Consider the following 288,358-nt stretch of genomic DNA (forward strand, 5'->3'; position numbering starts at 1 on the left):
ATACTTCACTTTAGCAGATATTTCAGCAAAACAATTTAAAGGAAGAAATCAAATTCTAACACTAGAGAAGCAACTCTTTCTTTGTAATGCAGAAGTTTATTATTTGTTTATTTGTTTATTTATTTATTTTTAAACCTCACCCAAGGATATTTTCCCATTGATTTTTAGAGAGAGTAGAAGGGAGGGGGAGAGACACATAGAGAGAAACATTGATGGGAGAGAGACACATCAATTGATAGCCTCCTACACAGGCTAGACCGGCCAGGGATCGAGCCTGCAATTGAGGTATGTGTTTTGCCTGGAATCAAACCTGTGACCCTTCAGTCCTTGGGGCTGAGGCTCTACCCAGTGAGTCAAACCAGCTATGGCTGTAATGCAGAAGTTTAGACCAGCTTGGTAGGTTCTGGGACAGGAGATAACATAGCCATGCTGGTCTCACATGGGACTAGGTTCCAATAGCACACATTTTCTTCCTGAGCCAGACACAGGATCTCTGGGAGATGGAGGGCACAGCAGGAAACTGGAGAGGGGGCTAACTCCTTCCTGTGCCTTCTTGCAGCAATAGCTGCCCACTGCTCTGTGAGATCCAGAATTACTCCCGTTCAAAGTCAGCTTTGCGTGTATAGTTTGCGTATTCTGAATGTCAGGAAGTCTGAATGCAGAAAGCAGTATGGGATGGGAGAAAGCCAAGCTTCTTGAAATAATGAGTGAAACACTGATTCACTGTGGGACACCATTCAATACCAAGGCTCACCATGACAAGTTGGAAAAGCCTAGCGTAAGCAGTGTAGTGGAGATGGTGGTAATAGAGAAATCCATTCTGAACGAGACTTAGGCCGTACTTTCTCAAAATTGGGAAGGCAAATAAGATTAAGTAGTCCCCCCAATTATAGAGTACACATGTATAACAGGGATAATGTTCAAGGACTTCCTTTTTATTTATTAAAAAGATGTTATTCAGAAAATAAACAATGATGTCTATTTAGAGTGTAATTAAAATAAGATAGTCTCCTTTTCATAATTCACATGAACAGAATAGTCAAATAATGTAAATGGGGCTTGTTTGAATGTTAAAAATACCCCCTTACCCAGGTTGAGTCTGCTTCCTTTCAGCGGATTGGATGATACTCATACACTTTATGGAAGAAAAAAATCTCCTTTACTTAACACTATCTGAATGTAGATGCTAAAAACATCTACAAAATATTTTTACAGCAACATTAGCTTATTGCTTGATCAAATAACTGAGTATAATAACTTAGCCAAGTTGACATATAAAACTAAGCATTACAATCCACCTCCTGTCAACTTGGCATCCATACCCATCTTCTTAAACTGTCCTTAATCTCCAAATACAATGAGCAAATCATACTTCAGCCTATACTGTGTACAACTGAAAATGTGCTCACCCTTTCCTTAGAAGACGATGCCAAGTCCTCGGATGATTCAGTTTACTCTTCCTCTTGATAAAAAATATTGTAACTTAAATACTGTGATAGAAAGTTAACTGTTATTAATAAGTCTTACGCTATATGATAAGGGGATAAGAGAGGGAAGGAAACATATGTAGAACCATAACAAAATAAGGAAGAAATACTTGTAATATTTAAGTCCTAATTTCTACAATTGGCCAAATGATTGTAGTTGTATTTATCGGCTTCTATCACCCACTCCATATTCTTCTTACTCACAGCAAGCACCATAGCTGGTCATGGTACTTTTCCTGGTACAGTGTCCCAAATTTTCATTTCTGAAAGGTCTGGGCCATTAGTAGTCTTGCATAAATTGGGCTGTTACAGTTTTTCCATTGACTTTCAACCATGGGGCATGTAGTACTAAGAGATTCCCTAATGGATATCCTGTACTCCAGATATACTCTTTCTTATCTCCATTTTGTAGTGGCAGCTCAATTTCCCTTGGTAATTAGGATCAATCACCCTAGCCAATACAACAGCTCCCCTCTTTGCTTGTTAATTCAGAGGCATGAGGTACTCAAAGTGGGTAGGTGGCAGTCTTAACTTCCAATTCAATGAAATCATTAATGTGCCTCCTGGTGGAAGCATTCCTTGCTCTGGAACTAAGACTTCTAGACGAGCTGAGCATAAGCTCTCAGGGATAGGAGGCAAAAATTTTGCTAGTGAGTCACTAGTGGTAATAGTGAACGGTACCACTCAATTTCCAGCCCTTGATTCTAAGACTTGTGAATCCTGACTGTGGGAGAAACAACGCCATATATTAGACACTGAATTAGAGTATATATATCTGCCCAGAGAACAATGCCCCAGCCTTGCAAAGCATTGCCACCTGGCTTGTGCTATACCCGAGGGTCTTCCAAAGGCCATTTTAATAATTTACCAAGCTACCTCCTTTAGGATGATGGGGAACATGACAGGACCACCAAATTCCATAAAAATGGGCCCATTACCACACTTCATTGCTGTGAAATTAGTTCCTTGACTGGAAGCAATGCTTATTACAATGCATGATAGTGGAGAAGGCATTTTCTAAGTCCACAGAGATAGTTTTGGCAGAAGTACTGTGTGCACAAAAGGCAATCTGTTACTAGAGTAAGTGTCTATTCCAATAAGAACAAAAGACTGCCCGTCCCACGAAGAAGTGATCCAATATAATCAACCTGCCACCAGATAGCTAACTAATCACGCCAGAGAATGGTGCCATATTGGGGACTTCATTTTGGTGTCAGATGTTGACAGATTAGTCACTCTGCAGTGACTATAGCCAGGTCAGCATTGGTGTGTAGAAGTTCATATTGCTGAGACCAGGCATACCTCTGTCCCTGCCTCCATAGCCACTTGGTTTATGAGTCCATTGGATGATGACAAGAGTGCCTGAGAGAAAGGACTGACTGGCAGCCACAGAATGGGTCTTCATACTCACTTGATTATTAAAATCCTCCTCGACTGAGAACACTATTTTGTGGGTATTCACATGAGATGCAAATATCCTTACGTTTGCTTTTTTCATCACTTTAGAGAGATGGATCTATATACCCCTTCTCAAGACTTCTTTGGTACTAATTTTCCAAGCATTCCTTCTAAGTCTTACTATTGAGCCAAGCCATGGCCACAGCCCATGAATTGGTATATAAGTGCATATCTACCTATTTTTTCTTCTAAACAAAATGAACAATCTAGTGCATAGCTCAAATTTCTGCTTAATGGGAGAATTTCCCTTTCCCACTGTCCTTCAGGTGTGCCCCAGAAAGGGGCTGCAGTGCTATAGCTTCACTTTCAGGTGGTGCCTGCATATTGTACAGAACCAACTGTAAATTAGGCACAGATTTTCTCTTCCTCAGTCAAGTGATTTAAGGGAACTACCTATGAGGCCACAAATGTGGGCTGGGAGAGAATAATGTAGTAGTAATGGGAGCCATGTACACTTGGCTCCTGATGTAAGGTTGTTTCTCATTTAATTTACTTGTGCTTTCAAGGCCTGCTCATCTCATATACACTATTTCCATTTGATCATGGAGTGTGTTGTGCATACCCAACTTTATGGCTTTGTGAGTCAGACAACACCCAGTTCATGACGGGCAGCTCACATCACATGGTAACTTGTTGAGCCTATGTGTAAACATTCAGTCTCTACCAAGACCCAATAGCATATTAAGTTTCTAAATAAGAGAGTAATTATCCACAAAGGATGACAATACTTTGCTCCAAAAATCGTAAGTGTCTATGCTGTGATTCACATATAGGGGCCTGCCAAAGGCTCCAAGGCACATCCCTATCTGCCATGAACTTCAAGCACCGTTGCATTTGCTGGATCATATGCCCAGGTGGCAGAGCAGCTTGCATAGCACCCTGGATTTGATGCAGAACCTTCTCTTCCTCCGGACCCAATTCAAATTCAGCAGTTTTTTGGATCACTCGGTAAACAGGCCAGAGTCACACACTCTGAGGATATGTCTCCTCCAAAATCCAAAAAAATCCATTAGGCATTGTGTCTCTTTTCTAATTGTAGAAGGGGCTAGATGCAACAACTTATCCTTCCTTTAGAAGGGACATCACATGCCCCCAAACACTGGACAGGTAGAAATTTCACTGAGGTGGTAGGTCCCTGGATTTTTATCAGATTTATTTCCTACCCTCTGACAGGCAAATGTCTTACTAACTCTATAATAGTTCTTAATTCTTGCACACAAGATCCAATGAGCACACTGTCATCAATGTGATGTCTTATGAAAGAAAAAGGCAATCAGAATCTATGTGAACTAAATTATCACACGAGGGTAGGAAGTTGATATATCGCTGAGGTAGGACGTTAACCCTATTACAGTTCTCGTACTGAATATGTCTCCTAGGTAACTTTTTAACATCCCATACCAGAAGCCTTCTCCAGTTCTTAATAATAACAGCTGACATTTGCATAGCATTTATCCTGTGTCAGAAACTGTTCTAAGCACTTGGCATATATTCATTCATTTATGTCTCATAATGACTCTTCATATCCCCACCTTGCAGATGAGTTTACAGAGAGGTTAAGAGTTCTCCTGAATTACTTAATGTTTAATTCTGAGCAACAACATCAAAACAAAGACAAGATATGAAGGAGTAGGCAATACCAAGAGAAATTGCACACAAACATCACTGAACTCAAATGGCTTTCACTCATTTCCTTCAACAAGCCAAACAACTGCAAGCAAGCAAGAAGAGACAGTGGGTGGAAGGCACGCACCATGTGTTCAGGAATTGACTAGTGCCTCTCACTGTTTGGCTGCCACTTATTCCCAGCCAGTAGGTCTGGTGGTCTCTGTTCACAGAGGTCTTTGCTTCAATCTTCACAGGGATAAGCGTTTCCCCATGGTCAGTATTTGGTGCTCCACAACCTGCAGGCATTAAGTTTGTCATGGCTTGGCGGACTTAATAAATTCGAGATTCTACCAGTGAACTTGGATTTGGGAAAGATTAATGAGAAGTATATGGATGAAATAATCATATCAAATCTAGTGAAATATGAAGACTGTGCAAGTTTATGACTGTGAAACTTACTAAGTGTGTCCATACAATCCCCTTGGGGAAAAGCAAACATACCAATGCAGTCCAGAAGGAGAGGGCCCTTTGAGTTGGTGGCTCTTTTGCATCAACAATATGGCTATGTGCTCACACTTTTAAACCACTTGAACATGATTTTTCTGAAAACAGTTTTCAAAATGATAAGATCCTACACAATAATGATCCTCAACAATTATTCTTGGAGATATTAGGGACTGTATAAAATCTTAAATTTTCAGATGAGGAAACAAACCTGATTTTTCATTTCTTAAAATTCCTGTTATGTGTAAAATGGTGGGTATCTATTCCCAGTCACTATCTTTTTCATAAAGGAAGTTGTGAGGAGGTGGCTATTAATAGTGGCTATGAGTTCCTATTGAAACTATGCCACATAAGAGAATGAAACTAACAGTCAAGGAGTACTTATAAAATACCTAGGTCTTTTAATCCTCATGACATGCTACAATAAAGTCAGAATTTTGGAATGACAGAGCTGAAGTATATCTACCAAGATTAGCCAACTAGTAATCTTCAGAGATGTGATTCCAGCCCGGGTTTGTTTGATACCATACTTTGTTTTTTTTTTCACTAGGTTATTGTGCATTCTTCATGGAATTGCATTTAGCTATAAAAGATTAGGTAATGATATCTGCCCTTTTGTGTTTAGAACTCAACATTAGGCCATAAAAACCTAAACCATATAAATACTTAATGTTAAGTACTTTTACTACTTTCTACTGGAGGGGAAAAAAGCAATTTCCAATTGATTGAATGCATTTTCAGACAGTTTACCAGTAGTTTTAGGCAATGCAGCCTTTTTATCTCTATGCAGCAGAAATCTTCTTATTTATTTTACACTGATAAACAGACATGAGAGATGCATTTTAAATTAAGGTGAGCATTACTACTTCTCCTGATCTATGAATAATTGGCCAGTAGGGGATCAAGATGAGATACTCCTTATTTCTCCCCAGATGAGTTACAAACATCTGAGGTATGTTGATTCACCCCCGCTCTTTAAAGCTACCTGTGCTGTGCACTAATTTAAGGTCCAAAACAAGGAGAATGTGTGTTGTGGACAGATTTTAGTTGCACTGATGGAGTTTTCCAATCCAGCCACACATTTGTCAATTTATGAACAATGACACACATTTATGAAAGATGAATAATGTTATAGTGATAATCTGTAAAGCCACATTAGATGACAATAAATGTTCCTGACCTTGTATTTAGATGGTAGTTCTAAATAAACTTACCTATTTATAAGGTAGGAATATAAACATCACATTTATTATATTAACTGGAGGCCTGGTGCATGAAAATTCATGCACTCGGGGGTGGAGGGTGGGGTCCCTCAGCCCCGCCTGTGCCCTCTCACAGTCTGGGACCCCTCAGGGGGTGTCCACCTGCTAGCTTAGGCCCACTGCCCGGGGGATCGGGCCTAAGCCGTAAGTTGGACATTCATAGCGCTACTGAGGAGGTGGCTTGTGGCTGAGCAGAGCTCCCCCTATGGGAGCGCACTGACCACCAGGGGGCAGCTCCTGCATTGAGCATCTGCCCCCTGGTGGTGAGTGCGCATCATAGCGACGGATCCTTCCCAGTTGTTCCGCCGTTAGGGTCAATTTGCATATTATCATTTTATTATATATTAGAGGCCCGGTGCATGAAATTCATGCATGGGGGGTGGGGGAGGGCCCCTCAACCCAATCTGCACCCTCTCCAATCTGGGACCCCTCAGGGGGTGTCTGACTGCTGGTTTAGGCCCGATCCCCAGGATCGAGCCTAAACCGGCAATCGGACAGCCCTCTCACAATCCAGGACCACTGGCTCCTAACTGCTCACCTGCCTGCCTGCCTGATCACCCCCAACTGCCCACCCTGCTGGCCTAGTCGCCCCCAACAGCCCCCCACGCTGGCCTGGTTGCCACTAACTTTCCCCCCTCTGTCCTGGTCACCTCCAACAACCCCCTCTGCCAGGCTGGTTGCCCCCAACAACCCCCCCCCCCACCAGCCTGATCACCCCTCAAAACCCCCCCTGCCAGCCTGGTCGCCCCTCACTGCCACTCTCTGCCAGCCTGGTCACCCCCAACTGCCCCCCCCCTGCTGGCCTGGTCACCCTCAACTGCCCCCCCCCCCCCCCCCCCCGCAATCCTGGTTGCCCCACGCAGCCTGCTCTTCGGTCATTTGGTCACCCTTCGCTAAGCCCCCGGCTGGCCTGGTCGCCTCATGCAGCCTGCTGCTCAGTCGTTTGGTCGCCCCTCACTAACACCCCTGCCGGCCTGGTCACCCATGCAGCCTGTTCGGTTGTCCGTTAGGTTGTGATGGTCACTTAGGCTTTTATATATATAGATTATATTAATAACATGTGACACAATTTATCACCCGTTTCAATATTCTTCAATGCTAAATTTCTGCTTGACCCATGTAAACCTTGTTTTTCCTTAACACACAGAAATCTCCATCTGTGTCTGTTCTATTGGAATAATGCTGTTTGTGTAAACTCCCACAATGCCTAGTTTACTATTGAACAGGGGGCAGGAAATGGAGACCTCACTAAGATTATTCCATGCATCCTGCCTCTTTTGATGGCAGACAAAAATAGTAGGTATAGACAGAAGAGAAAAAGCAATTGCTGAAAATGACATCTGAAGAAGAGTGATGGATAGCAGTGAGGTTTTTATCTTAGTTTGGGATGGGGAGGAGAGGTGAAAGGAGAGGACAGATTCAGTTAAAAAGAATTAAAAAGAAAGGAACATATCCACAATTATTTGAGTCGAGCTTAAGGTGAGAAATAAAAGTACAGAGATAACAGAAAAAAATCATAACTTTAATAGTTAACATCTATTCAACTACGACTTTGATTTTGCAGAGAGGAACAGTAGACACCACATAGTTCAATAGCTTGCCCAGTTTACACAGCTAGTAAATGAGAGCTTGAATTCCAGTCGTGGAAATCAGAATCACTATTTTAAAAGGGAGAATTAAGAAAGTACACAGCCTGGCCAGTGTAGCTCAGTGGTTGAGCATCGACCTATGAACCAGGAGATCAGGGTTGGACCCTGGTCAAGGCACATATCCGGGTTGTGGCCTCAATCCCCAGTGGGGGGCATGCAGGAGGCAGCCAATCAACGATTCTCTCTCATCATTGATATTTCTATCCCTCTCTTTCTTTCTCCCTTCCTCACTCTGAAATCAATAAAAAGATATATACATAAAAAATACTTCCCGGCAAGTGTGGCTCAGCGGTTGAGCGTGGACACAGGGTCCAACAGATCACGGGTTCGATTCCTGGTCAGGGCACATGCCCTGGGTTGCAGGCTCCATCCCCAGTAGGGGTGCGTGCAGAAGGCAGCCGATGGATGATGATGGATGATGTTTCTCTCTCATCAGTTTCTGCCGCTCTATCCCTCTCTCTTCCTCTCTCTCTAAAAATCAATAAAAACATATATAATTTTAAAAAGTACACAGAGTGAGAAAACTTACAGAGAAGGGATATCGAGATCAAGGGGATAAGTAGGGAAGGGTAGGGAGAGAAGACTGACTTACCAATGGACTGATGATAGTTATGCTTTATTAACGGACACACGCTTTGTATATATGTTAGCTCATTGAACCCCGCTAACAATTCTGTGAGGTAGCTAGTATTCCATTTTTCAAACGAGGCCCCTCGCTAGATGAAAAACGACACATTTTCTTCTCGCACTGAGTTACACCTGAAGAGCAGGCTCTGAACAAGATAAGGAAAACTAAAGGAGACTGGACCAGAGAACGGAGCAGGGCAATGTGTAAGCCAGCTGAAAGCGAGAAATGCAGGGAAGTTTCGCATTTAGGTAGACACTGCTTGCAGCTTTCAAATCTCCCCGCCGTCCCGCCCAGGCGTCACAAAGCCCGCCTCCCAGCCCCGAGGCCACGCCCCCTTCCGCGGCCGTCAACCGAGCTCCCAATACTTCCCTACTTCTCCTTGGCCCCGCCCACCCCGCCAAGCATCATTTCCTGTGCGCTGGATGCTGATTGGTCCGGAAGTCGGAAGTGAGGGCGGGCTGTGGGGCCGTTGCCGCAGTGACAGTGCTGGGGGAGTCCGAAGATGGCGGCGTCGCGTCGCTCTCAGCATCATCACCACCATCATCAACAGCAGCTCCAGCCCGCCCCAGGGGCTTCGGCGCCGCCGCCACCTCCTCCCCCACCACTCAGCCCGGGCCTGGCCCCGGGGACCACCCCAGCCTCTCCCACGGCGGGCGGCCTGGCCCCCTTCGCCTCCCCGCGGCATGGCCTAGCGCTGCCAGAGGGGGATGGCAGTCGGGATCCGCCCGACAGGCCCAGATCCCCGGACCCGGTGGACAGTACCAGCTGCTGCAGTACCACCAGCACAATCTGTACCGTCGCCACCGCTCCCGTGGTACCGGTGGTCTCCGCTTCATCTGCCGTCGGGGTCCCTCCCAACCCAGCCGGCGGTGGCAGTAACAATTCACCGTCGTCCTCTTCTTCCCCAACTTCTTCCTCCTCTTCCTCTCCATCCTCCCCGGGATCGAGCTTGGCGGAGAGCCCCGAGGCGGCGGGAGTTAGCCCCGCAGCCGCACTGGGGCCGGGGGCCGCGGGGCCGGGGCCCGGGGTCCCGGCCGTGAGCGGGGCGCTCCGGGAGCTGTTGGAGGCCTGCCGCAATGGGGACGTGTCCCGGGTGAAGCGGCTGGTGGACGCGGCCAACGTGAACGCCAAGGACATGGCCGGCCGGAAATCGTCTCCCCTGCACTTCGCCGCAGGTCAGAAACTTTTCAATATTGCTTTTTAAGGGTTTTGAAGTTAGGGTCCCGGTCGGGAAAGAAAAAGAAGTTATTGTGCTGGAACAAGATGGGGGCGTGGTTATGGCCCTTGAACCCCTCGCGGAGGGGCTAGGGACGGAGGTTCCTTTCCTTAGCGCCTGGGTGACGGGGGCGTGGTGGGGGGATGTGGGAATTCTTTTTAGTGATATTTGTACTCATTCCCGAACCCCCTTCGTGGTAGTCCCTGGATATGGGTATACGTAAACTTTTTTCGGTTCTGTCTGTGTAGGAACGAAGTTAGATTTGGGCAGTCGTAGAGTAGTTGTGTCGTTTGTTTGCTGGTTTATTTCGTTTTTACTAGGGTATGTCTGTCCCTTGAGGAGAGTGTAGAACAAAAGAAGTTGAGTGCGACTCAACAAGTGTTCAAGGATCTGTCCTAGTCTTGGTAAGCCGGTGGGAGACAAAAGTAAAGTTTGTGAAACTTTCCCCCTTTCTCAAGTACAGTCTAATTGGTAGATCACAATATCTCTCTATGAAACACCTGGAGAAGAATATTTGGGATGCATTATGTGATAACAGAAGAAATATAGGATTTGAAGTCCTGGACACTGCTATTTGTTACTTGTTTAACAGAGTCAGTTTAGCTCATCTCAGCTGCCTCCGTTTTCTCATGGGCAAAAATTATATACTAAGATGGTGTGAGTATTTAGTGAGAAGCACTCGGCACATAAGTTCTCAAGAAAAAGTTCTAATTCCTAAACCTTGGAATTAGGTTTTTAATTTTAAAAACATCTAGTATATTTTTATAAACTACAGAAATATAAAACAAAAGCAAAGGACATATTCTCACAGCCTAACTACTATTAATGTATTTAAAAATAAAGGTTATAATGTTATCTACATCAGAAACCTGACATTAGAAATATACCTGTTAAATTATTCATGATACAATTTATATAGGACAGAAATATACAAAATTAAAAAAGCACCACACACACAGACATCAAAGATAACAAGCCAAAGATACCTCTGTTAAGTTTTTTGCTGTTTCTAATATATATCATGCCTTCAGTTTGCTCTATTAATGGAAGAAGATTTAAGAACTTACTATATATATTATTATTGTTATCAAAACTTGCAAGATATTCTTATCCCCATTTTACAGATGACAAAAGTGAAGCACATACCATTTAAATAAGTCCAAATTCACACAGGAAGTAGTGGAACCTGGATTTGAACTCCAAACAGTTTGATTTTAGAGCTTGTGAAATCAAGTTTCAACTATTATAACCTATAACCTATAACGATGTCACTTTTAATTTTTGTGAGTAATTGTGATGGAGAATTTCTACTTTCTCAGTTTTGGGGAAAGGAACTAATTGGGGGTATATATTTCTAGAGTAGATTCACACAATTTTTATTGCAACCAATAGAAACATAGTTTACATTGTCACACACACAAACTGAATCAAAAGTTTCAGGAAACAATACTTTCCCTTACTACACGTGTTGTACTCTGATATTTTATATCCGATTACATTTCATTATTTACAAATGCTGTTTGTGACTCATTAATGGGCCAGATCAACAATATGAGAAACACAGGAAATCATTATTAGATTACTGGATCCATTCTTGGCAAGTAGACATTACTATTAGGAATGTAGTGAGTTGAATCATAAACAGGCTGTCATCTAACTAGATATTTGCTCCAGGATACTGCTTATTTTAGATGAATTAGCATTTCTTTTTCTTTAGGCCAAATGAAAGGCCTATGCCTGGTGTTATAAATTAACCAAGGTTGTTTTTTTTGCATACTTTATTCCAAATTTGACTATTTTAATATTGTTTCACAAATCTTGTCACTCCTCAGCTTATTGCATTGTAAATAATCACAGATGATACTTACATTTTTTATTTGTGTCATAATGAACTTGTTTAGGATTAGCCACACATGAAATAGAGCATATCTCCCAAATTACTTCTGTTTGTCGTAACGGTTACTTTTTATTTTGTTTTAGTCTTGTAATTATGTTGTAGTTATTGAACTGGCTGTTACCTGGGAAAAAAACATTGTTTAGTTCATTTGTGGAAAACAAGACAAAACAAAAACAGTAAAACTCTCCATGGTATAAAAACAAACCACCCTATAGTCAGTTTACCATACTTTATGTTTCTATGTATAGATTAAAGCTTTGTTAAATCTAGTCTTCTCCATCATGTATAGTCTGAGTAGTTAAAAGTAATTCTCAGTTGACGATTAGTTGATTGGAATGCTATTCATTGAATTGTCTGAATAGCTGTTTTAAAGATAGGAAATAGGTACAATCTCTTGGATGGATGGAAAAGTTTAAAACTTGTAGTTCATTTTTCACAAATATTTTATTATCATAGAACATGTGTTAAATACGGATACAATTTTGAAATGGCAAATAAGTAGTCCTTACCCTTATGGAGCTTACAGTCTGGTAGGGACAACTAGACAAGAACAATAATAACAAAACCCCCCAAAAGTATGTAGCCTAAAGTGATAGAAAAAGTACATTATTATACTATCTGTTGGAGCAGATAATAGGGACTTTTGTCTTTCCAGATAGAGATTTTTAAGCAGGGATTTAAAAGATGAGTCCAACTAGCTAGCCAAATAAAGATTGGAAGGATGTTAATTAATGTCTTTCCATTTTAAAATGAGTTTACAGTTCTATAGAATGAAATGAATCAATTTTTAAAGATCTCAGAAATCATATGAAATCATATTTAAACCTTATGACATTTAAAAAATATTACCATGAGTAACCAAAATTCTTTCTATCCTATCTTGGACTGTGATAATTATTTGTTTAAAATATGGCTTAGAGACAATGGAATCACCCTATCCACAATTAGAAACATAATCTTCAGGTTTCATTTTTGATACAGTTCTCAAAACACTATTTCTAATGCCTTCTTAAGATGGCTATATCAAAATAACCCAGTCCTATATTGTTGACTAGAGTTTATGTAAGACTTTCTCTTCTATAGGTAAGAAAGATCCTTGACCCCCAGTTTTCTATTGTTCAAAGGATAGCAGTCAAAACTTTATAAATCATATAAATTTAGAGTGATGATATCTTCTTATTTCGGTGCCTCGTAGTGACATAATTTTGTTAAAGGGTCAATATATTCTGATGAGGTCTCCTTTTTAAAGAAAAATTCAGGTGAGGTCTTTAAAAAAAGGCTTTTAACAAAGCATTGAATTCTGAGATTTCATAGTATTTTATTTTTTAAATTAAATCTTTATTGTTGAAAGTATTACATAAATCTCCCTTTTTCCCCCTATTGACCACATTAAGGCGGCCCCTACTCCCTGCCCCAGGCCTTCGCTACCCTATTGTCTGTGTCCATGGGTTATGCATGTGATAATGGGTTATGGGGGCGTGGTGGGGGGACGTGGGTTTAGAGCCCAGGATACATATATACACATATATGTATGTGTATAACTAGGAATGTAAATAATACTAAGAAAACTAAAATTCAAGTTTTCTTAAATTACAGTTTTTAGTATTCTTTTCTTGGTTTTATGTATATTGGAACTTTGCCTGTCTTCCAAATTTGCCACTTGCTCTTTTTTTTTTTGGATAAAATATATATAACATAAAATTTACCATTTTTAAGTGTACACTCCAATGGCATTAACATTCAGTGTTGTAAGACCATCACCACTGTCCATTTCTAAAATATTTTATCCTAAATAGAAACCCTGCCCATTTAAATAATAACTGCCTGTAGTTACCTCCCTAGAGCCACTGATAACTGTCACTTACTCTTGTATCCTTTAAAAAAATATATACTAGTATATCTTCATTTATTTTTGCTTTTCAAAATATTTCTTCTTTTACCTTCCATTTCTCTTATTGTAGGAGTTGGGAAACACTGTGTAAATGGCCAGACAATAAGTATTTTAGGCCCTATATGGTCTCTGTTTCAAATACTCAGCTGTGATTTTGTTCCATGAAGGTATCCATTGGTTGTGTTTCAATAAAACTTTATTTGTAAAAACAGGTGATGGCCAGATTTGGTGCATGGGTCATAGTTTGCTAATCCCCATTATAATGCATTACCTGTGGGATTCTTTCACTTTTGTTTTCCTTTTTTAGTCTTTATTTCTGAAATGATTTTTCTTAATTTTGAATTATTTTCTGAGTTCTGCCATCTTATTTCTAGTTCAGGTATATGCCAACTTGTATCATTTTTCATATTGTCTTTTATCTAGTGTTGAAATAGTAAATCATAATTTTGTCTATGATGTGAGCATTTTCTTATGGTATATATTATCTATAGGGGTCCAATTCGGCTCAAATTCTTTTTATAAGAATTTTGCATGGGATTTGACCTCGATATTTTTCCATTGCTCATTTTTATAGGAATTAATTGCTGAATAATTGCAAGGACAAAAATAGAGGTCTGAGATGTTGAGGGTAACTCCGTTTGTCCTCTCTTCTGATGGTGGACATAGGTGTCTCTGACCTAGACTAGATGAAGTCTCTCAGTTGTTTGCAGGATCATCTCTTACAGTAGTAGCATTTAAATTATGAAGTGTCACCATTTTATATATCAGTTTAAATAGCCCATGTGCCACTTTCTAGGGCACCTTAATCAGAGACATTCTGCTAAGGACATTTTATAGATGAAATGATTTCTTCACAGTCTTTTTACATAGAAGGTTGTTTGACAACTTTAGTCTGGTCACCTGCCTTTTTTTCTCTCCTCTGGGCATTTCCTTCCTTTCAGACTTGAGGTGATTCTTTGGCAGTTAAAAGGCCAAAGAAGTACATCTGGTTGGTAGAAGATATACAGGGTGAAATTGTGAGCATAAATATATTGAAAAATGGAATCTTCAGTTTAGAGCCCAGGATACATATATACACATATATGTATGTGTATAACTAGGAATGTAAATAATACTAAGAAAATGTATTTCATTGTAGTGTTAGGTTTTGGAAAGGAGTAAATATCTTTGTGAGGAAATGCTGATGTAAACACTAGAGTGGCTTATTTTTAAATGTATATAATAGCTTGCTTTTGCTTCATGGACAAATAAATCTTTTCTGTAGTTGATTGTAAAATATACAGTAGACACAATTGAAGAGACAAGTGTCTTTTAAATTTTTATTTTTCCTCTATGTCAGGGTCCTTGAAATTACTTCGGCCTATGTCTATTCTTCTGACGTAATCTCTCAGGAAGGTAGGATATAGCCCTGATTGGAGGGACCAATTTTTTATAATAGGAATTGAGTAGGGTGGGTTTTGGGGATTTCTACTAAAGTGTAGGTGCTCAGGGCTAACTTTGAGGATCATTTTCTAAAAATCATTTGATTTTGAGTTATTGATGCAAGTTAAGTATTTTGTTTTGGGGTGCCTACTGAGTTTTCCTTTTAAGGCTTCATCAGCTCTCCAGTATTGCTTTTCCTAACTGTGTGTTGCTGGGTTCTTGGTCAAGTGGAAACTTGTTTTGCCTGTTTGCTCAGGTATCTGTGTGTAGAATCAGCAGTGTGAGTTTGAACTCTTTTTTTTTTTTTTTTTGAGGCTGTTTTCTCAAAAAACTGTTTTCTGTGTCAGCTACCTATTCAATTTAGACTAGTGATTTTTTAAAATTGTAGCAAAGGAAAAAATTAAATAATGTAAAGTTTCCTCTCCCTCTTGCTTTTTTGGTGTAACACAAACTGAACTAATGGTCAGTGGCAACTGTTTGTTGGTTTCTTTGGTATTAGCAGATGATTTTTATTAACTACAAACTGAAAAAACATGGTTTTGAATTTACTGATCTACCACATATCCTTAAAGTTGAAGTCCCCTGTATCATCAGGTATAGTTTAAAAATAACCTAAACCTCCTGATGTCCAGCTAATGCCCAGTTATCATGCTTTTGAAAACCTAGGATATGTATGTGTAAACTAGACACTGAAAAGATGCCTTCATTTTGATATGTTCACCAGCCATGAAAAACATTTTGGCATTCTCATCCATCTTGTTAATAAAATATGCAGTTCTCTGTTTCTAAAAGCTTAGGTTATTCTCATGTTGATTCTGGAAATTTGTTTTATTTTTTTTAAGAAAGAAATGATATGGGGTTATAGTTAATGAGCACATTTACTCTTTTTTTCTAATGTCTTGAGAAGAGATGCCAACTTACACTTTCCATCATTGCAAGAAAATATCCTTGACAAGTTTAGAAGTAGGAAGTTCAAGAGTTGGTTAGTAGCCCTAACCGTTTGACTTAGTGGATAGAGCGTCGGCCTGCGGACTGAAGGGTCCCGGGTTCGATTCCGGTCAAGGGCATGTACCTTGGTTGTGGGCACATCCCTAGTAGGGAGTGTGCAGGAGGCAGCTGGTCGGTTTTTCTCTCTCATTGATGTTTCTAACTCTCTATCCCTCTCCCTTCCTCTCTGTAAAAAATCAATAAAGTATATTTTAAAAAAAAGAAGTATCAAGAATAAACTTTGTGTGTCAACCGATGGTTCTTGGTGACAATTTAACACCAACAGGAATTCCCAGTTTGAGATGGGGTGGAGAAAGGAAACTTTATTAAGTGCAAATAGTTCAATTGTGATAAGCACAACTATGAGAACAGCTCAATAGTGTTACATTTCAATTAAGAGGTAGCACTGGCTATGGAACAGCATGGCTACAAGGTGGCCTTCCAGGTGAGGCTCCTCTCTGGTTAGACAGCTTTGCTCTGCTTTGGTCTGCTTTGCTCTGGCCTGTGCCAGTCTGTTCCACTTTGATCCAGCAAGGCATCTCCAGTGTTTCTGTTTCAACCTTTAATTTTTTACCTCCAGCCTTTAATGGAAAGGGAAAGTGTGTTCTCTGAGCCAGAGGGGAGCTAACTGATATAGGCAGAAGTCCCCACCCCTAGTTCCTGATTGGTCCATCCTCATGCAAATGAGAATTCCAAATCCTTGCAGTATGATTGGCCCAAAAGGCACTGTCCTGATTGGTCAGAATGGAGCCACTCTGATTGTTAAGTAAATATGCTGATGGGGATATAGCTGTGCAGCTCTGATTGGATTGGGGGAAAGCCTCAGTCCTATTGGTTGAAATACAATTCCAGGAACTCCTTTATAAAGGCTTGCTCAGTGGGTAGACACACAGTGCAGACAGGTAGGTAGTTCATTGTGGGAGGCAGCAGGTCATTGCTGCGTTCTCCTTGAAGTGTGGCTTGTGTGAGAGTCCCCTGTTTAGAACTGGCTGCTAGACTGTTTTTTGTTTGTTTTTTAATTTGAGCCCAGTTAGCTACTAGGAGCCCTTCTTGGTATGTATCTTCTTTCTCAAGGTCCACTTGTAAATCACACTTTTAATGAACAATTACTAGTTTCTAAAATAAAGGTTAGTTGAGAAGAGGCATTATTTTACCATTGTACGTCACTTTAATGTCCGACTTAATAGAAGAAGACAGGCAAATTTTCATTGCTGCTTCATGCCATTTGTTGTACTTTATTATTTGAAGTATATGAAGACAATTCAGCTTTAAATCCTGGATAACTATATAGTTGAAAAGGGAAGGAATCTTTTAATAACATTTTCAGATAACCTTAGATTTGTTTTCTTTGATACTACACCCAAAGTTGATAACTAGCAGTTTCCTAAAGGTTAGTTGCAGTATGGGATTTTAAGCCATATTAATAAGTTTTTCATACTCTGTTATGCTAAAATTCATTAGCCTATCTTGCACAAATGGATCTTATACCAATTCATGTTTGGTAATTTGAAAAATATGAGTTTACTGAGCTCTGTGTATCTTCCAAATGTTGACACATTTCACTTTATATAATAAACACATTTGTTAATATCATCACCAATCTTATCGTAAAAGTATTTAAGTATTGAGAAACTGTTAAGCTCATGGTGGCAGATGCCAATTTTATAAAATTCTCATTTTTATTTGAAAGCTCAAATAAAATTTGAAAGCTCAAATTTTATCATTGGGAACAAATACTATCTACTGTTTTCCTTGGAGGGACAGGCTCACTTTCTTCATTCTCAAGAAATTTTCTGCCAAATATACAGATGAAACTGAACTCAAACAAGTGCATATGTTTTGTTCCTCAAGACAATCATATTTGGTGTGTAGCAGAAGTGCTTAGTGTGTATTTCTCATTTTTGTCACAAGAATATTAAAGAGATATGTACACAAGAGTTGGAATTTAGTAACAATAATATTTACATTTTCGTGAAGGATATTCTTAAGTGAAACTGGGGGCTTCTTAAAAATTTTTATTTTAACTTTGAGGGCCTGGTGGTGAAGAATACAATGGCTAATACTATAGTTTGGTGCCACTGTCTTGATTCATGCCAAGGTGTCAGCAGCTTTATTACCATTGCTTTTGTATCATCAAGAACACCATGTGTACACTTTCCAAATGACCAACACATGATATAAAATCAAGCACTGTCCTGATGGTGAAAAAGGTAAATTCATACTAGTATTACTTTGTAAGTAGTTCTGACCTTTTAGATCCTCAGATAAGGTCTCAGGGACTACTAGAGGTCCACAGACCGCACTTTGAAAGCTGCTGAGCTAAACAAGTGGTTCTTAATTTTATTAACACTCTTTTGAGAATCTATTAAAGATGTAGACATTTTTCCCAGAAAGATATACTTAAATACCAAATTTTATATGTAATTTTCAGAGGATTACAAACTTTCAGAAGCACTGGAACTATGGTTCTCAAACTTTGCATCAGTCACCTGATGGTTTGTTAAAACAGCTTGTTAGGCCACATTCCCCAAATTTCTCATTCATCTGGTCTGGAGTAGAGTCTGAGAATTCGCATTTTTAACAAGTCCCATCAGCATGCTGATGCTGATAATGACTTTCAGAGCAATGATTCTTAACCCTAGACCAGTTAAATCAAATTGCAGGAGTAGGGGTAGGGCTTTTTATTTTTTTTTAAACTCCTCTCGTGATTTTAAAATGCAGACAGGGTTGAGAATCATTGCTTTAGGACACATGGAACCCAGGTTAAGATTCCCAAGTCTAGTGAGATTAAGAACATCTAATATTTGCGCAACCTTTATGATTTAGAAAGTATTTGTACAATTATTACTACTTATAAGCTTATAAGGTAGTGATTATCTCAGGAGAAAACTGCCTTGGTATTAATGAAGTTTTAGAGTTATAGGAACTCTGGGCCTTGAGTCTGTGAAATGAACTCAAATTGCTGAAAGTTTTTAAGACAGTGCTATGTATGCGTACATATATTCCTAAATGGGCATTGGCTTTAGGGGTCGTGAAAGCCTGTTTTCTTAGATTTTGGTCCTCCAGGTGTGAGGCAAATAGGGACATGTCTCAGGATAGAGAGGCTCTGGCTGGTAAGTTTTGCTCAGTACACTCCGGTTGCTCAGGATTTCTCTGACCCTTTTCTAAGTTCTGTCACCTTCCTTGTGAATGCCTAATTGGGAGTCTACCTGTATTTTGCTTCCCACCTCAGGCAACTTTTATCTGCCTTGGTGTTAACCCTCCCCTCTCTTTTTTGGCTAGAGCTCCACTGGAGATACTGCTTTCATATTCCACATATAGCATAGGGGACAATTGGACAATGTTAGGGAGTCAAAAGGACACAATTCGAACACTTTTCTTTGGCCCAGCCTGTCTAGAATACGTGATCTTCAGCTCTTAAGTTGATGTTTCTTATTTCAGTAGCACTCAGCCTTTATTCCTTCTTCCCCAAGGAGGAATGATTTCTTTCATTGTTGATTTGTTTGTTTGTTTTTAATCCTCACCTGAGGAGTGAGGATGTTTTTTCCATTAATTTTCAGAGAGAGTGGAGGGAGAGGGGAGGCGTAGACATCGAGGGAGAGAGACACATCGATTGGTTGCCTCCCGCTTGTGTCCCAATCAGGACCTGGGATTGAACCTGCAACCCAGGTATGTGCCCTTGACGGGGAATCGAACCCGTGTCCCTTCGGTTCTGGGGCCAATATTCTAACCACTGAAAAAAACTGGCCAGGACTGTTCATTTTTTGTTTTGTTTTGGGCTGGAATCTGGGATTCCTTTCTTACCCTTTTTGCTTCTGGTGATTTCTCCTTGGGTTTGGGAAGGCACACATTCTTGACTACACTTGTTATTTAAATAATTTTCTTTAAGTATAAATGGTTTCCTTTTTAAATCAGGTCTGTAAAATGGAAAAATTAATCTGTCCAAGTCTGCCTTTGACAAATGAAAAACATGCAGCTTCATTGACTTTATAGAAGTCGTTTTGTAGTTTGTTTTCTAAACTGTTATTTTAGAAACAACAGGGAGTGACTCCTGATCTAATGAAGTATAAAATAGTTCTTTATTTAAAGGCTAATATAGTTAGAATTGAAATCAGAAGAGGAACCAGTAATGACTTCGAATATTAAATAGAAAATGTATTTTTCTTTGTCTTGGAACATTTATTATAAATTAAGCAGGAATCTATTACTGGGTGTCTATGGTTCTAAGTATGTTGGACTGCACAAATTTAACCCAGTATATGGAAAACCCCTTTTAAAGAATATGTCAAAAAATTTTCTTCAATCCCCAGATTAGAGAAACTGTGGCATGTAATTTTCTCCTTAAAATGCAATAAAACTGAAAATGTTGGGAGACCTTAGAAGGTATACCTGCACAAGAAAGTTAATAGAATTAGAATATCATGTTGAGTTGGGTCTGCTCTGCTAGGTACCCCTCTCTAATTTTGAGGCTGCCTCGGGCACAGCAGCCAAGATAAAAGTATGATTAAGATTTTTAATTCAGTAAAATTATAAGTTACTGTGTTTAATGAATGTTTGGAGATATTCACAGATATCTGGAATCACCAGTGTTGTCTTGGTGAATGATGAGTCTATTAGCCAGGAAAGAAAATTACTTTAAAAATTTTATAGCTTTTCCGTAAGTGTATCATAGCTCAATTTTATTTTATTGAAAGTAATTTTGTCATTGTTAAGAGATTTTTTTTTTATGTGAGTGGATTGAATTGATAATGCTTAAGAAAGTAAGTAGGTCATTTAAATATTTTAGATTCTAGTTTTTCCTAATGTTTTTAGAGAGAATAATGAACAAGTCACTTCTGTCACCAAGTACCTTTTTTATCTTTCCCAACTTACCTTCTGTGATATCCTTTGTCTGGAAAATAGATACAATATGTATAAAACTTCATGAGTTATTTTGGTTTGTTAAAAAAAGATCTGGATATTATCAGTAAGTTAGATGTCATTTAAAAATTAAGAAAATTGGTTATTACTCCCCCCTACTCCCTGCCTTCCCTCTGAGATTCTGCACACACAGACAGTAGGATGCTGAAGGCCTGGGGTGGGGGTGAGGGTGGGGCTGGAGGAGTCAAAGACGGGGGGGGCCATATGTAATACCTGCAACAATAAAGAATTATAAGAAGAAATAAAAAAGACTTCATGAGTTGTTTTCCCAGACAATCCCAAACTTCTTTTACTGTCACTTTGAGTCTCTTTTGTGTATAATCTTCTTATACTTAAGGGGAAAAATTAAAAATAAATAGATATGAGATAATACACATTTTCTCATTGGCTGTATAAGTATAGATCAATGATTTAGTAATTCAAATGAAGTACAGTGGTTGTGGCTTTCCTGGCAGTACAATTAGAGTGAAAAATGTCTTTAAGCTGTGACTTTGTTACCATAAACAAAAACATCACTTTAAAATACTGCAAACATTTTCAATTTTTTTCTTTTATTAAATTTTAGAAGTCATAGTTGTTTGTTACAAATTTAATAGTGGACAAAGTTGTTCCTTTGAAGCTTTAATTTTAGGCAGTAAAATGCTGAACATAAGTGAAACAATTTTCTGTCTCTAAATTCCTGGTGAATAGATATGAGTGACCTTACTTTTGACCTTGAAATGTTTTGAATGGCCCTAATTGAAACTATTTCTATACTAATAAAAGAGTAATATGCTAATTAGACTGGGAGACCTTCTGGACGTCCTTCTGGACAAAGCCGGGGGCTTGGCCAGCCTGCAAACCTCCCCCAGCCCCTTGCCCAGCCCGGCAACGCCCCGCAGCGGAGATCCCCACCCCGATGGGGGTGTGGCCAGCCTGCCAACGGCCCTCAGCCCCTCACCCAGGCTATCCATGCCCCCCAGCGGGGACCCCCACCCCGATGGGGATGTGGCCAGCCTGCAAACGGCCATCAGCCCCTTGCCCAGGCAGACCACACCCTCCCGTGGTTACCCTCACCCCGATGGGGGTGTGGCCAGCCTGCAAACCACCCCAGGCCCCTCGCCCAGGCTGGCCCTACCCCCCAAGGGGACCCCCACCCTGATCCGGGACCCACTTCAGGGCAGACCAGCCGGCTCCCACCTGTGCACCAGGCCTCTATCTATACTAATAAAAGCGTAATATGCTAATTAGACCAGATGTCCTTCTGGACAAAGCCGTGGTGGTGGGGCCAAGGCAGAGGCAGTTAGGGGTGATCAGGCTGGCAGGGGAGAGCAGTTAGGGAGATCAGGCCAGCAGGTAGGTGAGCGGTTAGGAGCCAGCGGTCCCGGATTGCGAGAGGGATCCCGGATTAGAGAGGGTGCAGGCCGGGCTGAGGGACACCCCCCCTCCCATGCACGAATTTCGTGCACCGGGCCTCTAGTAACATTATAATAAGGAAAATTATTGAGTATATTGAGGTTAGATTATGTGTTAAAAATTTAGGTTTTTCTCACAGTGTCAGCAACAATGCTTTTTAAAAAATTTCTTTGAATATGTGAAATAATGTAATTCTGGTATAGCATATTTTAAAAAATCTTGAATATGTGAAATAATGTAATTTCTGAAGTTAAAAAAAGGTTTGTGGTACTTAGTTTAGTAGTTGGAGAAGAACAGTTCATCAGGTGAACTTTTTATTGCTACTTGCTTGCCTTGACCCTCCCCAGAGGGCATCTCCAGGAACTGGGTTGCTTAAGCCAGAAACTTGGGGGTCAGTCCTTTTGGCTTTAAAGCCTATCCCAGTTTTCTCTTTTTTGAAACATCTACACTGCCACTATCCTATTCTAAGCCACCATCAATTCTTGCCTAGACTATGGAAAAATTTTTCTTAACCTGTCTCTCTGATTTTGCTCTTGACCCTCTCCAATTTATCTTTTATAAAGTGACTGATAATCCTTTTAAGACTTGGATAGAATCAAGTAATTTGTGTTATAAATGACTTCCTGAGTACTTATAATAAAATCAGAACTTGTTACTCATGACCTACAAAGTTGTGGTAGATATGGTTGGTTATCCACCCAATTTATTTTCTCTCTTAATCTTTGCTAAGAGATTATAGATTTTGTTTAGCAGCAGTGCACCCAGCTATAAAAGTCTTGATTTTCCATACATTTTGGGTAACTGGATAGATGACACACTTTCAGCTAATGAGATATAGATGAAAGTATCTGGAGAGGCTTCCTTAATAATAAAAAGCTAAGAGAAGAAAGCCTTTTCTCCCTTTGCCCTCTCTCCCTTCTTGTATGGGAACCTGGATGCAGTCAGGCTTAGAAGAGGTGTAGCACTCTTATGTAAACAGGAGGAAGTGACAAGCAAGTAGAAGAAAACTTACACATGCTAAGGATGCCAAAGTGGAGTTTTAAAGAGCTCTTAATACCATTGTTAAACTGTGCCAGCTTGAATGCTTTGACAAGTTGTGAGAGACATGTGAATCTCTACATTTTCTTTAAGCCTCTACTATTTTCTGTTATTTGCAGCCAAATATGTTCCTAATTGATATAAAGGGCCTATATGACCTAGCCCTTGCCCATTTTTCTGACCCTATCACTGTACTCTAGCCATATCAGCTAGCAGACAAACCCCTGCTCAAATCCAAACTCCTTACTTAGGACTCAGAGGCTCCATTTGATCTGGTTTTACTGACCTCCCTAATGTACTACTGTCCTCTCCATCCCCAAAGCAACAAAACATTAAAATATCCAATAATACTTGATAAATATGTGCAAGATGTTAATGAAGATAAAAACAAAATAGAAGAACTTAACAGACCAGAATTGAAGGAGAGGTGTATCATACATAGACTAGAAGACTCAATATTGTAAATTTGTCAACTTTCCAGGATTAATTCGAAGTAGTGAGTTTTTAAAAATAATTTCTAACATTTTCTTCATGGAACTTGAAGATATTCATATTGAACATCAAAGAGCAATAATAGTCAAGGTAATTTTTTAAAAAATATATTTTACTGATTTTTTACAGAGAGGAAGGGAGAGGGATAGAGAGGTAGAAACATCAATGAGAGAGAAACATCGATCAGCTGCCTCCTGCACACTCCCTACTGGGGATGTGCCCGAAACCAAGGCACATGCCCTTGACTGGAATCGAACCTGGGACCTTTCAGTCCGCAGACCGACGCTCTATCCCCTGAGCCAAACTGGTTAGGGCTCAAGGTAATTTTTTAAGGGTAACAAAGTAGATTGACATTGCCCTATTCAATATCTAGATTTATTTTCAAGTTAAACAAACTGACAGAAAAGATATGGAAAATTAGATCTCTAATTTAGAGATCTAAATTAGATCTCTAGCTCACATTACACTTATAAGTAGATTAAACATCTCAATGTGAAAAGCAAAATTATAAAAATAATCTAGAAGGAAATGTTGCAATAGGAAAGATGTCTTAAAGATCATGTAGGAAGCACAAACATTGTAGGGAAAGATTGATAAATTTTACTGTTAAAGTTTAAAACTTGTATGAAATCAAAAACATTGTAAACAGAGTTTAAAGACAAGCCATAAATGGAGAGAGTATATTTATAATGCTTACTAGAGGCCTGATGCATGAAATTCGTGCTGGCCTGTGATCAGGGCTGATCTTCCTGGCTGCTGGCAGCTGGGCCTGCCTCCTCCTGCTGCCACCCGGCTTTGCCTGGTGTCTGCTGCCATCCAACCCCTGGTTCCCTGTTCCCCATCAGGCAATTGGAGACTGCCAGCCAGGGTGAGGGACTTAGAGGTTGGCCGGCAGGCCCTGATCAGGTGACAATAAGAAACCAATAAGAAAAAGACAAAAAATTGGGTCAAGACAACAAACCAGTACTTAACAGATGAAACTTGAATGGTCAGTAAACATATGAACAGATGATTATATCAGTTTGCATCGGTTCAGCTATAAGTATCGAAAAATTCAGCTAACAGAAACATAAAGCCTAAGGATATTTTTTTCCCTCCTTGACAAGTTTAGAAGTAGGAAATTCAAGAGTTGGTTTAGCACTCTGTGAGCACAGTAGGGCTACATGCCAGCATTTTCATAGTTCTCTTGTCCTTCCCATCATGGTATCAGCAGCTCCAATATGATAACCTTCTATGAGAATTTTTTAAAGTAGAGAGGAACAGGAGAAAGGGACCTTTATCCTCCATACACCTTCTCTTAGTGGGGAGAAAAATCATTCCATAAGCTTCTAGATTTTTCCTTCTGTCTCATTGCCAGTTACTGACAGAGGGGAATGAATCACCCTTATAGCTTAGAGTAATCAGGATTCACCCCCTGAACTGGGGAAAGAATGGCCTTTTCTGACCATATTACTTTCTGTCCAATACCTGAGGAAAATTGAGTTTTTCTTTGCCAGCAAGAAGAGAAGATATTTGCCGTAATTATTAGCCTCTCATTAATATAGGTTGAACCAAACAATATTGATGACATAATATGAATATGTAATATATTCTAATAATATGAAATGTGGAATATAATGTGCAATATATTAACGTGAAATACATGGAAATATTCAAATATAATTAAGAAATATCTAAATACATAAACTTATGTGTTTAAAAACATGAAAAGTATAAAAATATGTGGGGGTGTAACAAACATTGGCTTATGTAATGGTATCTCTAGAGAAGAAAGTTGATGACTAGGATTAAGAGAGATTGCAATTATTTTATTTTCAAAAGTAAAATGCAAATATCTGAACCAAAAATGTAAATAGCATTTGTATTTTTTTTTTGCCTCTGCTTTAAATCTTATAAATTATATTAATGTATATACAGAGTAGGGAAATGAGTATTCTCAAGCATTTCGATTGAAAATGAAAATTGATAGACTGAATTAGAGGACAGTTTTGGACAAAGAAAGAAGTCTGGAAGTTTAATCATCAGAATGCTCATTTCATTACCATAATACAATTACTTTAAAATTGTCATGGGCTATTTTTCCCGTCTATTGATCTCATTAAAATCCTCATCATGCTGGACATTGCATAATGTTGGTGGCCTTTGACTTCCATAAAGTTGTACTTTCATGGTATGTTTTACCTTTCTCAGTGTTTATCCTAGCCCCATTTTGCTGCAGATCTTTTCTGGGTCCCCTACCCCTTTTTTTTCTGTCTAAAAATTATGATACTTCTTGTCAGTGTTCTGGTTCTGCATTTTCAAATGTCTGTATTTCCACTTGTTTGTCATATTGTTTCCTCAGACTCAGTAAATCCAAGCTTGAATTGTTTCACTTCACCACCCATTTCATTTAGTTTGGCCACCAGTCCCAAGAGTAAATGTTTTGGCATTATCTTTTATTGTTACTTTTTAAATAACTTGTCAACAAACCATCACCACATATTTCTAGTATCCATACATTTTTCTCCAATTATCGTACTGTTATGTTGAGTGTTTGATTTGGTTGTCAGCAATGTTTAAATAACCATTATCTCTTAGAATATAGTCATACATTTGATTTTGTCTTATAAGCATGAGGGGAAAGTGAAAGCCTTGGACAGGAGTCATGTGTTGCCCAGCACACAGAGGTATTGAAAAAAATTTTTTAATAAACTGCCCAAATACTAAAGGAAGAGCTTTCTTAGTTCTAAATTTTCTGAGATGAAAGAATCCATTTGAATATTAGCCTTTTTTTTTTTAATACTTTTTTTTGCTATAGAATATAGATAGCACTTCAGTTCTTATTTGTTGATATTGTTAAAGGAATTCTAATGGTTCTTTTTGCAAAATTGATTTAATGTAAGATATTTTCCCTCTTTATTTTTAGGTTTTGGAAGGAAGGATGTCGTAGAACATTTGCTGCAGATGGGCGCTAACGTCCATGCTCGTGATGATGGAGGTCTCATTCCACTTCATAATGCCTGTTCTTTTGGCCATGCGGAGGTGGTGAGTCTGTTACTGTGCCAAGGAGCCGATCCAAATGCCAGGGATAACTGGAATTATACCCCTCTGCATGAAGCTGCTATTAAAGGGAAAATCGATGTATGCATTGGTAAGTATTATTTGCTGATAACTAAGTTGTAAGATCAACCTGACAGGTATAAAATTTTATATAAAGCTTTCTGTTCTCATTTCCTATTATGATGGAAATAGTGTTTCCTTACAATTAGCAGGGTGGTCTTTATTACTTCTTATTCTTAAAGGCGATTATTTTCCATCAAAAGGGAAGTAAAGAGACAGCAATCTAAAGTTGGTTAAGAACAAGATTCACAACATGAACCCTCCAAATGCAAGTCAAATGCTAACTGGTATGGAACTCAGTTTTGATAGATTACTGTTATCAAATTTAGTTAATTTACAGTCTCTTTAAAAGACTGCAAATTTCCTATCCTTGCATCAATGAGAACCATTATAAAGTACAAATTCTTACTGAACTGGATGACATATTTGGATGCTTTAGTTTGATTCAAGGAACATTATCAAAGCTTTTCTCTTTATGTTGCTGAAATTGAACACCAGCTATTTTATTAGGACTGGAATGCTTTGAGTGAGTAATTCAAATATATTAATTCAAAGCTTAATATTTTCAACATGTGCCATAGTCTAAAGAAAAAGCAATTTCAGGGAGAACCAAGATGGCGGCGTAGGGAGCGGACCTGTGTGTGCTGCTCTCTCACAGCATCATTGAAACTATCAACTATGAAGTAAACAACCGCCACTCAGAACCATGGGGAAGTTGGCCCAGTGGGAGATCTACAACTGGAGGAAAAGAAAGAAGCGCAGTGAGACTGAGTGGGAGCTACGGAGGCATCAAAACCAGAGGTACGCAGTCACACGCCACGCGGGCTGCAAATGGATTCTCGGATTTTTACGAACCCTCGAATCCTCTGGGCTTGCTCCGGGCGGGTCTCTGAGGCCCCAGATCCCACAGGGAGAGGCGGCCACGGCCTTGCTGTGGTCGGAGAGCGAGGGAAGCTCTGATACGCGGCTGCTCGCCGGCACCGAGGGACAAGAAGTCCTGGTGTCCCGGGGAGGCGAGGGGCGCGGAGACGCCGCCATCGCTATTTCATCCATGCTGGTGACTCCCTGTGACCCCGCCCTACCCTCAGGGCTGTGCCAGAGGCACAAGAGGGAATGACTGTGCTTTTACAAACTCTCAAATCCACTGAGCTGGTTCGGGCGGGTCTCTGAGGCCCCAGGCCCCAAGGCGAGAGACGGCACGGCCTTCCAGCGGTCAGGAAGCGAGGGAGGCTCTGGCGCTCGGCTGCTCGCCGGCACTGGGGGACGCAAAGTCCTGGTGTCCTGGATAGGCAAGGGGCCACTGAGTCTCCGCCCCGGCGACTCCCTGTGATCCCGCCCTACGCAATTTACATTCCCATCTGGGCTGTGCCAGACCCACAAGTAGAAGCGCCTTTTCTTCTGCAAACTTTCAAATCCACTGAGCTGGTTCAGGCGGGATCATGAAGCACCAGACCCTACGGGGAGAGGCAGCACGGCCTTGCAGCCATCAGAAAGCGAGGGAGACTCTGTTGCACAGCTGCTCGCCGGCACTGGGGGACACAAAGCCCTGGCAGAGAGTCAAGGGGCCGCGGAGACTCAGCCAGTGCTATTTGCTCCGCCATGGCGACTCCCTGAGTCTCAGCCTTAATTAATTTACATCCCCATCCAAGCTGTGCCAGGTGCACAAAAAGACCCACCTGCGCTTTTGCAGCCTATCCCAACAAATTGCAGACTTCAACTGCTCGCAGCCATGAGAGACACACTCAAGAAGCAGACCCAGGAGAACCAGGATGGCGGCATAAGGAAGAGACCTGTGCGTGCTACCTCGCACAACAACATCGAAACTACCAAATATCAGACAAACACCTATCATACAGAACCATGGGAAACTTGGCCCAGTGGAAGCTCTACAACTGGAAGGAGAGAAAGAACATTGAGACTGAGTAGGATGTGACACCAAGTACAGAGCCCAACCCAACAAACTGCAGATTTCAACCCCTCGCATAGAAAGAAGCGCATAGAGACTGAGTAGGATGTGCTGAAGCACCAAGTACTGAGCCCATCCCAGCAGGCTGCAGATTTCAGCTCCTTGCATCTGGGAGGGACGCAATCGGGGGGCAGAGTCGGGTCCGGGGCCGGCCAGGGCTGGGCCTGACTCGGCCGGCACTGTGGAACTGCTGTACCAGCAAGCGCACAAACATGCCCACTGGTCCCAGTCTCTGGTGGGGCGCTGCGGGACAGCAGACAGGCAGTCTGTGCACTTGGTGGAGGGCAGGAGCGCTGGATGTGCAACCACCAGGAATGCCTGGAGATTTTGTCTAGTGGGGAGCCGCCGGCAGGGGACAGAGGGCCAAACTTCCTGTTTCCCCGGTAAGGCTGGGATGGCCCCGGTGAGGTTGAAACGGTCCCGGTGTGGTAGGGACGACCCCGGTCAGGTCGAAACGGCCCCGCTGTGGTAGGGACGACCCCGGCGAGGTTGAAACAGCCCCCGTGAGGTAGGGACGACCCCAGTCAGGTCGAAACAGCCCCGGTGTGGTAGGGACAACCCCGGTCAGGTTGAAACGGCCCCCGTGAGGTAGGGACGACCCCAGTCAGGTCGAAACGGCCCCGGTGTGGTAGGGACGACCCCGGTGAGGTTGAAACAGCCCCCGTGAGGTAGGGACGACCCCAGTCAGGTCGAAACAGCCCCGGTGTGGTAGGGACGACCCCAGTGAGGTTGAAACAGCCCCCGTGAGGTAGGGACGACCCCAGTCAGGTCGAAACGGCCCCGGCGTGGTAGGGACAACCCCAGTCAGGTTGAAACGGCCCCCGTGAGGTAGGGACGACCCCAGTCAGGTCGAAACGGCCCCGGCGTGGTAGGGACAACCCCGGTCAGGTTGAAACAGCCCCGGTGTGGTAGGGACAACCCCGGTGAGGTTGAAACGGCCCCCGTGAGGTAGGGACGACCCCAGTCAGGTCGAAACGGCCCCGGCGTGGTAGGGACAACCCCGGTCAGGTTGAAACGGCCCCCGTGAGGTAGGGACGACCCCGGTGAGGTTGAAACAGCCCCCGTGAGGTAGGGACGACCCCAGTCAGGTCGAAACGGCCCCGGCGTGGTAGGGACAACCCCAGTGAGGTTGAAACAGCCCCCGTGAGGTAGGGACGACCCCAGTCAGGTCGAAACAGCCCCGGCGTGGTAGGGACAACCCCGGTCAGGTTGAAACAGCCCCGGTGTGGTAGGGACAACCCCGGTGAGGTTGAAACGGCCCCCGTGAGGTAGGGACGACCCCGGTGAGGTTGAAACAGCCCCCGTGAGGTAGGGACGACCCCAGTCAGGTCGAAACGGCCCCGGCGTGGTAGGGACAACCCCAGTCAGGTTGAAACGGCCCCCGTGAGGTAGGGACGACCCCGGTGAGGTTGAAACAGCCCCCGTGAGGTAGGGACGACCCCAGTCAGGTCGAAACGGCCCCGGCGTGGTAGGGACAACCCCGGTCAGGTTGAAACGGCCCCCGTGAGGTAGGGACGACCCCGGTGAGGTTGAAACGGCCCCCGTGAGGTAGGGACGACCCCAGTCAGGTCGAAACGGCCCCGGTGTGGTAGGGACGACCCCGGTGAGATTGAAACAGCCCCCGTGAGGTAGGGACGACCCCAGTCAGGTCGAAACGGCCCCGGCGTGGTAGGGACAACACCGGTCAGGTTGAAACGGCCCCCGTGAGGTAGGGACGACCCCGGTGAGGTTGAAACAGCCCCCGCGAGGTAGGGACGACCCCAGTCAGGTCGAAACGGCCCCGGCGTGGTAGGGACAACCCCGGTCAGGTTGAAACGGCCCCCGTGAGGTAGGGACGACCCCAGTCAGGTCGAAACAGCCCCGGTGTGGTAGGGACAACTCCGGTCAGGTTGAAACAGCCCCGGTGTGGTAGGGACAACCCCGGTGAGGTTGAAACGGCCCCCGTGAGGTAGGGACGACCCCAGTCAGGTCGAAACGGCCCCGGCGTGGTAGGGACAACCCCGGTCAGGTTGAAACGGCCCCCGTGAGGTAGGGACGACCCCGGTGAGGTTGAAACAGCCCCCGTGAGGTAGGGACGACCCCAGTCAGGTCGAAACGGCCCCGGCGTGGTAGGGACAACCCCGGTCAGGTTGAAACGGCCCCCGTGAGGTAGGGACGACCCCGGTGAGGTTGAAACAGCCCCCGCGAGGTAGGGACGACCCCAGTCAGGTCGTAACGGCCCCGGCGTGGTAGGGACAACCCCGGTGAGGTTGAAACAGCCCCCGTGAGGTAGGGACGACCCCAGTCAGGTCGAAAGGCCCCGGTGTGGTAGGGACAACCCCGGTCAGGTTGAAACAGTCCCGGTGTGGTAGCGACAACCCCAGTCAGGTTGAAACGGCCCTGGTGAGGTAGGGACGACCCCGGTGAGGTTGAAACGGCCCCCGTGAGGTAGGGACGACCCCGGTGAGGTTGAAACGGCCCTGGTGAGGCTCAGACGGCCCTGGTGAGGTTGAGACTACTCCAGTGAGGTTGGGACAAATAAAGGGGACCAGTATGGACTGATGAACAGGTGTAGATACAGAAGCAGAGCAACATTGAACAGAATGTTAAACTACAATGGGGAGCCTGGGGAGGGTTGGGGGGGGGATTAAGAGACCAACTGAAGGACTTATATGCATGCATATAAGATTAACCAATGGACACAAGACACGGGGCGGGGGGGGGCGGGGGGTAGGGGCCGGGGGAATGTCATGGGGGGGAAAAAGGAGACATATGTAATACTCTTTGTAATACTTTAAGAAATAAAAATTATTTAAAAAAAAAAAAATAAATAAAGAAAAAGCAATTTCAAACAAAGTTGAACTTTTCAACCATTTTAAGTATTGAGATTATATGAAACTGTATTTAATCAGCATTTTTTTCTCTTTTATAGATATCTAAGTATATATATGTATACTTTAGATTTTGCTTTAGTGTATAATATTTTTCATTTTAAAATCTAAAGCTTGTTGAGGACAAGCCTAGTTTCTTTTGTGTGTATTATCTGTTTCTTCATACTTAAGACAGTGGATGGTTGTTTAACCCATGGCTAGTTGGTTTATATAATTGTTGTCTCCCATCCATTTCAGTTTAATTAGTTATATTTATAAAACTCAAATGTATATGTCATTTAAAAAATATTTTTATTGATTTCAGAGAGGAAAGGAAGGAAATGCAGAGAGAGATAGAAGCACCATTAATGAGAGAGAATCACCGAAACCGGTTTGGCTTAGTGGATAGAGCGTTGGCCTGCGGACTGAAGGGTCCCTGGTTCGATTCCGGTCAAGGGCATGTACCTGGGTTGCGGGCACATCCCCAGTAGGGAGTGTGCAGGAGGCAGCTGATCGATGTTTCTCTTCATCGATGTTTCTAACTATCTGTCTCTCTCCCTTCCTCTCTGTAAAAAAATCAATAAAATATATTAAAAAAAAAATGAGAGAGAATCATTGAATGGCTACCTCCTGCACGACCCCCACTGGGGGTTGAGCCCACAACCCGGGCATGTGCCCTGACCAGGAATCAAACCGTGACCTCTTGGTTCATGGGTTGACACTCAACCACTGAGCCATGCTGGCTTGGCTTAATTTATTTTCTGAGATTGGTCCTCCACCCTCCTGCCATTTCTGTTTAGGTAGACACAATTGGTTTCTGAAATTCCCAAATGAATAGACTGATGTAGAGATCTTGAGAAGATAGGTAAATAGAAGTTCTGTTATGGGACCTTTAAACTAACAAAGACATCTCTTGAATCTTGATTTAAAAATTCCTGCTGCATGCCCTAACCGGTTTGGCTCAGTGGATAGAGCATCGACCTGCCGACTCAAGGGTCCCAGATTCGATTCTGGTCAAGGGCACGTACCTTGGTTGCAGGCACATCCCCAGTGGGGAGTGTGCAGAAGGCAGCTGATCGATGTTTCTCTCTCATCGATGTTTCTGACTCTCTATCCCTCTCCCTTCCTCTCTGTAAAAAATCAATAAAATATATTTTTTTAAAAAATTCCTGCTGCCTTCACACTTTACATGTTTACCATACTCCCATCTCTCCTTAAAGTCTGTGATTCTCCAGTGAGAAGGAGACAGAGCATGTTCCCTCTGGGTTCCTCAGCAGGGAACGGAGAACTTACTGGCTTCCACAGCAAACAGTCCTGAAGATAATAGAGGTGCATAGTCTTCTAACACTTGTGGAATTTTCAATATTTGGAATACTCTAATATCTATATTTGAAGCCCAGAAAGCCTAATGTAAAATAGCAACGTTTCTCAGCCAAAGAGGGGAAGATTGAATGAACAATCAGAATACATATCCAGGACTGCTTAAGGGGTCAGATAAACACCTGAATGAAAAGATAAAAATAAAAAGATCCCTCTGGGAAATGAAAGTGTAGTATGAAAGAAACTTCCTGGGACCAAAAAATATCTATTTTTTTTTTTCTAAAATAGAAAATTCAATAGATAAATTAAAGAAAGACCGTGTTAGTTGTCTGGAAGATCATTTGTGAAAAATGTCCCCCAATACAGAGCAAAATGTTAGCATATGGAAATCATAAAGGAAGAAATAAGTAAACCCAAGAAGTCAACATTATTTTAAAACCTTACATATGTATAAAAGTTCCAGAAGGTAGGGGGTGGGGAGGAGGAAGAAATAACCGATGTAGAGATTAATAATAAGCAGAGAAAAACTTGGGTCTTGAGATTGAAAAGGCTTATGGAGTTTCATGCTGTATTGATGAGAAGAAACACTGAGGAAGATGTATGAACTTTTCCCTGTAGAAAGAATAAGTTGCCTACAAAGGGGGAAAAAGGAAATGAAAGACTTTTCCATTTACAACTTTGAAAGCTTGAAGACAGTGGAATACCTTCTAAAAAGAATAAAAGAGAAGGATTAAACTGTAATTCTCTTGATAAAGAGCAGTGCTTTAGCTTTTGGGGTGTAAGAAAGACTGAATAGAGCAAGTGACGTTATTTTAGAGAAATAAAGTTCCTGCCACTTTCTTTCTCTTTTCTTTCAAATAATTCTTGGGAGCCCAAAATTCAAACTGCTACTTAAAATCTAATAATTAGAACTTTTAAAAAATAGCTTTATTTTTTACAGTCAATGGCATTAAGTCAAAGAGACCTGGGTCTTTGAGCAAATTACTTATTCTCTTTAGCTATTAAAATGGGGGTAATAACTACTTCATAAGAAGTGTAAATGAAGAGAGTGCAAGTAAAGCACCTTAATGTAATATCTGTGTAGACAGTGCTGTCATAATTTCTTACCCTGCCCTGCTTGTCTGGTTTCTTTAACCATATCTCGTTTTACTAACCATGTTTCATTGTAATTCATAGCCCTTATTACCTGAAATTATATATTTGTTTAGTTATACTAGTGGCCCGTTGCACGAAGATTTGCGCAATAGGCCTTCCTTCCCCTGGCTGCTGGCACCGGTTTTCCTCCAGCACCCGGGACCCAGGCCTTTGGTCTGGCCACAGCAGCGAGGCTTGGCTTCTCTGCTCTGGCTGCTCCCAGCCCCTCCTTTTTTTTTTTTTTTTTTTTCCAGCTCCTTGAGCGGAGCCCCGGCTCCCAGCCCCTCCTTGAGCGGAGCCCCTTTCATGTGTGATTCTAGTTACTTGAGTCTTATTTTTTTCTGGGTCTGTTTAAGCTAAAAGTTTGTTAGTATATATTATTGTGCACCTTAGTAGTTCATTCCTATTTGTTGATGATGTATAGTGTTTTATCATATGGATGTAGCACAGTTGGTGGATTTGGGTTGCTTCCAGTTTCTGAGTGTTCTGAAGAAGGCTTCTGTGAACATTGGTTTATAGGTCTTGGTGTGAACATATTGTTTCATTTCTTGAGTGGATGCCTAAGAATGGAATTGCTGAATGGAATGATAAGTATATGTTGGACCTGATAAGAAGCTGTAATGTTTGAATGTGATGAGCATATTTTTATGTGACTACTGGTCATTTATGTATATTTATTCTTTGGGTGGTCTCAGTTCAGATCTTTTGACTTTTTTGGGGGGTATTATTATTGTTGACTTGTGAGAGGTCTTTTGTGTTATGGACATGGATCTTTGTTTGATGTGTGTATTCTAAATGCTTTCTCCCAGTCAGTACTTTGACTTTCGTTTTCTTAGTGGTATCTTTAGACAAGCAAAGGATTTTATTTTTGGTAAAACCCAGTTTGTCAGTTAAACACAAATGTATTTGGTGTCTCACTAGCATTGGAATAATAAAGTAAGATTTTTATTAGACAATTATTTTTAGGTTAAAAATGGTTTCTAGTGAAATAAGATTATAGTTTTAATTACATTGCGGAAATGCAGAAAGCAGTTTTTTGGTTTAAGGGTCTCTGAAGTGCTTTATAACAACTTGTTTAGGATATATTTTTTTAATTAAAATGAAAGAATAAGCTACTCCATAATGAAAAATTGAACATATTATGTGGCTTATATTTAAGATTTAAGAGTAAAGTCAAGTATACCTTGTTTAATTAGAAAATAATTACCTAAAATGCACGGTTATTTCTGTGTTGCCTGAATCATTCCATAAAGGAGCACTCATTAATTTCTAATAGTTAAACATTTTTCTTTTTTTTTTTTTGGTTTATGCTTTCCCTCTGCTTTCTGAGATCAAATGACACATAGATGTTCTTTGAGCTATTTCTTCATGTCATTGACTTTGGTAGAATTCTCATAGCTTTTCATATTCCCACAGTATTGAGACAGGAAGCCTGAGCAGTTTAAAATATCAAGGACTACTCTTTTTAAAAAAAAATATGTTTTTATTGATTTCAGAGAGAGGAAGGGAGAGACAGAAACATTAAAGATCAGAGAGAATCATGATAGACTATCTCCTGCATGCCCCTTACTGGGGATTGAGCAGAAACCCAGGCATATACCCTGACTGGGAATGGAACCATGACCTCCTGGTCCATGGGTAGATGCTCAACAACTCAGTCACACCACATGGGCAAGGACTAGTCTAGAAATATAGTAGTCCTTTGTCCACTGAATATATTTACTTCCCTTTTTTTCCCTAACAAAATGTGAGTGGGAACAAAATATGTAACTTCTGAGCAGAAGTGTTAAGAATAAGAGCAAAGTTACCATATTTTGTATTTTCTTATCTTGGTTATTTAGGGTATCACATTTTAACACACAGCCCTCTTCAGTGTCTGGGCCTGTGAGTAAGGAAACTCCCCTGCTGTCATTTCCTCAACTTGTAGTGTGAGCAAGAAATGAACTTTTTTTGCTAATAAGCCTATGAAATTCTGGAGCACTTTGTTATAGCAGCATAATCTAGACTACCCTGACTGATAACACATTATTTATGAAATTAAATTCATAACTGAAGATAAATAATAAAGAAATTATCACTTAAGAGTAATGACTTGTCTGAGAAAAGTATATCTTGGAGGTAATCCCCAAGTGAACCAGGGTCCAAAATACAGTATAAAATACCTTCCTGCTTACTAATTAGCATATGCAATTGATACATATATAGTGATGAATTAAATTACAGTTACTGTACTAAAAATATATTTACTTTGAAATTTGGCTGTAGGACCAGGTAACAGTCTCTTAAAGCGAGTTATGTAAGGTGTGAATTTGAACATGCTCCAAATAAGTTAGTACTTTTTTATATGCTCCTGTAGTATTCTGCTTAGGTCTTACTTGGTTCTTTTTGCCTGATAGATTGTTAGTTCTCTGTGGTAGGGAACTAACAATAATCTTATTCCTTCTTGTGTTCTCATTTCTATCACTGGTATCTAATTGTATACTCAAGAAATGTGTGTGGAATGACAAATTCACAAGATGGCGGCTCAGTTCTATTTAGCTTTTTTGCATTAGTCTGTGTTGATGTGGATGATGAAGCTGAGTAATTTTCTATTTCTTCTTGATTAGATGATATTTTGAGGTTCTTTCATTTTAAAGTAATGTGAATTTGCAGTATGTCCAACACTCCCATATTCAAATACAAATATAAAACATGTTTTATAGACAGATATAAATTGTGTCACATTATCTGCCGTTTGTCAAATCATTACTATTCTTCATTAGGATGGGTTGTTGAATGGTGATTCTAATCAAGCATTGACTTCTGGTTACCATGGATTTTTTATGTAAAGAATGGGCAGTCAAAATTTGTTGTTATTACTTGCAGATTAAACCCATAAGTTGCTCCTGTCAGGAACTGAGGAGTTAAGGTAGGGAGGAAGAAGAGAGAAAAAGGCGACGCTGGTAAATTTACCCAAAATTGCTGTGGATAGATGATACACAATAATGGAAAAGTTTTCTCATGAGGCACCTCAAAGTACTTAGCTAAATAATTTAATAATATTTTCATCCTATGCCTGAGGCTAAAGATTCAGATTCCCTACCATTTACCAGTGAAGAAAGGAGAAGGTTGTTAGTTTGCCACCTTTTGTAGAGCTGATATAGAGCTGTTATAATAGAAATCTCTTCTTAATTGAGAACTAAAAATTCTCTCTGCTTAGTGAGATTAAGAGTATATTTATTGATCAGACCATCAAACCTCAGGGAACGTAGGGGAGTGTAGGGGTAAGGGGGAGAGATCAACCAAAGGACTTGTATGCATGCATATAAGCCTAACCAATGGACACAGACACCAGGGCGGGTGAGGGCATGAGTTGGCGGGGGTGGAGGGGGTCGAGGGGCAATGGGAGGATAAGGACATATACGCAATACTTTGATCAATAAAGGAAAAAAAAAGTATATTTATTTAAGCATAAAAAAGTTCATTCTTTAAGTCTGTCAAACAAATTCTTCTTTATTCTTAGTTTAGCTTTTTAGATCATCTAATATTTAGCAAGTTTACAGTGGTAGATTTACGTTACCTAGCTTTACAAAAAAATTAAAATAAAAACAAAGTCCCAAAACAATCTATTTACTGAAACTTAAACTAAGTTTTTATTATTATAACTCAGTCCTAAAGTAATATCCCTCTCATAATTTCCTTGTAATACCATTTGTATATCTGCTATCTAGAAAGATATATTTACTTTCCTTGTACAAACTCTGTGTTAATTTAATTACCTGATCACTTCCATGGTTACTTGTCCTTTGATAAAAGTCCTGGAACTTGGGGTGGGGGAACAGAAGGTAGGATCAGTGCTGGACTGCCTCTGGTATATTCTTATCTCCTGTTAGTGTAAGTATAGTATATCAAAGATTAACAATTTTCTAGTTTTGTCTTAACAATATTATTAGAAGTAATAGATGTTCATTAAGGAAAAATGAGAAAACTGTCACACTTTGTTATATGTCTGTTTAGACCTAGCCTGTCCAATATTATGGCCATTAAATGAAAATTAATTAAAATTAAAAAATTAAAATTTAGTTCTTCTGTAGCACTAGCCACATTTCAAGGGCTTAATAACCATATCTGGCTCTTGGTTATCTTATTACAGAGTTCAGATATAGAAATTTCCATCATTACAATAAGTTATGTTAGACAGTGCTGGTAGATTCATTGTACCTGTGCACATAGTCCTTTTTGAAATTGAACTAGGATCATTCCATGCATACTGTTTATTTTCTCATTTTTTTCACATTGTGTTGTGAACATACTTCATTATCAGTGAATATTTCTATCTAATCTCTTTTTAAAGGCTGTGAAGAATTATATAGAAACTAGTGTCCTGGTGCACAGATTCATGCACATTGAAAGGAAATTAATTAGAAGAAATATTTTATTATTGCTATTTGCAGCTTGCTAATGGAAAGAAAATAGAATTATGCTGAGTTTCCTATCTACCTACTCCAGGACTTCTGTGAGGATCAAATGAGATGAGGCACAGGAAAACGCTTCACAAACATTTGGTTAAAGTGTAAAATGTTTGCACCTGGCTATAAAGCAAGTCATGTTCCTGGGCTGAAGAAACTCCAAGGGGGCTAGTTATTAGGGAGAGGAAGCTGGGCATTGCTACGTGATGTCATTACCTGGCGCTCACAGCGACCATTTCCTGCTGGGCTGGGCTGGGCTGTGGGCCACATTTTGCGCCATGGGGTCTTGGCACCGTTGGCTGGATATGGTGGGGTGTTGCTCCAGGGTGGTGGCGGGGCCTGTGTCCCACTTGGGGGAAGCTGAGTGTTGGTTTGTTGGCACCAGGTCCATAGTGCTGTTTATTTTTAAATGGCCAGTGCGCATCATGGCAGCTCCTGTGATAAGCGTCTGCCCCCTGGTGGTCAGTCCCCCTCATAGCTACCAGTCGGATGGACAGACACTTAGCCTTTTATATATATAGACATAGCTACCAGTTGGATGGACAGACACTTAGCCTTTTATATATATAGATAACCATTATTTTTTAAATCAGTCACCTACTTTAGGCAATTTAGACTATTTTTGATTTTAAAATTGTTTTATAAACATTACTTAATGATTGTCCCTTTCATTACTAGTAAATATAAGTTTAAACCTTAATTATTTTAGCATAAATTCTGGAAAGCCACAGATTCTTAATAAAAGCTAAAGAAATTGTGGCTGTTGGAGAACTCAACATTAGGACTCTTTAAAAATTTTTTTTAAAAAGCAAGTTTAATCTTTTTTTTTAATCCTCACCAAAGGACATGCTTAGAGGGAGGGAGGGTTACATTGATTGGTTGCCTTCCATAGAAGCCCTGACCACGGATCGAACTCTCAACCTAGGTATGTGTCCTGACCAGGAATTGAACCAGCAACCTTTTGGTGCACAGGAGGACGCTCAACCAGCTGAGCCACTCCGGCAGGGCCAGGGCTCTTTATTTAGTCTGTCATATTGTCTATCTATATGTCATCCATAAATGAGCTAGACTAAGAAAAATCATTTCCCACACCTTCCTTACTCTTCATAAAAATTCATTGAAAATTCAGCAAAGCCTTGAGAGTTTGATTCACTGGCTTTTGTTTCATTATTGTCTCATTTCCCTTATCCTGCCAGAATACCTTCCTTTGGCATTTTTAACTGCATTTTTCCATATAAAAATTGAATTGGGATCTTCTTTTAAAAGTCTCATTGTAGTATTTTCATAAAAAAGTAAAACTTGGCAAAATTCCATACCTGTATACTTACAAAGGAGAAGACAAGCCAAGAATGCTAGTAATTTTTCCCCTCTGAAATAATCCCCACTGATAGTGAGCACCGTTATTTTGATGACTTGCCTGTTTATCTTCAGCTGTTTTCAAGAAGGTTAGACTATTTATTCATTTACCTAATAAATTTGGGACTACTTAAGTAGACATTCTGGATAATGGTGGCAAATATGTGTGTTGAGTTTCGTATTTGTATATTGCATTTTATTAGAATAACCAGAAAAACACCAGTATGAATGCCTTTATTCTCCTAAGGCCTTAAGAAATAAGTCAAAGGTACTTAAAGTAGGAAGGGAGAGAGGGAGAAATTGTTTAAAAAAAAAAGAAGAAGAAAAAAACCCACATTTGTTTTTTTAAAAGTGATAAAAGGCTTTGCTTATTGCTCAATCTGCCCATTAAAGGAATTATTTATACATTTGCATTTACTTCTAGGCTAACCATGATGGCTCAGAACAATCTGTGGATTTCAGTGAGATGCCTGGCTTAAGTTTGAGGTTGTATGAAAATGGTATTTGAGGCAAATGGCTCATGTAACTCAGTCAGTTCTCGCTTTACAGGTTATCATGTTATCTGAAACTCGTTTCGTATTAGAACTGTGTCCTCACTTTGTGCAGTTCTGCAGTAACTGAGATTTCAGAGGAGGTCCAGATTGATGATAAAGATTTGTTGAGTCCTTCTCTCTCCTTCCCAGCTGACCAAAGTAGAAAGTTGTAAAGTATAATAATTGCAATTTCAGGCTATAAAAAATATATTATGTACTCTCTTTGTTCTTTTAATTATTGGAATCTGTTGATTGTCTTTAAAATGGGGTGAGTGTTAGGCTTTTTAACGGAACCCAGGATGAAGAATGTAAATCTCACTGTGAGTTGTTTCATTCTGCCCTCAGATATGACAATATAAGTAAAACATTAAGAAACCCCACTGTGTGTCCAAATATTTATTTTATGTCAAACCTCTAAAAATTTCAAAATTTGCTCTGATATAAGTAATCGTGATTGGAGATAGAGGGAATATATTTTATTTTGCCTGTTTGGGGCACAGCTTTGTGTTGTTGGCCTTTTGAAAAGAATATGTTTGAGCATGAGGATTGAGGGAACAAGAGTGGGAAATATGGAAATATTCTAGTGGCTCACCTAAAATGGAACCCTAGCTGTCATGGATCGTTTTCCATGTCATTTCCAAGTTGGGGTTTCACATTTTCCCACAGGGGCTTGTTTGATGAGATACGAAGAGGACATTGGCCATAGGAGTAGATAAAGTATTTATGACCAATATATGCCTTTCAGAATTCACATAAGGGGGGAAAACTTGAATTTTACAGTTCTGGGATGACCTTGGCTTGCACTTGTGTAGAAGGATAAGATAGAAATTAAATGAGTTTAGAAGTAGGTATGAATTCCATTTTGTGATTTAAAAACTGATCTTGCACAAATAATTTAGTTGCCTTGAAGCTCAGTGAGCATCATACCTACTGCTTTGGGTTGTTATGGGAAGATAGTGAAGTAAAAAAGCAGGAAGAGCCCCAGTAAATGCTTGTTTCCTTCCAATCTCTTTTCCCTTGGGTGGTAACAGTCAGGTGTTCTCATAGGTCAGTTTTGTATACTGACACTGTAAAAGCTGAGTGACTGACTAGTTGGCAGTTACCATATGCTGCTCTTTGTTTCCATCAATGTGAATTAGTGTTATATCCGTTGTTTCATATCCTTTGTAATGTCGCCAACTTGAATTCTGATTTAATAAGACATAAAATCACACACACCCCCATTGCAATTAAGGTCTTTTAACCTATTCAGTGGGGATGTTGCAGATAGGATAATGGGAAATTATAGTGTAACCGACATTTTCCCCACAAATATTTTAATAGCTGAAGTATGAAGTTATAGTGATTGGCTATGACTGAGCATAGGTATGAATAATGATTAATATTTTTAAAGCAAATTAATTATGAGCAGATAGTTCTTCAAGCTGCCAAAATTGTAATGCACTTGGAATGAGAGAAGCGAAAGTAGAGGAGGGATTACGTTAAAAAAAAAAAAAAAGACAGTCTTTTTCTCCTCAACATAGGGGAAAGGAGCTGAGGTGAGATATAAAAAATGTGATTGAATACTGTCACTAAGAATAATTGCTAATAGGATAATTTATTAAATCCAAAAAAAGAAAACTAATTATTAAAAAATTATTTGGTAAATTTCTCAAGAAATGAAAAATTAAGAGTTCTATTCTTTGGCTCCTTCAAATTGAAAGTACAACAGTATATTTAAGTTTCAAGCTGTTGTATCAGTTCTCAGAGGTATAGGGGAATACTAGTAATAATTGTGAGATAATTTCTTAAGAAACTGAAGTTCAAAGCAGAATCAGAATGTTATGGTACAGGTCCAGTCCTGTGTTATTTGTAAAAAATGCTTTTATATGTTTAATTTTAAACCCAGTAACTAGTAGCATTAAAACTTATTTTAATTGGTCTTAATGTTTTAAAACTAATGGAGAGTTTGCATGGAATACTAGTAAAGAAGTCTTGAGGCCTTAAGAGAGGGCAGGTGGAGTTAACAATTTAAGCAATGATTCAGAAAGGCTTTCCCAGAAACAGGTTGGAAGCATCTTTTTTCATATAGTCATTGTCCCTCAGAACAGTAAAAACTTTGTGATCATGTAATAAACTTATGTAGACTGTAAATTTATCTGCTTAATTTCTTATTAGTGTTTCACTTAGCTGAATCTAGTCAAGTTATAGAAAAAGTAATCTCTCCCTAAATAAAAGGGAGCATAAAACAATAATTGACTTGGCACAAGTGAATTCATTGTTCCTAGGACTGTTGCCAGTTTGTCTTTATTTCAACCCAACAGATATCTTCTTTTACCATTCTCTGTGTATATGATTCTATTTTTGAAAGTAGATGAAAAATCCTGGTTGAAGGGACAGGGGATTTATTGAGTCCCTGTTATGCACCAAGTACCAACCTAGGTTTATATATATATTGTCTCATTTAATTATAACTGCAATCCTCAGAAGTAGGTGGTGTTTTATGAAAGAGAAAAGTGTGATTGACAGAGGCGAAGTAACTTGCCTAAGGTCAGACAATTGCTAAGGACAGAGGAGCATTCTAAAGCCCAGGTTTGTCTGACTCCTGGACAGTATTTTCTTTTGGACTAGACTGGGGGATTTCTATGTAGAGACATATGATTTATTATAATCATTCTGATATTTATTCCAGTGCCTACTTTATCTTCCAGTGCATTGTGGTTTGTGTAAGCAGATAATGCTGATTTCACAAATATATTGTGGACTGGCTTAACTCACTATTGTAAAAAGTGTATAAAATTGATTTGAATGTAATATGGAATATTGAACATAGAATAATCTATATCTAAGTTACTGAAGATGGAATGGCCTTTTAAAATATTATCAATTTCCTAAAAAAATATATATTTTTTAAAATCTTGATTTTATATATTTCTAGGAAAACTTGACAGTAGGAACAACATTTAATTGGGGGATTTTTTTATTATAAATTTTCTTGTCAAAGTTTGGTCATAAAGAACAACTCTCCCACACAGGTGGTGTGGCTCAGTCGTTGAGCGTCAACCCATGAACCAGGAGGTCATGGTTCCATTCCATTTCCCTTCCTCTCTCTATAATAATTTAAAAAAAATTTTTTTTAAGCAAAACAGCTCTCCCACATAAATTCAGTAAAATTTTATTTACTTGGATTAATTTTTTGAGTGAATAATCCTATATTTTCTAATGTCTCTTTTAAAAATTCTTCTATACTCATGCCTACTATATGCTGGCCACTGTTCTAAGAACTCTTCAAATATTACTTGTTTTGTCCTCCTAATAACCTGTGAGGTAGATACTACTATTATCTCCTCACTTACAGTAGAGGAGGCACACAGAGATGAAGTAGCTTCCTAGGGTCCCAAAATGAGGAGGAGACAGAACTGGGATTCTAACCCACACAGTTTGGTTCCAGAGGACCAGCTCTGGACCACAGCTTTGCTTTTCACCTTAGCCATGGCGTATTGCCATTAGTAAGTGAATCAGAGTTAGTAGAGAATTTAAAAAACTGAATGCTGTCTTATTTTTTCCAGTGAAGTACAAGGGAAAAGTTATAAATGGGTATCTATCTATTGAGGCACATTATAGTCAAGGTATACACTGAGGTGAAATTAAGTAAAGTATCACAAGTAAGCTAGCCCCAGATGTAGCCAGAATTCTGAATTGTTGGTGACTTTTGTATGAAAGGCAGAGACTAAAATGTTGTCTTAAAAACCTTGACTTTTACACAGTAGAAAATTACTTCTTGACTATTTTACTTAAGGCTTATTTCTACAGCCTCTGAATCATCACAGATTTTAAATTAATGGATTTTTTTTATATTGTTCTTATTTGTCTAACGCTGTCACCCTACTTAATGTTGTTCACTTGACAGGAAGAACAATCCAATTATTTCTCCATTGGTTACAAATTAATTACTTTAAGTAGCAGTTTTAAGACAAGTATTATTTTGGCAAACATACTTAAACAGCATGCATAAAGATAATTTCTGTCTGAAAAGAATTATCTCTCTCATTTCTCTCTTATTGGAAAAATAATACATATGTGTTATAAACAGAACAGTATAGAAATGTGTAAAATAGAAAATGGAAGTCCCAAATCTTTCACTCTGAGATAGTATACTTTTTGTAAACTTATTAATTTACCATGAATAAACACATCTACATAATACTTATTGCAATAGAGACCCATTGAGGTGTTGGCACAAGAACTAATGCCTCATTTTTATTGGCTCTTCTGTCTTTGGCCAAACTTTTGAAGTCCAGAACCAGATACTGAGGCAAGTTGGACCAAAGTCTCTTTAGTGAGAGTTTGAAATTAAGATTCAGATGATACAGGTGTGTGTGTTTGTATCTAAGGGAGGGTTGCAATGGTGCTGAGAGATAGGATAGACAGAAGCAGGATAAATTTTTGGGTGCATTTTTGCATTTGCTTTAATTGAGATACCTATATTCTTTAATATACTTTCCTGTTGTGTAAGCTAGCTAAAGTATTTTCTCCCTTACTAATTAAAAACCCTCTAATTGAAAAAGTCAGTACTCAAAGATATATTCATAGATTACAGTATCTTAAATTTAGAAGGATCCTTGGAGGTCATTTTTTATTATTTATGATTATTTTTTAGAAACTTATTTATTAGTTACTATTGTACTTTACTGATTTACTATTTACTTATTTCCTAATATGTTTTTAAACCACAGAACTCTTTCTTCAAATTAAATCTAATGCAGAAACCCAAAACTATTCAGCCCTGACTGGTGTGGCTCAGTTGATTGGCCATCTTCTTGCTCACTGAGTGGTTGCTGATTTGATTCCCCATCAGGGCACATGCCTGGGTTGTGAGCTAGGTAGCCAGTTGATGTTTCACTATCATATTGATGTTTCTCTCTCTCTCTCTCTCTCTCTCTCTCTCTCTCTCTCCCTCTCCCTCCCTCTCCCTCCCTCCCTCCCTCCCTCCCTCTCTCTCTCTCTAAAAATCAATTATTATATAAAACTAAAAATCAATATATATAAAAGTGTTCGGACAGTGGGAAGAAGTATAGACCTTCATGTATTCTACCTTGTGTGTATATGTGTGAGGAGGGTGGGTGTGGGCCTTTAAGAACCTAAAGAGAGTGGTTTCAATCAGGAGCTATTTTGCCTCTTAAGGGGATATTTAGCAATGTCTAGAAGCATATTTGGTTGTCACAGCAGGGGAGATAGAGGTCAGGGTTGCTCTTAAACATCCTTTAATGCATGGGACAGCTCCCCACTGTAGTACACACTGCAGGACAAGCCAAGAACTGACTGATTTTACCGGTAAAGAAGCAACAAGCCACTCTTAGATTTAGATAGTTTATTACTTACATATAGACAGTGAAAAGAAGGGTAAGCCAATGTTGCCAGTTCCCTCTGATCCTTATACCACACTCCAAAAAGGATCACAGTGAAAGAAAAAGGACTGTGACTGCAGCATGAGTTGTCAGAAAGCCTAATGCTGAAGAACCAGTATAAGGGGAGAGGAAGAAAGAAAGCCCTGTGAGTCATTACAAGTAGAAAGTGATATCAGCCAAGCAATGCAGTGCCCACATATGATTAGTGGGAAATCACTTCCTATGTTTGTTTGTCTAACAAGACCAAGCTAAGACCACAGAACCATTACTACAAAACTTTTCTCCTGAAGCCCAGCTTGCTCAGTTTTCTGTTCATGTTACCAGAATACCTGTTCTTAAATCTCCATTTTAGAAGATCTTTATAAGTCAGTCACATTAGCCATGCTTTCATATTATGAGGTTCTCAGAGATTTCTCCAAAGGATACTAATTAAAATGAAAGAAGCTTATTTCTCTCAATGAATGTCACTACTCATTCAGTAAAAAGACACCACTGAGCATCAAACAAATGTCTAGCTTATGTTCTTAAGAGAAACCTATTAACATGAGTATGTTAAAAGAGGAGTTTATCATTTTTCTTGACTACCAAATTTAATTTTATATAGCGCCAGTGTTTATCTCTTATGAATGTTAGAATTTGAAGAATTTAAATGTTTAGTTTATTTAGAGCTGGAAACTACTGTGAAAAAGTTGGGTCTTAATAACTAAAGAGAATTCTTTTAAAAATGTGAAGAGAAACCAAAATATTTTTTAAATGAAAATAAGTATTACATTTATATCAAAGAGTTTCTTTGGTTTGGCTAACCAGACCTTGGTTGCCGAGTAGTATTGTAGGAAAACTTTGAATATATCTACTTTACTATTGCCATTTATTTAAAATAATTTTAAAAGTAGAACATTGTTTAATTGATATTACCTAAGTCAAGTTTTTTCCAGGAATAGGAATGTGGCATATTTTACAGTTGCAGAATAATGGCCTTTTGCAATATAGTACATGGAAATAGAAACATAATTAAATTATTGCTTAACATATGCTATATTATTTAATATATACTACTATAGTTAGAATAGTTCACAAATTATCTCTCATTATTTTGTATACTATTACTTACATGCTCTCTTGTAAGAGCTTTTTAAAATTGTAGTTGATCTTAACTTATATGTATAATAACTTTTTTTCTTGAATTTATCTTGTTTGGGATTCTTGAACCTATAGATTGGTGTTTTTTATTAGTTCTGTGAAAATCTTGGGCATTATCTCTTTACATATGTGTGTATTTTCTTTTCTTTCTTTTTTTTTAAGACTGATTACAACATGTTAGACCTTCTCACTCCGTGCTTTGTCTATGATAATTTCTCCATCCAGCATTCTTGGAAATATCTATTGACATCTTTTACAGTTCAATAATTTTCTCTTCAGGTTAATTTTTCTAATCTGCAGTTAAACCACTCTTGAATTTTTAAAAAAATCAATTTTATTGAATTATAACATGAGTTTGAGATAATAAAATAAAGCGCATCCATTTTAAGTGTACAAGTTGATGAGTTTTGACAAATGTATATGCCCTTGTAACCACCACCACAATCAAAATAATAGAACATTTTCATCTTTCTAAAAAGTTCTCTAGTGCCCATTTGTAGTCAGTTTTTTTCTTTCCTTTCACCATCCCCAGGCAAGAATTGATCTGTTTTCTGTCACTATAAATTAGTTTTCCGTTCTAGAAGTAAGTTCTTTGCTGTCTGGGTTCTTTTGCTCAGCATAATGTTTTAGAGATTTCATCCCTCTTGTATGCATCAGTGGTTCATTTCTTTTTATTGCTGAGCATTATTCTATTTATAGCTATACCATAATTTACTTAACCTTTTGTCTGTTGATGGATATTGAGATTGTTTCTAATATTTTACTATTATAGAGAAGCATATGAATTTTCATTTGCAAGTCTTTTGTGTAGACCACTTTTTCCCTTTTGGATAAATACCTAAAAATAGAATTGGCAGGGTCAGTAATGATGTACACTTACCTTTATAAGAAACTACCAAACTGACCTCCAAAGTGGTTGCACCATTTTATATGCCCCCCAGCAATGTATGAGAGTTCTAGTTTAGTTCATCCTCATTAACAATTGGCATTGTCTATCTTTTAAATTTACATTTCTCTGTTGACTAATGATGTTGAGCTTTTTTCAAGTATTAGTAATTTGTATATTTTTTATGAAGTATCTTAGTCTTTTCCCATTTTTCAAATTGGGTTGATTGTCTTTTTATTAATGATTTGCAGGAGTTCATTGTATATTCTGGATCTGAGTTCTTTATCACATTTGTTGCAGATGTTTTGTTCTAGTCTATGACTTGCCTTTTCCTGTTTTTTTTTTGTTGTTTTTTAAATATTGTGTTTTGTTTTTTATTAGATTTGTGTTTGAGCTTTGAAAACAGACTTGTTCCAAAAAACCTGCTAGTTAAAATAAAATGAATTGTTGTATAAATTAAAACCTAGTAATATTTTAACTTAAATGTAACTTGTTTTAAAATTGACTATCATTGTAAGAAGGAGCAGTTTTAGACCATTAAAGTAGCTCTAAAATTCACATAACAAACCAAGAACTTACAGTATTTTAAAGTGAAAACTATACTAAAACACATTTTGATAATTTACCTAACAGGCTTGTTACATTTTTAGTTTGGGCAATTCACATTGTTTTTACTTCTATCTTCTTAAATCAGTTAATAATATTTCTATAGTTAAATGCAATTTATAATAGCATTTTTGTATGCTTCTATAGGAAGTTGACAAGATGAATTTACATATGTGTGGGAATATTTTTACTTGGAAGAATTAAAATGATGTGAATGCTTAAATGTAACAGTTTTGAGGAATTAAATGGAACAATTTTAGTCTCCACTGCATTGGTCACAGGCTAAAGGCAAGCTTTCTGAATCAGGCTCACTGTAGCTAAACGCTGGCACCAGAAATAGGACAATCACATGTCCTTCTAGCCATAAGCTCTTTTGCAGATGACATTTTGAATATTGTGAGCCTACCTTAGTTTTAACAATCTGTTTTTATACCAGCTGCTGTATTTTCTCCATCCTTCTCAAATCAAAAGGAGATAAATGGATTTGAGGTGCATCAGTAGAACAACTGGATACAGCCAAGTCATTTGAGATTTGAAGTCTGATAATGCCCTAATTGGTACAAGGAGATTTCGAATGTCCACAGTAGTCTTGAATTTATGTACTGGATGTTAACTTAGATTTTAATTTCCTTGTTTTTCTTTCAAGCTTTACTTTGTATATTGTTTGTATATTTTGGGAATTTTGCTTCAGACATTTGTGCTACTTTAAAAGATAATAGTGTGCTGTCACTATATTGATTTTTACAAAATGAATTTCTAATTATATTATGTATTAGTAGTCACATTTTATTATTCACTTTAGTAAGAACTTTGAAAGCATTTTGAAGCATCCAGAATAGAGTCCTATGTGCCGCCACTTCAAGGACATAAGGACAGTCTTAAAAGCCATTGTTGTTACCTTCGCCTCATGTATGTGCTATTCTTCTGGTATTAGAAGATTCCTTTTTTTTTTTAATTTAGATATTAATGCTTCAAGTCTTTGGCTGATAATGCTCTAAAAGAGCATTATCAGGGATTTGATATGTAGAAATCATCTATCTAGTTCAACTTCTTCACTTCAGAGATCTGGGAACTGAGGCCCAGGGTTTTTTCAGTGCTTCTCAAACTGTCTGTGGTAGAGAATCATTTTTTCTTCCTATCCCCAATGTATGGCAGGCCAGTCGTTTTGTAAACTATAATAAAAATGAAGTACTAGAAAAAGTAATTTTAAAATGGCATGTATAGTTCTAAATGCTTCCTCTTAATTTCTGTGTTTATCTCAATGTAGGTGGATTACAAGAAGTTCTGGGACTAGAATAGTCCATAGACTTCACTTTGTACTAGAATATCACTGCCTAAGGTCGGGATTGGGAAACTATGATCAATGGGCTACATCCAACTTGTTTTTTGTATGTCCTGTAAGCTGAGAATTATTTTTACATTTTTAAGTGATTTTTGAAGAGTTACAATGTTTTGTGACACATGAAAATTATACAAAATTCATATTTCCGTGTGTTTAAATAAAATTTTATTGAAACACAGTCACACATTCTTTTAAGTATTGTCTGTGGCTGCTTTTCCCCCTGTAATATTGGGGTTGAGGCAGGGATGAGTAGTTGAGAATGAGGCCATATGGTCTATAGAGCCTACTTATTACTGTCTGGTCCTTTCAGAAAAAGTTAAGAGCTGAAGATCTGGCTTTAGGACAAAATTAGTAGTTAGTGATAGAGTTGAGTGTACAAACAGGGTCTACATTTTTAAAAATGTGTTTTAAATATTATTATTAGCTGATACATATTATGCCACTTTTGTTCTCATTTAATCCTTTATAAAAGTTAGGTAAGTTTAGATCCCTCTGATCTAGTTTTAGATACCTTTCTTGCTCCTAAAAACTCTTAACTCTATTGGTGTGTTATTGTTTTTTAACTCATATGTGGTGAATTAAAAATGGCTAGATATTTTCTAATGTGGATTTTGTTATCAGCATCTGGTTCAGAATATTCAGCTTCTTCTTTCCTGTTGCACATTATAGTGGATGTTTCTGTGTTCAGGTCCAATGAAAGAGTTAGGTATGACTCAGAAATCTTTAGAAAAACATTATTTCTAGTAAAAAGATTGCTCCTTTAAATATCTATCACCTAAAGAAAAGCAATACTGCAACTAAACTTTAATGGCAGGTTTCTGTTGCAAAATAGTAAAGATATAATAGGTAAGGTCCTGGTTACAACAAAAAAGATTGAGATTTTAAGTGACTTTTGGAGGAACAACAGGCTTTCAGTGTTTTGCTTCTACCACTCATTAAGCTGCAAAACAAAAGTTTCCATCATATTGTTGTCAAGCCAATATGTCAGTTAACATATTGCTTTATTTCTTTTTTTAAAAATATATTTTTAGTGATTTCAGAGAGGAAGGGAGAGGGAGAGAGAGATAGAAACATCAATGATGAGAATCATTGATCGCTGCCTCCTGCACGTCCCCTACTGGGGATGGAGCCCACAAGCCAGGCATGTGTCCTTGACTGGAATCGAACCCAGGACCTTTCAGTCCTCAGGCCAATGCTCTATCCACTGAACCAAACCGGCTAGGGCTAGTTCTTGATGTATGCAGTAAAAAACTGCTTTTCATGGTAGTTGTTAATTCTTTGTTTTCCTACCTTTGTCTGTGATCACTCAGCAATATATTGCTATAAAGATATAGCGATAGCTGTCAGCTTTACATTTGATACATGAGTCGCTTCATGATAAGGACCCTTTAAAAGCTGAATCTTGATGTGGGGGTTTCTTGCTGAAATAAAAAGAAAGAAATTATTGCTGTGAAAGCTTATTCATTATGATGAAAGTAGCTACAGTTTGGTATTGTATTATTTGCTATTTTATTCTACTTACTCTTATGTCAATTTGTAAACGATAATTATGTTCTTGCTTAATGAAGAATAAAATAAATGAGAATAAAATAATATAGAAAGTTTTGGCAAAATCTCCTGTATCTTTTCAAGCCATGGCTAGTTCTTCTTTTCCCAAATCTGAGAGTGCCAAAAATTTAATGCAGGAGATGCTGGTAAATACTGCCCAGCAGCTGTGTCCTAATTCTAGATAGGGCTCTTCCTTTGTATGTTATAACAGAATCATTGACTAGATTGCTATGCATTAAAGAAAGATGAAGTGCTTAATAAATAGCAGGACTTGTTATTTAGTAACAGAAGAGGATCACCTTCCAAATATTCCAAAAGAATGTAAGTACTTTAACATGAAACTGTTAATGAATGAAAATTTGGGACTCATGAGCAATAGGTGTTTTTAAACATTATATATAACACATTTTAAAATATTTATTTGAATGAAATATTTCTGTTTTGTTTTAAATTTATGCTACAGTATAGTGGTAAGTGGTAACAACTGTTCTCTCCAGGAGTACACAGAATCTTAACTATTCAAGCTATTAGAATAACTTGTGATTGAGCTTTGCTTATTTGGGCTAGTTTTTAATATATTTATTAGTTTAACCATTGGTTGGGTCTTCTCCCCAGCCCCACATACCAGATGTAGTTAAGAAATGTTTGGGGTTAACAAATTATTATATCTAGATTTTACTTAAACATTGATTGTCTTTTGGGAGCCCCCATTATCTAAGCGATCTCTATAGCTACTTTCTACCCAGTACAGCATGTTCCACATTTATTCCTTAGCATTTATTATAGTGATTGAGTTTCTGTTTCTAAACATTTTTGGTAGAAAGAATTAGTGTAGAAGGCAGTTCCTTTTTTGCAGCTTGACTGCAGGGGACCAGAGTTGCATGCATTACTATGTCTGTGAAACTTCTTGGAAGCAAGCCAGTATGTTAGGGTGAGAGATTCATATGTAAGCGGTGAGCCACTAAAAGGCTTGCACAGTATTACAACTCTTCTGAGAAGAGGAAGTGTTAGGAAATTCAGCAGTAAAGCAGCAGCAGCAGCAACAGCAACAAGCAGCCTCAGTGGAAGTAAAGATAGGGCAGGTTCACTGTTAGCGTATTGCACAGTGTGAGGCAGTGAGCACACAGCTCCCCATCCTGCTGCCAGAGGAGGCAAACCCAAACTGTCTGTTGCAAGATTTTTCTGGTTTCGTGTTTATGATGTTAAGTCATGTGATAATACTGTACCATAAGTTGCCAACTTTGCTTTACTCTAGAGAGGATCCTTTGCTGCAGTGCTTTTCCCCCCGTTCTTTTTCTTTCTTCTTTTTTTTTTTCTTGAAAAAGAAAAAAATTGTGCAATGTATGTGTATGCCTACACCATGCCGAGACGACACTTACCAGTAAATAATCTTTGTATCCCTGAGGTAAGATACTGTTTCTGCTTTCCCTGCACAGTGCTGCTGCAGCACGGAGCAGATCCAAACATTCGGAACACTGATGGGAAATCAGCCCTGGACCTGGCAGATCCTTCAGCAAAAGCTGTTCTTACAGGTAAGAAAACCGAGAGCTACCGAATTAGTTCATGTGTGGAACTACTGGCTTGATTTTAGAAAAATCTTTATGCACTGAATTTTATTTGTTTCTACTGATTAAGCTCAACAAAAATATGTGCCATTATCTCTACTTCATTATTGATTTGGTACATTAACAGTCTCATTAATTGCTATGCTTGCTCTTATAAGCAGTAAGCAATAGGATTGTTTATTCTAGTTAGAATTTCTGAGAATTATAGCATTGAGTGGTAACATATGTTACTCACTAATGTTGTAGTCATTTTTTATTGTTTAGATCATAATTTTCTTGTACCTCATCTTCTAGTTGACTCTTTTGAAGACCTTCACTATGGAGCAAACAAGGGCATTTGTATTACTTTATAAAAGTAGTTTTGATTGGAAAGACAACCTGCTGCCGTATTACTTAAATTAATAGTTAAATAAAATATGGTGCTGCTTTTTCCTTGCCACCCTGATTATATTTTTGTTGCATCTTCTCATTTTACCATGTTACCTAACTACTTTTTAACTGAGGCAATGTCCTTTTTACTTCAGATAATGAAAATTTTTGGCTTAACTATTGGTTTTATTAAGATAAATGTCAAGAACCAAAGAGGAAATGATATCTCATAATTTGTATAGAAAATAATGCTATAAGTAATATGGCATTGAGCAACTGTTTTCATTGATCTTCATTCTCAAAATGCTGCATTGGATCTATTTTTGTTTTTATTCTTAGCATCTGAGTTTTGCTGCCTTTGCCTTCTTTTACTTAACTGACCTTTGTAATTTGGAGCCTCTTAGTCACTGCAGTGCTAAGAGTATTGTTTTAGTGCTTGTGTGCAAGTAAATGACTTTTTGCTTCATTTAAATTTGCCCATATTTGAAGAAAATAAATTGTTTTGTTCACTTTTAAGTTTGGTGTCATGCTGTGCATTTTAAACAAAGATTCTGAGGTGAATGGAAAACATTTATATACAGAAAGCTTTGAAAAAATGCGGAATTCTGGTTAATTATTCTGTATAGAAGACAACTTCCCACTGTGCTAAAATTAATATAATCTCTGCTAAATCAGAGTAATATGATTTTTCTCAATTAAAAGGTTAGGTGATTGGGATACTGAATCAAGATAACATACACTAGAGAAATAAAGCTATTTTAAACCAGTGTAGATAAGAAGAAATTTAAATATAATTATAAAATTTAAATAATGAAATTAAAATATATAGCCTCAGGCTTGCTTAGGCTCTGCATCCTTTCAGTGTCTTCTTTTAACAAAGTCCTGACAACAATCGCAGCTTTGGATTGGTCTCTGACGAAAGGAGAAATATGGTTCAGAGTAATGGAGGTAGATTACAAATGCTGACCGTGACTGTCTCTATATCTGAGTGTCCTCCTTCTGACCTTTCCTTCTCTTCAGCCCTCAACACCTGTCTTGTCCATTTGTTCGATTCATTTAATGCAACACTGCTTTTCGATCCACTTACATTTTTCTAAGAGAAAGTTTTAAATATAAGTTAATTAGCAAGAAGAAGCTACCTCCTAATTTCGAATGGATTTTAGGGGAGATCATCTTGGCTGTTAAAGTTTGGGAAAGAGCTGTGGCATAATACGTCATGGAGACTGAAGATTCCTGGGGAGCAGATACTATATATGTTAGACTTGATTTGAAAAGCATCTATCACTGCACCTTCCTTAGATAAGGACGATATTCATTCTTCTTGGACACAATACTGTTCATTAATTATTCTTTTCAAGAATATTTACTTTTTTTTGGAAATGACATACAACTTTTCAGTTATGATTTTAAAAAACATTCTAGAACATTCTGGTAATAGTAATTAACTTTGTGGAAAATATAAGCTATTGATATTTACACATTCATGTTATATAATGTAGTGAAATAACACTTAAGTGAAATGTATTTCCAAATGTATTTCTGCCCATGCAGGTTCTCTTCTAAGCAATTCTTTGGAATTATAGTGAAAGTACTATTTCTGAAGCTAAATTTAAAAGATTAAGCATTGATAAAAGGGAATCTTTTGAAAGGAATGACTTAGAGTTATTAGAGACTAGAGGCCCGCTGCACAAAATTCATGCAAGGGGCTCAGCCCCCTGCCACTGTGGCTTCGTCCGGAAGGTCGTCTGGTCTAATTAGCATATTATGCTTTTATTGTTACAGATTATTCTGGATGATGTGTCATTATTTTTATGGCAGATGGAATTGTGGCACCATTACTTACCTTATGAGTGAAGTTTCTATTCTTAATAGTTACATGAATATTCTTAAAAGGCATTAAGTATTCTTCTGCAACATGAATTTATGATGACTTTATAATATCCTTCTATGAATATATTTTAGGTTATTTTTAGCCAATCCTCTAGTGTTTACCATTTAGGTAGGTTGCTTGTTTCCTTGAGAATTTGTCACTTTATCAATTCCATAGGAATTGTACTTCTTTACCATATTCAGTCTTAGCATCTACAAACATGTTATATCTCTCCATTCCTGGCTGGCGTGTGTAGGATTTGGAGAAGGAGGAGCTTCCTTTTTACGGACTGCAATGCTTCGTGGTATTATTTTGGGAGAGCCACACTGAAGATAAATGTGGTTGACAAAGGGAATGCTTATTGAAGAGAGTAAAGATGTAGAGGTGTTTGTTAATCATGTGAGGAGGATTTCTGGGGGGCACAGTGGGAAGTTGGATCAGGAGAAGAAGTGACAAGAGATTGAGTCTGAGAGTTTGAGAAAGGATAGATGACCAAAGCAGAACCAAGGATGACAGGGATGTAAAGTGGGTGAGTGTAGATGATCACAGGGTTGCCATGATAGTTGGTCCCAGCAGTTTCCTAGTAGAATTGGGGGTACAGGAGTAGGGAAGAAAGATATATTTGCACCAAGCAAATATAAGAATAAGTTTGTAAGAATAAGCTTAATCTGGATTCATTGCACCTCTGAGGAAATCCTAATCTATGATTGATTGGCAGGCTCCCAGTCTTTCTAGGAAAAATCAGCTGTGGCTCAGGCTAGAGGCAGTATTGAGGGGTCAGTATGTGCTTGCTGAGCCTGGTGTGTTAAATCAACAAACTATATCTGGAATCCTACCTCTTTTTTTCTTCTCCAGTGATTCCTATTGCTTTCAGGTAACACCAGAGCCTTCAACATGATCAGTGAGGACTTAGGTGATCTGGACCCTGCCTATATAGGTTTGATTACTAGGTTTTGCTTAAGCCTAGTTTACTTTTTTATTTCTTACACGTTGCATGTAACCTGGCAGTAATTTTGGTCTACCATGCTTTCAAATTCCCAGTCCCACCATTTCTTACCAGCGTCATTGCTTCAGCCCTTTACACACCTTCATCATTTTTCTTTCATGACAGCAGTAGTCTCATAATGGATCTCTGTGTCTCCACTTATACTTCATTCAGCTCTTACTATAGCTGGAGTGGTCTTTCTAAAGCATAATCTGCCCTCTGATTAGAAAACCCTGTAATATATTCTCATTACCCCCAAATAAAATCCAAACTCTAACCATAGCCTACCATAATATGGCGCCTGCCTTACATACCAATGATCTTGTCTTCTGTATTTGTCCTTGATCTCTTTGCTTCAGCTACAGCTGGATGAATGCTGTTGCTCAAACAGATGAAGCCTTTTTCTGTGTCTAGATTAACACATGCTATTTACCGAAACTGGAACACTGCCCCAGAATTTAATGTGATTCATCTGTTAAATCTCCACTCAAAGATTTACTCCTCAGACAGGGCATCTTATCCTCAATCCCATTAGTTTACTTTATTTTCTTCATGGGTTTATTGATATCTGAAGTTGCATCTTTTTTGTAAGCTATTGTTTGTTTACCCCAGTAGATTGAAAGCTTTATAAGGATTTGGACTTTTATCTGTCTTGCTTACTTTATTGTGCCCAGGACTTAGACAAGTACACAAAATGATTAAGTAAACAAATACATCTCGGGTCTGATTACTGGTAACAAGGCAGCATATTTTCCAAGTCCTACAAATACTCATCTCATGTCATATTGTAGTAGTCTATTAAATTTTCTACTTTCCAAAAATTGTTTTGAATTGCTGATAGTCATGTATACCTCTTGAAACAGTGTGTTAAAAATATTTTTTAATTGGTATGATGGGTGAGGTATATACTGAGCCTTTTATCAACAGATTTCTTGGATGGCTCCTTTGATGGAGAACATTTCAATTCTCAAAGGATCAAATTTTGTGCAGCTGTCACATCAGACTTCCTGATGTCTGACCAGGGCCTATTTTTTACTCTTTTCTTTTGTTATTAATGCATTGTTTTGCACAATAGCTATACTACAATGTAGCATATTTCATATCGTGTATAGTGTAGTTTTACTATTAGCCTACATGATTAAACACAGATTTCTCATGTTCTTAATTTTAACTTTAGAAATTATTATTTATCAGTTATTAGGAAGCCTAAAATTACAGCATTCTTCCTAGAAAAGAAAGTGTAAGAGGTAATACCTTAGTTTTCAAGAAAAGCTGTACATCCATCCATCTCAGTTTTATCAGGGGAAAATTATTGTTATATTAGCATGAATTTCCTTTTAAAAATTCCCTTTAGTACTAGGCAAGAAAGTTAAAACTTTTCATTGCAATAAAATAGTGTGAATACTCATTTTAAAGATAGATTGTAAATGTTAATCCCCTAACTGTTAAAATTTTATTAATGGTTTGATCTGTCTATAATTTTGGACATGAATAGAAAAATTTAAGGTTTTATTATCAAAAGTTATTGATACACTTTTTGAAACCTTAAAAATATGAAAATAATTTAGAAGAGGAATAAAAAACTAGTACCTTTTTAAAAGACTATATAGGACTAGGTCACATTAAATTAGCACCTATTTAATTTGTTTAGTAGTTGTATTTGTGGGTGGGTGTGTGTTTGTGTTTATTTCTATTGATTTCAGAGAGGGAGAGAGAGAGAGAGATAGAAACATCTATAATAATAAAAGCATAATATGCTAATGAGACTGGACAGCCAAATGACCCTCTGGACGTCATTCCAGATGAAGCTGAGGGGTGGGGACTGAGGCAGAAGTGGTTAGGGGTGATCAGGCAGGCAGGCAGAGTGGTTAGGGGTGATCAGGCAGGCAGGCGAGCAGTTAGGAGCCAGCTGTTCCGGATTGCGAGATATAGATCACATTTTTTACCTACTCATTCATTGAGAAGGATGTAGTATAGCTCATATTTAAAAAATTGGACTGACCCATAAACTCGGAGCTTAAACCCAATCCAATATAATATCTCACTCGTTTCTTAGCTTAAAGATTGTTCTTTAAAAAAACAACTCATTAATAATACCTGCATGATTTATCATCATTATCATAATAAAATTAACTAATTGGGTAATAAATTGATTTATCCAACTTTATAAATGCTATTTGTAAATCTTTACTCTCTAGTCAGTAGGCTTGAATAACATTCATTTCAAACATTAATATTTAGAATCTATAAGGAAAGATGTAATATTCAAAATGTTTGAACTATTTATTGGTAAAAGGCAGCTCAAATAATGTAAGTCTTACACAAATTACAGGCAGTTAATGGAGTGGGAGGGAATAGAAACACTCTGTTTAGATAACCCAGCACTCTAATATTTCAAGCTCCTCCCATCAACCTTTTTATGTAATTAAAGCCAGCAGGCTTACATCATTAAAACCAGCATGATTTTTCAACTCATCAAAAATGACATATTTGTGAAGCATAATAACTTATTAGTGTATACCTGAGAGCACCCGTCATTTTTCCCTATAAACTAGCAACTTTATAGCATATTCATTGCAGTTTGTTTTAGAGTATACCTTTTGGTTATACTTTTAACTCTAGAAGTAAGTTAATGTTTTACATATTTAAAAAAAAACAAACCACAAAATTAAATCAAGGATAGGGGGAAAGCCCTAAAATTTGAATGCAGACAGAAACAACTGAACCATCTGCATTTAGAATAAATATACTTTCCATGAAGACCAAAAACTGAAGGTTACTTTTCCCCAGCTGGAGCTGAAACACCAAAGACATCTCACCAGAGCAGAGTGGAACAGATTAGCATAGAGTAGCACTGAGCTGGGCAGAGTGCAGTGGAGCTGCCTAGCTTAACGGGATACTACTCGGCTGTAAAAGAAGGAAATCTTACCCTTTGCAACAGCTTAGATGGACCTGGAGAGTATTATGCTGAATGAAATAAGCAGTCAGAGAAAGAAAAATACCATATGATTTCACTTATGTGGAATCTAATGAACAAAATAAACTAATACACAAAATAGAAACAGACTCATATATACAGAGAACAGACTGACAGCAGTCAGAGGGAAGCGGGGAGAGGGCTAGGTGCAAAAGGTAAAAGGGTTAAGCAAAAAAAAACAAAAAACCCCAAAATCTCATAGACAGACAACTATTACCAGAGGGAAAGAGGGATGGGGGGAGGTAGGAGAGGGTAAAAGGGGGATAGATGTTGATGGAAAATGTGACTTGGGGTGGTAAACACACAATACAATATGCAGGTGATATATTATAGAATTGTGCCTCTGAAACCTATGTGATTTTAAAAACCAATGTCATCCCCAATAAATTCAATTTAAAAAAAAAGAGGGGCCTAGCTTGGGAGGGGACCAAGTGGAGTGGATGAAGTAGAGCGGAGCTGGCTGGCTGAAGAGGGGCCTGGGCCTCTGGGCCATGCTGTTTTCATAGCAGCTCCATCGTGTTATCCAGCTGTTCCACAGCAGTGCTGTTTTCACTGCCATACTGTATTATCCTCGAGCTCTTTGTACTAAACTTTCCTCCTTCACTGCCCCCAAATTGGTGACTCCTGTTGGCATTTGAATTGGCGCCAGTGACCCTTGGTTGACATTTCATATGGCCCAGTGGGGCTCTGAAGCGACCACCCGATCTGAAACCAACTCGCCTGGTTCCTGATTCTGTTCTCAAGTTGTCTTCCTGGTGGCTCCTAAGGATCTTGGGAACTGTACATTATGATTAATTGACTTAAACTTGAGACTAATTGAATCTTTACAATAATACCCTGTTGGTTAGAGATTATTATCTCTGAAGTTCAGAGAGGTTAAATGTCGCTTTTGAGGTCAGACAGCCTTTGAATGGGAAAGCTTGGAGTGAAGCCCAATTAGCTAATGCTAGTGTCTATCCTTCCTCTGGATAAGCCTGCTTTTCAGCCTCACACAAGCCCTCACAATTTGTAGATGCAAAGGGTGCACAGGCCAGCGCTCTATCCACTGAGCCAAACCAGCCAGGGCCATATCAGACCAATTTATAAATTCATTATTTTTTTAAGGATATAGCAGACATTTATTTGTTTCAAGAAATGAAAGAATTGGCCCACTTCAGAAAAGTTAAGTTTCCCCATCTTAAAATGGGTAGGTGGATCATAACATTGGAGATCCATTCCAGTCTGTATGCATAAGTTCCATGAATGGTTAGAGCAGTGGTTCTCAACCTGTGGGTCGCGACCCCTTTGGCGGTCGAACGACCCTTTCACAGGGGTCGCCTAAGACCGTCCTGCATATCAGATATTTACATTACGATTCATAACAGTAGCAACATTACAGTTATGAAGTAGCAACGAAAATAATTTTATGGTTGGGTCACAACATGAGAAACTGTATTTAAAGGACCAGAAGGTTGAGAACCACTGGGCTAGAGTGTTCCCTCCTAGACCTGGGAGAGCTGCAGAATGGGGGAGGGACAAGGGAACAGATCTCTGGATTATCCCCCTCCCCCAAATAGCTCTAAATCAGCTCCATCTTGATTTTTGAGATGATCTAGACCCCTTTGGAGGGATGCTGAGGCTGTTGTATTTCTGGTGGGCGGAGCCATGTCCTTGTTCCCCTGGGCTGCTCTGGTCCTTCTCCTTTTGATCTCCCTGAGTGGTCCCTGGGATCGTAGGATTGACTTGTCTTCCCACTTCCCACCAGAATGAGAGGGCCTTTTGGTGGGAGTGTTCTCCTAAGGGCTTCAGCCTGGGGTTGGGAGACTCTCTGGCCTCCATTCTATTCACTCATATTTTCTTACTCTGCCAGACTGAGATGAAGGGTTCAGCTCCTGGACCTTCCAAGGTCTCTGTAACAGGCCTGTTGATCATCTCCCCTCCTGCAACCATACTCACATTGTCTTTGGGTGTTACTGCGGCTGCTCCTGGTAATGCCTCCTGGTCAGGCCCTGCCGGTGCCGGGGTTAGGAAAAACAATGTGTCCCTAAGCATAGAGTATTTACATGAAGCAGGTTGTTGGACTCCTTCCCCATCAGCGTAAGCAAGAGAGGTGGCCCCAGATACCTCAGCGACTATGGAAAGGCTTCTCACATTGAGCAGGTCTTGGCCACCTTCTCCATGGAGCTCCATGGCCTGTGTCAATAGAAGAAACAGGGAAGTAAAGAAGAAAATAAAGTGAGACCAGAAAGGACTGTCACCTGTCTTTAAGAGCTTAGCATTAGAATAGAAGAACCTTTGAAGTCACCAAGTCTAGAAATCCCCCTATGGCACCCCACAAGAATCACTGAGGTTTTGCCTGGACAGTTGCAGTGCCAGGGAGAGCACTAGTGCAATTCACCAGTGAACATCCTCACACTTTTACTTTATACACTTGTCTTAGCATCTCTACAAAACAGATTCCTAAAGGAAGACTGCTGGGCAAAAATTATGTCCATCTTAACTTCTGAGAGCTACTAACAAATTGTGCACCAGTGTGCAAAGCATCCTGCAATGCCACAGATTTATACAAAAATCAGTTTATGGCTGAAATAAAGTAAGGGCTTTCTCAGAGTTAAAAATGCCCTACAGCAGATCAGACTGCCTGAGTCCACTGTAGCATGTAAGTGTTCCAGAACAGATTGGACACTAGGATGCTGTTGACAGCATTACAACATCAGGTATATGGCTAGACGAGCTGACATTTAAGGGACCTCGGATATTCAGAAGCACACAGGGCCTCCCCAGTGTGACAAGGCCTTCACATAGTGGCTCTTCTGGCCTGAGCCCTTCCATATGAGTGTTTGTCCAGGCAGCCCAGGAGAGCAGCCCGAGAGCCTTCAGTTGCTCTCCTGAAGCACTCGGGCCCTCCCACAGTCTCTGCAAAACCTTACTGCTGGGCTCTTCCTATCCTCTGCCTCCAGCACAGGTATGTCCATCATGTCCCAAACTGGTATGGCGTGGTTGCCACTGTAAACCTCCACTGGCAGCCTCAGGAAGAACACCAGGTCGTCCCAGTGTGCAAACACATCTTCTTTTGCATCTGAAGGAGGGGGCATAATTGTAGGTAAAAAGAGTGCCAGTGGCGAGCTTCAAGTGGAGCTATTTTTTCTCATGACTGTAGATGGACAACATTATAATCTTCAGAGGAAGCAGCCTGGTCAGCTCCAAGCTCGTTGCTGACTTGGGTCCCCTTCTCTGGGTGTGTCGGTTGTATTTGGCACCGACTGCACTGCTGCCAGCCTGCCAGCAGCATGACGTCAGGTATTGTGAGGTCGGGGCTGGTGTACACGATGCCCACAGTGACCATTTGCACACAGTTGAGCACATCGATCACTTCTCCTCTTTTACTGATCTGGATGAAGTCGCTCTCAAACATGGGAATGCGTGTGAACATGGCGAACTCGCCCTTGCACAGCTGCTGCTGCAGCTTGCCCATGGAGCCACGGAACATGTATAGCATGTGGCTGCTCTGGGCGCTGCCCTGCCATAGCATCGTGTTGTTGCTCATCTGTCCTTCATGAAGACTGCTGCATGTCCTCTCCAGAACCTCTGCCTCAGCCTGAACTGCAACCCCTCCTGAGCTGCCTTTAAGCCTGAACTGTCCATTGTGACCTGCCCTCAGCTGCCCCACACAGCACTGTGTCCTCATCCTCATAGCCCTCCCCCCGCCCCCCCCCCCCCCCCTGGAAGGGACACCATCCTCCTGCAAGCAGCCACCCTACAAAGGGGCAGGGAGTACCAAATTATTTTATGTGAAACACAAGTATGTTTCTTCAGGCCACTTGTGTTCACGTAGCTACCACAGGCAATGAATGTAAATGATTAGCAGTCCCAGGAAAACGGTCTTTATTAATCTGTGAAGGTGATACTAATAGGTGACAGATAATTAAGGCTTTATAAGAATTGAATGTGTTTTTGAGCTTTTGCTTAATAGTTATCATAGAATTTCTGTGAAATATTAACTTCAGTCACCAAACTTGAATTTAAGAATATACATAAGGGATTAACCGGGAAAGCATTCCTAAGAATCTCCTTATCAAAACTGCACTTAGTTGTAGATTTCTATAAACTGCTTTCTTAGAATTTCAGTTATTGGGCTTCTTCATTCATTTCTGGAAATACTGTTTGCTATTTGTATCCTATAAGGAATTAGCATATTAACACCATCTTAAGGACATTGTTATAACTGTTAACCTCCTTGTTTTCTATCTTGTTCTCCTGGGCATTAAATTTGTTGATTGTTTTGAAACAAATGATATCTATACCCCTTTTGTTCCTTTCCTTTACTCAAGAACACAAAAAGCTGGACGTTCCAATTTGAGAAAGCATATATTCACGTCATTTTATGAGAATGCATTACCTTAATGGGCATTAGGTGGGTACTAACTAGTTTTCCCAGGAAGCTTTTTAACCAGACTAGCCTTCTGGTTGTGCATCTGACTGTGATAGGGAGGTGACCAGTATTTTCTCAGGGAAAGAGTGAAGCTTACCTAGAGAGTCCGTAATTTTGAGCATCTTAACATTGTACATTTGAGCACATCCTCCTACAGTCTTAGAATTGCTAGACTGTTTGAATGTGGACATTGAAAGTCTTCTGAATTGATGGCCTGACTGGGCATGGAGAAACATACAGTGAGTCATATGCTCAAGTCTTTTTGAATGAAAATGAAAAATGTCTAATTATCTGAACTGACTGAATATTTTCTTATGTGTGGGAATTTTTTTTTTTTTTTTTTTTTTTTTTTTTAGTTTTTAGAAGATTAATTAGACAGGAAATCGGTGCTAGATAAGAAGTGCTTTACAAATAGTCTGCCTATTGATTTGTAGATGATCAGAACTGTATTTTTGCTAGTTTGTATCATTTTTTTTTTCTTTCTGAAGAGGAATAGCATTCTGTGTATCAGTTTTTATTTATGTTCTTTCCCTCTGGTTTTTTTCTTTGGGTGGAAAAATTCATTGTTCTTTATAATTCTAGTTTTATGTGTTGGGCTTCAGTGTTTGGAAATAGGCCCCAGGTGGGTGAAAAAGAGTCTTTTTTCTCTATTGATGTTCTAAGCTTTCCATATGTTGTTTTTTTATTATTCTATTACCCTCCATTGCACTGAAAGTGAATGATATATTGCTTATGACAGGACATAAAAATGACTCTTGTTTTAAGAAGTTATTAGAATGCCAGTGGCAATAATAGACAGACATGGGAGAATATCCTTTTCTCCAGAAGAGCAACAAATTTTGTGAACTTGTTTGCAAAATAAGTCTTCTTTCATTTTTAAAACCTAATAAGGGAACATAAAATAACTACTTGCTCATACTCTTTGTAAAACAAAAACATACCAAGTAGAAATATTAATGAGGATTTATAAAAGAGAAGGCTAGCTAGGAATACAGAAGGGAAAGAAAATTTAAAATGGAAGCATTAATTAAATGCTTTATGCTTAGTACTACTATACCAAAATTTGTGATTTTGCTTATTCCTTTCTCTTAAGGATATATATTTATATATGTTCATCTTGATATTTTATTTATATTTTATCCTCACCCAAGGATATGTTTATTGATTTTTAGAGAGAGGAAGGAAAAGAGAAACATCAGTGTGAGAGAGAAACATTGATTGGTTGCCTCCCATACACATGCCGACCTGGGATTGAACCTGAAACCTGGGTATGTTTCCTAGAATCAAGCCCCCAACCTTTTGGTGTATAGGGACAATGCTCCAACCAACTGAGCCACCAGTCCAGGGCTTTTATTTCTTAACAAGAGGCCCGGTGCACGAATTCATGCACAGATGTGATCCCTTGGCTGGCAATCGGGGCCGGTGGGTCAGGGGGAGGGACCACGGGAGGTGGGTCTGTGTGAGAGGTTGGCTGGTGTGGGAGGTTGGCTGTGGGAGTGCACTGACCACCAGGGGGCAGCTCCAGCATTGAGCGTCTGCCCCCTGGTGGTCAGTACGCGACATAGCGACTGGTCATTCAATCGACTGGTCATAATGGTCGCTAAAGCTTTTATATGTATAGACTAGAGGCCCGGTGCACAAATTCGTGCATGGATGGGGTCCCTTGGGGTGGCCTGCAGAGATCGGGCCGCAGCTCGCGCCCCCAGCCTCTCAGTCCCAGCTCACGCCCCCCAGCCTCGCATTCCCTGCAGCCCCATCTGGCACCCACCTTGGCCTGGTGCCACCCCCTCACCATCCTGCCTGTGGATTGATTGATCAGGGCTGGGCCTCCCACCACCACTGCTGGTCGCCATCTGTGGGGCGATTGTGCCCCTCTTTTCACCCACCTTGACCTGGCATCACCTACTCACTTGCTCCACCATCCCGCCGCTATCCCGCTTTCATTGGGGCCCATCGGGGCTGGCAGCACCTCCACTGCCGCCCGCTGCCAGCCCTGCGTTGCCAACACCCACCATGTTCTGCGCTGCCCCCTGGTGGTCAGCGCACATCATAGTGAGCAGTCGAACTCCCAGTTGAACAACTGCCTGAGGGGGCAATTTGCATATTAGGCTTTTATTATATAGGATTAGGGAACATCTGACAGCTTAAAGGACTAGTGCTTTATAGAAAGTTCTTTGATCCTTTTATATTTCCTTATATTGACCTTACTCACAGTTCTCATGTGAGTGCTACTTACTCTCTCCATTATTTAAATCAGTGGTGGGGAACCTTTTTTCTGCCAAGACCATTTTGATATTTATGGCATCTGTGAGCCATACAAAATTATCAACTTAAAAATTAGCCTGCTATATTTGGTCAGACATTTCATTAAATCCCCCCTAATGCCTTGGTAGGGCCAGACCAAATGATTTCACAGGCCTTATACAGCCTGTGGGCCGGACATTCCCCACCCCTGATTTAAAGTATGGTTTGGGCCAAATGCCATGCTTAAATATTGTTGGTGAATTATAGCAGGTTTTAGACCTAAAGATCTACTAATCTCTTGGAGAAGAAAATAGCCATGGTCATACAGCCATGTCCATGTCTCAACATATATACACACACACACACACATTTTACATGATTACTTTTTTTTTTCAGAAGGAAGAAATGGTACTGAATGTTATTGAATGATAACTTACACATTTTGTTTCTGAAAGAAGAGAGAATGGAAAAGAGTATTCCAAATATTTTTTCATGTTAGGTCCTTATGTGATACTTTTCAGAGAAAAAAGGTTAAACAAAGTTGAGATTATTTTTTTAATTGATTGATTGATTTTAGAGACAGACATCAATTTGTTTTTCTACTTATTTATTCGTTCATTGGTTGACTCTTGTATGTGCCCTGACCAGGGGATTGAAACTGAAACCTTGGCGTATCAAGAGGATGCTCTAACCAACTGAGCTACCTAGCCAGGGCTGAGATTATATTTTTAAACATGAGTTGGCCGAAGTATGAAGGTAAAGATAGTGCTAAGAAATATTTGAAAATGTGAAGTAGGAAATTCTTTTAAATGTGCTACAAGCTATGGGAGCAGAAAGGAGATTAGTATATTATTTGGAATGACAAAAAGTAGGAAGATGATGTACAGAAAGCACCACAGGAGAAATGAATGTATATCTATTGTAAAATTGGTGCCCAGTTTACAGGGCTAAAGAGCACTTAAAATAATGAATGATTGTAAAATTTTCTGTAAACTTAATTGAAAGATATGGAAATGGGGTGGGGATGTCCTAAAATTTTAGTCAGAGAGAACAAAGTGAGTGAAGTCCTTAGAAAGCTACATAGATTGAAGAAAGACTTAAGTTTGCAAAATGGCTGCTTTCTAACAGTTTACCCTCAAAACAAATCGGTGTCTTACCGACTTCTATTACTAAATTAACTTTCTTCCTATGAAGCTGGTTGAAAATGTTGCTAGATTTTTATCATCACACTTTACAAACAGGTTTGCTATTGTCCATAATATTATATAATAAAGCTGAATGTTCTGTGTTATTTAAAGAAAACCAGAATGCTACCTTATCAATTCTTGAAGTTTAAAATTCAGGAACACTAATTTAATCTTTTAAATAGACCTATCTTTAATTGGTCTAAAAAGCAATTAAGCTTTCCAAATTGTAAGTTGCTCATATACAGGAAAATAGCCTATCGACAATTTTTATTAGTAGGATGTAAGAGCACCTTTCTTTTGATTTTTGACCAATCATTTCTCCATTGTCTAAAAAAACACACAAAAAAACCACATTTTTTAATTGGAATGATGAATTATATATGATCACTTTAAAATACATTACATAGTTGATTTTCTTTTCTTTCCATTATATAATCTTGTTCATTTAGTCCTTTATTTGTATGACTTTCCTGGGTGTTTTTCAATGAAAGATCTTATAATTTTTTTATTACGTAGGAGAATATAACATATTCTTACTATGTTTTATGTGTTTAATGCAGTTCAATAACTTTTGTATTTATCTCTGATTTAATTAAATGGATTAAGTAACCACTGAGGGTATTCCTCAGAAAATGCCGGAAGCCGGTCCATCCTTGCTGCTTGACACAGTCGCTGCAGGAAAGAAACATCTGCACAGCATATGTTTCAAGGGACCTGGCATGTATAGCATACTGTTCTTAATATGTTTGCTCCCCTTAGCGCTATGTGTTTTAACCAAGGTCACCTCTCCGAGAAAGGTTGTTTCCCCAGGTAGGGATTTTTCCCTGAAGTTAGGGAGGGGATAAAACCCCTTAACTAAGTGCCAGGCAGGTAGTTAATCACTTTAACTACAAACAATAACGCTTAAGCTACATAATCTTTACTCCCTGGAATGGAGATAAGAAACGCCCTAACCTTTGCAATAGAAATTGACAGGATTAAAATCAACTGGTATAAATACAGATGTAACAAGACAATAAACACCAGAACTTGGCTGGAGATCCTGGCTAGAGATCCTGGCTAGGCTGCTGATCAATTGAACGCTGTCTCCGTCCACACCTTGGGGAACCCCTAGACCTGCTGGGGTTGGACCCCAACAAGAAACTACCTCGAGTTCTTAGTGTCATAGTTAGGGGATTTTGGTTTTTGTTGTGAGGATATTACAGTGAGGAGTGAGTTGAAGGAGTGTGCAGAAGCAAAAGGACTTCTTTTGAGTACTTGCAACCCTATACTTAGTATCTTTCATTCATTTTATTTTTTAATAAAAATGTATTTTTGTTGATTTCAGAGAGGAAGGGAGAGGGAGAGAGGGAGAGAGAAACATCAATGATGAGCCGGCAACCTGGGCATGTGCTCTGACTGGTAATTGATCCTCCTGGTTCATAGGTTGATGCTCAACCACTGAACCACACTGGCCAGGCCTCATTTTCCTTTAAGACACTCATCTCTACATGTCTTCCAGTAAATTGTATACTAGTAAAGCTGGATATCTCAACACAACCAGGAAAGTTTAGGAGCAGTGGGAGATGTGCTTTTATTTATTCACCAAAGGGTAATTGTAGAAAAGCATCATGGACAAGTACTTACTTATACAGGAATATATCAAAAGGTCTCTCAAGTAATTGTGATATTTTTACATTGTGACCATAGTAACGTTAGGTTTATCATTAAATACAAGGCTACACTATTTGAGTTATTTTTTTGGAGAATTGTTTACCCGTTAGCATTTTCAGTTAGACTATAATAGTAGAAAGTAAGTAAATTAGTATCTGGTTGGATCCATTAGATTCAAGAATCTGTTTTTGGTTATTAGATGGCAATGATTGAGAGTGAAATTGGCATACTAAGAGTGCTCCAAACAGGTTCATCTTTAAAAAAAAATTTTTTTTGTTGTTAATTTGTACTCAGGAATAATTTTTTCATTATCAAGTAAATGTTCTTTTTTGAGAAAGAAAATAGTGCCTTATATATGAGAACTGTTGTAACAGGCCACAGACAAAAACAAGGTCATTGTGAACTCATAAAATACCAAACATCATCATCTCGCTAATATGAATGATAGCTGCTGTTTTTAGTCTTAGAATTAACCTCCGTTTTGTAACAGCATCCAATCTAGAACTAACCTCTGTTTTCTTAGGCGCGCCCCCCCTTCCAAAACTTCCAACAAATCTCACATGCTAGAATAGATTCTTTCTAATACCCTCTTCCTGAGCTGCCCCACTGGTCCTATGGCATGTGTTCTCCCTTTCTGTAACAAGTAATGAGCCCAACGTGTTCTACTATGGGCGTGCTTCTGGTGGTCTTTGGCTGGAAGGCATTAACACTTTCCTTAAAGATATTTCTTAAAATACAAATTATTTCTCCAACATTTAAGAGTTGAATGCTTTGTTAACTTTATACACACACACACACACACATACACACACACACACACACACACACACACACACACTAGAGGCTTGGTGCATGAAAATTCTTGCACTAGAGGGGGCAGTTCCTCAGCCTGGCCTGCCCCCTCTCAGAGTCCGGGAGCCCTCAGGGGTGGGAGGCGACACCCCCATCACACCTCTGCTGCTGCCACTGCTGGCAGCGCAAGCCTTGGCCGGCCCTGGTTACCTGAACCTCGGGCTGGCCCTGGGTGGCTGGGCCTGCGCCTCCGGTCGGCCCTGGGTGGCTGGGGGGCTGAGGGGACTGGGGGACTCTGGAGGCAGGCGCGGGCGGAGCGGCCGGACCTTCCCGGGGCAGGCCCGGCCATGCCACGTGCCTGCCGCCCCAGCGGGGCTGAGGGGACTGGGTGCTGACATCTTGTGGCTGTGGGCACTGCCTTCTTTGAGGGCGTGGAAATCAATTAGCATATTTCCTCTTTATTGGCTGTGAGCACTGCCATCTTGTGAGGGTGTGATGGTCAATTAGCATATTCCCTCTTTATTAGATAGGGTATTTCCAATTCACTATATTGGCACCTACATATCAGATATTTTGATAGTTGTTAAGTATATAAGGATAAATAAGGTACTATCTCTACCCTCTAGGAGATTTCAAACTTAGCAATTGATATATTTTCATATAATAGCAGTGAGTCTGATTTATTTATAAATTTCTTTTCTTTATAGATTATACTCATTTTTCCCATATTTCAACTAAAAGCCAAAAATGCTTGAGAATTTGATAATTCTGTATAAGTTACAGAATTCTGGTTACCTTTGCCTATCTTGACAAGAGCTAAATTTTTGGGATTTGCTCACATAAACTCTAATGCCACAGAATGTTCATAACATTATAAAACAACCTCTTTCTGAGAGAGAGAGAGAGAAAAAGAGAGAGAGAGAGAGAAAGAGAGAGAGAGAGAGAGAGAGAGAGAAAAGGAGACAAAGGAGAGACAGAAAGAGACATTTATTTTGTAATGCAGTCATAATGATTTACACAGGGCCACCTGGTGGTCAGTTATGATGATACGTTGATATATTATGTGCCTTTTCTAAAATAATTTCTGGAATTACTGTTAGTTTCAACATATGCCCTAGGATATGTCTCCACAAGTCATTTTCTGTAAGATGTGACAGTTTCTTAGTTCAGTCTATTCACCTCACACAAAGCAGAGGATGAATTTTAAAATGTTTTTTAGTTTCATTCCTCGGCAAATAATCTTGCCAAGTCTTCTTATATTCCAAGGTAAAAATTTCCAACAACCACAGATAATTCTTAACAAACTTGATGTAGAAGTGTTTGGCTTAAATCTTTTAAGGTTATTAGGATGAGAAAACGTTAAGCTGTCAAGAATCTGAAAATAGCTTGCTGAAATTTTATAATAGCTCACTCTTAGGTAGTCTTTGTCACTATTCCTGGATAATTATTTGCAGAAGCTATTACACAAATTGTTGGTTCTATCAATTAAGTCATGTTTACTCAAAATGAATGTATAGTATCTTTTGCTAGCACAGAATGAGAGATTATATAAAGGAAGAATCATTTCAGTATTTAAACAGTGCTAACTGCCCTTAACGATAACTTTCTCTAAAATGTATAACTATTATTATATAATCACAAATTAGAAATGTGATTTTATTTGAAATAATTGTTTACTTTTGTCATATTAAGACTTCCACAAGCATAATTTAAATTTTGTTGTGTCTATATGCTATTTGGGCTAGTGACAAATAATCTGAGATGGTGGCAGATGGGCCAAAATAATGTCATCCTTCATAAATATGAGCAGCCATGAACTATTTAGGTGTAATTTGTCAGACTGTTCTTTTATGTATAAAATAAGTCTTTTAATATTATTCCTTGAAATATGACTCAGTTTAATTAGTTTGGACTATCAAAACACAATTTTTTAGACCTAATTTCTTATCAAGTTTTCTTATCATTGTTTTCTGGAGATATTTTAATTTTTTTTAATGAATTAATAGTGTCTTTAATAAAAATGTGTTAACTCTTTTGAATTAGTGTTTCAGGTTTCAGGGTAAATCCCCAGAAGTGGAATTGCTAGGTCATAAGGCAGTAAATGGTGATGGAAAGAGACATGACCTGGGGTGGTGAACACACAATACAATATACAGATGATGTAATATAGAATTGTACACCTGAAATCTATATAATTTTATTAACCAGTATAACCCCAATAAATTCTATTAAAAAATGTGTTAACTTTTTCTAGCATATGAACCTTGGTTTATACCTTCAAAGAAAATACTACTAAATAAACATATATACTTTAGTATCTCATAAAAATTCAAGTAAACTCAAATCAAAGCATAGAAAGTTCATTATTTTACCTCTGTTGCAGGACTTATAATAGCAGTCTTACTAAAAGTGTATTAGTACTTTACTCCTTTATACCCTGGTGTCATAAAGCAGCTATACTATACTCATAATAGTAAGAAAATATGCATGTTTTATCTATTTTCATATAAATTTAATTCAGTGAAAGGAAAACACAGACCAAGTAATAACCAATTTTGCTTTATTAAAATAATTTAATGAGACATTATTCAGCTAGGTTTGCATTTTACCCATATTTTGAAGTCCCAGACTCTTGGGAAGTCAGTTTTTATTAAAAATTTATTCATTAGACATAGTTTTAAAAAGAAATAGAAATTTTGGGTGCTACTACATCACACACATTAGGATAGCTACTATTAAAACAAAACACAGAAATTACAAATATTGATGAGGATATAGAGAAATTGGAACCCTTTGTGCACTGTTGGTGAGAATGTAAAATGACATATCTGCTATGGAAAACGCTATGAAGGTTTCTCAAAAATAAAAACAGAATTTCTGTGATCCAGCAATTCAACTTTTGGATATATATTCAAAAGAATTGAAAGCAAAAACTGTACGAGAGATTTGTACACTCATATTCATAGTAGCATATTAACAAGAGCCAAAAGGTGGAAGCAAACCATGTGCCCATTAAGAGATGAATGGATAAATAAAATGTGCTATATATAAAAATATAATTTTATTCATTATTATAAAAGCTCACTACTTTAATTAGTCCAGTATTCTCCTGGAGAAAAGGAAGAAAATAACAAGTTCTTTTTGCATAACCTAAATAGCTATATGTTTAATTAGTCTATTGATTGCTATTAAAAATTTTTTTTCTTCCCACAGTAATTCAATTAGATAGACTCTAAAATTCTTCTTACTGGAACTTTTTTTTTTTTTTCAGGAGTTTCTTGTGTGATGTTGTAATACTTTTATTCTTAGTTCTAAGCCTAGATATAATATAGTCCTCTGTTATTACAATGGACTTTCCTCTAGATAAGACATTCTTTTTAAGAAATATATGCTATTCCAGGATGGGAAAGTGAAATAGGTATTCTTCTTTTTTAAATATAATAATGAATATAAAATATGGTCCCTCTGACTTCTAGGAGCTCAAGTTGGGCAAAGAAGAACAGAACCACAAATGATTTTTCATACAATATAGGAAGTGTTACGAAGCACAGAGGAAGGAGCAAATTACTAAAGCAAGAACTCAGCATTTACTGCTCCTGGTTTGTTCTCTACCCACATTTGAGGCTTAGTATTTTCAGTCTAACATTTTTGTGTGTTTTTCCATTTAGAATATTTGTTTTTTTCCATACTTTTGCTTGACATTGTCAAAAGAATATTGCCTTATATGATCTTATTCAATTTCACTCTCCAGTTGCTCTGGGTCATCTAAAAGCTTGACACAAAATAAATGAAATGAACAACTAAGCAAAAGGAGAAAATATACAATTCTTCTCTAGCTTGTTCTCGACAACAGTATCATTCTACCAAATAGATAGCACTTTCTTCTGTATCAGGCAGGAGGCATCAAGTGATCAGAATCATTATGCAAAACGTGAACACAGGAACTTACTGTCTAGAATGAGGGTAAAACTGTGCTTGCCTATGTGCATGAACTGGTTTGCTGGTTGTTTTTTAAAGGTAAAGCTTGTATAACCTTGGAACTTTTTCCTGAAGATGCTAATAGGCAGTAACTTATTTATCTCAAGTTCCAAAAGTGTCCTTTCTTTAGTTTTCCTAAGGTGTTAATTAATATCTTGCTAACAAAGAAGCAAGATCTCCAATCTGCAAATCATAGAATTTTGTGCTTTAGTGTTTACTCTAGCTGCTGGTAGAGGTATATACACCTACACACAAATGTACATACACAGAGGCCTTGGGTAGTCCGTGACTAGCAGAACTGATCCTGAAGCCAGGCTTGTGATGTCATTATTAAGAAAGTAATAGTTAACTCTATTACTAAAGGATTATGGGTCACTTATATAGCTGTGGTACGGACTTGTAGAGGGACATTGTTTTCTATGGTCTTGTCCATGTCTGTTTAGAAACTGCCATTATCAGTAGGGCCGACTTAAACTTCCTCAATATTAAACATGGTACTAATCCTAGATTAATTTTATTTTTAATTTATCTCAAACTTCATGTTTTAAAATACTACTTTTTTGCATATTAATCTTTAGTCAAGTTTCATAAGGATTGCTACATTGAAGGGTTGGTCCATTTCTACAGTAGATAAAAATAGGCCAAAATCTATATATACTTCATGAAATCATTATATATAAAGTAAATTTAAAGATAAAAACTAACAAAAAACAAAATATATGAAATATAGTAACAAATTTATATTTTTCACTATGGCATATTGTTGACACATGGATATACTTGAAGCTGCTACAAGTCAATAGGTCACCAACTAGTATAGTAAAAAATATCAAATATCTGTATGATAGGAACTTATTACCAATATATAGATCTTTCCTTTTGCATGAGGTTTTCTATCTAATGAGAAAACAGAGATTTATTCTTTGTAAGGTTCTGTTTCTTTTGGTAGAGAAGAGGGAAAGTTCATCTGCATGATTTTTCTAATTACCTTCCTCTGAGAAGCTTTTACTTTTTCTTGGAAATTACTTAAGCCCTTCTATTTTATCCACTATTTTATGAATGAATACATCCATTTCTATTCTTCGCATAGTGTGATTACAATATTCTAGTGACCCAGCAAAATTTTTAGGATAGTAAGATCAAATGACACGCCCCACTTTCATTACATAAAAGCTGTTTTATTATAAAGAGGAATGGAGAAATCTGTTTTCTGAGATTCCTTAAATGTTAGTTTTTTTAATTAAAATTCTTTCACTGATGTTAATAAAAAAAGAAGTTCTATCTCCCTGGTGATTTATAGGAGAAATAATTGTTAGCAAATCAAGTGCTTTAAAGTTTGAAAAGCATTACTGTTATCACCATCATTATTATCTTGTGTTGGATATATTATTGTGTTGTTCCATGCACTGAGAGGTTGCTGACTCGATTCCCAATCAAGGCACTTGCCCGGGTTAAGGGTTCAATCCCCAGTTGTGGGTATGTAGGAGGCAGGTGATCGATGTTTCCCTCTCTCTCCTCTCCCTTCCTCTATCTCTAAAATCAATAAAAACATTTTAAAAAAACAATATGAAGCAAATAAACGAACTAAATTATATCAGTGTTAAATTATTTAGAATCTACCTAAGGCCATGTTTTTAAAAAGTAGGTTGGAGGCTTCACTGCTAAAGATTGGTTTGAATATGATAGTTGTTGTTTTATTTAAGGTGAAGTGGGAGGAATTATAGGGAATATAATAAAGCACATTGAATCAAATTGCTCAAAACACTCATGAATCAAATTGCTATTATTTAACTGACGAAGTTTATTGTTTAAGGGTACAAACCACATAAAGGCAAAGATATATTTGACATCAGAGTCTGCTGGATCCAGAGACTCAAACTATATCATGTATCTTACTGTTTCTGTTTCTTTAACCCCCCTACCCGATGCCTTTTTGTCCCACTTCCTGAGCATTTCTCTGCTGCCTTCTCTGTCCCCTTCCCCTCACTCACTCTTGCACCGTCTCCCTCCTGTCCTCTTCTTGTTCTTTCTCTTTGCCTTCTCTGTTCTCCATTTTCTGTCAGTGTTTTTTTGATTTCTTAGGTTCTTCTGTGTTGAGCATGGCTATTGGCAGCTCTGGGGATACAACACTAGAGCTCTTACTATTTTTTCTAATGTAAAAAGAAGGCTCTTCCCCAATTGTGTAGTGAAAAGTCTCAAGGAAGAACTCTGAACTGACCAATCACTGGTCTGTGGTTGGACTGTGAGTATTGGTCAGGGGTGGAGCAGGACTCTGTGATTGGAAAATCTGCCAGAATGACATAACCATAGAAAAGGAGGAGCAATTCCCCCAAACGGGGGACAGAACGCTTCCCAGAAGAAGGATGTAATGGCATTTGGGCAGACAAAAATCGCATGTCCTCTGTGCTTTTTTACTTAGATTTATATTTTCCCTGGTTCTAACTTAGTACTAATAGCTAGAAATGGACTATTCCTTACATTATAAAAACATGATTTCATAAGAAATTAAATTCCTTTGCAATGGAAAAGGAGATATGAATGTGGGCCCTCAGAATTTCACCAGATTTTTTTTTTCAGAATACACAAATGTGTTTTTATTGATAAAGAATGTTTTCTCCATTATTGCTAACTTAACCAAAAAGTAGAGTAGCTGCCTTCTTTAGATGTTCACCACATATTTTTTTAAACAGCTTATTCTCCAAAAAGGTCATACCAAGTAGAATTCCATATGTTGCTTTACAGTCTATGATCCTAGATGTTAAATTTCACATGCCCTATTGAAGAAAATTCTTTATTCCTACCAGTCTAGGGAATACGTTAGAAGGTATAGTCACTCTATTTTCCATCTCTAGAGGAGCAGTGTTTGAGAGGCAGCATTTATTGTGGTTAAACATCTCCCATCTGCCATATACTAGCTGTGATCGGCACAATAATGGGTCCCCAGTGATGGCCATACACTAATACCCAGCACCTGTGACTGTTGTCTTATGAGGTGAAAGGAACTTTGCTGGTGTGATTGAGTTAAGGATCTTGCGATGAGGAGATTATTTTAAGTTCTCTGGTAGCCCCAATAAAATCACAAGGGTCCTTATAGAAAGGGTGAAAGAGGGTCAGACAGAGAAGAGATGTGATGTGGAAGCAGAGGTCATAGTGATGCAGGGGCCACAAGCCAAGGAATGTGGGCACCCTTTTGAAGCTAGAAAAAGCAAGGAAATGGATTATCTCCTAGAGTGTTCAGAAGAAATACAGCCCTGCTGATCCATTTTAAACCTCTGACCTCCAGAATTGTAAGAGAATAAGTTTGTGTTTTAAACCACTAAGTTTCTAGTAATTTGTTACAATAACATAAGGAACCTAATACATTAACTCTGTGATTAATTGCTCAGTTTTCTCATCTGTAAAATGGAAGTAATAATAGAACAGAAGCATTATTTGAGGATTAAATTAGTTCATTCAAGTAAAGTGCCTGTCAAATAAGATTTTTATATATAATTTTATATGTGAATTAAATTTGGAGAGCAGTGGTTGGATCTCATGAAGAGTAGGTAGTAAAGAACACATCATGTGTAACTTAAGTCCAAATTTATTATAATTAACAAGTATACAGCTATATCCTGAAAGTCACATATATAACCATGGATCTGGAAAGGACCTTAGATTTTGAGGTTACTAATCTACTCCATTACCCCATAAGGATTCTATGCTATATTCCAACCTGGCATTTCTGTGCTATAGCCCTACAAGCTCTCTGCCATAATTAGTTCTTTGTGGAATAACTTAAATGGTTAGAAATATTTCTCCCATTTGTTAAGCCAAATACAGTACATGTCACTTCTTTTTGGAACTACATTGTATATGGCTAAGCATTTTTCTTTTTTAGAGTTCCTCTGAAATACTGACAATAGAAGTTAGAACCCTTCCTATAATTATAACTTCCTCTTACCACCTCAGTCTTTTATACTGTAGACTAAATAACCCCATTCGTTTTTTTATTCTGCTGATACGACATAAGTTTCCTTTTACCTTTTTGTAAATTTGTCACATCGATTCACTGAGCTTCCTGTCAAACCAGTTTCAGAGTAGTTTAATATGGGCTAGTCTTACTTAAATTAATTTTTAATCTTGATTTATATATTTGAACAGTTGACATTTTTTATCTCTGATTGCAAGACATTATATCTGATCCTCATTTTTTTATGTTCTTCTTTTAATACTCATCATCAATTGTCATCATTTTGCATCCTAAGATCAAGACTGATTTTGTTCTTTCATGGATAGCCAGCTGTTCCTTTTCCTCAAACTTCCATTTCTTTTAAATTAGCAAGAAAAATGATGAATTTACCAAGTCTTTTGGTCCCGTGCCCAGGACTTCAGAGGCACTAGACATGGTCTGTATTTCTTTGGGTAATGTTGTTCATTTCTACAAAATTCAGTAAAAGTGATTAGTGGTGTGCTTGACACATTATCCAAGCATATTCTCAGTCACTTCCTGGCATATGCATTTGAGTGAGTAGTCTTATAGAAAGCTTGTGCTGCCTCTATAAATCATCATTAATCATCACTGTTCCTTAATACCCGTGAATTCTCATCATTAGTGCATGTATCTTTAAAAACCTAGATTACCTACTGAGAAGAGCCTCATTTCGGCATTATTCTGATCATTAATGCTCAGTATTCTTATGTTTTACTCACTCCTGAGTCTTAGCCTTCTCAGTGTCTACCTCATAAACTTTATTACTGGATTCTTTTCCCTTCCTAACCTCATTCCTGCCTTTATTTTACTACTCTCCTTCTCTCTGACTTTTTCCGTTTCCCCTCTTCCCTTCCCTTTCCTTCTCTCTCCCATCATCACTCTATCCTACCAAATAACTGTCCAGAAATTGTGCTCTGGATCTCATACTAAATTCCTTATACCTTGGAGCGCCCTTCTTATCTCACTCAGAGAATTTGCTCCCACTTTAGTGACAGTGTTTGCTAAGTTTTGTAACCTTTCAGCACATGATAGTTTTATATGTGTGCCGTCCCCCAGTATACTGGTAGACACACTTTGCCAAATGTCTCATGGTTAACAGCGTCCTGGAGAAACATGCCTCTTGGCTTTTAATATCCAACTTTAGAGAATGTATATATCTTAAAAGTTTTTCAGCCAGTGTGTATTTATATTTATTTTCCCAATTTTAATACTTACATTTTAACAGAAAAATAAATTTCAGCAAAAAGTTGAGTCACATTTCAAATACAATTAACAGAATATCAGAAACAGGTATAAATCATTTGAAACCCTGATAAGTGTTTATAAATGGGATATGTATCTTAGATGTTACTGGGGCTAAGCAAAGTCATGTCATTGCATACCAAGAAACTGGTTGCTAACAATCATATATTGATTACATTGTTTTTTTTCAGAGCTTTTGTTATGTTTGAATGTTGTATTGTGTTTTTTAAAAGTTTTAGGACATTGGTTTAGATTTTTGTATTGGCATGTAATATATTATAATTTTTATTATTTAAATATTGTGGCACAGGATAGTATAATTATATTGGGGGCGTGTCCTTTTTTTTCTTTGAAAAAATGATTTTCAGCTGTCCTTCAGGGAGTGGGACACATCTCCATTTTCCTAATAAATTGGAAAATTCTTCTTAAATAATAATCTTATGGTTTATGTCTACTTCCATACTTAGGTGAACTTTTTTTTTTTAATTTACCAACACAATAGAAAATAGTGCCGTTTAGATAAAATTGCTTAATGCTTACCCTATAATTCCAGGTACTAGTTTCTATAATAGTTTAGTAGAGATTTTTCCCGAGATAATTTTGTTTTCCCTTAAATTCTGTTCAGGCATCATTAAAATTGTCTTAGAAAAAGATCTGAGCAGTATTGAGAATCAAATACAGGGTAAGAGTTTTAGATCTGAAACTTCAGAGGTCATTTAACCCTCCACCCTCATTTTTCCAAATGACAATAAAATGGAGGCTTCCAGGAAGCTAAAGTGACTCTCCCCGAGGTCACACCAGGAAATTGATGGCAGAGCTAGCACACACTCCAGATCTTTTATCACACAGTCCAGTGTTTTCCCTGTATTTTATACTGATGAATAAGTGGTTTGGTATTCAGTTAGGGGGGGAAAGTTTATAGAGTTTTGGCAGTAACAATTTTAAGAGTAAGACTATATGAAAAGTAGTTAATTCGAGTAAAAGATGACTTCTTAAATTGTCATTAAACACACTATGGAGTAGCGTGGTCCAAAAAAAGTTTCAACCGTCTGTCTGACATTCTGTCTGTCCAGTGTGGTGGGCACTAGCCACCTGTGCCTATTGAAAAACCTGAAATCTGGTTAGTGCAACTGAGGAACAGAATTTGTATTTTTAAAATATTTTTTTTATGATCCACTTAAAAGTAAGTAGCCATGTGAGAGTGGTGGATACTGTATCAGACAGCATACTTTGTTATGATAACATTATAGCACAGGTTATGTTTAATGTTACCTAATACTGGCTAATTAAAAAGGTCAAAGTTGTAGGAGGCAAGAGAAGGAAAGGATCTCCACCAGGAAAATACTCTGCTCAAGCCTAGATTTTGAAAGCCCCAAATTATTCTATGTTTAGAATGACTGTTGAGTGTTTAGTCTGATCATAATTCTAGACTTTGAAGCAAGTAGCAAAATGAATGAGAAGAGTGACAGGATGCAGAAGTAAGAAAAAAGCATTGAGAATGCTGATAACTGTAATTTTCCCCCTATTGTCCTGAAAATATTCATGAAAGATTATAGGGAGAAAAAAATAATTCAATAATTCTTAGAGTCATCATTTATATATAGTAGAATATCAGTTAATCTGAAATTGATCTTAGTGGAAGACATAGCTTAAACTTCTTGAGATTAGATTATCCCCTGGTGCTTTAGTGAAATTCCTTCTATCACTACATAGCTGGTTCCAAATTTTCAAACTATTAGTGAAAACATGGAATATATCGCCTAAATTAATATTTTATTTTATCTATAGGCTGTCAGTTTAGTTACAAGAATCAATTCAACTCTTATACTTGCCAGTATCTTGATGAAAAAATACTTGTATGAAAATTATCGACTCATGGTACTACTTAATACTTGGCAACATAAAGTCCTTGATAACAGGTTTTGTTTTATAATATTCTTCTATTTTTCATTTACAGCTGACTACAATATTGTATTAGTTTACAACCCAGTGTTTAGATATTTATATAACTTACAAAGTGATCACCCCAATAAATCTAGTACCCATCTGAATGTAGTTATAGTATTATTGACTATATTCCCTATGCTATACTTTACATCCCCATGACTATTTTGTAACTACCACTTTGTACTTCTTAATCCCTTCACCTTTTTCACCCATCCCTTCCCCCCTCCCTCCCTCCCCCCAACCCTCCTCCCATCTGGCAACTGTCAAAATGTTCTCTGTATCTATGAATCTGTTTCTTAATTGAAGTCTATACATAGCTCTTCCCTTGAGATACCTAAAGCATGAGGAATTAAAGCATGTTATGGGAAATGCAAAATGCATTGATCATTTGAATAGTCTCAGGATGGATTTTCTTCATTCTTAGTCCCTTGGCCCAAAATATTAATTAAAATTATTTTTCTTTTTTTGCCCATGTTTACAAGCTCATATGAAAGCTCCAATGCTTTAATATAGTTTTGATGAAAATATTTGGCTTATATTGTATAAATATGTTTTATCTGTTTAAAGCTAGTTATTGGGATTGCTTTTTAAAATTGTTTTGCTATTATTGTTTTGTTACTCTTTTGTTTACATTGCTTCTTTGAAAGCTCAGGTTTGTTTCATTTTTACTCATATATTAGCCATGTTCAGGGCCTAACAGCTAGTGAATAACACTCATGAAACCTTAGACAGTTCACTTAACTGCCTTAGTGTCAGTTTCATTAACTGTAAATGAATCTGTTGCAGATGGTCCCTTAGGAGAGTGACTGAAATTGGGGGTGAGGTGACAGGAGAAAGGTGACTTTCAAACTACACCCCCCTCATGCCATATAACAAGAGATGTTACTGATAGGCATGTATTATGCATGGTTTCAAAGTAGAGAAAAGAAAGGTCATAATTCTTTTTAGTTCCTTAGTGCTTTAAGAACTTGTGATTTCATGATCATAATCGTTCCGTGCTCTTCCATCTCAACAAAGCCAAATGAACTCATTTTTACAAAATCAAGTCTACTTTGACCCTATCAGTTGCTGAAAAAAGGGTCAGAAGCCCCTTAAAATGTTAAAATTGAGATGTCAATAATCATGACTTCTATTTATTGATGTAGGTGTTCTTCATTTTTATTCAAAAAGTAATTTGTCTTCTAACTACTTCAGAGAAATACAAGGGGAGTTTTATTTTTAATCTTTATGTTTTAGCCTTTATTTTTAACCTTCTTTCTGATAACATACCTCTTTAACACATTAACTTATATCCCACTGTGTGTGTGTGAGTGTGTGTGTGTGTGTGTGTGCGCGCGTGCACACGCTTCTCTTTACATGTATCCTATCATTAGTTTACTAATAATAAAAATTCAGACTTTGGAAAATAAACTTTTTGCTTGCTTATTTTTTTATCCCACTTACTTTATTCTAATCAAAGAAAAGTATTTTAAGCCATCCATTTTCTCCATTCCTGGCTGCTATTATCTTGATTATAATTGTCTAGTTTTGTTTCTGATTGATCTATTGCTAGCCTTTATCTGAATGTTATTAAAGAATATAAATGCTCCTTAGAGTATCATAGTCTCAGCCAGAATATTTTCAGATTCTCAGCTAAAATGGAACAGAACCTGTGGTTTGTTAAATAAGTAGTTTAGATTTGTTGTCAGAGTGCGTAAAGGACCTCCTGTATTCATTATGTTGGTTGTAGCTGCGATGTAGCATTTGAAAAATAGCTTAGACTGTTTATGGATTGTAGTCCTTGGGCACCAGATAGTGGATGTTGGAATGTATTGCAGCAAAGCTGATTACAGTACTAGGCTCCCTAACAGTAAGAGTAGAAAGCCATTTGTAACACCTATATCCGACTCTGTCAGATATATGTAAATGTTTTCTTTTGAACACTTTGATTTATTATCAGCTTATCTATGAAGGAATAACATTTTTGCAAAAACGTGCCTTTTGGAGAAAACTGTAGGTAGACTGATTTTTAGCTTTGAAGATCCAAAATACTTTGCAGTTTTACTTCCTAGCTTATTGGAGTCACATTACGTAGATTTCAATAGTAGCTACTTTCAGCCCCCAGTTTTAATGTTTTTACTGTATATAAGGGAATTTATACTTACTCAAAAATATAAACTATGTCAAAATTCATTGTCCTACTCTGTCCACCTCCTCTTTGCTTTGGGCCACTTTTCTTCCCAACTAAAGTTCACTGGAGTAGAGCATAGAAATAGTTTACATAATCACAAAACTTGCAGATCTTTAAATATACTTTGTACTCCCCTTGTTAAAAATATTTTAATATTTCCTCATTGTTTTCGAAATAATGTTCAGAGTTCTTAGAGGGTCATTCATGATCTTTCTAATTCTTCTCTGCCTCATTCTTACCCATTCCCCTGCAAGTCCTTTGTTTCAGGTTTGCAGAGCTACCATTTTCCTTCTCCCTCACCCTTTTTTACCTGAGGATCACCTGTCTTCCTTCAAAACTGTGCAAGTTTCCCATCTTCCAAGAAATCTTCCTTGAACCATAATTACCTGCCTTTTATTAATTCCCACTTAGACTAGTCTTTACGCTCTTTTTAGAACTTCAGACGATTCTTTTTATACTCTACTGTAATCATTTGTTTACTCGTCTGTCTCACTTGATAGACTAATAATTCCTTGACTACAGAGATGATAGTGTCTCTCTTGGTTTTGAATCTGGCATATAGGCCTTTCAATAAATGTTCATTGACTGAAAGACTTCTATAGATAATTCCATAATGTGATTTTCTTTGCTCTTGATATTTAAGATATTTGAGGTTATGATTAACTCACCAACTTCCATATTGCCAACTAAAATGTTTAGTAGAGATAGGTGTTTGGTTTTGGGAAGTCAAGAGCTTTATTGGCGAGGGATATAATAATACAAATCTTAAACTGTGAATCAATTAAAGAATCTGGAGTGCAAAATATGGGAAATAGGAAAGGCCAACTCTTATCAGGAATCATGCATTCTAGCTTATCTATGTTTATTGTTGGACCTGAGATTTTATTGGTATATAAAATTTCTGTAGGGAAGAATAGATTTTTAAAAATGATTTCCTTATTAGAAAATAACTTTTCACAGTTCTTAGATTTTAATGTAATCTTAATTTGAGAAGCAAGACTGAGTCTAAACTAAAAGAATATTTACCAATGATGGGTTATAGAACTTAAACATGTGCTTGGTGGTCCTGAAGTGTCTTTATAGTGTTTGCATCAATAGTCTGCATTCTGTAGCAAAACAGAAACAAAATGCAAAGAAATCTATATTTACAAGTAAGATTATAAAAATAATTTAAGCTTATTTCTTCATAGCATTAAACATAAGTATTTCTTCAGTGATATAGCAAACTGAGTCCATGTATTATTAAAGCTGAATCATAGTCCTGGCTATTCTTTTTCTCTATTGAATGAACAGACGCTATATTATTAAAATTTCTTATTCTTTAATTAAGCTTTCAAAAGAAACGTGTTTGTTAAATCTTGAATACCATAGGAAGTTTGTATTGAAGGTCTTAAATTATATACCTCTTTTTAGTCTGTGATATATTAAAAAATAGAATGAAAAAAATGTATTCACATCTCAATAGATATCTGCTCATTCACAGAGACCCCAGCCTGCTTTTTAAAAAATATTTTTAAGGTTTATTGTTTGTTACAACTTGGTACTGGATTTGTATAAAGTGTAAAGATTATAGCATGTTAGAAAATTATTGTCATTTAGAAATGTATTCACTATTTTGGTTTTTGGAGCGCTGCCTCCAAGAGGTTCATAGCATTTGGTACATAGTTCATGTATTTCTAGTCTACAGACCTACCCTATCCAGGCAAAGGCTTCAAGGTTCTGATTTTTTTTTTGCTGCTATAAAACTCAGCAATGGCAATTAATGTGTGTTTTTTAACTTTCCATGTCTTTACCAAAAAACCGAATTTTTTAAAGACAAGTAATGTGTACCTTTAAAGAGCCACATTATTTTGCTTTTGTCTCAGAATGTATTATGCTTCACAAGTATACTGTGACAGGCTGAATAGGAAAGGGGGGGAAGGGCGTATTGTCTTCAGCTGGCATGCTGTTATCAGAGGGAATGTGTTTCTGGACATGAGATTTAGCATTCATTGGTTGTCTGAAGAAAGCTACTTCATCTGAGGATTGGACAAGAAGCTGCGTCAATTTGCTGCCCGTCTCCAAGGCACTGGTGATGCTGCCTTCACAAGCTGGCTAACGTCACGGCTCCATCACCCAGCGGGGTGTGGACTATCTTTTTCTGTTCTTCTCTATTTAATTCTCTATTTGCTGCCTACTGCATTTCTTAATCTGTCTTCTGCCAAATGCTAACAGCATGATATTTTGTAATCATCTAGGTGAATACAAGAAAGACGAACTCCTAGAAGCTGCTAGGTAAGTGATTCCATTCATTTTAAGTGAGTATAATGCATTTAAGGGAGAATAGGGGGTGGGCAGGTGGAGGACTATAAAATTATAACATGGTATTGTCTTGCTTGATTTTATGCAATAATGCAGATAAGACCTTATAGTAAACCTTTGTGTATTTTACTTTACATGATTAGGTGTATTAAATGAGGCAGTCTCTCAGTCTGGTGATGATTATAAGGTTAATTGTATTTGGAACATATCTAAGGTACCTGCAAACCTTAGTTGTCCGGCTTTTCCAATGATATTCTCGGAGTATTTAAATATCTATACCTTCATTTTTCTTTAAAATTTTTTCTAATTTTCAAAAGCTTGAATGAGGGGCATAAAGTAAATGTTAAAATTCTCGCTCATTTTCTTTTGTTCTTGTTCATTTATAATTTAATTGATTAGCTTTTTACTGCATTTTGTATATCTTTTTAACTCCTGTGTTTTAGATCACTTATCAGAATAAAGTTTGCTTGTAATTAGGAAGGTGACTTTTTGCAGACAAATAAAACATAAAAATGTAGAAAGCTTAGATCTTCCAAGCTGTACCACTACATGGTGATTAACAGGAATTAATTAGGAATATATTAATTGAATTGAATATAGCAAAAGAGAGTCATTTAAAACCATATTAAAGAAATTGAAGCAAACCCATACTATTTTCCTTCTTGTGAAAAATATCTATAAATATACATAAGAAGCTCTATAATTTTAAAAGAATAACATACCTTTTTATAGGAGCGGTAATGAAGAAAAACTAATGGCTTTACTGACTCCTCTCAATGTGAATTGCCATGCAAGTGATGGACGAAAGGTAAGTTATTTAAAATATAATCTTCCCCTTCAGTAATTTCTTTTTGCTTTACAGTTAAAATGTTTGAAGTTGGCATATATATGTATGCATATATAGCCGTATTTCCTGGCATCTTTTCACTGTAACATGAAATGCTGCTGTATCTGTTATTGGCAGTTGTGACATATTCATTGAGCTGGTGAAGCATGGATCTTAAGCCTGTCTCTTTAAATGTCAGACACTGAAAGTTGTTTGTTAAATGGAACTGCAGTTTGTAGGTGATTAAAATTATAATAACATTATTTTCTGTGTATGATCATGGAAACTGGAAATATCTGTTTATGTCCTATTTACCCATTTTTGTTAGGATATATGCATTTTTTATTTCTTATTTGGCAGAAGAAGATTTGTTTACTAGATACCAATACTTTTTCAATTTAAAGCTGAGAAAATGTTGCTAATGATTTTCTTTAGATCTCTGTGACAGCCCTGCTTTTTGTTTATTTTTTTTTATTGGCTAAGTTTTTAACATGGTATATTGACACTATAAAGTCTTTCTTTAAATGGCAGTTAATTTTTAATGTTAAAAGATTGCTTTTATGTTTTAAAAACCTAAAATATATTTAACATTACACTGCAAATATTGAGGGAAATCATCTTGTGCCTAAAACTTAAAGAATTAATTCCTTTGAGATTATTTATTTTGAAATATGCTATGAAAACTATGAGGATGGATGTATACCTTAGAAATAATACATATTTTGCCTTTAAAAATTATTCTTCTGAGTTATGATTTTATAGATTAGAATTATTCAGTTTTCCTTGACTGCTTCCACACTTTTTTTCCATTCTAAAGAAATCCATAGAATAGTGGCACGGATTGAATCCTCAGAATATGTGTTGTTTGTTATTGTAGACGGCTTGTATATTATTTCACATGGCCTAATGAGTGTTCCACTTCTCTGGATAATTTGAGGAGAGACTTTACTTTCATGTAAGGTTAAATTGTGTATATATAAAACTCTAAACTAGCAGAGATTTACTAAGTACTACTAATAGCTTTGTGGAGATTTTAAACATAATAACTGCTTATTTCCCCTTAAATTTTGAGGTTGCTTTGAGGATTTTAACATTCTTGAGTTACTTTAAAGCTCCAAATTTTGTTTGGATCCTCTCAATAGATAACGTGACTTTTATCACAGTGAGGACAGGGCATTTTTATCAGTGGTAAGTGCAGCAATATCTTTAGACAGAGCTCTTTATAGAACCCAGCATACTTCAGTTTTCTATAGCCATTTTAATATTGCAGAATTTATGTGCGATTACTACGGCAGGAGTCGATTTCCATCCCAGCCTTATTCTTCCATCTTTACCCTTATATCTTGACAGCCCATTTTGAGCTCAGCAATCCTAATAATTAAGGAGCATGAACACTAATAATTAACAAATTACTTCTTCTCCCTGCCTCACCCCCTACACAAATATATATAGAGCTCCTTTATCTTTACTTCCCTCATTTCTTTTAGCTAAAACCAAATTCCTATGGCTCCTTTTCTGAATTACTCAATGGCTTTTACCAGAGTTATTGAATTGTAGTTATTCATACATGACTTTTTCTTCCACTGATATATTAGCTCTCTTTTGTATTTTGCATCGGACCAAGCCAGGCACTTTGCATATAGCAAGACCTTAAGATATGAATATTTTCCCTGATGAGCAGTTTTATTCTCTGAGTGAAAAAAGTTATCCTTTCTCTTTATCATTTAGATAATTAACTCAGAAATATGTGAATAGGGATTTTATATTTTCTATTATATATTATTACTAGTATTATTTTATTAATTTATTTTGAGTAATTGTACTATAGAGGGTGACATGTATTTTAATGTTTAGAACATTTTAAAGAACATGTCGCAAATATTCTACTGAATGATTCATAACATAAATAATGCAATAATTTTTCAAAACGTACTCTTACTTTTTAGATTACCAATTTCCCAAATTAGAAAATATTAAACAAACATTTATTAGGTTTTAGTGCTATTTCTGCACATAACAAAAATCATTTAAAATTTTCCATTGATATGCAAAATGCAAATAAAATTTCATAATTAAAATTGAATAATGTTTATATTTAAATATTACTCTTGTTTATGGCACAAAGTAGTTCTTACTAAATATACCAGTTGCAGCAAAGCCACAAAGCAGTAAATATTCTGGGTACTAATGGAGATTGGGATAAGTTCCCTTAGTCATGACATTATCTTTTGTTTTCTCATTAGTGATGTCAATAAAAATGTGTAAGCAAATCTACCTATTAAATTACAAGTCTGATTTATATATTTAATATTTTTTCAATCCATTTGCATGTATTTATCTGAAATTAGGAACTCAGGTTTTATATGAAGAGGATAAATGCACTATACACATATAGTAAGTTAGATATATAGCTTTATTTCTTGAATTTACATTTTAGAACACAGTGCAGAATCAAATTCATTTTTAGAGGGTTTCTAAATAACTATATTAATTCTTAACTGAGTCCCTGACTGTCTCTGTTTTTACTATGATTCCTGGTTTGCAAATTTAAAAGCCCATGGAAATGTCAATTTTGTAATGTTTTTAGAAAAGAATTGTTCCTTATACATTAACTAGTAGGTGGAGAATTTGCCTAGATATGTGTGGGGGTTTTAGACTTCAGCATTCCTTTCTAATGTAATGCGTGGGATTATACAATGACAGTGTAAATTTTAAATAGTCTCCTAATTCTATTCTGTGACTTCATGATTATCTAATTAGTTAATATGTGAATGTTAATATTTTTATTTCCCATACACATTTGTTTTTCTAACCTATAGAATTCTGAAAATAGTAAAGTATCATTAAGGTTTTAAGTAATTTATATTTTTATATTATTCTTTTATTTTACATATAAATCAAGTGGAACTTGACTACTTTAGAAATTTTCAGTTTTTTATTTTTCCCTAAAGAGCAAAGGCAGATTTTTTTTTTTTAAAAAAAAAACTTTGTTCTGAAATGCTACTTTTATAGAATTATATACATGTTTTAATGATGGTCACTTTAGAAACATGGGGGCACAGATAAAATTTATTCTTTTTGTGTCTTTTGTCCAGAATGATTAGGTACAACATTCCACAATTATTTTAAATTGCAGTGAAATACAACCAGATCCTTAAGACAGATTGTATTTTCAAACTTAAATTTGTTTTCATTTAATCTTCCTTTACAGTATTTTCTCTCAGATATTTTTTGTCTATTTGTTTTTGAATATATTTTTATTGATTTCAGAAAGGAAGGGAGAGGGAGAGCGAGATAGAAACATCAATAATAAGAGAGAATCATTGACCAGCTGCCTCCTTCATGCCCCCTACATACCGGAAACCCAGGCATGTGCCCTGACCAGGACTCAAACCGTTACCTCCTGGTGCATAGGTTGATGGTCAATCACCAAGCCACATTGGCTCTGCTCTGTCAGATGTTTTATTAGCAATTATACAGATGTTCTGGCCTTGATTGATATGTAAATTTAAGGACATGGTGGTCTCTTGTTAATATTTGAATACATCTCAAATTATCTTAACATTGAACCTTCTTCAGAATTCATTTAGGTCCCTCTCTTGTTATTTTCCTTTCCTGGCTGCCTTTATCCTCTTTCAGAATAAATATTCTGAATTTATCAGAATTATAACAGTGAGGAGGTTGAAGTTGGGCATTACTGTACATACTCCTAAATAGGAATACTATGTATCTTTGTCATGCCTCCTGTTGCTATGATTGTATGTCAACAAATATTGAATGTAACTAATATTTGGTTGGAACTTTATTTTTATAAAGTATTAAATGTAATTTCTGGTATTTCAGATTTTTTTCTGCTCTTTTCACTCATTTAACCAACATTCAGTACTTACATATGTAGGTTACTCTGTAAAGTGTCATGGGAGATAAAAATGTGTTTAGAGGTATTGGTTTACAGGGAGTTTAAAAATTGATGGAATGATTAAGACATTATCCAATACGTTGAAGCTAACACACTAAAAAATGTATGATTCCTTTTGCCTGTAATACAATTATAAAGTGTAGATTTAAGGTGGGGTTTGTTTTCTGGCCCTTTTATTTTCAAAGCATTAGTATTTAGTCATGTATGCTCTTCTGTAAGAAACCACAAATTTAGATTAACAAGCAATTGGAAGAACATGATTTAAATTCGGAAAGATTAACTGAAGAGTTTTTTTAAATGTCATATTTCTACTGTGTAAATCTTTGCTTCCATAAAATAGTTAATAATTTATAAGACTGTGGAAACAGAAAAAAGTAAAGTGTTTAAACACTTTTTAAAATATAGATCAATTAGAAATAAAGTAAAATTTAGTACCATCCCTTGAAGGCATCATAAAAAATTGTGTGATATAATTAAAAGAGCAAATAGGCTCTGAGGTCAGACAGATTGGGTTCTATTCTCTGCTCTTTTATTTTCTAAGTATGTGACTGTGCCTGTACAGTTTTCAGTGTATTCACTCATATGGGAATAATCATCCCATTCCACAAAGCATTTGAGAGGATTAAGTAAAATAATGTGATTATTGTATACAATTTGTAGCACATGGTAGAACCCCAGTAAATTAGGTTCCTACTCCCTTGATACATTTTTGAAGCTTTTGAACATATTTATAATGGACACCTACATACTTTTGAGTACTCTAGTGTTCCCCACTTAAACTGTCTTTATTATCTAAGCTCAGTCCCAGGTAGCATTTGGATGAAATGTAGGTTAGCAGGTAATTTACAAAGCATATAATTGAATTAATTATTTTGGAGCTTGGCCATTGTCCCCTCACCACCCAACATCTCATTGAATTAATAAATTTGTTTAAATTAGCAGCTTATAAATTCAGAAATATGTTCTTGAGCTATATATTTTTTAATAAGAACATACTTATTAAAATTAATATCTGGCTGAAAATAATGCTTCGGTATCCATTTAAATTCCAAAGCACATCCATGAAGCACAAAGAACATATAGGATTAGGTAACTTTTTGTATTTATATTTAAACTTAGGTTTATATACATTTGTCATATTGTAATACAGTATTATTGGTTAACAGCTCTCTCCTTCAGTGTAAATCTTCCTTGAATATCATGTTTGACCAGCATATTAACAATCTTTCTATGATAGATTGTTACTTTGAAGACCCCTCAATGAACTGCACCTCTCATTATTTATGCCCGTATCTAGTCCTCTCCTACACAGACTCTGACTAAGCCCAGGGCTGCTTTGACGAATAAAATAAAGCAGAAGTGTTGCTATGCCATTTCCAGGACTAGCCCCTGAATTGGTGTGGCGGCTGCCAGTTTCTTGCTTTTGGAATGCTCTATCTTGGAACCCAGCTGCCATGCCATGAGGCAGCCCAAGCAGCCCTGTGGAGAAGTCCATATGGAGAACTAAGGCCTCTAACCAGAGACCCACCTGAGCTCAGTTAGGCTTCTCAGTGAACCTAACCAGCCAGGGGTCCCAGACATCCTGGCCTCTGCTTGAACTCCCAGTCCAGCCTCCAGGTGACATAAGCCATCCTAGCACCCTAGGGTAATACTGCCCAGGTAATTTGGGAGGTGGTTTGTTATCTAATAATAGATAACTAAATTACCTCTAGTCTGAGAAAATGTAATTCAATCAATGCTTATTATCTGTTGCATCATTTCTCAGGTGGGTTACTGAAAGTGGTTCTTTCATAGCTCCTTGGGAAAATAGTGAAGATCTATACTAATAAAAGGGTAATATGCTAATTAGATCAGATAGACTGGACGTCTTCTGGACTTCATTCCAGATGTCCTTCCAGACAAAACCATGGTGGCAGAGGCTGAGGCAGAGACGGTTTGGGGTGATCAGGCAGGCAGTGGAGCAGTTAGGGGTGATCAGGCCTGGAGGAGAGCAGGTTAGGGGCTATCAGGCCGGCAGGGGAGCAAGTTAGGGGAGATCAGGACGGCAGGGGAACAAGTTAGGGACAAACAGGCCGGCAGTTAGAGGTGGTTAGGGGCGATCAGGCAGGCAGGCAGGCAGAAAGGTTAGGGGCAATCAGGCAGGCATGCAGGTAAACGGTTAGGAGCCAACAGTCCCAGATTGCGAGAGGGATGTCCGACTGCCGGTTTAGTGGGATCAGGCTTAAACCGGCAGTCGGACATCCCCCAAGAGGTCCTGGATTGGAGAGGGTGCAGGCCGGGCTGAGGGACCCCTCTCCCCTCAGTGCATGAATTTCATGCACCGGGGATCTAGTTTCAAAATAAGACCCCAAACATTATTTTAGATATGTCCAACTGCATCTTTTGGGATTGTGGTGTTACGGGAAAAAGCAGGAACTTGAAAGTTGAAGACCATTTTGAGTTAATATTGTTATTAGCTATGTGATCATGGCAAATTTTATTTTATCTCTGAGTTCTGAATTTTTTTAGCCTAAAAAATAACAGTTTGGGCTACATTAGCTCTAAGATATCTCTCAACTCTTACTATTTTAAGATTATAATGCATTTTATAATTTACTAGAGGCCCAGTGGATGAAAATTCATGCACTGGAGGGAGCGTCCCTCAGCCCAGCCTGCTCCCTCTCACAATCCGGGAGCCCTCAGGGGCAGGAGGCGACCCAGTGATCAGGGGAAGGCAACGCCCCATCACACCTCTGCTGCTGCCACTGCCGGCAGTGCAAGCAAGCCTCAGCCAGCCCTGGTTACCTGAGCCTCAGGCAGCCCTGGGTGGCTAGGCAGCTGCCATCCGAGACTTGCCTGCGCCTCTGGCTGGTCCTGGGCAGCTGCCACCCTGGCAGGGCTGAGGGGACTGGGTGCCACCATCTTTGAGGGCGGGGCAGTCAATTAGCATATTCCCTCCTTATTGGCTGTGGGTGCCGCCATCTTTGTGATGATGTGAGAGTCAATTAGCATATTCCCACTTTATTAGATAGGATTAGAGGCCCGGTGCACAAATTCGTGCACCAGTGGGGTCCCTGGGCCTGGCCTGCGGGATCAGGCCGAAATCAGCTCTCCAACATCCCCTGAGGGGTCCCAGATTACAAAAGGGTACAGGCCAGGCCAAGGGACCCCACCAGTGCACGATCGGGGCTGGGGAGGGACACGGGAGATTGGCCAGCCGGGGAGGGACCGTGGGAGGGCTCCAGGGCATGTCCGGCCCATCTCGCTCAGTCCCAATCAGCCGGCCCAGCAACAAGCTAACCTACCGGTCAGAGCATCTGCCCCCTAACGTGGTCAGTGCACATCATATAGCGACTGGCTGACTGATTGACTATCTGCCCCCTGGTGGTCAGTGCATGTCATAGCAAGCAGTTGAGTGGCCTTAGCATATCATTAGCATAATACACTTTGATTGGTTGAATGGATGACTGGACACTTAGCATATTAGGTTTTTATTATATAGGTGTTTTTTTATCAGTTAGTAGTAATTACCATAATATACAATTGGAATATTTAAGAGCCCATCGAGTCACACTAGTAAAAGACTCCTGGTATCTCTAATAAAGTTTATATGGAACCTTTTTCTCCTTTAAGAAAGTGTGGGCACATGCCTGGCTCCCTATGGATTTTAGTGGCCTATAGCATCGTCCTCTGTTCTTGCCAAATCTTGGTAGCTAAAAGGTCATACCATATTCTAATTTTCAACTTTCATAGACCATACTTCAGATGTTACTTGGGATTACAAGAAGGTCGAAATGCAGTAACTCTGCATTAGGGAACTCTTCAAGTGCTTTAGGTTTAATTATATATCTAATCACATCACATCTTTAAGGAATATCTTGCTGAGTGGTGCATGTCTTACTGTAATGCAGAAATCCCTTGGAGCAAGTTTTCTTGCCTACTTATGTTGGGATGTATTGTATAAAATCTTTATGCTTATGTATATTCATTTTATAACAATAAGGCCTTGAAAATGTCTTTTTTTAATTTTTCATTAGGGAATCACTTCCACTAAAACAGTCTCTATTTTGTCAAGCATGACATTTCTGCTAGTGAGGGTAATTAGTACCCATGCCAACTGTGCTCTCTTTGAGAAAAGAATTTCTAGTAGAAAGAGACCATAGTGTTAAAAAGTAGGTGGTAAAACTTAGGAGTTCATTTTAGTTCTGCTTAGCCACCCTCCTCCTAACTGTGATTTCTCCTACACTCATATCCAAAGAGTACAAGTTTCTTGAATTCTGAGTTTATAGTTGAGGTATAGAAAATAACTACATCATTTTGCTGTGTGTGTGATTCATTGTTAAATTTGATTTAGAGGCCAAATTACAAAAATGACACTTTTGAATCTCTTTTTAAAATTGTAACAATCTATGTTTAAAGGTACTTTTTTTGCCTCTACAAGTAAAATCTTAATAGGGTAGGGTAGATTATAACTGCAGCAGTAGCTTGAAAAATATTCATGTGGTCGAGTGGCCAGGGAATAGGAGGATCAGGAAGAAACACACTAAGTGGCCTCAGTGGCATTGCTGCTGTCCTAGTGCTTCAGGTGAGTGGGAATGGGTGCTGGTTGATAATATAGATAGATAGATAGATAGATAGATAGATAGATAGATAGATAGATAGATAGATAGATAGAAAGAAAGAAAGAAACATCAATGATGAGAGAGAATCATTGATCAGCTGCCTCCTGCATACCCCACACTGGGCATTGAGACCGCAACCAAGGCATGTGCCCTGACTGGGAATCGAACCGTGACCTCCTGGTTCATAGGTCAGTGCTCAACCACTGAACCACACCAACCAGGCCCTGATGATATATTTTTATTTATCAATTATTAAATGATAAAGAGATTTAAAAATACCCCTATAATGATTATTATTTGATTATGATTTCTTTAGCTTAAACTGTTCAGTTAACATCAGTTGACAGTATTTTGAAAAAAACTCTTAAATGTTTTTAGTAAAGGGTGAACCTTACTGAGTAAAAAGGCTTACTTAGGTACAAAGAAAAGTCTTATCTCAGAAACTCTTCTGGCCTGATGAGAAGCAGAAAAAGTGAAGATTTGGGATTTAAGACTTTGAAGCTATCTGTAGCTTTGAATTAGCATTACGTATTAGGAACAGTGGTTTGGCAGTAATACAAAACCAACATAAACTATTGACTTCTTAATTCATTGTTTACCAGTTGTATGGTGCTCAGGCTGGGATACAGTAGACTGGGTGGCTTAACAGAAACTTATTTCTCACAGCTCTGGGAAGTCCAAGGATAAGGTGCCAGCATGGTCAATTTCTGATGAGGAGCTCTTGTTCTGGCTTATGGAGAGAAAGCAAGCTCTGGGGTGTCTCTTCTTTATAAGGACACCACTACCCTTATTATAAGGGAGGCCATGTAAAGGCCCTCTCCACATAGCATCACACTGAGGGTTAGGGCTCAACTTACGAGTTCGGGGGACTGGGTGACACAAACATTATAACACTTGCTTATTTTTGTATCACTACCTTTTTTTTTCTTTTTAACGAAGTATAATCGCCCAGGAAGCCTACTTCTTCCCCTCTCCACATCATATGCATATTTATCCATTCACTCATTTGTTCAATTAAATTAGAATTATAAGAGGAAATTTCTAAAAGCATCAAGGATTTTCATAATATTCTATTTTTAAAAAAAAGACTGTTTTCAGTGACTAAGAAAACATCTTTCTCCATTAATAATGGCATCAGTAGTAAAACTTTAAAAACACTATACGTACCTTGCATAATTTTTTGAAATGCATATTTGGGTAGCCAAATTAGTAAGTTTGGAAATAGACTAATTCTAACTATACAATATTTCATATATTGGTTTTCCTTTTGTAAAGATGCTTTAGTTTTTTAATAGTAACATGATAATATCCTACTCTGAATACGATAATGTCTATTAAACTAATCTTTTAGTTTCAGAGAGGGTTCGAAACCTGTGAGATTGGGGGAGGGACCTGTGGACAGGGAGCAGAGCTAGAGATCTCTGTTCCTGTCTACCTTTGGCTCCTGAATTCACATATGCAAACTCAGAAACAACAAGGACTTCGTCACTGAAGGAACATGATGTGACAACATATCTCAAAAGTCCTAGAGGTCTTAGCCACATTGAAATCAACTAAAGGAATTTACCATTCTCCCTCTTTACACAGTTAGAAGAGCTATCTAATGATCCAAGGTGGAGTGATTCTTTCATAAATGATCTTTAAATGCCTGTCAGTGTAATGTGTTTCCTGTTTCAAGAACAAGTTATTTGTTGAACATTAGTTAGAATCTTAGATGTTTAGATTTGAAAACCTAAGATTGTAAATATTAATTATGAAAAGGAATTCCTGTGAGGTTTAGGTAGTGTGAACACTTTTCTTCTTAAAGTATAAAACATCATGTTACATCAGACCAAGAAACCTGGTTTCCATAAAGTATGCCAGCTGTTTCTCATTAAACAATGCAAAATTAATGTTGCACCCTCTGAGTGCTAAGCATTTTTTTTCCATACAAACCCTAAGAGAACATGCTAGAAACTCATTTTCATGCATACATTTCAATTTTTCTGCTGATTATGAGGCTGGAAAAGAGAAACAAATTTCTGGCTGTTGAAGAATCCCCTTGGAGTTTCCACAATGATAATATTAAGTTAAAATTGAATTAAGTTGGTATTCAGAGTGTTATTCTCACAGAGATTACCCTGTGGATTTCCCATTCTTTTTTGTTTGTTCATTTTCTTCCTCTCTTTCTCTTCCCAGTACATGCACTTGAGATAAAGATAGTCTTTGCCCTGACCGATGTGGTTCAGTTTGTTGGTTGTCATCCTGTGCATGGAAAGGTTGCCAATTCGATTCCTAGTCAGGACACACGTGTTACAGGTTGGATCCTCAGTAGGGGCGTGCAAGAGACAGCCAATCAATGTTTTGCTCTCACATCAATGTTTCTCTTCCTTTGTCTTCCTCTTTCTACAAATCAATAAAAATATATTTAAGAAAAGATTAAGTCCTTTACATTATCACTTTAAAAATAAATTTTTACTATAGAAGGCAGTTGAAGTATAGAAATATTGCTTTATATTTCATAAATTCAACAAATTTACAAATGCTTTAGGTCCCTTTCTAAAGATGATCATATATGTTACTTTGAAAGAACATTCTTTCTGAGGCTGTAAAATATCAAGCATTAGTGTACCTCTGGTCACATAGTCTATGTAGAATTCAGAAAAACTCTTTTGGAAGAGGACAGTATTGGAACCTTCACTGTGATAACTCTGACAGACAGTTAACTGTATTATCTGGCTCTACTTGAACACATTTTTTTTTTTAAATGAGAGCGTACTTGTTTGTACCAAACAACATGTGGATTTAGTGTTGAATTTAGGGTTTCACACTTTAAGGAGGGATGGTAGGTAGGAAGTTAGTCTATGTAAAGCAGTTGAGACAACTGGACAACTTGAGTTCAAAAAAGAGACCACATGACTATGTTAGAGATAGGTAGAAAAATCCTGCACTGGGAAAGAGGCAGATAAATTATCTTCTCCAATTTCAGTATTTTTTTATTCCTCCTTGTCCTCCAATATTTACTGTTTTAGACAATTTCTATTGTTGTTAAGAAGTTATACATGTCCAGGGTGCTCATCCAGTGGTATGAACACACTCTTATTATTGACAGCATTTGACATGTGGTACCCTGTGGATCAGCAAGCTAATTAAGGTGGTCAGAACTACTAAGGCAATCCTGTCACCAAAAATAACTCTTCCTGCCACTTAGCCGTACTAGGGCATTTCTAAACATCCTATCCAGAATGCCCAGCCAAAGGAAAAGGAAGAGGGTGAGGAAGAGTGCTGAGGTCAGACTGTCTGGATTTGATCTCTGAATCTGCTAACTTACTGTATTAATCCCTGTATGCCTCAGTTTCCTCATTTGTTATGTGGAGATACTAATAGTTTCTAGCTCTAGTAGTAGTTGTATAAAGTAAACAAGTTAATACATATAATACACTCTGAATAGTATTTGTTACATAGGAAGTACCCACAATATTTTGCTATTGTTTTCAAAAAAATACTTTGTATTTTCAAAATATTTTTGTATCTTCTACTTCATTTTAGCCTGAAAATAACTATGTGAGGAAGCCAAATACTGTTGTCACCCAACTCTCCCCATTACAGAGACTTAAAAACATTAAACACTCTTAAGTATATGAGTAGTATCGTGTCTATTCATGAATAGTACTGATAGAGTCCACTGACATGAGACCGTATCTATGGATAGGTGTGGTTAGCTCTAGGCACTGTGCTTTAGTAAACAGTTGACCAAGAGGCCAAGGACTAGAGGAAAAGATTCATAATAGGAAATAAAACTTTATTATAAGAGGATCTAGTAATGTGTTATCTGTAGAAAAAAACAAGTTAAAGAACACATTATTTGTAAGAAAGGTTTGAATAAAATATCTTTTTAAAAATTTATTTCTTCTTTAGCTCATTAATTTTTATTTTCCAGATGTAGTTTCTCTTTTAAATTATTTTTATAATAGCCCAAGAGTTGAGAAACTTCAAGGATATTGTCTAATCTTCATTATGGTACTACTGAAAATATCCCTTCAAAATATAGGCAGCAGTCATGAGATAAATTTATTTCCATGGACTCATGCCCATATTGATTCCTTAGCTTTTAATTTATTTTGATTCTGATTTAAGTATCACTGTCTCAAAGAAACTCTTAAATTGATCATGTCTCTGTATCTAAAAGAAATTTAATAAGCTCTGATAATGTGGTTATATTTTCTTGGGAATTTTGTATTAATGGCAAATATTTTATGTGTAGAAGGGAAACATTGATGTATCTCAACCAAATAAATTTGAAAGAGATGTTTTGTTAAGTTAGCCAGAACAGAGATGGGACAACCTACATGTCCATTGATAGGTAATGGGCAAATAATTACGGCTCTTCCCTGGCTGGTATGGCTCAGTTGGTTGAGCATCGTCGCCTGCACAAAAAGATTGCCAGTTCGATTCCTGGTCAGGGTTTGTCTCTCACATCTCTCTTCTCTCTCTCTCTCTCTCTCTCTCTCTCTCTCTCTCTCTCTCCCTCTTTCTTCCCCCCCCAATATCAACAAAAATGTATTTTAAAAAATAATAATTGCTATCCACCATAAGTACTATCCTATGAAATATTCAAGTTTCATTTGAAGGAGGAAAATTAACTTCCTTATTACATAAAATACAAGAAGATATAGGCACAAGTTAAATAATCACAAGAAAGGGGAACTAACAGTTTCTTCAACAAGGCAGTATTATGAAAAAAACAAAACAAAAAGGAGGATGAATACTGTTGAAGGCACAATATCCCAATGTATTGATCTTGACCAGCAAACCAACTTTAAAAGTTTTTGAGGTAATCAGGAAATTTGAATATTGACATGGTCATTAAATGATAACCAAGGATTACACTCTTCTCTTAGGTGTAATAAAAATATTAGGGGTTTTGAAAGAAAATGCCTATAATTTTTAGAGGCACCTACTAAAGTATGTAGGGGTTAAATGTTACTGTGTCTTTAATTTGCTTTGGAATACTTCAGTGGTGAAAAGAAAAGATAAAAGTGATAGCAGAAGCCCAGTGTAACAAAGTCTTAATAATCAATACCACTAGAGGCCCGATGCATGAAAATTGTGCAAGGGCTCGGCCCTCGCAATCTTCGTGCCCCCCCTCCCCCGCCTCCCTGCCCTGCCCCTTGCCCACTGGTCGTTCTGGAAGGTCGTTCCACCGTTAGGTCTAATTAGCATACTCGCTCTTTATTATTTAGGATTTGGTAATTTTAACTGTAGAGCAGGAGTCTGGAGGAAAAATTTGAATAGCATGTTATATTATTGAGCTTGTATGGAACTGAAAAAAACTACACTTGAGTCTTATTTAAGAAATGAATTGTTAGAAAGAGTAGTACCTTTTATTATCTCTTGCGCCAATTCCTAATAGGTTTCTTCTCCCAATTTGGTAAAGTAATAATAAGTCTTGCCTTATTCCAAATGCATGTGTTCCCTTGCACATGTGTACCCACACACAGGCACACACAATTTTCTGACTTCAGAGCGCTTTAGAAACCAAGAAACTCATCTAGCATTAAGTCTGGCTAGGTTGGGTAACCAACCATTTCAGTTTGAATGGGTTTCCTGGGACCAGGAAAGTCCTCAGCAAACCAGCATTAGTTGGTCACCCTAGTCTGAAAAATCCCAGAGGGTATGATTTATTTCAAACTGAATCTCCATCTTAAAGAAAACCAAACTACACAATACACCATGAGGTTAGACAGCTCTCCGATGACTTACATCATGATGGCTTCACGGTTGTGGTTTGTCCTTTCCTAGGGAATGCATCAAACATCACACAGGCCTGCATACAAATATAGTTGTAAACCTTTCACACAGATTTAAAGTCAGATTCACCAAGCTGAAGTATCCGTGTCTTCTGTTCAGAAATTTCTTGGTAATGTAAATCAAAAGCTGGCAATACCTTTCTTTTTTTTTTTTTTAACATCTACTATATATGAAATACTATGTTAGCCCTTAAACAGTGGTTCTCAACCTTCTGGCCCTTTAAATACAGTTCCTCATGTTGTGACCCAACCATAAAATTATTTTCGTTGCTACTTCATAACTGTAATGTTGCTATTGTTATGAATCATAATGTAAATATCTGATATGCAGGATGGTCTTAGGCGAGCCCTGTGAAAGGGTCGTTCGAGCGCCAAAGGGGTCGCGACCCACAGGTTGAGAACCGCTGCCTTAAAACAAAATTGAGATACGTTCTCCATTCTCAGTGAGCTCAGAGTGGATTATAGGAGACAGATACATAAATAAATAACTATATTATTTTCTGACAAGTGTTAGGGAAAGATTATGGCAGTTTAAGGACCAGTCTTTGATAATCTTTTTTTTTGTGTTTTTATTGCAAAAGTATTGTCCAAAGACAGAATAAAAGGAAAGGATAAATCATTCTGGAGTATTGATATTTTGGAATCTCATTTTAAAATCTTGTTTAAGGAATGTCCCAAACTTTGTACTTTATAAAAATAGGATAATAATAATAATAATAATAATAATAGTAGTCTCAAGAAATTCAGAATTAAATTTTATAATATTTTATGCTTCCTAGATTAAAAGTGCTACAGAGGTTGAGATATTCTTTTTATATGGTAATTGTTAACCTCAGAAGCTTTCTCAGCACCATTAGATCAGGGAACTCTTTCGCCTGTACCCAGCTGTCATTTGTGAGATAGCAATATGTGCTTTGTGTTAAAATGTAAATGCTAAAATTCCCTTGGGATTGAATATGTGATAACACATTTAAATCTTGAGAAATAGTTATCATGATTTCTTTGTGCACTGGAAACAAAAGATCCAAAAATTAAATTTTGGTATTCTAGACACATGATAGTATATAGGTTTTCCAAAGCTAATAACTGATCTGTAAGATTTTTCTTTTCTTTTTCTTTTTAATCCTCAGGAATATTTTGTCTTCCATTGTTGCTTGAGTTTGTTAAGAAATCATATGTAAAATTAAATTTAAGTGGGAAAATATTTTGTTACTGGAAGGACTTTAACTTTTTTAGAAGGTATTTTACTTTTTTAAAGCACTTTTATCTTTCTTTTTAATTACTAAACAAGTACATATTTTTGTTTTAAAAAAATCAAATACCAAAGCAAGAATGCAAAACCAAGACTTTAAAGCCTTTACTCATTTCCTTATATTGTGCTACCTGGACCTGTGTTAAAGTTTCACCCACAGTTTTATAACAGAGTTGTCAGTTGTCACTATTGTAGCTATGCATGTAGGATAACTTAAAGCTACCTTAAGTGCTTTCTACTGCCCTGAAGATGTGTATCAGAAAAGGCAAAGACATAAATGGCTTTTTTTTTTAAAGGCCTGATTTTAAGAAGAAAACTTTGAATTTGGGGGTTTCTTTAAGTAAGGATCCTTTTTTTATAAATGTTTTACAATATGAAAATATTAGCAATAGTATTTTTCTTACAGTAAAATAATATTTAGGTAAATTTTTAGAAAGACTATTTGTATTTACAATTCTTCCATACTTTATCACTGTACATGTTTGACTTTTTAAACATTTTTTTAAAAATCTCTTTTAAGAATAAATCTGAGGAGTATATACTGGCAGTGTATAACGTCTTAAATGTTGGATTCTTATGTTTACTAGTTTACAGACACCACAAAAATATCAAATAACGTGTATTTTACAAATGGGTCTGCTTTATTTTTTTCAAAACTGAAATTATACTCTGTTAATTATCCTAGCATTTAGAAAATTACTTTTATCATCACTTTGCCACTTGACAATTGGGATGTAAAGCTGGCACTATGTGGTAACTATTCACTAAATGTAGTCTAGGCCACATGAAGTTAATTGTTTTGTATCAGAAGATAGCATTTGGTGTATAATGTTTAGTTGTAAATTTTTTTCTGGAGGAAATACTTCTGGGCTCTTAGTAGTATTAGCTTGTGTAAATCATCCTTTGTTCTCAATTTGTACTGTTTGGTTTTTTGGTTTTTTTTGCTTTCTACCATTTCCTCAAATTTACTGCATGCGTTTTACAGATTTTTATGTGCTTTCTAGTGATACTATTTAGTTTGCATAATTAGCATTCACATTAGAATGACTGCTTGGAAAATCTCATCTGTCTTGTTCTATACCCACTCTCCCTGGGAATTCATCCACTCTCATAGCTCAGCTACTTCTGCTTGGATGCTGCTACCAATTTTGCTGACTGACACTGTCATTAACTCTCTCCTAGATTAGGCCTGCACTCTTCTCTTCATGTCTGCTTGTCACTTGGTTTGCCCTCCCCCTCCAATGCATTATCTATAGAGTAACTAGACTGATCTTTCCAAAACTTTAGTCTTAAGTAATTTTCTGTTTCAGGGGTTTCCCATTGTTCTTATAATCTCCACCAATCACATACTATACTTAACCACTGAAATTTTTTGAGTTCCTCAATTGTACCATGTCCACTGGGTATTAATATGTGCTCTCCACACGACCCGGAATAAAGTTCCCCATCCTTTTGCCTCAGTGATTTGTGTTTATGCTCGTCTCCTTTTGGAAGCAATTCTGAGAATCTTCCCTGACCCCACTCCTTTCTACTCACCTCTGGAGTGGTTTGGTGTATGTCCTCTAGCTTCTCATGCCATCCTGACCTTCCCTTTGTAGTCATCACATTTAATTGTATTTGTCTGCTTTCTCTAGTTGACGCCTCAGAAACTAGACTTTTCCCCCCTCATCCTTTGTCCTCCTACATAAAAATTATTTTATATGTATTTCATTTAGGGACTTTCTGTTTTTAAGGAATAAGAAAACTCCTAAGGGTACAGTGTGGAACCTTTCTTATGTCCATGCTATCCCTAGCACTTAACATGGTGCCAGATACATGGCAGATGCTGACATTCTATGAATACCAGTGATAATCAAATTTGTGCCCAACTTTCACCTCTCCTGAATTCTAGACCCATTACCACTAGGGTATCAGGCACTTCAAATTCAAAAAACCCAGACCTCAGATTCTTTCCCTCTCAGCTCCTCTCCTCTCCTCCCCTTCGATCTCCTCTCCTCTCTCTTCCTCACTCCCCTGTTTCCTTCCTTTCTTTCATCTGTCACTGACATTTCCAAACTGGAACTTTTGTACCCCTTGCTATCTATATCAGTCAATTATCAGATTCTATTAATTCTGCGGCCTAATAATTTTTGACACTCGCCCCTAACTCCATTTATTCAGTTGCTTTATTTCAGGCCTCCTATTACCTTCTACCTTGTTAGTTACAGAGCCTTCTAATTTATTTGTTATTTGAATTTTAGCCATTTAAAAACTAAATATATTACCATTTTTAAAGCATTATAAATAATTTTTAATCTCAAAATGGTTTTTAAAAATCCAGAAACTAGATATTTTTAATGTTTTGTCCTTCTAAATAAACAGTGTGTGTATATGTATTCATTTAGTTACTTCATTTTCAAAAATAAGAAATAAAAACTATTATTGAATCAACTATATACAAAATTTTTTATTTTATTTCTGTTTTACACATGAAGAAGCTGAGATACATAGGTAATATGACTTTCACAGTTTCATAAGATCCAAGGGTATAATCAGGGTTCCTGACTTCCTATTCAGGATTCTTAAAATCTGGATGGTCTCCTCATTATTAGCTGTAGATTGCTCAGAAATATTTCTTAAACTTAGAGGCTGTCAGTATATATAAAATGTGTGGAGTACTATGAACACAGTAATAGATAATACAGTATTTTGTAATTCTTTTGTATCTTGATATTTGAAGTAATACATAAAGAAAATAAATTGAAAATTGTATTAAATTCCCAGGCCCAAATAAAAAACAGGAAAAGTGAGAGTACATAAAAGTATATTAGACCCTGTTTGAAAAGATGTTGCAGTATTTAAATTTAAGTAAATGAGCAAGTAGAAAAATCACTATGGTTGTAGAGAACCTTTTAATTAAAATAATGTTATTTCTAATTTTTTAAAAGATGAGTTTTGATTTTTAAAAATTATTATATTAAGTTTTAATAGAGAACCTTTTAATTTGGTTCAAATTACAGAGTGGCAGAAATTAGTTGGGAAGAAACGATATTTTCCTTTTGAATACTGCATGTGTAGTGTATGAAATGGAGGGCATAAATACTACCTGGGCATATTTCATTGCATCCAATGTAGCAAATTAGTTTTGACCCATTGCTAGCAGCTGCTTGGAATGAATATGGTCCATTGTCCTTTTAATTTCTACTAAAGTTTCTTCAAATAGTTCTTCAGGGAGGTTTTTCAACCTTTCCTATTAAAGAGAAATTTTGAGAGCTGCATCTTTAGTTAGTCTTTTTGATAGAATTGGAATTGAAAAGTTAGAACTTGAAAGGTGGACAAGATTTAAATAGGACAAAGAAGCATATTTTCAGTTATGAGGGATGTGAGCCCGGACATGTCTTCTGAGAATAGTGAGAGTGGTTCATGCTAGAAAGAAGAAGGAAATAATATGGAGAGATTAGGGTAGGGCTTGATTACTGAAGGCCTTTGTATGCATGCATATAAGCATAGCCAATGGACACAGACACTAGGGGGTTGACGGCAGTGGAGATGGCCAGGGGGGAGGTCGATGGGGGAAAAAAGATACATATGTAATACTGTATGTAATACTTTAAACAATAAAAAAAAGTAGGAGAAAACAGGTGCATGGCACTGAAGTTAGAATTTACTCCTGAAGTGAGTGAATTGTTTCTCATTCAATTAGGAAATAGGAATTTTTGCCACTTTAACTCAGTATGTTTTGTGTATGTTAACGTTCATTGTGTTTAAATCTAAACAAATACAGATTAAATGGTAAAGCAAGAATTATTTACCTGAAGGAGTGGGTGTGTTTTTCTTCTGTTTTCTAGTCTACGCCTTTACATCTTGCCGCAGGCTACAACAGAGTTCGGATAGTTCAGCTGCTGCTTCAGCATGGTGCTGATGTTCATGCAAAAGACAAAGGGTAGGTGTAGCAGTTTATTTCCTTTAATGGTTTTGCTCATGGATTGTTATGCTTTGTTTTCAACATCTTATATGCTGAAGTTGTTGAACACTAGGCAAAGAAAGTCATATAGACCATTTCTTTACAGCCTGTGTAGCATTTTAAGAATGTTTGCAACTTCGATTTTATTTTCATATACTACTTCTTATAATAGTTTCCTAAATTAGTTTAATTTTATTGAAATTCTATTATTTAAAATTTGTTTCAATTGCAATTATTATTTCTTAACTCAAGTTGCATTTCAGAAAGATAAAACAAATTGAAAATTATGATAATCTATTAATATAGCTATCATTTATCTGGAATGAAAAGATTATCTGTTATTAATAAACCAAAATCGTAACTATACAGTATTCTAATTTGTTTTTTCCCTGATGAAATATTGGACATCTGAACTTGGAAAACCTAAAAGATCCGTATGAAGGTTGATGTGGTGGGGGTTGGAGGGTTAGGGCAGAGGGACTAAGAAAGCAGTCACATCATTTACTTTATGCGTAAGTGTATTTTGGAAAACTTTGTACGAGTTTTCTATCTAGTCTCCAGGGACATATGAATCAAGTTTGCTGTCCTGTGTGATGGGCTAACATTTCTCATTATCCCACCTTAAGATCTAAAAGATAACTTGACCTTACTACCCAGGTAAATAGATTCATATTACACTCTTGTGATTGGCAGCATAAAGAAGAGAAGCCCTGGAGGAGGTTTCTTTCAGTTTGCCCCTTTCCATGTCAGGAAACATAGAAATGAATAAAGAACTCAGTACTTGAGACAGTTACCCGAGGGGGAATCCATTCATTCCAAATCTGCTCTTTTCCGTACTCTGTTCTCTCTCGCCTGCGCCAGGTTTTGTGCCATATGTGAATGGTGTCCCGATAGTATAGGGGTACAAATGCCTGATGCTCTTGTACATCTCTATTTCCTTGTGCATGTCTGAAAACAGATGGGTGTACAATAGGTGAGTCATCAAGAGAAGTACAGCACAAAAAAGGGGGTCTTTGACTCATGTAGAAAGATACTTTGAAATGCAAGTTATAGTAGTTTGGATATTTATTCTTGTGCTGGTACTTACTTTGAAAATGAAACAAAAGAGTAGGAATTTTCAATTCTCTATCAATTAACATTTATTTAATGTAAACACTTCATATATAAAGCATGCAATTGTCAGCACATGTTCTTCATCTTGCCTAAATGCTTCTCTAATTGGTGTTTTTATCATATTTAAGGATTGTATACACAAAATACAAGGGAAATACAAAAGGTTAAATTATCTGTGCTTTGAATCATCTTACTAAATACTTTAAAATATTTTTAACATAATTGTATTAGGATTTATTAGATTTTTGTTGCTTAGCACTTCTTGGATAAATGACTGTAAGTTGTTTGAAATTTCAGTATTTTACTTTGCCTTTTTTCATTTAGTGGACTTGTGCCTCTTCATAATGCATGTTCATATGGACATTATGAAGTCACAGAACTGCTACTAAAGGTAAAAGAAATAAAAAATAATGAATTTCATTTGCTCTTTTTAACTCGTCATGAGTTTTCATGTGTTTATTAATGAATAAGATTTTTAAGAAAAGCAGTTTTAAAATATTATCATTGCTTAAACTATTTATAAAAGCTGAAATTAAAATATTGTTGACATTTCAAAGAGTTGTAACTGAATATTACAGTGAAATAAGTGTCTTCTGAGCTTTATTTAATCCAACAAAATGATTACTGACCTAAAACTTTTTCTCTTAATTCAGCATGGAGCCTGTGTTAACGCCATGGATCTCTGGCAGTTTACTCCTCTGCATGAGGCTGCTTCCAAGAATCGTGTAGAAGTCTGCTCTCTGTTGCTTAGCCATGGTGCTGATCCTACACTGGTCAATTGCCATGGGAAAAGTGCTGTGGATATGGCGCCAACTCCTGAGCTCCGGGAGAGATTGACTTGTATGTATTTATATCCTGAAGTCAAAATTATTTGTTGCAGATTAGACTATCTCACTTTTGTTTGGTTATAAGGGCTGGTGTTTTGTCTAACTTGGATGATATGCTTCCATTCTTTCTCCCTCCCTCCCTCCCTCTTCCTCCCTTCCTCCCTCCCTTGGGGAGTTTACACTAGCTGTTCCTTCTGCTTTCAGCATTGCTTACTCCCCTTTCCTTGTCTTTATTTAAATACCACCTTTGTAGTGAGACTTTTCTTGATTATCCTATTTCAAATTTCTACACCATCACCACCTTAGCAATTTCTATCCCCTTTCTAACTTTTCTGTTGCATTAAATGACTTTTTAATATTGTAAATGATATCCCTATTTATTATACGTACACTAGTTTATAATCTTCATTTCTGATCTTAAACTTGTCTTCATGATTCCACAGGATTCTTATATTAATATACTATATATATTTTGTGTTTATTTAAGCCTAATTCTAATTCACAAGTTGAGGCTCCCCCCCTCCCTTTTTGTAAAGGATGAGTCGATCAAAAACCATATATTGAATACCTACTATGTGCCATGAACTGGAAATACATCTGAATAAAACCAGAAAAATATCTCTGAGTTCTTAGAGCTTATATTCCTGTGCTGTTGGTAATAATAGATATCATCAAGTTTGCACAATTCTGTTTTACTTCTTTTGTGTGGTATAGCCAAAGTGAAATCACTTGCCCACATTTACATAAGGTAATTTTTATGATTTGGTGGAAGTAATCTAAAATACTGATCATTTGAATTCAGTATGATTTGAATTCAGTTTAAATTTCTCTAGACTAATGGATAAGCCAAGCAAAACCATACTTTTTACTTGAAATCAGTTCTTAGTACATCACCTTACTTTGCAGTTGTCAGAATCTTACTCCTTACATATGACAGTTTATAATTCTCTCAGGTATCTTTTTATATGTCTGTTGGTCATCTGTGTCTTTGGAGAACAATTTTCAGCTTTTTGTTAACAAGTTGTCATATCAGAATACAAACCAACTTGTAAAATAGAAAATAAGATTATATGTTTTTAATAAATAAGGGTATTAGACTCTTATTTATGTAATTAATTTAGAAATCTATTTTTAAAAATCTCTTACTTGCTTATAGCAATAATCATTACTTACATTTATTGGTGGAGGCAATAATGGTAGTACAGCACACAAAAATTGGGTCAGCCTATCCTTCCTCTTTCGTTACTTGAGTTTTCATTTAATAATATATGCTTTCATGTCAGTAAATGTTGGTCTGTCTTTTTTTTTTAAGAGCTGTAAAGTATTTCAGTGTATAAGTGTTCACAAATTATTTAACTAGTTTCCATTTGGTGGACAGTTAGGTTGCTTGTTTAAAAACTTTCCTGGAGTGAGTATATTGGTATGTGTATCTTTATGAACTCTAGGAGTATAAAAAGCCTTATTTCAGATCATACATAATTCATAATTTTTCATTAACCTACACCCTCATCTTTTGCACCTTCATCATCTTATCACCATGCTGCTGCTGTTGCTAAAGTAGAGGACTGTGTAAAGTTAATAATTGTCTTAATTCACAATTATGCTAATGATTTTTATAAATTTAAAAAATTTATTTCAACCATTATTTTATTAACAGATGAATTTAAAGGTCATTCTTTACTACAAGCAGCCAGAGAAGCAGACCTAGCCAAAGTTAAAAAAACACTTGCCTTGGAAATCATTAATTTCAAACAACCACAGTCTCATGAAACTGCACTGGTAAGATTTTATTGTTAATCCATTCTGTGGGTTGATAATTGCAGTGTAAGCACAAAATATGATTTTTATTTCAGAAACCTTAAAGTAACTGTGGTATCTGAAGTGACAGGGATTTGCATTTTAATGGTTGCATTGATTTTTAATTTGGTTCAGGAGGCTATTGCTTTCATGGGTGAGAGAATAGACTTGCTCAACCTTGATTTGGGAATTAATTTTACATTTGCCTTTACCCAACCATATTGTAACAAATCCACCTTTGTGGCCAGTGCTTTCATAAATATAAGATGTGATTTTTCTCTATAGAATCTTCTTTTTCTTGTGGTTGCTAGATAAATATATTTGTTTTCTATAGAAGATTAGAATATTTTCAGAGATACTTCAATTATCCTTTTGAGTAATCATATTTATTTGTTTTCTATAGAAGATTAAAGTATTTTCAAAGATATTTGCATTATTCTTTTGAGCAATCGCATTCAAAGAATTATTACATTCATTATCAAAAATGGTAAGATTGTGCATTTTTTGTTCCAGACTGTACCAATTGTCTTTAATATTGAAACATTTGTGATGCTTCTATCACAGACCTCTAAATATACTTCAGTTAACATTCTCTCATATATCTGGCACAAAAATAGTGAAACTGTCATCAAAACATGTGGAAACATTAAAAGAGTTACCAAACTGAAATGGGCCAATTCTATGTACATCTAAATATATGGCCCTAAAACGGGTTCAGAGACATTCATGCTACACAGCATTATTCCAGGTGATACTCAAGAGTCACAGAATAACCTTGACCTGCTTTTTAGAGTGTTCATTTTATTCATTAGAAATTAGTTTTTTACTTTTTAAATTTTAATGTAGACATTAATATAAAACAAAGATGAATATAAAACTTATATAAATATAGGATAAAACATAGAATTTCTGAGAATTCGTCTCCCTCTAAGCTCTTTGAGGTCTCTTACCTTCGTGCCTGCCCCTGGGCATAAAGCCTTATTTATTCTTCTGTAGTGCTAGGAGTACCTGTGTGAAAGAGTTGGAGAAATAATGATTTATGTGGCTGACGTTCTAATGAATTGAGAAATTTAGTTACAGATTTTTGTAGCTTTGGAGAGGCAGTAAATTTGGACTGGATAATTATTTATTGGCTATAGGAAAAGATGAAAGTATTTCTTAGTGCTTAACCAAGAGCATAATTTCATCTTGCTGCCAGGGTTATGTTTTGTCCTTCCAGTGTATTTAGGAGGAATTTTGATCATCTTCATAATGTAAAATGTATAAGTATATTTTGAGATAACAGTGTTCAGCACATTGCTATTTAATTCAGAAATCTACTTTTAAATAGAAGTTCTTTTAATTGACTTTTATTTACTTTACAGCACTGTGCTGTGGCCTCCCTGCATCCCAAACGAAAGCAAGTGACAGAATTGTTACTTAGAAAAGGAGCAAATGTTAATGAAAAAAATAAAGAGTAAGTGTAATTGCAGTTGTTGTTCAATTCCTAAAGGGGAAATGCAATTAAAGTTAGTAAATCACCTCTTCCCTTTCCCCTCTCCATAGTTTCATGACTCCACTGCATGTTGCGGCAGAAAGAGCTCACAATGATGTCATGGAAGTTCTGCATAAGCACGGAGCAAAGGTAAGGCACACACCTGAAATGAAGTGCCAGACTTGGCATTGAGTAGCTAGCTGCTCTTAATTAAGACTGTTAATTTCTTCAGGAAAATCAGAGAGAAAGTAATGTTATAAGACTGTTAGCATGTATTTGAATTCATTGAGTCTCCTTTAAAAGCTGATTTAAGTCTTGTTCCTAGTAAAAATAATTTGTGTTTTATTGTAATTTACTGTTATTCTCTTATAAAGTAATAGAATGTAACTACAGTCTTATCATTTGAAATATATTTCAGCTTTACATTGTTTTAAGTTAATACTGGAATTAATATATTTTATAGTTAACATCAGTGATGGTTTACAGGAATGAGAGTCAAAATATCGCCCACTTATTTTAAAGAATATCTATATTCCTTCACACTCATACTGGTAATTTTTTTCAAATAACTTCAACACTAAAGAATTTTAATTTGTTAAAATACTAATCTTTAAGAATAAAGAATTTGAAATGTATTAATACTTAGTACACAGGTTATTGCAGGCAACCTCATTAGGTCCATGTTCGACCTGAGTCACGTCTACGCCCAAGGTGTTTCCTAAGGCAAAATGGGAGCTTGAGAGGGAGGGATTGACAGGGAGGCCACAGCACAGTGCTGTAAAGTGAATAAAAGTCAATGAAATAAACTTCTATTTTAAAGTAGATTTCTGAATTAAATAGCAATGTGCCGAACATTGTTATCTCAAAATATACTTATATATTTTACATTATGAAGATGATCAAAATTCCTCCTAAATACACTGGCAGTACATAACATAAACCAAACAGGGAAAAACTCACTCATCTGTTCACTTTCAGCATGTTGTGACATTGTACTTTACATGTGTCCTAATCAGTACATTAGGACATTATCCTAAACCAGTGGTTCTCAACCTTCCTAATGCCGCGACCCTTTAATACAGTACCTCGTGTTGTGGTGACCCCCAATTTCATTGTTACAAATTGAACATAATTAAAGCGTAGTGATTAATCACAAAAACAATATGTAATTATATATGTGTTTTCCGATGGTCTTAGGTGACCCCTGTGAAAGGGTCGTTCGACCCTCAAAGGCAGGGGTCCTCAAACTACGGCCCGCGGGCCACATGCAAATACAAATATTGTATTTGTTCCCATTTTGTTTTTTTACTTCAAAATAAGATATGTGCAGGGTGCATAGGAATTTGTTCATAGTTTTTTTTTAAACTATGGTCCGGCCCTCCAACGGTCTGAGGGACAGTGAACTGGCCCCCTGTTTAAAACGTTTGAGGACCCCTGCTCAAAGGGGTCACAACCCACAGGTTGAGAACTGCTGCTCTATTGTATGTTCATTAACGCCTGTTAATTTCTTTTTTTGTACCCTTTCACTACAAGGTGTCTTGATTTGGGGGGGGGGGGGGGGGGAGATACACATTGTCACTCTAGCTAAAGGAATACAGAGACTAGTGTCAACTCTCAGGTACTTAAAATCAGGTTAAGATTTAGACATACATATGTTTTCTTAATTAAAGTAGAGTTACAATGTGAATTAATAGTAAATGTTTGATTAGAAAAATGTCACGGAACAGTTCATGATTACCTACCAAATGAGTGATGTGGACAGTGATAGCTTCAAATTTAGTAGAGAAATGAACGCAGCCTCTAGGTTAGCTCTTTGAGACTAGATTATTTCACACTGAAAGATTCCCCTTAGCCAGTTCCTTATAGTCTGCTTGCTGGTTTCCAGGACTGTTTTGGCATGTTTGAATCATAATTTTATGTCCTATACATTTTAAGCCAAATACCATTGAAATTTCTATCATCCAATTAGCCTCTTTAGGAAAATTATTATTACTACTCAGATAGAAATAAAGATATATACCTCAGGTTGCTATCTGTAGATACAGCAGGGAGGCGGAGAGGGAATCTGTTTCGCCTCTAAAACTACCAGATGTCTGTTATTTTTCTGACACCTTATACAGTTGGAGAATAACACATTAAATGTAACATTTTTCTTATTTGAGGCAGTTTCTGTACTTTAGTGAAAATAGCCTTTTTAGTGCTGAAGAGTAAGCATTTCTGATGGCATCCTCTATCATATCCTAATAGTGGATACTTTGATAGAGGAAAATAGAGAGGACTGGGTCTAAAAAAGACTTGATCAGAAAAACTGATTTAACATTCCCAGACTTCTTCAATAAGTATGTATGTTGGTAGTTCCAAATAATATTAAGACTTAAAGTTTTATGTCTTTAAATATGGAGAGTAAATTAATGATGATGTATATTAAATAAATCTGTCAAATACATATTTTAGATTGAAAACAAATTCTGGAAAGCAGTACATACATACATTTTAATTTGAAAGCTCTAGAAGAATTCTTGTGAGTGGCGATCTCATTTATTTGATAATTCAGCTTGATCACCATTGAGGCAATTATATATATAACTAGAGGCCCGGTGCACAAAAATTTGTGCACTCGGGGGGAGGGGGGGGAAGAGGGGGTCCCTCAGCCCGGCCTGTGCCCTCTCACAGTCTGGGACCCCTCGGGAGATAACGACCTGCTGGCTTAGGCCTGCTCCTGGGTGGCAGAGGGCAGGCCCAATCCCTAGGTGCAGCCCCTGGTCGGGCTCAGAGCAGGGCTGATTGGGGAGTTGGGGCGCCGCCTCCTGTCATGCACAGAGCAGGGCAGATTGGGAGGTTGTGATGCCACCCTCAGTCACTCTCAGGGTAGGGCCGATTGGGGGGTTGGGGCACCGCTCCCTGTCACACTCAAGGCAGGGTCGATGGGGAGGTTGCGGTGCCACCCCCTGTCACGCACAGAGCAGGGCCAATCAGGGGGTTGGGGCGCTGCCCCCTGTCACGCACAGAGCAGGGCCCATCAGGGGGGTTGGGGCTCTGTACCCTGTCACGCACAGAGCAGGGCCGATCAGGGGGTTGGGGCGCTGCCCCCTGTCACACACAGAGCAGGGCCAATCAGGGGGTTGGGCGCTGCCCCCTGTCATGCACAGAGCAGGGCCCATCAGGGGGTTGGGGAGCTCCCCCCTGTCACTCACAGAGTAGGGCCGATAGGGGAGTTAGGGCACCACCCTCTGTCACACACAGAGCAGGATGGATCAGGGGGTTGGGACGCCGCCACTCTCACACTCAGGGCAGGGCCAATGGGGAGGTTATGGCTCTACCCTGTCACACACAGAGTAGAGCCTGTGGGGGGGAAGGGTTGGGGCACTGCACCCTGTCACACACAGAGCAGGGCCGATCAGGGGGTTGGGGAGCTCCCCCCTATCAGGCACAGAGCAGGGCAGATAGGGAGGTTGTGGCCCCGCCCCCTGTCACACACAGAGCAGGGCGATCAGCGGGTTTGGGCGCTGCCCACTGTCACCCTGATCTGGTGCCAGGAGGCTTCGCGGCTCTGCTGATCCCTGTGCTCGGAGGCATATTACCCTTTTACTATATAAGATAGAGGCCTGGGGGCTGGCTTGTTTGCCCTGAAGGGTGTCCTGGATCAGGGTGGGGGTCCCTACTGGGGTGCCTGGCCAGCCTGGATGAGGGGATGATTGCTGTTTGCAGCTGGTCACACACCCTTCAGGGTGGGGCTCCCCACTGGGGTGCCTGGCCAGACTGGGTGAGGGGCTGAGGGCTGCTTTCAGGCTGGCGGTTGACTGAAGCTCTTCTGGGCCAGCTTTAGCTCTGGCTCTAGCTCTGAGGCTTCCGCTGCTGAAAGCAGGTATCTGGTTTGTTTCGGTTCTATAATCGAAACACTGTTTCAACTCCAGCTCTGAGATCCCGGCTGGCTGAAAGCTGGTTTCTGGGGTTTTGTTTAGCTTCTATATTTGTTACAATGTTTCAAACTGCTCAGAGGCCGGCAAGGCAGGCAGGGAACGTTGGAGTCCTCTGTCACTGAAGCAAGCAAGCCTCATGTTCGCTTCCCGCTGCCTGGCTGCCGGCTGCCATCTTGGCTGGCAGTTAATTTGCATATTGCCCTGATTAGCCAATGGGAAGGGTAGTGGTCGTACGCTAATTACCATGTTTCTCTTTTATTAGATAGGATACTAGACTATATTTCCTTGTTTCTTTAAGAGTTTGATTCTTATATATAAAGAATATTTTAAATGTTATTAAGCCCAAGTTTTTTGCCTCAGTGAATAATTGTCAGTGTGTGAGTCAGAATTGTCAAAGCCAAGAATACAAAACACAGTGTTGTCTCGGAGATCTTCCAGGTCATAGGCTATATTCTGTCCTTGAGTTGGCCTTCTTTTAGTGCTTCCAGTATTGCTATTGCTATTGTGGGTGGCATGCATGAGTCATTTAATCTTCTATATTTCTCCAACAATAGAGTGAATTACTATCACTTGTCATTTATCTTATAGAATGATGAGATTAGAATAATAAATCCAGACTTAGGAGAGCCTCCTTTAAACAATTCTCTGGGATCACAGTGAAATAAAGTTACACTATTTCACTCTTCTTCACTGGGAAATGGAATTAGAGCAGTAACACAAATCCTTCCAGATTGTCCTTTTAAAAATTGAGGGATGGAGATTGATCTGTAGCCATGTAAAACAGTTACTGCTGCCCTCTGAAAACAACGTATACTTACTGTGGATGGCAAGCACATTTTGCTCTTCTGTGTGTTGGGCCACTTCAGAAAATATGGAATAAAAAATGAGGTTGGCCACTTTTTAGAGATCCCTGATTATATTCCATGACTGAACAAAAGGATAAACAAATGTAGCACATTAGCAGTATTGATAAAGTTAAATATAAAAGGAAGTTGGGAACCTTAAATTTTTTTCAATTTTGAATCAATTTAAAGATCTGTAATGGCTCTAGCAGATAGTTGATTTTTCATCCAGTAGTCATTTTTCCCTTTCTTCCTTGCTTCAGAACAGGGGTCAGCAAACATTTTTTTAAAATTCCAAATAGCAGCCCTGGCCGGTTTGGCTCACTGGACAGAGTGTCGGCCTGTGGACTGAAGAGTCCCGGGTTCGATTCTGGTCAGGGGCATGTGCCTGGGTTGCGGGCACATCCCCAGTAGGGGGTGTGCAGGAGGCAGCTGATCGATGTTTCTCTCTCATCAATGTTTCTGACTCTCTGTCCCTCTCCCTTCCTCTCTGTAAAAAAAATCAATAAAATATATATTTTGAAAAAAAAATAATTTCAAATAGCAAATATTTAGGCTTTGTAGGCCAAGAGACAAAATTGATGATTTTATGTAGATATTTATATAGCCACTTAAAATATAATCATTAAAAAAATGTGAAAACCATTCTTAGTTTCCAGGCAGTATAAAATAGCCCCCTGATGGAAATTGACCTGCGGATCCTATAGAACTTTTTTTTTTGCATGTATGGAAGCTTCAGGGAAGGCTGGATCTGAAACAATTTTAGTAATTTCATTCTCCTTGCTAGTGACTGGTGTAGACATGAGTTTAGGAAACATTTCTGGCGCCAACCATAAAGAGAAGTCTGCTGGGAAAGGTTTCTTCTCTTTTAAAATAGATGTAAAAAACTTGCCTTTTGGCCTTGGATGAGAATCTATGGAATGATGCATGGAGCTGCCAGTCATATTTTGACAATAGAGGGGTAAGCCTGGAGTCCTAAGATTGGTGGACCTGAGAAATTTGCCATTTGTACCTAGTGAGAAATAATTCTTCCTCACAAAAACCCTTATAGAATGTTTAATATTTTCCTGTTTTCCATTGTTATTCTTTCTAAGTGTGTTGTACTAAGTATCACCAAATTGTTCTAGCTTTGTTGTTCTACTTGTTTCTATGGAATGAGTGCTTCTGTTACATTACTCGCTAATACCTTTCAGTGACTTCTTATAGTGCCTCCACTATGTTGTCTGATAAAGCACTCCACAGATACTGTTACTAATACCATTTAGAATTTGAGGGAAGAATTATAATATTCTTTCATAACAAAAAAATGCATACATTTACTAAAGCGAAGAATTTGTGTTGTTCTGGTCTGACTTACTTTGTCTAGGAAAATTGGGCTTTCTGAAATATTAGAATATGATACTACTTATAGAAATTAGTAAATGCCTTATATATAAATATAGGAATGAGGACATAGAGCTTCAGTATATGATCAAGTTTTTAGCTTAGGGTTACAAATCAATTCTCATCAAATGGTTGGAATTGTTTTAGCTAAAAAGTTCCTTTTATAAGTTAATTCTAGTAACCATTTACATGTTGTTCTATTTTCATTTTTCATTCATTCAGAAGGCATTTCTGAAGCTCCAGCTATGTTCTTAGGGAGGGTGAAAGTGCAGGGAAAAGTAACATTGCAGATTGTCATAATCATTGCTTCTAAATAGCTGACAATTTACAAAAAGCATCTAACACAGAGCCTAGTAGTTATGTTAGTTGCATCCCTTTCTTACGTGAATTCTTAGGAGATGAACAACTAGTTCTGATTTTGATAGGTATATATGAAGGGAAGGAATGTGAAGCAGAGAGAATAGCATGGTAGAGAAATGAGAACACAGAATACACAGTAGAGTTGCACTCAGGGCCACCCCTTTCAAAACATGGAGAGAAAGAAGAGGAACAAATATTAATTTAAAGAATTTTAATGAGTGGTGATTTTTGGCTAATGTTTCACTCCATGAGTGCATGCCCATGAATAAGTGAGATAATAGAAGTGAATCTACTATTTTCTATATTACGCTCAGCTTCACCATACATATTTATAGAGAAGACCTCTTATTACACATAGACTGTTTTTAATGTTTAAGATACTTTCTATACTTTATCTGATAGTTAGTCAATCTGCTCAGACACTGGAGGTAAGCTAGCTAGTGTTAGATTTACCAGGAAACTTTACATCTGTCTCTCCTATTGTATTGCTACGGTGTTTTTAAGGATAATCTTGACCAAAGGCATATTTTACTTTTGGCAGTGACTTTAGAAACTAACTTTCATAAAGTAGATAGGGCTTCTCATAATCTGATAAAGCTAGAGCATAGCCATATCAGACGGTGATGGAAAAATACAGAAAGCAAGGTGGTACAAAAGTAAATTGTGGGTTGCCTTAAATGATGGTCAGGGGTTCATTCAAGTTTATTTGAATAAGTCGCTAAGCTGAGGAATAACTTGGTAAGATCAGTATTTTGGAGTAATAATTCTCAAACCATGTTCCCATGATTTAATAAGCTGCATTGAGGATTTTCATAACTATAATTGAAGAATTTAGTGGGTTTCTTATCTAATTTCCAGAAAAGTATTAGTGATTAGAATATTCTCAAATTTAAGTTTTTCTCCTGTGGTGAAGAAATAATAAAGAAATATTCATAGGAAAAAAATCAAGAAGTTTACTTTGGTAGCTTGTGTTTTCCATCAGTACATGCTAATGGCTGTACTTTTATGCTGTCTATGTATAATCAGTCATTTTTCTGATGGCAAAGTTGCTGTAATTAAATATGTCAGTATTTCATGGCGAATTTGTAAACCACCATTAAGAATCTAGATGAACCCTTGCTTAACCAAGCGTGACGGCCTTACTTGTAACGATGCAAGACTGGAGACAGGGAGACTCATTGTCTTAAATCCTTTTTTTCTTACTCATGCATTTGGTAGGTGTGCACAAATGTTTTGAATAACCAGCAAGCAGATATTTGATAATTTACTATGCATCATTAACAGGAGCTTTATAGAGGACCCAGAAAACCTAATATAGTCCACATTGTCAATAACCTTAGTTTTACTTGGGAAGCAAACTATCACGATGTTATAATATTTCAGATAGCACTGACTTGACATAGGTGTTCAGAAAGAAATTATCGAGGCTTCAAATATTCAAGGAGGGCTTCTTAGAAGAGTGGGACTTTCACTGGATCTCATAATCCAGAGCAGCAGAAAGAAGGGCTTTTCTCTGAAGTAGCAATATGTACAATGAACATGGACTTGGGCTGACTGGAGTAGAAGGTATTTACATGGCATCCTGGAAAACAGTTTAGGGCCAGTAAGGTTTGATCAAATCATGAACATGGTCCAGAAGTTTAATATCCTAGCTTTAAAATTAACTAAATTATTATTTTTTACAACTCTTGAAACCTTTAGAAATGGAACATGTGAATCTTTGAATTATTATTCTTTTTGTTAAATGTGTTTGTAATTCAACTAGGGCATGTTATTATAATTATTTACTAAAATTAGAAAAAAATGTAATGAATCACTTTAACTGTCTTTGTTTACATATTTGGTTGTTTTTATATCTGAGAACAAGTTTGATAAAACATATTCATCCAGAAGTATTTAATGTACATCTTTAATGTGATAGGCAGTGGATATCGGACAAAGTCCTGGCCATATTCTAGTGTTGAGGGGAATGGCAGGGAGTAGAAGATGGACAGAAAGTCATTTAGGGAAAGAATAGGTTTGTTATGATTTTCAGTAAGGTGATCAGAGAAAGAAGATGATATTTCTACAGAACCAATGAGCAAAGTTAATAATGAATTATCTTTGGCATTTTTCAAAAGCTACGTCAATTGCATTTTCTCATTTGAAATTATTTGCTTGAATAAAAGGGAACAAAATTAGATGTTCGATTTCATGTGCCCACCAATAATTTTTCAGATGAATGCGCTGGACACTCTTGGTCAGACTGCTTTGCATAGAGCTGCCCTCGCAGGTCACCTGCAGACCTGCCGCCTCCTGCTGAGTTATGGCTCTGACCCCTCCATCATCTCCTTACAAGGCTTTACTGCAGCGCAGATGGGAAACGAAGCAGTGCAGCAGATCCTGAGTGGTGAGTTCAAATAGCTAACCATTGCATTATTCTCTCTCTCCCATGTCCCATCCACTAATGAACGCGGACAAACTTTGTACCTCCTGTTTTTAGCAGCTCCTTGGAATGTTTGTTTGTTTGAATATTTTTGCTGCCTTTCCTTTCTCATAGTTTAGCCAGTGGCTCTCTCTGTCAGCTTTTTTGGTGAGGTGAAGTAGGTATCATGAGAAAAAGGTTTAAATTAAAAACCTGACTTGTGTGTTACAATCAAAAGTTAGTTAAAGCTCATATAAACAGTGTGGAATTATGGTAGCTCTAAAATCTGTCAATAGAGAAAATTTCAGGTCATTCATATGGTTAGGATCTTTAATTAATTGTTCTTAAAAATGTTATACTGTGACCTGTGTTTTGTAATTTAACTTCATTGCACTTTTCTGAAATTATCTTGTGTTTTCCTGGCTTAAATATAATTATAAAACCTGGCTGAGTATTAACAGTGCCCACCTAGTATAGTGTTTGATACTTTAAGTGCTTGGTTTATTGAGGAAGAATATACATAAGACTGATACAAAAATAGATACTAGTTCCCCAAACCCCAAAATTAGACAAAATAACACAATCCATCTACTGAAAAATGACGAAATTGCTACAAAAGAAATTTCATATACCTGACCCTTATTTCTCATTTCTTTAATTTTGACTGTGGAGTTTATCTGCTCCAGAATAACATAACAAAGTGGAAGAGTAAAATGGGGAAAGCAACAGACTAGAACTCAGAAGTCCTAGTTCTTGTTCTTACCTGTAGCCCAGTCCTTTACTCCATCAGGTGCAGGACCCCCTTTTTATAATGAATATTTTGTAATATCCCTTTTACTATCCAGAAGTTAATTCATAAATAATATGGGCTAACTATATGGATACCTTCCAAAAATCTATACTATTAAGTGTCCTAACTATAACATTAAAAAAAAAAATGACGGTAAGTTTTAATTATAAACTACTGGCAATATTTATGTCAAAATTAATGTCAGATTAAAGAAAATAAGCAGTTTTTTATAAATGAGCATTTTAAAATTGTTTTAGAAGATTAGACCTTTCTTTCTAAACCTACTTTATCCAATTGTTAGTCACTAGCTACATGTGGCTAAATTTAAATTAGTTAAAATTAAAATTTTAAATCATTTATTATTTGTACTAACCACATTTCAGACACTCTATAGTCACACATGGCTGGTGGCTACTGTATTAAACAGCACAGATGAGTATTACTAGCATCACAGATAGTTCTTTTGAACAGATCTTAACTTGAATTCTTCTGATTATATATTCCATTGTGGTTATTGCATCGCTTTTACCTAATCCTTTACAGAAGTAAGGATTTAGGGAATTAATGATAGCTAAATTACAATTGAAATCCCCATTTGCATTTATTTGCATTTTGAAATAAGCCATTCAGACCTATTGCCAGTTTTGTAGTCCAATACTAAATAACAAGTCTACAGGAGATTTTTTAAAATAACCAACGGCCTTTCAGGCTTTGAAACTTTAGCTTTTTTTAACATAGTATAGTGGATATTTGACATTATTTTTTTTTCTTTATGGATTAACTTATTACATGTGTGTCCTTATTTAGCTTTTTGTTTGTTTGTTTGTTTTTTCATTTTGGTGAGACAGAAAGAATTAGGGTTTCTAAAAAAATTAGAAACCAATCTCTAGCCTTTGACTCTAGGTGAAATATTTATTTTCATCCTCTTCAAAGTAAGTGTGCTTATAAAGAATTTTATTAATACAGTATTTTGCATATCAGCTAGTCTTCTTTTGACTATTTTTCCTTTTTAACTTCATTGTTATGTGTTTTTTTAAAATTGTTCGTCTCTTTGTATAAAGGTCCTGGGCTGTGTGTGTGTGCGTGTGTGTGTGTGTGTGTGTGTATGTCCTTTCAGCTAATACTTTGTTCACATTATTTCTAAAAATGAATCTAAGCCTGTTCAGGATTTATAATGGATGCATTATTTGTATATAGTAATTAATCAATATCTTTAAATAACTCTATTCTTTGATTAGGACTAAGTCTTTCTCATAGTTTTCAGAAGCATCTGAGGCCCAGTACACGAAATTTCATGCACTGGGGGGGGGGTGTCCCCGGGGGGGTGTCCCCTCAGCCTGGCCTGCACCCTCTCACAATCCAGGACCCCTCCCTTCTTACTGCTGCTGTGCTCGCCAGCCATGAGCCTGGCTTCCTGCGTTGAGTGTCTGTCCCCTGGTGGTCAGTGCACGTCAGAGACTGGTCGTTCTGCCATTCGGTCAATTTGCCTATTAGGGTTTTATTATATAGGATAACAATTTTTGTGTGATTGTAAAATTATACCTTTTATAAATCAGTCTGCATCAAGACAGGTATGCCAATTTCAAATCATTTTTAGAATTTAAAAATTCAACCATAGTAATTGTATCCTTCAAATGCTATAATCTGAAAATATCTGAAGTTCTAACTCTATGTACATAAACAGTTGTCATTTTATTCTGTTGAAATGATAGACTAAAAATATTATCTATAGATTCCCTAAGGCTATTTCAGTGAGTTTTACCAACTACCAGAATCACTATCATTGGGACATAATATGCGCACCTTAAATGCAGTAATGTCATGCACAGTTAGAATGGAGGCAAATGAGATGTGAAAGACAGAATAAGGGAAGCCAAAGGGTTAAGATTTGACATCATTGACCCAACATAGAATAGCATGGAAATCAATTCAGCAGATGCCTTCTGAATGATCTCCCTGTAAAAAGGACTATAAAAATGAGCAAAACCTAATTCCCTTCCTCAACGCTTCCTAACTAACAAATGTAATAATCTCTCTCTTAAAGAAAAATAATTTTTGATATCTCAAAAATGTACTTTATTAGATGAAATACTCTATTCTTTCCTCCCTTTAATCTTAACATTTTATCTGCTATTATTATTATGACTAAATAAATGCAGTTTGTCTTCCGTTAAAGAGTTCTCATAACTCACTCTGTAAAAATCTTTTTCCTGAACGAAGCACTTTAGAGTGGAAAGAGAAGTATTTTTTCTGAAATCTAAAACCTTTTTTTTAGCATCAATAGATCTTCCCATTTGCACAGTGGACTGAATAAAGATGTCTCTAATCATAAAGTAATGCAATCTTAAATCTGAAAGGAATTTAAGGGAAACCAGCAATCACTTAATAGGTGCAAAAACTAAGCTGTTAGGTGATTTGTCTGTCACAGTTAATAGAGCCCAGTCTAAACCCATTCTCCTGGACTTCAGTCCTTTATTTCTATTATCTGAATGTGCGTACACATTATAAAAGTCACACTTACTGTTCATAAATGTATTTTGAGTGATATGGTACATTCATTTTTTTAAAAAACATTTTCATTGAGGCCAATGTATAATGCATTTTTGTTTTGTTTATATTGGATCAAAAGACTCCGTTTGTTAGCCTCATACTTATAGACTTAACAGCCCAATTTAATTATATTCTACTTAGTATTTATATCACACCTCTCATTTTACAGACATTTTTTTCCCTTTCTTTATTGATTAAGGTATTACATATGTGTCCTTATCCCCCTATTGCCCCCCCCCCCCCACTCACATTCATGCCTTCACCCTTCCTGGTGTCTGCGTCCATTGGTTATGCTTATATGCATGCATACAAGTCCTTTGGTTGATCTCTCCCCCTTACCCTCACCCTCCTCTACTTTGCCTCTGAGGTTTGAGCATCTGATTGATGCTTCTCTGTCTCTGGATCTGTTTTGGTTCATCAGTTTATATTGTTCATTATAATCCACAAATGAGTGAGATCATGTGATATTTATCTTTCTTTGACTGACTTATTTCAATTAACATAATGCCTTCCATTTTACAGATATTTTGAATTGTATTTCCTTAAAGCCATTCAATAAATGTAAATTAAAATTTTTTTTTAGTAGGCCTTTTTTTGTACACTGATTATGTTTTCTAAGATCACTGATTTAAGGAGTAGTACTTCTGTTTCATATTGAGGAAACTGAGGCCCAAAAGAAAGGCTAAACATTAATACTGAAAATTGAGTGGTTCCCTAGGTTTGCATAACAAAATCCATAGCAAAGCTTTGCTACAACACTTTGTAAGACCAATCTGTCATGAAGATGATCGTGATCTTGTGGTACTTTGTATCTTCATTCCCCTATGCCAAGTATTGACCAGAAAGTTTGAAGAATAGAGTAGCAGGGTTGGAGACAGATTTATGTGTCTTAGAATTTATTTAAATTTGGTTTAGGACGAGATGGATATAGATTGAAGTAAGAAACCACTTATCTTTTGTTTAAAAAAGATAGGTCTCAGAATCTGATCCTTTAATCTCTCTCTTTGTTTTCACCAAATAATTTACCCTCTTTAACTACTCTGTGATTCCTTGAAAGTCAACACTAGTTTTTCCTTTTATGCAGAAAGTACACCTATGCGTACTTCTGATGTTGACTATCGACTTTTAGAGGCATCTAAAGCTGGAGACTTGGAAACTGTGAAGGTAAGTTAATGCTTTTAATGTCTTGAGTAGCACTCTTGAAGCTTTGCTAACCATTTCACTTTAAGCTTGTAAGTGAAACTACTCAAATCCAAACAATGAAAGGAATGAGCAGAATAGGTGCATAAACAAGAGAGATCTCTAACCACAAAAAGTTTCCTAGTATGTGCCTTACATTCATTAAACTCTTTTTTAGTCACTTTTCTTGTGGTTATGTGATAGCTCTTTTATTTTCACTTACATTAATTAAATTGTTACTTTTGGCTGCGTTCATAAATTTCTAAGCTAGTTCAAGCCCAGGTAGTAGTACAATAATGTTTAAAACATTGTTTCTTGAAGTTTTCCAAGAGATTCTCACATTGGCTCTGGGGAAGAATGATCCCGCAACCATTAGGAATTATTTATATGCAGAAGATGGGTTTTCCTTTTTATGTAACTCTGCTTGCTAAGAAAATTTTATCAACCTTTATTTGTGGTATAAACAATGGTTATAAATTTAATGTTTCTCAAATGAAAAGTATATTCTAATATCAAATATACTTTTAAAAACATACATACTTCCCATCTACAATCATTCATGTAGAGATGAAGATAGAAGAAAGGGATATAGTTTTTGGTTTCGTTATGTTCTGTTTTGTTTTTAAGAAAGGCCGATTGCAATACTGTTATTGCCAGTCATACCAGATTTTATTTTTCAAATTAAACTTTGTCACCTATTAATAAGCCAACTCTATTTTTGTGATTTTTAGTAAACTAATTATAGCACTCTTGATGACGTATACTGTTTGAAAGTGACGGTACACATTTTTTGAGCTCTGTGGCCTAGAAATTTTATTTTTGTTTTAATATGTGGTTACTTTCAATCTTTCTTTCATCATATAATAACATCTAAGTTACTTAAAGAAAAATAGTAAATAAGTAGCCACTGGGGAGAAAATTTCAAGTTCTCTTAGATCTAAAATTACAGTGTGTTTTTCTTTTTTTCTTAAAAATACTCTGTAATTTGAAGTGTATCCTAATAAAGGAAAATGTTTAAATATAAAAAATGATTAAGACTCCTTTTCTGTGTCACAGCATGGTAATCTCAGCACTAGAATTGCTAGATGTACCCATTATAATGAAATTAAAACTTTTTTAATGTAATAAATTAACAAAATTCCATTATCTTTTGTGTGTAAATATACTGCACCTTTCAGGTTTCCTAAACAGTCTATTCACAATAAAAGACCAACTATATTTTTTTGAATGGAATCAAAATGGTGGAAGAAAAAGCACAAATTGAGAATTAGGCTGCATAAATTTCTTTCCCTAGAGGTTTTAGAAAGTATTAGATATTAGAAGAAAAGCTGTTTGCTGAGTAACATATTTGACATTATATAAAGCCGCTAGAAAAGATGTGAAATTGCTTTGCCATTCAAAAAGAAAGTAAAACAGACTAGAGAATAAAAAACTTCCAAATATCGAAAAGCAAGTATTTAATAAGCAGAATGGGGTTTTATTTTTGTAACCTGGTAAAATGAGTTGTGTTTCTTCATTTCGTCCCTCATTCCAATTTTGCCAGTCTTCTCAGGGGAGAAGAAAAAGTTAAATTAAAAAATAAGAACCAGAAGAGTAAGTGCTTCAGTCATGTAAGACACCACTGGTGTTTACTAGCAATTTTTGCAGCCTTTCTTTTTAGTTTATGTATTAATTTATTCGTTTTTATTTAGTTGTATATTTTTATTCTCTAATTTATGTGTTAATGTAGCCACAGACTCACTTGTCATGAAAAGATAAGATGTTTGACCTGATCAGATGATCGTGTTCTTCAGAAGTTAGAGTCTGGTGCTTTTCCACATAGAGTCGATGCGATTGTAGGCTCTCCCTAATACTGCCCAGACTTGTTTCTGTCATGTAAATATTGTACCGTCTGAAAAGAGGTTTTCACCCTACCAGTGTGGAAAGCCCCTACTGAGTATATCAATAGAAACAGGTTCTTCATTTTTAACCAGCCATGCACCAAAAAGATCAGGAGAACAGGGTCTGAGTCTTTACTACTCCTTACCAACCCCATGAAAAAGGATTCACTTAACCTCACTGAGCCTTGGTTTATTTATAAAATGGAGATAATGATCAACTTCACAGGTAGCAATTTACTGAAAGAATATGACATTTTTTACAAATTGTAAATGATTGTTCCAATATCGTTGTATTTCGTCTGTCACCACTGGTGATGCAGCCTGTCAGCCCTTACTTTGCTTCTACTACTTGTAATCAAGGAGAGTGGCGTTGGTACTGAAATAGTAACATTCAAAAGGAGAAAAGGAGGTAGAGGAGAGATTTGGAGGGCATAGCTGAAAGAGGTGGAAGTAAAACCAAAAATTAGAATACGATTAGAATCAGTTTGACTTGTAGAGTTAGACAAACATCCTCCAAAGATCAAGTAAAGCACTGTGGCCTGCATGGCTTTGTTGGTTTTATTATATTTTTGTTTTGTTTTTTAAGAAAGGCCAATTGCAATATTGTTATTGGCAGTCATACCAGATTATTTTTTTCAAACTAAACTTTGACGCTTATTAATAAGCAAACTCTATTTTTGGATCAAAGGGCCAAGTGTGTGGCCCAAGCAGAATTAATACAGTTTTTCCAGAGCCTTTTTTCTTGCCCCATCAGAGGAGACAAGAACTCTGGGTAACTGCAGTCAAGTGGGGTTGCTCTTACTTGAGAGAAGAATGGCTAAGAGCATGCAAAAATGCTGTGACAAGCAGTCTTGGGGAGCAAACGCCTTAAAAGATGAAAAAGTAAGGCATCAGTTGCCTTGCAAATGCTTGCTTTATTATGGGTTTTTCCTTTTTATTAGGATTTTGTGAGAGTCGATTGCTCTGTAAATAGTAAGAATATTTTTAGACATAGTACTGATTTTTAAACATCACTTGTATTATCTAATCTTTGGAAATAAATATTAGAAAATTACAAGTTCTCCAGATACCTGTAGTATTTTGGAGCAAAGTCTGTGACTAAATGTTAATGTTCCTCTTATGTTTGTCTGTGTGTATTTGCCATAAAAGCAACTTTGCAGCCCTCAAAATGTGAATTGCCGAGATCTAGAGGGCCGGCATTCTACACCCTTACACTTTGCGGCAGGCTATAATCGGGTGTCTGTTGTGGAGTACCTTCTACACCACGGTGCCGACGTCCATGCCAAAGACAAAGGGTATGTGTTAGAATCCAACTGTTTGGGATTCATTCTTTTGAGACTTAAAAAAAGTATTTTAATTTTTTTTAGGTCTTTGATTGTTTTTCCTATTTAAAAAAAGTAATGCAAGTGTTTTAAAGTTTAAAGTATAAACTAAAACATAGAAATGTATAGTATAGAAAGTGAAAATTCACCTCTTAGAGATTAATTACAACATTAAAAATTTGTTGTAATCCTCCCAATTTTTTAAATGCATATACTAGTGTGTATGCTGCTGTGGGGGTGTGGTTGTTTCTAACATAAATAATGTCATTCCAGACAATTTGCTTTGCAATTTCCTTTTTTCATCTAGTAGTATATCCTGAATATCTTTCCATATCAGTATTTAATAGTTTATCTCATCCTTTCAATGCCTATATATAGTATGAATGTGTTTATATAGTTTGTAATTTATTGTTTAACCCTTGTTTTGCCATAAAAAATGTATAATCTCTTCCAAAAAGAAGCCATCCATCCCAAAGTCATCAGTATTAAAATAGAAACATTTTATTTTTTTACTAATTCACATCTATATTTTTATATTTGTTTGCTAAATTATTTCTGTTTATCTAGACAGAGTTGTGTTATTTTTTAAATATATTTTTATTGATTTCAGAGAGGAAGGGAGAGAAAGATAGAAACATCAATGATGAGAATCATTGATCGCCTGCCTCTTGCATGCTCCCTACTGGGGATTGATCCCGCAACCCCGGGCATGTGCCCTTGACCGGAATAGAACCTGGGACCTTTCAGTCCCCAGGCTGACACTGTATCCACTGAGCCAAACCAACTAGGGCTAGACAGAGTTTTTAAAGCAACCATGAAAGCTATTTAGATATGCAAGAGGAAGTTTTAATTGAAATGAGCTTCTTCTGAGTTAATTTCACGTCATCTCAAAATATAAATAAGTAAGCACATTTCTATGCAATACTATAGAATTAAACCATACAACTTAAACTTCAATTAACTGTTATGGGACACATCAGACATAAGTATTCAGTAATAGTATCACTAGCTCTTTCAAAGTATTACAGTGTACGGAGAGCAACATTTGTTATTATTGCCCATTTTAGCACTTAGAATTTTGAGCGCAAAACATTAAAAAGAAAAAAAAAGCATGATCTCTAAATAAAAAGGCACTTGTACCTAGTTTGTTCCATGTCTTAAGTGCAACTTAAACTTACCCTTTTGATGCACCCTTTTTTATGGGAACATTTTTTGTCTCTTAAGACTATCAGCTGCCTTCTCATCAGAACTTAGAGTCATCTCAGAATAGTTTGCTCATAATAAGGCGGCTAGATTTTCTCATGTGACTGGAGTTTATGGTTCACACCATTATTTTCTTTAACAAATGCTTAAGTTTCTCTGTCACTTAGATTTTGAGTTTTCATTGCTTGGCGCCTAAATATTTAAACTGTTACACAGAAAACATAAAAATAAAAACCAAAACCTAAAGGTAGAATTTGCCTAAATAAATAACCTAAATTGCATTGTACATTTTATAATATTGCAGTGTTATCGTTAGGAAAACCCAAATGGAAGAAAATTTGAGAGAGGATAAACCAAATTATTGAGTAGTTATTCCTAAAATCACTTTGTAGTGTTGCTTTATATTGCCAGGATGAAACCTAAATGAAAAGTGTTGTGATGGAGGCCCTGGCCAGTTAGCTCAGTTGGTTAGAGCATCATCCCAATACACCAAGGTTGCCAGTTCAATCCCCACTCAGGGCACATACATTGATTCTCTCTTTCTCTAACTCAATAAAATAAAAAGAAAGTATTGTGATGCAACCTTTTTTTCTGTGTGTGTGTGTGTGTGTGTGTGTGTGTGCGCGCGCGTGCCTGTGTGTATTTCAAGGATATATGTATTTTAAGGATAAGGATTGCTGAATTTATATCCTTCACTAAGAAACTATGGAAAGTCCTTATATTGAAAGGGACATTTTAAAAATTATTAAGCCTCACTTGGAAATGGATGACTATATCTTCAAGACCAGAGGAGAATTTTCTAAGTGAGTCTGTAGTATGGTCAATGCCATAGAAGAATTTCATTATTATTTTCATAATTATCATTTTAACTCAAAAGATTTGTCATATGTCTTAAAAATAATTTTTTTCTGTTTAGTGGCCTGGTGCCCCTTCATAATGCTTGTTCATATGGACACTATGAGGTAGCTGAGCTTTTAGTAAGGCATGGAGCTTCTGTCAATGTGGCGGACTTATGGAAATTTACCCCTCTCCATGAAGCAGCAGCTAAAGGAAAATATGAAATCTGCAAGCTCCTTTTAAAAGTACGTAATTTTAAAAATTATAAAGTATAAAGTAATTATATTTATTTTTGGTTAGTATATAAAATTACATCAAGGTAAATTCTGTTATGTACAATAAGTGCTATAGAGACGCTTCCACTTTCCTTTTTAGGAGGATGTTTAAGTGTGGTATCATGATACTTACATAGCTTTGAGTAGTGTCTGAAGTGCCTTCTGAACTGATTTGATTAAGTTCAGATAATTACAGCTCATCAAGGTAGGTTTTTGGAAAGAGTTGAATTAGTTTGCATTGCTTATCTAATACTTATAATATTGATATCAGAAAACATTTGTACAAAGAAAAACAAGTTTTTTTATCGTTTGATTTTTTTTTTTACTGGCTATTTCATTGTTAAACTCCTCATTATTAAACATTATTTAATATATCTTATAAAAACTTTATTTTAATATAAGGTTTTAATTAAAATGTAAGGTAATCTCTAAACAAAGTTATTTATATAAATTTTTGGTATATACATGAAATAGTAGAAACTAAATAATTTTGTGTTCTTTTTAAAGGATGTGAAAAATGACCAGACATGTAGTTCGTTCTCTTTCTCTCTCTCTTTCTCTCTCTCTCTCTCTCTCCCCCTCTCTCTCTCTCTTTTTAACTAGAGAAAAACTTGTCCTGGGTTAAATATAAATAAAGTTCTTCTTCCACCATTCTTATGGCATCAAATATATTATTATGAGTATTGAGAATAACACTGTATTTGATGCACATTTCTATTATCACTGGTTAGTAAGTCACTGTGAATTCATTGTCTAGCTTGTATCTTTCAGATTTCTCCAGTGGGCCAATAGCAGACTGTCATAATAAAGATTATTGACTTTTATTTACTTTATTTCATAGTATATATGATTAAACTCTTAAAAGCAAATTAATTGTTAATATATTTATACCTCATTTTATGATAGATGTTAAGACTTATAATAAAAATATTTTAAAATCACCAAATTTTCTTCTGCATTTAGAATTAAGTACTTTTTCTACCTGTGTGTTCCTCTTTTTACTTCTTTTTCATGCTATTCATTGAATATCTTTGTGTAATTGAAATTTAACATCCAGACTATTCTTAAAAGGAAACGGTGTTTCTAAAGACAGTTTGGAGTCTGCGAAAGTATATTGGGTAAAAAGTAAAAGATACTTAGTATCTTCGCCATTTCACCATCCTTAGTATTAGGGCTTTGGTTTAGTAGTAGTTAGAAAGTTGATCCAGTATACTACTAAGTAGGGAATTTGAAAAATAAAACAGGATACTTCCTCTGTTGTTCAAAATGCGTGAAGAATAGATAACTTTCCTTGGATGAGTGAAGGTGAAGTTAAATAAACAAACTTAAAGAAAGATACAGAAAATATAAACCCCATTTGTTTTTTCTTTGTAGCATGGAGCAGATCCAACTAAAAAGAACAGAGATGGAAATACACCTTTAGATTTGGTTAAAGAAGGAGACACAGATATTCAGGACTTACTGAGAGGAGATGCTGCCTTGTTGGATGCTGCCAAGAAGGGCTGCCTGGCAAGAGTGCAAAAACTCTGCACCCCAGAGAATATCAACTGCAGAGACACCCAGGGTAGAAACTCAACCCCTCTGCACCTGGCAGGTCAGCATCATGAGCATGCCTGAGCCTCACTGTCCCTTCTTTGGTACCTACTACAGATTATTGGGAGATGAATGCTGAGCATAAAGAGTACTACTTAGTAAATGCTTTTGATTGACAAAATTTTATATAATTTCTTACTGTAAAGTCTCTTAATTATGTGATAATAGTATTAGCTTTTAAAGCAAAAAGTACTACAACTTTAACATTTTTCTGATCTTTATTATTTATATACAATTTTTTTCCCTTTAAGCTGACATGTTTGCCTTTTTTTACTTTAATAGCCGGCTACAATAACCTGGAAGTAGCAGAATATCTTCTAGAGCATGGAGCAGATGTTAATGCCCAAGACAAAGGTGGCTTAATTCCTCTTCATAATGCAGCATCCTATGGGGTGAGCATGCTAAAGTTCAAGTCTAGAAAACTTTACTGACATTTACTGTTTTGTTAAATGTATACTATGTATGAAATGAATAGGTAATTTAGCACAATTATAATTTTCTATTCAGAATGTCTCTAGCCTTCCCAATTAAGCTCAACTCTCTTTTTGGCCAAGGACCACACTTTTCATAGTACAACTAGAAGCCCGATGCACGAAATTTGTGCAAGAGCCTTGGCTCTGGCCCCTGCCTGCCGCCGCCACAGCTGGGGACCTCTGCCGCCTCTGCTGTGGCCCCTGCCCGCTGCAGCTTTGTCCAGAGGAAGGATGTCCGGAAGGACATTCAGTCTAATTAGCATATTATGCTTTTATTATTATAGAAAGATCATTGGTGTATAATGGCAGCTCAGTTAATACTTATTGATACAGATAATACTCTACTGCAAGTAGATTTTAGAAACTATAAAAGCCAGGAATCCTTTGTAGGCATGGAAATTGTGGTTGCTTATGTTTATCATCCACATTTTTAAAATAACCAAGTAAATTGTTGAGCTTTTGGTATATATAGTTTCATAGAATTTGAATTGACTAGCTAAAACCGTACAGTGAAAGTCCAGCCATGCTCTCAGAGCACTGTAACTAATCATCAGCCAAAAGAGGAAGAGGAATGTATTGGCTGCCTTGGTGCCATATGTTGGAACTGACTGCCCGGAGTCACCACGGGCCACTTCAGGCCCAGTGAATCACACAGGGAGGGCATGAACGCTGCTGTGCTTGTCTGCTCATCCACTTAGTCCCGATTGGGCTATAAAACTCACAGATGCCAGATTGTGCGTACCAGGGGTCTCACAGTTGGGATCACTACTGATGAGGACAGTTTCCAGGTTTACCAACGCCTGACAAACTGTAAATAAAAACTAGTCACTGTGATTTTCATATTCTCTTACTCTCTTCTTCCTGGCCCTTCAGAATGAGAATATCCTGACTCCTTCAGGCCCCCTGCAAAAACCAAGCATGTTTTTCTTCTGCTTCCCACCTACGTTAAATTAGGGCCCTTTTTACATTGTATTTGTCATTTAAAACATTTTAAAGCTGGATTCTGAAACCATATTAAATGGACTGTTTCTCCTGGAAACATTCTAAGAGTTCAGTTCCTTTTCTAGGCCTGCCAGTACTTAGTATCTTCACCATTTCACTTTTCAGGACTTTGCTCTCATCTGTTGTATAGGACTGACCTGTAGCTTATTTATAGCATTTGTCAGCCTTTAATTTCAGTTTCTATTTTTGCCTCAGTGGTGTAGATATTTAAAAAACTTAATAATTGTGTTTTTAGTGTACGTAGGTAGTAATATACTCCTTTTTATTTATCACTCTTTCAGACTTTTATCAGCAAATTTTAAAAGCCTGTAACTGGTTTTCCCAAGCATAAACTATAAATTTAAAGAAAGTTTAATAATACACACCATATATGTAATACACTTTATACATACACATATAATTTTCCTTGGACTACCTAATTTTGGAAGCCTGTGAACATTAGTCTACCAAATCATATTATTCTTTCAGTATCCATGGGAGTAGAGTAAAATTAATATCAGAAACACAATTTAAGTTGTAACTTTACTGTGAAGAAGCTTGAAATTATCCCATGCTTTTGGGTTAACTAAACAAAATAACTAACATGTATCCTTCTAGTAAGGGAAATAAATGACTAGGTTTTGTTTTGTTTTAAGTGATTTTGACATAGTACTATAGATGGTGCCTATTTTTATCTTTGTGTTAAGATTAGCTTTATAATGATGATATCATTCAAAATCCCCAAAATATCACAAAACATCCTATTCTCAGTAATTCTCCCCTGATTATGCTTTTTTTTTTGTCTTTATATTGTCAAAATAAATATGGAAACTCTTTGTTTCTTTATTAGAAATCTATACAAATCTGATTCGTATTTTCTAAAAAGTTTCCTTCTCTTTGTATTCTCAAATTACCTTTCTTAAAATGAATAAATATTTGTATTATGTTAAAAAAAAAAAAAACTTTAATGATACCCCAGGGGAAAAAAAGTGCCTTTTCTTTTTGAAATAGGTACCTTTAAGAAAGCCAAAATTGTCTTAAGGAAAATAGGAAAAAACATGCCCTAAATCCCATCTTGGAATTTTTGTCTTCCCTTTCACCATCTCTTCCCATTCTCATGAAATTCAGTTCAGATAACTCAATATATTGAAGCTGAGCAATAGCATGAGTTAGAAATTTATTCTCAACAGATAATGTTCTTCTCAGTTAATTATCTAAAGTAATCAAGTTAGCCTGGCTGGTGTGGCTCAGCAGTTGAGCGTCAACCCAGGAAACAAGAGGTTACCAGTTCAGTTCCCCGTCAGGGCACATGCCCAGGTTGCGGGCTCAGGCCCCAGTGGGGCATGTGCAGGAAGCAGTCATTTGATGATGTTTCTCTCTCATCATTGTTTCTCTCTCTCTATCCCTCTTCCTTCCTCTCTCTCTAAAAATCAATAAAAACATATATATTTTTTAAAGTAATCAAGTTATTCCAGGAAATGTATCCATGAAGAACACCAATGTGCCAATTGCACAAAGATTATAGAATCTTGGTGTTGAAAAGGGTTTCAGAAGTACTTTAGTGGTAAACAAACTAGCATCCTTAAATGTGTATATAAGAATAAATTTAATTTTTATTATTCTCAAAAGCCTAATCATTACATCAGTATCACCTTTGCATAATCCATTGTCTTAAGCATGTTTTATAAGGACTTTCTAAAGAAGCTGAAATCTTTGGTATTATTTGAGAGAACCTACTCTCCTGAAACTTTCTCCTACATTGTTTTTCATAGTCCTGCCTCTTTTTAGTTCTGCTCTTATTATTGTCCCTTTTGTCTTCCACTCTCCCTTCCCAAAATATTGTTGTTCTTAAGGCTTTATCCCCCTTGTGATTATCTTTCTGTTTCCTTTTCTTAATGAGCTCATATATCAAGTAGCTATAGCTTTCAACTCTGTTCCAATTTGTCATTCCCCTGGAGTTCCTACCTCCAGTGCCAAGCACTTAGTAGGTGTTCAATAAATATTTGGTTGATGGATGAGTGGGTAATTGAATGAATAACTGATGCCTTCTTATCTGTGCTTCAACCTTTTGTATCTGACCATTTACAGAACATCATGGCTTTGATATTTTACCTCAAAAACTGTATACCCCAAGTGAACCTTACTGTTCTTATAGTTTCACTAGAGGCCTGATGCACGAAATTTGTGCAAGGGGCTCGGCCCTCGCAGCCACGGCAGCTTGCCTCAGCCCTCACAGCCGCAGCTTCTTCCCGAAGGTCATCTGGAAGGACTCCCAGAAGATTGTTGTGCTGTCTGGTCTAATTAGCATATTCCACTTTTATTATTATAGACTAGAGGCCTGTTGCATGAAGAGATTTGTGCAATAGGCCTTCCCTTCCTTTGGCTGCTGGCATTAGTTTTCCTCCGGCACCCGGGACCCAGGCCTTAGCTCTCGCTGGGCTCCCCCTGCCAGCCATCAGGCCTCACGGCTCTGCTGATCCCAGGGCCATGAGGCGTCGCGGCTCTGCTGATCCCGGGGGCATGAGGCCTTGCAGCCCCGCTAATCCTGGGGCCAGGAAGCCTCGCGGCTCCACTGATCCCGGGGGCGTGAGGCCTCGCTGCTCAGCCAGCTTCAGAGCCGTTTGGCTTCGCTCCACCGCTTGGAGCCTACGTATGCAAATTAGCCGCCATCTTTGTTGGTGGTTAATTTGCATATCACCCTGATTAGCCAATGGGAAGTGTAGTGAAGGTACGGTCAATTACCCTTTTTGTCTTTTATTAGATAGGATTCCTACTTAAACTTTTCCTACAAAGGACTTTTCTTCTTTCCTTCCTCTGTAGTTAATTTGTCTTTCTAAAAGCCAATATTTTTTCCCCTTCAAAATATCTCAGATTTAGCTCTTCTTTTTCCTTCTCCAACTGGCACAGTCCACAGTTCAGGATCTCATCATCTCATGCCCAGGTTATTAGTAATGTGTCTACTGCTAATTACCTCACCCCCAAGTCATTTTGGACGTGACAGACTCGTTTTTGTAAAATACGGTTTTGTTGTGTTATGTTACGTTCCCAAAGGCTAAGAAGCTTTGAGATGACTATTTTAATAAATAAACCAGATTATACTAGTAATGGGTCAGAAGAGAACTGTTTGTTTTTAAGATAGGCCTGAATATGTTAGAAGGCTAAATAAAAATGTTAAATTTTCCCATGAAGAATTAGGATTACAGGACAAAATAATAATTGTGGAACTGATATCCTGGAGGAGGCAAGGAAGGATGTAGTCCAGAATACAGGGGAGGGGGGTAGGGTAAATACTTCTTTTATAGAATAAACTTCTTCATAGAGATCTAGAGGGAATGAAATGTGAAATAAAGGAAGTGTATGTGATGGAGCTTTACCAGGTAATCTTTCTTAACTCTTCACATCCTTTTCTTCAGCATGTGGACATAGCAGCATTATTGATAAAATACAACACATGTGTAAATGCAACAGATAAGTGGGCTTTTACTCCTCTTCATGAAGCAGCCCAAAAAGGAAGGACCCAGTTATGTGCCCTCCTCCTAGCGCATGGAGCAGATCCAACTATGAAGAACCAAGAAGGTCAGACACCTTTAGATCTGGCAACAGTAAGTCCTCATTTCAAAATCCTCACACTTGCTTTTTATACTTTCAGAGATGATATTACATTGCAGGGCCTAGCAGGGCCTTTAGTATTAAAATGCATTTTTCACTTAGAATAAGAACAGACTTCCTTCCTTCTGAAATTTTTTTAATTTGCTTTTTTAATATACTTTAAAACTCTGTTAAGAAAAACTAAGTAGTGTAAGCTAATATAATTCTTTTTTCCATGGAGGGAAAAGATAAATCATAGAAAAATACGTAGAGTGTATTCTCAAAGAACTATACTCACAAAAATATCTTATCCCTTCTACATTAGGTGTATTACTCTAGAGCAGTGGTTCTCAACCTTCTGGCCCTTTAAATACAGTTCCTCATGTTGTGACCCAACCATAAAATTATTTTCGTTGCTACTTCATAACTGTAATGTTGCTACTGTTATGAATCGTAATGTAAATATCTGATATGCAGGATGGTCTTAGGCAACCCCTGTGAAAGGATCGTTTGACCGCCAAAGGGGTCGCGACCCACAGTTTGAGAACCGCTGCTCTAGAGCAACTGTTGTTCATGATAATTTACCTGAGGCTTTGGGATAGTTAGAAAAAATTTACTTCTGGGCAGTATATTATTCTTCTGAAGATGGAAAAATAAACTGATATACTGTAGAAATATTTTCAAATTAAGAATTTAGTTTTTGTGGTTAAATATTATTTAACTACAAAATTAAAACACGCATTATCTTCCTGAACTTTCTGAAAATCAGGGAGTTAATAATGGTCCCAATAACTAACCATATTTTTAAGCCAGAAATACATTTCCAAGACACATTCTGTTTCATGTATCTATTGCTAAGTAACAAATGATTTCCAAAACACTTAGCAGCTTAACCAAAATTGAGTGAGTGGCTTAATACAGTGATTCTGTGGGTTGACTGGGTTCAGCGATGTAGTTCTATTGTCTGTGCACTTACCTTACTTGGACCTCAACTGAAGCTGCAGTGTCCAGGATGGCCTTTCATCCTACAGGGCCTCTCTGCATGGTATGCATCACTCAAAAGTCTACCCCAAACTTCTTTACAGCATGGAGGATAAGCTTCTAAGGAAGGAAAAGTAGAAGCTGTCAGTCCTTTTAAATCCTGGCTCAAAAGCCTCAGACCATCACTTCCTCTGCATTCTATTGGTCACAGCAACTGATGGGCAAGCCAGATTCTAGAGAAGGGAAACAGACATGCATGCAGAGGAGGGATGGATGTCTGGCTGTCTTTGGAAGCTGTCTCGAACATCCTCTGACACCAGTTATGGCTAACAAACTATGAAGTTCATGAATAGCTAGCCAAATTAAAGTACTGTTCCTCTAAAAGTTCAGCAGATTTTAATTGTGCATTAAATCACGTGCACTAAATAGCTGAACAAAAACTATTGCAGTTGCTTAAGTATAAACAAAATACAGTAAATAAATATGGAAACTACTTCTAAAGCAAAGATTAAAAATTAACACTCTGAAATGTGCTTTTTAAAATGAAAGATGAAATATTTTTAACTCTTCACATCTTTATTAACTTGCATATCCTTTAAATACACGTGTAATCTGAACAATTGTGTGTACACTTTTCACTTAATGTTAAAAGTGTTTTCAGGAGTCAACATAGTTCACATTCGTAGATTTTTTTTCTCATAGTTAACTCTTTTTTTGTAGTCTGGCCAGGACACTTACTCTACTCTCAGCATATTTCAAGTATAGGAATAATAGTGTTCTTAACTATAGCCTTCAGACTGTACATTCAGTGCTCAAAAAATGAAACTTTTTAAATTAATAGTTTCTCCAGTTCTACCTACTGAAACTACTATATTCTCCAGAGCTGTGGATAAGGGAAGGGAAGAGGAAGAAATGACTAGAAACAAACAGGAGATAATGAGGCATTTACTGGAGGAAAAAATTCACAAAACACTTGGTCTTTAGTGAAAAGCTTACCACTTTAAAATGTGGTATTTTTGTGTTTTTTTTGTATCACTTTTAGGCTGACGATATCAGAGCTTTGCTGATAGATGCCATGCCCCCAGAGGCCTTACCTACCTGTTTTAAACCTCAGGCTACCGTAGTGAGTGCCTCGCTCATCTCACCAGCATCCACCCCCTCCTGCCTGTCCGCTGCCAGCAGCATAGATAACCTCACTGTCCCTTTAGCGGAATTGGCAGTAGGAGGGGTGTCCAACACGGGGGATGGTGCAGCGGGCACAGAAAGGAAGGAAGGAGAAGGTGAGTATGCCCTGGGAATACTTATTTGGTTCTTGTCTTTTGTTTGTTTTAATTAACAGATTCCCTTTTTTTCTATTGGTAATCATTGAACACCTCACTTACAGATATCTTAACTCTCTGTAGGTTTTCATATATACAGCAGCCTATGAGAAATATGTCTTCATAGAATAAAAGTCTTGGCATCTACATTGTTCTTACTTGTGTATACCTCAGTACATCAATTTCCAACCATAGTATTACTGGCTCTTATTACTGAAATATATCAGGAAAAACAGATTATTTAAGGAATGAAAACTAAAATGGTAGCTGAATAAATTTGGAATTTTATATCTACAGTTGAATATTACACTAAAAGCATTATGTTATGCACTATAATATTAAAATTAATATAAATACTACTGATTTGATAAAGATAACTGCTTTTACTTCTCAACCAAATTCAGAAAAATCTTGAAGTATCTGGATGAAACTTAGGATTATTTTATGCTATGTAAAGTCATCTGCACAGCCACAGGTGTCAGAGAGCCGTGGCTTTAAAAAATACTGGAACTTCCTTTAGATTGATAAACTTTTTTCTGAAACTTTATGTCTGTTTTAGTTGCGGGTCTTGACATGAATATCAGCCAATTTCTAAAAAGCCTTGGTCTTGAACACCTTCGGGACATCTTTGAAACAGAACAGGTAAGCTCTCTTGAGTCATTTAATATTAAGAGTTATTTTTCACTTTTTTCTTCTTCTTCTAAACTGCCATTTTTATACCCACAACAAATTTCTAAAGAAGCCAGGAGAAATCCAGTATTTTATATCTCTCCCCCAAATAGTCTAACAGATAATGGGAGTCTTTCATTGTTATTTGTCACATCTATATAAGCAGTCTGGTTTAATATGTTTGATTACATGTCAAAACTTAGGCTATGAAACCGCCTCAAAAGAATTTTTTAAAAATCATTATTTTCTTTCCAAAAATTGTTGGCACTTATCTCATTATTGATGGGTTATTTTGAGGAATAAATGAGGTAATTATTTTATGATTGGAGCTATATAATGGACAAATACTGTAATTTGCTGACCTGGTTTCTGCTTCCAGATATGTACTATACATATTAATTCAGAAAAGCTTAAGCATTGTATGAATTAAAGCTATCACATAGATATTAAATCCTGTTTTTACATCAATCCTTATTTGAACTGAAGTTTAGAATATTTAGAAGGAAAACAGTGGGATGTCAATAAGAAAACCTTGTGCATGGTTCCAAATTATATTAAAATCCCATCTAGCTAAACATATAAAGGTTCCTACTATATAATGAACTATTTGTCTCAAAGATGTATATTTCAGAACTGTTGCTTTTTAAAGGCTGCTGAAAACTTCCTTTGGGTGATTGGAAGTGAATTGCCCATTTTGTGCAGTGGAGCAATTATTTCTTAAATGGCCATTTAGGAGCAATATAGCAAATTATTTCCAAAGACTGAGTGATGAATGCTTGTTGTACTGAGAAGATCAGACTCATTATATAATATTTCATTCTAACAATAAAAATCAGAAGAGCTCCAGGCCTAATTTATCAGTCTTTTAAATATTGTATACAAGTGTAAAGGTAGAGAAGCTATGGATAGATAAAAAGTATCTCATTTGAGTTCAAAAAGGGGTATCCGTAAAAAGATTTCTCAGTTTTCCAAGGAAAGAAAAAATCAAAGGCTAATCTTGTGAAGTAGTATTTGGATGGTCACAGAACCAGTTTCTTCTGAGCTGGAAAATTGCATGTTCAGCCCTCAAGAAATGTGGTCAGCCATGATTTCACCCTGTACATTCAGAGCACTGCCACTCAATGGTGGTAGAGCCAATCACAGTTACTTTTAGTCAACCAAAGAATTAGATCATTTTGAATCATCTGAATTTATAAGGATGAATAACCAAAAGTTAACAATAACTATTTTGTACAAATATAGAATGTATGTTAGGCTTCAGGAATTGTTAAATCTGAGAATTTATAAGAGAACTTAAAATACATCAACTCTCATCTTCAAATTGGAATTCTTTACATAGCTTCTATATAAAATGGTCTATAAGGTAACTAAATATTTATGATATAAATTTCACTACTTTGTAAGGCAGTCTTTTTTTTTGTGCTTGAATATTTCTTAGGTCTGGGAATTCCTCCTTACTTTTATATAAGTCCTCAATACCTAATACACTTACTCCTTTTTGCCACGTTCTGTTTCATTGTGCTAAACACCTCTCCATTTCCCCACCATTCACATTGGCTACCTGCTGGATACTAGTATCTGGTATTTCCCCATTTTCAGGCCTACTGTTTGTTCCCTCTTGTATCTTGAAGCAAGCAAAAGGTGCTGGTTTTTAAAAATGAAAAGGAAATACAGCAATGATCATCTTTATTTATTTAGCATTGTTTGTCCCATTTTAATTCTCCATTTACTAAACGCAATTAAGGAGTATTTAAAGTGAGCAGAAAGCTGATAAAATTATCAAGAAAACTTTAAGAAAATTTTAAGTTCATGCTTATAATGGAAACAGAATTTTCTTAATTTGAATAGATACATAGATCGCATTGAAGACAAATGGAAGAATTTTCATCATCTGAGGAACTATTAAAGATTAACAATTAATTTTGTTTCACTTTTCAGATTACCCTAGATGTATTGGCTGATATGGGTCATGAAGAGTTGAAAGAAATAGGCATCAATGCATATGGACACCGCCATAAACTAATCAAAGGAGTAGAAAGACTCTTAGGTGGACAACAAGGTAAGCTGTTCAGAAAAAATAAATTTCAGATATTTGTGGTACAAGATAAACGTCAGGGCTGGCATCTGAACTCAGGTGGTCTGACCCCAGAGCTCATGTGCTCGACTGCCTTCCCCTTCCCACTTACTGGCTTTGCTCTCCTCTAATTGCTCTAGCTGGAATTGAGTCAGTTTTCCCTCTCTCACACACTTTATATCTTAAATGTCTCCGGAATCTACACTTTTGTCCTTTTCCACTGCTGTCACCTAATCCAAGTCACCATCATCTCTCTTCCGGAATATCACAACCACCTTCCAGCTTATCTTCGGCCTTCGCCTTCTCCTCCCTTTCCGTACCTTCCCTGCAATGTTACCAGAAGACTCGTTTCAACATGATTGGGATCATATCATTTCATTGCTAATAACCCTTCAACAGAATCCTGTTACTTTTAGGATACAGTCAGACATTCACAACATGGCTTTTCATAATCTGACCTCCTCTCTTACCTCACCTTGAACCTTTCTCCCTCCCTTACACCTGTCAGCTCTGTCTTTTGCCATCACACTTTGCTGTTGCAAGCCTCCTATCTTTGTTCTTTGTATGCCTCCGTGTTTATCATTTCTCTATTAGAAGTGCTTTCACTGTAGGAAAGCAAGAGGAGAGGAAAGAAATAACTGGAATTAGTCAATTAGTCTGAAGAGCTAATACAATTGCAGGAATGACATGAAACTAAACGTTAGTGGTTTTGATCTTGAGTCTTTTTATTTATCTGTATTAAAGGAACAAGGATAATGAAATTAACAATAATAATGTATTTTAAACTTATTATGAGTGACCATTTCAAGCCATCTCAGAGTTCTTAGAAAAGGATACTTCTTATATTTTAGACCTGAATACATTATAATTACAGTGTGTTTCTCTTTTGTATCAAACATAACTTCATGAATGTTTATGATCAAATTTAGTTAGACAAGTAATTGTTGAACCCTGCTGTGTGTACAAGGAACTCTTTAAGAACAGATAAAATTGATCCCCAAACATATCTCCATTATTTCACATGTCTTTGGATTTACTTAATTTATATAATTGTACATAATTAGGTTCAAATTACAAATAGTTTAGACTTCTTCCAAAATATCGATTACTTTTGACATAGTTTTCCCTAAAATAGAACCTGCATAATGTGGACTCCTGTTAATTATGTTACCTTTTCTTTCCTACAGGCACCAACCCTTATTTGACTTTTCACTGTGTTAATCAGGGAACTATTTTGCTGGATCTTGCTCCAGAGGATAAGGAATATCAGTCAGTAGAAGAAGAGGTAATGTACATCAGAATTTTTAGTTATCTTTTCCTGAAACCTATTTTTCTAGATTAGGTAAGCTTGTCTCACTTTGACTTACTTACATTTGCCTATGTAGTATTCTGTCTCCCTTAGCCATTGTGGTGGAATATTGCCAAAATTAGAATAGGACTGCGGACTAGAACTCTGCCACATGGCTTCACATCGTGAGCCTAGGGTTTCCATTGGATGGTTCAGATCTGTCTTTATTCTGTAGACTTTCTTGAAACCCATGTAAGTAAGGACGCTATTAGGACTATTTTTTTTATATTGCTGAAATGCTACCTAAAAATGATGTGGAGTAAGGATCTTGCCTCCTAGATAGCAAATATATTTTCATCTTGATTTTTATGTAGTGTTACAGAACATGATTATAAAATAATATGCCTAATTTTCACATATGCTTAGACAGTATGCCTCATGACTGGAGTCACCTTTCATTTCTTCAGTCACAATGCTTTTAAAAGCACCATAGTAAGGCAGTTTGTCAGAACCTGCTGGTAGAAGGGTGCCATAGAGATCCCTCTCTACCAATGGCTTCTGCCTCGCTCTGACACAGAATAAGCAAGGTGCCTAATGGCATTATTTTGCATGGAAAGGCATGCCTACATTTTTGTTTTTTTCTTTTTAAATAGTGCTCCTATTATTCTCATTCTGGAAACTCAGGACAGTTACCTTAGGCTAGTATTTCAGCTCATCCTGAGCCAGTTTTTCAGGAAAGCATCATGTTTCCTAATGTCTTATTGCCTAATCTCCTAGTAGTTAATAAATTCTGATACTAATGTCAAAATGTGGTAAATAACTTCAGAAATGGAGTGGTAAGTTAGAGAATTAACTCTTTGAGTCAATTCTATGAGAAATTTAGGTCTTCAAAACATTTTACTTTTCTATAATAATTCTTTTTAATTTGGAAAGTGGAAGAAGGATGAGTAGTGTTGAGAAGAAAGTTAGTCCACTTAGTTACATGTGATATTCAACTTTCCCTGGTCTGTAGAATATGGAATATTTCACCTAGGAAACAAAAATTATTGATTTATTTAAAATTCTTTGTTTATTTTTAGCATTTGTCCAGTGAGATGTTAATAGAATATGAGGAGTTTTAGTTTGACTTAGTCACAATGTTGCTTCCATTCTCAATAACATAAAATAGTCATGTAGGTGACTTAATGTGATGTTTTATGTTTCCCCATTGTGTTTACTGAAAAATCTTTCAAAGCTTTTATTAAAAGAGGAAAAGAAAATGCAGCTGTTTAATATTTATGTTTATGATTATTTTCTCACCAGAAGTACTTACCTACTTAACTTATTGATCAATTTATAGTGGACTCATATTTATTTATAAGTGCTAAATTTTAGACTCATCAGTGAAGCAATATAATAGAATTGAAATGTTAACAACGGAAAGAGTATCTTTAGAATATACACTGGCATATTTTCGAAAGTTATTTTATTTTATTCTGTAGATGCAAAGTACGATTCGAGAACACAGAGATGGTGGTAATGCCGGCGGCATCTTCAACAGATACAATGTCATTCGAGTAAGTTTTCAAAATTTCAGGATGAAAATTGGATTGCAGGGCTTTCTGAAAAGCAATTATAAACAGTGATTAAAATTGTTTTTTAAAGTCATGTTTTCAAATCAAGGATGATCATTCACCCGTTGCCCTGCAGTTGCCCTGTAGTCACGTGTCACCCTCCTCACTACGATACAGTCTTAACCCTCATGATCGTACTTCATTAGAAGTCGAGACACCCAGGAAACATCAAAGCTACACACACAGGCCAGGTCAGCTGGTATTGGTGATGCAGATATGGTGATGAGACTCCCTGCTCATCCATCAACTCAGACCATAGCTGACAGTCATTTTTATCACCATTTCAAAGTAGCAATAAAGGCCTGGATTTTTCCATCTAATTGAGTCAGTGATTATATCAGAATGCATATATCTCCTCATCTCAGTGCCTTAATTAATAATATGGGATAGATGACTGCTATATGCTTTTTTCCAAAGGGTTATCATGAAGATGAATAAAGCCTGTTGAGAATCAATTTAATCCTTTGGGTTAATAGACCTGTGGAAATTATACCAGTGCTCATCAGAATTACCCAGGGAGCTTTTTGCAAAATACAGATTGATAGGCCCCTGTATCCTAAAATTCAATAAGTCTGGGGAGGAGCCTAGAAATAACCTCTTCCCTCCTCCTCCTCTTTTATTTTAATTTTTAAAAAATGTATCTTTATTTTTGAAAATATTACAGATATCCCCTTTTCCCTCTTCTTTCATTTTTCCTTTCTTTTTTCCTCCTCTTCCTCCTGCTTTCTTTTCTTCTTCTTTTCTCCTTCTTCTTCCACCTTTCTTTTCTCCTCCTCTTCCTCCTCTTCCTCAGGTAGCTCTGAGGTATAGCCAGGTCTAGTGCAGAATACAAACAAAAACCATACCTAAAAATTATGTCACTAAATAGACCCAGAGTCATCGAAGCATGAACAGACTGTTGAACCTCAGAGGGAAGGCAGAGGAGGGTGGGTGGGAAGAGAGCAACCAATGAATTCATGTGCATAACCCATGGACACAGACAATGGGGCATTAAGGGCCTACGGGGGAAGGGTATGGCAGGAGCAAGCTTAAGAGGTTAATGGGGGGCGGAGAGGGGAGGACCAACGTAATACTTACAACAATAAAGATTTTTTTTTAAAGTACGTCACTAAAAACCAGAGTATCAACTGAATTACACTAACCTGGCATCTTTATTATCCTATACTAGAGGCCCGGTGCACAAAAATTTGTGCACTCGGGGTAAAGGGGGTTCCTCAGACCATCCTGTGCCCTCTCGCAGTCTGGGACCCCTCGAGAGATAATGACCTGCTGGCTTAGGCCTGCTCCTGGGTGGCAGAGGGCAGGCCCAATCCCTGGATGCAGCCCCTGGTAGGGCTCAGAGCAGGGCCGATTGGGGAGTTGGGGCGCCGCCCCCTGACACGCACAGAGCAGGGCCCATCAGGGGGGTTGGGGCTCCATACCCTGTCACACACAGAGCAGGGCCCAACAGGGGGTTGAGGAGCTCCCCCCTCTCACTCACAGAGTAGGGCCAATAGGGGAGTTGGGGCACCGCCCCCTGTCACACACACAGCAGAGTGGATCAGAGGGTTGGGGCCCTGCCCCCTGTCATGCACAGAGCAGGGCCCATCAGGGGGGTTGGGGCTCCATACCCTATCACCCACAGAGCAGGGCCCATCAGGGGGTTGGGGAGCTCCCCGCTGTCACACACACAGCAGGGACCATCAGGGGGTTGAGGAGCTCCCCTCTGTCACTAACAGAGTAGGGCCGATAGGGGAGTTGGGGCACCGCCCCCTGTCACACACACAGCAGCGCGGATCAGGGGGTTGGGACGCCGCCCTCTATCACCCACAGAGCAGGGCCGATCAGGGGGTTGGGGCGCCGCCACTGTCACACTCAGGGCAGGGCCGATGGGGAGGTTATGGTTCTACCCTGTCACACACAGAGCAGGGCCCGTGGGGGCGGGGGTTGGGGGGAGTTGGGGCGCCGCACCCTGTCACACACGGAGCAGGGCCCGTGGGGGGGTGGGAGTTGGGGCGCCGCACCCTGTCACACACAGAGCAGGGCCGATCAGGGGTTTGGGGCGCAGCCACTGTCACACTCAGGGCAGGGCCGATGGGGAGGTTATGGTTCTACCCTGTCACACACAGAGCAGGGCCTATCAGGGGTTTTGGGCGCTGCCCCCTGTCACGCTGATCCGGTGCCAGGGGGCCTCGAGGCTCCGCTGATCCCGGTGCTGGGAGGCATATTACCCTTTTACTATATAGGACAGAGGCCTGGGGGCCGGCTGGTTTGCCCTGAAGGGTGTCCTGGATCAGGGTGGGGATCCTCACTGGGGTGCCTGGCCAGCCTGGATGAGGGGCTGAGGGCTGCTTTCAGGCTGGCGGTTGTTGATTAAAGCTCCCAACGGCTCCTTTTTTTTATTTTATTCTGGGCCAGCTTTAGCTCTGGCTCTAGCTCTGAGAGCAGGTATCTGGTTTGTTTCGGTTCTATAATCGAAACAATGTATAACCTCAGCTCTGAGATCCCGGCCTATATTTGTTAGAATGTTTCAAACTGCCAGCTCAGAGGCCGGCAAGTGAGGCGGGGAACGTTGCAGTCTGCAGTCACTGCAGCAAGCAAGCCTCATGTTCGCTTCCAGCTGCCTGGCTGCCGGCCGCCATCTTGGCTGACAGTTAATTTGCATAAGGATATGCTGATTAGCCAATGGGAAGGGTAGCGGTCGTACGCCAATTACCATGTTTCTCTTTTATTAGTGTAGATAATAAAGAGCTAATATGCTAATTAGACCAAACAGCAGAACAACCGTCTGGAAGACCTTCCGGACGAAGCCGGGGTTGCGAGGGCCTAGGCCCTTGCACAAATTTTGTGCATCGGGCCTCTAGTTTTTTAATAATGTTTTAAGCAAACAAAACAAAAATTGGGCCTTCCTCTAACATACTTTTAATTTAAATCATAAGCTGCCAATTAACGTACATTACACTCAATGGCTTCTTTCTTCCTCATCCTTAAAGATTCAAAAAGTTGTCAACAAGAAGTTGAGGGAACGATTCTGTCACAGACAAAAGGAAGTGTCTGAAGAGAATCACAACCATCACAATGAGCGCATGTTATTTCATGGTGAGTATCATGCCAGTAATTACAGACATCCCTCAGGCTTTCACAAATTCCAGCAGAATGAAAAGCCTGTGTTACTGACTATATTCATCTTATGTTAAAAATGGTTTGGTTTTTTCCCAAATAATTACAGTCAATTCCAGTTTTCTAATGCATTACATTCTTATACAGGCTTTTTAAGGTGAAAACAAATTATCTGAAATTGTTTCAGAACTTATATTATAAGTTGAGCCATGTAGAAAATGAAATATTTTTTATTATAGTTTAGCATAATTGTTTTAGTTTATCAGATTATCTGTGTTTGCTTAAAGATTGGGTATAAAATAATCTGTATTTTCAAAGCCACATTATACTTTGCTACCTAAAAATCTGATGCCATTTGCAAAATAATAGCTTGGTGAGCACTAGGGGTCCTGATAAGATTCTAGTACAGTGGTTCTCAACCTTCCTAATGCCGCGACCTTTTAATACAGTTCTTCATGGTGTGGTGACCCCCAATTTCATTGTTACAAATTCAACATAATTAAAGCATAGTAATTAATCACAAAAACAATATGTAATTATACATGTGTTTTCCGATGATCTTAGGCGACCCCTGTGAAAGGGTCGTTCGACCCCCAAAGGGGTCGCGACCCACAGGTTGAGAACCGCTGTTCTAGTACATTATAAATTATGTATAATAGACATCTTACAAAATAAACTTTTCAGTTATGTAATATTAATTGCTTAGTATTAATCTGCCAAGTTTAAATAGTATGTAACTAATTGATACTCTAGGAAAGTGTCCAAAAACTAATTTTACTATCTTTATATTTTTAGGTTCTCCTTTCATTAATGCCATTATTCATAAAGGGTTTGATGAGCGACATGCATACATAGGAGGAATGTTTGGTGCTGGGATTTATTTTGCTGAAAACTCCTCTAAAAGCAACCAGTATGTTTATGGGATTGGAGGAGGAACAGGTTGCCCCACGCACAAAGATCGGTCATGTTATATATGCCACAGGTGAGCATCTTGGCTTTCATGGAATGATTGCTGTCCTCAGGTCATGAACAGTTTCTCAGGCTATGCAGAAGCCACAGTTATTCTCAGTTTTAGTCCTAATGAATCAGACAGGTTGGAAATTGGGTAGGAATAGTTGATAAGCCAACCCTAAGAGGAGCAATGATAACAGGGCTGACATTAGTGGTGATAAAAGCAAATATATGTCAACCAATCATAGATTACAATGAACCTCCCTCCATCTTGGCTTCTTCCCTGGGCTTCACATTTCTTGCTTCAGAATCAACAAGAAAAGGGTCAGAATTATTTCTTTAGAACAAAGAACCTTTAGCTCTGACTAGAGAGTCATGTTGAACTAAGACACACAACTTCTATAAACAAGTAGAATATTTAATGTGCTTCTGATATTGCTAGTAATGTTTTAAGGCAGGATATATAATAGGCCTTAAAAAGTCCAACTTCAGAATATTAACTGGAACTATTAAACAAATGAATATTAGTTTTTTAAATAGGACTTTAAAGCTCAGAAATTGGAGAGAATAATAGTATACTTTCTCTCTCTAAAGTCAGTGAAAAAAAAAATTCCTTCTCTATTCCCTTCCCCTACCCCCTTCCTTGCCAATAGAAAAAAATACAAGGAATTGTACTTTATACAGATTGCAGTTTATTACATCTCTCTTTAAATTAATCAAATATATTTATTTTTGCAAAGTTGGGTTAATAAGAAATCTTATAATTCAGTTAAAACCTCAAAAAAGACCCAAATAACCTTGAAATTCATTATAATTGTTGACCTTAAAACGTACCACTCTCAGTTACATTGAAACAAATTGCAGCGGTCAGCAGTTCTAAGATGGATGCCATATACAGAAAGAAATTTCATTAAGTCTACTGTGATTGGTAACATGCAAAAGTTTCTCTTTGTTGCTTCAAATCTAACTCTTCTGGAACCAAAATAAACAATAAAAGTGAACCTAGATGAGGATGAACAGTCATTCATTAAAATTAGAACCATGGTTTTTGTCTTAGCCAGATTCCCTAGAAACAGCCTGAAGCGAAAGTTTATTCACCAGCACTTTCTTGGGAGTGCAATCTCAGGGAAGCAGGAATGAGAGCATAAAAAGAAGTGAGGTCCAGGAGGAGGCAGGATAGACAGGCTCATCGGGAGCTGGGCAGTTTCAGGATGAGTGCAATTGGTTGCTCAGGCCAGGAGTCATCTTCAGAGAAGCCGTATGAACTAAAGCATCTCAGAACAGAACATCATGGGAGAAGAGAGACGAATTTATCTGCTGGCTCCTATCTTGGGCTGGTCAACATTTGCTCCACAGGCCTTTGGTAATCCCTTCAAGCCCCGTTTGGGTTGCTGCATCTCTGGAATGCAGGACAATGCATGAGGCAAGCGGGTGAGCAGGCTGGAGCCATTACTAGTACTCCCCACCTGTGCACTACACCCTGCAGCCCAATGGGCCGCTGGGCAGATCCTGCTGCTTCTCCCACCTCCGCAGCAAAGTGAAGCCCTGGGGCAGGAAGCAGAAAGTAGGAGGCAAGCCTATCAGGTCAAGCTTTGTGTGACATATGGACTGGGAGTGGCCATGGCACTGGGCCCAGCTTGCCTAGTGGTCAGAGTCCAATGATACCATGATGCTGCCACAATGTGGGTATGGAGCTCAGAAAGCCTCCCTCTTGTGATCAAAACCCTTTCCTCTGGGTTCAAGAGAATGCAGTTGCAACCAAGCCAGCATCCCAGAGGGTCATCCATAGCATCACACTAAAACAGCCAGCCTAGGAAGAACCCAATTATATTAAGTATAGCACAGTGTTTAATTGACTGAAAATAATATCTCTGATCAGTCATATTGCAAAGATCAGACTCCTTTACTAAAAACAAACTATCTGAATAACTACTTACATTTAACAGTGTGACCAAACTTACTGTTTAGTTTAAATGTTGTTTATATTAAGTGTTGGTGAACTTTAATGGGCCACATATGATTCCTATCACAATGACTCAACTCTGCCCTTATAGTGCAAAAGCAGCCGTAGACAATATGTAAATGAGTGTGTGGCTGTGATCCAATAAAATTTTATTTACAAAAACAGGTGGCAGACTGGATTTGGCTCATGAGTCATAGTTTGCCAACCTTTCTTCTCTATAATATTTAACATCTGCTCCAATTCATGTTTTGCCCAGGTAGTGTAATTGTCAGCCTTGTGATTAAGCAAGTATTTTTTTTATATGAGCCACGCTTACTGTTATTTATCTCATCCCAGTTTTTACTTTTTCACAATGAGTAAAGCCAAATCTTAACTTCAGTTGCTGCTGCCATTTGCTTATTTTCTTCACTTTATTCCTACTATTCCATAAAAGCGCTCGGTTTTCACAAGTATTTTTCCTTTCCCACTAGTCAAAACATGCCAGGTATTTTTTATGATTGATTTCTAAACCACACCAAAACTACTTTAAACTTCAAGGGTAACTATTGCGCCTACTGTTTATGATAAATCAGTATGTCAAATCTCACCCTTTTCTACTCATAAATATGAAAGGGACATTTAAGTTAGCTTGCCTTGTGTTAAGTTTTTTTTTTTTTAATCAAACCTAACAATTATGTTTTAAGACTTAAAGCTTCCTTCAAGGCATTGCTTTCCTCTTTCCTTTAGACAAATGCTTTTCTGTCGAGTGACCCTTGGAAAATCCTTTCTGCAATTCAGCACCATGAAAATGGCTCATGCCCCTCCGGGACATCACTCAGTCATTGGGAGACCAAGTGTGAATGGGCTGGCGTACGCCGAATACGTCATCTACAGAGGAGAACAGGTATGTTACTCATCAGATGAGCATACACAGTTACTAAACACAATACAGTATACTTATACCAGGTAAGAGTTAAAGAAAGTCATTTAATAAAATACCTACCTCATAGTCTGATAGCATTAGTTGCTTCAGGTCGTGAATGAAGATATCAAAATTCTTTGCATCAACTTTACACACAAAACCCATCAGTCACCTGTCAACCAAGTAACATTGTGAACAAGAGGGCAGAATAGGAACAAGGTGAGCCTGGAACATCTGGAATGCCAGAAAGTAATGAAGTGCTCAAAAAAAAAATCATGGGGCCCTAGCCAGTTTGGCTCAGTGGATAGAGGGTCAGCCTGTGGACTGAAGGGTTCCGGGTTCGATTCCTGTCACAGGCACAAGCCCGGGTTGCAGGCTTGATCCCCAGTAGGGGGCGTGCAGGAGGCAGCCAATCAATGATTCTCTCTCATTATTGATATTTCTCTCTCTCTCCCTCTCCCTTCCTCTTTGAAATCAATAAAAATATATTTTTTAAAAAGAAATAATTTAAAAAAAATCATGGGGGCTGGTTACAAGGACACTGAGCCAGCGTGAAGGCAATCCCACTGGCCAAATCTTGAACACCAAATAAGCACAGTAATAAATTTTAAACCATTGGGGAAAAAAATAGGAATTCATAATGCTTTACTGATAACAAATAGATAAATAAGTGAAGGGGAAAGGAAGGCTTTTGCTTTTGCTTACAGTAGAAAGCCATGGGCAGATGGGTGTATGTGGAGGGAGTACCAGATTGGGAAAATCATCATCTTGCAACCATTGTGGTAAAAATTAGATCAGGGAAGAATCATCGATGGATGCTAAATCGAGGAGATTTTAACAAGGAAAAGGATATTTACATGGTCTTTATATTAGTTAGAAAAGAGGAAAAAAATCATAGTAATTATACATGGGGGGGGGGGGAGGCATACCAGAACAGATCAGAATTAACATCACCAATGAGGGACAGGTAGACAGAGTGTGCTTCTAGGTGTGACATTCTGAGATGGGCACATCATCCGTGTAGTATTCCAGCCAAAAATGCATAACCTCATCCAATCAAAATGAGGAGTGCTCTATTAATAAAAAATGTGGGAAGACTGGATTCTTCAAAAACATCAATGTTTTAAAAAACAAAGAAAGGCTTTGAAAACTTTCCAGATTAAATGAAACCCAAGAGACAGGACAACTAACTTAATGTTCTGCCCCCAAATTAGGTCAGCAAACAAAATTGGAATGTGAGTGGTAGATAGATAGAAGTCTAGCATTATAAAATTGTGTGTTTTTTTTAGTTTATCTTTATTATTAAAAGTATTACAGATGTCGCTCTTTTCTTTATTGATCCCTCTAGCCAGCCCCCTGCCCCAGGCCTTCACCACACCATTGTCCGTGTCCATGGGTTATGCATATATGCATGCAAGTTCTTTGGTTAATTCTTCCCACCCACCCCCAGCTATGTAAGAGAATATCTCTCTTCATAGGGAATAAATACTGGCTTATTTAGGGATAAAGAACTGTGAAAATATATATAACTTACTCTCAAATGGTTCAGAAAAAAAAAGTGTCTGTGTATCTGTCTGTCTGTCTGCCTGGTATATACAGAGGTAGGAGGAAGCGTACATAATTAAGCAAATAAGACATAAAAAACCTTGACAATAAACGGATATGGGTAAAGGGTATACAGTTGTTTGGGGGGTACCATTTTCACTTTTGCAACTTAATGTATAAGTTTGCAGTTGTTCTAAATAAAAAGGTTTAAAAGCTACCAAAGAATAAATTTGTCAAATTTTTGTTTAAATTAGAAACTCTAGACTTCTAGAGAAAATACTTTCACTTTGACTCAGTAATTCCACTTGTAGAAATTTCTATTAATATAATCAGTGATGGTGACAATAAAACCTGTAGGGCCCATCACTGTCTAATGACAATGAAAACTGTAAACCTAAACATTCAACAAAAATAAAATCCTATATAATAGAAGGCTAATATGCAAATTGACTGAATGGCAGAACGATCGGTCGCTATGATGCGCACTGACCACCAGGGGGCAGATGCTCAATACAGGAGATGTCCCCTGGTGGTCAGTGCGCTCCCACAGGGGTAGTGCCACTCATCCAGAAGCCAGGCTCATGGCTGGTGAGTGCAGTGACAGCACTAAGAAAATATGACTGCTGGCTTAGGCCCGCTCCCTGCAGTCAGACATCCCCCGAGGGCTCCTGGACTGCGAGAGGGTGCAGGGACGCCCCCACCCCCAGTGTATGAATTTCGTACACCAGGCCTCTAGTGATTTCATAACTGTGAGTATATTTTTATGCCTATGACTTTAAAAAATGTATTTGCATGACAGATATAAATAAGTAATTTCAGTTTTATTTTACCATATACTTTTCAATATTTTATGTTATTAGTGTAAAGATCATTTCTTTCATATTTGGATGGCTTTAAAAATTATCTTCAAACTGTCGCCTCTACATTATTGGTGACTCAACATATCTCCTCCTTTCTCCTTATAGATCAGTGGGTTACATCATCATCTATGATGAATTTAAAATTGGTTCAGCAGAGTTATTCTTTCATCTAACAAACTTGTATTGAACTCATGCTATATTGAGCACTGTGCTAGGTGAGGTGAACAAGGGAGAGTTGTTCTCTTGCCTTGGTTTTCTTATTTAAGGCATCTGGCTCTCTAATGAGGGAGGAATGCAGTGTAACCAATGTACAGTATTCAAAGTACACATACATTTTAACAATGACTAGATTGTAGGATTTGTAAGTGTATATGCAGACATATAGGTGCATCTCCTCTTTCGGGCACATGTTAATGGGATGGCCTTTGTAGACTTTGAGCATATGGAGTAGAATATTGGTTTGGATAACAGCTTCTGAGGCTTTCACATCAAGTAAGGCTTTACTACTGTAGCTGCCAAAAGGGTGACCTTTCTCCTTCCTGTCCCTCAGGCATACCCCGAGTATCTCATCACGTACCAGATCATGAAGCCAGAAGCTCCTTCACAGACTGCAACCGCTGCGGAGCAGAAGACCTAGTGAATACCCCCTGGGAAAGCCAGATCAGATTGAAACCTAGGACTGGACTCGAATGGACTGTCTCCAACAAAACCAACATTCTATAAATCCCTGACAGCCTAGAAAAGCTGTTTGTCGTTACGAAGCATTGCTATAGTGATGGATATAGTATGAGTAACTGATACATACTCAACTGCTGCTGTTCCCTTTGAGGAAATGTTTACAGGGGCGGCCTTTTAATATATCTCAGGCTCACTTTCATTGCAGTTATCCATTTCTAAAATAAGATTGCTTTGATCTAGACTTGGAAATGGAAAAAAAGAAAACATAACCAGTACGTTCCCAAATGTTCACAATTCACACACTACATTTGCTTTGTTATATATGGCATTTATATAACAAGTACGCATATCCAGGCTCATTCTTAGTTTTTTCTAAACAGGCGTCATTGGCTTTTTTTTTTTTCTTACTTTGATAATAAGCTGGAGCCTTCTTGATGATATTTTGCACAAAGTCACACTGACTAAAATCATTAGCAATGCAACCTAAGCTTCTGGCTGAACAAGACTAGTCTCCACTTTTTTTCACTTTGATTTATTTTATATGTGTACTTCTTATAAACATAAATTGAGATGGAAAGGGAAAACATCAGATTTCAGTCCTTTTATTGATTGGCCAGTCTTACAAGGGAAAGGCACAAACATCAGCCTGGCTTGGAGCTCCCAAGGTGAGAGAAGCAGAGGGTGAGAGCCTGCTGTCTCCAGTACCAGCCTGCTTCAGAGGCCTCAGGACCTGCTGGGACCCACCGGAGCGCAGCCAGGGAAGGGGCGCTGCCGTCAAGCCTGGAGGTGAGACAACCAGGGAGGGCTGGGAAGGAGAAGCCGCTTCCGTGCAAGGAGCCTGTGGTTCTGGGCTGTTGAAGCAGAAAGGGACTGCGGGGACGCCTCCAAGAAAAAATCCTTCTCATTTCAGCCGCACCACCAGAATCGTTGCTCCAGAACAGCTGCCTTATCCAAATTCTGTCAAAATATTGTGCTTCATTGGAGTCACAGAAATATCACTTATTGTTTCTCTATGTTAGAAAGCTAGGGTTTAAATCCTATTTAGCAGATAAATAGGCACAAATGCAAGGACTTTTTTGTTTACTCAAGATTTGGCACTTATTTTGAGTGAGGTTCTTCAGATAGTTTAGATAGGTCCCTGCACTAAATTTTAGAGTGGTCTCTTCAAACATCTTATAGACGAGGAAAACAGAAACTTGAAACCAAAGCTCTTTCAGTTATTTTCTTAATGAAGATGGAGAAATACCATACTGTTACTTCATGAAATTACTACTTTGTTTAGCTTGTTAATCAACATCTGCTAAGTGCACATGTAGACACTTGTGAAAAATTAGACATAGTTCTTACGCTCGCCCTTTTCACTTAACTGAACATCGAATGAGTGCATTGGTTTATTACTTTCACATGCTGTGCACCTACTCAGCTTTGAAGCAAAGTAATATGTGGTAAAGAAAAGGAAAAACAGGATGGCACAAACTTGCCATTTCAACTTAAAGTCCTGAAAACTAATTTGTTTTTTAATGCAGGCTGATTAAGCTGTGACCTCATTTAATTGCCTAAAGAAAAATAAAATAGTTACATGCAAAATTCCTAGAATGGCTCATAAAATATACATTTCACTTTCTCTCTGGCTTGAGTCCATTGCTAGAACTAGGCACTGGGCATTAGTTTGAGTTTTCTAGCTCAAAATTAAATCAAGAATTAGCCTCCGTTTTTGCTTCTGATGAAGTTTCAGTGTGTGTCTTGGCTCCTTGTTTAATAGCCCTAGAATTCCATATGGAGCTTTGAAGTTTGATATTCATTAAGAGGGCTTTCTCCCCCCGCCCCCTTTTCCTTCTGTTTTGCTGTGTAACAATGGGTTGGTAAAATTGGCATCCGCGTAGTTTTCAGTAGCTGTGAAAGTGTATATTACCTCCCCACTTAGGCATAGTTTAAAATGGTAAACACAGCTGTGATTTTTACTTAAGTAAAAGGGTTAATATGGTATAGATATCGAAAGCTTTATAGCTTTGAAAAAAAGGCCACTACCCGACTGTGGTTGTATGTCGTTTCCATCATGCTAACTGGATTAATGGATGTGCCAGTTTTAAACTTCAGCCTTACACTTAAGAAGTTAAACTGTGGTTCAGTATTTAAACTGCCCATGTTATGTATCGTCTGTTCTGTGTGCCGAGTAAAGGTACCATGTAAGGGAGACATTTGCAGTGTTTCTTGTCTTGTAATGATTCAAGTATATAGTAGTTCTTGGAAGAAGGTGTACATATTATTCATCTGCTAAAGAGAATGGGTTCATTAACATCTCACAGGAACCAAATACATGTCTTCAAAACTTGAAAACCAAAGGTCATCATGAGTGTACTCAAATTAGCAAAAGTCAGTTACATTTGGGTTTCCCATCTAGAACAGTGTGAAAAACCCTTTGGAATGTAAAAGCATGGCGTTGAACTAGGCTGAAGTCCACTTAGGTTCTTGTATACATACGTACTATACAGAACACTAGCTAGTTGAGGACTTCCAACATGGCCTCCCCTGAACTGGCCGCTCTGTTACGCAAACTGAATGAGAGGGAGAATCTGGACGCCATCAGCTCTACTGCAGTGCTGACAGGGTACTAGACATGGCCAGCCTGGATGCTTGAGACAAACAAGTTAAGTGCTCTGGACTGGACTCTTTCTCCTTCTACTTGGCCTCCTCTTTTTCCCAGGCTGCTAGTCTGGAATTATAGATAGCACCAGCAATTACCTTTGACTCCACTCATTTTCTTCCTGTCTTCATTTTGAATCTTGCAAAAGGAGACTGTACCTTTCTGTTTCCATATCACACCTAGACCCAGGTGTTCGGCCTGCTACTTCACTAAACAAATGACAGTATGGAACCCAGAGTTTTAATTCTATGCCTGCAAAATAACAGCAGCACAACCAGGATTTTTACTGATCTTTTCCTTCTTGGAATTTAGAGTTTCTAGCTTTTCAATAACATAAATAGAATAAACATCATTAGGATGTTTCCATGAAACAGCATCCTTGTGTTCATTTGAGCTTGATGTTGGAGGGTAGACTAATTTCTCTTTGCTCTCAGTGCATTGATAGACATTGAGAAATGCCTGAATGTGGCAAATAAAGTAATATAGATTAATATTCTATTATTATAGCCTTTATACAAATAAAACAAAACTTGGTGTACTCTGGAAGAACAGCGTGAGAATTCAGTGAGCTGGCTAGGTTTTTCTGTTTCAGTACATCTCCCAATTGCACAATAGTTTTATTGGATGTCACGCACCTTCTTTTTAAACATGTGCACTCTCTGGATTTCTGTAAACTCTTTGAAACAGGAATGGTGTGTATTTTAAGCACCTTTCCCCAGTGTGTCCAGACCCCATTTGTATGATAATCTGTGATAAACTGCCTTCTTACCAAAAATGCCCATGGTGTGACAGTTTTCTTTTGGGCTGATATATTGCATAGTGAAAGAGATTTGTAGTTATTCAGGGAACACTAAAAATCGACATTAATACAGGGTTTCATGTGTCAAAAATTTATTTTAAGACTAAAGTTAAACTTGTTTGATGTCAAATCAGTCACAGAGGAACGAAAAGAAAGTAATTGTGAAGACAATGTTTGAGCTTTGGTTGGGCACATCTAGTGAGCAACAAGGAAATGCATTTTTTTTTAAACCACCCTTCAAGGTGAGGCTTCTTCAGACACTTTGTGGATTCTGAAATTAATATACAACTAAATATTTCTTACAAAAGCCTTAACTATGGCAGAAACTTTTAAACCTTTTATATCCTAATAAAAAGTTGGAATTCCATTTCTTGGTGTTTGAAAGGTGTCGGTGAGTGGCTATGTCTCTGTGTATCTCACGCCTGTTAGGCTTATGTGATGAGGGTATATTTCCTAGGTCATGCTCCCTTCCATGCAGAGAGCTGATGCAATCAGCCCATTTCAATTTCTTTATGTCGGAAATCCTCCAGTTGCCAAATCATCTGGTTTGGAGAAATGTAGAAAGATTTCAGAACTTGCTAAGTATTGTGTATGTAGGAGATACAGCAACAACTCACAAAGCGATACCCTGTAGAATTTCAGTGTTGCACAAGCTGTTTTTCAGTCATTTTAAAGCATAAACCATGGTGACATGTGAAGAACAATAGGAAGCTAAAGATTCCCTATACTTTCTAAGACCAGATATGTTTGTGTGTGATGGTTCTGTGCATCCGCTGTGGGTCTGCCTCCTTTGAAACAGCGTTCACACTGGAGAGATGGCTGCGTTTTGGCTCTTCGTTCACTTATATTTTCTGTTTTACACTTTCACATCTCCAAACCCCACCCTGCTACCCATCTTTTCCAACGGATTTCTCATTCTCCAGAATTCAGATGGTTTTGTTATTTTTTTTTTCATCTGTCTGCCTATTTCTGCAGACAACCCTGAAAGCATTTGCAGAGAAATGCAGTTAAACTCTGATAGTGGAGTCCCTTACACACTCCTTGCCCCTCCCACGGTTCAGGATAAAAAAGCTGGAAAACACAACAGTAAAAATTAGAAAGGAACCCAAATCTGCAAGGCTAACAGCCTAGAGCTAGAAGATGACCTTGACTATATAACCCTTGTATTCATTATACGAAATATTTAAACTCTTCATGTGCATATATGCCTGCTTCTGCTTCCATTGTTTCAAGTTCATCCTGTCTTTGTGATAGTAGTGTTTGTCTTTGATACCTACAGACTAAAAGGTACTTTTTCAACAAGATTTCTCAAAAACATTTACAAAATCAGCCGGGAGGAAATCGACTATTTCCCGGCGACCGCATTTAGCGTAGTACTTGTGTTTTCTCCTGGTGTCGTGCTCTGTGTGGTACCAGTGGAGTAACTCTGGTTTCCTGTTGGTGTAGTTTTATTTTGTCTGTGTGACCCACTGTGGCAAGGGTTTCGGTCCCCTCCCCTTTCTTTTCTGCATTTGTGTATCTGTAGGATTGCCAGAGAGAATACAAGACACCCAGTTAAATTTGTATTTCAGGTAAATAATTTTTTAGCTTACCTATGTTTGGTGTATTACTTGCCATATATTTACAGTAAAAATATTCTTTATTATTTATTTGAAATTCAAATTTAACTGAGTATCCTGGTTTTTTGCTTTGTTTTGTTTTCTTTTACTAAATCTGGCAACCCTATCGATTTGGTCATGGAAGATGGCTTACAGCATGTAATTCTTCTAGCCTTCACTTTCTTTCACGTGGAATGGAAGACCTTTTCTCCATCCCCCTCTACTTTCCAAAAGAGGGCAGCGAGGAGCTAACCTGCCTGCGTGGTGGGTTCCTATTTAAGGCATCTTTATGATTATATTTAACCTGTAATTGTGCTTTGGCTAAATGTCTAACTTACAGTACTTGTAATTGTTTAATATTCAATAAAAACATTTTTCAAATATCCTGTATGTGGACAGCAGTTAGCTCTGAAGTGTTTTCATATCCCTTTTTGCTCATTTCAACCTGACCAACCTTAACACAACTGACCTAAAACTGTCAGAACCCAAACAACCGTTTTCCCTCCTGACTTTCCAGTGTGGTCTGTGCTGGGAGTGCCTTGTCCTCACCTCTAAGCTCATGTGGGAGTTACAGAAGGTCAGTGAGCGCAGGAGAAGCACAGGTTGCTTTTAGAAATGTCTCTGCAACAGAGGGCGCCGGCCAGACCTCGCACCAGTTAACAGGGCGGATCAGAGGCCCTGCCCACCTCTGGTGCTCAGAGAGCCCCTCACTCCACCTGTCCTGTTGGAGGCGGGAGAGGGGATGCTTGCCTCCTGTGATGGTGACCATGAAATGCCTCGCACAGTGCCTGGCACATAGCACTGAGAAAATGGTTTCTTTCCTCCCCCTCTCCTTTCTCCACACCTAGTGATTCACTAGATAGCAAATTGGAAGCTAGAATTTTATCAGATTTCTTTGCCAGAGGGATTGTCAGAGCCGCCAGGAGACATAAATTCAGTACTTGGAAGCACTGACAGCCCTGCAAAGAACAGTAGCTCTCACTGAGCCCATACCATGAACCAGGTGTGTCGTATGCATTTCCTACCAACCCTGCAGAAGCGGGTATTTTAATCCCCATTTTACAAATGAAGAAACTGGCACTAAATTGTGAAATAATTTCTTTTATATCCCAGAATTCTTCCCACTATAGATTATGGTTCTGAGTGATACTCACCACCAAACCCTGACTGTATGGAGTGTGAGTGTTGAAGCAGGAATGAGGACAGCCAGGTGCTGCTACTGCAAGGTTTTCTATCATCTGTGTCTAGTGAGATCAGATTCTAAATGCCATTGGCCTCAGTTCCTCCCCTTTGGTTACTGCTGTGTTAGAAATAGAAATGGTCTGAACTGTGCATAAAAAGCAAATGGAATATGAATAAACAACTTGGAATATCAGCAACTTGGTTTGGTCATTGATACAGAAGGATTCTCAGGGCCTGCTTTTATAGCTGAAACTCCTGTGGGTTGGAGGCACTGGGAGAAGTGTTTGTGAGGGGTGGGGGAATGGTTATAAATCACTTGCTGGATTGGATGTATTTTCTACAGGAAATTACTTCCTAGGAAACTAAGTCCTATTACTATAAAGGGGCGGTGCTTCTTGGGCAGCAAATTTTGAAGAACTGTGTGTTGTTTTTGTGTGTGTGTGTGTGTGTGTGTATGTGTTTAATATATTTTTATTGATTTCAGAAAGAAGAAGGGAGAGGGAGAGGGAGAGAGATAGAAACATCAGTGATGAAAGAGAATCATTGATCAGCCGCCTCCCGCACACCCCCTACTGGGGATTGAGCCTGCAACCTAGGCATGTGCCCTGACCAGGAATCGAACCATGACCTCCTGGTTTATGTGTCGATGCTCAACCACTGCGCCACTCTGGCCGGCTAAAGAACTGGCTTTGAATGATACTGCCCACATTGAGTGCCTGGTGGTTGTGGCACAGTTCTCAGGTTAGGGCCCGCCCACCATATTGTGATGGCACTTGTGAACCTTTACCATATTGCACTCTTCACTTCTCCTCATGATTTTAGGGTCATCAGACAGTCCAATAGGCCTCCAGGCAGAAGGGGCATATGGTGCTACATTAGGAATAATAAAAGGTCATCTGTTCCCATTAAGTTGGGACTAGCTGCCAGGTTTTCTGGGTTGGCATCTACCCTGAAGACCTGGACTGAGCAACAGAAGTGGAGGGGAGATGGGTTTATGTCTTCATTTGACTAATTTCCACCTGTCGTCTGGCTAATAAAACAGCTCAGCTTAAGTAAGACAATATGTAGGTAACATTTTCATTTTGTTAATATGATTCTTCACATACTTTTCCTGGCCAGAAACTGACTTGTAAAGTAAGTATGTTCATCTTGACTTTCCTGATCCTGCTTACCTATCAGGAGTACGTGATGTGAAGCATGGATGTGAATCATTGGCCATATGTAGGGGCTGAAGCTGTCAGGAAATCATGACGCCGTATGCCACTAAATTGCTTCACAACTCCGAGGAAATTCTGTGACGGCTCTGTCTCTACTCTTATGTCTACCAAGTAGGAATACTGTCTGCCAAATAGTTATTTAACAGGAATATTTGGAAGATGTACAAGGTGATGCCAATCAAATGCTATTGGAGTCCCAGAAAAAAATGGGAGTGGAGCAAGAAGTTTAGGTGACGGAACAGTCCCTTTAGTGCAGCAGGTTTGCCAAAGGACCGTATGGGATGACCACCAGCCCCGCCATTAGCCTGCCTGGTTCTTAGCCTGGCTCGGCCACTTACTGGCCCCGTGACCTTAGGAAGCTCCTCATCTGCCCTGTGCTGTAGTTGCCCAGCTATTTTGTAGAGTTACTAAGAGAATGAATAGAGCTAAAGGCAGGACTGTTTGGAGCACAAGGAGATTTTTCTCTAGTATTTACTGTGGGAACCTGTTAGAGCTCCTAGAAATAAATCTCACAAAATTACAGTGGCCCCTCTGACTGGGTCCCCCTGGAGTTTTTAACTCCCAGAATTGTCCACCCCGAGCCTCCAGCAATTCGTTAAGTATAGCCTTCTTTCCCTACCCAGCCCTGGCTCCCACAGCGGTTTCCACTCGTGTCTCGTGTCCGGTGAATTGTTATATTCTGTATTCGTCTGTCAGTCTCTCCATCTGGGGGACAGTCATTTTCCCTGTGTCCTTACCTCTCTTATGCATCTGAGGAGAGTTGACATTTCAGTCTGTTCAGCCTTTTGCATGTTGTTAAGACAGGGTGGCAGCTTGCAAGCTGCTTAGCTGCAGAACTGGAAACCCCACACCACAATGACTTTAAAACACACCACCAAAGGCATGAGCCATGAAAAGAAGACATTGATAAGCTGAACTTCATTAACGTTAAACTTCTGTGAAAGACTGGAGAGGATGAGAAGACAAGCCACGTACTGGGAGAAAATATTTGCAAAAGATATCTGATTGAGAACTATTATCCAAGACATGCAAAGAACTCTTTAAAATTTAGTATTAAGAAAATGAACAACCAAAGTGAAAAATAGCCCCAAACATAGACACCTCACCAAAGAAAATAAACAGATGGTGAATAGCAAATGAAAAGATGTTTAATATCATATGTCATCAGAGAAATGCAAATTAAAACAATGAGATGCCATTACACGCCTATTAGGACCAAACTGTGGAAGATAGACGCCACCAAGTGCTGGTTGAGGATGTAGAGCAGTGGGAACTGTCATTCATTGCTGATGGGAATGCATAATGGTACAGCCACTTTGGTAGTTTCTTACAAAACTAAACATATATTCTTACTATACAATCTAGCAAGCATGCTTCTTGATGTTTGAAAACGTGTGTACACAAATGTTTATAGCAGCTTTACTTATAATTGCCAAACTTGGAAGCAACCAAGATGTCCTTTCCTTCATTAGGTTAAAGGATAAATAATGCTGCATCCACACAATGGAATAATATTCAGTCTAAAAAGCAATGAGCTATCAAGCCAGGAAAAGATGTGGAAATCCGGCTGCCGTGGCTCAGTGGTTGAGCGTCAACCTATGAACCAGGAGGTCATGGTTCGATTCCTGGTCAGGGCACATGCCCGAGTTGTGGGCTCAGATCCGCAGTGGGGGGCGTGCAGAAGGCAGCTGATCAATGATTCTTTCTCATCATTGATGTTTCTATCTCTCTCTCCCTCTCCCTTCTCTGAAATAAATAAATAAATATATATATATATATATATATATATATATTTCACTTTTTTTGTCAGATCGGCAACAAATATATATTTTGGTATGCCATGAGATGAAGATGGTTAAAATTCTGCCCTATATAATTCTTTAAGCTAAAGAAGAAATTAAAAGTGAAAATTTTTTGCTATTTATAAGTAATTGATCCACATTATCAAATATTATGCAGCCATTAAAAAGGGTGAAGCAGAACTGTGTGAGATACGGGCCAGCCATGCATCCTGAAATGGGAAAGCCAGCTGGGATTCCCATGCATGCGTGCGTGCATGCACCACCGTCACCAGCACAGGAGGGTCTGACTGAGCAAGCACCTTGCCCAACTCTATTGCTTTGTGCCTTGGCAGCACAAGAGACAGGATGAGTCTTCCATGTCTGTGTTCTCCAGGGCCATCCCTAACGTGGGGCAGTAAGAGTAAATGGCTGATCAGACTGAGGGCAGGGAACACCCAGGGGAAAGATCCTGGCTGATGCCTCGAATAGTATCCTGTCAGACACATAACTATAAAATGCATAAATAAATGTCTCAAAGTCATTACACCAAATGTTCCTTTCGGTTACTAAAAATAAAAGGAGTGGGATATAAGGTGGGGATATGGCGGAGGAACTTTCACTTTTTACTCATTTATTTGTGTTATTTGAATTTTTGGTAGTGACCATCTTATTGGTGTATAATTAACATCCCATAAAATTTACCCATTTGAAGCGATTCAGTGATTTTTAGTAAATTTACTAAATTTAAGCCGTATACAACCGACCAAAGTGGTGACATAGAGTCAGTGTGGGAATGTTATCTGTGGGGAGGGGTGTCCCAGCAGTGCGACTGCCTTCTACATTCTTGTCACAGCCCTAATCACTGGTGCTTGGGCTGTTTAAGATCGACGTCTGCCATTGAGGAGCCATCATTATCGCGCCATCCTGTGCGGGGCACAAAGTAGCTTCTCAGATGGAAGACACTCCCTGTCTCTTATTCAATTCTTGGCGTTCTCTCTGCCTAGAGAAATCAGATTGTTGGAGATTTCTATCCGTCTTCTCCTGTCACCATCCTTGAGTGGTGGTCAGAGAGCAGAAGTGGGCTCGCTGAGCCGGGCTCCACTGTAGATATTGCCAAGTGCACAAGAGTATTAAATAGCCCAAATCTTTCCTCCCCTGCCAAGTCATCATAGCAGCAGTTTCCAAGGAAAGGATAACCTGAGCCAAAGGTGGTTGAAAATGCATTTATTTTTTTGTCAAATGACCTTTTTCAAGCAATAAATAAAAACAGACATGTTGACTTTTCTAAAAAACAAAATCAAACAAAAAAAATCCCCTACACTATATACATCCTACAGAGATACAAGCATATCAAATGTAGAAATGACATCACTCCGGAAGATGGGGCTATTTACACAAGTTACAAGTATTGCATTGCTCGGTGGTGAAGAAGCCTCCCCCTGGGATGACTCATAAACTCTGAGAAAGGCCGGGTCGCCCCTGTGCTCCTGGGAGGTGGGAGGGGTATCTTCAAAGAGGTGAAACTCTCCATTCATCTTGACAGACAAGGAAACTTCCAAGGAAAAACATCAACATGCAGACACTATTCAGTTCCCTAACAATACTCCCCAGATCAGCCTTCAAGCATGAAATGGTAGCCCCTTCAGGTCACATGCTCTTTGAGCTCCTGAGAGAAACCACCTTGACCCTCAGCCAGGCTGGGACTGAAAGTGAGACCAGGCTGAACCAGTGACAAGCCCCTGGGGGTGGCGTGGAGGGCTTTGAAACATGCTGATGCCTGGGGCCCTCTTCCAGAAATCCTGGCTGAATTGGTCTGGGATAGCCTGGCAGCAGGGTTTTCCAAGCTCCCCAACTGACGTGAGTGGGCAAGGTACCCACTGCTTTAAGGTGGGCTTGGTGGCCAACAGCCCCTTCCCCTCACATCTGAATCAACCATCCCACCTCCCTCTCCACCTTCCAAGGATTTTAAAAATTGCCTCATGGCTTCCCAACCTTGTTGAAATCCACCTGGAATCCACCTGGAATGAGCACCTGAGGACAATGGCCTCAGGAGAGGACTGAAGCTGGACGCTCCAGGCCACCTGCTCACGGTGACTTTAACCTGCTCCTGCTCCTTGGGGAAGCCAAGTCCATTTCCCTTGCTGCTCCCTTACTCATGTATTTGTGTTATTTGAATTTTTGGTAGTGAACATCTTATTGGTTGTATAATTGACATCCCGTAAACAACACCCTTACGCCGCACTGGTTCTGAAAGGGAACTGGCAGCACTCCTTGGTCTCTACAGAAGACAGAGTCCACTGACTTTCGTAGCCAACAGCACCGCTGATCATCAGTGGAAGTGGCCATTACAGAAATGCCTCATCACCAGAAGCCACTTCATGGGAGGGATGGCGACTGAAAGCCACTGGCCATTTGTACTGACCCTGTGGTGGTGTCTTCACTGGAGCTACTCCAAGTCATCCAGTGGCTTCTGATGATGAGAGAATAACCCCATACCTCCTTTTCCAATCAAGCCAATTCTCTACTTTATTTCTGAGAGTCTGGGGACTCACGCTGTTACCAGTACACAGAAAATGGCTTTATAAATAGCAGTTGACACTGCACTAGAAGACTCGCATTGCAAGGCAGGGGAAGGCCTGACTGGGCTGGTCCCGAGCTCTGACACCCATGGGGCTGGGATCATCTGGGGAAGCAGGATACACAGGTTTTGGCAAATGTATACTTTCCCTCCCCCCTCGAGCAGCCCTCCTCCAGGCCTACCCACTGTTGGAATCCATAGCTTTTTCAGCTGCAGAACCCACCTGACCTCATTTATCACAAAACACAAAGGGACTTCCAGGAATCAAGGAAAAGGGGGGACGTCCAATTTTGCTGTGTCTGAATAGTTCCACTGTCCAGGAACCCCAGCCCCACCACCCCTCACCCCTGACTTCCGGGGAAGGAGGGAATCTCGGGCATCACCACCCAAGGACGGGGCCTGACAAAGGCAGGACGAATAATGCCAACACGGGTTCACGTTCGCAAAGGAAATGTAAGGAACCAGGCCCTGTCTGGACCGCCAGGCTGAGAAGTGCATCCCAACACCGCCCTGACACAGGTTGGTTGTTATCTACGGGCGAGCAAGAATGTCCATTTAGATCTAGCCTCTCCAAGGACTAAAAAAATGCTCTCATTTCTAGACAAGTTTTGTAATTACCTCTAATCCGCACTCCGAAACAACACTGTTCCACAGAACTACAAAGTAACACCTAGCTGTTTTCCCTCTCCCTCCCCCCAAGCCCAACCCACAGAAAGCGCCCTTCTCCCTCCAGAAGCCCTTCCTCTGTTTGGGAGGCCCCTTCACGTGGCAGTATCTCAAGACAGGACCCTGACACGGCACCCAAATGCCCGTGGTGCCCTTCACAGGAGCCCACAGCCACCTCCTAAGCAAAGTGTCTACCCCAACTCCCCTCCACGCTTTTGCCATCCTGGACTTCAGGGAGACCTGAAACCTGGGGTCCACTCCCCTTTTTATTCAAAAGCGGGCCATTGAAGACATTCCCCTAAACCAGGAATTTAAACTTGTTGGTTGCACTTCATGCCAAGTAACCCCCGAACATGAAAATCTCCAATGTATGTATGCAAAGGAGAAAAGGTGATATTTCCATGTACAAAAGGATTCGTTTCCGGTGTGCCTCTAGTTGGCTGGTCTCCCCGAGGGCCCAGGACAAGCTGAACTGCACCCAGCGTGTCTAGAGCACCTGATAGGATATGGCATTTGTCACAGATGGTCTGCAAGTCCTCAGGCAGGTGGCTGAGAAAAATGCTCCCACCTGCCGAACTGAATTATTGAGCATCAGAGAGAAAAGGCTGTGCTGTTGTGGTTTGAAGTCATTCGGCATCCACGTGCCCAGGAACCAGCTTGGAAAGTTGTTAGAAAGCAGTCCCTTTCTTCTTCCTCCACCGCGCCCTGCCTGCCTCAGTGCCAGTCCGGGCGGACCAGATGCGAGCCTGGCCCGTCGGGGGGCCACGGACCTCCTGGCCACTGTGACGTCAGCAGCCGCTATGCCGTCACATAAGCATATTCTTCAGTCACTGCGCTAGACCCCTTGTACTTAGATTCTCGCGGAAGCTCTTAATAAATACTTTTATTATGAAGCAGAATTATTCACCTGTTTGTGACTTAGAAGGGAAAACCAGGTCCTCGAAGACTCCTTTAGAGAAAAGTCCCTGTAACCTCAACCACAGAAAGGGCCAAGCACACAGAACCAGGCACTTCGGGCAACTCGTTTTCTTCTTGTCCCGCCTCCCCCCTCCCCCGCCCTTTCGTAAAACTGCGTGGGCACATTGGCCAGGACCTGTGGGTTTCCGAACTTCAAGCCTTACTGCTTAGAAAAATGAGGTAAGAGATTCCCATCCGCCACGTCACAGGGACACACACACCAGCCCAGGTCTCCCCTGCCCGGCGGCGTTATTGCTGGAAGTCGGAGGGCTCCTCTGTCGGCGGTGAATAGGTCTGCAGAGTCCTTATTGCCGTTCTGGCGGCCCGGTGGCCGGCCGGCCGAGGACGGGTGACGGCAGGGGCCTGGGGGCCTGTCCCCGGCCGGTCAGTCCCGGCTGTCGCTGAAGGCCCCTGGTTTGGGGGCTCCCCGCGCGGCCCTAGCAGCTGGGGGAGGTGGTGATGGGGCTGTGCAGGTAGGGCAGGCTGCTGGGGGCCGCGTGCACGCCCACCGACACCGGGAAGCTGAAGACGAACTGCGAGGTGGGCGTGGGGGTGGCCTGGCCGCGCTCGCGCAGGGGCCCCGACGGGCTGGCGGCCTCGGCGGCGCAGGACGTGGCCAGCACCTGCGACTCGAACTGCAGCAGCTGCCCCATGAAGCTGAAGTTGGGCGAGATGATGCTGCGCCGCTGCTTGACGAACTCGAAGGCCTCCTCCAGCCTCACGCGCTTCTTCATCATCAGGTAGGCCAGGCAGATGGTGGCCGAGCGCGAGATGCCCGCCTGGCAGTGCACCAGCACGCGGCCGCGGCACTCCTTCACGGCATCTGCGGGGGGCGACGCGTCAGTGGCCCGCCTGCGTCCCAGCCCCGTCCCCGTCCCACCGTCCCACCCCGTCCCACCCCACACCGGCCGCCCCAAATGCCTAAGCAGGCGGCCCACCAGCAGTGGGGGTGGGAGGGAGGGAGGGAGGGAGGGAGAGGGGGCTGGACAGGTGTCAGAGGATGGGCACTCCCACGGAAGGGGGCAGGGAGGATACCTCCATGGAAGGGCTGTCGAATCCCCACCATTCTAGGCTGTTTTTGAGACAACCTAACCCATGCATTGAGTTTGGAAAAAAATGCTAAACCCCAATACATTCAAGGATTTCCTCTTGCAGAAATAAAAATAATGACTCAATTATCCCTTTCTTTGTCCTCCTCCCTTATCATCAATATAACCTGGAGACATGGAAGGGAAAGGCTATTGGCTCTGCGAGCTAACAGCATGGACTAGGATCAGGTTTCCCATCCCTGCCCAACACACCGTCCATGCAACGGGCAGGCCTTCCTATGGGGCAGGGGGTGGAAGGTGGGAGAGGGCAGAGTACACCCTGGGAACCACCTCCCCATCCTCCTTCCCCCACACGAGTTACATATGGTCCCTACCACCCTGCCCACCCTGCCTTGGACCCAGTCCCCACCAGGGCCAGCCTACCCACCGATGTACTCGATGGCTTCCATGAACCAGGAGCTGATGTCGGCCTTGTGGTTGTCCTCCACGGGGATGCACTTGTACTGATAGTGTCCTTCGAAGTGGTTTGGGCAGTCAGAGGAGACGTTCAACAGGGCCGTGATCCCCAGCGCGTCCAGCATGTCCCTCCGGGCAGCATGATAGGCACTGCCGAGGTAGAGGAAGGGGAGGATCTCCACCGGACCCCCCTGCACCAGAGAGGGAAAACAGGCCCCCAACATCATGAGTGCAAAGCCGGCAGGAAGAGGGCTGGGGTGCTTGGGACAGGGAGAGGGGCTTTCACAGGCCCTGGGGAGAATGCCTGGACACAGCCCTTCTAGGCTTCCCCTCATCCTGAGGAGGCTCCTGATGGGAGCGGTGGCCCAGTGGGACTCCTCTCGCCTTTACGTTGCCCTCTGCAGAGAAGCCAGGACAGGAAAGCCTTGTTCAAGCAGCTCCCCTGATAGAGGGAGACAGACATGGTGCTGGCTTGTCCACTATTTGTGACTTTAACAGCTTACACCTGCCCATCACCAAGCTATCTGTTGGGTGGTTTAGGGACTTCTTAGGTTGGATACTTCTTCAGTTGTTATGTCAAAAATAGATGCCATGCCGGCCTCACAGACAAAAGGAGGGATCTTGGCAAAATTAGGTAACTTGGCTTAAATGAAGGATGGTTTCCTATGCAATCTGAGATTTGGGGAGCAGAGTTGCTGGGCTCCATTAGTTCACCCCTCCCCATCTATATGAAAAGGGCTGGAAGGGGTGGGCTTGTCAGAAATGGAATGGCTTACACCGGTTCTCTTGGGGGAGAGCTGGCTGGCCATTTATGTCATTTATAAGTGGGGGCAGCCTGAGTGTTCTGGACGGAGTGGGGTCCAAAGGTCACTCCTTCAAAGAAGGGTGTTCGCTCAGCTTCCTGCAGGGCAGGTCACACATCCAGCCTCAGCAGCCTCCTCGTTTGTCTACACATAACTCTAGAGACTAATCAGGGAGTTACGTCTTTTTAAATGTTGTTGTTGCTAATCCTAACCCGAGGATATTTTTCCATTGATTTTTAGAGATTGGAAGGGAGAGGGAGAGACAGAGAGAAACATTGATGTGAGACACACATCAATTGGTTGCCTCCTGCACACACCCTGACCAGGGCTGGGGAACCTGCAGCCAAAATACATGCCTTTGACCGGAATCAAACCCAGGACCCTTCAGTCCGTAGGCCGATGCTCTATCCACTGAGCCAAACTGGCTAGGGCAGGAGGTACGTCTTTCTATTTTTTTCTTAAGTTAGGGGAGTAAGAGAGGGAAGAAGAAGAATTCCAAGGAATAACCTATTCCTAACCTACCTTACAACCCATCCCAATATCCAAAGCCTCTGAAAGCAGAACTCTGAAAAGAAGCCCCCACACACCTGGTCGTGCAGTGGGGTTCCACAGGAGCTGCAGCCCAGGTCCAAGGACTCGGCCGTGCTGGGGGGCACTGCGGGCGGGATGGCTGCCAGGGCCTTGGTTTTGGAACAGAATTCTGGATACTCGGAGGAAAACCTCTCATAGCCACCTGTGAGGAGAAAGAAGTTCAGGTTAATGGGGTCGCTAAACCAGCCAGGAACCACAAAGAACTTGAATCCTATCCCTGCACTGAGTGAGGAGAGCTGTCTCTGCATTTACCACTGGGTGGCGCTGTGGGCCCAGAGATAGTGGCTACGGAGCCTTTTCCAGAGATGCTGAGTCCGCGTTCAGGGATACAGACACACAGAGGAAGATGTGCAGGGGGCATGCAGAAGGGCCTCTTTCCAGAGGAGCCCCTTAGGGTGAGGACAGGCCAAGGCTGCTGTGGGTGTCCATAAGCACAAGAAACCTGCAAAGATGTCTGTCTTTCCCCAATTTAGCCCTTCCTTTGGAGAGCTTCAGTGGGGGGAGAAGGAAAAAGGTTACCCTGGCACGAGCCCTCCTGGATCTCGGCAACAGAGCAGATGCCAGTCGACCAGCCTTGCGAACAGCTGTTCCGTCGACAAGGGGCCAGAACAAGAGGAAATGGGCTTCAATCTAAATAAACCTCTCTTGCTACACACACAGGTTTGGGGCAAGGGAGGATTTCCTGACCTGAGAGTTGCTAAGCCCTCGGATGGTTATCTGTGAGATCACCTTCCGGGGAAGGGAGATCTTTTCAATGAAAAGAGCTAAACATGTGGGATGGTGTCCGTGCCAAGCAGAAAGGCCTGGCTGGGCAGAGGCAGGCAGGAAACCACTCCGAGACGAGAAACGCTCAGCCTCCACTCAGACCCTGTGACTTCTGGACGTGGCTCTGCTGTGACTTGCCAACTACTGTCAGTGTCTGGCCCTGCTTGTGTTTCCACTTTGCAGGTTCTGTAGGACCAAAGATGGATTATAAATTAATTCAATAGATGAAGGGGGATCAAAACTTCCAGTTGTAAGATAAATGAGTCCTGGGATGTAATGTACCGCTTAGTGACTATAGCTATTAATATTGCATTGCATATTTGAAAGGCGCTAAGAGACTAGATCTTAAAGTTCTCATCACAAGAAAAAAAAAATTTAAAACCCTAGACAGTGACAGATGTTAAGTAGACTTATTGTGGTGATCATTTAGCAATATAGTCAATATCGAATCATTATGTTTTACACCTGAAACTAATGTTACATGTCAATTATATCTAATTTTTTAAACCATAAATTTACTTAAAAATAATCCAGTGGGGCCTGCATGTTGTCGAACAACTATTCTAATGGACCCCTTCAACTGATGGTCACGTGTGTAGCTAGTACCTCTAAATCCTGGTGACTCAGTGACCTGGTGCCACTGTTCCCTGTAACATTCATCGTAACCTTCCAATATGCTGACATGTGATGGTTAGTCAATTTCTTGCCCAGAATTCCAGCCCTAGAAGCTGCTTCAGAAAGGAAGGGACATGATTCTTTGCCACATCATGAGGCTTACAGAAACAGGGCACGCACTCTTCCTCCCTGACCGGAGGCTCTGTTCCCCTCCACTGCCTCCCTCCCCCACCGGGATAATAAATGGCTATCTCTCCAGTCACAGGCACCTGCTCCTGCTGAGTCATAATGACCAGCCTCCCTGGACAGACAACCTGCCGAGGGGCCCACCCGTGCTGCCAGTTTCAGCGGTTGGTGGCCTCAGCGGTGACCTCAGCACAGGGCAGCTCTCCCTCCCATTATCACCCCCATCTGCCCCCTCTTTCCTTATAAAGCTGCCGACACCGCTGCCCCACAAACATCTGAGACGGGAAAACTTGTAAATGCTTCTTCCCCTTGGGAGAAAGTAGAAAGGGAAATGGATCAGTCAACAGACCAGGTTGAACACGTGGCTTGGCCGGTGTGCTCAGTGGTTGAGTGTAGACCTATGAACCAGGAGGTCACGGTTCAATTCCCGGTCGGGACACATGCCCGGGTTGCAGGCTCCATTCCCAGTGTGGGGCGTGCAGGAGGCAGCTGATCAATGATTCTCTCTCATCATTGATGTTCCTATCTCTCTTTCCCTCTTCCTTCCCTTCCTCTCTGAAATCAATAGAAATATATTTTTAAAAAAGAAAGAATGTTCTTCCCACTGCCGAGAAGGTATAGGAAGGGCACCAGACTGAGGTTCTGGAGGGGACACAGCCTTTGCAGTCAGACTCACGGGTCTGGGGCTGGCACTCAGCCGCTCTGAGCTTCTTCCTCATCCATAAAATGTGATGGAGCACTCACGCCAGCAGTCCTCGGAGGACTGCCTGGGCCGGCCAGTGCGCGCCTGGCCTCAGGGAGACGCATAAGGAAGGTTCCTTTCTGGGCACCTACGAGGGGACCCCAGCATTCCTGGCCGCTTCCCAGACTTTGGGCCACCTTCTCCTCCTGGGCTTCACTGTGTTTTCCAGCTGGAGTCTTCAGACCCGACATTCAGCCAGCAGGACAGGTCCCGCACTTCTGAGCTGGAGACCCTCCCGGGCCCGGGACATCCGCTGCCTCCCAGGCTCCATCAACCGGGAGGTGCAGAGAACCCGAGTCAGAGGCTGACCCCGGGGGAGTGGCAGGTGGGGGGACAAGACAGAGGTGACCCAGAGGCCAGACCCGAAATGGTCAGTAAAAGACACCATTGGAACGGAACAAAAACATGCTGAAAAGTCAGTGCCCTCTGGCGGATCTTTAAAGAACAAGCAGAAAGGGAAGAAGCAGATCAGCCGGAGGGACAGGAGCACAGAAGGGCCACATCTGTGATGGCGGCAGCAATGAAAGGGGTTTTCACTCCAGAGCTGTGGCTTTTGGGTGTCCGGCTGGTTGTTACAAAGGAGGGCCTTCTGGGGGGCTAGTGGCTGCCCTCGGGCCGGAAGCATGCAGGCGAGTGGGGTACATGGAATTGTGCACGTTAGGAACCTCCAAGTCTACCCTACCAGGCCACATGGCAGGAAGCTGCCTCTGGGTATCAGATCCGTGTTAATTAAAATGATGGGCACTCTTGAGAGGAAATGCTCACCATGCCAGGCTCTTCCCATACATGTGTCCAACCAGCAGCCCTTGAGGAAGGTGTGACTAGTTCCAATTTTACAGAAGAGGAAGCTGAGGTGCAGGGCAGCCCCAGGAAAGGGCACAGCCAGCATTCAGCCCACTGGCCTCAAAGGCGGCTTCTAACCAGCTGTCTGGAGCCCACCCTGCTGCTCGCCCAGCACTGCCCTCCTGGTGGTCCTCCTCCAGGGCACGGCCTGCTTGCTGGTTGCAACATGCAAAGACACTGTTTTCATGCAAAACTCCGCGGCAGAACACTGCTGGCATTTCACCGAACCCCACTTCTTTCCAGTGCTTTCCTACCTCCAGGTTGTCATGAGGAGCTGTGACCAACCTTTTAAATTTAACGCAATAAAATAGAAACTACTAGAATGCACTGGCATTTAAAGACGCTATAATTTCACGGAACTCTGGTTTCAGGCGTGTCTGTATCCCTGTCCTGGGTCAGGACGGAAATAAAAATGAATTCTTACTGTGGGGGGGTGGGGAGGTCAAAATATGCTCCCAAGCTTCCCAGTGCCTCCCCTCCACACTCCCAAATCCACGCAAACACCAGAGCCACAGCCCTGTAAGAGCTCAATTTAAATCACCAAGTTTTATCCAGAACTTAGGAGAAGAAGGCTTATTCCAACGGGACACCGTGGGCCGGGCTGGAGCCCATGCCTCCTGCAGGTGCGCAGAGAGGGCAGAGGGCAGGGTGCGGGCACCAGTGGGAGCGTGAGCAAGCACACTCTCTCCTCACCCTTGTATTCCCGCCCTCAGAACGGAAGGATTTCAGACTATATCACCTCTAAATTCCTCAATTTAATTATTTTCGAACTACAAACTGACATTATGTGCTCAAGATCTTCGTTGTTATCTCAAAACAATTTCATTACTGATTCCACCTGCTTTTTCTATGCCCTATTAAATGTCATCCCATAATAGACTCTGACTCATTTTGACCTGTTTGTTTCTTCCATGTTCTTATTTAATAATATGCTTCCTAGTCTTAAAGTTCTGATTGTCTCATCTTACGTTTAAAACTGGAATGGTTTGGTTTTTTGGGGGGGGTAGGGTGGGGAGGGAATATAATTTCTCAGCCAACTTCCTTCAGGAACATTTCTAGTTCAACTCTGTGCTCTCCTTTTCCTCACACACTCGCACAGCAATGCACGTTTCAGGGTTTACTGGCAGTGATGGCCGACTGGCCTCCCCTCCATGCAGGGCTGGGAGAGTGTGTGTAGGGCGCTTCAGAAAGGACAGGCTGATGCGGTGCTGATCCCATCACCATAATAGGGCCCTTAATGGGGTCTGTGAGGGGAAGACTGGCACTGGCGGTGACCGGGTCACCAATGTTAATGTGGCTGCTGCCTTTCCCCCATAACACTCAGCATATCACCCGTTCACAGTCGGGGCTCGCAGCCTGGCTCTCCAGAGACATCCTATCAATACAAGGCATATGTTGCCAGCAAGAAAGTCTGAGGTCATTTGAAGGTCATTTGGCTTTGAGCATTTCCCTTGAGGTGGGTGTTGACTTAGTAAGCACCCACGGAATGCTGAGCAGTTTTCAGTTATTAAATTTTACTAAGCGGGCTTCTCACCACAAACCTGCCTGTCCTGGAGCAGCTGGCTGACACCTGAGGCCCCACTCGGCTGGTCTTGTCCGCAAGTCCTTCCCAGTCCTGTTTTGTCTGCTGCGTTCAGCAAGCTGGCTTCCGTTCCAGAGGGAACTTTCCTTCCTGTCAAACTTCCTCTTTGTTAGGAGGGAACTGCCTTTCAGTAAGGAAACCAGCTATCTGGTTTCAGATGCCTGCCTTTTTAAAGAAATGTCTTGGCTCCTTTTTTAAAAGGCTGCCTTCCTCTCTCCCTCCCTCAGCGTCTGTGCAGCCCATCTTGGGTGCAGCCCAGCTCTCTTAGAAGCATCAGGGACAAGCCCTAGGGAGCTGTGATGGGCTTGGTAAGGATGATGTTTTCACTCTCAATTTACGGGGACACTCTGTCTGTAGTTACTTTTGTGTTGGAAGCACCCAGTTCAAATGATGCCAAAAGTAGTGAGTTTGCTTCATTTGTTGTAACTCTGTAACAAATTACAATAGGGGGTAGAAATTATCTTTAGGGCTTACCTTTTTTTTTTTGTAATTCTAAAATCCTTGTCTGTCACTGGCACTGTGTCTTATTTGTAAGGAGAAAAGCCAGTCCCTTTGGGTGGAGGAGGTATGTGACCTCACTCAGCATCCTCCCCCCCCCCTCTGTCCCCCCTTGTACAGATGGGCTGTACAAGTGGGGACAGAGTGAGACAAGGCAGGAGACAGTCACCAGAGCTGCCAGGGCTGCTGGCTGAGCCCCATCACGCCCCCAAACCATTTCTCTTTTGCCCTCGGTGGCTGTTTTCTGCAGAAAGTGTGATACCAGCCTCTGAGTGGTTGGCCAGGCCGGGCCCATGGGGCCCATGAGTTCCAACTGGGAGTGAGAAGCTGGAATATCTGGGGGACCCTCCCACTTTCTCAGCTTTTATTTCAGAACCTGAAGAACTGACAACGGTCATGAGCTGAGATGAATTTTAGACAGGAAAAGGGAAAGATAATGTTTTTATACCTGAAATCTTCTGCGCATAAGACTGATTTGTTATTTGGGGAAGATGGGAGGTAAGGAATGACTTCCATTAGGATAAAAAAAATTCTCTTTTTGTCTTTCTCTAATGACCAAGGTGTGTGTGTGGGGGGGGGGGGGGGGGGGGCGCAAAACCCTAATCCAAGGATTTATGAGGGAGAAAGGGATTTGAAAGGAGAGGTTTATTGTAATAAAAGCTGAAAAACTGAAACTTCTAAACTGTCCCTAAAAATGCCTCATAGGATTTTAAATAAACTTAGCTTTTTTAAAAAAGTTTACCCCAATGGGAATTTTACTCGCAAAAAAAGACCAGAGAAATGTAGTGATTTGGGTTATTGCTTTTAGCAAAACTTGGCAGCATTTTATTGGTATTAAGTAAAGTTTACTCTTAACTCTGAATTCTTACCTGTGGTATTAGTTATGAACCACCTGCAACTGCCCGGTCAAAGAGACAGAAATAGAAAAATCAAAATTTTAAACATAATTATAATTGGTAGAATTAAATAGCCTTTGGCCAGGAAGGACAACATAACTTCTGAACATATACCCTGCTGTTTTTATGGTCCCTCCGGATGGCGGACACCAACAACTGGATGACTGGCTTAATGTCCAACCACGTGTACTCCACACCCAGCACCACACAGGAAGCGAGACACACAGAAAAGCCCATGAGCTACAAAATAAGATGAACAGCTCCACTGGGAACCAAACGACCCAACCCCTAATCAATGCAGGGATTGACTAAAGATCATCTAAGGCTGTTTTCCGGTGTTTCCCTTTATTTCGTTCCCTATCCCACCCCACAACCCGCATGGCCTCCACTCCGCTGCCTTCAACTGGGGGTGCAGGAGGCATCCATTGCTTTCCTCCCCCGGACAGCACCTTCCCCAGGGGTGTGGGAGCAGAGGCTGCCCAATTTCTTTCTGTCCTCAGGGTGAAAGCCTTTTCCAGGAAAAGGCAAAGAGAAGGAAGAGGAACTGTGTTAAGAGGGCCTCAGCTTAGCTCGTATATGACAATAGGCTCAGTTGAACAGATTATGACCCAGGTAACAACCTCCAAGACAGCCTGCCAGCGCCACAGAACCAGCTGGAAGAGATGAGCAACGCGGAAGAACCCCCCGCCCCCCTCCCCGAGAATGAATGTCAGGCTCGGCTTCCTCTGCTCGTGCAGTCCAGGCTCCTCCTGGCTACGCCCATGGCCTGCTCCTGAAGAGACAAGTTGACCTGAGACCCAGGCCCAGACACTCTCCATCTCAGAGGGAGGATGTCTGTGGACTCTGAGATGCATAGGGTCGTCCTCCCGGCCGCACCAGGTCTGACAACAGGAGGCAGTGCAGGCCTGGGAGGCAGCAGCCCCTGGAACGCTGCCTTTCAGTGGGCCAGGCACCTCGCCAACCGCCAGGGGACTGTCATTTTACCCAGAAGCTCGGGTCCTACCCAGCCTTTACATCAGCATTTGCCTCCTGCAGAGTGGCTGGTCCGGGAGGCGTCTCTCGGAATCGATCTGGCTCTGGGCTCTCCCGATGGGGTTGGGGGACCCAGGAAGATGCCGGAGGAGGAAACCTTAAAAATATGCTTCCCTCCCTGGGAGGGGGGCCTGAGTGTCTGCGCGCCCGCCCGGAAGCCCAAGGGCCAAGGTCCCCAGCTGCCGCTCTAGGGCGGTCCCCTCCGGATTTCTTCCAGGAAGAAAAATAAAACAAAACGAACCCAGACTCTACGTGGGTCTGCCCTCCCCCGAGAAGGGTTCTGGGTTCAGAAGCCCCCGAGGGAGGCACGCGCTGCGGCTCTAAATCAGGAGGAGGCCCAGGGCAGCGCAGCAAGGAGCACACCCGTCCACACCCGGCCACGCTAAGGGACTTTCACCCCAGAGCAGCTTCTCTTATTGTTCCCTCCAGCGCCAGACACGGAAAGGCGGGCGTATTCCGCCGCCTGGCCCCACGCGGACGGTCTAACCGGGACCTGGACCGGACACAGCTCCGCACGCGGTCCCTGCGGCGCCGGCCCCTTCCTGGCACTTTCTCTGAAAGCGCTTTGAGAAGAAGGGAGGAGGACGGGGCTCCACCGGAGGTGCAAGAGGCAGCCTCCCACGGCAAGAAGCATCAGCAAAATCGCCTGAGTGGTTCAACCACAGGTCAACGGCAGCGTTTCCCCAGCAGCTGACAGGTCAAATGGCCAGGAAACAACTGCCGAGAACAAAGCCCCCCGCTGTTCACCGGGGCCAGCCCGGCCCGTCGCCGCTGGGCAGTTCTGTGCAGCCTTTCGGACAGGGCGGTGGGGAGAGGTTTCCGCCCTCCTCCCCCCGCCGCCTCCCTTCCTCCCGGGTGAGCCGGTCGGGAGAGGAAGGGAAAGGAGGGAGGAGGCGAGCGGCGCCGGCAGGAGGAACCGAGCGGCTCTTTGAAGGCTGGAGTCTGAACCGCCTCCCGGCTTCGGCAGCGAGGACCGGACGGGGCGAAAGAATGCGCGGAATGCGGCGGCCGGAGGCAGGGGCTCAGGGGCGCATCGCGGCCAGGACGCCCTCGCTCCCCGCGTCCTGCGGCTCCTCCCGCGCGAGGGCCAACAGGGACAGCGGCCCGGACGGGTCCGCAGGTGCGGCCAGCGCACCTTCCCTCCAGCTACTTGGACGGCATGAAGTCGGCAACCGGCTTCCAGCTTTGACAAGACTCTCCTCCCCGAAGAGTTGCACCAGGGCTCTCGTACATCAAGCCTTCCATCTGATCCTCCAGAATCGTGCCTGAACAAAAGGTCGTACTACTCCGCTGCCTGAATATTAGGGAGGCACTGTCCCGCCTGGCGTTCCCCAAACACTCACTCCTCCCGCCCCCCGCGCCGGCGGAGCCTGGGTCTAGCTCGGCACCGGAGGAGTGGACCACCTTCCGGGAGGTCCTCGGAGTTGGGCGGCAGTGGGGGGGATGGGGGGGGCGGATACAGATCGCTCCACGCAAGGTCCGCAACCCGACCTTCCTGGTGCATTTCCGAGGGGCAGGTGTACCATCGAACTGGCGCTCCCCGTCCTTCACCCGTTCCCCGCCTCTTGGCTTCTCGGGGTCGGACCTCGGCACAGGGCCTCGGCGCGCCAAACTAACAGGCCTAACCTGTCCCCACCCGCACAGTGACACTTAGGAGCGCTTCCCTGGAAGGTGAGCAACGCGGAAGAGGCGCCTCGCCCGCGAGGCCAGACCGTTAGTGAGTGTAAACAAACGCAGACCTGCCAGGAAGGGTGCAGCATGGCAGGTGACAGGGGAAACGCGCGCTCACCGTCCCGAGGACTTCAGGAGCTCGCACTGCACACGAGCGCCCCAAACCCGGGCAGACCCGTGCACGCCGACGCGCACAAAGGAGTTCGCGGGGATCCCCGCCGCCACGAGTCCCCCCGGGCACTTCCTCCCCTGGCCACTCAGCCCCGATACACCGCCCTTGGAGCTCGCACCCCGGCGCCCGCGTTTACCTTTGAGCAGGCAGATGTCGGTGCGCTCGGCGTTCCGGCGCAGCGCCTGCACGACCAGCGACACCGTGCTGTCCTCGCGGAGGCTCTCGGCGCGCGGGCTGCGCTCGTCGTAGACGATGACGGCCGAATAGAGGCCGGATCGCAGGCGGGAGCGCACCTCCTCCTCGGCGGGCAGGATCTGCTCCAGGCTCACGGAGCCTTTGGCCCGCCGACGCACGATGGTGTTGCAGCGCACGTTGACCGAGCCTCGGATGTAGCCCGCGCTGTGCGCCAGGAACGGTCTGCAGTCCAGCAGCAGGCACTTGCCGCCGCTCAGCAGCCCCAGGGCGCCGCCGCCGTTCTCGTCCCGGTTCATCAGCCTTTTGAGCACGCTGCAGTCCATCTCCCGCAGCTCCTCCACCGTCACCATGGTGGCTGGGAACCGGGGCTGCTGGCACACGAGGCGGCGAACAACAGCTGGGCGGCTGGAAGGGGCGGGCGAGGACTAACGGAGGGCGCGTGCAAAAGTGGCCAGAAACTTGGCCCTCAGGGACTCGCACAGGAGACCGTCTGGTCCCCAGTAGTCTTCCTTCCGCAGTCTCACAGGCACAGAACAGTCCGAGCGGCCTCGGGCACCCGGCAGCACCGCGCGGTGCGAGGGGGAGGCGACGGTGAACGGGGCTGTGTTTACGCGAGTGGGCCGAGGGCTCCCTTCTGTCGTGGCCTCTTTGTATTTTGCCCGCTGTGTTGCTGCTGCCGCCGCCGGCGCCGCCGCTCGGCCGCCGCACCCCAGGAGCAGCCGGAGCTCGGCTCACTGCCCCAGCCAGAGTTTCCTCCTCGGCTTAGAGATTTATTAAGGCTCCTCTGCTCTCCCCCGGGAGAGGGCAGCTTCAGTACTACCTGGCGAAGACCCGCCCCTTTCCATTCGGGGCCTCCCGCCTCCCTCCTCCCGCCCCCAGCTCGGGCTCCCCGCCCCATCCCCGCCCCCTGCGCCCCGCTGGCCTCTCCTCCCGCCCCCTCCCTGGCGGGTGAATGGAGTGCCGGCCGCTCGCGCTCAGTCACGAGGCCGTGACGTCACAAAGAGCGGAGTAAACAGGCCGCTGGGCGCTAGTCGCCCGGCCCATTCATAAAACCCGGACCTAGAGGAAGAGGGAGGAGGCCGCCGACCCGCAGGCAAGCTGCGCGCAGGGACTTTGTGAATGGAGCGCGGCGGCGCCTCTCGTCGTCAGCCTGCGGGCGCGAGCCTCCGCCATCCGAGATCTACCCAACGCGAGCGGCGGGGCAGGCACTCCACCCGGGCTGCGGCATTGGCAACAAGAAAGTAGCCGGCTGAGAGCCCGGCCTAACGGAGGCGAGGGATCGGGTTTGATCCTTTTTACCTCCTTGCTCCTCCCCCTGCCCCCCTCCCAGCCTCGCTAGTCTCCTTCCCCGCATCCAAGCAGAGTAGGGACCGTGATGCCGCCGTCCACCCGACAGGGCCTGGAACCTCCTCGCCCCGCATTTACCGAGTGCGTTGGGCCCGGCTAGCCGTTTTTTTCAAGTGCGATTGCTCTGACGTTAGCTTATGCATTAGCGTGATCGATTTTCATCTTGAGCCATTAAATCAGCTTTATAGCTTCCCGAGGACGTGGGCAAACCCCAACTTAGAAGATGAAAGGAAAAGCCCTCCCGCCCCGAAGTCCAGTAATGGGAGCGGGGTGTTGGGGCAGTTGCTTTACGATCCAGAGGGAGGCATTCATTGCCGGAACGTTGCTCCTCTGGAGGAAGGCAGGGTGCCACTCCCGTCCACGCTTCCTAAAGATGTTTGTTTAACCCTAGTAGACAAAAAAAAAAGAAAAAAAATCCGATATTTATTTATTCATTTATTTATTTATTTATGTGACTTTTGGAAAAGTCCTCACCCCATATCGCACTTGTGCAAATTGTCTTCTCAGGAAATAACAATGAGGGCCCACATATGGTGCGAAGCTAGACCCTGAGAAATTTACCGTCAAGGGTTTAATAAGCTCTGGGGCAGACGCAGGTCTCAGCGTCCCCTTTCCGGGTCAGGTAGCATTTTTTCCCGCTGCCCTCCCTCTCCTCCCCCGTTTTTTTACTTATGCATTTAATTTCCCAGAAGCCGCTTTTGTCAGGGGGCTTGTGTGCGTCGCGATGCGGACACAACAAAAGCCAAAAATTATTCGCCCGACATCTTGCCAAGTCTTGTTAGCGAGAATTAACCAGCGAGCGGGAACCCTGCAGGACTCGCTGGCGGCGGGGAGCCTTACACTCCAGGTCCAAGTGGAAGCCCGACCCCGGCATCGAAGGACGGCACCCTTCCCGTTTCTCCCACCCCCGACTGGCCTTCCGCCTCGCCTTTGTTCCCCTCCTGATCTCTCACCTCCGGCCCCCGGGGCCACCCCGCCACTCCCCTACCCGGCTCTCAGGGGGCCTCCACTTCCGACGCCTGTGGCCCGCGCTCCTCTCCCCCTGCGCCGCGAATCTCCCGACTCCCCGGGAATCTTCCCTTGACCTATGGCTACAAACTGGCTCAGCAGGGCACTGCACTGATCCTGTCTCTATTTAGAATTTAGTATTTTGTTCAACATACTTTTTGGGCATTAATTTTAATCGCTTCAGAAAGCATTGCATTAGAATACGTATTTTGACCACTGACTTTTTGGTGCCCTTAACTTCTGCGCCCGAGGCGCGTCGCTCACGCCGGGCACTGTGTGAGGTGAGCGGTCCAAGGCTCTCCGGGCTTGGCCTCTCGGGGATGGAGGGGGTCGTACTCCCTCCCGAGGACAAAGGGGGCCCCACTGTCGGTCTCTCTTAGACCGCGGTGGCTGCGAGGCTCCGTCTAAAAGCCTCGCTCTACCTGGTACCCCGGGAGCGCGCCTCTCTACGGCGTCCCCCTGCCCCGACCATCCAGGGATCCTCTGGCCTCCGCCGGGCCCTCTCCCCGCGCAAGGGAACACCGACGCCGTCCCGCGGGCTGGACAGGACGTCTGGTGCCAGAGCCGCTCAGTCGCAGGCAGGTCAGGCCAATTTCGCACGTGTCGCCGGAGCTGGGGGGACGTCCCCGGGCCGCACTGGCCGCGCGCTTCCAGCCTTTGTCTCCCCTGCGCTGGGGTGGCCTCCCCGCCGGACCGGCCCCCGCTCAGACCTCACGTGGCAAGTAAATAAGTCAAATCCGGGGGTTGGGGGGCAGGATGCTCACGGAACAAAGGCTTGCTTTCTGCACCTGACAGTAATCCGCGGTGGCGAAACCTGTAAATCCCTCGGGAGATTCGCAGGGAAGGGGGTGTGGGCGGGCGCGTGCGAGTGATTGTGTGTCCACGTGTGCGTGCCCGCGCCTGCACGCCCGCGCCCGGGGAGGGGGGGGGGGGGGGGATCAGCTTCGGACTGAAAGGATTTAAGCCTAGAGTCCCTGTAATAAGGACGCGAATGCCTGATTTTGGAAAGAGACTACTTAAAAAAAAAAACCCTCTCTCCTCAACTCAGGAATTTGCTGTCAGTTGTGTGCGTTTCAGTAAATGAGATTTAAATTTTGCGTTTATCCGGATCCTTTTTAAGCACCCTGGATCATTTTTTTTTTAATTTTGGTATTGTAAATGTGTGGGCCTTTGGGAACACAGTTAAATGGATACAATGTGGGGACTGCTCTATACCTACCGAACACAGAGAGGATAAAACGGCTCAATTAGTATGCAGGCTGGGGGGTGGGGCGCTTAATCGGTGGACACAGGAACTTGTGAAACAGCTTGACAATAAGATCTTGGAGAAAACAAAGGCATTTGGGAGGAAAACATTGTTTGAATGTCATTTCAAAGTTAATTTAATTAACGAAGGCATATCTGCTGGAGTTGGAATGGGATTGCCCAAGGAGAGATATTTTATTTATATTTAGCAATAAACCTTCGGGTGGAAAATGCTTTAGAAATTTACTGTGACATGTGAATCCAACCTCTTTTTCATCAGACAGTCCTTGGAGCACCTGATGAGTCACTGTCAGGCCTGGTGAAACCTATGTTCTTGTTTAAGAACATTTCTTACCAATTAGGAAGTTGTGTGATCTGGGAATTTAAAGCCCAGAGGACGCTCCCCAGAGAGGACTATGGCTTCTATTCTGGTTTTAATGCCAACCTCTGACTCACTGTCCTGTCCCGAAGTGCCTGAATGAAACTTGCCTGAAAAATCATTATTGAATTAATGAAGGTGACAAAGGTTTAAGAGAGGTTCTGTGGGTTCCTCCTGTCTGGTCTGTTGCTGACACAGTGTGATCTGAGCAGGAGAGCCCCCTGTCAACCCCAAGCCAAGCTTCAGCAGCCTTCTCCCCTCCCTCCCCCAGGCCAGGCGCACTCAAATGCCACAACACAAAGCACAGGCTCAAACTCCTCTCTTTCTGTCCCTCCTGTGCTCACGGAGAGCAAAGTTGGTGGGTTTTATTTATCTGTTTAGTCAAGCAAGCGGTAATGTCCCACGCCAGTTCTTCAGCTTTTCAAAATCAAATTTTGGAAACAAATGCTTTTCCAAATAGAAGATAAAAATGGACCCAGCAGGTTTGTTGTTGTTAATCACTCTAGCTGTGGATACTTTCCTGGTTATCCAACAAACATGTTAAATTCAATGGGGGGAAGAAATTTGTCTATGCCTTCAAATAGTTTATAATCTAGTTGGTCTGGTCCGGGTGTGATTGTCACGGTATGTTATGGGAGGCAGGATCTAATAAATGTCCTTGGGGAAGAACAAACAAAATGTGAGGAGGACTCAGTCAAGAAAGGAATTGAACCCTGTTGTGGGATTAGGGAAATGAAAGAAAAATTCCATTGTGCATAAAATGCATCTCATCTACTTACATGTTATCCTGGATTTTTTTTTAGGGTACTATTTTTTTTAACTTTTATCCCACCTCTGATATTCATTCTGCCCTTGTGCCTTATATCTTTTCCTTTCATTTGTTAGCTTCTTTCTTCCCCAGTGGTTTTGCCTGCTAAAAATAGATGAACAATTGGTCTGAAACTGCAAGGGAGCCAAGATGATGCAAAGGCTGTAGAAAATCTATGCCGTGGACCATGAGCTGTGAGCTGACCTAGATGCAAGATGACCTAGGTGTGGGCCCAATTCTATAACTTTCATTGTCTCCTTAAGCAGGTCAACTGTTCTATACCTTAATTTTACCATTTGTCAAGCTAGAGAAAAAAAAATAATGTAATTATTTTGTTTTTTTCAGGACAACAAAATGTCTAAATCATTGTTCCAAGGACACGGCAATAAACATATTTTCCAAATGTGTTGGAGTATGAGGTCAGAAATGAGTTTTGGACTTGTGAACTTATTAAATAAAAATTCTCATTGAGAAGTAAACATTAAATCACATTGTTCATGCATATTCCAGAACTGTTATTGAAAGCAATGAAACAACCCAAAATTAAGATGATCAAAGAAAATCTTGGGCTTTGGGGCATTATTTCTTCATTGATGAAACCATAAAACAAATGTATAGGAAGCCCCTGTGGTGCTGCCTGCCTGCTACCCCAGGCCCAGGTCATCATTATCCACTGTTGTCTACTCCTGCACACAGCCCTTCCTGCCTAACAAGTGTGAGGAGAGTGTGACCTGAGCCTTTCAGATGTTTCAGCTGTTCTTCACCTCCACATCTTAGCCTCAGTGAGCTCTTCTTGTGTGATGGTTGGTTAATTCTCATCATAACTGTAGGGAAGGAAAATAATCTTTCTCTATCCCCTTAGGTTTGTACCTGGGACCTGCAAATTAAACTCACAAAGACAAGTTAACAGGAGGAAAAACAAACAATGTTAATTGATGTTAATTTTTTTTTTACACGTGCACAGGGACTTCACAGAAAAGAAATGAAAACCCAAAGAAGTAGTTAGACCCGGGGGCTTACACGCCATTTTAACAAAGGACAATAAATTGTCAAGAAGTGACTGTCACTAGACAAAAGAAAGGGGCTTTGGGCTTCTTGGAGCTGATAAATTATGGGAAGGTGAGTAGGAAATAAATGGGGAAAACTAATGGTAGATCAGGGCTATTTAGTAAGGTTATTTGTGCAGACTCATCTTGGTTCCATCACTGTCTCTGGTGATAAAGGTTGTTCTCTTCCTGGTGGTGCAGAAGGAGACACCTGCACACGGGCAATTTACGGCCTGCTTTTAGGCAGATGGGAAGGGTGATGGAGAGCTCTTTTTATGCCTGCTTTTTCCAATTGCCTTCCGTTCAAAATAACCCGTATGCCAGAATGGCATATTCTGACCCTCGTTACAGCCATATCACAGCTTGACCAGGTGGTCGGCAGTGCAAAAAGAGGTGTCAGAATTTCAACTAGAACTTTGCTTGAATGAGGAGCAGGTCCCATTCCGCCAACAGTGGCTCTAGAAACTAGTCCTTTAGAAACCCGAGAGTCCTTACTTCTGGATGTTCTGGTAGACAGAAGGAAGGGGCCCAGAACCAGCAATTCCTAAATAGTCATCATCTCTAACTATTTTAGCAAAAACCCCAAGGCCTTTGACACTGCGTGAGACTGATCAATTCACTTCAGTTGAAGAATAGTTTTCTGAAGTCAAGAATACTCAGATTACCAGCGTCAGAAGGAACAGGAATTAGCATAACAATACACACGATTTATTCTCGGAGGGGAATACCTAGGGTCCTCTTTAAGCAGTGGTTAATTACATCCTGCTATTTATCCCATGTGTTAGGGCTTAACTAATTAGCACCCCGCCAACTCTATTTTTAGTCTATCTCTCCCCACCCCCACCCCAACCCTACCTCCCAGTGCCCTGTGTCCTTTATGCCACAGTCTTGAACCTCCCCGCCAAGTAACTAGGTGACGAGGTCTGTCCTCTAGGCCACCAACGCCCTTTTTTCCAGGGCCCCTTTGGATGCCACCCTGAGTCTGAGCCGCGTCCTCTCCAGACCTGGGTGTCATTTGGTGCAATGAAAACGGACACATGCTTTGGGGCTGACAAATGTGGTTTTCAATGTGGGCTCTGCCATCTAGCAGCTGGGAACTTTGGGTAAGTTCTGCCCTTCACTTTCCACATCTTCTCAATGGGAATGTTACTAACACCCAGACCAGTGATCGGCAAACTCATTAGTCAACAGAGCCAAATATCAACAGTACAACAACTGAAATTTCTTTTGAGAGCCAATTTTTTTAAACTTAAACTATATAGGTAGGTACATTGTTATGAACTTAATTAGGGTACTCCTAAGCTGGCCTTTGCTAAAAACGTCCTCGATCTGATTGAGGTACGTTCGCTGAGGTCGACCCCTTCCAACTCTCCCATCCACACTCGTCTTGTATACTTGTATAATTCACATTATAACCCCTGTTCATATTATCTGCTTAGCAACACTGTAAGATCTGCTCTTGGATCTTGACAAAACTTCTGCAGTCCTCAGGCCAGAGTCGAGCACAGAAAGCTTGGAACGGAGATCTGTTAATTTATTGATTGTTCTGAAGAAACACCACAAGCCCTCCCATCTCTCCACCCTGCACGCCCCAGCCTCTGTTCCATCTGTGCTCTTCACATTGTTGCAAACACTACCTGCTCTACCACACTACCACTGCTGCCGGCTCCTCTGGCCACCGTTTCCTGCTCCTTTTATGTGGTTTTGATGTTTGCTGCTGGTACCCAGGGCTGCAGCTACCTTCTTTGGAGAGACCCATCCAGAGCCTCAGCCTCTGACTAGTCTGCCCCCCACCCCCACAACTGCCCCGAGGCTTCCTCTGCTCGGTGCACAGTCCAGGAGCACCAGGCGCTTTCCAGCCCTGTCCCAAACCCGCAGATCTCATCTTCTCATGTTCTTTGCGGGGAACTTCTGACCAAACTAACTGCTTCCGCCCAACTGAAACTCACAAGGGCGGTCACACTGAAAGGCGCTGATGTGTCTAGATGACTATTCAGAACAGAACCCAAGCGAAAGGGTACACTTCCTGGCCTGAGGCATAAACACCGCATATATTTTTCCCTTTCGGAGGGCTATTTTTCACGCTTGAAATGAAGTGTGGTCAGAATGTATTCTCATCTAGAATCTTAGGTCAGTCAGGCAGAGGTTTGTCCTTCTCGTGTTTTATACATGTGCATAAAAATGGAGTAAACAACGCCTGCTGTTCAATACATATTTTACACATATGTCAGAGATGCAATTCTAGAGCAGACTGCTTTGGGGGTGTTTGTGGTTGGTTTAAGGGTCATGAAAAACACAGAAGAAATCGTTTCTAAAAATGATCAGGATTTCCACTTGCAAGTTATCAAGTTTGAAGAATAATAAACCACAAAATGCTAAAAATGTAGTTTTTTTTCGGTCTTATTTATGAGGGTTCTTGTTTTTGTGCCTTTTTTCCAATGGACAGAAGAGTTAAGAAAAATGTTGGAGACGGGTTAAACCTCCCCTGTGGGACAGCTCTGGTAAAGGCCCTTTCCTGTATGGTTTCCCCAAGGCCTTGAACTGCAAAGATGTGGTGTGTGTGTGTGTGTGTGTGTGTGTGTGTGTGTGTTGCGCGCGCGCATACACACATACACACATACACTTACATACATTAATGCGTGTACACATATACATGCATACACATACACATACATCTGTGTATAACATTTACGTTTTCTTCTTGAAACATCTATTTCCACCCTCCCCCTCTATACTTGGGCTCATTTTTGTAAACCCACTTTATTCCTCTCCCAGCCCCTGCAATTCAAAGGGGCTTTCTCTCCCTCCCCCACACTCTCTTTGGTTGAAGTGTTAACTCATCTTCACTTGTGACAGGATGTATTCAAATTAAATGTTCAAAAAATTCAGAGACTGATTTTCTTCCACCTCCAGTCTGGGTTTTCTTGCCGTCAATGCATCATCAGTTCCTTATCAGTTTGGAAGGGCGGCAGCAGTGATGATTGACAGGCGGGAATGGGGAGGACCAGGGAGAGCCTGGGAATGAGGCATCTTTCGTTTCCCTGCGATCATTACAGAAGAAAAGCAGTTGCTCAAATTAGGTCACAGGGGAAGTGCCTGGCCCCCCACCCAGCCAGTGCCTGAAGGTCAGCTGTGTCTGCAGTCAGGGAGGTCAGCATCTGTCCACCTGACACCCTCCTGCACTCTTACAGGTCCTGCTTTGAGGGGAGGCGGAGGTGGTGGTTGCCATGATCATCACAACGGAAAGATAGTTGACAAAGACATATGTCATGTGCTGAGTTTTGTAGCCAAAGTATACGGTTAGTTAAGGGGTTCTGTGGACACCAGCAATTGCTCAGCCTCCCTGCCAGCCTCCTGGATGAGGCTCCACTCTGAAGATAACTCAGTGTGAAATTCCTGCAGAAGGTCTAGAAAACAAAGGCCGCCTAGTGAATGGGGACTGGTCTTAGTTTGCTCAGGCTGCCATGGCAAAGGATCATAGACTGAGAGGATGAAACAAGAGAAATGCCTTGCCTCACAGTTCTGGAGGTGAGAGTCTGAGATCAAGGGGTTGGCAAGAGTGCTTTCTCCTGAGGCCTCTCTCCTTGGTTTGTAGATTGTGGCCTTCTCTCTGTGTCCTCAATGCCCTTCTTCTCTTCTGTGTCCTAATTTCCTCAGGGCACCAGTCATATTGGATTAGGGCCCACCCTAAAGTCTTAATTTTAACTTAACTACTTCTTTAAAGACCATGGCTTTGCATCATATTCTGCATATTCTGAGGAACGGGTGAGTTAGAACTTTAAGATATGAATTTTGGTGTAATACCAGAGCTTTCCCCAGAAAGAGACCTGAAACCCTCACCATTGTTCTTCCTGACATTCTATCCTCAGGGGCTAGGTTCGGGGAATGGACAGAGCTTAGGTTCTGGAGTCAGCCAGAGCTGGATTTGGACCCCAGCTTGACCCTTTCTAGCAGTGTGACCATAGGTGGGTTTCTTAATATCTCTGAGCCCTGGTTTCCCTGGCTGTGAAACAAAGATGAAATGCACACACCTCAGGGCAAGCCTGAGGATTCAGTGAGATGACCTGAAAGAGCCTGGTGTGGTACCTGACTCAATACCCAGCTCCCCTGCCTTGTCTCTTGACTCATTCACTTCTCTTAAGTCCCCAAGGACAGGCCCATCCAGAGATGAGACGGATGCATTGATGGGCCAATCCCTTATGCCCACCTCATGACATCTCGGAACCTCCAGGACAGGTTCTCGGTCTCCTGGGGCCCTTCCTGGTCCCCTCATGCACAGCTGAGCCTGCTTTGTACTCCTGGACCCTCCCCACAGCAGCTCCTTCCCCTGCTGGGCTGAGGGTGGGGGAGGCCTAGGGAACCTCCTCTCTAAGGGCATTACCCTAACAATCAGGGGGAGGGACAGGGGAGTGGGACCAAGGCAAAAGCCTCTTGCACTAGATGTTAGTTTCCAGTGATGAGCGGTTTCCCAGGTTCGGGATGACTGATGGCTTGTCAGGAGAGTCAGAAGCAATTGCTAAGAGCAGTTGTGGAGAGCGAAGAAGGGGAAGAAGACGGGAGAGTGCCAGATTCGCTGGGAGAGCTTGGCTCTCCTTGCTCTAGATGGCAGTGTGTGGAGGATGTCCCTGAGGACAGGGACGGAGTTTCTCAATCAGAGGATTGTTACAGGGCTGCCGGAGTCAGTGTCTTCCAAGGGCCACCCCCACGTCTCTCCCACGCTCACCATCCACTGAACTCGGGGCTCTGGTGGGCAGCGCCCTCTGGCAGATGAATGAAGAGAAAGAAGAGGTCAGTCATGTGAAGGGCTTTGCATGGAGGCAGCTGGCCCTTGGGTGCCTTTTCCCTGCCCTCTCACTGGTAGTTCCCATCTTCTCCAGAAGGTGTGAAAGGGGACAAGGTTACAGAGAAGCCAGCCTGTTTTGCTTGGCAGGGGAAGCTGTGTTAGACTTATTTGGGTATCGTGGACTCAGAAGCACCCCCTTTCTTCCCAATGCAACAGAAAACGACACAGGTTAAATAAACCCTGCCCATTCCATAGCTGAGTGTCTGCCAGAAGCTTTGCTGAGGAGTGGGGGAGGAAAGATTGAGTAAAAAGAGGGCTTCCCAGCCTCCCCTAGCATATCCGTTAAGACACACATGTCTCTGAGCCCCACTGTCCCTCCACCAATCCTGGCTTTGTGGCTGGCTCCCTTCTCTACCAGCTGGCAGGCCCTGTGGTTCTTTCGGTAGCCTCACCTTGGGTCTGGCCTCTCACCATGATTTCAGCTCCAAACCTCTCCTGGGCCTGGGCTCTTGCTGGCTGAATCTTGTTTCCCTTGGCCGGGTCTGGTGGTAGGGCTAGATGCTGCTCACTGAACCCCCACCTCCTAGATGGAAGGTTGTTCCACCTGCTGGCCCTAAAGACCTTGAACTCCCAGAGTGACCACCTCTGCAAGTCAGTGCGGGCTTGGGGGCGGGGGGTGGGTGTTGGAGCAGCTACATTATCCACTGACAACTGGAATTTGCACTTTCCTGCCTTTCCCTCCACCTCCACCCATTGGCCAGCCAAACCACAGTGACAGGCTGGTGGCCTCCTGGCTGAGCCCCCAAGCCTTAGGATCTGGGAGAGTGTCAACACCGGAGATACACACAGCAGTGGGCGTTAGACTGACCATGGCCTCACCTAGAGCTGTCTGTGACTTCTTGTGCCCTCTTCTTTGACCACCTCCCTGACAGCCTGCTCTAGTCTTTCTGCCTTTACTACCTCTCACCTGGATATTACACCAGCCTCTTCTTGCTATACACTGCTGCTGGATCGATCATCTTAAACACAGCTGGGCATATTTTCTGATTACAAATGTTTGATGACTCTATTGGCTGCCACATTCAAGGGCTCCACAGTGGAACCTCTACCTCCTCCCCCAACATCTCTGACCCTTCGTCTACAATCACCCTTTGGTCTGTGTCTTCCCCAGATCAGCTCTCTCTTTTCTTTCCTGAGTGCTTCCGCTCACATTGTTCTCTCTGCCCCAAATGCCCTGCTCCTGGGTCTCCTGAGACAGTCTGAGAAAGATCCCGCCAAGCTTTGAGCGTGCACATCTGAATGTGCCCTCTGTGCAATCCCCAGCTCACTCCCAGCAGGCCCTTAGGCAACCCATCCTGGATCTGCTTGAGAATTGCCCCATGTCCGAGTGATGCAAAACCAGAATAATAACCCATCTCAAGGGAGACTTCAAACTTCACTTTTGAATCAGTTGGAAATTTAGACAAAACTTTTCCACATTAGCTCTGTCCCTTTCACTTTCAGTTCACGGAGACTCACTGACCTTTCTTAAACAATGTGATTCTCCTTCCCTGGTAAGCAATAAATTCATGTCTATGCATTTAGATTACACTGGTTCTCCTTGTTCCATGGCACAATCAAATTCATGTTTCCTTGATTTTCCAGCCCAAAATAATCCTCTTCCTTTTGAACTCTGTCATCATTTTGTCTATTCTCTCGAAGTACTCCCTTATCTTTTTTTATTCATTTATTAAACAGACATCCAGGCATTGTTATTATACCAAGCACTGTTATTTACACTGGGTTATGGTCATGAACAAAACAGACAAGAAGAGATGAAAAACCTTGCCCTCATGGAGTTTACATCATCTGCAAGTAGGGACAGACAACAAACACAAAAGAAGTAACATATATAGCATGTTAGATGTTGAGTATAGGTCATGGACAAAAATAACACAGGAACAGAGAGAGATACAGAGCCTGGGAGGATGGTAAAAATTTAAAATAAGACCATTTAAAATTTGACCCAAGCTAGTTTGGATATGCTTGATTCTTAAGACCTTTTGGGTAAATAATGGAAGCTACTAAGTTTGAGGTAGTGAGGGTTGCCACTCCCGCATAATGTCAGTATCAGGGAATAATCAAAGCACATCTCAAACCAGATTCTCTTATGAGGTTTCTTAACCAAACTAGAGGCCTGGTGCACGAATTTGTGCACAGGTAAGGTCCGGCCAGCCCGCCCCAATAGAGGTGGGTGGGGTCGATTGGGGCGGGACCGGGGGGGAGGGGCTGCAGGCAGTTGGCAGGCTGGTCGAACTCCCGGTCAAGGGGACAATTTGTATATTAGCCTTTTATTATGTAGGATAATTGTTAATGAAGCAGGTCCCAAATTGTTCATGTAACCTATTCTGAATCCCCATGGACCTGACCACATTTCTGAGGTTCTGTGCCTCCATGTTGGAATCATGCACCACAAATCCTTTCAAATCAACATCTGGTTATGGGACAAGTCTCTCCTGATGGACGCAGGGCCAGGTTACAAGCCTTCTGAACAAGACTTCCTTCCTACATTCTATCTGTCCCTTTCACATTCAGTGCTTTGTACACCCCATTTACATATAGTAAGAGCAGGGAATGGCCGAAGTCTCTAAATGATAATAGCCAACTACTGGCGGCCATTCACAGAAATCATTCTTTAATTTTACCAAAGAAAGCCAATTCTTCATTCTGGGTACACTAGTTAACATGTTTCTAGTTTCACCAATAAAGACCTATTTTTTAGTTTAGTGTGCTAATTGAAGTGTTGAGTGTTGCTTGAGATGTGGATGGATAACAGAAGCTCCCAGAGTAGCAGTTTCAGAGTACAGCTCTTGTGGTAGGAGCCAGCCGAGCACTCTTGGTTGCAGACCATCTCTAGAATTAAAACTCAAATGAGCTGGCACATGCTGACCATACTGAAGTATTTTAAAGTAAATTACTAATATCATAACAGGTGTTGAGGGAAGACCTCACAGGAAGAATGACCTATTGGAAGGCTTGAAGGTGGTGGAGGGGTGAGCCGTGCATCCTTTGGGAAGCATTGCAGGCTGAAGGAAGAGTAAGTGAACATCCCTGTGGCAGGCGTGTGCCTGGCCTGGGTGAGGAACAGCAACGAGGCCAGTGTGGCTGAAGCTGAGTCAATGAGGGAGGGAGATTGAGACCACAACCCAGCATGTGTCCTTGACCACAGTCGAACCTGGGACCCTTCAGTCCACGGGCCTATGCTCTATCCACTGAGCAAACTGGCTAGGGCAAGCCCATATTTCTTGATCACCTAATTCAGGCCAGGGAAGGGTGTTAAAAGAACAAAGCTGGAGCCATGCCTTCCCCTGGGAGTATCCACCCAGTAGAAGAAATTCATTTACAAACAGTGGCAGGTATTCTCATAACGGAAAGCACCAAGTTTGTGGGAGCAGAAAGAGGCAGAGACAAACTTTGGGGAAGTGGAGGGAAGCGGCATCTGATCAGGTCTTGAAGGAAGGGTGGGGGTTGCCAAGCAGAGAGGGGAAGAGAGCTGTTCTCAGAAGAAGGAAGAGAGTTGTCAAGGTGTGAGCATGAGATGATATCTGGGAGGTGTGCAGTGAGGATGGTAGGAGCTGAGTGTGTTAAGGTTGTAAACCACACTGATAGTGACTTTGTGTGGAACTGGAACTTTTATTCCATGGGTAATAGGAAACACTGACCGTTTCTAACTCTTGGAGTGACAGGGTTGGTTTGTATTTTGGTAGGAGATGCCTGGGGTTGTAGGTAGAGGCCGGAGGCAGCGAGGCAGCGAGGCCCACCGGGAGTCTTCACAGCAGTCTAGACAAGAAGCAGAGGGGCCCAGAGGAGGGCAATGCCGTGAGGAAGTCAGGAGGGGAAGGATGCGGTGAAAGCCACAGGACGAGTGAGTGCCTCTTGAGATGGGGACTGGGGAGAACCAGGCACGAATGACTCAAAGGTTTCTGGCTCAAACTGAGCAGATGGGTTGATTAATCTTTTTGTCTCCATGGTACTCTACACATAATAGATTGTGAAAAATATTCCTTTGGTTGTTTGAACTCAAATATGAAAAGCCTAAAAGAGTTTTGAAATCAGTTTGTAAGAAATCAGCCCTCCAACCTCCCCCCACTCCCACCCCCCATACACACTGTTGGTGGTGTGCAGTGTGACTGGCAACTACGAGAGAGGCCGTACACTGAGCAACCACACAGAGTAAAAACTATTGGCAATGTGTGACACAAAGCATTCTCTGTGTGATTCAGAGGAGACTGCAATGGGAGTTCAAAGAAGAGAGAGAACTCATGAGACTTCCCATTAGGCCCTGAAGGGTAGGCAGGATGAAGACAGGTGTGGTGATAATTAAAAATATTTATCAAGCATTTGCTGCATGCCATGAGCTGTTTTAGGTGCTATAGTAACCCAGTTCACCTCCCAGCAGGCCTGTGAGGTGGGTCCTGCGAATGCGCCCAATTCACAGCTGAGGACAGCTGAGGGCACCCTTCTCAAGGTTCCCTGGTAGGAACTCCAAAGGATATTCCAGGATTGTGACTCAGGTATCTGGTCCAGGGTGCTACTTCTGAGCCTCCTCCCTGGTGGGTACAGGTGGAGGGGGATGGAAATGGCACTAAAGGGGATTCAGGTGTCCGTCTGGGGTGCAGTGAACGTCCTCCACTGGCTCCGAGTCGCTGTGCTGGGCAAAGAAGCAGGTGAGCTTTGCCAGGCTGATAGGGGGACAGCTTTGACAGCAGCTCTCAACACCCCAGACAGTTGATAGTCAGAGGGAGGTGCTTTCAGAGCACAGCAAGGAAGCTCTGGGGGGCAGGGTGGGGTGGGGGAAAGCAGGAGCTGAGAGGGGCTGCAGTTAAGGGACCATAACCACCAGACCTAAAACCCGGGGTGAGGAGTGGGGAGCAGGGTGAGATCTGACCATGGGCTTAGCAAACAGCTTAGGGACAGGAGGCTGGGGTGGAAGCCACCCCTGCAAAGAGGGCTCCACAGGCCTGGCGGTGTGGGGAGGGGCTGCCTCCCAGCCCCTGAGGGGCCTGAGTTCTTCAGGGTGTGAGTTTGTCTCCCAAGCTGGGTGAATGAAGTTCCTTGCAGGGCAGGTTCTTTCCCTCCTTTTCATCACATTCTCTGGAGTTGAACGAAGACGAGACGCCCAGGAATAGTCAGTGTGGGGGAGCACGGAGCAGGCCTTTGATGCCCCATCTTCTGTCTCTTACATAACCATCCTGCTCGCTCGGCTTCCGGCCTCTTCAGCTCAGGGCTCTGTGTGTCTGTCTGTGTGTTTCTGCTGCAAGCGACTGCCCAGAGGGGCCACAGGCCTGCGTCACGGCCTCTGCAGCTGAGCGCTGAAGGCGGAGCGCCTGACTCACCCCAGCCCTGAGCTCTGCAGAGCAGCTGGCCAGCTGCCTGGCCTGGTCTCCCAGCCGCCTCCGATGGCCAGGACCGAATGGCAGCGGTGCCTGCCTGTCCAGCCGCTCTCCACAGGCAGGCACCTGCTGCTGGGTGAGAAGACCCCCAACTAGTGTTGAAGTAAACACACAGCAGTGTTACCCACTCGTGCTGCAAATACTTCATGACTCCCAGATGGGTCAGCTCTGCTCTAGGCAGTGGAGGCGCAGCCGTAAACAAAACCAAGGAGCAACCCTGCACTCCAGGGGTTCGCCTTCTGCTGGGTGAATGAGTGACGTTAACCAGATTCTTAAGCATTCCAGCCTGAAGATGGTGATGATGGGCATTCCATCATCCTGTGAGTGTGGTCCCCACCCCTGCCTCCTCCCCCAACCTTGTCCTGCCTCCTGGTCCTGGTCACCTTGGCAGTTGGCACAGATTACAGGCGAGGCTCAGAACAGTTTCAGTCCTGAGGACCTCTTCTCCTACCTGCATACACTCCCAGCCCGGCCCGCAGAAGACACATGACTTCCTTCCCTAAAGCCCCTCATGGGGCAGGCCTTGCAAGGGAAGACTTGAGAATTGCTCGGCCCCATGGAGACAGAGGCAACTCAGAAAGATCCTCCAGTGATTGCTCAGGGACAACCCCTACTCAATTTGAGTTTAGGTTGGTTCAAACTGCAGGACTTGAGATACACAATTATGAGCATAACTTGGCTGGTGGCTTTGGAGACAATTATATTCTGGAACCCACGTTCTCCAGTCCCCCTGCTTCCTGTTTGAAATCTAAGCTGGCAGACTGCAGGGGAGAGGACCTGGAGGAAGCTGCGCGCAGCTGGTGCACTCAGGTGCAGAGTGCCATGTGCTCCATAGTATCACGTTACCTGGACAGTGCCTAATGGCAGACGAGGATACAGACCACAAACTGAGGGCAGTGTAATCATGCCAGGCATTTCATCTATCCAATATTCCTTCTTTTGGCCACAGCACCATGATTTCCCTCCGTTCTGGTGGGATTGTCAAACAAGCTGCCTGCTTGCGATGGATACAGCCACCAAGCTGGCCTATCAGACTCCTTCTCTTGAGCAGACATGAGGTCGCTGGAACTGATTTGTCCCACTGGGCCTGTTGATAGGATTTTGCCACTCAGGTCCCAGGTGGCCCTGGCTCCTGTCCTTTTAGAGTTTGATTATTCATTTCTCTTTCTTATTCTGGGAACTACCTTGCATCTGTCCAAGATGTTTGTTTTCTTGCCTAGATTTTCCAGAGTTGTTTTCTGTTGCTGGCAATCTCCGAACCCTAAGTGATAGGAAAGCTAATCTGTCCCTTGTCCTTGGACCTGATCCTGCACAGGGAACACAGGGAGAGGTTGACATACAACCAGTCAGGCTCACAGGGTCTTTAGAGCCACACTTTCCCCAGTGGTGGTGCAGCTTGGAGAGTGGAGGGTTCTGCTGGCAGAGCCACCAGCTGCACTGTGATGTCCATGGGATCGCTGGCCTGTCCCCAGCTTCCGCAGTGTGGTCAGTGTTGTCCTTCATGGGCCACGCTTTCCAGAATATTCTCTTTACTTTGCCTGAGTCCTCAATGGAGAGGAGAGAGGTCCTCTGAGCAATTCCCCAGCATGCAGCCCGGCCTCCCAGCTCTGACTCTTTATTAGGTCAGGCTCCATGTGGGCAGCCTCCCCTCTTGCTCTTCTCTCTGCCAGATCAGCTCACCCCTGGAGCTAGGTCAGTGCTAGGAGACAAGGCAAATGTAAAACAGAGAGGAAGGAAGCAGACCAACCTACTGGCTGCAGCTCTGTCGCTGGCAGGGACACAGTCAGCCTCTGCTCAGTGTTGCATCTCCACTGGCAACTAGTCCAGTGATGGCGAACCTATGACATGCGTGTCAGAGGTGACACGCGAACTCATTTTTTTGGTTGATTTTTCTTTGTTAAATGGCATTTAAATATATAAAATAAATATCAAAAATATAAGTCTTTGTTTTACTATGGTTGCAAATATCAAAAAGTTTCTATATGTGACATAGCACCAGAGTTAAGTTAGGGTTTTTCAAAATGCTGACACACCGACCTCAAAAGGTTCGCCATCACTGTCCTAGTCAGTGTTCCATAAATGGTAGTTCTCAAGTGAACCTGCTCCAAAAGAGGGTGGGCTGTCTAGGGGCCCTCCTTTTTCTCTGAACTTCCACATCACCCTTCCATGTGCCTCTCTGGCCACTGCACTCATCATTTTAGTTTTGGAATATGCTGTCCCAGGAGGTAGTAAGCGCTCTCCTTCGATGTGTTCAAGTCAAATTTGGAAGCCATCTAACAGATGTTTTAAGGGGATCCAAGTTCAAGATGGAAAGTTGGGTTAAATGAGCTCTAAGATTATTCTATGTCTTGCTTTTTAACTTTTAAAATGTTTTTTATTGTGGATTTTTTAAGCATACAGAAAAGTATACCAGTAATACAATAACTAACAAATACAGATGTAATCGCTAAGTAATTGTCAAATTTTAACTTTCTGTCACGTTTGTTCTTGATGCAAATAAACTGTGCAGATTCTCAAAAACAAATATTTATTAAGGTATAATTTACATATAATGAAGGACACAGGTTTTGAATGTACAGTGTGGTGAGTTTTGACAACTGTGTGCATCTGTGTAACCACCATCCCAGATAAAAATACAGAATTTTCTCTATATATTTTTTCCAGTCTAGCTCCCCCCTGCCAGAGGCAATCACTGTCCTGATTTCTCTCACCATAGATTAGTTTTTCCTGTTCTGGAACTTTATATAAGAGAATCAAATAGAATGAACTTGTTGGTGCCTGAATTTTGCTCTTATATTTTGGGGATTCTTCCATGATGCTGCAAGTATCAGCAGTTCATTTCTTTTTATTTCTGAGTAATATTCCATTGGATGAATATACCATAATTTATCTACTCGCCCAATAATGAACCTTTGGATAACACATTTACCCCAAATAAATGAAAACATGATGTCCACAAAAAGAACTGTATGAGTATACCCATAGCAGCTTTTCTCATAATAGCCCCAAACTGGAAACAACCCAACTGGGCATTCTATTTTTATGTGGCCATCTTCCCTCCCGGCAATGAGGACAGGATGCTTACCTGATTCATCTGAGTAACCCCACAGTGTTTCAAACATAGGAGATGAATCAGGAAGTCTTTGTTGAATGGATGAAAGGCAGCGGAGGACGCAGAGTTCTCAGTTCAAGAGCTGAGGGGGAAGGACCAGCCCTGGTCAGTTCCCCAGAATTGAGACAGAATGTCAGCAGGGAAAATGTCAGAGTTAGTTCAAACCAGAGCCTCAGTGCTAAACACAGAGCCTGGAACAGAAGTGTTCAGAACATATATGTTGAATAGGTATGGAGGAGTAAATAGGAGGTTGAGTGTTAACATCACCAGGTCTTCTTGCTTTTGGACTGCCTAGTATCCAGAGCACCCTTGCTTTCCAAAAAGACATACCTCTCAGGGTAGAGGGACAAATGGACAGTGTCAAACAGGGATAAAGACCTAGGAAGGTGCTCTGAAGATAAGGAGGAGGAGCTTAGAGTGTCTGGGGAAAAGTTAGAATAAACTAGGTTTTCTCTCTTATCTCCAAGCCCCACACTTTATTCTTTTATCCTTGTATTCAGTGGACCCAGGACAGTAGACTCATTGAGGATCAGGAAATTCACTGGAGAGCCCCAGGAAATCCACTATGTCTGGAAGACATTGCCTCTCTCCCTTTCCATTGCTACTTCAGACTGAAGGTTCCAGATCTTCACAAAAGCATCAAAGGCTTTCCATTCACCCTGGCCAAGGGCTCTGACCATTTAGCTCTTCAGGTTGTGGATGGGTAGTTGCTTATGCAAGGAGTGAAAAGTGTGGTCTTACTTCCATGTGTTTGTTAGAATGCAGGGATAAATGACAAGTCTTAAAAACTTCAAGTCCTTCCAGGCAGGAACTAAAGATTTCAAGAGAAGTGTGGAGAAGAGGAGTTTTACTGGGCACTTTAACCCCAGTGCGACTCAACATAGAAGGATTCATACACAAGGATCTAGAGATTTTTATCTATTAATGGCCCAACTCTGTCAGATTGCCTGGAACCCACAGGCACTTTAGTTTCTAGTAAGTGGTATTGATATCTTTGTAATAACCTGGTTATCCTATATAATAAAGAGGTAATATGCAAATTGACCATCACACCCTTGCACAAGATGGCCGCCCCCATGTGGTCAAAAGATAGTCACCACAAATGGCTGGCAGGGGAGGGCAGTTGTGGGCAATCAGGCCAACAGGGGAGGACAGTTAGGGGTGACCAGGCCTGCAGGGGAGCAGTTAGGGGCCAATCAGACTGGCAGGGGAGTGGTTAGGGAGTAATCAGGCTGGCAGGCCGAAGTGGTTAGGGGCAATCAGGCAGGCAGGCAGGCGAGCAGTTGGGAGCCAGCAGTCTTGGATTGTGAGAGGGATGTCCAAGGGGTCCCAGATTGGAGAGGGTGCAGGCTGGGCTGAGAGACAACCTCCCCCCCCCCCCGCCCCCCCCCCCCCCCCCAGTGCACGAATTTTGTGCACTGGGCCTCCAGTTAATTAATAACTGGAAAGGATCAAAGGGAAGCTACAATTTAGATGCATGCTCAGTAAAGTCTGGGTAATGTGGGAAGGTGCTTATCTGTCAGTCACACCTGGGAGCAGGTCATTGGTAAGAATTGGCTTGACCACCACAAGAGCACCAAATCTGAGATACATAAGCTCCCAAACAAAGGGAGTTCTCTCTCTTGCTCTCTTACTCTCTTGGTTCTCGGGCGCACTTGGCCCTCTGATGTTCTGGCTTGCAGGGCTTGCACGCTCTGCACTCATCTATGTGGCCCACAGCCATGTGGACTCCACACAATGGATTAATGGACTTTAACTAGCTTGATGTTACATTGGACCCAGTTCCTCCATGGAAGGGAAGCTCTGGACACTGGCTTTGCTTCTAGCTCTACTAAAGCCCCAGCTGCACATCTTCCAGGACTGGATGAAAGGAAATGGGACTTTGGAAACTGAGGGATGTAACTTCATGCAAGTAAAAATCATTCATTCTCCTGTGCAAGTCTTAGAAAATTATTTTTTCTCAAGATCTCATAAGAACCCCACTCCCACTAGCAACGGAGAGGTATTTCACCCATGCAATGCTCTGATAACAGTACTGGGAAAAGGACACTTGGGATTCCAAACTCTTGCATTCTTCCAGTTCTCTTCTAGGGATTTATGGGACATCAGGTAAGCCTGTTTCCTCACCTGTACAATGAGAATGCTGGATTAGACCACCTGTAAGATCCCTTCCAGCTTGGAAACATGTTTCTAGTACCACGAGCTCTAAGCGGTGGTCTCGCTTGTCTCACTACCATAAATGCATTCAGGAAAAATGTTCCCAGAGGTCTCCGGCAGTGAGCTCGTGTGTTTTAAAGGCAAAGATGAATGTTTTAAAGATAATAACTCACTGTTCATTCTCATTGAGGCAATTTTCCTGCTCATGGTGTTTTCTCTTTGGGGGTCCAATTTGGAAATACATTCAGTCAACTCAATGTGAATGGGAAAAAAAAATTGGGGGAAGATTTGTCTGCTTTATATCCTTGTTGATAATACTCACAAACAAGGCTCCACCTCTTTTGGAGGATGTTGGAAGGATAGGAAATTCTTATCCTTCCAGGTCTAAAAATAAGTATTTGTTGATGATCCAGACAATCTGCTTGAAACAGCAGCAGCTTGGAGTCTTAACACATGAAAGACAAGAGTGCGTCTCCCTGGTTTACCAGAGTTAAAATAAAGCCGGCCTTTGGAAAAGGAACATCACAAAATGTTGTCCATGGTTTCCATCCCTCCCCGCCCCCATTTTCTTAGCCTGGTACTGAATTTTACACGACACATCCTTAAATGCACACTTCAAGAGGAACATCATTTATTTCCTGTTAGGACTTAAAGTGGATTATCTATTCAGCTTGACCTTTAAAGAACTTATGACAGAAGTAGGATTTTTAAGGCTTCGCTTTATAGAAGGTCCTGAAGATTAAAGACAGTTCAGTCAATAAGGATTTTTTCCTACTTGTTGACTCACAGAAGCATTGATCTCCCATGGTTCTGTTTGTTCCCTTTGGCCTTCATGCTTTCTTTCAAGAGGGACAGCAGTGGTGCTCTCGGATACAGTGAAAATGAGTCTTAGACTGAATCCGGTCAAGCACACAAACATTGATTAGCACGCTGGTACAACACAGTCCTACAACCTGCCCAACCAAACCGCCCTGCAGTTGCTCTGACAAGGACCTTGCGGGGAAGGTTTGCTGGGAGGGGCAGGGAGCATCTTCTGCTACGTCAGCAGGACACAGGACCTGCTGACTTGCCCGCTTTTTAGGCCTCATTTATGAAAGGGCATTGGAGACTGTCATCGTTCTAACCAATGACCTATTTTTGAACACATCACGCATTCATTTCACCATAGAAATATTTCTAGCAGCCCTTCTGCTCATTAATAAACTCTTTAGTATAGAATTCCATACTTTAATTTAAATGCTAAGTAACTCCTCTGAAGGTATTGAAAGGAGCAATCATCTGTTAACCATGCCTGGAGGGTTGGCACCTTATTTGTCTTTGAAGACTCACTAACTGCCCCAGAGTATAGATTAGAGGTGAATTGTCCAAGTATCTCACTGATTTTACTGAAGATTTCTGAAGCACATTACTGTACAAGCAATGTAGTAGTGACCAACCACAAAGTATTTAACCTCTGGAAGGTTCCGCTTCCTCATCTGAAAATGTTGATAAGAATACCCTCTAAGTCTAAGGGCTTGTGGTGAGGATTAAAGGAGACAATGTGGATAAAATAAACAAAATTGTGTGTTGGGGCGGGGGGAGGGGGAGTTCAGTGTGAGTGCATAGCTGCACGTAGAGTTTCTAAACATTAGTCCCCTTACACCAGTGGTCGGCAAACTCATTAGTCAACGGGGCCAAATATCAACAGTACAACGACTGAAACTTCTTTTGACAGCCACATTTTTTAAACTTAAACTATATAGGTAGGTACATTGTTATTAACTTAATTAGGGTACTCCTAAGCTGGCCTTTGCTAAAAACGTCCTCAATCTGATTGAGGTACGTTCGCTGAGGTCGACCCCTTCCAACTCTCCCATCCACACTCATCTTGTATGCTTGTTTCGTCTATCTCTTTTCGTTCATCCTCTCTATATGTCCAAACCATCTCAACATACCTTTCTCAATCCTCGACACCACATCTTCTTTCACTCCACAATGTTCCCTAAAATTAACTTAATAAACTTTACTTAAAGTTTTAAGTCAACTTCGCACTATACGTGAGTGCCTGCAAGTGGTATTTTGTGGGAGAGCCACACTCAAGGGGCCAAAGAGCCGCATGTAGCTTGCGAGCCGCGGTTTGCCGACCACTGCCTTACATTTTCCACTTGAGGTATCCAAAGAAGGAAAAGGGAGAAGCTTGGCAGGGTAGACAGAGAAAGCAGAGATACCAAAGGATATTTGGGATTATTGCCTTTGGGGCTGCCCAACAATCTGGCCTGGCCATCACTGTCAAATGTCCTCACTCATAATACTTACACAACATCAGACTTTGCCCTTGGATGGATCACGAGCCTGATCCAGCTCTTACGTTTGGGGTCATCACTATGACACCACCAAAGATGTCAGAATGTGTTATGAATTCAAGTCTGTACACAAGACTAGAATTCCCAATTCAGCTCTACCCGGATTAAGCTGTGTGAATTTGGGTAAGTTCCTAGGACTTCTCTGAGCTTCAGGTTCTTCTTGTAAAAATACATTTTATGATCTCCTACAGGAAGAGCCCTGAGGGCTTGTTCCTGTCTGTTTCTCTTTCTTCTTCATGTCTGTTTCTAGTCCTTCTTCACCCCTTTGGAAAGGTTTTATCCGCCAGTCCAGGTCTTTGCTTGGGGAAATAACAGAAACTATAACATAGCACCACCCAGAGAGAGTCATTTAAAAACTGCTTGAGGTGGAGAGGAAGAAAAGGTAGGTGATCTCCTCATAAAATGTCACAAGACATAATTGTTTCCTTTTCTGTTTGCTTTATCTGGTCTTTATGCATCTGAAACCAGAGATTATGTCCAGATTCTCTCTTTTATCACTCTGAACTTGACCCCGGGGAAAGCGGATATGGCATCCAAATTTAGATGAATGTATTTAACATGGGGGGCTTATTTTATTTTTCCTACGCCCAGTTTCTCTGACTCATTTGCTGTTTTTATTTTCCTCTGAGGAGGAACCAAAAGCACAAATCTTCAAGTCTGTTCCATAAAGCAGCTGGGGACAGCAGCAGACACTGGGAGTTCTCTTCCTTCCAGGCACCGGGAGGCAGCCACGTGCTGCAGGGGGGCCGGCACGTGTCATCCCATGAGCGGTTTGCACAACATGTTTGCTCCAGAGCCCAGCTGTCAGGGCTCCCGCCGATTACCTGCCAGAAGCCCAGGCTTTGCTTTCTTATTAATGAAAACTGATCATGTGTGTATGTATGTGTTTCATTGTAAAAAGTTCACACAGTAAAGACATTCTATACATAAACAAGAATCCCATCCCCACCCACAATTACCATTAACATTTCAAGTGTGTATTTTTCCAGTCTAATAAGTATAGCATAATAAGTATAATTTATGTTTTTTTCTTTTTTTGCAAAAAAATTAAATGACACGCATATGTGCTTTTTTAAAAACCAAAACATGGAATCATACTATAAATACTACTTCACAATGTGCTTTTAAAAAAAAAACTTGCCATGCTGTAGACATTTAATCATGTCAATAGGAAAATTTTAGATGTTGTTTTTACAATGTTGTCTTTAAACGACTCTATAGTGTTTCATGCTGTGCCTATATCACAATTGCTTTAACTTGTGTCCTATTGATAGTTTTTTCCCTTTTTTCGTGGCTATTATAAACAATGCTAAGATACATATATTTACATGTTATTTCTTAGAACAAATTCCCAGATGCAGGTTGCTGGACTTTCCATTGTTCTCAGTGCCTTCGCTCCACACCATCCCTTATCACCACCTGTTTTCATAAAGTTCACCTCTTTTGGGGTACTTTGTGACCCGACTAATTCAGGGCACTATTATGTTGGGAATAAAACAAAGGAGAAAGAGAAGCAAATACCTGAATAAGCTGCAAACCTTTCTTTCTTCCATAGTCCATATTTAAGCATTAGTCTGCAATGCAGCCAGGCCCCGGACAAGAGGGGAAGGCAGTGGACTACAGACGGGACGAGTAGGCCCTTGGACACCGTGCTTCCCCTCCCCAGGCCAATCCTTCTCTCTCAACACACATTGCTTTCCAGGACCGGTAATGTGCTTTGCACGCAGACAGTTGCGATCTGAATTTTCTTCTTCAAATTCCAGGAATGAAGCAGCACCATGTTTGGATCAATGATTCTGATTCCCCAGCTGTGACTCACACTCAGGTGAAGGCCTCATGCTCCCCGCTGTTCTGGTGGCCATTGCTCCCTCCTGCCTCTTCAAACTTGATCTCGGAGAGTCAAAACTTTGGGGCTGAACCCGATGGGGCTGAACCTGGTGGATGGGGGGAGGGGGAGGAGGGAGAGGCACATTTGGGGCCAGGGGAAGACCCCCCGAGAGACCTTGGTTTCTTCTGGTTCCTGTTTCTCCTGTCTACTCACACTTTCAACCTGACCAGGGGGTCAAGAGAGAGAGCCGAGGGTGGCGGGGAGAGTTTTTTTGTTGTTGTTGTTTTTGTTTTAATATATATTTTATTGATTTTTTACAGAGAAGAAGGAAGAGGGACAGAGAGTTAGAAACATCGATGAGAGAGATCAATCAGCTGCCTCCTGCACACCCCCCACTGGGGATGTGCCTGCAACCAAGGTACAAGCCCTTGACCGGAATCGAACCTGGGACCCTTGAGTCCACAGGCCAACGCTCTATCCACTGAGCCAAACCGGTTCGGCACGGGGAGAGTTTTTGACCTTCAAGTCACTCAGCAGCTCCTGTGAATGGATGGAAATGGACTTTGACCTTGTGGGTGGGAAAGTGGCCTGGAGACTCTCTGTGTGGGTCCAGTGAGACTGTAAACACGGAATAAACAGAAAACTTGAGCCCACACCCCTCCTGTAAATCAGGACACCCTGGTTTCCATTCAGTCGCTTCCGTGCCTCGGATTAGTGATGAGAAGATCAAATGGGATGATATTTAGTTGCTTTGAAAATAAGTTAGAGCATAGAACTGGAAGAAATACCTGAACAAATATATATGACTCCAACTCAGAGTAGTTCAGACTAGTTCTAGCCCTTATTCACATGGATAGTTTGAAAAGTGCTGGAAAAATAACTTCTCAAGATGCACAGTAGGCACCAAGTCGGGAGAGGCCGCATAAAAATGTTTAGGTCTTGCCCTAAACAATTGGTTAGAGCATCGTCCCAATATGCCCAACTTGCAGGTTCAATCCCCTGTCAGGGCACATGAGAGAATCAACCAATGAATGCATAAATGAAGTGAAACAACAAATCACTGTTTCTTTCTTTCTCTCCCCCCCATGCTATCAAATCCTATATAACAAAAGGCTAATATGCAAATCGACTGAATGGTGGAACGACCGGTCACCACGATGCACACTGACCACCAGGGGACAGACGCTCAATGCAGGAGCTGCCCCCTGGTGGTCAGTGCACTCCCACAGGGGGAGCGCCACTCAGCCAGAAGCCCTGAGAGAGGCTCACTGCTGGTGAGTGCAGCTGCGATGGCAGGAGCCTCTCCTGCATCTGCAGCAGTTGGACATCCCCTGAGGTCTCCTGGACTGCGAGACGGCATAGGCTGGCTGAGGGACAACCCTCCTCCCCAATCCCTCTGCCCCTGAGTGCATGAATTTTGTGCATTGGGCCTCTAGTCAATAAATAAAAATTTTAAAAAATGGTTAGGTCTTGGTTACTTTACTTGAAACAAAATTATTCAATTTTTAAACTTTTCAATTCTTCCAATTTAACATATTTATAGGTGCCTTTCTTTAAAAATAAACAAATTCTTCTCCCAAGTATGGCAAAACTAAGATTTGTGGAGACAGTAAGTAGCCAGAGATGTAGGGTTGACTCTGACGGTCCACACTTATAAGATAGAGAAAGTGAAGTAAAAATATTTACGATCCCTGATAAAGACTTGAAGCCAGACTCCCCACCCACCCACTACCACCACCACCACCACCACTGAGATCCTGGGAGAGTAGGTACTTGAGGGTTTAACCAGAACCTTTTCCTATAGTTTCCAATTACTTCACTCTGGAGTGGGGAGAATTCATGGAAAGTCAGTGTGAACAGTAAGGAACATGTGGGGGACACGTGATAGCTGGAGACTCTGCTAAAACCCTTCATTTGCCTCGGGCGGGAGACTCCTGTTTAGTAAATTCTTCATCTGACGTCACCTCGGTTTGCTAAAACAAACTATCTGCTTTGCAGGTCCCCACCTCTGACATGTATCTCTGTAGGAACTCTGAGTAACAACAGCTGTCAACACCCCAGCTCACACTGTCAGCTGCGGAGCTGTTGGGGCAGCTGAGGCCAGGGAGGGGCCACACCTGTGTTTCTGGTGTCATGATGGCATGGCATGAGGCAGAGGGTGGCTGCAGGGATTTGGGGGTGACTGGGATGTAGGGTGTTGGGGGGAAGCTCGACTTTGCTATTCCAAACCCAGAGTCAATGTGCCTTTCACTGATTAAGTCATGAATAAAACCAAAGTCAGAAATAACGATTGCTAATAATTAGGTGCTAAACCAAGACTCATTTAAACCTTTTGGCATTCCATGGTCCCAGGGCCCAGAGAGAATAATGAGAGAGATATAAATTGTGCTTCGGAATAAAATGGAAGACGTTTGGTGTTTAATTAAAGACTCTTTTGGGTTTGATTGGATTTCATCTAATAGTTGACATGCCCCCTACTCACTACCAGCTGGAAGGGGAGCCTGAGGCCTTCTCATTTTCTCCCTCTTCTCCTGGTTGGACTGACACACACCCTTTGACCATCTTAAGACTTGATTCTGCCTTTTAAGTCTGGGGGACCCACACACATGCATGCATACATGTGCATGTACTTGTGAGTGTGCATGTATATGTGTGTCCTTTTCTTTTCCCTTCTTTTCAGCCTCTTGTGAACGTCAAGGGAAACAACCTGGTGCTTAACCTACCAAAAGCTGGTTTGTTATAGCAGTTATTGGAAGTTCTAGAAGCTTCCAAGTCTGTTTAATGATGTCTCTTTCATAGCACCATAATTAACTATTCTAACTTTGAGGGATCTAAGTCCTCCTTCTTAAGTCTGAATTTTATTTATTTATTTTTTAAAATATATTTTTATTGGTTTCAGAGAGGAAGGGAGAGGGAGAGAGAGAAACATCAATGATGAAAGAGAATCGTTGATTGGCTGCTTCCTGCATGCCCCCCACTGGGGATCTAGTCCACAACCTGGGCATGTGTCCTTGACTATAATTGAACCTGGGACCCTTCAGTCCACAGGTTGACACTCTATTCACTGAGCCAAACTCAAATGCTTAACTATTGTCCTGCCCTTGATTCCCACTGAGAAAGTTTCGGGGGACTTTCAGGATTCGTTGAAGTGTGTGCTTGGTCTCCTGGAAAGTGACTTACACAGAAAAGGGATTTAACAAACACAAGGAAAGTGTTTGACAAACTTGCCAGATGGCTCTTCTCCGCTTGTCATATTAGCTTGGTTTCGTGACTTACGATCCAATTCCCCTCGGAGCTGCGGCGTGAGCGGGAGTGTGTCTGAGGAATATCTACACAAACCCCAGGCAGAGGGTGTTTTCAATCACAAACCTTCTGGGTGACTTGAATCACACGGAGGGAGCTCGCAGGGCAGTTATGAAATCGCCCACAGAGCCTGTGCAGAAGGCAGGACTGTCTTTCCAACACAAAACTAAACGGAACCCGACTTGAGCACGACTTGGACTTGGTGTAATTGCACTTCCTGCAGCACTGGGATTGGGTGGACCAAAATAGATGTACGACTGGCTTTTCTCAGGCGCATGGATCACAACCAGGAGGAAGAAGAAAATGCCAAAAGTTTCTCAAGGCAAAATTTTTTTTTTCATTTTCCATACAGAAAGGTTGGGAATGTTGTTGTTTTTTTTTTTAACTCCTTCAAGATTTTAATGGCTATGATCATTTGATGGGAAAAAAATGGAGAGAATCCCCTCCCCTGAGAGTAAAAAAACACTTCCACTGCAAGGTCGCCTGCTCAATTGCAGAGTAATTATTTATTTTAGGTCTGATTTTCCCACGTCTGAAATGGAGTCTACAGTAAACCTTCACTGTCCGAGGCCCTTGAGAGCAGGTGCTGTTTTTATGCTCACAGGTGGAGTGGGGCAGGGGAAAGCCAGGCCAAGGGCATCTGATAGATGTTCATAGATGGGCTCTTACATAATTGTCCTGTTCTTGTGTGTGATTCTGTTTAAAGTGAAATGGACGGGAATAGTAAATGTTCTTTCTCAGTCCAGTTGAATAAACTAATATTGCTTAAAGGCTTGAGTTTTTCTTAAAACAAAATCAAATGAAACAAACAAACAAAAAATCCTGGCAAGAGCATTAAAATTGGAAGTCAGGAGACCTGGCTGCTCTCCCATCCCAGCTCTGCCATTGATTTTGCTTGTGACTTAAACACTTGGATCCTTGTTTTTCCCATCTGTGGAATGGGGGTGAAGGGGAAGGGTTAGACCAGATGACTTTTGAGATTCTTTCTACTCTAGATAGGAAACTATAATTTTCCTTTTTAGTCCTGTTTGGATTATACATTATCAACCCTCACCTTCTTTCTTGGGCGGCTGGATAGGTGGAGAAGAGATCACCTTTCTTTACAAAGTTCTTAAAATAAACATCTTAGAAGTACATAGGTATAAAGGATTAGTGTTGATCTCTGTCAGGGATTATTTATATAAGTTTTAGGTATGTTAAAAGGCCACTGACTGAATAGAATTTCAAAATCAACTATGAATTAAAACTTGGATTTCTAAGCAATCATCTTAGTGGGTAAGGCCCAGTGCATCACCGCCCATCTTTGCATTTGCTTTCCACTCTGCCTGGAACCTCGCTCCTTGGAAACTTACATGGCAGCCTCCTTGGCATTTGGTTCCCAGCCAAAATGTCCCCTCCCCACTTTAGGGCTGTCTCTGACCACCTATCTAAAGAAAGCCCTTCTCTCTTACCACCAAATTATTCTGTTTTATTCTCTTTCTAGCTCTTATCGCTATCTGAAATTCTTTTACATTTTTCATTTGTTTACTTGTTTCTTGCCTAAATCATGAGAGCTTCATTGTCTACAGTTTGTCTTAGTCTCTGTGATATCTCCAAGGCCTAGTATCAAATTCTTAATAGGTCTTTGCTGAACAAATGAGCAAATCTGTTTCTCCTTCCCCCGTCATGATACTACCACTCTGAACTTCTCACTCGTCTTCAAGCATGCCATGCAATTACCTCCATGCTATTTGCTCTGCCAAGAAGGCCCCTTTTCTCTCTTACATTCTGCCAGCCCTCAAAGCCCAAATGCCATCCCTCCTCTGGGACGGCACCAGGACAGAGCACCTGGAGCTACTGGAGCTCCTATCCCATTGTTCTGACTTCATCTGTCTTATCTCTAACGTCAGGGACCAAGCCTTACCTCAGCAGGTGCCTGACCCAGTAGGGGCTGATAAGTGTTTGTGAATGAATGACTTCCTCTGAAGCTTTTGGATAATCAGACTTGTATATGCTAACTTTCACTTATGAGGGATGTTACTGAAGATTTTTATAATACAGAAGGTATTTCTTAAAACCCATCGGGAAAGTAACACTGGTAGAACAACATAGCGTTCTATAAATATTTATTGTTGAAGAAATATTTTTTCTAGTTTGCCAAGAGCATGGAAATTATTATAAGTCTAGAAAAATAACATTTAAGTAACTATCCCAGATTTTAGGATCAGTCTTAAAAGTCTTAAACTTGGGAGGATTTAATGGAAGGTTTGTTTAATGGAGCAAGATTTCCTGGAGGGCTTGATGTTATGGTTTTGATGTTTTTAGATGCTTATGTCGATGACGAATATTATCATGGGGTAATACGCTTCCTCTTGGATTACTCTTTTGGATGTCTTCTCAGTTGGTGTGATTTCGCCTTACTCTTAACGCCTCAGCTCTTTTTATGCTTTTCTGTTTCTTGTGTTATAATGTTTGTATCTTATTTCCTCTATTAATTTGGAATTCTTTGAGGGCAGGGCTACAGCTTACTCATCTCTGTAACTCTTGCATAACTCAGTGTAGAAATAGAAATTCAATACATTGGGCCAAATTCAGAATTTACTTATAGAGCCAAGTTTCCTTACAATCAAAAGCAAAATGGAAAAAAAGAAAAACTGATGAGAGAGTGATTTACAAATCAGAATAGCGATTTATGATAAGAGTTTGTGTTAATGCTGCTTGGTAAATATTTCTTTTTAAAAAATCTATTGATTTGAGAGAGAGAAAGGGAAAGAGGGTGAGAGAGACAGAAAGAGAGAGAGAGAAAGAACATCAATTTGTTGCTCCACTTATTTATGCATTCATTGGTTGGTTCTTGTATGTGCCCTGACCAGGGATCAAACTTGAAACCTTGGTGTATTTGGCTGACACTCTAACCAAATGAGCTACCCAACCAGGACTTGGCAAATATTTCTGGTCACGTTTTCAGATTATACTGTCCTCACCCCATTGTAGTTGGGAGAAGCCATGTGGCTGGTTCTAGACATTGAGTTGTGAATAGAAATGGTATGTGTCATGTTGGGGCTAGAGCTCTGACCAACCATCCCAGTGTGCCTGAGAGTGAAGGGTTTCCCAGGACATAGAACTTACAGGGTTAAACCAGGACCGTCTCTGGCAAACTAGGCTAGTTGTCACTTTCACTGGAGCATTTAATTGCTGATTCAAGATCCTTCACAGCTCTCTCTCTCTTTTATTTTTTTCCTTCTGGCAGAGACTAGCAATATTCAGGTAGTAGGTACTCCATCTCTCTAGAACTTTGGATCACACATGGACTGGATCCACCTGTGATGAGCATGTTAGCAAGAGCAATAAATAAAACTTTATTTTTGCATACCACATAGATTAGAGAGGTTGTTTTTTTTGCAACATAACCTAACCTAGCCAGACTGATACATGGATACAAACATTTGGGTTTGTACGCATTGGTGAATAAGTACTTCTTCTTGTCTTCTAATGGGGAAATCTGCTTAGGCAATCAAATAATATTACAAGTTTGCTTGGTTAAATTAGGAACATATAATAATAATCTTATTATATTTTCATTAATCTGTCTCAGGTTTATCCATCATTCTCTTCTCTGAAGAGGCATATACATGAAGTCAACTTGGTCATGGACTGTCTTTCATTAATAGTATTGGAGAAGAACTGCCTAATTAATAAATGCTAATTTCCCTCTTCAGACTCAACATCATAATATTACTTTAATCTCACAATAGGTTACAATTCTACATAGGAATGTCTCCATATTAGAACAGCAGTTTTCCAGTGATATTTAAGGAGGGCCTCAGTCTTATCAGTAAATTTTCTCTCACACATACTTCAGGGGGGCATTTTTATCCCTCGGGGAGGGGGTGAATTTATTTGTCCAACAGTTGTTAATGCCTATTTCCTGCCAGGTGCAAACAAGACAGACAAGATGCCTGACCCATTAGGATTTATATACATTTTTTCTTGTTGGGGGGTTTATATTTCTATTAGTTGGGTTAGGGTTAGCTATAACAATAGAGATTCGTTATAGTTCAGTGGATAAAGACGATACAAGTTTATTTCTCGCTCAAGTAGCAGTCCAAAGACGCATGTCAATTTGGGAGACAGTTCTGCTCCTCGCTAGCTATCAAGAACCCAGGTTCTTTTCACTGGTTTTCTTCACCATCAACTAGGGTCTCACCATTGCCACTTTGTTGTAGCTTGTATGGTGGGTGGGTTTGCTGGTGGAAAGTAACAAAAGAACACAGAAGAGGCAGAGCATTCTATTAAGTCTCAAGCCTGCAAGTGACAGGTATCATTTCCGTTCATTCCCTTAGAGGAGAACTTAGTTAAAGGGCACTTTTAACTGCAAAGGAGTCTGGGAAATGTGGTCTGCTCATGTGCCCAGAAATAAAGATGAAATGGATTATGGTGGACAACTAGCAACCTCAATCACAGCACTCTAGTTGAAGATACAAGAATTTATTACATACTTCTCTGTGCACAAACCTCTTCTTGTCACTGTGTCTTGTCACTGTGGAGGATACAAGGAGAAAAATAAGGTATCTATCCTGAGGGATTTACATCTTAGTAGAAAAAATTACTCTTTATGTATTACAAACACATAGCTATAGGATAAGCCAGAATGTTATAAATGGCAAGAATGGTACAAGTACAACATGCACAGGGAGTTCAAAGGACAAAGGGTTGTGACAGGCTATGATGTCCCTGTGGATGTCCCTGCTGCTAGGCTCTTCCCTGTGCAATGTCCATGTTTCTCTGTTGGTGTTTATGCCTTACAGCATCCTCTGTGGAATATCAACTCACCTATAGTTTGTCTCTTCTACAGAAATGGATCTCCCCTATTATTCCTCATGGAACATTTATCACCTTTATAATGTCCCCCATGGGTAGGGTGAATATATAACTTGTCATCCAAATAAGGGCAGTTTTGAGAGTGAAATGAGGAGCAATTACTTCTTAAACTGGGGCTACAAGCATAATCCATGATCATGTCGGGCACACTGGGATGTATGGTCAACCTACCAATGGATATTTCACTGGGATATGAGCTTCTCCTGATAGCCAGTGCCCCAGGCCCCCAGCCTCCATTTAACTGCTCTACCTTCTCAACAGGTTTCCTACAGGTGGCTAACTCCTAGCTTATAGATTCATGTACAGTTAAATTGAAAAAGACATTATTTGCTAGGTTTAGCTGTCCTGGTTTGGGAGTTTTGTGTTCATTGTTTTTTTTCTTTTCTTTTTTTATCAAGTCATTTTTTTTCTTCAATATTGAGATATTGAGGGTAGAATTGACTTTTGTTCCTATAGTTCTTGTTTTATTCAATACAATAATGCCTTGTATTTGTGGCCTAAGTTATTTCATTCTAATTTCTTTACTCATAAAATAAACAGGACACAGCCTGCTTTGAGGAAGACCTATCACAAATGCAAGGCATCTTATTTATTAATTTTTTAAGTTATTATTTGGTAGGGGCAGGGTGGGAATGCCAGGGGTGGAGTGGGGGGCAAAGGGAAAATGTCGTGGGAGTGTAGTATGTATTCTCATAGACTCCTTTTAGGAACACAGTGGAGGAATGTAGGGAGCATAGCAAGCGAGTTGGAATCAAGCCAGTCTGGATGGCTCTGTCCTCGCAACGGTGGGAAAGTGCTCATTTTGAACACAAGTGCCTTATATGTTGAATTGCTCAATGCTGTGGGATATAGGATATGTGCTTTGTTTGTCATGCAAAAAAAATTCCAAATTCTGTGACCTTGAGACCCAGCACAGTGATCTGGAAAAGAGTGGTTGGGAACTCTCGAGTCCTCTGAACTCACTCGCTGGGTCCTTTAGCAGCTGGGATGCTCTCTTCTTGTCTGGGAAGCTGGCAGCTGATGTTAGAGAACTTTGTGTTTGACAAGGGGGCAAGTTTTGAAAAAGTTGTGTCCTCTCCTTGCCAAACTTCCCAAACTATTTGGGGTTTCAGGGGAAAAAAAATGAAGCCAACTTTTTATTGTTCAGGGTTCTCTTAGGGACAGCTCACCTGTGATCTGGGTCAAATCCTAAACAATAAAATTCATTCCTTCACGATGATGTATTGTTTGCTCACTCATAGGAGGTGGGGCATGGGGGTGGAGGAATGGAACTGGATGGAGCCCAAGAAATTAGCTGTTACTTTTTTGGGCTCCTGAGAAGTCAAGGGATCTAGAACCCAGAAAAAAAACAGAATATAAGAGTTTGGACCCTGGAAACTGTGAAGCAATGCTTACTCACCCACAAGATAGGCACTCTTATTTCCACAATATGTGGACAATAAAAATGGACAATGTTGATTCGGTGTGTACCATCGAGCATGCATTGGGTTAATTTTTTTATATCCTCTCATTTGCACTCTCATAAACTCCACGAGGAAGGTATTATTATCCTTATTTCCTGGATGAGGAAATAGAGTTTTAAGAGATGAAAAATTTAACCCAAAGTCCCAATTAAATAATTGGGTCCCCTTCTGGCTGACTTCAAAGCCCCACTTTTAAGGGGAGAACTCTACCTCGTTGAGACAAAAAGGAAAGTGAATCAAATGTGCATGTAATATAAATACTTTGTGTGACATTTTGGGGACTGCACTTCTAAACTGTGCTGAATAATACACCTTCCATGGCTTCTATTTGTGGCATCTCTGGGTTTATTTCACTTTACCTGACTTGAGCCTTCCAAAGGGAGTGCCACTTAGGGAATATAATGCAGTAAGCAAACTGAATTTTTATTTCTTTGGAGGGAGTGTTGCGTGGATATTAAAGAGGCAGCCAAAGGATGCAGATGCTGTTGTTCAAGGCCAGGATTTCCTCATGATCAGTGGGCTATGGAGTAGCCTGTGGTTGATGGTGGCCCACTTCTCTTCTCTGGAAAAGCTCAACCTTAGTCTATCTAAATTAGGAAAAGCTGGTGTATTCTATGAAGGATTCCAAGAAACTGCTCCATATTGTAGGAATCAGATATTTGACTACCTTGAGATAATAAAATTTTAAAAAATAAATTTAAATGTGCTTTATTTGTTGAAAAACTCTAAATGGAAAATACTCAGAACATTAATCTATGGATTTGGATTGGCAGAATTTTTAAGTGGTCTTCTCTCTCTGGGCTGAGGTTTAGTCAGATATGACTGACATTGGTCTTGCGAACTCAACTCCCTCTAGATAGGGCAAGTACTGAAAGTGGTTAATTCTGATTGTAAGAGGAAATGTAATTTCATTTTTAAAAATACTATTCACTATTTTCTACATTTAGTATGTTGCTTTTATCATTATTAAGATAGAAATATTATTGAAGATTTACATATTCTTGAGTCTCAAAGCTAAAACTTCTTTAACCTGCCGTGTATTGGAAGTGAGGTGTGTGTGTGTAGGATTGTCATCTATAGGTGTTTCATTTGCTAATGGGTTACCTGTAACATTATCCTCATTATTTCTCAGTCAGGGACCACTGTTTTCTCATTGCCATGAGTTGAAGAGCATTCATTTTCTACATATTTTATTGATGTGTAGTTTGAATAGGCAAATATTCAAACCTCCTCCACTACTTGGAAGCCATAAGAAGTTTCCTCCTGGAAAGTTATCAGTTTTTTGTGCGTAGTTTATACACATTTATTGCAGCAAATTTCAGCCAAAAATAAAAACAAAAACAGACTGGAAATAAACTGAGTTTTGGGTTGCTCTGCTCTGGGCTGACCCACCTACCCTATCCTCTCTACCTTTTTCTCTAGGACTGAGACATCTGACTTATGATTCAGAGTTTAATCTCTACCATTTTCTTATTCCTTCCTCTTCTGACTCTTATTTATTTCTCATCTCCAAATATCTGTTGTTTTATCCCCTCCCCTTTTTTTGGAATTTACTATTAGCTGATAGAATGGTACTTTTGTGCTGAAGAAATGGAGAGGAGAGGAGAGGAGAGGAGAGAAGGGGGCTGCAGCAAATTGCTACTGGCTCTGGAAACAGCCCCCATGCACACCCCAAGCGGTGTTCTGTGCAGCTCACAGACTGTAGAAGGCAGGAGTCCATCAAGGGGGTGACCTCACGGCCTCGGAGAGTACAATGTCCTCCTCCTCCTACCTCTGTTGGGGTTCACAAAGACTTCCTCCTTCATTCCCCTGACCCCTCAACCAAGGCACCAGGTGCTTGTGAGCCTTTCAACAGCCTCCCCATTTCACTGTTGGGAAAGGCAGGCAGTCACAGTGAAGGGGGATGTGAAGCAAAGCCCGGTTGCTGAGCTTACAGCCTATTATGCATTTGCAGTATCATTAGTGGCAGCAAGAATCACACGGTTATAACTTTCCCCCCCCAAAAAAAGCAATTTACCCTCCTCTCCCACCTCAGCTCAGCAATAGTCAGAATTCAATGCTGTTCCTCCTCCGGGGTCCCCAAGCACACTGAATCACAGACTGCCAGGAGAGAGGGGTCTGGTTCCCTCCTCCCTGCCCCACCGCTGGCTTGGCAGGCCCACGCGTCTCTCACTGATCTGATTTGAGAATTTCCAGCCTCAGTACCACTATGAGGAAACGCACTTGATTTTCCCTGAAAGAAAAAGTCCCATGGTCAAGGTCATCTGTCTGTTTCTGACGTGGTTGTCAGACAGCTTCAAATACTATGACTCATAGGCACAGGTCGGAGTAAACCTCCTCGCTATCGCTTGTGAGAGACGGGCTCCCAAAGCCTGGGCAGGCTGGCTGCCGCTGGTAAATCTCCTCCCTGGAGCCCAGCGCTGAAGAAATCGTCTTTAATGACAGCCTCTGAATAGCCCAGGCTCCCTGCTCTGGTTGATTGTTTGTTTGGGTTCCCTACAGGCCCATGGCTAATATTTCAGGCCTCAAATGAGGTAGGAACCATTGGCTAGTGAGACAAATCTGCATGTTCCCCTTTCCTCCCGGGAATGGTCTGGGGTCCAGGAGGTGAAGGGCTGGAGGGATGCAGAGGGGAAGAATGCCATCCACGAGCCCGTGGCCTCTTGGGCAACCCGCCCTTCCTGTGCTCTGGGCGTTAGCCACCCCTGCGGGGCATGGGGGGTTCCAGGTAGACCAGCCAGCGATCTCCAGGGCAAATCCCCCTTCCGGGATCTGGTCTTCTGGTTGGAGTTTCAGATCTAGATGTGCAGATTAGGCACAGAAGAACATATATCTTATATGTGTTATCATATCATCCTAATCACATTTCCAAGAGGAGATGATCAGTTTAGAATAAGAAGCCCTAGCTGGTTTGGCTCAGTGGATAGAGCGCCGGCCTGCGGACTGCAAGGTTCAGGGTTCAATTCCAGTCAAGGGCACTTGCCTGGGTTGTGGGCTCCATTCCCAGTAAGAGGTGTGCAGCAGGCAGCCGATCAATGGTTCTCTCTCATCATTGATGTTTCTCTCTCTCCCCCTCTTCCTTCCTCTCCCTTCCTCTCTGAAATCAATATATATATAATAAAAAGAATAAGAAATATAACCACCAGTGGACCAGAAAAGAGTTAATTGAGCAGCTCATTTTCTCCCTGTAGACTTATGTACATGTGAAGCCAATTGTAATTTTAGGAAGGCCCTGGTGCAGCTAGAATCAAAAGGAAGGGAGTGAATTAAAATGTACATCCAATTTTATGTACCCATTCATTGTTCTCATGTGTGTGTATAGCTGACTTGCTAAAGTTAAAAAATAAAAAGCGCCCTAACTGGTTTGGCTCAGTGGATAGAGTGTCGGCCTGCAGACTGAAGGGTCCCGGGTTCGATTCTGGTCAAGGGCATGTACCTTGGTTGCGGGCACATCCCCAGTAGGAAGTGTGCAGGAGACAGCTGATCGATGTTTCTCTCTCATCGATTTTTCTACCTCTCTATCCCTCTCCCTTCCTCTCTGTAAAAAAAATCAATAAAATATATTTTTTAAAAATAAAAAGCTTTACAGAGTTTCTGTTGTTCTATCTTTTTATTTACTATGTGTTTTTTCAGGTAATAATAAACATGCACATGCTAAACAATTCAAATAAACAAAGGGGATACAGTGAAAACAGAAGCATTCTCCCACTTATGGGCCCAGTTCTCCAGTCCCTGTCCACAGCTACTTGTTTCTTGTGCCTCCTCCTGGAGATAAACTGGATGTGTAGAAACATACATATGTGTATATTTCTTCCACTTACATTTTATATGTTCATCTGGAGTACCCTAGACACTGTTATATGCCTTGCTTTTTCACTTAACACTGTACTTGAACATCTTTCCATTGTATGGATATATCATGATTGATGGGCACATCTGTTACTTGCGATCTCTTGCTATTACAAAAACTGCTGAGATTAATAATTTAAGAGATATTTTCTACTATGGAGTGCTCTATAAAATATCCACCTCCTTCAATGGAGAACTCTCTCCTGCCTGGAGTGGTCTTGTCTACCAGGCCCAGTGGTTTTCTTCCTGGACAGTTATACACAGATAAATTCTGACCCTTCTTTTTCTTTTTTGCTCAACACTCTCTAACTCTGCCCTCTGCCCAGGCAGGTTTCATGTTTACCATTATCCTTCCTTTTGGGCACAATGTAGTCAACTAGGTTTTTGTCTTTTTAGTTAGACCAATCCTATATAATAAAAGCCTAATATGCTTAGTGTCCAATTGTCCAGTTGCCCGTTCAACCAATGAAAGCATAATATGCTAATGATATGCTAAGGTCTCTCAACAGCTCACTATGATGTGCACTGACCACCAGGAGGCAGACGCTCTGACCTGTAGATTAGCTTGCTGCTGGGGTCCTGCCTATCGGACATGCCCTGGAGCCCTCCTGCTGTGCCTCCCCCGCTGACCAACCTCCCGCATCCCTCCCGGCCCCGATTGTGCACTGGTGGGGTCCCTCAGCCTGGCCTGAACCTTCTCACAATTTGGGACCCCTCAGGGGATGTTGGAGAGTCAGTTTCAGTCTGATCCTGCAGGCCAGGCCGAGGGACCCCACTGGTGCACAAATTCGTGCACCAGGCCTCTAGTTCTATATAATAAAGAGCTAGTATGCTGAACAGCAGCACAACTGTCTAGACGACCTTCCGGATGACCATCCAGATGACCGTCTGAACGAAGCTGGGGCTGCGAGGGCCAGCCGATGCTGTGAGGGGCTGCGAGGGCTGGCTGAGGCAGCCAGGGCTATGAGAGCTGAGCCCCTTGCATGAATTTTGTGCATTGGGCCTCTAGTATTTTAATAAATGCTTCTCAGAGACTATTAAGTAACCAAGATTACATTTTAGATTTCCCAAAGCTTCTCAGACATATCTTTACAGAAAATTGTGTAGGGATGTGTAGTATAGACATGTAGTGTGTGTGTGTGTGTGTGTGTGTGTGTGTGTATGAAATTTGTTTAAGTTTTGGGGGGAAGGAGGTTTACCTTGCAGCAATGCAAATAACTTAAAAATGAATATTCAACATCTTCGTTTTTAAAAGTCCCCCTGGCACATTGCCACCAGAAATTCCTTATTGACCACATTTCTGCTGACTCCCACCTCCTGCACCCTCTTTCAGGGCCTACTTTGCTTTGGTATGATGGGTTGTTAAAAGCCTGGGCTATCTAACACCAACACTATCAGCTTCTCTCCCTCCACAAAGATTGGAGTATACATCTCTGAGTATTTAATGCCCTGAAGAGTACAGAAGTGGGGCATGAGGACACTAGAATGATACTATTATCTACCAGTGCCTCTTAGGTAGATACTCAACTCACAAGAGCCACATCAGTGAAAACTAAAACCCATTAGGGTAAGCTAACTGCTACTTTATTTGTGATTTCCTCTTTGTAACTCTCCTAACAAATAGACCTCCAAGTATATAATGGCTCTACCATGATCCAAATTTATTTCTTGGGATATATAGGCCCTGGCTGGGTATCTACTTCCTAGCAACAACTCTACATTATGGAAGGACGTGTCTGGATTTTTGTCAGATACCTAACTATTTTCCTCTTATAATCATCATCATGTTTTTATATGTCATCTTTTGAACACTTATTATTTACAAGGCATTGTGATATATATATTCTAATTCTAACCTAAGTCTCTAACTAGTAAGTAGTCATTTACTATAAATATTACCATATTTTATAGATGAAGAAACTAAAATTCAGAGATTAAAATTACTTGCCCAAGATCATACATGTAATACATTTTGGAACTGTGATTCAAATCCTGGTCTACCTGATTCTAAAACCTAGTGCTTTTTTAAATTTACTTGATTGGAGGTGACATTGGTTAATAAAATTATATAGGTTTCAGGGCTACAATTCTGTAATACATCATCTGTATATTGTATTGCGTGTTCACCACCCTACTCCCCTTTCCCTCTGGTAATCACCATGCTGTTGTCTGTGTCTATGAAGGTTTTTTTTTGTTGTTGTTGTTGCTTAATCCCTTCACCTTTTCCACCCAGCTCCCAAGCCCCCTCCCCTCTGATAGCGTCCGTCTGTCCTCTGTATCTATGTGTCTTAAAACTTAGTGCTTTTAGTTTTCATGTTATAGTACTTAGGTAGAACTGACACATTTGAACTTTTAAGAGCTAAATTAGAAGGCCAGTCTTAATATGCCCTTTATTTTTCTTACTTTCTTCTAGTGGCACCATGAACAAGGCCTGATGTTCTGGGTAATCAGGTTTTCACACCATTATCTTACCTCTCCTGTCTGCTGTCTAGAATCTGGATTTTCTACAATTGTTCTCAAGGATTCAGTTACCATTCTTATAAGACTGACTCTCAAATACTAGTATTTATCTTCAGCCTTAATATTTCATCTTAGCTTAGACTCATATATTTGACTGCATACTCACCATCTTCGTAGGCACCCCAAATTTAATATGTCCCCCAGTGAAGGCATTGTCTTCATATACTCAGATCTGTCCATTTCTCAGACTTGTTAGTCAATAGCTCACTGGCTTTGATGAGCTCCCCAGGGTAGGTCTGCCAAACATTTATTTTTCTGTTTCTGCTCACCTCTTAAAGATTCAGTAGATTCTCACATATTTTGCATGTTTTCTAGATGGTCCAAATGTCATCACTCTTGCTGACAAGATGGAGGGATTATTTTGAGATGGTGATGATGATTATCTCAAGAAAACTTCTTCCATGTGCAAGCATCTACTCTTTTCACTTTCTGTTTGACACTGAGGAAGTTGGGGGAAAACTTCCAGATCATGCAAATCCTTAGGCACTCAGGCATGGCCTCCCACTGAGTCATGGACTCCCACTCATGGAGATACATTCATGCTTTTGAAAATAACAGTGTGGGCCATACATGTACCTTCCATTATCTCAAGTCCCTCTGCCCCCAAACTCTTCTCTTGTTCCTCCCTGCCTCTCCCACCTCTGAGCTGACCTGAATGTAGAAAAGAGGCCAGCACATCAGAGTTCCTCTTCCACATGGATATTCTGAAAGTCTGTGGGAAGATGGTACTTACCCTGAGTAAGCTCAGTCTATGGAGATGCAGGGGCCTGCCCAAGACAAGGGTCATCTGGGGTTATCTTAGTTTCCCCTTCTTCATATCACCTCTTAAATGATTATGTCCTCTCCTGTGGTCAAGAACATAGCTTATCTGATAACTTGTATAGACTCAGGGTACATAGTAGCTATTTCTGCTTTTTCTATCTACACACTGAGAAATCAACTATCTTTAGAAAGCCTAATAGTATAACTAAGAGCATGTGGGCTTTGGGGTAAGAAAGACACTCTTATTACCTATGTGATCTTAGTAAAGTTGCTTAACATTTCTAAGACTCAGTTTCTTATTTTGGAAAATAAGGATAATAATTATGCTCACTTTTAAGGGAATCTGTATGAAGACAAACTAAGATGATATATTCAAAGCACTTACCACAGTACCTAGCATGTAGCAGTACTCAATAAATATTTTTAAAATTTCTTACTTGGAATGAGTATAAAGCCACCCCACTGTTTTAAATATATATATTAAAACATATATATATATGTTAAAAATAATATATAATATATATAATTATTTTTTATCATGTATATAGCATCACAAGATGTACCTTTGGGATCAAATAATTACTTCAATTTATTTTTGGTGTCTTGGAGTACACATGGGATAGTGAGGAATATGACCATTCTAAAATGTCTTCATTCTAGGTGCCATACAAAACAACGTGGATTCCATCCTCTGTGTTGTTAAACAGAGAGCTGCTACCCTGGCAGCACTCATCTATGCTGATAGAAATCAAGTTAGTGGTTATCTTGATTTGGGGGGTGGGGGTAGTGACTGGAAGGGGCACAAGGGGCACTTCTGAGGCACTAGAAATGTCCTGCTATTGATCTGGGACTAACTGCTCAGGTTGTTATGTTTTTGAAAATTCATTGAACTGTATACTACACAGGTACATTTTTCTCTCTATTATGCTTCAGTATACAGTTAGAACTGTGAAACTCCAAGGAAATCAATCTAACCTGGCAAGATAGCCAACCAACATTTAAAATCCTGCTGCAAGAAAGTGGAGACCATATTGCTCTCTTCCCCCGACCCTCTCTCTTTTTCCTTAGATAATGCCCTATTAAATGTAATTGGGATGAAACAAAGCAAAGTGTGTTGGACGTTTGAATTTTATGCCTCTATCCTAAGTGTTTATAAATTTAAATTTCATCTTGTCTGAAATTTACATTTCACTCAGGTTATTCTGTTTACATCTGCTTAGTATTGTGGTACCTACCCTTCTTTTTAATATAATATAATTTAAAATAATAATAGTGACAAATTTATGAAACAACTCTATACACACTAATCTTTGGAATTAGGATATCAACAGTACATTTCAAGTGTTCTGAGTATCCTTTTCTGATCTAATATTCATCTCTCCTATTTTTAAAAGTATTTTATGTGTCACTAAACAATATTATAGTTGTTTCTGATTTAAAATTTTATGGTTCAACTGTACTAGATAAAGCCAAAATGTTGTCCAAGTGTTTTTTGTTTGTTTGTTTTACCAATTTTTACTCTCACTGGTAGTGTTTAAGAATTTCTATTGCTTCCCATTCCCAACAGTTAATATTGTCAAATTTCTTAATTTTTCCCAAGTTGCACCTTTCATTCCCAATGTAAATTACCGATTCCATTAAATGAAACTTTAATTTCTAGACTTGATCTAAACAGTGAAGTTGCTAAAACTATTAAAAAGGCCCAACTTCTCATTATTGATGAATGCACCATGGCATCCAGTCATGCTATAAACTCCATAGACAGATTGCTAAGAGAAATTATGAATTTGAATGTCATATTTGGTGGGAAAGTTCTCCTTCTTGGAGGGGATTTTCGACAATGTCTCAGTATTGTATCACACGCTATGCAATCACCCACAGGACAAACGAGTTTAAAGTACTGCAATGTTTGGGGATGTTTCAGAAAGTTGTCTCTTACAACGAATATGATATCAGAGGATTCTGCTTATAGTGGATGGTTAGTAAAACTTGGAGATGTCAAACTTGATAGCAGTTTTCATTTAGGAATGGATATTATTGAAATCCCCTGTGAAATGATTTGTAATGGATCTATTATTGAAGCTACCTTTGGAAATACTATATCTATAGATAATATTAAAAATATATCTAAACATGCAATTCTTTGTCCAAAAAATGAGCCCATTCAAAAAGTAAATGAAGAAATTTTGGATATACTCGAAGGAGATTTTCACACATATTTGAGTGATGATTCCATTAATTCCACAGATGATGCTGAACAGGAAAATTTTCTCATCGAATTTCTTAATAGTATTACTCCTTTGGGAATGCTGTGTCATAAATTAAAATTGAAAGTGGGTTCAGTCATCATGCTATTGAGAAATCTCAATAGTAAATGGGGCCTTTGTAATGGTACCAGATTTATTATCAAAAGATTACAACCTAACATTATCAAAACTGAAGTATTAACAGGATCTGCAGAAGGAGAGGTTGTTCTGATTCCAAGAATTGATTTGTCCCCATCTGACATTGGCCTCCCATTTAAATTGATTCAAGGACAGTTTCCCGTGATGCCAGCATTTGTGATGACTATTAATAAATCACAAGGACAAACTCTAGACAGAATAGGCATATTGCTACCTGAACCCATTTTCGCACATGGTCAGTTAGATGTTGCTTTCTCTCGAGTTTGAAGAGCATGTGACGTTAAAGTTCTAAATACTTCAGCACAAGGGAAATTAGTCAAGAACTCTGAAAGTGTTTTCATTCTTAATGTGGTGTACAGGGAGATATTAGAATAAGTTTAATCACTTTATCAGTCACTGTTTGCATCACTGTTGTTTTTATATCATGTTTTTGTTGTTTTCATATCATGTTTTTGTCATTATATCCTTTTGTTACTGTTTATTTATTAATAAATGTACATATTATTTTCATATACATTTTACTAATTTCCTTTCATCTCTCACACTTCTATTATAGAGAAAGGGCAAATAGCAATATTAAAATATTTCTGCTAATTAATTCCCTTTTAATGTGCATGAGTTTTGTGCACCAGGCTACTAGTTTAGATATAAACAGGGAATTGAGCTACTAAGATTTTCACTTTGAAAATTGTATTTTTAAATTGCAGAATTCTGGGGTTTGAAGCTCATTATCCCTACCCCCACCCTCCTCGGGTGTCCAGCTATCACCTCCAATAACTCTGTTTCACTGGCCTGTGTTCTGGGGATTTACTCTCACCCTTCACTTCCTGGCTGCTAGGGCTTCTCAGGTGGACTGTTTTCTGTCTGGGACACAAGTCTAATTGATAGAATTGCAAGCAAAGGCGTTTTAATTAGTGTTCAATGAGTCAGTAATGAATCTATAGGCAGGGATGGTGTGTCTCATTCTATTACTGTTGTCCTCTGAACAGACAGAAGTAGTAACAAAATTTTCATCTGTAGAACTGCTCTAAATTTTGATTTTTTAAAGGCCATCTTTTTCAGGAAGAATGGTCTCTTCAGGATATATTTTTAGCTGTTATATGGGCTATGTCAAACTTGGAATATTTGTCATATGTGGCAATTAAACTAAAAATGTGGGGATTGAAAGGGATGAATACTGTGTGTGAGCCTGTGTGCACATGTGCATCACCTGCAGTTGTGGGAGGTGAGGTCATAGGTGCAATTATACTACTAGAGGTTGGAAATATTGTAGGGTTTTTAAAAGGTAGCTTTGAACTTTTACTTTTCTGTTTTCCTTAAAACTCAGTCTTTTTTTCCTAGAAAAATAAACAAGTGTAAATAGACCTAAATATTTGCATGCAATTGAATGGTCTCAGGTTTCCAGAAGCTTCTTCAGAGGTGTAAGGAAACCAAATGCAGTTTTGACACAAAAAGGGAGGATAGGCAAGGAGGCACTATCTGTCCTCAGACTGAAAAGCATGATGCAGCCTGGCTGGTGTGGCTCAGTAGTTGGGCATCAACCTATGAACCAGGAGGTCATAGTTCCATTCCTGGTGAGGGCACATGCCTGGTTGCATGCTTGATCCTCTGTGGGGGGCATGAAGGAGACAGCCAATTGATGTTTTACTCATCGATATTTCTATCTCTCTATACCTCTCTCTGAAATCAATAGAAATGTATTTTTAAAATGGGGGAAAAGCATGATGCACATGAACCAGAGTCCTGGTTATTTGTCTGGGAAGCAGGAGGTCCTCGGCTTAGATTTGCCATCAGCTGTCTGTGCAATGGGGTGAGCCACTTAAGTGTAACATGAGCATAACCATGCCTATTTCATAGGGTTGTTTTTGCCTGGTAAATTGCTAAAGGAATGTTAGCATGATTATTTTAAACTAGAGGTCCGGTGCACGGAATTCATGCACTGATGGGGGGGGAGGGCATGGCCTGCAGGGATTGGCCTGCTGTGGGAGCGCTGCTCATCCCAGTCACTGAGTGGCTGTGGACCCACCCTCTGAGTAATGCTCCCTGGTCCAGCATCTTCCATGGAGCAGGAGCACTCGCCTCTTTAGGGGACCCGGTTGAGGCTGGGCCCAGGGACAATAACACTGAGAGGCAGCCGAGTAGGCCTCAGACCCACAGCGGCCACAAACCCACCTCCCACCCTCCGGGGTCAGCTCTGCGAGCCCGATGGTGATGCTGCATGGCCTGCAGGCATCCAGAGGAGGCGGCAGGGAGCAAGGAGGAGGAGCCTGGGGTGAGGAGGATCCTGGGGCGAGGAGGCGATGATTGCAGCCCGGGTTTCTGCCCGTCGGCCTGGGGTTCACAGTGAGAGCAGCCGCTCATCCCAGTCAGCCGAGCGATGCTCCCACTGTGGTAGTGCACTGACCACCAGGGGGCACCTCCTGCGTTGAGCATCTGCCCCCTGGTGGTCAGTGTGTGTCATAGCAACTGGTCGACCTCTTATTCTGGTCATTCCACTGTTCAGTTGCTGGGCTTTTATTATATAGGATTTCAGTGTAGGGCCCTACACAGCATATATTTGTTTCTATGGTATCTAGCTATGTTCTAGAATTTGCCTCTGGAGGCCCCAACACTTCAGGGCTTTGGGTGGCAATGCTGTTTTTCACCCTTGCACACAGCATTCTTGTACAGAATTAACTTGGTGCTAGTAAATGTGTCATTTTATATTTAAAAATCCATTTAGATGTTAATGCCCCTTTCCCTTAAATGGGTCTCAATGGAAAGCCCACCTTTAGCTGTGTGAATTTGCCCTGAGGGGGACGAGGCATAGTGGGACTCATCGCTGCTAATGGAATAATTAATAGGATGTGTTTAAGACTGAGAACGGAATGATGAAGAGAACCCTTGGTTTGAGTTGCTGAAAATCAAATCTCAGTTTTCTGAAGTGTTTGTGAGCTACACCTGGTATGTTGAGTACCTTGCTCAGTCTTCCTTGGGTGAAGAAGAGGGTGAACAAAAAGGAAAGGAGAAACATGGGCGTGGCAAGACAGGAACCGAAATTACTAGAGAAAAAGTCTGTTTAAAAATAGTGAATGAGGAAAGTTAACTGACCTGCTGGTTTTCCTCTTTCAGAGAAAAACCAGTGCCCTGGTCTCCCAGAAATCAAAATGTTATGACTTTTCTAGCCAGATGGTGTGTGAGGCAGGAATGAACATGACGATGTGCTTTCGACATGACTCATTCTTCTGCTGAGGCTGGGTGTTCCCAGGCCGTACTTTTCCAGATGGTTCTGGGTGGACAGAGCAGGGCCCAAGGATTTGCAGATGGAGATGAACAAAAATAGACTCTGGAGGACTTGTTCAAGAGAGAAACAGGTGACGGGTACGAAGTAACTACTGATAATGTTGTTAGGTGTGATCATGGCGTATGGTTATCGTTTTGTTAGTGTAATATGATTACTGGTTCTGGACTTCTTGCAGGTTTATGGTGTGTAAGCAACAAACTGTCTTAATACCTTGGATTTGCTTATATAAATATAAAGTAGACCAAAATTATAACTGCCTTTTATAGAAAGGTGAGGTTAGCAATGGCCTCTGCCTGTCAGGAATATAAGAAAAATTAGAAAAACAAGCATGTTATGTTTTAGCAAATGGAAAAAACACACCACAATAACACCATTTGTAAAATTGAAAATATATATGTTTTTCCTCCAGGATCAAGTGCCTTTGATAGAGCTCTCTTGGTTATGTTGCTACCCAATTAAAAGCAGAAGATATGTGATTGGTTGGAGATACCCATTTCTTCATGTTCTGCCTGCCAGTCTGGAAGGAGAAAGCTGTTGCTGGGTAGATCCACCAATAGGACCGTAAAGGGGGCTCCTGCATGGTTGTTCGCAGTGCCCGGCACTGGCTTCAGCACAAGTTGAAAAGTGCCTCTCCCATCCTCCCTTCTTTTCTCCCACCACTGCAGCCTCTGTTCTCAGAAGGCAGGGACTACAAGTTCTTTCCACCGATCACCATGCCAGGTGCAGCAGATGCGAAATTCATTCATTCAATAAACATTTTGGGTCCCAACTATGTATTAGGCAGAAGGGCCCTGTGCTTGAGTTAATGCTCCACTGGTGCCAATGTGAAAGAAATCCTTAGTAATTTTCGAACCAGGGGCTCTGCACTTGCATTTTGCACTGAGCCTGCAAATTATGCAGCTAGTCCTAAACGGTGAACAAACAAAACGGACATAAATCCCTGATCTGATGGAGCTTCTTTTCTAGGATTAGATTTGGGTCCTGGGCCCTGGCGTGGGGGTTAGGGGAGCTACATATAGTAGTCCTGTAAGAGGAGACATGTAAGACATGTAAATAAGCCCAGCAGGATGGGGGACGAGGAGGGGAGGAAAGGTTCCTTGGTGGCAGGGCAAGGTCATCTTTGCTAGCAGAACTGGGTGGGCAGGAGAAGAGCAGTGGCATAAAGATGCAGGTGGGAAGCACTACCATGTGCCTTTGAGAAGGCTGAGCTCACGGTCTGATGGAGACCCTATTGTGAGAGACAGGCCAATGAGGGGCACAACTCTAGAGGAATTTACCTGCCATAATAAGAAGTTGAAACTTTGGGTCAAAAGTTCTCAACTCTTGGCTACTCATTAAAATCATTTGGGGGGAACTTAAACATCATACCAAGCCCTCATTTCCATCTGCTTGTTTTTTGAACCACATGGCAAATTGATCCGTTTGTTTCTATATATTCCATATCTCCTGGATAGTTATGTTGTTATATAATTTGTGCTGCTACAGGAATATTACTTTATGAATTTTGTGTCAGTACAATGTCTTGGGTTTAAAAAAAAATAACCCTTTCTTAGAGCTACAAATATGTACAGGGTGTGGCAAAAGTAGTTTTACAGTTATGAGTATGCAAAACACAGAGTTTCTTCTTAGATTATTATTTATTAATCACTGTATTATTTTATTTATAAACAACCATAAACCTACTTTTGCCCCAATCTGTATTGTGAGCAGGCATGGCCAAATGTGGGGTTTCCTAAAGTTACTCTTTGTCTTTCATTTTATGAGAAAACATTTTTTTAAGTTTGCCAGGGCTGACCAGCAGACCCTGAGAGATGGATGAATGATTACTCTAACACACATTTCTGTGAAAGAGAGGGTGAAGGCACTACTTACTAGTAACTATCTCCGCCAAGTAGCCCTGTTCACCTGCCTCTTTTGGCTTTTATTGTTTTAACAGCTTGAACTAAAATTAACCTCTAGATACAATCAACAGGGAAAGTATCCTTGAGAAAGTATATGCTTCTACAAGGTCGGGTCTAAAAGACTAAACATAGAGATCCTAGCAAAACACCCGAGGGATCAGACTTGTTTGGAAAAGTCAAAGTAGGGGCTGCCGCCTTCGGCAAAGCCCCCTCAGAGGCCCCCGACCTTCCATAGAATCCTCCTTACAGACATTCCAACCATGCCCTGTGCTTCCCCACATAAGTTAAATAGCAAACACAGTTTGAATACCCATTAGTAGATACCAATTTTTAGCAAAATGCTAACCCTCCAGTAGGTAAAAATAAATAAATAAAAACATTGACTTTCAAGCAGATTAAATGGAAATAAGTTTAACTGCAAAGGAAAGCATTTTACCAAAGAGGCACTGGGGGTAAATGACTGTCAAAGGAATTTTGAAGTGAAAGAGTTTTGAGTCACGACTGTTGGGTTCTCACCAGGAATAAGGTGGATGCACACAATTCACCTACCATATATTTTTGGCTTGATCACAACTTGAGCCCAGCCTGGCCTCTACCATTTACCTTTCTACTCTTGTGTAAATTGGGCTGATAAATCCCTTTTCTATCTTCTTATTTGTAAAGAAGGGTTGGTCCCCTTTCAGGCTGGGTCATATCCCTCCTACGCGTGTGGAGATGAGGACATTGTATGACGCTTTGCCTCTAAAGAGGATCAAAACTTGCTCAGGGTTTTAGAGATTAGGGATATGCAGAAGTAGGAGAGACTTTAAAGATGAGTCACAAAGCCAACTTTCTAATGTTGGAGGGTAAGGAACAGCCAAATGAACTAGAATTATTTAACCCCAAGAAGATTGGCCTTTCGATATAATAAATAACCGTTCTCCCTTGGGACCATAACAATCCCCATTGGGGCAGGTGTATTGTTAGGGGAGTTAGGAAGAATTTCCAAGTAATTATAGTAGGCACAAAGAAAGGACTGAGTTTATGGGTGCTAGCGGGGGATATTGCAATATGACCTGTTAGGACATAAAGAACAGATCATCTGACTGATAAATGGAAGACTTCTCACTTTCTCAGTTGATGATGCAAAGCAGTGTCTATTACCCATGATTCATCACCACCCACATTTAGTAAATGACCCCCCACACAAGCAGAGGTGATTTCCAGGCAGAAAGGGCACCTCATGGCTAACTGAGAACCTTTACTGTTGGTAAAGAGATCCTCAGGGAGGAAGATGGAAGGTGTGTTTTCATTATCATATCCTTTTTAGAAGGGTGTAGCCCATGGGACTCCTCAGACCAAAATAACCCCCTTGGGCAGCGTTTGCTACATTTTTTAAGGAAGTGATAGTTCTGAAACGGCAGCCTGCTGAAAGCATTTCTCACTAATCAGTGAGTGCATGTAGAATGATTTCCTCTGAGAACCAGGAGCTGTCTCAAGCCATTGTGTCGAAGAAGGAAGTATCTGGAGTCTGGCCGCATTGCCAGAAGGACCTGACAGGTACGAAGTCAGGTGGATGTGGGAGCTGTCACACACTCACCTCCACTGCGGATTCACGCAGCATTCTGTGTGTGTGAAGAATGGCTCAGTTGAGAGTTTTTGAACCTAGACATAATTATAATGGGAAAAAAAATCAAACGAGTACTCTGCCAAGAACAGGTTTTTGGTGTTATTGTTTTCCTCACAATCAACACGAGTCTGGTAATCAGCCATGACAGAAAGATGCCTCCAGCAGCCTCTGGAGGGGAATTTTCCATCAGATTCTAAATTCTGTTCTTTATCAGAATAGAATAAAATGCTTTAAATAGCCCTTGGCATTCAATCAAGTGGGTGAGCTTATGCTCTCATCTTAATTTTCACCTGCAGCAAGACTATTGTGGGGTCAGCCGTGGGCCTGTATCCCTTGTCCTGATGTTTGCGAATGACATTCATTATGCAGTGGGTGATTATAAACACCGAGCTAAAAGTCCTCAAAATTTTTTATGTCTAGATTCTAAACGTTTTTTCAAGTCTCTCTGTGAAGATACTGGTTTCTTAGGAAAACCAGTTGACAAGTGGGTGGGAGTATTGTCAGTCCTTTAGTTGGCCCATGTCTATTCCTTAATCTGGAGCTTATTGGAATGGGTTAAGCAAATAAAGCAATCAGACTAATTCCAGCAAGGGGAATGGAAAACTATTCTTCTAAGCTCAGTTGGTCGAGCCCATGGTCTGGATATAGAGTGAGCACCTCTGTTAAGTGGTCTAGTGTAGTGGTTAAGACTGTAGTCTTTGATGCCAGATAGATTTTGACACAGATGGACTTTGGCATTACACAAAACTGAGTTACCAGCTCTACCCTTACTACTGTGAGCCCCTGGGCATTTACTTGACTTGCCTGCCAACAGTTTCTTCATCTGGAAGACTGGGTTAATAGTGCCTAATGTATGGGGGTGATATAAGCATTAAATGGAATAATGTTGAAAATGAGTTTCAGAGGGCCCAGCCCATGCTTGCTTGTATACATTTCCATTAATGTTATTAGAGGGGAGAATGGCCACCGAGAGTCCTTGTGTAGGATTTAATTAAGAGGCACTCATATTCACTCTCACCTCCTCCTATGGTGCCTTCCCTTACTGTAGAAGTTAGAAAATTCCAAACCAACGCATTTCCCAGGTCCTCTATCAGCTAGAAAATTATTTACTTTGATCAGATTTGCTTATGTGATATTTGCAAGGAGGAAGTGAGATAGTGACCATTTCCATGCTGCTTAAGTATATTTTCTGCAGGCAAACCAGGTCATGGGATCATGGAATTTTCTGAAGCACTTGTCCTACTTCGTAGGTGATGAGAAGTAATGACCTTCTGATCCTGGCTTTCAGATCCTTGATTCTTCATCCCTGTACAGCAGCCATGGTGATATGTTCTTGAACCCATAGTTTCTGGGGCAACTCTCTGATTCCCTACTTTCTTGATTTTAGCAGAGGGAACAGCTACTGGGTGGCCAGCACTTTGGCATTTTAGGAGTTTCTCCTGCAGGCCCATCTGAAAGCCCACTTCTCCAGGCTTTCCATCAGTTCCTTATTAAATCTCTTTTTGTTTAAAATTGAGTGAGTTCTGTTTCAAGCACCAAATTCTAACTCCTACAGTCCCAAGGGGATAATGAAGATAAAAGGAGAGGGGATGTGGGAAAGAGAAGGTACAAGAGGTAAGGAGAAGAAAGAGGTACTGATAAGGTAACACCCACAAGGGATATTCCAGTTAAAACATGAAAAACTCAAGGAGGAGCAGCAACAGTGCCATAAGGTCTAGGTTTAAAATCTGTTAATAAGTGGACATCAAGGATCACATTGATTTCAGGGGTAGTTGAACAGCCTCTAGATGCTCTGTCATCATATTTGTGTAAATAGTGTGGGTCCCTGAGTATCTGATTAAAGCCTTTGCGTGATATAAAAAGTCCTTCTGTGGCCTCTTATTCTACCAAGGAAGTATGAAATGCAGCTAGTCCCTCTTAGAAAATTATCCCATAAATGATTTGAATAACAAAATTTGATGGAAAGAGTTACTTTGGTTGTTGTTTTGATTAGACTGGAAATGCATAGACTCTGTAAGTGTCCCAGGTCTGGGAAGTCATTACTTATTGGTGCTTTTCTACCTGAAGCTTGATGATTAAGCCACTCTCTCCCCACGCTGTGGAATTACCATGGGCATAAGAGCCCTTAAGAAAAGTCTCTCATTAGCACATTTATCCACAGGTGTCTAGAGATAACAACTCTTAGTGAAATGTCAGCATACTTACTGCTTTTTATCTAGCACTAGTTTACCAGCAAGTGTGCTCTGAAGAAGGCACTTGAGTATAAAGAAAGCAAGCACTTTTCTAATAGCAAATTGGGACCATTCTGCCTCCTCTTCACACAAGATCCTGGCAAAAGACAGTTTCAGAAAAAGTTTGATGTGCCTGACCTTATCAACCACCGTGAATGAAGTAATGAGGCTGCACCTGTCTCATCATAGTTGAAATCTTTTTGGAAAAGATTTCCTCTCCCATCCTGTTGGAACATCATCATCAAAGAACATACACAGAAGACTAGGCACCAGCACAAGAGATGATAAAATCACATAAATTCATGGATGTGATACATTAAACATGGCCAGAAAGACTGCAGCTCCATCCATCAAGGGGTGAAATCTATTTCCCCACCCTGCCGGGAGCTGGTCCATCCTTGCTGCTTGACACAATCGCTGCAGGAAAGAAACATCTGCACAGCATATGTTTCAATGGACCTGGCATATATAGCATACTGTTCTTAATATGTTTGCTCCCTTTAGCGCCATGTGTTTTAACCAAGGTCACCTCTCCAAGAAAGGTTGTTTCCCCAGGTGGGGATCTTTCCCTGAGGTTAGGGAGGGGATACAACCCCTTAATTAAGTGCCAGGCGGGTAGTTAAGCTACATAATCTTTACTCCCTGGAATGGAGATAAGAAACGCCCTAACCTTTGTAATAGAAATTGACAGGATTAAAATCGGTTGGTATAAATATGGATGTAACAAGACAATAAACATCAGATCCTGATCAGTTCCTAACCAGAGCTCCGACCAGAACTTTGGCTGGAGATCCTGGCTAGAGGTCCTGACTAGGCTGCTGATCAACTGAAGGCTGTCTTCGTGTCATTCCTTCTTCGCCGACTCCGTCCACACCTTTGGGGACCCCTGGACCCGCTGGGATTGGACCCCAGCACCACCCCTTCCAGCTGAGCTGGCTCTGTGACTCGCTTTGATCAATAAAATGTAAAAGAGGTGATGTTTATGACTTCCAAGCCTAGGCCACAGAGGGCTTTTACTTTCTATTTTTGTCCCCTTGGAATGCTACCACTGCTGTGTGAAGAAGCTCAGGCTAGCCCACTAAAGGATGAAACAGAACAGAGATGATCTCTCTTACCCGAGATTCCCTAGCCAGTGGTTCTCAACCTTCTGGCCCTTTAAATACAGTTCCTCTTGTTGTAACCCCCAACCATAAAATTATTTTCGTTGCTACTTCATAACTGTAATTTTGCTACTGTTATGAATCGTAATGTAAATATCTGATATGCAGGATGGTCTTAGGTGACCCCTGTGAAAGGGTCGTTCGACCCCCAAAGGGGTCTCGACCCACAGGTTGAGAACCGCTGCCCTAGACCAACCCACCTCCAGCTGATCCACCAGGACTGCAACCTCCTTGACTCCAGGCAACACCAGCAAAAGTCACCTGCCCCATTGATGCCAGCTCAAATTGCTGACCCACGGAACTATAAGCCAATAAGACAGTTTTTATTTTAAGCCACTACATTTTGGAGTATTTGTTATGTAACAATAGACTGACACAATTATCCATAGTGACACTGACCAATCCAAGGAGAGAGGGAGGGGCATACAATGCTGTAGGTGTTGATGGTTTTTGTAAAGCCACACCAAGTTTTAAAAAGATTCTACACCTTCATATTGGATTCTGTATGAATGACTATTAGCAATTCTTTGCATACCCTTGGACCAATATACTTCCCAACGCGAGTTCATATTTTTTGATGGCACCTTAGATTTATTTCATAAGTCTTCCTGGCCTGGGATTTTGTTCAACTCACACATTTACAGGTTGTGGTATATATAATAAGAAATATATTTGGTCTTTGTCCCTGTATCCTGCCACAAAGCTCCTTAAACCTTTGGAGCCCTTTTTGAATTTATGCTAAGGAAGTGACTTTTGGAAAGCTTTAGGTAACCTAAGGATGGGGGCTGGTTGCCAGGAAAACCAAGCATGTAACTAGAGGGTCAGAACTTTCAGTCAGGGCCTTGGACCGGGAAGGGTAGAAGCTGGAGATTGAGTTCTATTACCAATGGCCAATGATTTAATCAACTGTGCCTATGTAAAGAAGCCTTCATAAAACCCCAAAAGGACTTGGCATCGTGGAGTGTCCCAGAGAGCTTTCGGGTTAATGACTTGTGGGGATTCAGGGAGAGTGGCCCACTCAGAGGAACGTGGATGCTCCACACCCCTTCTCACATACATTGTCTTTGTCTTTGTTTTTGAATGAATGGACAGCGTCCCTCACCAATCATATATTATCCTTTTATAACTAGTATCTAGCAAGCAAAATGTTTTGCTGAGTTCTGTGAGCCGCTCTAGCACATTCATCTAAACCAAGAAGGGGCCTGTGGGGACCTCCAGTCTATAGCCATTTGGTCAGAATCACAGGTGACAATCCAAATTTGCTATTAACAACTGAAGTTGGTGGGGGTGGGGGGGGGGGGGGGAAGGGGGTTGGTGGGTAGTTTTGTACAATTGAGGTCTTGATTGTGAGAATTCAGTTAATTGCTTGATGGTATTTAAATAAAAACACACATCAGACAGGTCTTTTGACTATTTTTTTCCTTCTGTGATCAATTGTTTCCAGACTGTTGATCATTGATATTTCTGGTAATTCAGGCTTCTCACATTCTATTCTTTTAAACCTGAAGTTGCTTTACATTCATCCCCATTATCTCGCTATTTTGCTCATTATTCTCATCTATTCTATCATTTTGAAAAAATTAGTTACCTCTCCCTGTTTCATGTTGCAGCTAATAAGCATATGTCATGTAAATAACAGAACAGGTCTGAACCTACCCAGACAGGAGTGACCGATGTATACACCTCTAATGTGGATGAGACTTTTTTTTTTTTTTTTTTTTTTTTTTTCTCTTTGATGCTGCTTCTTTTTTTTTTTTTTTTTTTTTTTTTTTTTTTTTTTTTCTTTTAAGTATTACAAAGGGTATTACATAAGTATCCTTTTCCCCCCCCCCCCCGCCCTTGACAAACCACTACCCTCCCTTACCCCCCAGTGTCTTATGTCCATTAGTTATGCTTATATGCATGCATACAAGTCCTTCGGTTGATCTCTTACTCCCCTCCCTCCTGCCCCCCAACTCTCTCTGGCCTTCCCACTGCAGTTTGACAATCAGTTTGAGGCAGCTCTGCCTCTGTATCTATTATTGTTCAAAAGTTTGTAATGGTCTTTATTATCCATGAATGAGTGAGATCATGTGGTATTTTTCCTTCATTGACTGGCTTGTTTCACTTAGCATAATGCTCTCCAGTTCCATCCATGATGTTGCAAATGGTAGGAGTTCCTTCTTTTTAACAGCAGCATAGTATTCCATCGTGTAGATGTACCACAGTTTTCTAATCCATTGGATGAGACTTTTTGAATTAATGAATTCTAGGCCCATATCACAGAACTCCTAAGTTATGTTCAATTTTATAGTATGAAATTTAAGTGGTAATGGGAAGCAGGGAGGAAGAACAATGATGAAGCATTGTATTAGTTTTCTATCCTGCATAATAAGTTACAACAGACTTAGTGGCTTAAAACAACACATTCATTCTCAGAGTTTCTATGGGTCAGAAGTCCATGCAAGGCTTAACTGGGTTCTTCGCTCCGTATCACTCAAGGTTGTGCAATGGCTAGGTTGCCTTTTCTTATCTGAAGGCTTGACTGAAGAATACTCTTCTTTCAAATTGATTCAGGTTTTTGATAGATTGAATTTCTTTCCTGGTGGCTGTGTGACTGAAGTCTCTCCTTTTCCTGTCTATGGGATGGAGGCTACCCTCGGGTCCTCAGGGCCAACAGCAGTTCCTTGACCTTGGGCTGTCTCAGCATGGTTGCTCATTTATCAAATCAACAAAGAGAATCTCTAGTGCATGCTATCAAGACAAAGCCTTATATACGCATTTCCTAGTATAATCATGGGAGTGACATCATATCATCTTTGCCATATTCTATTGGTTAGAAGCAAGTCACAGTCACTTCAACAGTAGGGAATTATAGAGGACAAGAACTTGGGGGTCATCCTGGGGTCTGTCTGCCCTAGATATGAAGTTTTTAGCACATGGAATTTTATCCCTTTGAAAGATGGAAAAATAAAATAAAAGGATGAAAAAGCATGAAAGAAAAAGCATGAAAGCAAGAATAAACTTGGTGAGGTGCTGGTCTGGATGACTTAGAGAGCCAAGTTGAAGAATGGTGGGAGATAACATTGGCTGATATATTAATTAAGATTGTATCTCTCTAGGAGTAGCACACTAATGGGGGTTAAAACCCAACAGTGTGTTGGACTGGATGCATTCTGGCTCACAAGAGCTGACTATTGAATTTTCAGGAATTTTGCAAGCCAGTTGTCAAATATAGCCATTATTAAAAATTAAATGGCTTCGATGTACAATTAAATTAATTATATTACAAAGTTAATAAATACCAGAAATTCATCACAACCTAATTCTTTCACTACATTTCACTATTATCTATTCTTTTGAACTCATTTGCATCTCTGTTATCTAGTAGTTGGAATACAATATAATAGTGTGCTATTGTGCATCTGTTTTCATCTTTGCAGTCAGTGGCATGATGTTGGTAGCTTCAAATTACTCTTGGAGGGACAGAATCTTAATTAACATATCAGCCAATGTTATCTCCCACCATTCTTCAAGTTATATCACAGAAAACAGCAAATGCTAAAGATCAGGGCTTTTTTCCCTGAGGCACTGGGAGTTAATATTTACCAAGGATTGAACTTCACACAAGTTTGTTTGTTTGTTTTGATTTCTCAAACACCATGAAAGCTTGGCCCAGGGATGCCAGGGCTGAGGTCTCTGCAATCTCTTGGCTTTTCTCTCATGGTTTCAAGATGCCTCTGCAATTCTTACTAAGCAGGAAGAAGAAGGAAGAAACAAAGTGGAAGAGGTAATGCCCATATTTATAAAACAAGCATAGACCACACCTCCCAACTTTATAATTTACACGTATACATGCATTGAGTCATTTTTATATTCATGGCAATGAAGTAGAGCACATTTCACTGCCATTCATTCCATAGCAGAGGAAATTGAGGTGTGGAGAAATTTTAGAGGGCATAGAGAGTGTTTATTGCAAAGTTAAGAATTAAAGCAAGAACTTAGATAGGCAGAGGGAAAATGATCTTTCTTCCCTGCAATATCAAGGCTTGATTTGGAGGATCTGCTTCTGCAGTGTCTCACTCACATGGTTGACAAGTTGGTGTTGGTTATTTTTCTTTTTTTAAAAAAATATATTTTATTGATTTTTTACAGAGAGGAAGGGAGAGAGATAGAGAGTTAGAAACATCGATGAGAGAGATGGCTTTTATATATATAGATTATTGGATATTTTCCCTATGAACAACTGTAACCCACTTTTGCCCCACCCACTATATTGAGTTACAGAACCAATTCCTTCTTCTCTCTCCCAAACTCTTAGTAGCAAAAAATTAATGAGGAGGAAATAATTTGTGTGCATATTTAAGACCATGTTTTTGTTTTGTTTTTTTGTCTTTAAATTCCACATAGCTAAAGAGAAATGTTAAGACAGGAGGGGAAATACTTAAAATAACAGTACAATAATTCCATTTATCTTTCCTTAAGTTAAAAGATAAACTGAGGCATAAGATAAATGTGTTAAGTGTTTATCTGAGCAAACATGAAATCTAATGGAGCAGTGCCTAACTGGAAGGGGTTGGGAGTGCTCCCTTCAGCACTTTTATAGAGAAGATGCAGAAGTAAAGCAAGGAAATTATTTGATTGGCTAATAAGTGGTGAGCTTATTTGGTAAAGTCTAGTTAGCTGTCTGTGATTGGATGTCCTTAGGTTTCAGGTCCTTAACCTTGAGGCATTTACAGGCTCAGGCTTTAGTTTGCTAATGTAGGCAGCCAAAGCATTAGAGCAGTGTCTGCACATTAGAATCACCTGGGAATCTTTTTAAAATCCTGATTTCTGGGCCTCATCCTCCGGAAATTCTGTTTCTTTGTTATGGGGTGGGGCCACAACATTAGTAACAAAGAAACAGAATTTCCAGATGATGAGGCCCAGAAATCAGGATTTTAAAAAGATTCCCAGGTGATTCTAATGTGCAGCCAAGGTTGAGAACCACTGCATTAGAGCCACCTCAGTCAATGGCCTCCTTGTTTAATTAATTTAACATTCAGTTGGGAGGAGACCAAGATGGCGGCGTAGGTAAACACCGGAGACCGCTGCCGCAAACAACCATTTCAAAAATACAACTAAAAGACTGAACGGACATCACCCAGAACCACAGGAAGGCTGGCTGAAGAGAGACTCTACAACTAGAAGGAAAGAGAAGAGCAAATCGAGGCTCAGAGGCGGCGCAGTGTGGAAAATACAAAGGTACCGAGGTGCGCGCGCAAAGCGGGCTGGTGGCTGAGGGCGCGGTTGTCGTTTTCTGTCGGGAGTGAGTCTCAGACTCTGGGCTCCAGATCCGGGCGAGTCTCTAGGGACCCAGACTCAAACGGGAGAAGCGGGATTATCCGGCATCAGTTGGAACCTGAGGGCAGCTTTCTCTCCGAGGTTTGCAGCGGCTGCCGGGGTTCTGGGAAGCAGAGCCTCTGGGAACGGGACTGAGCGTGGCCATAACTGCTCCCTCCGCCCGCCCTGTTGAGCCCGCCCCGCCCAAACCCTGCGCACAGCCATTTGCCGATCGCCTCAGGCAAAGGCTGGATTAGCGCCTCCCCAGAAGGCAGACGTTTTCCATACAGCTGATTCCTATAGCCAGTCGGCCTGGCGGTCAAATCCCTCTAGTGTTAACTATAACAATTAAGGCTTGGCTAGAACAAGACTGCGCACAGAGACCACAAGGGGGTGCACCAAGAAAGCATAAAAGATGCGGAGACAAAAAAACATGACAGAAATGGAGGATATGGAGCTAAGAATCGCAATTTTGAGGGCTTGCCATAAATTTGTGCAGAGCCTCACGAAAACTAATGAGACCCTCGATGCTACGATAAAGAAATTAGAAAGTAAGCATACACGGACTGAAATAAAGAATATTATACCCAATAGCAGACCAGAGGAGCACAAGAATCAAACCAAAGATTCGACAAAAAACACCCAATTGGAAAAGCAAAATGAAAAAAGAATCCGAAAGTGTGAAGATAGTGTAAGGAGCCTCTGGGACAGCTTTAAGCGGTCTAATATCAGAGTCATTGGAGTGCCAGAAGATGAGAGACAGCAAGATATTGAAAACCTATTTCAAGAAATAATGGCAGAAAACTTCCCCCACCTGGTGAAAGAAATGGACTTACAGGTCCAAGAAGCGCAGAGAACCCCAAACAAAAGGAATCCAAAGAGGACCACACCAAGACACATCATCATTAAAATGCCAAGAGCAAAAGACAAAGAGAAAATCTTAAAAGCAGCAAGAGAAAGAGGCTCAATTACCTACAAGGGAATACCCATACGACTGTCAGCTGATTTCTCAACAGAAACTTTGCAGGCCAGAAGGGAATGGCAAGAAATATTCAAAGTGCTGAATACCAAGAACCTACAACCAAGATTACTTTATCCAGCAAAGCTATCATTCAGAATTGAAGGTCAGATAAAGAGCTTCACAGATAAGGAAAAGCTAAAGGAGTTCATCACCGCCAAACCAGTATTATATGAAATGCTGAAAGGTATCCTTTAAGAAGAGGAAGAAGAAGAAAAAGGTAAAGATACAAATTATGAACAACAAACATGCATCTATCAACAAATGAATCTAAGAATCAAGTGAATAAATAACCTGATGTACAGAATGAACTGGTGATTATAATAGAATCAGGGACATAGAAAGGGAATAGACTGACTATTCTTGGGGGGAAAAGGGGTGTGGGAGATGCGGGAAGTGACTGGACAAAAATCACGCACCTATGGATGAACACAGTGGGTGGGGAGTGAGGGTGGAGGGTGGGGTGGGAGCTGGAAGGAGGGGAGTTATGGGGGGAAAAAAGAGGAACAAATGTAATAATCTGAACAATAAAGATTTAATTAAAAAAAAAAAAATTTAACATTCAGTTAACCTGGATTCAATGCCTAAGAACTTTAGAAAATGCTTTTCTTCACCTCCCGTTGGAGAGTGAATTAGGAGCCTACTTCTAATATCTTGTGCTACCTTAATAAATACTGGGGGAGAGTCAGTATGAGCAAAGTGACAGTTCTTGACACTGGTGAGCCAAGTTGGTTGCAACATATCTGCTTTCAACTAGACCCTAATTAGAAGCAGATTGTCCACCTGCAACAGAGTAAAGTGGCATTTGGGCAATTTAGACACTAATCAGGCAGCTCATATAGGATGATTCAGTTTGTTTAGCCTTTCTCCACTACTTCTATAACCTGAGCACTTGTCTATGTTTGTACACTAAAAATCTAGAGAATTTTGAAATATAAAGACATCCTTCTAAATTTAGTTTGGGCTTCAAAATACTAGAATAAAATGCTTTAAAAAAATTCTTAGCATTGGTCACAAATTCTTAGAATTTGAGATGGGCACACAGTCCTTATTCATATTTGCATTTTATGACCTGAATAATACACTTTGCATGAAGTCTCAGATACATAGGAAGTAGCTGACAAAGATTGTAAAAATCAGTGGTAAAGACAGTCAGACAAAAACCCTTAAATCTAAAAAAAATTTTTTTAGATTAGAATTACTTAGAACCTTTGAATAATACTAGACAGGTAGTTTCCATCTTTTGAGAAATCAAAAAAAATTTTTTAGTGTTAGAAACATGAGCTAGATAGATGCAAATTTAGACATTCAAGGAAATCAAATGACTTCATTCTTAGTAATTCATTTGACTTAAAAAATAGTTACTTTCTCTATGTCTGTATAAGAAAGTCCAAAAAGAATCCATGACATAGTGAAAGAGCCTTTTTAAGCATGTTGAGCTGGACATTAACTATGCTACTATTTGTGTTTTATAGAACCAAACCCAAGCCAGGCTGCAGCTCACAAGCTCAGAAGAATGTGTTTGCATTGGAAAGGCCCTCTCCTTGATCATATGTTGGGCCTGTGCAAATGGTACATTTCTTACCTGCGGTGGCAAGTCCATAACTCCTCCAGGTTAGTGCCCAACGTAGCATGGAGGTTATAATAGAGAGGGTAAGACAATTCTTGGTCCAAGGCTATGTCTATTGTATGACACTGTAGGGGAGAAAAGTATATATATATATATATATTTTTTTCTTATACCTGTCTTAGGTTCTCAGGGAGAGGCCCTGTAATTAGACTAACAGAATACAGATTAACAAGAGGAAAACAAACAGAAGTTTACTAACACCTGCATGGATGGGTAACTCAAAAGTGTGATTAGAACTTGGGCTTGCCAAAACCGGTTTGGCTCAGTGGATAGAGCGTCGGCCTGCAGACTGAAAGGTCCCAGGTTCGATTCCGGTCAAGGGCATGTACCTGGGTTGCGGACACATCCCCAGTAGGAGGTGTGCAGGAGGCAGCTGATCGATGTTTCTCTCTCATCGATGTTTCTAACTCTCTATCCCTCTCTCTTCCTCTCTGTAAAAAAATCAATAAAATATATTAAAAAAAAAAAAAAAAAAAAAAAAAAAAGAACTTGGGCTTACATAGCACCTTAACAAAAGAACAATAACGTTTAGAGAAATGACAAGACAGAGGAAAAGGACTTTGAGTTTCTAGGGTGGCAAATTGTGAGAAGGCAGACACAGGGAAACCAATGGTAGATAAGGGCTGGTTGGTAAAGTGTATTATGTTGATGCCTCTGGTGCTGACGCTGGTGATTCACTTTTGCTTTTCCTGGTAAAGAGGGGAGGAGGACACCTTTGCAAATGTATGTCCTGATTTTAGGTCAATAGGGAGAGGACAGAGCTTTTCCAGTATCCACATCTTCTCAATTGCCTTCAGCTCAAAATAATTTTTATGCCAAGATGGCATATTTTGGAATGGCATTTTCTGCTACTCTTCAATGCTACTGATGGAGTCTGTTAAAGTATTTTTCCAGGGCAGCCACAAAGGGGAAATGGAAAGATGGAGCAAGGGTTTGTGTGTGATGAAGGGATCATGGGAGGCTCCAGTTAAAAACAAATTACATTTTAATCCTGATTCATATGCTGACCTACAGTGTGACCTTGGGAGGTCAGTGAATCTCTCAGAGGCTCAGTTTCCTCACGTAGAATGTAACTAATGTTACATTATTAACAGATGATAAGCAACAGGGTAATGTCTGTGAAAACTGTAGTAATAGTACTATTTACTTTTATTTTTTTTATTCTTTCATAGGGAGGTAGAATAGTTGGAGAGATGGCTATGGATAGATTGCCACTTGTGTCTCTGGGTGTGTATGTGTGTGTGTGTTGGGGTGGGGGGAGACACGTGTGCCTGGATTCATGAATTTGTAAAATACACATCAAAGTAATTAAAAGAGATAACTTGTTTTGTATATTTTTTATTTATACATAATTAAAAGCAGTCACTTTAGTTTTAAAATAATTGATTTCTATTCTTCCTGGCAGTAATCAGATTGAAGAGCCAGATGTCTTTTAAAATTATAGTTGGGAATGTGCATTTACATACCAATAAGCATATAATGATACCAAGGTTATTTTTAACTTTACAGGAAAATCCTTTCTCCCTTTTCCAGGCTTTCCCCCTCAGTTATTGCCCAATTCCTCCAAACCTCAAGCCTCAGGTAATTGCACTTACTCTGATACAGGTGGATGGCATTTGATTTCTAGGTAAAATCCTCGATCTGAACCACCATGGCATAAATCATAACACACATTGTAGCTTCCATTTTTAATTACTTTTAGCTTGTACTTCTGGATGAATCACATCACCTAAGTTTAACCTTATGAAAGTCAGTCGAAGGATGTTTTCCTCATGTTTATAGAAGACATAACTGAGTGTTCTTAGAACATCTATTTTGGACTGTGGCCCAGCTACAATTAAAATTGCTTCTTGAAAGAATTCCTCGTCTAGATGGTCTGGAATATTCCCCTCCAATTTTCACATACAATAGTATGTGTTTCTTACTTGTGTCTAGTAAATTTAGAAAGCTTGGGGAATTCATAGTTTTTACTATTTGGCCCTGGTATGCTGATGAGGCAGTAACTCCCCCACCACCCTACCTTGATTTGTAGTTTGTGCCAATTTTCCTGGTACAAATACTTCCACCGTGGCCAATTTCAAGTTAGGCTAACAATGGACTCTCCAAAGCAGGTCTAACTGGCTCTAGCATAGCACTGAGACTATAAAGTTTACTAAGTCGTCACTTTTCTAAAGAGAAAGACCAGGCGAAGAGGAGTGGTCACAGTGGCTGTTGTTGGTCTGAGCTCTTTGGTATATGCTCTATGTATTAGAAAAATGTTTGAGTCAGTTTTCTTTCTTTTAAAAAAATAATACGTATATATATATACATATATATATGTATATATATATGTGTATATATATATATATATATATATATATATATATAATTGATTTTTTTTACAGAGAAGAAGGGAGAGGGATAGAGAGTTAGAAACATCGATGAGAGAGAGAGAAACATTGATCAGCTGCCTCCTGCACACTCCCTACTGGGGATGTGCCCGCAACCAAGGTACATGCCCTTGACTGGAATCGAACCTGGGACCCTTCAGTCTGCAGGCCGATGATCTATCCACTGAGCCAAACCTGTTAGGGCATTGAGTCAGTTTTCACCATAATTAGCTCAGGGAGGGTTGGTGTAGACACTCTCCTATTTGCCCATTACTTTTCCTTCCAACTATATCTTTTCTAGCCTTAAGAGTCTCTAAAAAAAAGAACTGTCTACTGAATATTATAATACAGATACAGTTTACTTAAAAAAAACCCACAGACTCTTTAACACATAGCAGTATATGAAAATACAACTCATCAAAATGTGTGGGATGCAGCAAAAGCAGTGATTAAAGGGAATTACAGAGCATGGAATGCATATATCCCAAGAGAAGAAAGATCTAAAATCAATAATATAAGCTTCCACATAAGGAAATTAGAAAAATAAAAATAAATTAAACCCAAAGTAAGCAGAAGAAAATAAATTATAAGAATTACAGTAGAGATCAATGAAATTGAAAATGGGAAATCAATAGAGATTATAAACAAACCCAAAAGATGGTTCTTTGAAAAGATCAGTAAAATGGATAAAGCTCTAGCTAGACTATACAAGAGAAAAAACACAAATTACTAATATCAGAACAGAAGCCATCACTACTGAGGCTTTGATCTCATGAATATTGAAAGAAAAATAAAGGACTGTTATGATTAACTCTATGTCCCCAAATTTGATAACCCAGTTTAAATGGACCAATTCCTTGAGAGACACTCTCAACCAAAACTCACACAAGGAGAAATAGACTGAATACAAGAATATCCATTAAAGAAATTGAATTAGTAATTAATAACTTTCAAAAAAATTAGGCCTAAATAGCTTTACTGATGAATTTTACCAAACATTTAAGAAAAGAAGGAGGAAGATGAGAACGAGGAGGAGGAGGAGGAGGACGAGGACGAGGAGGAGGAGGACCCATGTCTCTACAATCTCTTTGCATGATATATGAAAGATTAACATATAAAACTCAATGGCTTTCCTATATATCAACAATAAACATTTAGAATTTGAAATGAATAATACAATGCCACTTACAATAACACAAAGAAATGAGATACTTAGATATAAGCTATTGAAATATGTACAAAACCTATATGAGGAAAACCAAAAGATTCCATGGAAAGAAATAAAATAAAATTAAATAGAAATATATTCATGGATAGGAAGACTCAGTTTTGTTTAAGATGTCAGTTCTTTTTCAATTAATCTGTAGATTCAACACAATCCCAATCAAAATCCCAGCAAATTATTTTATGGATATTGACAAATCAATCCTAAAGTTTAAATGGAGATGCAAAAAGCTCAGAATAGCCAACACAATATTGAAAACAAAGTTAGAGGATGGACACTGCCTGACTTCAAAACTTACTATGACTACAGGATCAACGGAGCATGGTCCTGGTGGAAGAATAGACAAATAGGTCCTTGGAATGGAGCAGAGCCCACACAAATATAGCCAATTGATCTTTGACAAAGGGGCAAAGGTCATCCAATGGAAGAAAGACTGACCTTTTCAACAAATGGTGCTGGAAAAACTGGACATCTTTATGCACAAAAAAGGAAGTTAGACACAGATCTTTCAAAAAAATTAACTCAAAGGGGTCACAGACGTAAACATAAAATGCAAAACTAAATATCTTTAGAAGATATCATAGGGGGAAAATCTAGAGTTTGATAATAAGTTTTTAGATACAATACAAAAAGCATAATCTATGAAAAAAATTGATAAGTTGGACTTTATTAAAAATTTCTGCTCTGCAAAAGATATTGTTAATAAGTGAAAAGGCCCTGGCCGGTGTGACTCAGCTGGTTGGACGTGGTACTATGCATTGAGAGATGTGGGGCATGCAGGAGGCAGCCAGTTCATGTTGAGCTCTCACATTGATGTTTTTTCTCTCTCCTTCTCATTTCCTCTCTCTCTGAAAATCAATTAAAAAAAAAAAAAAAGGAAGAAGTCCAGACCGGGAGAAATATTTGCAAATACATATCTGATAAAGGACTTGTATCTAAAATACATAAGAACTCTTAAAACTTGACAATAAGAAAACAACCAACCCAATTAAAAAAAAAAAATGGGCAAAAGATCCGAACAGATACTTCACTAAAGAAGATGATGTACAGATGGCAAATAAGCAGATGAAAAGCTACTCAACATCATATGTCATTAGGGAATTGCAAAATAAAACAACAATGAGATACAATAGACATCTATCAGAATGGCCAATAGCCAAAACACTGACATCAAACGCAGTGAGGATGTGGAGCAACAGAAACTCGAATTCATAGCTGGTGAGAATGCAAATGGTACAGTCACTTCAGAAGATAGTGTGGCAGTTTCCTGCAAAGCTAAATATAGTCTTGCCACAGGGCTAGCAATCCTTGGTATTTGGCCAAAGGAGTTGAAAATTAATGTCCACATAGGAAACCTGCAAATTATATCAGGTTTATTTATAATTGCTGAAACTTGGAAGCAATCAAGATGTCCTTTAATAGGCGAATGGCTAAATATACTATGATACTGTGATACATCCATATAATCAAATGTTATTCAGTGACAAAAAAGTTGAGCTATCAAACCAGAAAAAGACATGGAGGAATCCTGAAGGCATATTGCAAAACCAAATACCTTTAGAAGATATCAAGGGGGTAAAAATGAAAGCACCCAGTCTGAAAAGACTACATCTATATGATTCTAATGATATGAGATTCTGGGAAAGGCAAAACCACAGAGACAGTAAGAAAATTAGTGGAAAAAAAGAAAAGAAAAGAAAATTAGTGGTTGCCTGGGGTTTTGGGAGGAGAAAAGGTGAGATGATGGAACCTGGGGATTTTGAGGGCAGTGAAACTATTCTGGAAAATACTGCATTGATAGATATATAACATTATACACTTGTCAAAACCCATAGAACTGTACCATACCAAGAGTAAACCCTAATGTAAACTATGGACTTCAGTTTATAATAATAATGTATCAATATTGGTTTATCAATGGTAGCAAATGGACCACACTAATGCAAGATATTAATGATAGGGGAAATTGTTGAGGTGTGTTGAGGTAGAAGGGGTATATTGAAGCTCCTGCTCAATTTTTCTGTAAACTTAAAACTATTCTAAAAAAATAAAATCTACTAATTAAAAACATATAAAGTAGACTGTTCAACAGAGAAATTTATTTATTTTTCTCCTAAAGCAAGATTGGCAACCTTTTTTTAAATAAAGGATTAGATAGTAAAAAGGACAGGATGAGGCAACAGTAGGTTAACAGATGTTTGTATGGAAAATAAACAATAATTAATAAATAAAAATACAATAATAAACTCTGTGTTTTGTGTACTCACAACTGTAAACCTACTTTTGCCCCACTCTGTATTTTACACTTTGTGGGCCATGTAGGTCTCTAGTATGTCTTTCCTCTTCCTCTTCCTCCTCTTTCTTCCTCTGAACCTTTTAAAATTATAAAAAGCATTCTTAGTTTGCAATCTGGATTGGGCCCAAAGAACACAGTTTACTGATCTCTGCCCTAGAACACTTCCTCTTTCCTTAACCTCTGCCATAACCACTCATATTTCCCCTTATCTACATTTCAAGTAGAAACTTGAGATATTTAAACCCTCTTTATGTGACTTCTCCTAGTATTTGCCATGCTTATAAATAGGATACTTCTGAAAATTTTGTGAGAAAAATAAAGAGTCAAGAATTCCCAGCCCTGGTGAGTAGCTCAGTTGGTTAGAGCGTCATCTCCATAGGCCAATGTTGCTGGTTGGTCCTGCTCAGGGCACATACAAGAATCAACCAATGAATGCATAAATAGGTGGGACAACAGCAAATCAATGTCTCTCTCTTTCCCCCATCCTCTCTCTCTAAAAGAAAAAGAAAAAAAGTAAAGAGAATTCCCTTCACTGGAAGTAAAAGAAAGGGTATATTTTTGTTCTCAGATTTTCAACTCCTCTCTCTTCATCTTAGAATATTCATGAAGACAAAAAATATACTGCACTTATTGGACTTACCTTGTGCATACTAAGGAAAATAAATTTTCATTAAAATAATTTTAATAGAAGCATTATAAAAACAAGATTAGAGCATAATTTATTGAAAATTGTGAAAACATAATTCCATTATTCTAAAAATGTTTGTTTTGCTTGTTAATTTCTAATTGTGTATATTGGCTTATTTTTCAAAATACACATATTTATCTGTATTTTATTAATTTTAATTTATTATTTTATAATGTTTTAAACTTTTGCATGTCTTTAAATTATTTTCTTTAATACATAAGATTCCATCTTATTGATATACCATAATATATAAACAGTTCTCTAGTTTGCTGCCATAACATTTTCATACCCATACCTTATTGCTTAGCTGAATTACTTTCTTAAGATAACTTCCTAAAAGTAGAATATTTATATTAAACATAGAGATTATATTTGTAGTTTCCACTATGTTTGTATTTTTCTTACAGAACAAGCAATGCATTTTAAAAAATTTATTGATTTGAGAGAGAGTGAAATGTCGATTTGTTGTTCCACGTATGTATGCATTCATTGGTTGATTCTTGTATGTGTCCTGGCTAGGGCTCAAACCTTCAACCTTGGCATATTGGAACAATGCTAACCATCTGAGCTACCTCGCCAGGGTTGCAATATATTTTTTTTACTAAAAAATTTGGGGAAATGATTTGAATATGACTAAGTATTTGTTTTGACAATCACTTGTGAGCATTTAATGAGTGTTTCTTGTGCACAAAGATGAATAACACTTGATCTTTGCCCTCATAGTGTTATTAGAGGATTGCATTGGGTGAAATTCCTCCATCGCTAGTGGGGGTGGGGTTCTGATAAGATCTTTAGTATTTTCTAAGACTTGCATGAGAGAATGAGATGTGGTAGACAGGTTTATTTGTGTGCAATGATAACCCTCAGTTTCCAAAGTCCCATTTTCCTTCAACCAGCCCTGGAAAATGTGCAGCTGGGCTTCAGCAGAGCTAGAAGCAAAACCAGTGTCCAGAGTTGAGTCCAGCACAGAATCAGGCTAGTCACAGTCCATTAGTCTATTGTGTGTGGGGTCCACATGACCATGAGCCATGAGTCAGACTCGAGCAGCAAGAGAGAGAGGGGGGCTCCTTTGTTCAGGAGCTTAAATATTAAATATTCCCATGCTTGCAGTGGCCATGCCTACATGCCTACTTCGGCCCATGCCCTGTTCCCAGATATGACTGACACTCAAGCATCTTCCCATGTCATGTCACCCAGACCTTACTTGGCATGAGTCTAAATTACAGCTTCCCTCTGCTCCTTTCCAGTTATTAATTAATAACCAGGTTATTACAATGGTATCAATAGTATTTACTGCTTATTAGGAGACTCTGTTCTCCCACTAAACATGAAGTTTAAAGCCTACTAAAACAGTCAGTAATCAACATAAATAATACTTTCATGCAATATATTTAAAAACATCAAGTTGGAAAATGATGGGGCTGGCTCAGATTAGGGTAGGGTGAGTGAAGCAAGGCTGTGCAAGTTGATTCTTGTTATTATTTAAAATTTTTCTATTTGGGCCTAGCCAGTGTAGTTCAGTGCTTGAACGTCAACCTATGAACCAGGAAGTCATGTTTCGATTCCGTCACGGCACACGCCTGGGTTGCAGACTCAATCCCCAGTGTGGGGCATGAAGGAGGCAGCCGATCAATGATTCTCTCTGATCATTGGTGTTTCTATCTCTCTCTCCTTCTCCCTCTTCCTTCCTCTCTGAAATCAATCAAAATACATTTAAAATATTTTCCTATTTTGCTCATCATGGATTGTTTTGCAATTGATTGATTTTTAAAATAATGCATTAAAACATTATTTATCTTGGTAACCGAGTTTTCTGGTGTCCTGTTAAAGTTTGTTCCCAAGGTCAGTGCCTACCTCACATCATCCTAGTGACAGAGATCCACCAAACATTAACTGGAAGTACAGGGAAAGACACTGGAGATTATGAAGTATGTGTGTGTGTGTGTGTGTGTGTGTGTGTGTGTGTGTGTTTCAGTGGTGCTGGTTGTATTTCACCACCCACAGGGACCATAGTGCTAAGCGCCATGTAACGTGAGACACCCAAGGGCAAGGGTGTTCTGTTGTCTGGAATCACTGACGAGGGCCTGGGTTCACCCTCAGCATAGCCGGCTGCAACCAGGCTTACATCTGTGTAGGATTAATTATGTAAACTGAAAATCTAGGCCAATCATTGCCCCTTAGCAAAAGCCCATTTGTACTTTTTGATTGACTGGTTTGTATAATTTTTATTGTTCTTTAAACAATTATTATGTTCTTTTAAAGGAACTATAATAATGGGAGTGAATCATTCTGAGCATGCTTTAAAGGTTAGGTCAATAAAGTACTTGTAAGGCTTACCCTGTCAGAAAATACTTCCTCTTGTCTAAAAATTTGCTTAAAAAATGGTTTTCAAGTTTCCTAGAAAAATCAGCTATTTTTCCCAAATCCAAATATAGCAGACTGGAGATTGAGTAACAGATATCTATTTCTTCCTTAAACATATTTCTCTTTCTAAATCTCACCCAATTTAAGGCAAAATCAACCAGGAAATGCTGAAGAATAAATCATAAGTAAAACTATTATTCCATTTTTCTGAACATTCTTTGGGATATAAAACTCCAAATACCTATGATTGGTTTACAGAAAGGCTGGGTATTAACACATATACCTTTAGGTCAGTGTTCTATAACTAAAAAGATACTTAGTAACATTGTTATTTCTTTAGTACCCTTGACAGGGTTCTAGAATTCTACAATTCAATAAATGTATGAAACTTGGCCCAGAGGTAAACTTTGAGAAACAGAAATTGACCAAGAGAGGCAAAATAGTCTGATAGACATTATAATGGACTGTGATGAAAGAAGAAATATTCTATGTTTGAACAGATGTAAAACAGCCTGTGTCATTTCAGAACTGCCTGGGGGTTGGGAGTGAGTCTCCCCAGAATGGGCCACCCTGGCACGCAGGTTATTGGGGTGTGGGGCTTTGGGGCTGGGGAACGGAACTGCTCAGGAAGGGAACCTTACCATTCACCTTGGCACCTATGAATGAAGCGTGGCAGACTGAGAGGATCCAAGCAAAAATCTCTTCCTGTGCCCCACTGTTCCTGGATGGCCCTGCAAGAATTTGTTTACCAAATATTTGCTCTTTCTCGCCTACCTGTGAACTGCCTATCTCCCCTGCTTGGTCCAAAAAGACATATAAACCTCATTTTGCCTGTCTTTAGAATTTTCATGCTATGTGAATTCTCTATGCCCCGTATTAAAATTGGATGTTCTGTTAATGTGCTGTTTGTTGTTTGCATTATTTGACCAGCCAGAAGTGAAGGGATCCGGAGAAGTTTCCCCAGCCCGGACCTTGTACTAAATCTCATGCCACTCCTCCCTGGGAAGAGAGTCCAGTGCTTTTCTGCTGGCTCTCAGTAGCTCCCCAGGAAGGGATATGGTTGAATTAGAAAGACTGTGGAGGGCGAGTCAGCCTGCCCCTCCCCCAGACAGGAAATGGAAAGGCGATGAAAGATGCGTTGGTGTCTGTGGAGGCTTCCCCTAGGCTGTGAAAACAAATAGAACACATAATTGATATTCTTCCTGCAGCCGGTGGAAGGCCTTTAGGCGGAACATCAGTGCTCGTTTTACTCTCCAGATTCAGGCTGGTACTGATGAGGATATTTTGGGACGATGAAGAGCCCTGCGTAATCTGGGATCATCTGTAAACAAATGTCAGTGGGGGTTTGTTCGGTAGTCAGGGCCGACCTCCTAATGTCCGGAAATGTGGAAAAAGAAAAGGAGTGGTGGATAGGAGGAAGGTGTTGCTTTGAAAGAGATGGCTATTGTCCAGGCAGGAGTCTTCCTACTGTCTACTCTATTCACTCTCAGATCAGTCCAATAAATACCCTTTGAGCACTTACTGCATGCTAAATTCTTTGCTAGTAGTCGGGTACAGAGATTAATAACATTGATGGCTGATCAGTTTATAGTCCACTGAATGCAGAGGAAGGAGATTTTTTAGAGATTAATCAAAGTAGAATGCTGAAGCAACTGCCCAACCACTAAACTCAGAGTTGCAAAGTCCTTCCATTTGCATGTGGTACTTACAACTGTCAGTCCAAAGGACTCAAGCAGTTGGTGGCTGACCAGTCAAGTCTTATTCCTTCTTCTTGTGTGTGTTGTGTAATGCGGCAGAGAAGGCATAGGGTCTGATTTACTCCAAAGTCACAGTTAATAAGCCATGGGAACCAATTTTCTGGTTCCATTTGTGTTTATTAGTGGATCAGGAAACTAAGATTTGGGTCCTGGTTCTGGTGTCTATGTTCAGCCACCTCCCCCAGCTAGTGTTCTTTTTCTTATACATGGTGAAATAATATCCTGGGCTGAACCTTACCCTACATTTTATGAATAAGGTGGATTAATGTAAAAGGTATAAAACCATGCATAGAGTTTCCCCATGAATGTGACTAATAGGATTAAACACATTCCCACAGTGCTTTGCAGTTAGAAGTAGGAAACTCTTTTCCATGGTTTACTGGTAGAAACTTTAAGACCAGCCAAAGCCAAACCTTGTTGCTTCCCTTTGCATTTGTAAGGCAAAGACGATAAAAAAGAATTGCACCCAGAAAGCTCTTGAGACCTGTCTTTGGCAGGTGGGAGACGTTTTAGGTCTCCCTTTGGTTGATCAGAAGTTGCTTCAGAATTCTGCTGTGTCTAAATCTGTCACAGGAGAAATGTCCATTTGATTTCAGAGTGGACCTGTGCAGGTAGGGGGTATGTGTGCGTGTGTGTGTGTGTGTGTGTGTGTATGTGTGTGAGTGTGTATGTGTGTGTTTATTGGTAATGTCCATAGCTTAGATGTAATAATCATTTTAGCAGGCAATGCTAGATGAGGTTCCTCATCTTATGAAAGGAGTTCCTTCATAGATTCAAGTTCCTGTGAGCTTTAAAATTCTTTGAGACTATGATTTTGTATTTTTCCATGGTATGCTCAGATTTTGAGGGGGGGGGGGAGTAGATTTAAAGGAAGTTTAATTTTTTACAACATTTATCATCAGAAAGTTTATCAAGACAAGAAAGATAAACCTATATGAAATGCCTATAACAATGCAAGTTACTCTATGATTAGATTGCAAATTATTTAGAAGGTCTAAGAATTCCAAAGAACAGGGTATCTATGGGATCTGGGAGTGATTAGGGGACATTTGGTAGAAGAAAAATGGTCAGGTACAACTTTACCTGGGCAGAACTTGATAGATGAGGATTATTTTAAATAAATGCATACATGGTACTTGACATATATATATACTAGTACATGTACAATGGTACATATACTCATTTATTTGTCTGGCTATTGTCACTCATCTGTATTTCTACAAGGAGATGCAAATGGCACATCTGCTGTAGAATTTGCTCTTTGGCCCAGGTAGGTGCATGTCATGAATGAAGCAACGTGTGATGATCGCTGCAAGAAACACACAGACCATGTGCTGACCTAGGAGTGGTTCAGACCTGGCTAGTTATCTTTAGGAGCTGAAATAGCACCATATTTCCTAAACCTGCCAGGGAAAATTCCAAGACTGTAGTGTGAGATATTTCCTTTTGAGAATGTCATTTGTCTTCACCACCTGTCCCAGTGCCATAACTTCCCCAAGGACCCCTGAGCTCTCAAACCCAACCCTGCACGGGAGTGCCCGTTAGGGACAGGCTGTCTGCAGTTCACAATCAGACTCTGCTGCTGACTTGCAGGACCATTTGTGCTGACCCTGGGGCCCTTCCTCAGAAGAGAGCCATGCACTTTCCAGCAAATTGTAGTAATTATTAAAACAATGATAAGAAATGGAGTATTGATGCCATCATTTCCTAAATGCTAAAGGAATCATCACATTAATAACAATAGCAAACACATAATGTTATGTTCAAAGCACTATTCTAAGATTTTTACATCTCTTAATTCACTGACGCTTCATAATAATCCAATGAGCCATAGGTTATGATTATTAGCACTTTGCAATGAAAAGGCCTAAGCATGGGCAGGTTAAGATCTAGATCATGGAACTGGAATCTGAGTCCAAGAAGTCAGACTCCAAAGTCTGTATTCTGAATCAGTCTAATAAAAGGAAGCTATTTAACACGAACTATTTTTTAATTTCTGTTCATTCCTAGGGAATCCTTTCTGTCCTTAATTTAAAAAACCAGGGTGCTGACTCTGTCATCGGGACAGGAGCTGCTGCTGTTTTCCCTGAGCTGGCAGCATTGTGCTTCTTGTGCTGTCTCTCAGGTGTCCTAGCCAAGGCACGATGTCCCTGGACCTCCGGGGGCTACCACAGAGATGCCATGGTCCCAGAGCCTGCTGTGCGTCCACAAACGGCAAACCTTTCCCAACTTTGAAGCATGAGAGGTAAAGTCATGCCCACAGCGCCTGTTTTTAACTTTAACAAATGCCACCGATAATTTAGCCATCACTGTTGACATTATGGCATTTTCCCATCTAGCCTTCTGTCTGCGCATTTCCCTCACTAGTGAAATTTTAAGATATTAGCAGTTTGAGTTACTGCTCTCTGGTTTAATACATCACAAGCATTTTCTCCTTGTATTACACATTATTCATAAATATAATTAAACCTTTTGATGAATGAAAGAATTACATACCCATGGCAAATGTTTCAAAAGTACTGAAAAAATATTTCAATGCATATACTAGCACATATGTGAATGAATATTTTTTGCTGATGTAAATAGATCATATGAAACACATTATTTTATTATCCCCCCCCCTCTTTCTCCAAACAGAGAAATATACTAATTTTGGATGAACATTTTCTTTTCATTTTCATCTAATTTCCTTAATTGATGTTTTTCAATAGAGAAGTAATACATGCTTATTGTAGCTATGGAAATGGTACAAACACATATAAAATAGAAGCAAATCATCTCCTTCGGTCCCATCTCCAATCCCATCCCCTGAGCTACCACTGCTAACACCTGCTATCTGCTTCCCACGCATTTTCCTTGCTCAAACAGATGCAAATGCATATTTACATTTAGATAGATATTTTTGGGTTGTTTGTGCTCAAGTATAATTAAAGTAAAAGCATTAGCCTGCAACTTGTTTCTCGATTCCTCCGTTCCTCCCCTTGACAATATATTAGGAACATTCCTAACAATTAAAGAGATATGGCTCAATTATATATTTTTTCTAATTCCTCTTTCTCCCCCTTCTTCCCTCCCTACACACACACACACACACACACACACACACACACATACACGTGTATGTATACATATTGGTTTCACAATTCTTATTCCCAGTTTGGCTCTGCCAGCACCTCTGTCCCCTTGTTAACAGGTCTGCTGATGCTCCAGCAGGCTCCTAGCTCCCAATACTATCAGCTGAGATAAAAGGGCATCTCCTAACTGACTATCCCTGAGAGAACTACTCCATCCCATTCCCTGCTTCTTGAGAGGAAGGAGAGTGAGGGTCTGTGGTCCAGCAGCTTCTGCACACAGGAGGCCACTGAGCCCTTGTCAGGTGAATAATTGGACCCACCTCTCCTTTCCTGAGCGTTTCACCCAAAGGCTTGGAGGGAGAATGCTGTGGTTTCAGAAGGGCCAATTAATAAAGCCCCTTTCTTCCTGTGAGTCCTATACCAATTAAGATATTAAAACAGGAGCCGGCCCTCTCCCACAGATGGCACCCTGAAGTGAATCATGCCACAGGAGGCAGATTTATATAGTTCAGCCTGTTGTCCAACAAATATATTCTCATCCTTTTGTTCTCTCAGAGCAGGTACTACTTTTTCACACTGGGATGACGAACGTTTTGAGAACACCTCTCATGGCCTAGGCGGCCACTCTATCTTCACAAGGCTGTCCCCGCCCCTCCCCCGAGGTTGCATTGGAAAGACCCAGAAGTTCTGGATGACTGATGACCACCCACACCTCACAGAAAGACGGGGACAGGGTGATGCACACCCAGAGACAGCACCCGCCCACAGTTCCATTTGCTCATTCATCAAGTGAGGAGGTCGATTAAATCATCTCCCTAAGGACTGTATCGTGCCAACCTCTGTGATCCTAAAACACCCTCCCCCACCACTGCTGAGGCCCATGTTGCCGGTAAATAAATTGGCAGAGCTGTGCAAACTTGCTAGATTTCTTTTTTAAAAAAATATATTTTATTGATTTTTTCCAGAGAGGAAGGGAGACGGATAGAGAGTTAGAAACATCGATGAGAAACATCAATCAGCTGCCTCCTGCACGCCCCCTACTGGGGATGTGCCCACAACTGACGCTCTATCCACTGAGCCAAACCGGTTAGGGCAAACTTGCTGGATTTCTAATGACCAAGTGCTTTTAGTCACAATGAGGCCCCAGGATTTTACTTCTAAACCAAATAAGCAAAGTTGGGCCCCACCAAGACCCGCAGCCATGACACAGTACACATGTAAAACAAAACAAAACAAAAAAAACACCTCTCTGGGAGAGTGACCTGGTGCAACATTTGGAAAATATTCACCAAAATAAAAAATGTACACATACCATTTGACCCAGTAATTTTACTTTAGAAACTTTATGTTATAGAATTAATCATACAAGCATGCAAGGATATGTGTATAAAGATACTGTTTGCAGCATTCTTTTTAATAGCAAAGAAACAAAACAAAACAAAAACACCCTCAAAAATAACTTAAATGCCTATTAGTAACAGATGCAGAAATAAACATGGTTCATATATAGAATGGAATCACAATGCAGCTATTAAAAGATATAATAAGAAAAAGCTGTAAACGTTGACATGGAAAATTGCTCAAAACACAGTGATTGAAAGAAAATAGCAAGATGCCTACCCTATGTTGGGTATGATTACATTTTTTGGAGTGTGTGTGTATGAATGTGTGTGTGTTCTTGTATATGCTTAGAAAATAAGAACACACCCAGTCTCTTCACAGTGCCTATCTTGGGAAGTCTTTATCCATTCTTCTATTTTTTTAAATCCTCATCTGAGGATATTTTCCATTGATTTTTAAAGAGTGTAGAAGAGAGGGAAAGACAGAGAGAAATATTGATGTGAGCAAAACACATCAATTGGTTGCCTCATGCACCTGCCTGGACCAGGGCCTGGGCTGGGGAAGAGCCTGCAATGGAGGTATGTGTTCTTGACCAGAATCAAATCTGGGTCCCTACAGTCCACAGGCCAACACTCTATCCACTGAGCCAAGCCGGCTAGGGCTCCATTCTTCTACTGATGGGCATTTATGCTGCTTCCATATCTTCCAATATCCAGCTATTACTAATAATGCTGCAATGAACATAAGGCGCATATATCTTTTCAAATAAGGTCTTTTGTTTTCTTTGGATAAATACCCAGAAGAAGAATTGGTAGATTGTATGGCAGCTCTATTTTTTATTTTTTGAGGAATCTCCATACTGTTTTCCATAGTGACTGCAACCAATTTACAATCCACCAACAGTGGACGAGGGTTCCCTTTTATCTACATCCTTGCCGACACTTGCTGTTTGTTGATTTATAGATAATACCTTTCATTATTTCTTAGTCCACTGATGCTTAAGATCATCTCCACAGGACCCCAAGAGCCCCCACTTATTCTGGCCCTGGTTCCTTCAGAGCGGCTGGCCGGAGCTGTGTTTTGGGTTTATGCACAGCTGGGAACACCTGTTGCCGCTGGAAGAGATGGAAGTCGGGCTGTGTTTATGGAAAGCTGGATGCCTTAGGTGGTAGAAGGGAAATGAGGGAAATGTTGTCTAATGTTTCATGAGTTCTTTCTTTTTCCGTGACATTGTTGTGTAGAAGGCATCTGCATGTAGTTTGTAGGGCTGCCATGCCAAGTACCACAGACCAGGTAGCTTAAGTAACAGGAATGTACTGCCTCACAAGTATGGAGGCGAGAGGTCCAAGATCAAGGTGTTAGTAGGGTTGGTTTTTTCTAGGGCTGAGCGAGGAAATATGTTCCATGCCTCTCCCCTAGTGTTTGGTGGTTTGCTGCCAATCTTTGGAAGCATCACCCCGATTCTGCCTTCATCTTCACATGGACGTCCTCCCTGCGCCCATGTCTGTCTCTGTGTCCGAATTTCCCTCTTCTATAAGGACACTAGTCATACTGGATTAAGGCCCACTCTAATGACTTTAATTTGGTTACTTCTGTAATGACTCTATCTCCCAATAAGGTCACATTCTGAGGTACAGGGAGTTAAGACTTCCACAGACGAATTTGGAGGAGGAGCACAAGTCGACCCACAGCAGCACTGAATAATTTAGACGCGTGGGGATTGTGTCTGTTTTCTTTACCATTGAATGCCCCAGTGTCCAGCACAAAGCATGGCCCATACAGGGCCCTCACAATCCTCATCTAATTGTACCCGGGGTTTTCAGACTGGCTTTTCATGAGGTGTCAATTTTCCCTCAAAGATGTTGATTACCCTGGTGATGTGGGAATTGGAGGACTGTATGGTTGGTAAGCCCCAGTCCTCAGTGCGGCCAGTTTCATGTCAGGTTCTTCTCACATGGGTACTTCCAGTTACGCAGTACAGAAGGGAAAAATGCCTGAATGACAGCGTTGGCAGCCCTCTGTTCCTGTCTTGGAAGTCCTGTTCTGCCTTTGACGTCTGATGCTATCAGGACAGGTTGACACGTGAGCATCTGTGCGGCACTGGTCATGGGAACGCTGCCCAGGCAGGCAGGGGCGCCCTCACAGATGTCTGTGCGACTGGGGGAAAGCCAGCTCTTAGATGTCTGTGTCCCATCTGCAGGAATAGTAACTCCTTGCAAATTAGACCTGGACTCAGAGGCCCAAGGAGTAAATCCTCTGTCAGTCCTTTATATTTCCCATTAGAATTGTTCACGCGCATAAACAACAGATGGAAGAGATTAATGAGACACATTATATTCAAGTAGAATAAATTGGTCTGAAATGTGGATGCGGAGTGTAGCAGCAGCTTAAATGGAAGATTGCAGTGTCTTCGAGGCTTTCTGGGCATTTGCGGAAAACCTTCTAGCATCAGAGTAAGGCGACCCGCGTCAGGAAGCAATCCTGTTTCAAACACCTGGACCCTCCCCACAAAATCTTAGCGCGCGCCGAGTCGTGCCCCTTGAGTTGTTCTGAAAATGGAGCACATGACCCAGGAGCTAGTCACTTGTTTATTTTTATGTGTTTTGCTGTTATATTTTGAACGGGCTGAGCTGGCCTGTGCGCGTGCGCCTACACAGCCATCTGGGCAAAACTGGAGAACAGATTTGGGGTGCCTTGGTTCTTCTGTTGGGATGGAAATGAGCTTCCCCCGTGTACGCTAATTTTCAATGTTTAACGGAATAGAAATGACTGGGAGCTGCTTGTTGACTGTTCGTGGTCGAGAGAAAGCTGTGCTTCGTGTCCCAAGTGAGCCCTCTGACCACTGACTGGTGAGCCCCGGTGACTGTAAACAGATCGCTGTATCTCAGCACTGAGACCACTGGGCTCAGGCCCAGACCAACCTTCCAGCCCCGAAGTCAGCCCGGGCCAGTCCCCTCAGGGACTCCGGTTCAGGACCCCAGGGGCAGTTAGGCATGTGTGCTTTCCCGGCAAGGCCTGGCAGGCTGGCTCGTGCATCTTCCGGTGTCTATTCCAAGAAAGGGCATTACTCTTTTCATGATGAAGCTGTGTGTTGCCAGAGCTGCCCTGCCACGAGGGCGAGGCTGAGAACTGGGCCGCATCTCACTCTTGTCTGAACCCTTCGTGGAGTACCAAGGGGTCTCTGGCAGGCTGCCACTTTCCAGGATGACATTCCATGAGCTGTGGCAGGCCCCAGTGCTTGTGACATCTCAGGAAGGATCAACCTCCTGGGTGCGTCTTCCTGTGTCTTTTCTGACCTAGTTTGTGCCTGCTGACAGGTCCGGGTCCCTGTATACAGTCAGCACCTGTTTATCTGAGGCCTGAATACACCTGCTGTATTCAGTCGGCATCTGCCTAATGCAGCTGAGAGTGGGTTCGACTCCCATCAAGGGCACGTACCTGGGTTGCCCACTCGAACACTGGCCACAGTGTGGGAGGCAAACAATCCATGTGTCTCTCTCACATCGATGTTTCTCTCTGTGTGTCTCTCCCCCTCCCTTCCACTCTCTCTGAAAAATCAATGGAAAAAATATCCTCTGGTGAGGATTAACAATGTATTAACAGTGTTGTTTGCACATTTTAAATTTTACATACATGCTATCATTCAGTACTATCCTTATTTTGTAAATGTAACATTTTTTTTTTTTTGGAGACTCCTTCATGTTGTTTCATTTTTTACTAAATTACTATGTAGTATTCCATTTTTAAATATAATAATTTATTTATCCACTTTCCATTTGGTTAATATTTATGCTGTTTCCTTTTATTTTTCCGTACCTTTTACAAAACGCTGTGATACATATTTTAGTACCTGTTTTCTAGTGTGCAAATGAAAGATTTTTTTCCTAGCACGTATACCCAGAAGTAGAATCCACTAATACTGCCAAATATATACACTTACCGGTATGTGTGTGTGAGTTCCATTTCTCCACATTCTTATCAACCCTTGGTGTTATCACATGACCATTTTTTAACACTCATTTTTTAGAGCAGTTTTAGTGAGAGGAAGGTACAGAGATTTCCTGTGTACCTTCTGCCCCACACATGCACAGCCTCTCCCATGATCAACATCCCTCATATATTTTTTACCAAACCTGAACCTGCATTGACTCATAATCACCCAAAGTCCGTAGTTTACCTTAGGGTTCACTTTTGGTGTACATTCTCTGAGTTTGGGCAAATTATGATGATGCATATCCATCATTATAATGTCATAGAGTATTTTCACTGCCCTAAAATCCTCTTTGCTCTGCCTATTCATCTCTCCTCCCCACCCTCCCCCAACCCCTGTGCCGTGACCACCAACCTACTTACTATCTCCATAGTTTGATCTTTTCCAGAATGTCATAGAGTCGGAATCACAGAGTACGTAGCCTTTCAGATTGGCTTCTTTTGCTTAGTGATATACATGTAAGATTCTTCTATGTCTTTTCATGGTTTGATAGCTCACTTCTTCTAATTAACATTTTTCACTAATCGGAGGGTATTCACTGTTGTTTTTTCATTTGCATTTCCCTAATTATCAGTGCTGTTGAGTATGCTGTCCATATGCTTATTTTCAGTTTTCTTCTGTGGTTTGCCTCTTTCTATACTTTACCTCATTTTCCATGGATATGTTTGTCTTTTTCTTATTAAGTTACAGGAATTCTTTATAAGTTTTGGACGTAATTCTTTGTTCGTTGTATTTATTTATTTTTTGGTTAATCCTCACCTCCATTGATTTTTTAGAGAGAGTGGAAGGGAGGGAGGGAGGAGGGAGGGAGGGAGGGATAAAGAGAGAGAGAGAAAGAGAGAGAGAGAGAGAGAGAGAGAGAAACATTGATGTGAGAGAGACACATTGATTGGTTGCCTCCTGCACACACCCCAATCAGGGCCAGAACCTGCAACCGAGGTATGTGCCCTTGACCAGAATTGAAGCTAGCATCTTCAGTCCATGGGCCAATGCTCTATCCACTGAGCCAAACCAGCTAGGGCTCTTTGTTAGTTTTAAGTGTTGCAAATAACTTTTCCAAGACAGTGCCTTGTCTTCTTTGTTCATATGTTTTTTAATGGGCAAACCGATTTATGTTTTATTGCAACAAAATGTACTTGTTCTTCAAAATGTATATTTTCTTCATTAATTTAGACTTCTAATTGACCTGGAATTCATTTTTGTGTATGTGTGGTGTGATATAGGGATTTAATGTTATTGTATTTTTCATCAAGATCACCAGTTTACCCTAGAACATCTTTTGCATAATAGCAATTTCCCGGACTGATCCAACTCCACCCCTAAGGGTGAGGGTGGGGGTGGTAGTGGAGCCTGGTGAGACCTGGAACTGAGGGAGAGGGGCTGCCCCAGAGGAACCATAGTCATAGACAGAGGCAGCCACTGACAGAGGGTGCCAAAGTGGGAGGGGGAATACATATCTCAGTCTTTCTCTTCTCTGGCCTTCCATTCTTTTGTTAATTCCCATTGACAAGGTTGCCCTGGTAACACCATGTGTAGGAGTAGCCACCCCGGGGCCAGTGCAGAGTGGTGAAGGGCAGAGAAGGGGTCTATGTGGGTGGGGTGCATATGGTGACGAGGCCCCACAGTTCTCCATGGTGGGCATCTACCTCACTTTATCAGTCCTCCCAGAGACACATCACTTCATTTCATTTATGTTTTATAACATACATATGTATCCAAATAACTTGAATGTTTTGAAAGCAGGTTTTCCAAAGCTGGTTGGCCAGTCCAAAGCGAGCTATGCTAAGAGCAATAGTGTTTCCCCGGCCGGAGAAGAGCTGTTGAAGAGAGTCTTCAAGTCGTGCGATGGCTTCTGATTTCTTGAGACTCTGTAAGAGCCTCCTGGAGAAAATGATCCCTGGCTACCTGCTCATATTTAACAGTAGAAGATTTAAAAGCTGGTTGAAAGTCTTGGGGAAATGCTGGAGCTGGTTAACATTTATCTACACTGTAGAGTGATTTAGGTGGGCTGTTTGTTGGAGAAACCCCTACTGTTGGTCTTTTTAGCTCTCCTCTTGGGCTATCAGATTCCCTGGAGAAAAGTTTTACAATTTCCTGTTTTAACCAAGTGGGGAGGAGGGTTGGGATGTCAGTGTTCAGCATTCAGTTGCATATGCCTCATAATTTCCTTCCTTGGTCAGGATACTGTCTTCATCCATTTGGGCTGCCATAACAAAAAATATCATGAACTGGGTGGCTTACAAACAGCAAATATTTATTTTTCATAGTTTTAGAGGCTGAGAGTCCAAGATCATGGCCCTGGAAGATTTGGTGTCTGGTGAGGGCCAGCTTCCTCATTGAAGCGGTCTTCTCTCTGTGTCCTCACATGGCTGAAGGGTCAGGAGAATTCTCCGGGGTCTCTTTATAAGGGCTCTAATCCCATTCATGAGGGCTCCACCCTTATGACCTAGTCACCCCTAAAAGCTCCCCCTCCTAATATCACCTTGGGGGTTAGGTTTCAACAAATGAATTTGGGTGGAACATAAACATTCAGATGAGAGCACATGCCCATAGCTTCCACTGTGTCTTTGTTGTTTTTTTCCCCTTTGGTAAAATAGTCAACATGGCTTTCATCCTTCATTATACGTTATATAAAAATGGAAACAGGAATGGTTCTGGAACCTCTTCTCAATGCAGTTTGGAGGTGCCCTGGTCCAAAGTATTTCTGCTTCCAAAGAACCTTGCTGTAAAAACTGGCACATTATTCTGATTTAAAGAAAGAGGGAGAGAGGGAAGATTTTAGTGTGTTCTACAGGCAGTTTCCAACCAAACGCTTCACAGACCTACATGAAAGTAAAAGGCAGAAAAGACAAAAGAGGTATCTTGCTGACCCCGAGTCCAGAAGACCTCCTGGCCCTCTGCAGTGTGGAGTACAGGAGAGACTCTAAGGATTAACTGTTTCCCAAACAACTTTTTACCAAATCTTCCTTAATTGAGTAGCCCCCCCTCCTTTCTTCCCAATGTCAGTGTTACCCAATATCGCTGGTGTCTGAGCCTATGAGGTTGCTGCCCTGTAAACTGGGTTTGTCCATAGCACTATCCACTGTCGGCTGAGGCTTTGGCTGTGGCAGGTCTGCTGAGTCGGTTATCATCCCTCCATCTGCATTCCAGCTTCCAGGTTTTATTGCTGCTGTCTCCTCTCCTGTCCTCCCTGCGGTGCCTTTCTGCCCTTTTAAGTAATCCCTTTCCTGTACTTTTACTGGCATCTCTGGAGAGAGAGAAATTAGATACATGTGTTTAAATATCCTAAATTGGAATCCTTTCTTCCACCTTCTACAAATTTATTAACTTTAAGAGGTGACTGGTTTATTAATTTCTTTTCCATCTTTCTTGGTTTTAATAGACACAGATAAATTTTCCTCTAAATATTCTTCCCACCGATTTGATATTTAGTATTAGAATTTCCATTGCTGTTGAATTGCAACTTTTTTGGTCATTTCCCCTGTGATTCCTACTCAAGTTTGTGAATGGATTTTTAAATTTTCAAATATATTATAAAATTATCTTTTTATTGCTGACGTTTAAGCAACATGTGGTCAGAGAAGATGCCTGTTTGACATGGATTTTTTGAAGTGCATTGGATTTCTTCTGCCTCCTGTGGTCATGGTCAATTTTTGTGCATGTTCCATGTGTGATCGAAAAGAATGTAGAGTCTCCATTATTGGTAAAACATTATATGTATATCTACTAAATCAGATTTGCTGATTTTATTATTCTAAATTTCTGTGTCTTTATTTATTTTGGGCGGGCACAACCAGTTTCTTCTAAGTGACTATTTTAGTTTTTGCTTTATATATAAGACTATGTGGTTAGAGACATACATTCATGATTGGTAGATTCTTTTCATTAAAGTTTACATAATCTCATTCTTTGTCTCTATTAATGCTTTTTAAATTTTTTACTTTGTCTGATTATGATTTATTCCCTATAATTCTTTTTTAATTTCATTTTTTATAGCATATATTTTCCATCCATGTACTTTCAACTTTCCCCGCCCCCTCTCTCCATGAGTATGGGTTTTTTTTTTATAAATTAATTTTTTAAAATTTATTTTTCAATTACAGTTGACATAAAATATTGCATAAGTTTCAGGTGTACAACACAGTGATTAGACATTTATATGCCTTACGAGTGATCACTCTGACAAGTCTAGTACCCATCTGACTACATGTGTATATTTTAGGTGTATCTTTTATAAGTAGTGTAGAGCTGCATTTTCAAAAGTTTAGTGTAGTCTTAAAGTCACTCATATATTATCAAATTCTAAATATACTAAAGAGTTAAAAGTAAAAATTTCTCTCTCATCCCCTTTTCCTATTCTCCCAGTCTTTCTCTTTAGAGGTGGCCAATATGATCATTTCTTGCTAGAGATAATCATTGTGAATATAAATAAATATATTCTTTTATGGTGGCATTATATGCACTGTTCTGTACCTTGCTTTTTTATCTCTTAGGGATTAATCCTTAACTGTACATAAAGAACTTCCTCATTCTTTTAAGTGACTGCATATTTGTTCACTTCATGAATATATCCTAACCTATTTAACCTATCTTCCATCAGTGGACTTTTAGGTAGTTTCCAGTCTTTTACTTTTACAAACAATGTTGCAATGAATAATGTTATACAAATATTATTTAAGTATATCCAAACATATCTATGGGAGAAATTTCTAGAAGTGGAACTACTGGGGCAAAGGGTGTATGTCTTTGTGATTCTGATAGATATATAGATTTTGTCCAATTACCCTCAATAGAGTTTTGCCAGTTTACACTCCTACAGGCTAAGAATGTTCTAATTCATTCTAAATCCCACCCACTGGTTTTCCCACTTCCTTACCTTGCCAAACAAGGGCTAGTCAAGAAAGAGTCATTGCATCAGATTTTAAACAGAGGGAATCCTTAAACAGGGAACTTATTACCTAGGTGATGGAAGAGCTAAGGAAGTCAAAGGTGGGGTGGTGAGGAGCTCAGGGGCTGAAGAGCCAAAGCTGGGGTCAAAGACTCCAGGAGCCAGGGCCATGGGGAGGAAACAGAAGCTGCAGCAGGCCTGCCTGGAAGAATCAGGAAGGATGGAAGGCGGGGCCATCAGAAGGGAGCTGGAGGCATGGCCTGTCAGGCAAAGGATGAAGGAAGAAATATCCCAGCTTCTCCCTTCCTTCTGCCCTTCTGTTTTTTCTGCTAATGTCTCTCATTTCTGAAAATGACCTGAATTTAGCAAGAGAGTTTGGGAAATATATTTTCCCATGAATATAGACAAAGGCAGAGAAAGATGGGGGAATGAAAAAGAGGCAAATGAATGGTGCAGTCCAACCTTTTCACTGCTCAGCTCTATTCTCACGCTTTCTATTTACCTGTCGTGCAGCGATAACTCTGTGCTCTGCTTAACAGACTGCAACCACCCTTTGTACCAACTCAGACACTTCAGGCCTTTCCCCCAAATGGAGACATATAAAGCCGTTCACTCACCATGTGCGTCTCCATAGTCTAGGATCTTCCATTCAGGTCTGGATGTCTTCTCCTGATTACAAATTTAAGTATCATCAACATACTCCTAAAAAGTCACCAGGGAATGAAAAATAAAAATAAAAAATTGGCTAATACATACCTGCCCAAGCAGGTCAGTCTTCGTGTCTATAACTGGCCAGGAGGCTGATGTGTACCACCTTCTTCTTCCACCACTCATTCCATATTTCCTTTGTCCTCTGCCAGTACTTGGCTGTTTGGGAATCTCTACCTGGTGGAGTGACTCAAATCTTTACTCCCAAAGGGTCAGAATTTTTAATAACCCTGTCTTGATTGGGTGCAGTAGCTTGCACTGACTTTGCCCGTTGGTCAGGAAATATTAAGAGGCACCTGAGAGCATCCTTTCAGTCCTAAACATAGACTTCCCTGCTCCATGGTGTATCAGAGACACATTGCCTCTGGGTAATTGAAGTTATTCTCCTTAGGTAATACGACAACCCTTTTCTCTGCCCATTGGTGCGGTGAAAAGCCTGATGGCGGTCTCAGTCTCCAATGCTGTGAAACCACTGTTGTGTCCCTGCTGGACTCACTCCTCACTGGGAAGTCAATATCCTAATTGGGCAGAACCCACAACTGCAGGACCGGAAGCACTGTGTGAATGGGTCCTTAGGCATAGTGAGAGGAGTAACTCTTCTGTCTCTTTGCTCCTGGCCCTGTGTATTCCAGCCATGGGGAAAACTATATATATATATCTTGGGTCCTGGTTCACAGTATATACTGCATCATGTTAGGACAGCATCCCAACTGCATGTGGGTGGTCTCCCAGCTGGAGCATGGTTGAGCTTCCAGCAGGGCATTCTGCTAGGTGCTTCTTGGTGATAAGGTACATGGACATGATAAAGCCAACAAGGCAGCCTGGCCGGCATGGCTTAGTGGTTGAGCATTATTGACCTATGAACCAGGAGATCATGGTTTGATTCCTGGTCAGGGCATATGCCTGGGTTGCAGGCTTGATCTCCAGTGAGGGGCATGCAGGAGGCAGCCGATCAATGACTCTCTCTCATCATTGATGTTTCTATTTCTCTCTCCCATAAAAGCTGACGAGGTAGAACAGGGCTGGCAATGAATTTGAGAGGAAAATAGACCAACAACTGGCAAGCTCACCAATGTGGCATGTTGTCCAATGATCTAATCTTTGCCAATCTGGTAGATGAAAAATGACATCTCCATGTGTTTTTATTTTTCATTTCTTTTGAATGGCTTTTCATGTATTTAAGGGCCACTGTGGATATTTTTGCTTGTTTTTCTTTGGAATGTTGGTATCCTTTTATGCTTTAGTGAAGTGAGTCTCTGTCTACCCTAGGAATTGTATTTTTCCACAAATTTGAATTGCCACTTTATGATACACTAAATTTAGAAAAATATATTTAGCTCTATTTCAGGACTCTTAGGCCTGTTATCTTTTATTTCTTGTTCCTTTATACTTTAAATCTTATACTGTATACTTTAAATCTTCCTCCATTGTTCTCCATTAAAAAAGATTCTTAGATAACCTGGCTTAAAGTTTTTTTCCATATTAACTTTAGTTTGTCTAGACTTCTGTTGTTTTTGTGTTGAAATCCCATTCCCAAGCACCACGGTCTACCGGGTACTGCATGATGAGGCCCCTGGCTGCTCCCAACCTCATCTCCTGCCACTGTCCCCCATATTTTCTCTGCCTCCCCCACTCTGGCCCCTTGCAGTTGCTCAAGCATGCCAAGGTCCCTCATTTCTGTTCTCTCTTCATCGCTGCTTATCAAGTTTGAAAGGCCTCCACCCAGGACCATGCCCCCGGCTGTGGTTATTTGGGTGGGAGTTCCCTCCTGCCCTGGGACTTTTGAGTGTGGCAGGTCTAGCGTCCCAGTCAGTGGGCAGTTGACTCAGTGTCTGGTCTTACCATCTATCTCTGAGCACTACAGCCTGCATTTTCCATAAAGCCATTTTTTTTCATCTGCCTCTCTGAGTGGCATCAAGCGGTGAGCCTGGCCCTGCCTTTCCCCCATCAGAAACACATTTCATCCCTGTTTTCAAAGCAACTGACCTATTCTCCATCACTGCGGGCTCATGGTTCTCGTTCTGTCCATTGCTTTGGTTTCCATCTGCTTTTAGTCCTTGGAGATGTTTAGTTTGCTTCTGAGACCAGCTGTGTTTTACTGGGTTTCTCTTTTGATGTTTTAGCTCTCATTTTTATGCATTCGGAACAGAGGGGGTGTGATGAACCATGAACTTTCTGCACTATCTTGACCAGGCCACATGCTTAGATTGGCAGACACTCAGTTAAAACACTCAGAAGTGAATTTACACAGGCTGCTGCTAAAAGAAAGCATCAACCAGCCTGGACTTGTGTGGGTGGTTTTTGGGTGCAAATGCTGGAGGAAACGCAGGTGGTTGTGACTGCAAATTCGTGGTCTCCAAACCCGCAGGGCCCTCTGCAGCGTGCGCTCTGCTGACTTCCTCTCTTGTTTGCTTCAGCACTTGATCTGGCCGCTTCACCACAGTGAGGATTAAGACTGCACTGTCACTGTTATCGTCATTATGATTGAGGCCATCAGGTTAAACCATAGTAACGACTCACTCTTTTAAGCTGGACTCATTCTTCCTTCTGACCTTTTGTCTAAGGCCTATTCTTCAAACTGCCTTAATTCTCACCTCTGATTTCCTGTGTCATCAATTTCCTATATCTCACGCCTGGCTCTTTTATCTCAGTATATTACCATGGTTAAGTATCTCCTCCTTGAAACAGTAAATAAGTAATAAGTCTCCCCTGATGCAGCAACCCTCTAGCTACTCACCATCTTACCCATTTATTATGGAAGCAACTCCTCGTCACCGTTTTCTCCTTCAACCCGCCCCCATCAGATCTCCACTCCCATTGCTCCACGGAAACCAAGCGACGAAGGTCATTCATGAGTTTCCATTGCCTGATCCAATGGTGCCGCCTTGGGTTTCATTGCTTGGCCTTTCCCCAACATTTGCCACTTCCTTTCTTTTGAAACCCCATACACTGCCTCTTGCTAATGGATTGTTTAGTCCTTTTAGTGATGAAATCATCCTGGGGGAACCAAAAATACTAGACAGAGGTCCAGACTTACTTTTGCATCACTTGCTTCACTCTAGAATTTTAAATGCCTAATGTAAGAAGTGACTCCTTTTCCCTTCTCCCACTCTTCCTTCTCTTCTTCTTTTCTTTGTTTCTTCCCTTCTTTCTTTCCTTCCTCTACCATTCTCTCTCTCCCTTTTTTCTTCCTTCTTCCCTCCATCCTGCCTCCCTTCCTCTTTCCTTCCTTCCTTCCTTCCTTCCTTCCTTCCTTCCTTCCTTCCTTCCTTCCTTCTTCCTTCCTTCCTTCCTTCCTTCCTCCCTCCCTCCCTCCCTCCCTCCCTCCCTCCCTCTCTTTCTTTCTTTCTTTCTTTCTTTCTTTCTTTCTTTCTTTCTTTCTTTCTTTCTTTCTTTCCTTTCTTTCTATTGGTTATTGGTCACCTGTGTAGATTGACCTTTTTCTAATTTACCTTTATTCACCACTGAAATGTTTTGAGTTTTGCCTGTGGGAATTGATGATGACATGCTGTCGTATAATACTCACTTAGAAAAGAAAGTACAGATGTAAATAGTGTTGCTAGCAGGTTTATGAACCATAAGCTACAAATAAAGTAGCAGTAGTCTGTTTTCCTCTGATGATCTTTGCTTTTTTCCCCCATAGCGTCAAGAAAATTTCCTGGGGTCAGGAAACAGGGAAGCATGCAAAATTCAATTTCTTCTTCATTTTTCATGGATGATTCCTTCCTAGAACTATTTCCTCCCTCAGCCTGGCTTTGTCATTCACAACTTGAAATGTAGTGCTCCAGCCAATCTTGGGTTGTAGCAGTTGCTCTCTTGGGCTTCTAGGGGAAAACTTCCCTAATATTAAAGAACCAGTACAAACTCCAAGAAGTGAATTGGATTCGGAGTCATGCTTATCACAGCCCTTCTGCAGCCATGGAATGTGAGTATATCCAATGGAATGTTTTCAACAGAAAGCATTAGAATATCCAACCAAAAATGGCTTAAATAGTACAATTTTAGAATCATATATAACAAAAGTTTCCTGCATAGAGCATTCCAAGGTCACTTTTATCATTCAGTAATATCACTAAATTTCTGGATTTTTTCCATCCTTTCCCTCTACACTTCTCCCTGTATTGGCTGTATCCTTAGAATTGTCCCTTCGTGGTTAAAAGATGGCATCATCTATAGACACAACAAATTTGAAGAGGACAACCTCTAGGCTGGGTAAGAGCTCAAGCTCTAACTGCAGAAGAGGCTGAGAAGGTATTGAATGCTTTAACTCTAATATGGGGTTGGTGTCCAACAGAATAGAAAAAGGGGATAAAAAGGGGAAGGCTAGGTTGATGACACCATCAGTTTTGTAGGCTCCTATTTATCCCAGCTGGTTCTGTTCCAGGAGTGTTGTCACCGGTGGGCACTTCCTTTACCTGTTGACCACACTCAGCATATTGCTGGCTGAGCATGAGGTGGAAGATAACATATCCACTGTCCTTTCTGTGCTATGGCTCCCCAGGAGTCCCTGGTGAGGTGCCTTTCATTGTGGGGTTCATTTTGATCTCTATGAAGGGTTGGTGATATGGTCCCTTTTGTTTGTACCCAATGATGACAACTTAAAATAAAGTAAGCCGTGTGGTCAGACTGTTAGTATTTGTCTATTCATTCAATCATGTACTCGGTGTTCATTATGCTCCAGGAACTGTGGCATCCACTGGGGTTACAAGATGAATTGGGCAAAGCCTACATTCAGGGTCTCGCAAGCCCGGGGTATGCATGTGCTAGATTTTCTTACTGGCCCCACTGCTCTGTGGCTCTAAAACTTTTTATGCTCTGAATAGTCCTCAGATAATACTCCAGCACATTACCACTAGTCAATTAGAATTAACTCATAAGATGAAAAATGTTTGCCATCCTTGTTCGATCTCTTTATTTTTCAATTGGAGAATCTGAGGCTTTTGTTGAACAAGTTTAGTCTCTTCTGAATCTTTAGCAGTGTGTAAGATGGGGACTGGAAATGACCATGGTACTCCACATTAGTTGGATTCCTACTAGAAGATTAAGTGAGAGAGGCATTACATGTCCCGCTGTGTACAGAACAGAAAGGTACACACCAGCAATGTGAGAGGTCCTGAAACAGCATGAGGTCTGAGGTCACACCCAGAACATCTATGGTTAGACATTTCACAGTAGACATGTTGGCAGTGAAAGCGTCACCCATTTAGACTGGTGGGGCCAGGATGGACCTTGGTTCAGCAGCCTTGGTGCTTGAGTTCTGGCTAAGGATTCAGAGCCAAGACTCAAATTGTAAGAGAAAGTTTACTTAGAAAGTCACAGAGGTAGAATTGAGCTGTAGAAGAACTGGGCTCAGGAAAGAAGGTACAGAGGCAAAAGAAGGGGCCCTTGGAGCTTAGGAGAGAGAACGGTAAAGGTAATACACCTGGGGGGTGGAGAAGGGGAGGGGAAAGATGCAGGCATGCTACAGGGAGGGAGAGAGCACTGGGTCCTCCATCATAAGGGCTTTTAAGGGGGGATTTTAAGGAGGTTCAGGGGAGGCCCTCAATAGAATATTCCTCAGCTTTCTAGGTATGTTCTTTCAGGGTCGTGGTCTCCACTGATTGGTGGGCACCAGGGTAAGGGGTCATTAATCAATGAAGCTGGTCCTGAGGTCAGCCATGGCATTGCTTGTCTGTTTTTGCTGCTTTCTGGGCCCGGAGCTGAAACACAACTGAGGCCTAGATGTTATCCCCAGGGGTCAATGCTTAAGGGGGTGGCCATGCAAAGGCCCACATGGGAGTCACATGAGGCCACTCTTCAGCCCCTTGTTCCTCCTGCAAGGAGGTCTACCACATGACTAGCAACATGCCAGGGAAGGAAGGTCAGGGGAGGGTCTGAACTGCATGACCAGTGATATGAAAGGTCAGGAGGTCTAAACAGCATGACCAGCGATATGCTATGGGAGGATAGCTTACCATGGGCATGAGGTCTTTGTTTTCCCAGTTTTGTCCATTTCTAGGCACCCGGACTTTCTGCCCTGGTAACCTTCTGTACCTGGCCCAATGTCCTTGCTCTGATCATGTCTAACTGCCTACCACTGACAGGGTACTCAACACACTCTGCCTTGTACAGCAGCCCAATCCTGGAATCTGATGTCCTATCCTCAGGCCCAGAACTCAGTTAAGTTTGGACCTGGGAGAGAAGAGTTGATGTTGCTTCTTCCCTGGAAGGAGAGCACTTTCTCTGACCTCAGTGCTCAGAACAGAACATAAAATGACATCATAAAGACCCTTTTTACATCTTAGAACAGAAACTTCTGGATCTGCTTTGGTTTAGCTTTGCTTCAACTGAAAGGGAAAATTAAAGAGGCAGCTTGAACTCATGGGTTGCTGAATGTCAGTGGATGTATAATGAACAAGAGTAAAAAAATATTCAACCAAGTGTGGGTAATGCAGGGAACTAACGTACACAGATGGAATTAAAAATAAATTTGTTACTTAGGTTTAGACTTGGGTCATCTGTTTTATTTTTCTTGAATTTAAACTCACATTCCTACTAGAATACATAATTGAACTTGTTTGGGGAGAGGAAGGCATTCTATTTGTTTATAATTTAGTGCTCTTTGGCTAAGAATGAGACTGATGAAATCAACTCTAACACGCCCTTTGGTTCAGATATTTTATCTCACCCACTTGGGATGACTTTTTCATGTAAGATGTAAGTGAGATAATATTTAAATAGATAATATGAGGCCTGCAGTCGGGGACATCAGTTCTGACCAGGCTTGTGATTTGTGAGGAAGCTGAGTCAAACGGCCTAGACAGGGCTGATAAGACTTTCCCAGGCAGTTGACTCGCTATCACTTTACTGCCCAAACTTCTCCCACCAGTGAAGGTAAAAGTTCAATTTCCCCACAGATGGATTCTCACTGAGACTCATGGCCAGAGATATTTATCATAGCACTATTTGTAACAATAATTTGGAAATTACTTAAATGTACATTGATTAAAGATGGGTCAATAAATTATGGTTTAATTATACAATAAAAAATCATACAGCTATTTAAAATTTATGTAGAAGAATATTTACTGACATGGGAAAATATTTATTCTATGATATTAAGTGATATTGAGTGAACTATAATGGTATGAATTCAATTTATTAAATTACATAATTATATGCACATATCATATACATAAATATGCATATTTATGTATCAATTTATTCAACATGCCTGGATGAGTGTCTTTTATGTGTCAGACAAGTGCTTGAGGCTGAGAATATAGGGCCAAGCAAGATGAATGCAATTCCTGCCTCCATGGAGTTTCTATTCTAATATGTATAGGAAAAGGCAGAGCAGCAAATACCTAATATTCATAGGAGGTTTTTCTGGTGGGTGACTTAAATTTTCATCTTTATGTGTTTCTATATCTTCTAGATTTCCCACTAAAGAAATACCTTTTATAGATAGAAAAAGACAACAAATGCTATTGTTTAAAACAAGCAGGGCTAAAACCTGTCCCATTGGCACATGGCTGTCACTGAGACTGGGGAGTCAGTTTGACAAACTGAGAGATCTTTGACTTGGGGACCAGGAGATTGTCACTAACGCACTTCTGACCATGGACAGATGACTTTCTTCTCTAGGCTCTTTTCCTGTATCAGGATGATCTGGCCCAGGTGATGTCTAAAGTTCTTCTGGCTGTGATGCTTGAGGACTGGAACAAGTAATTTCCATAGAAGCAAATGTATAGTCAATACATAATATATAATTGCCCTAATTCACAATTTGGTTGTGGCTTCTTGCTCACATACAAATGTTAGCTTTAATTTAGGTGCAAATCAATTTAACACACAAATATTATTTTTAATATAGGCACAAATCTTTTTTGAGCATTCTAGACTTTCCCTCCTCTATCCTTTGTCTTTTTCATACCTGGGAGAAACTAGGGAGAAAATGATATCCTAATCTCCCCCTTGTCAACCTCTCTGTGTGCCTTAAAGCAAACAACTGTCCATCAGTTATTGGCCATTCTGCCCTGTAACAGGTAGATGCAACAGAGGATGCAAAGTGAGAGTCAGGCGTGGGTTTGACCCAAGTGGCTTGAAGCATCGATGGAAAGAGGCAAGGAAAGCCTATGAAACAATTTGATAATTCATAGCAGCATATTCCAGGCTGGTTCATGTTGTTCCATTGGAATATGTTATAGGTCTTTGCACAAGGGAGACAATGGCATGGGTGGGGTAGCACTTCTAGAAGGAGGACCACAATGAATAGGGAGGAAAAGGCTGTTGATGTTAGAGTTGTGAGAATTTGTGAATGAAAATACAGGATGCCCAGGTAAATCTGAACTTCAGCTAAACAATAAATAAATGTTTAGTATAATTATGTCCCATATTTGGCACATAAAGTACTTTTCACATACACTCAAAGTTATTCATTATTTATCTGAAATCTAAACATACCAGGTGTCCTATACTTTATCTGGCAACTCTAACTGGTGTTTGTTCCGGTGAGTATGCATCAATGCATCAACATCCAACTCATCTGTTCCAAGCAGATGATTCAAATTCCTCTCCCCCTCCCCTGTCTGGGACATTTAGAGGCTCTTGCATTGAGTTTCGACTGCGTCGGTTGGTTACCTTGAGCAACTAATTCGTGGACTCTATACCTTATTGTACCATTTGTAAAATGAAGATTTTTGTATTGATGTCCGTGTTCCAGGGTATTTTTTATAGCATAAGAAAGTCAGACATTAGATAAACAAAGGGAGCCAGACCACTCCTGTCATTGCTCAGATAGAAAAACACTGACCCCTCTCTTTCATTTCCAGCACACAAGATTCACTGCTACTTACTATACTTTGTCTCCGTTCCCTTAGTCTGGGCACAGCTAGAGTCATTCATTTCATTTGTCTTCTTACAATTGTTTTTGCACCTTATATGTGTGATACGATAGTCTCTCTGTCACATTGTGTCCTGCCCTTCGCACATTCCTTCCCAAGGGCAAAGGACCTTATAATTCCTCTTGAATGGATGCTGGACAGGAATAGAAATTATTAAATCCCCTCTCTTTTCCCCGTCTCCACAAAAAATACCACCATCACACAACTCAGAACCAGGGATGACAGCAAGGTAGACATCCATCTGCTCCTTCTTAACAGGGTGGGATGAGCCAGGTTTTCACTTGTACAGACCACTCATTTTCCAAATGTCTGACCACCTAAAACTAAAGGTAACGACCACGCCTCTTTCCTGTTCTCTGCAGCACCTGTGTGGCACACAATCAGTTTTACACAAGAATGGTGATAGATTTAGAAATACTTTCCCTCTTGTCAATAAGTGCTCATTTATATGAAGTGAATTTTTTTTAGAAATGATAAATGGTTCTAATAAATCTGTAGTTTCAAAGGTCAATATTTAAAGATTACTTATATTTCTATATGCCATCATCAATTAGTTAGAATATTAAATTTTTAAATGATTACCTTTATAATTGCATCAAACAATGAAATACCTTCAGCATATCTTTTAAATGTGCAAAATCTCAAGGCATAAAATACAAAATATTACTGGAGAATTAAAGAATAGCTAAGTAAATGGAAGGACCATCCATGTTTATGGACTAGAACATTCAATAGTGTAAAATGTCAAATCTATCAAGTGAGTTCTTTTTGTTCCAGAAGATTGGGCCTTCAGAAGAGGTAATTTGCTTCTATGTAGTTTCTCACCCATTTAAAGTCTTGTGCTTTGTCCCGAGCACTCCTCCTGGGCCTGGGTGGCTTGTGTGGCTGAGTGGGACCACCAAAGCCACTGAGGTGGCTGAGGAACAGACCTGGCAGAATGGCTACTTGGATGTGATTTGTTCCAAATTGGCTCGGATACAAGCAAATCATTTGTATGTTACCTGCTTCTGGGTCAGGGTTACTTTACAGTAGATCAGATGACCCCATCCTAATCGGAAGCTTTTTTGGATCACAAGCTCATAAAAGAGGACCTGTGAGGTTCTAACTTGCTTAATTCTGTACCTAGTTTTTGGAGGGGCTTTAGGGCTGATGTTGGAGTTTAGTTTAACCCCCAGGAGTGACTGAATTCTTCTCACTTTGCTCTGACACAGGCTTGTGTCTGGTATGAGAAACAGCTTCCAGCACCATGTAGAGCATATTCCAAGGGGCATCTGGCCATGTGTGTTAATTCTGGAGAAAGACACTAGAGTCCATCTATGAAATCCAAGTGACTCCTTAGAAGAGACATCACCTCCCTTTGAGGTCCTTAGAAAAGCTTCACCTTCCAAGATAGAGTCACTCTTCACCTACCTGATGCCTGGATCCCACAAACCCAGGTATGTAAGAGGGTAGCTGCCTGGAGGAACATGAGCCTTCTAACTTTTGAGTCACACCTGGGACTTGGCAGGGTAGTAGGACCTAATTTGGCAAAGACCATGTACTTCCTTTTTCTGTATTGAGGCCAAGTAGGAGAATTAAGGAACATAAATTCTGGAAGATTAGATTGGGTCAGAACGAGGTGGCTGTTGCTTTGCCAGGGCTCAGAGAGTGTTGCAAAGGTTGTTGGACCCATTTCTGTTTTATTTAGAGATTTCCCTCAACTTTAGTCAGCTTGAGCTGCTATAACAAAATACCACTGGCTGGGTATAAAAATACCATAAACAGACATTTATTTCTCAGAGTTTTAGAAGATCAGAAGACTAAGATCAGGGTCTCAACATGGTTGGGTTCTTGATGAAGTCTCCAGGTGCAGAGGTGTCATGGGCTGTGAGAGACAGGAGCCTGCTGTTCTGAGAATAAATGATTAGAACAGTGTCTATGCTTCTCAATAGCTTTATGAAGAATATGCTCCAGATTTTACTTTCATGGAAAAGCAACTGAGGATAGGCAGTCCACTTAAGGATGGTGAGCAGCCATTCTCCTCCTGGAAGCTCCCCCAACATCTTGCTATGGCCCCGCTATGGCCTCTACCTGTCACCCTTTCCATTGACAGACAGCTGCTCTTCAGCATACGGAAGCCACAGTGTCTCTGAGCAGGTGACTCAGCAGCTGGGCAAGGTTTTTTCATCTCAGAAAAAGGAAGCAAGAAAGGAGGAAATAATGTTGCAGAGTCAGAGGCATGAGAGAATTCTTTGGTTCACTGGATTCTTAAAGGTGATAACACAGTATAGAGTCTATGTGAGATCGTGTTACTCTTCTCAGATGTCATAGAGGCATGAGGCTGCTGGGGGCTCTGTGAACACGTGTAAGTGTGTGTATGTACACGTGTGTGTGTATGCTAGAAAGAGCAGATGGCAACAGCAAAGGCTTCTCATTTCAGGCCCGAGTGGGCAGGTACCTGTTTGCTTTCTTTTTTGTAGGCTCAGCAGGATCACCGGAGGAAAAACGAATCTGGAGAAGAAAATCCCTATTATTCCTTCCAGAATATCCATAGAGTCTGCCTTAAAGAAGCTGATATTGTTTAAGGGAACAAATTTGCAATGCACCGTAAATAAGCCATAGTGATTTAATGCACAGTATAACAAATATAGACAACAATATTGTACTATAAGTATGTTATGTGACAAGTATTGCTACATGGCACTACAACGGCAATCATATTACAATATATAAATGTATCAAAGTAACACATTGCACACCTTAATTTTACACAATATTAGGTCAGATATATTCAATACATTAAAGAAATCCATGTTAGAATTTTGTTGATTTAACCTGAACTTAATAGTAGAATTTTGCTGATTTAGCCTGAACTACACTAATCTATAGTTACAGTATTAGGTAATATGGCGAGTATTCATTGGAGAAGTAAGACTGCCAGATTTGTAAAATACTCTATGCCCAGATTTTGAGAGCCATTGCAAAAGCTCAAAACTTTATTCTGGTTTTTCAAATGCTATAAACTTAGCCAGTACACAGTACACCGTGTAAATGAGAACAAAGGTATCCAATTTCTCTCTGCAAGGTTTTAGAATATTCTCTGAAGCCAAGAACAAGTTAGGTGAAGGGAGGTTGGGCATTGGGGGCATCTGTGAGAAGTGAGCATCAAGGTTCAACCCTCCTCTGCGGGGGCGGGGGGGGGGGGAGGGGGGGTCATTCCTACTGCAGGAGGAGGAAGTGGCAGGCTTAGCAGAGAGTCTTTCCTGAGTTTTGCGCATACAAATCACCCATGGCCAAATGTTTACTGTTCTGTACGAAAGTCCAACCCTGCACTGGTCTCAGGAAAGTTTTTTGTTTTTCTGTAATTTCCTAAATGCTTTTGTTGCATAAGAGAGCCCTCCTAAATCCTCCACATTTTTAAAAGCTTAAACTGTGTTTGGAAATCAACTCAGGAAAGCCTCTGCAGGTCCGGTTAAAGGGTTATTATAAGACTTGTTATTTAGATGGAATCATTAAAAGCTGAGACAGGAAGGTTAATTTAACTACCGCATCTGAGTATGAACATATCAGTAGCAACAACAATGGTGATAGTAAAATCCACCACCTAATATTTATTTAGCCTGGACTGTGTGCCAGATAGTGTGCTAAATGCTTTGCCAACCTTATTTCGTTTAATTCTTGAGACCCATCAAATGCTTAGCTAGGCAGCAAGGCAGCCAAGGAATTTCCAGCCTCAGATATCTTTCAACTTTTAGTCCAAATGGCAGAATTTTAAACCATACGCTAGAGTGAGGTGAAGATGTGAGCCTGCTCATCACTCTTTTCAAAGGAAGAAGTTGTTTGATTTTTTCTGGAAAGGCCATTGAAACCCCTTTGACGTGGCCATACAACCACCTTGGTCTCAGATCATTCGTGCTGCCCACCCTGGACTAGAACCAGTGGGCATTCAAGGCCTGGCCATGTGCTCAGTCATTTCCTGAACAGTATTTTACGTGTCTACCTTGCCAGGCATGATGTTTGGGTACTGACACCTTGCTGCTGATCCACCGAGTTTAGAGAGGCTCTTGTATTTGGAGCATGAATTGAGTTCTAAGACCTTCAGGGGCCAAGGGAAATAATTAATGCCTAATGGGGTTTAATGGAAAAGGATATGGCACGTGGGCTCAGAGGCCCCTCCCACTCTCAAGAATCCATTGCTGGAGATCTACTCTCATCCCCCAACCTATGGCCTAGGTACTGTCCCTTAAGCAGCATGGATCCGTGTAGAAGGCCACGCTGTCAGGGCCAGAGGTTCTGTTAGGACAAAACAGCGGATGGTTGGTTAAGCTACAGAGACATGAGCTCAGTCACATTCCCTCCAGCCCACTTGATGCCCCTAACACATTCATTGCATTTCTGCCATTGATTTCTCTTTCCCTCTCTGGGTTTTCATTGTCTTTTCACCTGTCCCAGCTAGAGCTTCTTTCTCGATTTCCTGGACAAATCACTGTGTTGTACATGTGAAACTAATATAACATAGTGTGCCAACTGTACTTTAACAAAGTAAAAATGTAAAGACCTTTGGAACTAACCTAGCGGGTCCCAGAGCACAGTGCTGTGTGGCAGGCAGACGCAGCTCTAGTTTTAGGGGCTCGCTGGCGCAGGAACACAGTCGTCAGACGACTGCAGCAAAGGCAACAGGAACGGTGTGCTGTTCGTTCGGCATGCTATGGCCCGTGGGAAATGGTTCCATGGTTCTCCCAGCAGTCTGTGCCTTTGGGCTTAACACTCAGGACTTTTGTGGCGATTGGGGATGATGATGAGTTTGTGGACAGGGGACACATGCGTAACATATTTCAGGGTATTCCTGCTAAAATCATAGTTCACACAATGGGAGCCGTTGAGCCCTGGTCTATTTCAAAGGATCAAGTTTGGATTAAAATGAGAATGGTTCAGGGACAGGCAGAGAGCAGTCATGTCAACAACAGACTACAGCATCCCCATCACTGAGACCAGGGAGGTGGGGCAGGATTAAGGGGGAGCTTGCCGGACCAGGCTGCCCTGCAACTCCATGCCGCTCACCATCTGTCAGCTCACAGCACTCTCCAGTATTTAAACAATTTCCCATTGCGATTTCTTAAAATACAGCTTAATATATTCACATCTGTGGTTTCCTGCTCCAGTTATGCCTAGTTGTGGCCTTCATTTAAAAAACACACCACTCTATTCAGTGATTGCTTTCAGAGAGTTTCTGGATTAGGGATTTGTGACTCTCTTTGATTGCATTGTGATTGCATTTGCAAGTGACAGAACGGAGAGGAAATCTGAAGTCTGTTTTTCCACGCTTCTGTGGGTAGCAGCCCTGGCTGCAGATCAAAACCATCTGAGCATGTTTTTGTGGGTGTTTTTTTAAAGTATAGATTGCCCAGCCTTGCTGCAAACCTACCGAACTGAATTCCTGGGCATGAGCTGGGCATTTAATTTTAAAGGCTCCCCAGGTGAGTCTGATGTGCAGCCAGGATTGTTAACCATGGGTACAAGTGAATTTCAAAAGTCTTATCAGAAATTGTCAATTTAGCATCTCTCTCGAGGAATCTTTTCTTCTGTGTTTCCAGTGGAAGCTTTCATTCTGGATAATAATAATAATGTTGACATATCTGCACTTACTGTCTAAATATCAAGAAAAATGGCTAGCTAATTCATCTTTGAAGGGAATATGGAGCAAAATATTAGAATTGGGACTGTCATTCACATTAATTCCTAAAAGTGGGAGCAACGGAGCTTCCTCTCTGAAGTCCGTTAAGTCACAGTACACGGAGGGATATGTGCTTCTCTCCTGCCCTCAAAACGTGAAAGCCTGTCAGTTTTGGAATCAGCTTGAGTTGGTCTTAAGTCCTGGCTCTACCCATTTCTTAGCAGGCTCTACAACTGTGAAATGAGTATAAAATATTTTTTCTTGCCGGATTACAGTAATTTTTAGAGCTATGACGCATGCTTGGCACATAATAGTTGCTAAATAAATGATAGTTATTCTCTTCTGGGGTATCAGGAGAATCTTAGAATTTCTGTGAGGCTCCAAACACTTTGGGGCTCCCCATTCTTCTCAGGATGCTGGCCACCAAATGTTGAATAAAGTTCTTGCCTCGACTGTTTCAAACTTTTTTTGATCCAGTTTTCCCCTTTGGATTTGATGATGGAAATAAAATAGTTTTGACCTCCTGGACAGTAAACCCCTTTGGTGTCTTCTCAGATTTAAAGCTGACAGCCAGTCAATAGGATAAAACACCTCCATTTAAAGCAGCGGTTCTCAATCTGTGGGTCGCGACCCCTTTGGGCAGGGGTCCTCAAACTACAGCCCGGGGGCCACATGCAAATACAAATATTGTATTTGTTCCCGTTTTGTTTTTTTTTACTTCAAAATAAGATATGTGCAGTGTGCATAGGAATTTGTTCATAGTTTTTTTTAACTATAGTCCGGCCCTCCAACGGTCTGAGGGACAGTGAACTGGCCCCCTGTTTAAAAAGTTTGAGGACCCCTGACTTTGGGGGTCGAATGACCCTTTCACAGGGGTCGCCTAAGACCATCGGGAAACACATATATAATTACATATTGTTTTGTGATTAATCATTATGCTTTAATTATATTCAATTTGTAACAATGAAAATACATCCTGCATATCAGATATTTACATTACGATTCATAACAGAATCAACATTACAGTTATGAAGTAGCAACGAAAATAATTTTGTGGTTTGGGGTCACCACAACATGAGGAACTGTATTAAAGGGTCGCAGCATTAGGAAGGTTGAGAACCACTGATTTAAAGCAACGTTGGGGTGAGACTGTAGTGCTGTCCCTCCCTCTATACATAAAGACAACTGGGGATTTCCACACTAGCCAGGCACTGCCTTCTATCAACTCAGATCTTTGCAAAACCCTTTCCTCCCTCACCCGCCTGCCTCACCAGGGGAACAGGCCAGTTCCCTCCTCTTCTCGTCTTGTCTCTGTTCCATATCTTTTAATTGCTTTTCTGAACCTTGGTGCTTGTTTCTAGCACAGAAGCCTTTGGAAAAAAGCTCCTTTTTGGCAAAAACCCTCATAGGAGAGGTGTGACAAGTGTCTGCAGCGAGGCGAATTGAGTGGCCTGAGGCTCTGGATCAGACTTCTCTCCCCCTTGACAGAGGAGAACCCTCTCTGAGGAAGAGGGGAGGAGTCTCCACTGATGAACACATTTCTAGTCTTGCATGAATTTACATTCATGAATTATAATGTCAGCCCATTTCTCTGGATCTAAATTTAAAAAGCTGCTACCTGGTATTATTCACATACCTCATCACCCTAGTGGCAAGTGCGGATTTGTTAAAACAGTGCAGTTGTGACAAAGTTGCTGGACAGATGGAGATTTTGGAAGAGGAGAGGAGTTTACCAGATGGGGAAGGGGAGGAGTGGAGTGTTAAAGAGCCTTTCTCCCCAGAACCCTTCGGTTAGGGCCCTTCAAAGTGCAGATGAAATGAACAAAGGAAGAATAAGGACAAGGCAGAGCTCAGCAGGGCAGGTGTAATTGGGGACCTTGAATTGATGGGCAGGTGACCAATGGTTCGCACTGAGACCAAGAACAGAGCTGTAAGTCATACCAGGAAAGGGAAGTATATTCAGCCTGAGACTGTTTGGCTAGAGAGAGATAAAGCAAAATGAATGAGGTGATTTAAGAAGAGGAAATCCCCAAAAATTTGAGTTGGGAGAGAACCCGTGTCTTCCTGACTACAAAAAGTGAATGTGACCCACTGGAGTGAATCTCTAAAGGGAAGGGGTAGCAAGAGAGAACTGAGAGGGACACTGAGAAAGAGAGAGAGAGAGAGAGAAAGAGAGAGAGAGAGAGAGAGAGAGAGAGGAAGTTTTGTTGAAAACTAATTTCATTGCCGAAACCGGTTTGGCTCAGTGGATAGAGCGTCGGCCTGCGGACTGAGGGGTCCCGGGTTCGATTCCGGTCAAGGGCATGTACCTGGGTTGCGGGCACATCCCCAGTGGGGAGTGTGCAGGAGGCAGCTGATCGATGTTTCTCTCTCATCGATGTTTCTAGCTCTCTATCTCTCTCCCTTCCTCTCTGTAAAAAAATCAATAAAATATAAAAAAAAAAAAAAAAGAAAAGAAAACTAATTTCATTGAAAAACTAAAAATAATGAAATTTGGTGTCTAGAAAAATTTAGAGAAGTGACACAAATATATATTTACTGATGCTAATATGCATACCTGCATAACCATTATATAAATATATATATATATAAATATATAAATATATATATATATATATATATATGAAAAATCCATCTTCCCTGTAAAATTATAGGAACAGTAGAGCCATCAGGGATGACTAGATGAGTAAGAGTCAGACACAGCAGAAAAACTTGAACTTAGGGTAGGATGGACCAGGTTCCATCTAAGCTCTTCTGGAACTTCCATTTCCTTTGTCTGCCAAACAGGGACGTAGTATACCCTACACCAAGGGTTGCTGGGAGGATTGAATGAGAAATTTGACTTAGCACTTAAAGGTCCTTGGGCCTCCATCGGTGTGCAAAGATACAATGGAATCCCTCAAGCCCTTCTCAGAGATGTCCCCTGTGCACTGTAACTCTACTGGGTATCAGATATTTGTCAGATTTCTAACATCCAGTTTGACACATACGTTAGTGGGAGTTCAATTAGCTTTGTGCACGCTCCTGCCCTCCCCCAGTTTATATATAATGTTTTTACTTGGACCTGTGAGAACTTTGTCTCCTTAGCTGTCAGGACTACAAAGAGTTCTTTTCAACAGTGACTCAGAGTTGAATGGGTGGGGATGGGAATCAAGTAAATAGTGTGGAATCCATGGACATTTGTAAAGATGATGTGAAATGCTGCAATGGTTGACAGTTTGCTTGGTGTTGGTTTGCATCTTTTCATATCTTCAACTCTTGCATCCAAGCATTTGACCAGGAAAATGTTTGAGCACAAACTACTGTATGAGAGCTCAGTGATGGTAGTCATATAACTTCCTGAGGTTCCTACCAGTTCTCATTGACCAAGCCTCTTGGGTGCTTCATATTGCTTTGATTTCGTCAATGACCTCTTCTGACACTCAGTGAACTTTCTGGTCCTGAATTGATGTTGTACTTTGTTTCTTCCCTTTTGACCTATTACTTTGTATTTATTTCCTTTCATTTTCAAGATATTTCACGTGTGTTCATTGAGAGGGCGTGTTTCCCCATTTTATATCCTTTTCATTTTGATTTGCTTGTGTGGTGGGCAGAGTAAGAGCCCCCGAAAGAGAACTGCTTCTTGATCCCCAGAATCTGTGAGTGTGATGTTATCTGGCAAAGGGGAGCTAAAGTCTCAGATGGAATTAAGGTTGTTAACCAACTGAATTTGAACTAGAGAGATGAACATGGATTACCTGGATGGGTCTGACATTAATTCTCCTAAAAATGGAAGAGAGTGAGTCAATGTGAGAAGGACTCAATCTGACTTTGCTGGCTTTGAGGATGGAGGAAAGGGCCATGAGCCAAGGAGTATGGGCAGTTTCTAGAAATTGGAAAAGGCAGGGGTTCTCCCCTAGGGATTTCACCTTGATTTTAGCCTGGTGAAACCCATGTCAGACTTTTGACCTCCAGAACTGTAAGATAATAAATTGTGTTGGTTAAGCCACGAAGTTTGCCATAATTTGTCATAGTAACATCTCCTACAATGTTAACTTTGTCAATACTGTAGAATCAGATAGAGGCCCGGATCCTGAAAATGAACGCCTGTGGTCACAGAGATACTGGGTGATGGCTTCATGTACAAATCTCACAGCTGGTGGGGGTGGCGCTGGGGGAAATGACCAGGCCCCTGAGGAGTACTGTCTGGAGGAGCAGAGCTGCATCACCATGAAACCTTCTTCATCATCCACACATCCTGCCGGACCGTCAGCAGCTCACTTCCTGCTCTGGTCCTTTAGTTACCAGAAGTGGCTCTCCCTTTCTGAGAACAAGTCCACTTTTAGAGAGAAGCTGTTCAGGAAACACGTGCCAAGGTTTCATTCTGAAAACCTTAATGTGAGAGCTGAGGTTGGAAACCTCAGAGATCCACCCGCCCCCAGTTTAGAAATGGTTTAGAGGACCAGTAAGTGTGAAATGTCCTGATGGTACATTTGATTGTACAGAAACTCCTTTTAAAAATACCTATTCTAGCTTTTCAATCTAAAACAGGGGTGGGGAACCTTTTTATCTGCCAAGGGTCATTTGGGTATGTATAACATCATTTGTGGGACATACAAAATTATCAACTTAAAAATTAGCTTGCTAATATTTGGTCAAACATTTAATTAACTCACCCCTAATGCCTTGGCAGGGCCAGATCAAATGATTTTGAGGGCCTTATATGGCCCATGGGCCAGATATTCCCCACCCCTGCTCTAAAAGATGGAAGAATAAATAATTTTGAATAGTTTTAGCCTTTGGGCTCCAAGGCTGCTGTTCAGATATGTTTTTCCTCCTGGGACTCACTTGCACAGCTCTGTCCCTCTCTAACACCTTGTATCTGGAGCTCCCCTGAGGATTCCTGAAGTGTAGTGAATTGGATGTTTGAGTTGTTTGTTGTAAGTTATGAATTACACCTGCTAGAGAGATCCGTGGTTAATGGCATTCCTAGGATCCTATGAAAGTGTGAAAAGAGGGGCCCTGCTGTGGTGGCTCAGTGGTTGAGCATTGACCAGAAGGTCACAGTTCGATTCCTGGTTGGGGCACATGCCCAGGTTGCAGGCTCGATCCCCAGTAGGAGGCGTGCAGGAGGCAGCCAATCAATGATTCTCTCTCATCATTGATGTTTCTCTCTCTCCTCTCTCTCTCTCTCTCTCTCTCTCTCTCTCTCTTTCTCTCCTTTCCTCTCTGAAATAAATAAAAAATATATTTTACAAAATAAAGAAAGTGTGAAAAGAGGTACCTCTGCTTATCCTATAGGTATGGCACTGCCCAGTCATAGGACTTCAGCCAGCGCTGTGTTATCTTTGGATGGTCCATGAGGAAGCCTGAGAGATACATGTCCACAGGGACCAGCCCTGTGGGTCACTTTAGGATGTCAGAGCTTTCCATGAGTTGCTGATAAATGCTAGATTCCAGTGATTTTGAAGTAAACTTTATAAAACAGAGGCCTAAAATGCAGATCCCGGAATGTACATAGGAAGGGGGGCTAGACACAAGCAGTTACATTACAGTATGAAAAGTGCTACAAGAGACACAGATTGCTTCTCTCTCTTCCAATCTCCCTCCATCTTTCCCCCTTTTTCTCTCTTCTCTCCAACTTTCTTCTCTCTGCAGAGTCAAAAACTGCTTGAGAACCGATGACGTGTTTTGCTTCCTTTCCTCTCAGGGCTGGGGTTTATAGGGGCCCAGTATGTGTCTATTACCTTCTTCTCAGCTGCTCATCTTTTTAGAAAGTATTTTACGTTTTCTACCTTAGATTCGGGGTTGGGTGACAACTTTGTATTTTAACTTATTATTGTTTTTCATTTCCAGCTTCATTGAGGTCTAATTAACATAAAATGATAGATATTTAAAGTGTACAATGTGACGGCTTCATATATGTATACACTGTGAAATATTTACCACAATCAAGTTCATTAACGCACCCATCACCTCACACAGTTACCCTTTGACCACTCGGGGTTTTAGAAGGACCCTGAGGACAAGGAAGTCAGTCTTTCGCTGAGAACTGTCACCCGCTTCTGCAGGGAGGGGAAGGTTTCAGGGCCAGTGTTTTAGGATCTGGTCCGACCATGCCTCCCAGCTCTGTGAAACCGTGGGAGTGCCTCTCCAGGCACGGAGGAGAATGTTTAAAAGGATAAATCAATAAAAGCCCTTTTCCGCTGCACATTACACAGGGTGGGGCAAAAGTAGCTTTACAGTTGTGAGTATGCAAAATAGTTTGTACTATTTTCCACTGAGCCACCGTAAACCTACTTTTACTGCCCCCCACCGCCCGCCCCCTTATGTCATCACAGAGAAGGACCCAAGGAGAAAGGAGAAAGGAATGCCCAAACGGACAGGCAGATGGACGGACGGATGGAAGAGGGGTCTGTACCCAGTGGAAGGCGGCTTTTTCTCATTGCTGGGAGCAGCAGCAGGCGGCCGGCAGCACACTCCCTGGAGCCTTTGGTAGGAGGCCGGATGTTAGTTTGCCAGCTTCATGGAGGAAAGGAACAATGGCTGTTTAATTCGCTTTTTATAGCAAAGCCCATTTGGGAAGAATGAAGACAGGAGGATCCCAGAAGAGCTTCCTTTCCCTGAGGCTTGGCCCATCTGCTGG

At 40.6% G+C, this 288,358-nt stretch overlaps 2 protein-coding genes and 1 pseudogene across 3 annotated transcripts; 1 reads left to right on the top strand and 2 right to left on the bottom strand.

Moving 5' to 3' along the window:
• Positions 1–9,098: 9,098 nt before the first annotated feature.
• On the top strand, positions 9,099–160,590 carry TNKS (tankyrase). The gene is made up of 27 exons (XM_070408327.1): positions 9,099–9,771; positions 26,760–26,984; positions 52,905–53,000; positions 85,069–85,105; positions 85,865–85,940; positions 105,347–105,441; positions 106,900–106,966; positions 107,229–107,415; positions 109,060–109,181; positions 110,564–110,655; positions 110,745–110,823; positions 119,396–119,567; positions 124,007–124,086; positions 127,131–127,276; positions 129,423–129,588; positions 130,993–131,212; positions 131,494–131,603; positions 136,079–136,267; positions 138,277–138,514; positions 139,113–139,195; positions 141,161–141,281; positions 142,484–142,581; positions 144,066–144,140; positions 147,170–147,275; positions 148,092–148,278; positions 150,937–151,093; positions 154,067–160,590. The coding sequence occupies exons 1-27, from the start codon at positions 9,099–9,101 to the stop codon at positions 154,151–154,153; spliced, it is 3,984 nt and encodes a 1,327-aa protein (XP_070264428.1). The 3' UTR covers positions 154,154–160,590.
• Positions 62,090–62,901, bottom strand: LOC139004954 (Golgi-associated RAB2 interactor protein 6-like; annotated as a pseudogene).
• A 6,939-nt stretch (positions 160,591–167,529) lies between the features above and the next one.
• DUSP4 (dual specificity phosphatase 4) lies at positions 167,530–180,537 on the bottom strand. Of its 2 annotated transcripts, none has more exons than XM_070408329.1 (4): positions 179,654–180,537; positions 170,512–170,657; positions 169,093–169,312; positions 167,530–168,439 (listed from the first exon to the last, which is right to left on the bottom strand). In XM_070408329.1, exons 1-4 carry the CDS (start codon positions 180,060–180,062, stop codon positions 168,054–168,056), a joined length of 1,161 nt encoding a protein of 386 aa, XP_070264430.1. In that variant the 5' UTR covers positions 180,063–180,537; the 3' UTR covers positions 167,530–168,053. The 2 variants fall into 2 exon arrangements, with proteins under 2 accessions (XP_070264430.1, XP_070264429.1); XM_070408328.1 differs by having other exon boundaries at positions 169,093–169,271; positions 170,447–170,657.
• Positions 180,538–288,358: the final 107,821 nt, after the last annotated feature.

This window comes from Myotis yumanensis, unplaced genomic scaffold, assembly GCF_028538775.1.
Source record: "Myotis yumanensis isolate MYYU_CA2020_CCGP unplaced genomic scaffold, mMyoYum1.0.hap1 SCAF_3, whole genome shotgun sequence".
NCBI lineage: Eukaryota > Metazoa > Chordata > Mammalia > Chiroptera > Vespertilionidae > Myotis > Myotis yumanensis.

Coding starts and splice junctions, on each gene's coding strand:
- TNKS (XM_070408327.1), top strand. CDS start 9,099: ATGGCGGCGTCGCGTCGCTCTCAGCATCATCACCACCATCATCAACAG. Junction 119,568..124,006: donor AGTGCAGCAGATCCTGAGTG/GTGAGTTCAAAT, acceptor CCTTTTATGCAG/AAAGTACACCTATGCGTACT. Junction 131,213..131,493: donor AACCCCTCTGCACCTGGCAG/GTCAGCATCATG, acceptor TTACTTTAATAG/CCGGCTACAATAACCTGGAA.
- DUSP4 (XM_070408328.1), bottom strand. CDS start 180,062: ATGGTGACGGTGGAGGAGCTGCGGGAGATGGACTGCAGCGTGCTCAAA. Junction 170,658..179,653: donor CGACATCTGCCTGCTCAAAG/GTAAACGCGGGC, acceptor TTCTCCTCACAG/GTGGCTATGAGAGGTTTTCC. Junction 169,272..170,446: donor ATATTGGGATGGGTTGTAAG/GTAGGTTAGGAA, acceptor CTACCTCGGCAG/TGCCTATCATGCTGCCCGGA.